The following is a 276,867-nucleotide window of genomic DNA, read 5'->3' as shown; positions in this document are numbered from 1 at the left end:
AACCTGGCGCTGTTTATGCCTTTGCATCCCCAGCCTCTTCTGCGATGCCCAGCGAGGGCGGCCCCAGCGCTGCCCCGAGCTGGGGGACTTGACCTGCTGCCTTTTGCTTGTCACCCTCCAAAACTGCTAGACGTACAGAAATCGCCACCCCAGCATCGCACAGCCTGCCACCGTGGGCAGGAACACGCAAACAGGGGGTATAAGGGACCTCAGGCCGGTGGGGTGACAGACCGGGACACAGGTGGGTACAAGGGCTGGGGGGTCAGGGACACCCTCCCTCCGCAGCAGAGGGCATGAAGCACCTCCACATAGCGCTTACTGTGTTTCAGGAGGTTGCTGCTGGCCACTACATGGCAATGAAAAATATTTTCAGGCCTAAACTAGCTGATATGAATCCAGAAGAGACATAGGAACATCAGGAAGATCTACAATGCCATGTTTTAATCAACAGCACTTCTTCCATTATCCCTCTCCAGTTAATACACTAATAAGAAATAAGTAAAAAAAAAAACAAAAAACAAAAAAAAAAAAAAAAAACAAAAAAAAAAAAAAAAACAAACGAGGAGGGACTGGATTGTCTTTGGATGGATTCTGCTTTGTCTTGCAACATGTATTCTAAAAAACTGTGCCCCAAGACATCACACGTACATTTGCAGCAACAATTACACAGCAAAACGTTTTGGAGACCCGTTGCATTTACTCAGTTGAAGTCAACTCAGCTTTTAGCAGTGAACAGAGCACGGTACTGCTTCTAGCAATTATTCTTCCAAGCTAATTTAACCTAGCAACGTTGTTGTTACTGGTTGGATTTTATTTAATCGCAGCAGCGCGTTGCAGAGGCAGCAGCTGGAGAGCCGGGGAAGCACTAGGTGGCACAAGAGCTCCGCAGACCTGCCGGGCGCTGGGACCCAGCCTGCGGGAGCTGCCCGGAGCTCCGGGAGAACCGTGGGTGGCATCCGGCAGGATGCTCAGTAGCTTGCGGGGGGGCGGGCAAGGTGGGTGACCAGCTTAACCAACCTTCCCAACCAAACCTCCCCTGTTTAGGCCTGCGGCTAGTCAAGTTCCAGGAGGATTACAGCCAGCCAGACACTGCACCTGAGCCAAATCCTCCTACTTTGGCCCCATCTCATAGAGGCAAGTCTGCTGACGCTGGCCTCGCTGTCCTGGGCAAAGAGCTGTGGGCCAAAACAGTTCTTGAGATTCTTTTTTCTTTTCAAAATAGTGTAGAACAGAAACACACCAGAAAGACACACTTCTGTCGATGCACTTGTGGTCTCTGGGCTGGCTTGAAGAGAACCCCCTTTCCTCCTCACGTTTGTTCCGACTAACGTGAGCAGCTCAGAGCAGGGATCCTCCTCATTTGTCCTCCGTGTTTCACAGAGGCAATACACAGGTTCAGGCTGCAGAGAAGAGGAGAGAACACACATAACTTGATCCAGCACCAAAATGAAACAAAATTGGACAAGTCAAGAGACACAGAAAGCTGAAATGAGTCCAGGGGAACATCAAAGGAAACACCAAATCCCAGCCCATCCAGCTGTCCTGAAGACTGGCTTAAGAAAAGGCTGAGGTGGATTTTAATGCACTTTGCAGTAATTTTCCTCAGTTTATCGCAGTGCAGTGCTTCCCTTTGCAGTCCTCAAACAGCTCTGCGTGTAACACCTCTGCAACGCCACAGACGCATAAAGAAATAGATCTGCTCCTGCAAGGCCCTCGTGTGACCACGAGGAGCCAGCTGGTTGGAGGGCGACTACAGACTTGGCAGAAGTCTTGGCCTGAAAGACCTTCTCCTGAAGGTCCAGGGAGCAGGGGACTGACCATATCTTTCTGTGGAAGTGAGAGATTGAAATCAAATAGCTTTTAAAAGCATTTAGTTAAACCGAAATGCAGGCCATCTCTGTGGAGTTTAAAAGGAGTGCCTTATTCTGCTTTAGCTCTAATCTGTTCCTAATCAACTTAAGATAAATTTATCTTAAGCCAGATTCACATCTGTTAAGAAGGATCCACATAGCCTTTTGCTCCAGAACGGCTGTACTGATTTTACAGAAGCATCTGCTACTTTAAATGGGTGGAACAGCTTCCAGAAACCAACTGAAGACCAAAGAACAAGCCCATTCATACCAGTACCCATTAACCCTCCTCCAAGGAGTGGGAAGCTTTGAGATACACCTCAACTCACAGCAGGGAGGGAAAGACGAAGGATTACAAACCCAAACCTTGCCCACAGGCTATGCCCCTCGACCTTGCCTTATGAACAGTGACACAAATAAAGGGACACCAGGAGATGCCAGCCACCTCGGACACCGTGAGTCACCGAGCGAGAGCTGCCTCAGGAGCCGAGCACAGCATCAGCATGTAAAACAGCATTCAGAGATTAACTGCTGTCCCCGTTTGACATAATTAAGCAAGATTAACAGATAGCCCCAGCAGCCACCAGTATTAGTAGCTCAGATTTGTTTCCAGTGAGACTATAGATCAAGTGGCTGAGAGAGGTTTGGGCAACAGCAACTGCCTTGAACAGCAGTCGTGAAGTACAAATTCTAATAATTTATGTGCTTCAAATCCATCTGTTGCACACACTGCAGCACTGCTGGCGCTTGGCATTTACGTTTGCAGTAAGAGCTGAGCCCTCAAAGGACGTGGTGCTTAAGGCTCTTCTACACAGGAGTCCTGAGCATCCATCCAGTTCTGTACTGGGCTTTGACACTGGTTTACTGAACTCAGACTGAGGTCAAAGGTGAAAGAGGAAGAAAGGGATGAGGGCAGGAGGGACAGACAACCAAGGACTACAAATCTGTTGGAATATGAATTATGGGCATCCCAAGCTAGAAGGAGGTGTGAATCTAAGCTTTTGTTGAGATGGCAGAAGTAACTACTGCAGTTCTTTGTACTCACAGCAACAGACGTTGTTTCCCAAGCGTTCCTACCCCTCTAACACTGCAGGACACTCACACTGGAAGGGGAGGAGAGGAGGGAGAAGGATTCTTTGCTCTGGACACAGGGTAGTTTGCATCCTCACCTCACCAGCATTCAGCATATATTCCGTTCAACACCTGTCATGCCAAAGAAATTTAAAATTATGTTTTGGCTACAAATAGCAAATATTAACGGATCCAACTGCACTGATTCAGAGTAATGATGGCCACACTGACTTCCACGACAGCAGAAGTTACCTTTCTTCCCACCTAAATTTATATTCACATCTCAATTTTTTAACATAAAGCTAAACAGTCAGTGCCTGGAAATTAAAACGAGTAGAGATAAAACTACTTCTAGGAACAACATTGAGCCAACAGGTTTGGCACAGAATCACCCCTCTTAAATAGGCAGATCTGTGAGAAGTAGGCAATAATTAACAAAGAACCTGCAACAATCTTCCCTAACCAAGCCTACAACCTCCTGGCTGCTCCCCCCAGTGCTCTGTGTTATTATACGTGGTGTGTTCTCATACATGGCCTCTTTGTCAAGGCCTTTGATGGTGTGGGTGGGAAACTCCACTCCCTCCAGTGCAGCAGTTACTCCTCACATCCACAGCAGAATTACTTCTACTTCTCCAAAGGTGTTGAACTCTGGCATAATATAGTGTCAAGCTGACACTGTAACAGTCGATCACTTCAACTTAAAGGCGGCTTCAGGGGATGCAGCGTGTTTCAGGTGGCTGGGAAAGTGTGAAATATTTTGCAGCCACTGACCAAGCTCTTGGACCAAGTGCCGATAATGCACGAATGAAGAACAGCAACAAGACTTAACAAACATGATTAGTATTATCCAACTGCTTTGTTATAAATATATTATATACATTCAAACATCACATTAAAATATTATTCCATTACACCAGAAGAGATTAAGGCTTTATATTATTTACAGAAACAAGCAAGCACCTTAAAAAAAAAAAAAAAAAGAAAAGAACAAAACACCAGTCATTGACATTTCCCTTCTAACGTTACAAGTTTGATACCTTGAGCTCTTGAATACAGCTATTTGCAATGTGCCCAATGCTAGAACTATTTTAAACATTTATTGTCAGGGTAGGAAACACTTAATAGAAGACTCATCAGTGAGCGCTCCACGTGAACAAACGTGAGCATGTGTTGTACCTGGTGCCCTCCCTCTCCTCAGAGGCTTGTTAAACTGAAGGCTTACGCAGAAACGGTTTGCTCAATTCCATGTACAGGGTAGAATAATTTTATTTTAAGGGAAACTGAAGACACTTGAGGATTCATGGCCCACTGCTGGAGTGGGATTCTCAAAGTCTGTTCCACATTACATCGATTAGATTTAACATGATAGCAAAGATAGATCTGTAAGTTTATCGATCACTAAGTGCATTGAACAGTGATGATTTTATAGGCTTCCATTACTCTGACACACTGTTTTCATGCAGTGCATTTGGACTCAAACATGAAGTGACAAACCGTTGTCACCATTCTCCCTATAGGTCTTAGGCAACAAGCTATTTCTGAAGTGTTAAATAATGTTGATACAACACATGTTTACTACGCCACCATGTACCAATGGAGTGACTGTCCTGCCTTCTGGCTTGCCCGATAGCCTTCTGAGATACAGTGATGAAGTATTTTCTAAGATGTAAGCAGACATGGCTAAACGAAAAGGTGCTCAGTAAGAGTAATCATCTTCATTTCAAGTATTGTTTTAAGAATTAGTTCTTTTCATTACAGTCTGTGTTAGCACTTTTTAGTTTGTGCTTTAGAGTCTGTTATTTCTTTGCAGGTCTTGAATTTGGCTGATGGCTTTTTCTTTTTTTTTTTTTTTTAAAAAAAACCAACATTGGCAACAAGTTAAGGATTGCAGAAGGCTGGCAAAAGTTATTTAATTTTCTGAGCCCATTTCATGTCATCTGCTCTTGGCTTCTCCCCAGTAAGTCCTTGGATAATGTTCTCCAAACACCTCCAGAATCTTATCTTCTCTAATGGATAGTTCAGCCAACCTAAGTGATTGCAAAGGAAAAAAAGGGTTAGTTTGTCACAGCATCCAAAGTTCAATGTCTTGCAATATTTATTTCATAACATTCTTTAATTTAAACACAAGGTAAATGTAAGGTGGACTACTCTATGGCCATTGCAAAGCTATCAGAAAAAGGACCATCAGGTTGAATGATTTGTGTTAGAAACAAGACATTTATATTAGTGCCACCTTAGATTTAGTATTGAAATTTAAGCAAACAAACAAAAACACCAACCCAATTTCAGCTATTTTCCCCACCAAAGCCAGCTCAGCTTTTCCCTGTAGTACAGCAAGGAAGTAACTACACACAACATGGCTCTGAAATCTCAAATACATCATCAGTGCCACAGTTTATAGAGAAAAAAAATAAAATAAAAAAATCAAGATTTCCGATGGGGACCTAAACACCACAGCTAAAGCTCAGCAAAATAAAACAAAGGGTTTTTTTAAATAAAGCCTCAAGTTTAGATAGTTCCAATATCAATTTTCATTTTTAAGGTACTTAAATAGTATTATGCTCTCCCTGGGTAAAATTGAAGTTTACCTAACTGATTGCTAATGAAGCCTGCGATGGGGAAATCTTATTGTGGTACCACGCTGCATTAACAGCAGCTGACGTAGGACGCTCCTTGGATTTAAAGGACTGCAGGGCCAGCAGCACAGTCCTAAACTGCACAACAGCTCCCAGAGCGCTTCTGCTTCCCAGTCACCAGAAAGGCTGTAACAGGTTGATGTGGGACAGACTTTTACCATTTTATGTAAAAACGGCAGTAAGTGCCATCATGTTCTGCACGCAACAGGAGTTTAATGCATCTTTCCTAGCCTACATCTGTAGGGTATTTTGAATGCTTTGTAGAAACATTGCACCCTACAGACTGTTTGGCTGGAACTGACACAAGCTTAAGAGGCTTCACCCCGTATTCAGAAGGGCTTTATGTCTCACTTTTAGGATATTAATTATTACGTTAACTTGATTTTCTGCTACTGTATTTTGATGCCAAGTTAACTATGTGTAACTGACAGGAGAGCTCAGAGGGGTTTATTACAATGTATTATACAGTAACTTTAGGCTTCTGTTTTGTTAAATATTGTAGAACTAGAAAAAACAAAGGAAATCAGTGCCAGGAAATGTTATTTCCCTGCAGAAGCTTTCCTACAAGCAGGAAAAGATGGATGTAGAGAGGGTTACACTAGCTATTCCACACTTGCAGTGCTGTTCTGTCAGCACACATCCTATACTTTATTCCATGGAGATTTCTGGAAAAGGGAACAAAGCGTAAGGAAACAAAACCAAAGGAGAGGTGGGAATGAAGAAGTCATTACCAAAATGGCAACATTGATCTAGCAGCAGCGGTTCATGTCAGAAGGAAGTGCCAAAATGCAGAATAGCACGAGCAATACTGGAACAGGGGAAAGCTGTTGCAGAGCCAGCCCTACCAGCTCCGAGTACTGTCCCTACAAAGATGGCTTAGACTATGTGTATAGCTATTATGAGGCAGAAATACTAAAAGGGCGAGAATATTCAGGATTTTCACTGCTGAAAAACATCGTATTTCTAGAGCTAGATTGTTCCTAATCAGACACAACTACAGCTTTAACAACCTAACAGAACACGCACTGTTTTCGGCCACCTTCTGTAGTTGGACGTGACCTTTCCCAGCTCTCCTGCAGTCCTGTAGCTCCACTCAGCTCACTCTATGCTGATGCCCTTTAGGAAGCCAGCCCATGAAATTCTCATTAGCACAGCCATCACCCCTCAGGGAATGGATGACTCCTTCCTGGTGTCTAAAACTGGCAGCCAGCGCGAAAGCTTTAACGTTGACAATGCCAGAAAGCACCGTTACCTGACACCTTCCCTGGCAATGACACAGTGGGGACCTTTATGTACATAGGTCAGATCTGACTACACTCCTTGGTGTAGCTATCTGCTCTCAAGCCAAGTCACTAACAAGTGTATTAAAATAAGTAATCCTATTTTACTCAGTAAAGGCCCGCTTTAAATAGCGCATTGATTGCATATTTCTGTCCTCCTCCTCACTTCTACCCTAGAAGAAAAAGAATCAGGGCTGCAGAAACAATTTGCTCCACTGGAAAATCCAAGTATACAATCTATGGTGCTGTGTTATGTCAGACTAGTATGGTGTGAAGACTTACAGAAAGCATGGAGTGAACAGAAGCACATGCTCTTTTCTTTTTTTATTGAGGAAAAAAAAGCAACTAGCCCAAGACTGCTAATAATGGCCAGACTTAAACTTTCAGGACATAATAGCAAACTGGGAGGGGCGGCTGACACCCCGGAGGGCCATGCCGCCATCCAGCGAGACCTGGACAGGCTGGAGAGCTGGGCAAGGAAGAACCTCATGAGGTTCAACAGGGAAAAGTGTAGGGTCCTGCACCTGGGGAAGAAGAATGTTAGGCACCAATACAGGTTAGGTGTGGACCTGCTGGAGTCAAGTTCTGAAGAGAAAGATCTGGGGGTCCTGGTAGACAGCAAAATGGCAATGAGCAAGCAGTGTGCTCTTGTGGCCAGGAGGGCCAACGGAATCCTGGGCTGCATAGGGAAGAGTGTGGCTAGTAGGTCGAGGGAAGTCATTCTCCCCCTCTAATCTGCACTGGTGAGGCCACAACTGGAATACTGCATCCAGTTCTGGGCTCCCCAATTCAAGAGGGATAGGGAACTACTGGAAAGAGTCCAGAGAAGGGCAACGAGGATGATTCAAGGATTGGAGCATCTCCCTTATGAAGAAAGGCTGAGAGAGCTGGGACTCTTTAGCCTGGAGAAGAGAAGGCTGAGGGGAGACCTTATCAATGCTTATAAGTACCTAAAGGGTGGGCTGAAGGAGGAGGGAGCCAGACTCTTTTCAGTGGTTGCCAGTGAGAGGACGAGGGGCAACGGGCACAAGTTGGAACATAGGAGGTTCCACTCAAATATGAGAAAAAAAATTCTTCACAGTGAGGGTGACAGAGCACTGGAACAGGCTGTCCAGGGAGATTGTGGAGTCCCCTTCTCTGGAGATTTTCAAGACCCGCCTGGATGCAGTCCTGAGTAACATGCTCTAACGTGCTCTGGGCAATCCTGCTTCAGCAGGGGAGTTGGACTAGATGATCTTTATGGTCCCTTCCAACTCTAAAAATTCAGTGAAATTCAGTGAAATGGGACTGAAAAAAGCTCTCAGGGTGGCAAGATTTTTGCTATCATCTGTCAAGTCAGGCTTCTTAATTGTACTGTGTTTTTACAGGACATTCTCATCATGAGAACTAGATTTGTTTCTTGGTAGAGACTTCAAAACCAACATAAACTGTCAAACCTATGATGGAATGAAGAACCACAGTGGTTTATTTCCAGCTGATTAACTTGATAACTTACTCAGGATTGTGCAACATGTGATTGCGTATACTCGCCTCTACAGTGGACATAAAACTGAAGATAGATGTAAGAGGAACCTAATGCCAGTTTTCTGCAAACCTGTCCACTCCTCTGCCCCAAATCAGAATGAACATACGCTGAAAATCCAGAAGCCTTGCTTTAGAAATGAGCATTCAAGGCAAGTTGCACTTGCAGACAATATGCTATTTTGAAGGAACAGCAACTTTAAGACTTTAATGAACAAAATCCATTACTAGCATGAGATTACCAAGATACCGTGCAATCAGATCTCAGTACCACTGACTACCCTGTCAGGCTGAAAGTTATCTTTTCGCCAACCACAAATCTTCCCCACACATTTTTTATGCAACAGTCAAGTACAGTTTCGCTAAGAGCACATTTCACCATGTCATTTTCTAGGTATTTAACAGGCTGTCGCTAAATTACATCTTGCCAGGTGAATTGCACTAGACTACTCCAGAGAGTGTGCAGTATGAACCAGATGGCAGTACCAGTTGTAATGCAGAAGTATGTCTCGTGTGGAGACACATGATGGATCCTGTGATGCTTCCGTGGCAGGATAACATGCCAATCCTGTAGAAATATGACCCAGCGTGGAAGACCAAAGTACGTATGAGACCACTTGTGAATCTGGTTCGTCATGGTTATGAAGATGATAAGGGCAAAGACATAACACTCCCAAGGACATGTTTCATATAATGCCTCTGCAAAACAAAATGTGTATCTTTAAATACCATTTATGGAAAGGTAAATTTCTACTAGGAAAATATCATTTTCCAGACAGAGCTGCCTGGTGCTGCAGGAACTAACAAAGGCCTCGACAAAACCGCTTTCGCAGAAGTGTCATGAAAGCCAGTGAGCAATGAGCAATTCCGAATGTCACAAGACAGGCTGGTAAGTGCCAACATCTGTCAACTTGCCATAAACAGGAAGTTAAACTCCAAGTTTACCATCTATAAAATTAATCCCTTAATTCTTGCACTTCCAGTTTGCAAATAAAGTATGTCTACACAGAGATCAAACATTTTTATACACTTTAGAATGAGTTTCCCCATATGCACACAGTTTGATCCTTCTTATAAAAAAAACATTTACTGTAACTTCTAATGCTTCGTTGCGAGACTCTTCAGCCACAGATTCTCTGTTGAGCTAGAAAATCTACCTGTCCCACCTTCTAGTTGCCCCACCTTCAAGGAAAAAAAAGCTTCCGTCCCTCCTCCCAGGAGCATCATGTTTCCAACACCTATTACTTGTCATCTCACATTCATTGATTTCTTCTAGCTTCACACAGATAAATGTTCTTTAAAATATCAACAAAAATGCTAAATCCGCCCAAGTCAGAAATAGCAGCTTACCTGGGGAAAACGAAACAAATTTGTATGCCATGTTTGCCAATGGGACTAGCGTCATAAAGCAGTTGTCTCCATTGGTCTCTATAAAATCATGTCTGGTAATTGCTGTGGGGTCAATATGATGTTCTCTAAAAGGTCTGATGAAAGCCTGAAAAAAGAAATTGATAAACATGATGTCTCAATAATGATCTTGGAAAGAAAAACATAAAACCCCCAAGAGTCTTCTCTAGGAGAAGAAATCATTCCTGAATACACAATTCCAGAGGAGACAGTGCAAATCTGATAGGTAGGACTGGGACAGTAAAACAAGAAAACTTATTTGCCTTTAACACATACATTACATACAGTCTATGCAAAGGTGTTCTGATCAGTCTGAACCCTTGTTTATTTGGTGCATAGTCTCCTGCAGTGCCCCTTTTTTTTTTTTTAAACTATGGTTCAAAAATACAGGGATTCAAGGACTACAAAGTCTATTGAAGGTAAGCAAAAGTAAGCCAAAACCCAACGGTCTTAATGCTGCTGTTCTAGCTCATGTATTTCTGGATAATTACAAGGAATATCCAATAAACTTTTTTTTTTTTTTTAAAATAGAGATCTTTCTAATATTTCACTCTGAGGAGTAAGTAACTGTAGCTATGAAGAAGTTCATTTTAAAAAACAGATTATTGCTTATTATAGAAATCAGAATACCTTCCACTAAGTATCTGGCATTTGCAGCAGCAGATGTATAATACATCTCAAATCTAAATCTTCATTCTTCAAATCTAATTCTTCTTCTAAATCATTCTAATACTACTACATTTATAATAGGGGCCAGTAGCACACACAACTGGAAAGATTTCTTACTGGAGCCTCTTCATGTTTTACAAGACAGCTTTTAGAGCATTTAGCTACCAGAACAATTCCCCCTACCTCTGTGTTTATTGGATTTTTGGAAGGTCTACACCAGTCTAGCCAGGTTTCTGTGCTTGTGCTGTCACAGGCCATTCCCAGACAGCCTATGAACACTGGTATTGCACAACTGTGTGCAAACCTTAAAAAAAGGTGATAAATATGGAACAGTGTCACCTTGCACATGTCACCTAGGCCAAGCGTAAACATGGCACTTCACCAGCAATATACTGTGCCATTTAGTGGAGGAGGGTTCTAGGGGTGGTTACATTGGCAAGACTTCAAGAAAGGTGCAGCTTATATACACTGTCCAACACAGCCGGGAATACTGGAAGTGCTTCAGAAAGTATTTCATAACTTTTTCAAGCTTAAGGATAAGAATCTCAAACCTTTCCAACTATGGGTAGCTCCACAGATCCCCAGGTATCTGCTCCCCAGTGAAATAATCCTGATAGAAAGTCAGCTGTAATAACTCCTGCAACTTGAATGAAGAGAGAAACAGTTAGATATGCACAAGCATTTTTACTGACATGTTCACATTTTATACTTGTTTTACGAGGTTACTTGTTTATTTGCCTCTAACTTAGATATTTACAACTACATGAGATTGAGTCAATCTCAATAAACATAAGGTCAGGTAACTTGGAGTAAGAGGTTAACAAGACGCCATTTGGATGGTTACAATCCTCATTAAATCTATAGATTTTGTGTTTAATCCACCTTCTACAGAAGAGCTTGACAAATCTTTACAACTGCTGATATCGAAAATACTAAGAAGTTAGACCTGAGTCACTTAGATCTGCCTACTCTCATCTTCAGTAGTGTTTGAGAGATCACTTGGCTATGAAATAGCTGTTAAAGCCACCCCAACAGATAACACTTCTGCAGACCCTTCCTCTTCTCCCTTGGTTCCTTATGTCTGTAAGCAAGAAGCACCAAACTCCCATGACCACAGATAAGCACTAATTAACAAGCCACTCCTGGGTACAGCAATACTATTTACAAAATAAGATGGAACACCAAACAACTTTAAAGCTATGGCATCTGAGCAGCTATAGGCAAGTCCCAGAAACCATGCTAAGGATTCTCCGTAAGGAACACTGTACGCTTGGGATATTTGCATACTGCATTAGATATACCATTTCACAGAGGCTGTTGCAACAAGTGTAGAGATTTTTCTGGCTGCCAATCACAGTAACTTTAAAACTGCAGTCAAATAAAGATGATTTTCAGTTCTTGTATGTGAAGTCCTATTTCTGCATTCATGTTCTGCATAATCTACCTATCCAAGTTTCTGGGTAATCCCAACATTTAAAAGTCAGGACGCAAGAGATGTAATTTGATCAAAACAGCTGCATATTTTCCAGTTGGTCACAGACCTATCAGCCAGTGTTTAACAGACACCTATCATTCTTCACCTGCAGAAGTCGTCCTACTCCCAGGTTCCCAATCCCTTTAGCAATGAAGTCTCCAACGCAGTTTGAGCTGCCCTCCTGCACGATCTCTGCTGGACTCTTTATGCTTTTGAGGAAGAAAATTTCGAGAAGATTGCAGAAGAAGTTCCCTTATTTTCAAAGGGGAAGTGACGGAATATGACATACAGCGTGGCAATATGGCTATAGCGACACAGCAAAGAGCAAGATACTGCCTTGGGACCTCTACCTTGAGGGTTTAGAATGGTCAGATCCTGCCCTTTAAAGAACAAAGGCATCAAGAGGTACCAGTCTGAGCCTGCACATCTTGCTCTGAGCAGGTTTCAGGAGAGATTAACCAGGTCTGGATGGAGTCTAAATTTGCTGAAGAATGAACCAGAATGAGAATTGGGCTCCTTTTTCACTGCAGTGCCACCCCTTCAGGTAAATATAAATATCAGAAAGATCTTCCTGTTCGGTGATTCCGAGATGGACCACCTGGTGAATGAACCCAGGCATGCGTGGTGATTCTCTGCAGAGCCAGCATTCCAGCTCTGAAAGGAAAGGGCAGCTCACGCTTCTTACCTGCAAGTCTGTTTAAAAGAATTTAGCAGGAGCACGGACCAGATTTCAAAATAGCTACTGCATACTGGGCAAATACCATATACCTGGGAACTGATAGTGTGTGGCCACAGTGCAAATCCCTCAATCATATTTTTTGCCCTGCCTGCCTCACCAACTCTTCTTCAGCTGTATGTTAAGGTAGGACAATTCCTGGCTTTCTCCTCCACTAGCCAGCATTTGTCTCCCTATGTGTCTGAAGACTTCATTCAAGCACAGCTTCTCATTTATAGTATTGAGGCTTTTTGCAATGGGCAGGTACCCTTCTACCTGCTAAGACGACAATTCCAACTCACTTGTAATCCAAGCCAAAAGTTAAAATTGTTGGTGCACTGGTTCATCTTACTTTGGCTTCAAGGCATCTTGTTACTCCTCCCTCTCTCACAGAAACTCAAAGCAATCCGAGATAAGCTAGGAAACAAAACACTGGATGTGCATCTTTCCGCGTAAATCACACAACTTTTATTTACCCTGGTCACAATCTGGACTTTGCCTGATTCTCCTACTCCAATCAGGACGCTTAGTTCAGCTGCCTTAAGAGTCCAGTGTAATGAAGCTCTTGTAACATTAGCAGAATTGCTAAAGAGTAGCTATTTTTTAGAACATGAAAGAGGACTGGGTTGTTCTGTAACTGTTGAGTAAATGCCCCTTCATCTTCAGGGCATAGCGGTTACCTGCTGTGCTGCATGCACTGCAGATTTCAGATATACCCCTCCTCGTGGTTACCTTTTGCTTAGCTGATCCCTCACCTCTGCAGTCCTTCCCCTTGCTTTTCATTTTCAAAAGGGAGAAGAAATAAAATCAGGATTAGCGTGGCCCCTAATACCTCCAAAAGGCTTTCTTTTCATATTATAAATCAATCCCCATTGCTGGATCCGTTATCCAGTTGGCCCAAACTCTTAAATACAGCAGGAGACAATTCATCCTTTATGTGTCACCTTATTGCACTGAATACAGCTTATTTTTTATAAGCAGTAAATTCTGTACACTTGTTTTTGTTTCAGACCACACACCTAAGCTACAGCGAGACGGGGTGGAGCACAATGGCTCTTAGCTCTGCACCTAGCAGCTGAAAGAGCAAAACAGCCTTGATTCAGGGGGAAGATATCCAAACAACACTTCGCTTTGCAACAACTAAAATACCATTCTTGCTGAGGTAATCACCCTATTAACCCACATCGCCTCCAGCACACCGCATTATCAGAGCTTGAAAGAACAGCAGGAAGAACAACAAAAATAGAGGCAAAATACTGACAGTTCAATAGATATTTCGCTTGTTACTTTGATGTAACTGGTGGAAAGCTAAGAGGAAAGAATGAAGGGTGCCTGAAGCAGTGCATTATACTAAAGCAGTCTGAAAAAACCTAACTACCAGAAACTGTATTTGAGCCGTATTACAGAAGCACTTACTCACTCTTCAGCAGTTGTGTATGATGGGTTGTAATAAGAGAACAAGAGCTGTACCAAGGGTTATGCATGACTAGCATCCTAACACTTCGTTTGCATCCTGTCTCCAGGCTCAGAAGGCACATCAGACCACAATGAATCGAACTCGATGTTCTCATACTTCTAGCATTGTCTTTAGTTAAAATGGAAAAACCAAGGCAGTATAAGATCTCGATGCTCTGCCATGAAGGTCGGGAGGGCAAGGTAAGATTGACAGCCCTGAACATGAACTAAGAGTTAATCATAAAGTCAGAAAAAGCAGGATACCCACAGTGTGTGTGTATATATATGTGTGTGTATATATATATATATTTGTACGAACTGTAAATAGTGGATTCACACACTCATTAGAAGCAAGATCAGTAAAGCATTAGAGAAATACTGCTCTGTGCACATTAGTTTTACTGCCAGCTGCTGAGCGGTGGGATGGAGGATGAGCCCATCAAGGGCTTATATCTGAGGAGGAGGTGAGCACTCAGAAAACACAGGAGGAGGGGAAGAAGTCACTACAGTTAAGCAGCGAGCTGCAGAACTTGCTCAAAACACCAGAATTTATTTGTTTTGGAAGTAGACTGCTGAATCAGGAGAAAAGAAAAAGGCCTAGCATCCAGAGGGACCAAAGGTGTACAAATGAACTTCAACCAGTAGCAGCTGTTTTACACTAAGTGAACATATGACTGACACACATTTGCTTGAGTGGCTGTTCTTTTCCAGCCACCCCGCACCTGCGATCCTTTGCAGAGGCACAGCAGCACCCTGGAACACCGCAAGTGCTTCTCCTCTGAGTCAGGGGGCACGCCAGAGCACGACTGGTGGCCCTCCAACAGCCACGTCATCTGCTGGGCTGTGGGTCACAGGGCTGGAAGCACAACTGGCCCAAACATATAATGAACACAGGATTTGGCTTTGCTCCCACTTGTGTTCCCTCCAGAAACCAGATAATACATAAGGGTTTGTGTCACAGAAAAGCCCCCACTCCTCCTCTTCCTTGCTCAAGTACCAAATCAAGAGATTATAATTTGCACCCTTAAGGAAGGGCTTCTCTTCTGAGCCCTTCACAACCCGCTTCCTGCAGCCTGGCGCAGGCGGAAGGAAGCCAAGCAAGAGAGGGACTTTTGAGGTTCAAGGTGTTCCAGAGATAAAACTGTTTTGCATGTTTGCAACACAAAGTTGTGCTTCACTGCAATTTTACAGACCCTGGCTTTGCACAGATGTAATTCTCAAATTGTAACCCAGAAGTCTTAGAATATATAGTTTCATATTTACTGTAAAAATTCAGTTAGAGAGTCTCTGGAGAGGAAAAAATGAGCATAAGATGTTATTAAATAACTTGATGCTATTGTGTAACATCATTGAGAAGTACAGTCATTTTTAATCAGTCACTGTAGGAACTAGTTGAATGTTACAGCACTAAAGGGTCAGGGGAGTGGCTAACTCCACAACAGAAAGTTTTTTGTTTTCTAAAAATGAATACGCTAAAGGAACAGTTGTTTGCTGCTTATAAAAATAAAATGCCTTAGTCACCTGCATTCCATGTTTAGTGGCTTTCAGTACAGAGAAGGTAGGGGTTTGATACTATGGCAAGTTATGAGGCTAAGAAAATAATCCCCGAGCATTTCAACAAGTACAAAGTGTAGCAGCTTAAAAGCAAAAGGGAAGAGTTGATCATTTTGGCTATTTAAAGCTGAGTAACATTAAGTCAGAACTGGACCTAACAGTGCAAGTAAACAGAGAACACAGCCTAACTAGGAAATCAAAGACGGGCCTGGGGACTATATGTGTTATTATTATAGACAGTAGTTACACTACATTATAACTGGGTTTTCAAATAAGCCGTGTCTATAACACACGCACTCCAGTGATGGGAAAAGTCTGACCTAAGTCACACAAGCTAATTTTGCAAGACTGGCACTCGTACAGTGGACATCTCTCCTCCTTGCCCCGTACGCTCCAGTCACTCCCCACAATGGGAAAGCCGTATAATCCACTGGCTCCCAGCGATGCCGGTGAAGGACAGGGCACACTTCTCACTGCCACACACCTGAGTGCCAGCCCCAGGGCAGAAATCACAGGGCTGCTTGTGACACTGCCAGAAGCCATCAGGAAAAGGAGATCCCCAGGAATTGGGGTACCCTCTGCCCTGGAGTTGAACAGCAGCAGATCTTAAAGCAAATTTTCATCTACCAAAAGCATGACTTGGCTAAGAATCACCACCTGATAAACTTAATGATAGGAACTACCAAATTTTATTTTCATGTCTTTAATCTTAGTCTATTAGCACACAGCAAGCTATTTATTCCTGCTATTTCACCAGCTGATGGAGTGCTTGCAAACCACCTGCTACATTTAAATGACAAAATCCTGACAGCTTTGCCTAGACCTCAGGTTCTTAAACAAGACGTACCATTGCGTGTACTTCTTTTCCCCAAATATGCATTTACTAGAAAAAGCAATTAAACCATCCCAGAAGAAAGTGATTAAGGGAACAGAGAACAATGGATACTAAACGAAAACCAAGGTTTTCCCCATTAAAAAAAAAAATCCATTAGTTTCATTTGTATGACTGTTCTAACATTCTCTGGTTCCATACATTTACCACACCCCCAGGAATCAAGTGGGATGAGCTCAGCTCTCAGGAGTGTCGGGCAGTGTTATGCATGCAGGCTGGCACCCAGAGGAGCCCCAATACCTGAACATTTGCCTGGCGTGGGACACGAGCAGCCATAACGCTGGTTCTGTTCATGGCCTGCACTCTCTCACCGAAGCAGATCACTGTCACCATTTGCTATAACTCCATAAGGGCAACAATCCAGCGTGTGCCAGTGTTCTGAAGCGCCAGAGGCACTATTTGCAGTGAATCAGGGCCATTGAAACCTACACTTCTGAAACCCTCAAGCCAAGGTCCCCTGCAACTTTAAGAGAGACCCCAACAACTCGGCAGGCACACAGAGCTTGCTTTGTCCTGGTGCCGCTGCTGACCTCCAGCGTAATAGCACGTCCACTGTGCACACAAGTAGGAATGCACAGACGGGGACGTGCCACCAGCTTTCCTCCACCAGCAAGGGAGAGTCACCTCTCCCCACCAGCCTCCATTCACCCTGCCCGAGATCAGCCGCTTGAGGAGCTCATCCCCCTACTCAAGTTACATGAAGAACAGAAAACCAACATCAACATCACCTGCCCTACTGCAAACCAACAGTTGCCCTCCATAATCCCACTGTCAAGACCAACAGCCTCCAGGATCATAGAATCATGGAATGGTTAGAGTTGGGAGGGACCTTAAAGAGCATCAAGTTCCAAACCCCCTGCCATGGGCAGGGACACCTCCCAGTAGACCAGGTTGCTCAATCCTGATCCTTTGGCCCTGAAAAGGCCTGGAGCTCCTAAATTAGCACACACCCCTACTACAAAACAGGTCAAGGGAAGATTTAATACATATTGTGTTAGTGCAACGCAGTTGTATTTGTGCGATACAAAGCACAACAAAGTGTAGACTCAAAGTTTTGCCTATTTAATCACAGCTTGTGGAGCCTCCATCTTTCAGAGATGATACAGTTTAGGATGGAAAACACAAAGTTGCCTACAGCTGTGAAGTAACTGATAGTTACCTCAAGTGGGGTGAGACAGCAGGTGACATAGATTCGGCTTATTTAGACCAACACTGAAGTCAAGGATAATTTTCTGCTGTAATTTCAAGGACCTTTTAAACCAAAATTTAAAGCGGAAAACTCATTTTAACATATAGAGTAAATCCAAAGTGAAGTGACACCGTTACAGTTCTGTCTCTCGCCGTAAGGCAGCAGGATTTTGAGGCGGCGGATCCCCCTGCACGAGAGTCCACTCCGTAACGCTGTGGTGGTCTCCAAGGGTGCTCTCGCTCCAGCATGTGCCAAAGCTCCAGCGTGTGCCAAAGCTTCCGCAGGCGTTACACGCTCACCCCCTGGCTCTGCAGTGCAGCCGGCCAGGCGCAGCCCTGCAGAGCTGCCCGGGCTTCAAACAAAAGGGTTTTGGGCTTTGATCAGAACAAGTTTCTATTTTGAAAGTGGACTAAGCGATTTCTTTCTGTGTGCTCCCTCTGGGTAACCCACAACATCTGCAATAAGGAAACACATACCTCAAACAGGTTTAAAAAAAAAAAATATTAGTTCCTCAACTTTCACGTCAGCAGTGATTAATTGTGTCTTGTGTTGTGTCACAAGATGTTTCTAAAGATATCTGCGCTGCATGGCGCAGTTCTGATGAATATAAACAGGTTACAACACATACTTATCTACATTTTTGAAGACTGCAATAAACAGTATCTATTAAGAACAAATGTGGCTGCAAATAAAAGTCATGTGTCAGAGACAAGTCAATCTGGAAAAAAAGGCTTTAAAACCCTACAAAAAGCCATGAGGAGGGAGGGAAAAATGAAAACCAGAATCCATGGTGCCAAACATTTAATATATGCTATATATATACACAACTCACATATACTGAATAATAGGCTGGACGCCACAAACTCAGGTGAAGGTGTAGAGCTTTCAAGCTTAATCTAACATGTTTCGGTGAGGCTTTTCTGCTTATTGCACAAGTCATACCTACACCAGCCTCCTCCCCAGCGCTACTGAGCCTCTATTACAGCAGCAGAGACAGCTCTGGTACCACAGCACTGCTGGATGGTGTCCCCCTGCAGTGGGACCATCAGCTGCAGCCAAAAAAATGAGTTATTAAACCTCCATCACACCCAGCCCTCCTAACCAAGGCTGCCTGAGAGTTAACCATGTGTATGCAAATAAAATACCAAATTCAAATCCTGCGTGTCAGCTTGCACAAAGAGGAAACAAAATTTTCATAACTCCTCAGCAGCTGAAGATATTCAGAATAGCACATTATTAGATGCAAGACAAACAACAACTAAATAAATCCATCCTCTGCCCACTCTCTTCCCCCCCCACTTTTTTTTTTTTTTTTTTGGACAGTGGGGAGGGGAAGGGAATTCTCTCCTCTCTGCTAAACCAGTCCGGAAGACAAGAGACCCACACGCCTCTTCCTTTCCGGCAAGATCACCTTGAATCAGCAGAACACGACCCAGTTCAAAAGCTATTCTGAAACAACGCCATAAAGTGGTTGGCTCACGGTTCCTCCCTCTCTCCACAGCACGTAGGGGTAGGTGATCCAGCAGAGCGAATGACAGCATGCCACGTGAGCTCGCTTCTCAACGGACTGCCCGCTCACATCACACAAGGAAGTAAGTGCTTTCGGACTGCCAGTAAGAGGAGGATCAGATCTTTTTTGTCCCATGAATTTCTAGATCAAGATATTTACAGCATTATCCACGTTACAATTATGTGTGCCTTTAAAGGCATGAAAAAAAGATGATATAACACAGCCTTTAATTATAGATATTGGATTTAGGCTAGGTGAAATGATGCAGGAGGTTCAAGCTACTCCCTATTTCTTAAAAGAAAATACATATTTACATAAGAGTACACAGAAGGTCCCAACAATGCATCTTAATGAACAGGTCTGTGCCCTGGATCCAGCCCACTGGATCACTGATCGCTTTCAGATTTCCAAAGATCTAATGTGAACCTGATCTACAGCTATGTCTTTATTAGCAGAATGTTTGTTTTGTGATCTCAACTCAAAGGTCAATATTCCAATCTCAGCTTCAGGAAAGCCCTCAATGGGAACACATCTGACGATGTCGGTGACTCAACATTCCCTATCCTACCCATTGTACTGCATGAGATATTTAAGAATCAGAACATTTATGGATACGAGTTCCACAAAACTTAATAAAACCTAATCCTGACTGTGAATTATAGACATCATTCACACTTTACCCAGCGAAATAACATATTGAAGGAAAACAGCAAAACAAGATAGCATGCAGCACTTATTATTTTATTGCACTCATTTCTATATACCCTATCAGTTATTTCCACACTACTTTATTTACACAGAATCCAGATTCTGCTACTTTAATCATTCACTACTACTTAAATATTATTATCAGTGAATTGGCCGCTTTATCAGTTAAACTGGTAACCAGGATATCAGAGGACTCAAGCTTTTATCAATATTAACTTTGAGATGAAAGCCGGTTGCAAACAGATTGCACTACAGGTTAACCATCATTACTGATTCTCTTGTCTACCTCCATCCTCATCGTTAGGGAGCAGTTCTCATGCCATGTTCTTCTCCATCCCTCCCAACACCTCCACCTCATCAGCTGAGAGCGGAGGCAAGACTAAATTAGGCCAAGTGAGCTGGTACGATTCACAGTGGGAAGACATTGCTCTCCCTTAGTCCTAACAAAAAGCCAATAACCTTTAAACAGACAGCAGGAATTACCACTTCTCAGTTTTGACAAAAATTCACAGCATCTATCATGTATCACTGTTTCAATCTGCTGTTGTGTTTTGTTTCGCTTTAACTTATTAGCGATATACAACAGTGATTATGAACAAGTACCATTCTCTTCTAAAACATACAACACCTCACACAGGTGTTTACAGAAAAGTTACTTTTACAATAAGCATGGAAACTGAACACCTGTAGGTAGCTTATATGGTGTCTTAATGAATGACACCATTTGTTCTCCTTTCAGTTAACAAGGCAATTCATATAAAAATTAGTAGACATTCATACACACCCAACACAAGAGGTTAATATTGCATTCAATACGCATCGCAAAACAGCAGAAAACTGGTGAAATGCTTAGTTACTATTCTCTTCCCTCCCTCACTCCATATTAGAAGTTTAACTGAAAGTTATGAAACGTATGCACTGCACAGCTGATTCTGCCGATTTCTACATTTAATTCTCTCTCCTTATCCCACGTCCCCTCCCATGGGTACAAGACCATACAGCTGCCAGTGACGGTTGCTGCCCAGGTAATGCCAACAGACTGAGTCAGTCACAGATGCCCACCTGCTCCAGCTCAGCCTGCTCCACCGCCCTCTCTTCTTCTTCTCAAGAAAGTTTCTGTGCAACAGCATTTCAATATTGTTCTAATAACACAAAGCTCATGTAAACACTGATACTTTTTGCTCTGAGCATTAAGCAACATGTTGCTGTATGATAAGTTATAGGCAGGTTTAGGCTTTGAATGATGAAATGGATGTTGTGGAGTCTTTTCACACCCAGCTTACTTCAAGACAAGTTTTTCCTTCCGCTAATTCCATGCAATTCCTGATTCTATCAAGTAAAGCTGTACAGCACCAAACTAGAATCCTTTACTAGTTCTTCCTCTCCTTCACTGAAAAGGTGAAATCACCAGCTCACACTGCACCTAGGCCAGCTCGCTCTGTACTGCCAAGAACCAGCCAGCTTAAGCACCTCTACACGTCTAAGGCAAAGATATGAGACTGAGCTTGCCTATGCTTTCAATCGCACAAAGTAATAAGAGAACAAGAGCCACATTTATTACCAGAAGAAAGCTGCAACTTTTCTTATATTGCTAAGAAAAAAAGTCACGACTCTATGATCTCAAAGGTCCCTTCCAACCATGAAGATTCTGTGATTCTGTGATAAAGGCCAAACTTCACATCCTGACATGGAAGCATAATACTCCAAAATACTCATTTTTAGTGATCAGTCCCCAGAAATTAAGCTAGTTTGATGCCTGCAACAATTTTCTAAGATTGCTCTTGGGCTTTTGCTTTCTGAAAAGTTCTTGTAAGTATTTTTGTCAATCAATGTATTTTGCTTCTAACCCTGACAGCCTTGACAGTTATTTGCCTTCTCAATAGTCCTTACACTTGCAATGACTACATAAGAACATCAAACTTAAACAGCTACATTAAAAACTTCACCTTTGAGGTACTGAGAAGCCACTGAAATGAAAGACAGAAAGCAGTAACAATTTTTGCAGACGGTCTCGGTTTCAGAGGCACCACAACTGCACACCCACAAATGTCCCTCTCCCTTTCCAACAGTAAGTCAAACTAAAAGATCACACATTTATTTCCAGCATTACAACAGACAGTCTTGCCTTGTTCACGCCAGCGAACAGTTCCTACTTACATATCCCAACAATAATAGAGGGCGTGTGTTCCAGTCGCAAGTAGAAGAGAAGATTGTAAAAATTGAAACAGATCAGAGAGAAGCATAAGATGACAGAGATCCATTCTTGTAGTCTCTTTCCTGTTGGAAAAAGAGGAAAAAAAGCATGTTTTACTTTTATCTGAGAGGACATTTTGAAGCCTGAAATAATACAGACAGACTATTCTACTGCCTGGATGACTCACTGCATTTGTCTGACAGGGAACTGAAACAGAAACTTATTTTTCCATGGGACCTGTGCGTATTTTGTTAAATGACATTCCTCTTCCCCAAGCTACTACTAACCCCTTCCCTCTGCCCTTGCCCAAATAACAGGGACAAATCAGACATCATCTCACATTGTCCTACTTTCCTTTTCCCTGCGGTTGCTGGCAAAACGTTCCTCCACATCACATCTTTTTTCGAATTTGCATTTCATTCAATATTCAGTGCTGCTGGTGTGGCTGAATCTGGGAACAAATTTCTGGCCTCAGACACCCTGTAGTTAAATCACCTTATGATCCGTAATATTTAAAACCTCAGAGCTTGTACATAAAGCTGTGGTACTAACAGGAAAAAGCATCATCCCGTATCTTGGTGAATTGCTTTCCTAACATTGCAAGCATACTTCTTAAGCTTGCTTACTGAGCTCCTGCAGTCTCATCTTTGTGACCTCTCTGCCATTATGAGATGACAAGAGACAGAACAAGGGAAGAGAAAGAACCGCACAAATTCTCTCTTGTACCTTGCTGTACTACTTCACACCTTTATAAAAAACTCATTTATTGCCTATAAAAAGAGGACAGATCAGAATATGGTAACACTTGATTAGCAGCAGAAAGTTTGCCTGGTAATCACTGCTAGATCCTCACAAGGCACTGACACTGAGAGCAAGGGAACGCTCAATGCAAGGCCCGTATGGATTAAAGCATCAGAAACAGACCTTTAATGCCTAAATCCAAGGAGGACATCTGAGCTGCCACCTTGGCCCAGAAGGGCCCTGGCAGTAGTTAGCTCTTTGCACGCTCAGGAGCAGCCAGGTCAGACTTCATCTATTTTAGGGGGCCAGTCAGCACAGCTGTCTCTTGCCCATGGCTTCCCAGCACAGGTAACCCTGCAGCCGGTTCCCCTCCCACAGACTTTGCACCACCGGAGTTTGAGGCAATGCACCGTGCAGGGGAACAGCCAGCAATGACTGCCCGCGAGGTGCACATCCTCTCTCAGCAGAGGCACACTCCCATGTCTGGCACGTGTTCAGGAAAGGAGCTTCTTTCCTACCGATCCTCTACGTTGACCTACTGTCTGGTCAAATTTCTCCTCCTAAATGCTGAATCAAGTCCTTCTTCTCAACTATACCATGCAATGAAAAGGAAACTAGAAACGTCAAAGGAGGATCAGTATTATCTCCAATGTGCCTCCAACGCAACATTTTAAAGAAACGTGAACAAAGACTTGCAGTTCAGAGTTTTGTTCTGGAAAGACCATGAGTATATAGATTAACATCCTCTGCAGCAGCAGAGAAGAAAAATCACAAAATTAAATTAAGACAAAAACAAGCATATTTCAAGACAGCATCAGGTCACAATGTGGGAGATTCTATAAAGAGATCCCTGGAGTAATGAAAATAAGAGTTAATTAACACTCACTTCCTGCATAAGAAAACCACACCCTGATTAGAGGAGCTAAGTGGGTAGATCCTCACGGAACAATTAGCTGACTGCGGGGAAACACTCGGCTCCTTACTAGCAAGTCCCTTGAGTTCAGTCTATGCAAACACCACCGAGCTCTGAACACGGGGATCCCAAGACAACTGTCCAGAGACATCAGAGTCCAGAAACACTGCCCCAGCTCTGGACAGACCGTGAAGGCAAATCAGTCAAAGGAGCAGAGTCAGCACCAATAACTTGTGTTTTAAAATTCAAAAGTATGTCCCGCATGAAGCAGTAAGGTGCCAAACCCACACAGCACATGCTTAAAGAAACCGTGGGAATACTCTAGTCACATACACTCTGCACATTTATATGTAATCCCCATTCTTAAGAATTCAGTAGTTCAACATCACATTTCCACTATAACACGTATTGTTTATGTAAGTTATTTATGTACTATCAGAAAAAATTGCACATGTAATATATTATGACAGCTGATAAATATCAATATACATATACTACTTCACAGACTTCCCAAGAACTTCCATCTACAGCTAAAGATAAGGGTAGCACGTTCTTTGGGGAGGAAAATCCTTTCCTTATGAGCAAGAGCACAGTGCAATAGTAAAGTTAGTGATTGCTGTTCTGTAAAGCACAGGAACCACTCCCTGCCTGGATCAGAACTGCATATCTATGTACACCAGCTGAAAGACATCACACGCCACCTTCTCTCAAGGCAAGGAAGAGGTGACCAATACAAGCCAAAACAGGCAGACTTGCCCTGACCATTCCAGAAAACTGACAAGCTAACTGATGAAGTTGATATTTTCCTATCATACTTGCCTCTGTGCAAGAAGAACACCTGCTTTTCCAGTAATTGCCTTGAACGTGCAAGCGAAGCTGTTCAGCTGACCTGCTGGAAACCGCAAGATGCTGAAAACATGTCTTCCCTTTCCTAATCCTTCACCTGCAAATGAATTCCCTGGCAAGAATACCCAGCATTGCTCACACTGTGAGCTAAAAACAAATATCATTTAATTATAAGGAGTTTGCAGTTATTTCCATAGCATAATCAAATAGCTGCAGTCACTTTTTTGAGCTCTGGCAAATAGCAAGCTTCAGGAAGACAAGAGCAAAACAAAAATCCAAACATCCCTCTGCCCCTTTCTGAGGTACCAGGACTGGGTATCTCAGATCAGTTCACTGAATAAATATTCTGAAGCGAAAGCATGTGTTGTTACCTTGCTTAGAACCAAATTTCTACATCTGTTTTTGGACGGAAAGGTTAACTTTTTGGTTGATTGCTATTGAAGAGAAAAGGATTGTGGGCAGGTTCTAGTTTGAAAACCTCCATCCCAGCAGCCAGACCATGGGTCCACAGTTGAGACGCCGACTCCAGCCCCATTACTGGCACCTTTTAAGCTGACCGTCTAACCTGACGGTGCTTTCCTAACCTCTCAAAAGTTTGCTCTGAGAGTGGTGTGCCGTGTATGTTCATCAAGTCTCAGTGTATAAGCGAGAAGCGTCAAACGCAAGGGAGGACTGAACCCACCACCGCTGGGGGCCGCACAGAAGAGCGTCTCCCCCATGGCGCACAGCGAGGGGCAGCCATCGGCCTGACAAACCCTCTCGGGGACACCTGGAGCCAGCAAAAGGGCCCTCGACGGTACCAGGAAGGCAGCGGGCCGCCCGGTCGTGGATTGGGCCCGTTTCATAGACCCGCTTTAACTCGCCACACTCGCCGAAGCTGCCCAGGCCGAGGTGAGGGCGGGCAGCAGGCAGACCTGGGACCACAGGCATGCGGCATCCCCCGTCACAGCCCCGGGGCCGCCTCGCCCGGCGCCCAGCATGGCCCAGCCCCGGCTGGGCCCGGCTCGGCCCCCTCCGCTCCCCCGGGGCTTCCTGAAGCCGCACCGGGAGGGGCCGCGCTACCTCAGGCCGGCCGTTGGGGCGGGGGGGAGCCGGGCCCTGAAGGGAATCACCCACCCTCCCGCCCGCCCGGCCCCGCGGGGCGCTGCCCGCCGCCGCCCTCACCTGGGGAGTAGAGCTCGGCCAGCTCTCGGGCCCCGGCGTGCTGCGCTCCCCACCGCCGGCTGCCGCCCTCCGGTTCTTCCGCGGCCTCCGCCTGCGGCCCCGCCGCCTCCGCCCGCCGCGGGACGCTCTCGGCGCCGCCGCTCGCCATGGCCCGGCCCCGCGGCGGCTCCTCCTCCTCTAGGCCGGCGGGCGGCGGCGAGCAGCGCCCAGGCCCCGGCGAGGCGCCCGGCGCCAGCGCTGCGGCCCGCGGCAGCATCGGGAAATAGGGCCGGGCCGCGGCGCTGCGGAGGCGGGGGGGGGGGGGGGGGGGGAAGGGAAGGGAGGGGGCGGGCGCGGCCGGACACGCCCCCGGCACCGCCTCCCGCCTATCGCCGGCGCCGCCGCGCTGCCGCCGGGCCAATGGGCAGCGCCGCCCGGCGCGGCGGAGCCAATGGGGTGGTGTCAGCGTCGGCGGCGCAGCCGGAGGCGCCGCGGCGGGAGCGGGCGGCGGCGGGGCCCGGGGGGGGCGGGGCGCCCGTCGGTGCGGGGCCGGTGTGGGGCCGGGGCCGGGGCCGGGGCCGGTCGGGTCCCGGCGGGTCCCGGCAGCGCCGGCCCCCTCCGGCCGTGCCTCGCACGCCCCCTGGCGGCGCGGAGCCGCGGGGCGTCGTGAGGCGAACGGCGCTAATGGGGCGTCGGGAAGCCCCCGTGACACGGTAAGACCGTAATGGTGCCAATAAAATGATTTTTCGGTGCCTTTGTTCGGTAATTCCGGCCCTGTTCCTCAACAGGCCGGGTTAAAGCCACTCGCCGGGACGCTCCGGGTCCTAAATCCATGCATTTCAGCATGGAAAAAAAGACAGAAAAAAAACCAAACCACAAACCCCCCACCCTAGCAATATTTAAGTACTACATCATGTCTATAAAAAAATAATTTCTGCGACAGATTTATTTGAATATCAAACAGAATAGCACTAAAATAAGAAGTGTTTCAAATAATTAAATAGATTCCACTTAACATTAAAATCTGGTTGATTTCCAGAGGGCGGAACACAGTGACCCAGATGTCTGTTGAATCCAGAGGTTTGAGTACGATCCACCCTGGGGAATAAAATGCTTCTCTGTGCCTCAACAGCAAGGCCAAAGAGACAGCAAAGCCCCACCAAGCTGGGCCCTGTGGCTGTGCCCACCCCATGGCTGCCATCACACCCACCCAGGGGGCAAATCCCCCCCCGAACACGGGGGCTGCCTTACCCTGGGGAGCCAGAAGGGAAATCCCAGTCGCACCAAACCTCCCGGGAGTTTCCCGAAACTTGGCCAAGCCCGCAGTCGAGGGCTGCTGGAGGGTTGTCACTTCGTGGTGCCCTGAAATCACCGCATTTCTGACGCAGGCCAAAAGGCGTCCTTGTGTGCCTCCCAGAGGCTGCCCGGCTGCTTGGAGGATCACAAGTTCACTAATAATTAGCTGGAATCATGTCTCAAATTAGCGGTTCTTAATGAAAAAATGGCTCAGGAATTCAATGAGTCCTGGACTCAAGAGTTACATATCTATATATCTCAAAAGTTCTGGAAACTATAAATTACAGTGATTTGCTGCTGACACAGAAGGTGGTATTTTTCTGAGGGGGTATTTTTCTGTTTTCTGTTAATTGGTAATAAGCCAATTAAAAGGCATTAGCTTGGAGTGCCTCCGTTTGTTGGACCAGGCTGTGTTTAGGCTGAGCGATGGGAAGGTTCTGGGGTGGAAGGATGCCGATGTTTTTGTTAGATATCTGTGAGGTCAGGCTGCTCTGGTGCTCAGGGCTTTGCTAAGATCCCCTCAGGATCGCAGTGACCTCGATAATGTCGGTACGGAAATGGTGTCAATGCGAATGAATTCATGTCAGTCCAGTAGGATACGGCACCTTTAAATGTCCTTTGAGATACGTGACCATACGTCCCCAAGATGCATGTGTAAGTTAGAGGAAAGATAAAAATGGTTATAACTGAGGTACGGTTCTTGGGAGTGTTTCCCAAGATACCTTCAACATCTGTTCATCATCGTGTTTTGTCAAAGCAAAGGGCTGTCAGCAGGAAAACAGCAGCAAATTGCTGACAAGGTTTGGCTTTGGATGGGTTATAAAATTCTCTTGGAAAACGGTTAGTAGTTTTGCCTTGGTATTGGCTGGAATAAAGCTGCCTCCTTCTGCAATAATGTCAGTGTCGCTGCCGAAAGACAAACCTCACAAAGGAAAAAGGTGCTCTGAAGCCCCTTCTCATCTCATCTCAACGGGACAAGGCAGGAGACAGTCAAGGAGAGGGTTTGGTCCTTTCCTAGAGACAAACCAATGCTCAGGGGACATCTGAAGAACGTTCTTTTTTCTCTCTATCATTATGTGGGGGAAGAGGGAGAAACTGTAAGTGAGTTCATAGACTGGTGGAACTCCCAGAGCCGGTACAGCCATGGTACCACCGCAGCCCGAGAGAGGTGGAGCCATCAGGATTTAGCACGGTGTGAGTGCGAGCTCTTTTAGAAACAGCACCTTAAAAATGAAGTGATGAATCAGGCAACCTACTGGTGATCTGGTTCAGGTAGAGGTGAGACAAGGCTGCTAAGACTCTAACAATGATAATAAACAGAATGATAAAGCTGTCGACTAACTTCCCAGAAGTTCTCCATAGTTGTCTGACATTTCATAGAATCATAGAATCATAGAATGATTAGAGTTGGAAGGGACCTTAAAGATCACCAAGTTCCAACCCCCCTGCCATGGGGGTATTTCCTAGGTAATAGGAAAGTCTCCTGCTTCGATGAATTTGTTACAGATCACATATTAGTGCTTTTTTCTACTGTGTCCAAGCTTTCAAAAGCTCCATCAAAGGAACAGGAGCCCTGTCCTTCCCAGATACCCTGCCAGGCGTCAGAAGTTCCCCGTGACGGAACCGGGATATTAAGAAGGTAATTCTGCAGGAAAACCTTGATGCTCTTTGGAGAAGACAAGGACCACACCGGGCTGTGACAGGCCCTGTTCCACCGGGAGGCCTCAGAAAGCGCTAAACCCTCGGCCAGTGCATCCGGGGGCAGCAGATCGCCAGCCCCTGCCCTGTCTGTGACAGGCCCCCGCCGCCCTTGGCTACCCCGGCCGTGAGCTCGTTCCCCCCGGCCGAGAGCTCCCGCCGCCGCCCGGCTCGGGGTGCCCCACACACACACCGAGGAAACGGACCTTAAGAGGGGGGGGCGACCCGAAGCGCCACCGGGGGTGCCCGGTACCGGGGACGGCCTGCCGCTAGGTGGCGCTCCAAGCCCGGTGACGGCGGCGCTACACGGGCGGGGCGGGACCGGGCGGGGCGGGGGCGGGTCCGGGCCGGGCGGGCTCCGCGGTCCCGCCGGGAGCTCCGTGCCAAAGCCCCGGGCGCTCCGGCGGTGCCGGCCTTCGCTTCAGGCGGGGCCGGGGGCCAGGGCAGCGGCGCCGACGGGAAAAGCTGCCCCGGTTCCAGCTGCGCAGCCCGCTCGCCACCGGGCTGTCACAGCCGCCACCTGAACAACGAGGCATTCCCCGTTCCTCATAAAACTCATCCTCTGGTCCTTTGCCCTCCCCCCCCCCCGCCCCGGCTCGCAGCCGCTGCAGCCCCGGCGGGGGGTGCAAGAGCGGCGGGGACAGGCGACAGGCCGGCCCTCCCTCCTGGCGTTTCACGGTGGCAGTGATTTCAGCGGGCACAGCCCCGGCTGCTCTTCCACCCTGCGAGTTCCCGGCAGGCAGACACCTCCAGCTGTCTGTCCGCTTCCCCTCGCCCCTCTGTACCTGAGAGCTGCCCACCCGTGCAGAGCAGCCCAGGCTCATTTCCCCCCGCCCCCCACCCTTACGCAACTCCGGTCTCTTCCTGAGCCACGGGGCACCGAGGGAGCAGAAACTGGCTGCAGCTCCCTTGCTGGACTCTCTGGCATGGGAAACTGTCAGTGGGTGGGAGAGCTGGAATAGCCACTCCTACGGCTCCCATCCAAAGCCAGAAATGCAAAGATAGGGAGATGACAGGGACCAAGAAGCGAGGAATGAGGAGGACGGTACACTGTGGCTATCCCCACCTGGTACCCAGTCCACCCAGGCCAGCTGCCAGAGGACACAGACCAGCCCAGGGGCTGTTCTTAGGTGCCAGCACTCACCACCAACAAGTCCTAACTGATTCCCTGGCAGCCCCGCTTTCCCCGTGGTGCTCGACACAAGATGAGGGCAGATGAAATAAAAGTGTTTGTACAGTATAGGGCACAGACCTTTCATGCTTTTAATGAAGAAAAATCTTTTAATTCTTCACCGAAGCCCATTCTCCTGTCACTCTGTCTAAGACTTCCCTTGGTGTCTGTTGCCCCTGGCAGTGCAAACCATGGAGTTCCTTCTACCTGGCCTGCAGCCTCTGGACCTCTGAACAGTTCTCCTCTTTTAGACATTTCCTAAATGAATCACCAAGTTCTGTTACTGGGAACCTCTGACACTTGGCAGGGAAGGATAGGATTCCTGTTCCCCTGTTGGATCTCTCTCTAAAGCTTGGACAAGCTTGAAAAAGGCATTAATATGTGATTTGTAACAAATTTATCAAAGTAGGAGACTACGATTACCTAGGAAATGTCGAACAACTATGGAGAACTTCTGGAAAGTTAGTGGACAGCAACTTCTCTGCCAGTTTTTCTTTTCTGGAATACAAGGAAATAGGCTACTTATAAAATACACAGTCATCTCTTACTGTCCCTGCTCAGAAAGGCAGCCCCCCCTCTTGCCAGGCAAGTGGCTTCAGCATGGACTTTCTCTGCAATGCAGGAATGGAGGCTGTGGCTTCTGCTTTGACACTGCTCCCCTCCATGGGCGTTTGTGTGCGCTCTTGGCTCTCCCTCCTTCTCTTTCTTTTGCTGAGCCACAGAGCGGGTGCTCTGACCTCCAATTTGCTCTGGAAAATTTTCCGTCTGGTAGGGGAAGGTATTTTGTTCATGTTGTCCCACCGGCTGGAGGTAGTGGTGCCAATCTCCAGGTGTCGTCTCTGCAGCACTCGGTAGGCCAAAGAGCAACGTGTAGATAAAGTGGGGATTGAGCAACCCGGCACTGCAAAGGCCAAGCATGCTAGGTCAGAGGTGAGCAGAAAAATCAGCAGAAGACCAACAAATACCCGAGCATCACCATGTCACATGGGAACAAGGGGTGAGGGAGCCCGTAGGGAGGGGGAGGACGCAGGTCTGTAACAAAAGAACCAAAAGAGGCCAGGAGACGTGGCCTGCAACCACCCGGGGAGCTCCCTGCCACTGGGGACTGCAAGGCAGGGTATGGCAGCTGCGGTTTCAGAAGAGAGGGAAGCGTGTGGCAATCAGTTTTTATGTTAAAACGAGGCGAAGTCTCGAGCCTGGTCTATGAGCTGGGGGAGATGGAAGGAGAGCCAACCTCTCTCCGAGTTGAGACATTGTCCCTGTCTGACATTTCATAAATGCTGTTTTTTTTTTTTTTTACGGCGAAGAAGGGCAAGTGGAAAACAGTAGATTGAAATCTGGCCTCCGCCAGGTACAACTTACGAGCTGTTGCTGGCATAAGGTGTGCGGCTGTATAAAGAGGGACCCGGGGCTAGAAAGAAGAAAAAACAGAGTGCACAACATGCTCAGAAATAAATTTCAATTTTACTTCTCCATTTTGCAGCCTTTATTGCAACATTGCTCCACTTAACTCAGTCTTTCAGGCAAGGTCCCCTCCTACCCCCCAGAGACCTTCCGACACCGCCCCTGTGCTCTCTCCCAGCCTGCCCGCTTGCATGGGCACTGCTCTGCTCTGGATCCCCCCACACTCTCCTCTTCAGCTCACCTCTGACATACTACCTGCAGCATCTTCTTCGTTGATGTAACCATCAGCTTCTGGCATTAACTTCTTCCCTCTTTGCCCCTCTATGTTGCTTTAGACTCCATGTCTATGAGCAGCTGTGTTCACACAGGGTTTAGCGTGATGCAGCTCTGATCTCGCTGATCTGCCAAGAGCTACTGCAAGGCAAGTAATACACGAGACAAGTCAGCAGCAAGAAGCATCAGAAATTACAGACAGCCTTTTTCTAGAGTATGATCCTCAGCCCACAGACCTTATAAACACTTTAGTGTTTGAGCGGTCACCGTTAAACTAACAGCATCTCCCCAAAGCTGGTGTCCTTCCAGGGACAGCTGCTGTAGACCTGGAGCGCATGAACTGGAGAGCTTGCAAGAAATCCTGGAAAAGAAGACAATTTCAAGGAAGAAAATGCCTCTGCAATGCTTTATTGTAGGTCTGAGCCTGGAGCTGGCAAGTTGTGTCTTCTACAGTACAAAAGGGAAAGTGGGGAGTAGAATTTAACTCGTGACAGAAATGAGCAGTGAGGATGAGATCCTTCCCTCCACCTTTTCACCACTCTGGTATCCTTCTGTTACCCTCCCAGTACCTACACTGTTTCACACATGAAACAGTAGAGGAACCTGGATTCTATTGCATCAGAAATTTTTTTTTCTGCTCAAAAATGTTGATGTTCTTACTAAGTAATTTGTGAGTTATGCTGTCTCCTTCGTCAGCTGACTAGTTCTAAAAAAAAAGAAATCATGAAATCACAAGAAATAAGGTGCTTTTCACAGAAGTGCTGCCTTTCTGCTGAAAATTGCTGTGTTGGGAGACACGCTGCAGGAGGGCTGCTGCCCTCGGGTTTTTCGTGGAGTGAGACGAGTGCCCGGATGCCGTCACCAGGAATGTCTGCATCTCTCTTCCTATCTAAAGGATCTCTCTGAGAAGGTTTTCCAGGACGATTATTGGCAGCCTTTGCACATCTGTCCAGGCCAAGCCATGGCACTTGCAGGGACAGATCTTGGTGTGCCCAGACCTCCACCCAGTCCTCTGTGGTGCGAGCCTCACTCTGCACCTGTTCCCATTTCAAAAACCCCATTTCTGGCTCTGCATTTGTTATGACAAGTGCGGAAACAATTTAAAAGAGACCAGAGTTAGCTCAAAACCTGCCTGCCGAATGCCAGGGTTTTGGATAAGTGGTTAGTCCCGCCAACAAGATTCCCATGAGAAGGTGAGAACGGACGTCGGCTCCTTGAGAGTGGATGTTGGGATTTGAGGTGAGCTGGAGGAAGTTTAAAGAGATGCAGGTACAGCAGGGGGGTGAGGTGGGGGAGAAGGGAAGGAGGGGACAAGCTGGGCATCCAACCTCAATTACCACCCTGGCTGACGTGTGATCTCGGTGACTACGGGATTACTCAGCACTGCCCTGGAAAGGAGGTGTGGGCCACACCATCCCTGATATAATCTCTTTCACATGACAGTTGCACAGGCATTTTATTTTGTTAGGGAAGATCAGCCCAGGCAGAGTACAACCTTCTGCTGCAAAGTAGCAGAGAATAGGGCAGAAATTTGAAGATGGCAAATTTAGATCTCAAAAAATATCTTGAAAAATTGCCCAGGAAATTTACCAACTGGTTTTAGCGTTCAGTTGGAGCCAACAGCCGTGGCAAGTTGGTGACCTGTCGGGGTAATGCCAAGAAAGACCAACCATGCATTTTGGGCAGGAAACCTTCTGCTTGTGGGTCCCTGAGATGTTTTGGAGGTAGGAAGCACATGAGACTGATTTTCAAGAGTTCAGTTGCAAGGGCCAGTTAGGGCAGCCGCTGGATGTAACTGCCAGATCAGAATGCAGGATAAAGACGCAGAATGAGGGAGTAAACAGTCAGAAGAACAAGCCCCAGCTCACTGCAACTTGCCAGTATTTGCACCCAATACAGATGTTTGTATTTATGAAGGTATGGGCTCCAACTACTACCTCCAGCCCCAGCTCTCTGGCCAGGCCCAGCTCCAATTTAATCTCTGGTGCATTCACCAAAGATTAACTTGGTAGATAAAGATGGAACTAGAAATATTTGAAGCCTGAAAACCTGTTAGGGTACTTTTGTTATGGAAAGAAAAAATCCTTTTAAAACGTGAAAAGAAAAAGCAAACGAAAAAAAAAAAAAAAACAAGAAAGAAAAAGTCCGATGATCCACTGACTGATTCTTGAATTCTTCCTCTTTTCAAAGTTCTGAGGTTTGAACATTATGAACAGTTGACTGTTTGAATCGTATAATGCAATACCTGTTCCTCTGGCTTAACGTTACAATATTTCCCACACCGCAGGATTGCTTCACATTATTCTAAGAGGCAGTGTCATTTTCCCTGCAGTGCTAGGTCTTCTTTACTGAGGTGAAGGACACTCCTACTTCCTTTAATTATATGTTTTGTTTTAAATTAATGTCCTTTATTCTGGGGATGAATCACCAGCTTGTAGACAGGTAAATGTGGGAGTAAGAGAGTGAAAATATAAGTTTGATTCCCAAGGTGGGTGTCTTTAATTAAAACGGACATCAAGATTCAGTCTTCCTTCCCCAACTTAGCCCACAATTCTAAAAACATTTGGATTCCATGTTTCTATGCACGTATCTCACTTTCCTTCTGAATCATGTTACCCCTTTGGTTTCAGCGCACAGATTCCCTATCGCTTGTGTACCCTGACAGTTGCACCATATCATGTAAAGTAAATACACCAAGACAAACTTTAAGGCCATCATCCCTGCACGAAGAGATGGGGAGGGGAGATCTGGGTTTGCTCGACTCTCTGGCTGTTTGCAGCCACAAGAAAGCCCAGAGCAGCGCCCTGCCCTGCTCCAGCTCTGCTTGGATCCCCACTCGCCGCTGTAAAGTGGCTCTGTGCACATCCATCTGGACAGTTCTGCCTGCCAGTGGGATTTACTTAGTCAAGCACTGGACGGAGAATAACGGGATCTGTCTTCTATTTGCAGCTTTTCCCCTGCTTTGGCAAAACGACTTGGAAAAAATCCCTGCTGCCTTGATTTCCCCAGGGGTAAAATGGGGCCCAGGCGGGATCTGTGCCCACCTCCCTAGGGCACTGTCAGCCCCGAGCACCAAGGCCCATTCTGGGGTGCGAAGGACGGAGCCCACGCTGGCACGGAGGCGGCTGCAGGGTCCCGGCACACGCCTGTCCCGCGTCCCGCATCCCCTCCGGAGCTGAGCGGTGCCCGCCGCCATCCCCGCCGGCCCTCACGCCGGCCAGCCCCGATCCTCCCGCACCTGCGGGGCCCCGCAGCTCGCTCTCCTCCCACCTCCCCTCCCTCCCTCTCTCCCTCCCTCCCCAGCGAAGCCCCGGTTTTATTGCGGCCGGGCACCGCACCGGCACACCCGCCCCGGGTGCCTCCTCCGGGGCCGGGGCCAGCAGTTACCGAGCGTGCAGCGTGGCAGGCGGCCAGGCGGTGACGCGCCTGTTGCTATGGGATCCACCGCCCCTATAAATAACTGAGGAAAGGAACTTTCCTAAGTCAGAGACTTTAGGACACGGGACCCAGAACCAGATGGTCCGGAGGAGGAGAGGCGCCAGCTCCCGCCGCAGCAGCCGGAGCGGTGAAGCCCCGCCGCGCCGCAGGACCTGATCCAGCCCAGGTGGGCAGCGCAGCCGGGGGCCGTGCCCAGCGCCAGAGACTGAGGCAGGGTCTGGACCCCCCCCACCCCGACGGCGGCAGCTTGATCCTCTGCCGGGGGGGCCCCCCCTGCGTCGTTTTCTCCTCCCCGCATCCCCCTTTGCTTTCATGCAACGCCTGGTGGCCTGGGACGCAGCATGCCTCCCCATCCAGCCGCCCGCCTTTAAATCCATGGAAGTGGCTAATTTCTATTACGAGGCGGACTGTCTGGCTGCTCTCAACAAGCTGCACCCGCGGGCGGCCGGGGGCCGCTCCATGACCGAGCTCACCGTAGGGGACCACGAGAGAGCCATCGACTTCAGCCCCTACCTGGACCCCTTAGCATCCCAGCAGCCGGCGCAGCCGCCTCCTCCCGCAGCAGCAGCAGGGGGCAACTTTGAGCCTCCCTGCAGCAGCGGCGGCGGCCAAGATTTCCTTTCCGATCTCTTCGCCGAGGACTATAAAGGAAGCGGCGGGAGCAAGAAGCCCGACTACACCTACATCAGCCTCGCCCGGCACAGCCACCCCTGCGCCAGCCAGAGCCACAAGCCGGGGGGGCTGCCGGGCTGCTTCCCGCCCCAGATCGTGGAAACCAAAGTGGAGCCGGTCTTCGAGACCCTGGACTCTTGCAAAGGGCCCCGTAAGGAAGAAGGGGGAGCCGGGCCGGGACCGGGGGGCATGTCCTCACCCTACGGCAGCACCGTGCGCTCCTACCTGGGTTACCAGTCGGTGCCGAGCGGCAGCAGCGGGAACCTGTCCACCTCGTCCTCCTCCAGCCCCCCCGGCACCCCCAACCCCTCCGAGTCTTCCAAGTCCGCCGCCGGCGGCGGGGGCTACTCCGCCCCCCCGGCGGGCAAGAACAAGCCCAAGAAGTGCGTGGACAAGCACAGCGACGAGTACAAGCTCCGCCGGGAGAGGAACAACATCGCGGTGCGCAAGAGCCGCGACAAAGCGAAAATGCGCAACCTGGAGACGCAGCACAAAGTCTTGGAACTGACGGCCGAGAACGAGCGGCTCCAGAAGAAGGTGGAGCAGCTCTCCCGGGAGCTGAGCACCCTCAGGAACTTGTTCAAACAGCTGCCCGAGCCCCTGCTCGCCTCCTCGCCTCGCTGCTGACCCCCGGGCCGGGCGGCGGGGCGAGCGGAGCCGCCGGCACCTTGCCCTGCTCTGCGCCCCCCTCGGGCTGGGGCGAGGGGAGAGACCGGGGGGGAGGAGGGAGGGTCGGTTGGTTGGGTTGGTTTTGTTTTGAATTTTTTTTTTTTTTTTTTTTTGTCTTTATTTACGTGTTGGCGGAAGGTCCCGCCGCGGCGCGGGGACCTCAGCGGGGGCCGGGGGCTGTCGGTGGCCGGCGCGGTGGGGCTCCGGCCCCGGGCGGGCTCTGCAGGCTGCTGGGCGCTGGGGTTATTTAAAAGAGCGAGAGGAGAGCAAGGGCAAAGTGATGCAATCCTTTAAGCATGGCTGGGAATGCTGTGTACATGATGCAATCTCGTGTAACTGTCAGTCATGAATTGAGTAATCTGTTAAAGATGTTCCTACAGTTTTTTTTATTATAAAGAATAATCTATTTCTATAAGAAAATACATATGTATATTTTGGGATCTATGCATTCTTGCTACATTTGAAGCATTAATGAACAATTTTAATAAACGTTATGTCTAGGTTAAAAAAAGTAGCTTGTTTTATTTTGAAGGCACGTTTGAAGTTAGATTAAATGCAGGGTCGAAATTCTAGCTGAATCTGGCTCAATGCTGTGATCAGGGATAAGGATTTTTGTTGGTCTCTTGGCTTTCTCTGTGACTCAGAGAAAGGGAAAAAAAACCATCCCAAACCGAAAAAACAAAAACCCCAAGAGAAACCCAGCAAAGAGCAGAGCTGGAAGCTTTAGCCAGTTCTTGTTGCCTCATTTTATTTCCTCTAATCACTCGCTTTAGCTGCCGCTTGGGTGTTGTTTGGGGAGGAGGTGTTTGTGTTGGGCTTTTTTTTGCACTTCTTGCTGTTCTGAACGTGTACAGCGAGATGTGCTATCCAAACCATGACCAATCTTTGGCAAAGTAACACCAAGTCTGAAGTGGGAGGGAGGAAAAAGAAGTAAGGGAGGAAGCTTGAAACGAGGTTTTGTTTTGTGTTTCTGTTGTGTTTTTGTTTTTTTTTTTTCCTTTACAGAGTTTCTATTCTCTAACTTATGATTCAGCATTTCTTATGTTTGTAGTTACAGGAATAAACATGAGAAAGTAGCATTTCTGTTGGATGTCAGTAATTTCGGTCATTGCTCAGGAAGCTCTCATGAAACCCGGCCAGGTGAGAGGCATATGAACAACTCGCTCCTCTTTTCTCTTGAGACATTTCTCTAAAAACTGTAGACGGAGTTTCTCTGATGAGGGGTGTTTGTTTCTGTGTGCATGCGTGTTTGCTGGGGGCAAGCCACAGATAAGTGTCAGGGGGTGGGGGCAGAGGAGGAAGTTTGTGGCAGGCCGTAACTTTGCTTTAGAGAGAACTAAGGCTCTGGCTGCTGATAGAACACACCAGCCTGGCCAGGGCCCCCAGGTTGTGCTATTGCCCCCGCTGTACGCTGCTGTGCCGAGGTCTGTAAGAAGTTAACAGTCTCAAGCTGGTTACGTGGAGGGAGTTGGGCAAATGATCGGGTCTTACTCAGCATTTTCCATTTTCCTGTTAGGCCAAATTTAAGTGTTAAGTTTTTAGATCCAGATTCCCAGTGCCCCAGAAAGGAAACTCCTTACTCGTCTATGCTCTGTTGGACAGTGGAGCACAGAAGGGGGTTTCTGTATAAAGACAGTGGGCTTGAATTTGCTGCTAAACATTCCAGGACAAACAGCAGTGAATCACAGAGGGAGAAATCTTCAATTTGTTGCTTATTTCTAGTGTTTCTTTAAGCAAAGCATGTTTTCTCCTGAAAGAACTGTTCTGGGTTTTTTGACACTTGCAATCATAGCCTCCTGTGGGTGAATCTCTCAGAGCTCTTATTGAAATCTGTGACACGTTCCCGGCTCCCCCAGTGCCTCCGTGGCTCCTGCTCGGAGCTGTGCAGTAGAAAGCAGTGGAGTGTTAGTCCTGATACAGATTTCTCTTGTTTGCTTTTTAATTTGTACAGTGCAGTTAAATTGTTTTTATGAGACCCTAAGAATAGATTTTCTTGGGTGAGCTAGCTCCTGCACCAGCATGACTCAAGTTCTTGCAGGCAAGATAGACGTTAGATCTTGTCTTGACTGTCCCTCGTGACGATGATTACTCCAGCCTCCCGTGGCTGTTTATTCTACTATTCTTCTAGTTACGAAACTTATCCACATCGTTAGATCCTATTTTCTTGTTGTGCTGTAGGCCATGTAATGTTACCCAAACTTACAAGCTGTGTTCCCAGTCAGAACCGAGTGCTGCTGAGGGTGGAATTGCTGGAGGACTGAAGATGTCCTCAGATACATTTCTTTCTTTCTTTATAAATGACAAAGCTTCCAACAAAAGTTCAGTTTGTGGGGGCTGGAGGCAGGGTAGATTAAAAGATAAGATGTACTAAAGGTATTTATATTTGTTTAAATAATAGTCCAGTTTTGGAGATAGAGCTCTATCAGGCATGAACAAGCTAATCCCCCATCCTTAAACTTTGCCTGCCACAGTTCAGAAGAGCCAGGGCAGTGTTGCTGCAATTTAAAGAACGACATTTGAATTACTGCTGTATTCCAATGTATCTCTTAATTAGGATTGCAGAGTTCTCATTCAGGAGGGAACTTGTGCAGCAACAAGTTTTTGTCAGAAAGATGCAGTTACAGACAGGAAAACTGATGACATAAATGCACCAATTTCACACTATTCTCGGAAGGAATCCGTGAAAGAGTCGGAAAGAGAATTCCCGAATCCTTCATTCTTAACCTTGTATTACCCACATAACTTACATTTTAGGAGCTTTGTAGCGCTATTAAATGCATGGAGGTCATGAAATACCCTGCCTTATAAACAAGCATATGGAAAAGCCCCTGCAATTAAAATATTTCCTAGAAAAAAAACAGTCTGGAAAAAAGAGTTTGGAAATGAATCTGAGAAAACTCCAAGTACTAAAGTAGACAAAAGATTCTAAATACCTTTTCTAATCACAGGGGGAGAATTGGAAAATCCCTGTCCAAACAGTGGCTCAGGTCCAAATATTGATACAGTTTCCCATTACAAATAAGATTCTGTTGACTGAAAGCAGAACTCGGTACATCTCGGTTGTCTTCTGACAGAGTCTCTTCAGCTTCTTTTCCTAAAGCGACTCAGTACCGCCTGCGGTCAGACTTCGCAGTCCATACACAGGGAAACCACGCAGGGAAGTTACGGCGCTTACTCCAGTAGTCTGGTTTGAATTTTATGGAAGTTTATAAACAGTGTTTTGTTTGGGCTTTTTTTCCCCCCTTTCAAATTATTTATTACTTTGACTGATTCATACAGGTCTTTCTCATTACTAATAAAATAACAGTTTCTTCCTATGAAGAAATAAATAAGATCAAATCCCTAGCACTGACATCCCCTTTCCAAAGGGTCTAGCACTGTTTTATTATTTCCTAGGTGTTTGAATTCAGTTGTACTCAGCTCTGCAAAAGGAATCATATGTATCATTTTAAAACAAAATATTTAAGTATAGAATTATAATTTTCTTAGCCATTCTTCTATCTATTAATAGAAATCGTTACTCTCTGCTTATCTGCATGTATAGCCCTGTGCAGCTCCAACATTGTGTGGTATTGCTTTCACACTTTTCCTGCTGCCTCCCCTTACTGACTCTTGGAAGACGCAGGAAAATTTACACTTGTTTCTCTACTAATTGCTTCTTCTCTATCAAATAAAATCACCCAAATTGCACACATGCACCAAAGGGTTATTGGGTGGGAGACTTGATCACATTTGATAACAGTATGGTCTTTTCCTCATTGAAATTCTGCAATAGCCTTCAGATATCAAAATTACAACCTGAAAAAAGCTTTGGGCACAATGTTTATCTTTACAATTTCATTGCTAGAACAGCTGTCGTTGATGTGGTTGTGTATAAAAATACAAAGTTACTCTCATACTAGCTAGTTTTCAAGCCGTGTTTCATTAGCTGTGACCAGAATAAAAGTCAATGCAACTCAATATCTGCTTTAATAAAAAAAAGAAAGTATATGAGGTCAAATCACACACCTTCTTTTGTTATTTATAGTGATATAGCTTAAGATAAAATAAGAATTGCCTTGCATTTTCCTGTTATTCATACTGACACAGAGTCTAAAGCACCACCAAACTGGAACGGCAGGGTTCTGCATTCAGTTTGGACTGGATAAAGATGATTACACGGTGGACCGGGGGTAATGATGAATTTGGTTCTAACTCTTTTTTCTACCAATTGCTAATGCAAAAAAAATTTTATCCCTACACTCCGGAGTCTTGGCCTTTTTTGAGTTTAAGTCCATGCAAAATGCTTAACAGTCAGAATTTTAGGGCAAACCTCATACACTTATGTGAAGTGTGAAGAAAAATTTAAACCTGTGGATGTGTGTTGGAAGGGTCCTAATACATTAATCAGGAAATCCAAACAAAACTAGGAATATAGTTAACTAGTCCCAAGGAAAGAATTCCGTTCAAATTCTGAATACTTTTTTTAATCGATCATAAGGCAAAAATAAAACCACATAGCCAAAACTGCACATGAAATACGTGAGGGAATTAGTTTTCTTTTGAGAGACACTCACTGAACAGACAAGTGAAATCATTAAAAGAATAAAGTTCTATTTAACTATTGGGTGATACCCAAAACATAGCCTGAGAGCTTAATCTTTGCAACATAAAGCTAAACCTTGGAAGAAACTCTACATTTGGATAATAATCTGAGGTTTTCTGAGGTTCCTGATTCTTTCACGTGAACTGAGGCTGTTTTGCGCCAGCCTGGGCAGATGAGCAGAGCAATCTATGGTGAGTATGTAAACACCTGAAAAGATTAGATACAGCCTCGAGTTGACATCAGGATCATGTGAAATTTATGGTGTGGTGTTAGCCTGATGCAAAACTACGTGAAATTTCAAGAGAGTTTCTCTCTGAGATGATCCTGGCAGTGGCAGCACAGCCGCCTGGGGCACCACCCCTGGGGTTTGATGCCAGCACAGGCGTCCTCAGAGCCGCTCTCGGGCAGAGCTCTCACCTTCGGCACAGCCGGAATTCTCATTTGCTCACTTCCGTCTATTGGAGACTCAATTGGAAACCAAAATGGCTTTCGTGATCATTTCCCCACCTGCTGAACTGTTCCAATGTTTTGTTTGAATAAAAGGCTTTCCTCCCCTCCTAGAAATGTTGGTGGTTAGATCTGCCCGGCTGTGAAAAACACTAGGGCTGGAATTCAAAAAGAGAATAAAGGGGCTAAAAGCTGCTGAAGCCAATTGATTTGCATTTGCAATAGGGACACATTTAATTCCAAACCTTCCGAGTGGTTGTCACAATTCCATAGAGCAGCACCAAATTGAGTCCTCATTTGTTTTAAAATTGTCACAACTGTCTATATTTACTATTAAAATTATTTGTATAATAAATAATAATAGATTCCATTAATATTTTCTAGTTAATTACAAGCTAAGGAAGACTTTGATCTATATACAGTTTTCTCCTTGCCCTGTCCTATCTGCTCTTGCCTCTGGGATTCCTGTATCACATATTACATAGCTGTCAAAGCACTTTCTCAACATTCAGGGTATTTAAATCAGAGGTTCTAGTTAGGTCTCATAATTTCATACAATTTGCAGAACAAATCCTCTAAGAAATCATACTACTTGCTGGCTTGGTCAGCACACCTGGTTTTGAAGGGGTAGAACGCAGACACCTCTGGATATCATGCCAGGCAGAGTAAAAAACTGAATTTTTGATAGAGGCTACAAGATGCTATAGTCCCTATCCCCAAACAAACAAAGCGCAAGGGCTTGTTTGTTTTCTATAAATACCTTGGGTTTGCTAGTATATTGCAACAGCAGTTCATTAAGCCTGTGGTAAGTAGCTCATTGATGTTGTCTAGAAATTACAGCAATAGGAATCACAGTCTCCTTCACACAATGCAAAAATCCCTCTAACGCCTCATCTGCCGTATTCCCCTCCTCTGTTACCTCACCTGGGATCTGGCTCCACAAAACTTCTGCGATATATTTTCTATAAGCGAGCGGAGGAGCTTTGGGTTTAGAAATGAATGTCATGGTGACACGATGGGAAAATATTTCTCTGCAACATGATGAAACAATTACTTGGCTGAAGTAATTCAGGAAGGGAATCACAAGAACAAGAGAAAGTGCCTGGAGCCGGTTGGAGAAGCAGAAGGAGAGCAGCAGTGGCTCTCCAGCAGAAACATTGTTTTGCTAATTTCCCCAGCCTCTGCCATCTAGACAATAACTCAGGGGTGGATGTTTCTGACAGTGATTTGCCACACTTCCCTGAGCCCAGGTGTCCTACTTGAAACAGTGAAATAGAGATTCTGTCTCTATTGGTTCTTGGAATACAAAAGACCAGAAAATGAACCTAGAATGTAATTTATTAAGATACTTCAGCGTGTCAAACATTTAAATGTACAAGGAGCAGAATAAAATCTGTGGGATAACTTGGCACAACGAGATGAGTAGAATTACAAAAAAAAAGGGAGTAATTATCAAGGAGTTTGGTTGCTTAAAGGAATGCAAGCTGGACCAAAGCCACTCACGCTTAACTTCAGCACACAAGCCAGCTTTTGTGCCAGCTCGGTGAAGAAAGATAACTTCCGAGCAGCACTGCCGTCTTGCTGCCGAGTTATTGATGACCACTCACGGTGGCAGAAAATATTTTTGTGCTTAAAGTCAAGAATAGTGCTGATTGTGGGGTTGAGTCCCCAAATCTGAAGGAGAAGAAGAGAAGGCAGAAGGCCTTTATGTCTGATTTTAGCTATTGGGTGCACAGTATCCTTAACCACTTTCAAAGCAAATTACGTTGCTGCAGAGTTAATGAGTGTAGGATGCTGACAGAAATTAAGATGCAAGGGATAAATACTGAGCTTTGAAACAAAAGACAGTTTCTGGTCCTCGCTCTTTCACCAGCTTATTATATATCCTTAGATTACCAGTTAGCCCCTAAATGTAATAGAAGCCGTATGCACATACGTGCATCTCTAGTTATGAGTGCAATTGCTGTAGCTGCAGGTATATTTGCCTATTATATTTAGATCCTGATCTTACATACGTGCTTCATTTTATACATGTAGCTGTAGTGATTTCAGTGGAACTATTATTACTCGCATGAGTAATGATAAATGCATAGATCTGTATTTACATGGATGTATTTACATGCATCTGTATATACATGGATCTGAGATCACAGTGTCTCTGGGAACATTTTTGTGCCCTGATCAGTTTTAGAGCACGCGGCCTAGTAAATTTTGAGCAGTTTCATTTCACGTGTTTTCAAATTCAGGAGATCGACCCAGGCACATGGGCTGATTTGTCTGTCTCTTCCTGTACAAAAGGAGATGACAGTGGCTTCAGCATTTTTGTATTTCCTAGAGGAAAAAAACCACAACAAACCATCTGACAGGCGGGATACTGCCTATGCTCTCACAGCTATCGTTGGGTCCAATGCAACCAAGTACCTGAGTGTATGTTCTACCTGGGCAGAAGCAAAACAATGCTGAACACAAGCTTTAAAGTTTTGGATGTGCCAAGTGCTCTAGTGAAACACATCCTTCCAGAGCCTCAGCTGCAGCTGCCTGGCCTCTGGATTACTGCTGTGATGCAGCTGTGGCACGGGCATAAATCCTGGGAAAGAAAACATGATAAAAATCTGGATGTCCAGAATGATGGTGAATGAGATGCACTCAAACAGGCCAAAAGGAATCCTGATTTCCTCTACTGTACTGAAGGAGCCCATCCAGTTTGTATGCTGGCCAGGTCTGGAAAGCCACTGTTTCGGAGCATGGTGTTAGTACCTGGCTGCTGATCAAAGGATTCTTGGGCAATAACCCACTCCACATCAGCAAGATCTGCTGCCAAGAACCATGGACTTCTACGGGCTGGAAGACAACTGATAAAGCAGATGCTGAGAAAAGCAATGATGCCTGCATTGGGCAATCCGAGTGCTACTAATGGCTACTGGAAAATGTTATTTTTATTTTAGTTCTTTTAGTTCTACAGTTGCATAAGCCTGATTCGCTAAAGGCTAAGGCTCACAGTGACATGGTGTTTGTACAGGACTTGCCTTTTTTTTTTTTTTCTTTTGCAAAACATTTTATTTAGATGTACAGATGCTCTCACTTTACAGGGGAAAACCGCTACTCCTTGGTAGTTATTCCTCTGTCAATAACAAATATGGGCCAATTGTACCTTTCTCCAGAATTAGCTCCTGTGGATTTTGGTTTGTACAGGGTGGGACACTCAGAATAGGTGGGAATGATGCGCTCACACCTCTGGTACCACAGTCCTGTGCCTGGCTGTGGGGGATACAGTTCTCGAGCGAGGTTGACAGATTGGAAAGGGCTTGGCAAAAAGGACAAGGTGGCAGATCTCCATGTGGTGAAGAGGACTGAAAAGAAGGAAGTGATACCAAACAGTACATGGTTCTGGGAAGGGTATTGCAAGCTGTGGCAGTGATGGGAACTGTTTCCAACAGACAGGCTAGGGGCAATGAACTATTTTCCCACTGACCTCATGATAACATGAAGTGAAAATTCCACTGTAGTGTTTTCTGCCAAGTCCTTAAAGGCAAAACCTTAGCAAATCCCTCCTGCTTTTGCATTAATTCACTAGCAGGTGCTCTTCTGCACGAGCCCTGTGAGAGCTTTATTACCAGAGGTACACTAACTATTAAACAGCCATAAGCTTAACCTGGTATTTACTGCAGGACTGTGCCTTTTTATTGTGCAGAGGGAGGGAACTCCCTTCTCAGCCCTCCAGGTGGTCCCTTCAGGGCAGGGTTGAGGCACATTGGCGAGAAGGGGTGGGGTTGGGTGGGAGAGGCTTTCATTGCTGCCCTACCTGTTCTGGGCATAAATTGAAATGATCAGTCTCTAAATCCTGCCAATTAGGCATGCTTTACTGGCATTAGAGTCAGTTTACTATGATGGGTAAAGCTAAAATGTTTCTCTTTTAAAAAACAAGAGGCAAAATGCTGTTTTAACACATTTAACTACCGGAGCAGGGGTAGTGGGGGGGCAGCAGAGCACTCTGTTGGGTACCTGTCCTAGCCCAGACAGGCAGGAGCAGGGCCGCTTTCTGCCACACAGAACAGCTCAGGGACAAACACCCAAACACGTTTGCGTAGCCTCTTCCCACAGCGACTGCCAGTCCGTGGAGCAGGGCTGGAGGATGCAGTCTGTGGTCCCCTGCAGCATCCTCTCCTCTGCAATTAACTCCTCTTTAACATTCAGGGCAGCATTAGATGGGGAGAAAAAAATAGTGGTAATTCTTTCCTAGGCTCCACTTGCCAACAAAGCTCCACCTACTTGGGAGAGCAAAATGAGAAGCTTTTTACAAGACTATGAAACTGCTAATCAAGGTAGTATCTGTGCTCTCAAGTTAGTACCTTCCTAATCTTCTGATCAACAGATTCCTATAATGACAAGGGCAAAATGGACCTCTCGGGCCTATTACTTCTGCAGTCTGAGGCAGACATTGTTCTATTTTTTGCACACTGCTCCCACTCTGAGGGCTATCTTGGTTACTATAAAGGCCAGAAATGACAGGGTTGGTTCTCTTCCTCAAAGAAAAGTTATCTTTGCAGCATGTGCTTCTGCCTGTGAAAATATGGGTATGCTGTGCTGCCATGAAGCATGAGGCTTCATCCTTACCTGCGTTCAAAGAAGAAGGTGAAGACCATCTCCCAGCAGCTTCGTATTCCTTTATGTAAACCATTCTCACCAGTTAAACACTTAGCCTCTGCTGGTCCAGAATAAGCATTTCTGATATCAGCATTTCAGACCTCTGCAAACCTCACTTGCTTCAAAGCAGGCTTTATTCTGAGAAGAGTTGGTCACTGGCTCTTGGGTATGTGATATGTTTTTTAGGAAGTGAAGAGGAAAAATTGGGAAATTAATTATCCATGTCAAAACCATTTCATACTGTGTAAAGCTCGCCTTTGAGGAATGCTGCCTTTTACTGTCCTATGTCCTGGGAACTCTGACCGACTCAGCCTCCTGCATCCACAGCTTGTCAAGATCCAGTCTTGTGTATAAATCTAGGGCAGAAAAGCCCATTTATTATAAGCTGCTTTACAAATGCAGTACTAGGTTCTTCCCTCAACTACCTACCACCTTGTCTTGAGGGGAGAAGGGAGGAGAATATGACCTCCAAATAAACACCTCTTTCAGCTAATTTGTGCTCTCTCCAGCCTCCCGCCATGGATTAAACATTAGCTAGGGCTCTCAGGAGGGCTTTGGCCACACCACAGAGCCAAGTAAGCTGGTGAGACATGGCATGGTGCAGGAGGGCCCTGCACTGGTTCTGTGCTAAACGTTAAGCCCAGATGGTCGCTTCTCAGCCTCTGCTGCAGAGACTCTGCCCTGCATTAGTTAGGCAGGAGCGATGACCTAGTGATGCTGGAGTAAGGAAAGCAAAGTCCTGTATCTGGCATAGCTGCAAACTTGTTTGGGGATCTCGGGCAAGTTAATTCACCTTTCTTTTGTTCAGTTCTTTTATCTGCAGAAGGATACTGCCTGGATTGGGGAGAACAGAGGAGGGTGTCTCAGGTATTATTTGTCTAAGGAACTGTGAAATATAAGATAAGAGACCTTGAGAGTTTATATTAAAAACTAAATATATGAATGAATTCAGCAGGGAAAGTTTTCTAGTGGAAATGACTGGAAGCATAACTGTCCCTCACTCCGAACACTTCCTAGGCAGTAACATGACCACACAGAGTTTGGCTCATTATATATGTAAAATAGGCAGATGCTATTAGAAAGCAATTTTTTTTACCCAGTGAGTAAAGAAGTCCATCCCTCATGATGAAATCCTCTGCAGGGGCCATATTTTTATCATGCCTCATACTTCTCAAGGTAATTTAAGTCACCCTCAAAGCTGGATACTACCTTCCCTTTTCTCCCATGGAATCTGAGCTCTGTGTTCCCATAAGTTCACTGAGTCCTCGGCATTTTCCTTTCAAATTCCCTTCCCTTTGGCAGTATGTAATTCCTGATGTTGGTGGGTATCGTTGCAGTTTTATTAAATATGTAATAACATGCTGCTCACGGACAACATGTCATGATAACAAACCGTCCACATAATTAGGCCTGACTCATCAATCAACATGGAAAAGGACTGAATGGAGTCCATAAAAGCACCTTTAAGAGGCTGATGGAAATGTTTAACGAAAAAATAAATTAGCAGTGTTTTGTATTGTGAAGTATTTTGCAGAGCAGAAAATTAATTAGCACTGAAGAGAACACACTCTTCTGGAATGCCCGTGTGTGGCCCATTATATCCCATTTTGCCCTCTGAGTCATCCCTTCACAGCCACTAATTCTGTGCGAACAGGAGCAGTCCCAGTGCGATCAGGTTTAGTGACTCCTGTGAGTAAGCAGCCATAGAGGGAAATTTCCCCTTGAGCAGTGGCCACGGCACCATTGGCAAAAGCTGCTGAAATAACTTTTCTATGAAAAAAAAATTTACATTTTGGCATATTATTATTACTTTTTTACTTTTCACTTTAGAAATGTTATTATTTTAGATGAAATGCTGAAAACGTGTCTCCAGTAAGCTATATAAATCAGAAGTCCATATGTATCCCAGACTGATGATCTGAGACATGTGGCATTTACACCTGGGGCCTTCCTGCACGGGAGAAATTGCCCCCATGAAGAGAACACACATTTCCAAGAGCTATGTGAAACAGAAATAACAAAATAGTTCCTGGTGCGCTTAAGCCCTGAAACTGCACAAGGAAGTTACCACGGCCAAATCTAGCTCTGTCCAAGTCTAGGTGAAAGGTCGTCCACGAATTAGGAAGCAAACTATTGAGTTACCAGCATTGCAGCAACAGAATAAACTCTCACCGCCTGATTGACTAAGACAGTGGGATATCACCCCTAGCTATTGGCGACTGGCCTCTCATCATTAACCCTCATTAAGGTGGTCATCTCCAAACCAAACAAATACATAGTTCAGTTACTAATACAAAAGACATCAATTAGATTTATATAAGAGTATTGCAAAATATTAAATAAGAAAAGCTGCTACCAACCAACAGCAGGAAGATTCATCCTCCTGCAATGTTTGTGTCTCAAACAGACAAAGCCTGGCTATTTTGGGGAAATCACACCTCGCCTGGTGACAACTCTTGCTCTGTGCATTTGATGTGGGGAGAGGGGTACTGCTGGCATACTCTGCCTGTCTAAATCTGACAGCAAGGCTGAGGCTGGCACTTAACTGCATGAATCACCAACTACCGAAATTTAAAAGCTTGCATATGCAAATCACTAATTAAGCATATTAGCATAGTCAGTTACCCAAACTGTAATCTTAATCGTATCTCCAAGTTAGGCAGGCAATCACACACCCATTCTGGAGATTTGCATTTGTGAGCATGGTTTCCCGAGAGCTAGGTCCAGAAACTAGTCTAATAACCAATTTTTCCTCATGCAGTTCCAGGAAGGAAAAAGAAGAGTGAGACTGTGCTGAGTGGCTTCCTCTTCTGAAAAGTAATGGGGGATTGTACGAAATCAGCAACTGATGTGGACAACTGAACGACAACTGAGAGTGCTCTCATTTAATCTAATGTCCATCTTTGTGACTCCTTCAACCCAAACAATGTGGATTTCCCCCTGTTAGCAAATATTCAGACACAGGAAAAGACTATGTGCCAGATTTTTACTTTATTTACATTGAATTACCTGAGATTAGAATCTGAAACTAGAAACTTTCTTTATACAGTTACAAATAGCTATATTATGCAGTTTTAAGGGGTTAAGAAAAGGAGGAAATCATAACCACAGAAGTCATAAAGGCAACTTATCCCAAGCCAAATAGTTTTGTTTCTAACGCAGGGCTTTAATTATAACATGTCATATAATGATGACATAGTGCTATAATAGGCAAATATAATGCATTAATCTGATATTATATTTTGACTTTAACAATAGGTGCAGCGAACCAGCCTTAGTGGATAACTCATTCAGAACCTATCTGCACACTCCACCTAGATACTTATCTGCCTCTTTAATTAAGTGGAGGGAAACTTCTTGAGGCCATACCCATAAACCCAGTCTCTGATGATAGCAGAGTTACTGGAAGCCTTTGGTAATCGCTTACACCCACGTATTGTGGTTAGCTTCCAACTTTGGCTCTTTCCTCTCGCTTTGGAACCACCTATTTTTTCCCTAGTGTAAATCCCCTAGTGTTTTTGTATCAAAAGGGGTACAAAAGACCTCCAGGGGTTTGTTTAAGCAAAATGTCAGCATATTGTCATTGGCCTTCTCAGGACAGAACCAGGTTCCTAGTTGCAGCAGTGAAAAAAAGAGCTTTGGCAAATTTTTCGCTTACCAGTATACTTCTTGAAACAGTAGCAACAGACTGTGTTGGTGAACACAGCACGGCCAGTGCCACCTTTGCACAATACAAGTTCTCCAGGTTGTCCTCAGCACATGCTCATGGCCATCAGAGACACTACAGACACTGACTTCAGTGGGAGCTGGATTGGGTCTCATGGGATGAAATCATCTTTCCTGATTCTGTGCACATTGAAACTTTGTGTGCATTGAAAAACACCCTTTTTTGCTTCTTCAAAAACAAAGAGTTCATAGGATTTACACGTTAAGCTAAAAATATAATTTTAACTAATGTATTAGCTTGGAGAAGGTGGTTCCCTGAGTTGCAGTGCTTGCTCTCGACTAGGAATTTTTGAGAGAAAGGTCCTGCTCTGAGGCAGTAATATACAGAAATCACAAAGACTGAGCATGTAAACAGCATCTGGAGAAAGCACAGAGACAGAAATCTCGAGGCCATGGGAGATAACTCTCTGAGGTGACAATAGTGTACAACAAGCTCTATAGTCCCCGTAGCAGAATAAAGGCAGCTGACACAAGGTCCCTATACTTCAGTATTCGCTAAGCAAACGACACAGGCTGAGCACAACCAAAATGGCTCCAACAGCTTACCACCATCTTCTCCTTTTCTCTTCTTCTGTGGCTCACTTCAGTACTCTCCTCCAATCTTTTCCAGTATGAAAGGCTCTGCTAATGACCTTTGAACAGATCCTGTTGAGAATGTCACTGCAGAGCTTCTTAATCTTATGGTGGCGCCTAGATAATATGGTGATGGGTACTGAAATGCTGAAAAACAGACAGACAGATAGCTAGATAAGATTAGATATATAAGTAATTTAGTCAGTCATCATACAGAGCAGCTGACATAAGTTCATTTGTAAAGCCAACTGCTAAAATTGCTTTAGAAGTCCTTACATTTTAATTCTGTTGAAAGACAGACCTTTGATCTGAATTGTTTTGGTGGCATGTACATTATTTGAATGGAACCTCACCTGACCAGGTAATACCAGACCGGTCATTCCTGGCATACTATTGCCATAGGAGAACAGTGTACATGCAAATCCATACCTACCGATAGCTCAAGGGCAGACAGATAACTGAGCATCATGGAACAGATGTAGACTGAAAGCATGAGCACCACTTTATGCTGATATGCAGAATGAATCATGGGTAATAAAAGGCTCAAACAACCCCATATATGACTAAATGTAACACCAAAACACTTTTGAATTAAGCATGATCAGAAAATAAAAGGAGAAAGATTAATAGCTAAGTAAGTGTTATTGCTTCCCTTTTTCATTAATATTTATTAATTTACACTGGGGAAGATGGAGGAGGAAGAGAAATAAAACCTACCTGTCAGATTTGCTATTGTTTATAGACAGTTTCAGATTCCAGATCTCAGGTACTAGCAAAACATTGGGATGTTTGTACTGCACTCATTGCAGGGAAAATTATTTACATCCACATGTTCTGTTTTTTTAATTCGGCATTAAAAAAAATTTCAAAGACACTTCCTAGGGAAGTTTATTTTTGAAGTGGGTTATTTGTTTTCACTCTAAATCTGAGGCCACAGTAGTATTCCCAACTATGGGAGGGGTAAGAGTGTTAATATAAAAGTGTAGAGTTTGTTAGTCCACGCGTTTCTCTGCATGACATTCACCCCAGTGCAGACACTTTGCACCACTAAGTCCCACTAAAGCAAAAACTGCTAAGCACAAGGAGGAACCACAGATAAATGGTTGCATGTCTTAATTAGTGATTGCTGAAGCTCTCAGAAGATTCTGTGGTTGAATTAGAATAAGCATTCAAAAAGTTCAAATGTTAATCCAAGCCTCTTTAGTTTATAATGATGGAAGTCACTCTCTAGAGCTGGCTTACTCATTCCATTTTTAATATATCCTGGCTGAAGTTGGGTTTGAACCGCTGCACAAACAGCAGCTGTCACAAAACATAGCTTCCACCTTCATACCCACTCAAAATCAGTAATTGTAGGTGTGCAGAAAAATCAACCAACTGAACAGCAGTCTACAGACAGCACTTGCCACAGTCTTGTGTCCTTCTGTGACACTTTATTTTTGCATATACTCAGCTCTAAGGCTTGAAGGCTTGGATTAATCTTACTGAACTGTTAGAATCCCCGCTTCCTTAACGTTTGGGAAGCTCAACCTCTTTTTGAAGATACCTGCCTCTTGTCAGTGTCTACAGTGAAGGAGCTAGACTCCTAATTTGAGCATCCCATTTATTTGCCTGTACTTTGGAAGGATCAAGGTCCAGCTGCCTTGTGAAATGCCTGGTGTTACGGTATCTCCCTGACCGGTAACCTGTCCCCCATAGCTAGTCTGTTATGGGATATTTCAAGTCATCTTTCCTGCACGTTGATGTATTATAATGGACTGTAACTCAGGAGACTTGACTCTCTAAACAGAAATGTTCATATACAGTACACCTACAGCCTGATTCCCTGATGACTTATGGCTGTGCAGTCAAACCCATGGACTTGTAACAAGTCCACAGGGTGTGTAAAATGCTGTCTAGCACATCTGGAAGTGCCAAGCTCTCAGCCTGCATAACTTAAAAGCAATGGAAGATGAGGCCAGTAGTTAGTACTGGCCAGTAATAACTAAGTATAAGTTACTTATGCTACTAAGTATAAGTACATATAATTGTACTTATACTCCTAAAGTCTGCATGTCCAAATATCAGGCTTGTTATGCACATATTTGATATCCACAATGAGTTGTCCAGCTTGTGCATAAATCGTGCAAATCCCATGAAGTTCAAGAAGGCTGAGTGCAAGGTCCTACATGTAGGTCAGGGCAATCCCAGGCACAAATACAGGCTGGGTGGAGAATGGATTGAGAGCAGCCCTGAGGAGAAGGACTTGGGGGTGTTGGTTGATGAGAAGCTCAACATGAGTCGACAATGTGCGCTCGCAGCCCAAAAAGCCAACGGCATCCTGGGCCACATCAAAAGCAGTGTGGTCAGCAGGGCAAGGGAGGTGATTCTGCCCCTCTACTCTGCTCTCATGAGACCCCACCTGGACTGCTGCTTCCAGGTCTGGGGCCTTCAGCATAAGAAGGACATGGACCTTTTGGAGCGAGTCCAGAGGAGACCACAAAAATGATCAGAGGGCTGGAGCACCACTCTGATGGAGACAGGCTGAGAGAGTTCCATGGCAGCGGGGTTGGAACTAGATGATCTTTAAGGTCCCTTCCAACCTAAACCATTCTATGATTCTATGATAAATGGAGTAGGTGCATATTTCGCTTGCGTGCCACATGCCAAATACATGCAGATCAAGCACAAAAGTATGCCATCAGCTGAGGCAACCATTTAAAAATAAGTATCTAAAGGTATTACATAGTAAAGTGCTAAGGATTATAGTTTTAATTTTCAAAATTGCCAAGCAGCAAGCAGCTCATGGGTTTTTTTGAGAATCAGACCACTCACATATTTCCGTTTAGGTTTTGGAACATGATTTTATATACCTATTCTTTGAGGACTATTGGCCAAATTGCTAGCTGTCAGCTGGAGTCTTTATCAGGAAATCTGTAATGGACTATTTCAGGTCAAGATGCATAGAAAACAAAACTGGGCAGAAACTTACACTGGAAGCAGTAAAAAGGATTAAAGAACATAGTTCCATTAAAAATCCCAGTTCAGGAAAAGGGACTGAAATGTACATTTGTGAACTTGAAATGTTTATGTTTGTTTTTGCAGTGATAACAGCAGTTCTTTTTACAGCATTATGCACTTTCAAAGCTTTGAATGAATAGCTGTAGCTAATGAATAATAATACCTTTAAATAAAATCTTAATTGCAAAACAAAGGAATAATAAAGAAAAGTTAATACTTTTTTATTTTATTCAAAGCTTAGAAAAGTTTAGGCTGGAGTTTTGGGTGAAGGTTTGGTTGCTGCCTTTTCCCCTTTTATCTGAACCAGCTCACTCAGGCCTAATCTTCATCATCTAAACCACATGATTAACACACAAAATAACTTTGGAGCAAGCCAGGTCCAAGCAGGAAGCTGCAAGTACTATCATGTCTTCATGATATTAGCCAGCAAAATAACTGTGGTTTCTGCTGTTTTGTGTTTTTTTTTTTAATTCTCTACATTTATATTTTCCTTGAAAGGGGCTTGTGTTTTTGTTTCTTCTTTGTATTGGAAACTTTCAGACTTACAATCTCACTCCCAAAGGAAATGCTTATTCTCCTAGACAATCCCCACAAGACTGGGGCAGGCCTGGACCCTTACGCAGAATGGCTGAGGACGTCTCTCACTCTGCTCAAGCTTGTCAGTCAAAACCAAAGCATCCAGCCAGATAGCACCTCTCCCACCTGGTCAAGTTTAAAGGAAAGTAGCTATGACTGTATCGTGTGAGGGGACTGGTCCTGCTGGTGTGTATTCGGCTTGTTCAGAATATTCCATCTGAATTGGCTGTCCTGAGAAAACAAGACGCTCCCTTACTCCTTTCAGGATCCCAGTAGGTTTAGGTGGGGTTTAGCTGCTCAGATCACAGCAGTTCTGGGCATGTCTAGACATAAAGTTGCTGGTACTGGAAGAAATGTTATCCTGAGCAGGGAGGAACCTACTGAGTTGTAGGTGCTTAAGTCCTCTTTTGCATCTGGCCCTAACTTGCAAGAGAGGAAGAGCCAAATGCTCAAAGGCACCTTCCATTTTATGGCTCTAAATTATGCAAAAAAATTATGGACTTGATAATTTTGCACCTGCATTTTTATTGGAGGGCAGGGAGAGGCTCCAATTTTCTGCCTTTTCCCTTCCCTCTGTGAATTCAGAAGGGAAGAGAGGTCTTATGCCAGCAGAAATCATAGTCCCCATGTGTGTCATACACTCCTATGCAAAGCTCCGTGGTTGGTACACTGGGTGCTTGTTGGGCAATGGCATGGAGAAGGCTGGTTTCCTTGGAACATTTTCTGTTCATTGTACTGTTCCTTCCCAGCATTTCACAAACCACCACAAAGAAGACAACAAAAAGGAGGAACAAAAGCTTCTTAAAAAGAATTGTATGTCTCGAAATTCTTTCACTATCCCAACAGCCTTGGCAACCTCATAGGAGCCAGGCAGAGCTGGTCTCTGCTGGATGTTACTCTGCAGAATTTTATGATAATCTGGGGGACTTTGCATGATCAAATGGTGAAAGCACAAGGAGGGAAGTCAGAAATCTCAGTCTTCATTCCTGGTTCTGCCACCAAGATCTTGTTTGTATTGGGATGACATATATAAACTCTTTTGGTTGTCCCACTGGCATGAACCTTGTTTTATGTATTTGCTACTTCTGCTCTGTCTAGGCCTATCTGAGGCTCAAATCAGAACAATAGCAAAATGTCCCAATCTATCTGCAAAGCAAATTATAAACCTAAGATCTCTCTGCTCTGATTCAAAGTCTACGCAAAGACATCTATTGACTCCAGTATACATTAGATTACAGTGCAGGCTCTTGATCAGACAGAAAAGAGAAGGAAGGCTGCTAGAACTCAGGGAAGGGATGGAAGAACTACAATATATATTAATGGGAAGTAAAAACACCCTCAAGGGATGCTGGAAGCAAGACTTCTGCCAAGGCTTGACTAGAATACACAAGTTTAGGAACCCAGCTTTTGCAGCTTCTTGGCTCATCCTAGGAAGAAAACAACTTCCTGTCTTAACTTCTTAATAAGAGTTCTATATTTGTAATTTGCAGTACTTTTCATACCTGAAAGAACGACTCAGTTCTGCTTTCATGGCAAAATTCCCAGTGATTTCATTGAGAGCACAGCACAGCTCACATCCTCTTATTCTCTGCTGTTGGGCCTTTTCACGTCTTTCTATGCTGTGAGGCTTGAGTGGTCTTCTCCCCACTCATGTGCATTCTTGGTCTCTTTGACACAGGTAGCAGTTGTTAATTCCATCTAAAGATCATATTTGTTTCTGTGCCAACTCTTTTTCTGTAGAAAAAGAGGAAAATGATTCAAACACTGTTTTTCTGCATCCATTCAAGACATCTCCTCCTTCTAGTGACAGCATGTTTTCTCCTTTCTTTTCATCATAAGCCTTACAGTCAAGTTCAGCTGTTCTCAGATAGGGCTTATGGAGGAGAACGGGGCAGCTGGACAGTCCCAGCTGCTATACTTGCAGAAGTAGTCTGTAGATGTAGCATGTGACCATCCCAAAGAACAGATAAAAAAAGGAAGAAAAGAATGAACCAAAAATGTATTACTGTTTTTGAAAATGAAATCTCATGATTTCACTACGCAGCACAGTTATTTCAGTATTGCGGTTTTCAAAACACTCCTAACTTTGTGGTCCTTCTTTAACTACCTACTTCCCTGGGGTTGGTATCTACAACTGCCCTCTCTGCCTTTCAAAATCTTTTTTTTTAAATTAACAAAGTGGTTCCAAACAAGTGGCAGGCTACACATAAAACCCAGAAAGTTTATCTAAGAACAGATTTTTCCTAAGTTATTTCAAAGCATTTATCAAAATAAAAACTGCAAAGATGCTTAACCATGATCCCCTAATAACCATGTCATCTCCAGTCCACCACCTATCCTGGTGCAAAATGAGGAAGCTTGAAGAATATGCACACTGATTATATAAGGAGATGCTTTCGGTTGTGATCAGAGATGGCTCTTCTAAAAATATACTAAATTTGATTCACTAGCAGCACTGACCAAAAAAATCTTTTGGTTCATAAGGAAAGGGTTTGATTCAAATATTTAATTTTGATTTAAGGGTTTCTTAAAATATAATTAAGCACTAAACTAAAATGGAAACTCTGAATCCCAAAGCTAAAATGTTTCACTAGAAAATGCTAAAATTGCATAATTTGTTTGGGATTTCAGGTGATATAACTAAAGCAGTCAGTTGAAACTAGTTCTACTTCATAAAGCATTTAAATTTTCCTAGATTTGAACATTTTGGATGAGATTATCCAATGATAAACAAAGGGAAGATGTTACTGTGAAGAAATAACGTGCTGCCAGAATCCGGATTTCAGTATTGCCGAACACAGGTCTGTAATGGCAGTTTACTGGCCTATTTTATCAATGATATTTACAGACCTCTCAGCTGACAGGTGGAGTGGGTACGGTGAGGAGTAAGTCATGGTGTGCCTTTAGTATATTATTAGCTATGGCAAAGTCACATCTCAGCAAATCTGTAAGCTCCCCTTGACAGGAAAATGCAATGCACGTTTGTGATGCCACAGAAATAAAGCATAATAACAATGGTTCCTTTCCCTCAAGATTTTCTTTACGCCTGTCCTCAAAATGAATCCTAGGCAGGTAATTTATGGTTTATACACATGACATTTAAGCAGCATATTTAATACAGTTGCAGTTCATACTTTAAATTCAAACTTAACATCAATCCAACAATTTTTGGCAAATAAAAGGCAGCAATAGAGTGTCAAGAATTCAAGGAGACTCCAATCTAATTTAAATGGTGTTGCTCTCAAGAGCTGGCAGCAAGGAGTGCATCTTTTTTAAATGTTTCTATTAGAAGCTGGTGTTTATGATCGCTCTCAGCTTGGCAAGAAAAACACTCTTCTAAACATTTACATTTCACATTCTTTAGGACAGTTGAAAAATGTTGGCTTGCAGTTCTCCACACTGCAGAGAGGTTGTGAGGAATGCTATAGTAGAATGTTAATAGCCATGTACTTTTCTCATTCCTTGATTTACTGTGTGGTAGTTTTTATACTAGTTGTGTGCTTCATGTTCTCTGTCCTAATTTGATTTTCACTCAAACAACATGAGCCTAGGTTTATTTTTCTAGCTAATAAAAACAAAGTCCATTTATTAATAATACTTTGTACTAGTGTTATAGTCACCACTTGGAGATTTCCTATTTGAATATATTCACTACATACTGTTGCAAAAGTCCCCAGCAGTGTCAGAAAATGAGCATTTTTTCAAGAAATACAGTCTGTGAAGGAGGGGCTGTCGCTGTTCTGTTTGTGTGTCCAAACAATGCGGCCGTGTTCTGGTTTGCCCACGGCTCTGATCACAATGTACAGACATCAGCAACAAAAATAATAATAATATAATGTAGAACCTCTGGTCAGTCCCTTTGGCTCCAAGGTAACTACTTCCATGAGTAACTGCCACATCTAAGACACTTGTGTTCTGGCTGCTGTGTGTCACACGTCACGGGCCCCAGTGCACGGCTCTGGTGAACTCTCACAAATACTGCCATTAAAGCCAGCTGGACTGACTACTGGTCCCTTGCACACAGATTTCCCCATCTGACCCAGCCTAATAGCATCAAGAGAAAAAAAAAAACCAAATAGCATTGGCTTTATTCTTCACCGACAGCACTGTTTTCAAAGCCATGTTTTGAAAGTACAATTAAATTGTAGATTAGAGGTGCATAAATGCATTCAATGTGTTCCCCATTCCACAAATCACTTAAGGATACGTATGAATCTTATTGACATAGTTAAACGAATCACTGAATTAGGACTGATGCATGGGATATGATGAAGTTTTAAACGTTGCCAGAAGGTCACTGAAAGTTGATTGTACCTAGGAACTACAGGATTGAATATATGTAAGAATGTATCCACAGGAATTACTTTCTGTATGCAAATCATCTCAGTGCAGTGTTGCAATTAGTGGGAGTCCCCAGACTGGACTGCTCCTGTGGGTAAGCTCACTCATGGTCTGAGGATCTGCAGAATCAGGCTTGGTGGTATGTGCTGGATGCCTGTGCACTATCATTTTAATTCAGTTTGCTAAGGTGTGTACAATCTCTGCTAAGGTACACGTAAGCCACAGTCATGGTGGCATCGAGTCAACTGTGTCAGGTCTGGGCCATTTTGCTGTCAGCTAAAGACATGAGGCTGATGGAAGTGGTTTGTTCTACGGCACTTGGATAAAGAATAAAATTTACTGTATGTCTTGCTGGTAGTAGTAGCAGAGAACTCAAGGGAAGGGAATTTTACAATTTGTGAATACAAATTGTAGGTATGAAGTCTTAATTGCTGTTCATAATTAGGCAACAATACAAACTGTAGACATATAATATCCTTCGTCAGTGGAATTCAGGTAACTTAGAAACTTTAATAAAGTCTCATCAAAGCATGATGTTGTGACAGTATTATACAGAGACCCCCTGAAGCAACCATAAACTACCGTGTCTGGGCCATGGCAAAGAGCCTGGGCCTTATGGCTAGTGGCCCTGTGAGGTCAGGAGCGCACTATGCTGGCAGCTCCCTGTGCCCGGAGTTAGCCAAGGGCTTATGTTGTTCAGGGAGGTGCTTTTATCCGCTAGGATAAAAGCTGGGTCTTGCTGGCTTACATCAAACTTGTTTGGGAATATTTGCAAACTCATGGAAACAAAAGACAATGTCTCTTGACAAAACTTTTTAGTGTAATTCTGTGCAAGAACGCTCTCATTCCAGAATAAAAATGACCACACAAAGACTGACTCAAAACTAACTCCCTGCCAGCCTTTAGAAACTGAAAGTCCCATTTTAAAGCTTAAGGCACTTACAAAACCCCCATGTTTTTATTTAGCTTGTTGTTTCCAGTATGTAAGTATGCTCCCCAAGAGCAAGCACCCAAAACCCAAATAAAGTCAGGGGAATCTTGAGGTACCCAGTGACAGCTGCCTCACTTCAAGATGAAAATCAAGTAAGACCCAAAATCAAGTAAGGTCAATTGAACCTCGAGATGCCCAATCACTCATTTCAAGGCAGACATTAAAAATGAAGTATCTTTGAAGGGTTTTGAAACTTTTAGCCTAAGCGACTGGGGCAGAGGATTAAGCTGAGGAACTCCTGTTCCCATAGACAAGTCCCATCAGAGCAACTTGTTACCAATAACTCACTTATATGCATATAGACTAGCATATACAGGTCTCTATAGGAAACAGGTAACACATCACAAATCATAACTTAATAGAATCTATGTATAACCAGTGTCTTGAATAACACTAATAACTCTGAAGAAATGAAGGGAGCAGCTCAGAGTGGGTGGGAAGCAGTAGCCAGCAGGCTGGCTAGGAGGAAGGGAGAAATAATAAGGTGCTTAGTTCCCAGGAAGGGCCAGCAGGTGTATTTATAGAGGTCACACACCTTCTGGTCAATTAGGTCTAAACCCAGAGGAACCACTGGTAAAATATCCATTGCTGCTGGCTTTGGTAAAAGCCAATTAGAGAAGCATTTATATTATAAAACCTAATTTCTAGGGAATAAAAGTGTGGAGAACTTCAAAGAGTTGCCCAAAGAAGGAGCGTGGTGTATGTTCAGGACTGGGACTAATGGATCCCAGTGCCCGAGCATGTAGATATTCCTTCAGATTCTAGGTAGGATAGCCTACAACACTGGCCTCTGGTTGTAAAATTTAAGCCATAATTGAAATAACTTTTACTTGTTTATTTTACATTTTACTTGCTTACTTCCTCCCAGTTTAGTATCAGTTTAGTATCAATAGTTCAATTTCAATTGTTTCTAAATCAACACTTGCTTTACTATGAGGTTTGTCTGATGCTGGGGGTAAGGTAAATGAGAACAAAGCTATGGTGCTACCATTCCATGGACATCATACATTGAGTCAAAGAAGCACGTGTGGGTACCCCTGAGAACCTCTACCTCAGCACAGCTTCATGAGGCTCTGCAAGCTGGAGTATTTTCTGCCAGGCTGCAAAGGACCAGTGCAGGAGCTGGGACTGCCAAGTGCCAAGTTTGCAAAGGCGGTCCCTTCAGCAGACACAAACAGAACCCTTTCTGAGGCACAGAGAGACTCCCCATTGCTTCTCTAAGCCACGGTGCTGTACAATGAGTAGACCAAAGTCATACCACGGGTTAGTGACAAAGCTGAAAAGAATCCAGATTGCCAGCTCCCTGTCCTAAATACCACATGTAGTCCTGCCTTCTCCTCTAGGATAAAAGCATAAGGAAAAATATTCTAAAAGCTTTCAAGAAGCAGTGTGGATTTTGCTATTAAAAGGAGGAAACATTATCAAAGGATCAGAAAATTCCACAAAGTAACACAACAGTTACTATTGCAAAACTCTGGGGTTCTCTTCTGTGGTATAGAGTTATTCAGCAGCTCAGATTCATAGCAGTATTTCTTCGTCCTCCAGAGTCATAAATTCTTTTTCCTGTTATGGATAAGTTCACAGTAAGCTCAACTCTTTTGGCTTCAGTGAGAGCCAGACCTTGCCTAAAAATTAACATTTTTATTGTCCTTTCCATAGAACGTTTATGCAGTGTTTATCAGGTTCATTTCTTTTTTCATTAGAAGTTAATCACAATGCCATTAGCACTGCTTTAATGTCATGAGAATCACACTCTGTAGGGTGCATCCTATGACTGCCTCAAAAATCTCTCCCTGTGGATATTTTGTCTCTGTGAAATAGTCTGGTTCCAACTATTCAGCTTTGCCAAGAAGAACAATGTTACCAATTATTCCTACAGTGGAAAATAAATCAGAACAATCATTTGTTTTCTTGCAGTTGGTTGTACATATCCTTCATCAGTAGAAATTTAGCTATGAATTAGAAAAATTTCCTTTCACCTTCCCAGCCTCTCCAGTTTGTGCAGGATTCATGGTATGCCTATGCATCAGATGAGTTATTTTACCTGGGAGGTAGGAATTGTTCCAAGTTCATACCTGCTCAAGATGTAATTCAGTTTTATGAAGGAGACTGGCATAATGCCTATCTACCAAAAATCTCCAGCATTATTACGTAGAGCACAGAAGAGCTAACAGTGACCCAGTAAAAGAAATGAAGAATTTGAAGGTGGTTTTGCAGCGAGAACAGATCTGTCATTAGTGAAAAGAATGAGGTGAAGTTACTGAAAGAGCAATGAAGGAAATGTAGAACAAAACTCCAGGGCACAGAGGGATCTGTGAGTACTACCTTGGGGAGAAGGTACTACAGATACTTCTTCAGATAAGGGCATATCAAAATTCAGTGCCTGAGCTCAGAAACCCAAACATTCATATTAAAAATAACAATCAGTTCATGTTTATGTATTGGGACACAAGTAGCTTTAGGACTTGGCTCTCATATTCTGCTTAAACATGCAATTCATAAGAATAATTCAGATGTGCCATTACCCCGAAGGTATCAGAGCCAAGAGCAGATGCACTCTCAGGCTATACGAACAGTTACTCTTCTGTGCCTGCAGTCGTGAAAATCTGGTCCTAGAGCTTTTTTGGGTTTCTTTTGGCTTCGCCCATGGGCTGCAGAGGTGTTGTCCGAGGTGCTGAGTCCTTCTCAGGTCATTGGGAAGCTGGAGGAAGCTGCAGGTGCTCCATGCCACTGAGAATCACGTCATTGGCTTAATCATCAACAAAGTCTTATTACCAAGACTTGCAGCCGGTATCCAATGAAACCTGAGATAGCTGTTGGAGGCCTATGCAACTAGTAATACCAGTTTTTCTAGAAAATTAATAAATGCAAATGTTAACTGTTCTAAATTCACTTAATAAACAAGTCACCTGGAAAGATTTGTGGTTTTCATTAATACGGAGAATATAAATAGAAAAGGAAATGGAAGGCCTAATACTTGGTGTCCAATAAACCCTATAACATGGCCAGGCTTTTGCAGGGCTCTCTGGGTATGCAATGAGATAATTAGCAAATGTCATTGTAGTCTTTCAATCACTATAAAGTACATTTAAATGCTTGCTAAGTGTGCAGTCCATCGGTGCCTAATGAAGCAACTGCAGCTGATAGGCTGGATCCTGCACTAAACAAGGCAGAGTAAAGAAGACAAAATGCTAAACTGCATGGCGGGCCTAAGAGGCTGAGAAGCTCCAAAGAAGCAATTCTGTTCTCAGCTGGTGAAAGAGACTGGCAAGGGATGAACATTGCCAACTGCCTCTTAACACAGAGGCAGTCTTGACACATGTCCAGTGTCCATTCACACCCAATGGTCTTGAGGCTAAGTGAGCAGAGGAACTTGAGATTCATCCCCATTCAGTGGAAGAAACTGTGTGTTGCACTGAGCCTTGTTTCCATTCTTGCCTATCCCTAGCACAATAGCTTGCTGTCCTCTAATAGAAGACCAAACCCCCAAAAAAAGCTTTGTGTGACTGCTCAGTGCTGAAAAAGCTATGCTCCTCCTGAAGTCCTGGCTGTAGGAGACAAAAGTGGATTTCCCTGGAAATCTGCCCAGATCTAAATGTGAGCGTGGAAATGGGTGTTATTGCCTGCAACTCTGTGTTTGTGTTCAAACGCTCCCTCGCCTGCACTTTCCAGATTTTTCCTACTGAAACTAGTGTGAGATTATAAATTTAAAGGATCTATTGAATAATTAGGTATCACCTTGATAATTAATTATGGATTTGAAACAAGTCTCATAGGCTGAGAAATTTTGAAAAATCGTGCACTTACCTCCAAAGGAAAAGGAAAAAGAAAAGGAGAATAAATAAATACCTGCGTACCACAGGTATAACGTTTAACTCAAAGGGTAGATTACGTTCTGAATCTGGACCATGAATAAGATCTTCCCAGCTTCTGCAGTGGGCTAAACATGTGTCACCTTCTACATTCCTCACCTGTCTCTCAGGAAGCAGCTGTACTGTGCAACCACAGTTCCCAGCCGTGAAGCCATCACGTGCCACCTGCCAAGCCTGGCAGAGTCCAGGCGATGACACCGCTTCGCACTACTGTGTGGACTGCAGTAAAAATTACCCAGCTGACCTCCATAAAAATTAATCGAGTGGCCCTGCTCGAAGCATCCTGCGTCTTCCTGGAGTTATGCATTGGAAAGGACTCTCTGAGTCATCCCCCTAATTTGCATATCCCTTTGCATCTTGGCATTAACAGTCAAGAGCCATCGGAGCCAGCTAGAAAAGCCTCATGTTTGTGCTCTCCCATGCAAATACCTCTTCTCCCTATATATTAGTTACTGTGTGTGGGTTTTCTCTCTCACTCTCTCTTGCCATATGTGTGGGAGTTGATGGCATCAACTTTATGAAATCTCAACACATGCCAAGAACAGCTGGAGAAGTTGAAACAAGTTCTGGGTGAGGTGAGTTTCATGGGCAGGGACTGAAATTAGCAAAGGTACTGTGGCTGCTTGCCATCCTGGGAGTCTCACAGGGAACATGTGGGCTTTGCTTGCTCCAAGAGCAGATTCCTGATGGAAAAAAGGATTTGATTTAGATAATGACGATGGCAGAGATAGCTGAATTAGAAGAATCTGTCCACCAGGAGAGACCATCTCTGCACCTCTTCCGTGACTGGTTCATTATGTAAATATAAAAATTTCATCATGAGTCTGAAGTAATTAATATCTTTAGCCACCATGTAGCACTCTTCATCTTCAAAACGCTTTACTAACATTAATGATTAATCACCACAACACTCTGGTAAGGTTATCATCTTAATCAATGGGTAAACTGAGGCACAAAGATTTAAAGTATCTCAACCTGCCAGTGGCAGTACTCTCGCGTTCCAGCCCAGTGCTCAGTGTGCTGCAGTGCGTGGCCAAGCTACCTGATATGCTTTATGATAAGAAGGAACAAACCAAGAGGGCATTCCAGGATGAATGAAATAAAACTCCCTCCAGACTGCACACAGAGCAGAACCTGTTAACCACTGGCTGCTCCCTACAGGTCTCTGTGTTCCCAAATCCAGGACGTCTGTCCTCCCCTTGAAACGTCTACACGTTTCTGTTGATCTTTCTGCATGTTCCCTTCAGCAGTCCAACAGTATTCCTGATGTGACAGACACACTCTGGCCTCAGCCTTAGCTATGACTCAGGTATTTACATATTCTTTTCTGTATAATTTTAGAATATAAAGAACCAATTATGTGTCTGATGATTTTTAGTGTTATAAATAAATAATTTAATAACTAGCATTTGCTTTTGAAGCACTTTATATATCTATTTCAGAAGAATTTCCAGCTTTTGCCTCAGCCTCTTATACAGGAACATTTGAGTCTGGTTCAAAGTTTGGTCTTAAGTTGTTAATTCTCTATAATCAGGTCTTGTTTAGGCTAATAAATGCATCTTCTGGCTTATCAGTTACTGCCATTAGTTCCACCTGGACATCTCCACTAGGTCATAGATTATTGCTGGGGGAGAACTGTCAAAGCAGAGACCTCCCTGCCCAACTCAGTAAATGAAACTTCAGCATACCCTACTAAATACAGAAACATGCACAGTACACCTGAAAGAAAAGTTTGCTTGTCTTCAGGCTTCACAAGAGGCATCTGTCAAATGTGGCAGGCTCTCATTAAAAACAATTAACCTAATCAAAAATCCCTTTTCTCTTATTTCTGCTTAGTCAGGTGAATATTAAATACTAGATTTTCCAAGGGCACAGAGAAGAGGAAATCAGCATCTATGTTTTCATTCAAACATGTGTATAAAGGAGCAAGTACAGATTCGCCTTCGTATACCTAAAGTATGCATGTAATTAGTATGACTGCACAGGGAGTCATGAGACTTGTATACATGACTAGCCACCTGCATGTCATTTGGGCGGTTGTCTTAATAGTGACAATGCTTGTGCATGCAGCCCTAGCATTTAAACATATGGAAACACACATTTTTCTGGTAAAGGGGACTTGTGAGAGCTGCTGCTCTCCTAACCCCACACTCCCCAAGACTTCTGGTACCTGTTAGGACAACACTTCTCATTGAACATGTAGATTTTTGTACCTGTTTGGTTTAGAGTAAACTCGCTGCTTCTGATGTCTTTATTCCTAGCATCACTACCACAAGTACAGTTCTCTCCCCAGCACTCCCAAACCTCTTTTGTGTTTTCCCAAAGTGGAGGAGGCAAAGAAAAACCCTGGTTCCTTTGAGGTGGGAGCTCACCCTAAGAGGGAGGAGAGGGAAGCTGACCTCCTGTGCATTTCTGATCATATTTATTTTTAAAGGCACTTAGCCATAAGTCTCGGCCTATGGCTCTGCTTCCTGCAGGCACACCCTGCTTGTGGCTGTGAAGGTACTCACTAAGCACCAGTAACACCCAGCATTTATATAGGGCTTTTCATCTTCAAAGCACTTCCCGAACATCGTTTAATTAATGAATCCTCACAGCCCTCTGTGAGGTATGCATGGTTATTACCCCCACATTTTACAAGTGAGGAAAACTGAGGCAGCGATTAGCTGAGGCAACACTGTGGGAATTGGGATTAGAGCTCAGGAGAACTCAGGAGTGCTTGGACCCCCGTCCCACGCAATGATTGCCAGGCTGCCTTGTTGGGAAATGCATGTGGTGCCTCAGTTCAGCACAGTATCTTGAACATGATCAGTACTGACCCTTTGGTGCAGCAGCAGCATTTTCTCCTTCCAGGCTCTCATGGATTTTCTGTGTGAAAATCTGGAAAAATTTTGGTTTTTGTCTTTCAGTATCAGATCCAGATCCTGCCGTCATCCAGACAGGAGAGCCAAAGAAAGACACTGGAACTGATGTTCCAGGGGATGACGGCTTCTATTACCTACAGCACTACCTAACACATTCAGTTTTAGTGCCTTCAGAGTGTTTTTAAAATGACACAGAAGGGGGACTTTCACCCAGAGATCTCAGAGTGCCCTATGGACAAAGAATAGTGTTGCAATCCCAAATCACAGTATGGCTCTGTGCAAACTGTCAGGCCCACTCAGGCTTGGCCTCGGCTGAAGATCTGATGATTCACGACCCTCAGCCCACATTCATGAAAGTTCATTGAGTTTCACTCATATCCTCCTCAATAACTGCGGGTTCCTCCCTCGAGAAGCCCCAGGGTATCCCGGTTCCCAGCTGACATGTGGAGGACAGGAGTAGACTTCCTGGTTGCAGTGGTAGCCAGTAAGGTGAGAGAGGGCACCAACGATGGGGGTTAAACCTGGATGGTTCAACCTTGTCAAACTTGAACATCCGAGAGAACCTGCAGGGCTTGGTTCCTTTCCAGCCCTCCAGGGCTCTCACAGCCCTAATTATTATTGTTGTTGTTGTTATTATAACAAAACATTCATATACTGCCATAAAATACAAACTAGATAATACACGTTCCTTGCCTGAAGAGCTCAGGCTTTAAACAGGCTGGACATTCTGAACTGGATCTCTCAGGAGAGACAGGGAAGGCGCAGCCCTTTTACAGCAATTTCTCCTCTCAATTCCTTTCAAGTGGGGCTGGACACTGTGAAGGGAGATGGGACGCGGCACTAAGCAGCTGATGGGGCAGCATCAGAGATAGAGCACGCTCCTCCAGCTGTGCCTTGGCTCATGTCCTGCTATGCACAGCAGCTGGGGGAGAAAGATTTGTGGCTGGCCGTCACACTCACCAGGCAGGGGACTGTGGGGAACGGCATTTCATCGTGGGCGCGCTTCTCAAACCAGCTGCAGCTCAAAGCTGGTACCTACCACTCGGAAAGCAACGTCCAGCCTACTGTTCCTGGTGGGGCAGCAGCTCCCAGCTCCTGCCGAGTTCTCACAGGCACTATCAGGGAACTGGTGTCAATCAGTTGATGAGCAATGCTGCCTCCGTCTGAGCCAGATGCTGCGGTACCACCTGCAGAAATGCCGCAGGAGCTGCTCAATCCTGCTTCTGTACAAGACAACCACCCCACAGGCGCTGTTTCAAATGCACCGTTCTATTAAACCGAGGTGGTGGAATTGTAATGCTCAAAAGAAAACTGGAGCATGGTAGTGCCTAGTGTGCATCAGCCTTTGCAGAGCTGACTGCTGGGAAGCACTGGGGACTCTGCGGTTCATAAATGCCCTTCTGACTGAGACTGATGCCTTCTCTTGCCTGTGAGGTCCCTTCTGTTCCCTCCTGACAGTGTTTCCCAGTTTAATCTGAAATGCCACGAGATACCAAGCCACGGGAGACGTGGAAAATGTTGCAATTCCTAAACTGCATTTGAAATGAAATAGTAATACTTGTAATTAATAATAATCTCTAATGAAAAAAAAATAATCCCTGCTTATTCCAATATAGACACTAGGTAGTACTAGGGCGTCAGGCAGGCTTATTCAGCCTCTGGACAGACTCACCCACAAGGCCTAGCACCAACACGCCCTGTGTACACCTCGCATCATTCTGACAACTGCACCAAAACAAAACAAAGACAAGGAGCACTTTAGGTCCGTTGTGTGTCTAAGCACAAGAGAGGGATCCCTGGCCAGTTTTTATGAACTGAAGGTTCTGAACCAGGAACTGTCCCTGCATCTATATTCATAACTCATAGAACAAACCAAAACAAGACTCCAACAAAATACATTTACAATGAAGGAAACATTTCTCAGAAGTGCTGCTGTTTTCATTCCCTCCAGTGCTCTATGTTCCAATGTTCTAATGTTCTCTGACCATTTGGTCACCAAGACATTGAGCAGACACTGCTGAAGTTTTTGAACACTTACTTAATCTGACCTATCTTAGACCTGGCACAAACCCAAGAAAATACTAAGAATAGGGGCACACCTAATATATTATTAAGGGATATAATGTTAATGTTCTGATTATTACTGAACTCCAAAGCAATTCTCATTGCAGAACCTACAAGGCAGTGGGGAAATCTCACTGGACACCCAGCGTGAATGTTTACATCACCCACTGCCCACCCCTAAACCACTGCAGCTACTTCTTCCCATTCCTTCTCTCCAGGCTCCCAGCCTAGCCCCCAGCCAGGCTCTACTCTGTTCCTTGGGGATTTTGTTCATACACACAGATATGTTGATGACTCAAGTCTTAATTTTCCCCCAATTGATCTGCCTCTTTATAGCCAGTCACTCCCAGCTGGCATATTCTTCCTGATGGCTCCCTGGCTACACCAGCTGAACTCCCCGCCTTTTCCCCTTGTCCTCCTGTCTCTGCCCCTGCCAACTCGCTCTGCCCATGGCTTGGCTGTCAACAAAGGAGCCCTTTTTCTTAACTGCCTCTTTCTAGCACAGCCCCAACAGCTACTTACTGTTAATCACGACAACACTTTCTGTGCAGTGGACATCTGTTTACAGCCCTGACACACTGTGTTGCTTTTCAACCGAACAGCGCAGGGTTTCTTTTTTTCCCATCCGCAGAAGGTGAGCCAGACAAAATGGCTAATTTCTAAGTTAGCTCCTCGTGGTTTGTGCTTCCTGCCGTAGCAATAGTTGTCAATCAAGCAGAGCTTAATCTTAACTCAGGCATTAACTTGAACGCAATTAATTCTTGGCAGCAGACATAGAATGCTACGAGCCCCATCTCTCCTGATGATAAGGCTGACTGTCAGGACAGGCTTTGCATTCACTCCTTGACTTCAGCAAGAGTTAGATCAAGCCCCCACAGACTAATAAAACAAATTACATTGTTGGCATTAGCAAGTGCAACTCTAAAAGAGTCAATTGATTTCTGTCTCACTATGCCAAGCGGGACCTTGCCTCAGCTTACAGATGTGGCTGGTATTTTCCTATTAGTTTTCAGGATAACAAATCGAATTACAACTGGGTGAGAACACAAAGCACAAATTTGAGGCATATGGCCTAACCCTAAGGGAAGGTGTTTGACAGGCTGCAGTGTCAACAATATCCTCGTGGCCAGACACATGCCAGTCACACATGTGACCTCCTGCCATCTGGGTCAGCATGATCTCGCCTGGCCTTCCTCTGCCTTGTTTCTGTTGCCTCACTGCACTCCGCGTGGCATTTTTAGTTGTGTTTTATCTCATTCCACTTATGGAGCTGACTTGTGTGGCTCAAATGAAACCTTGTTAACTTTGCTGGGATTCACAGTGATTCAGGTTATGAGATGAGACGGTCCAGGACAGACTGTCACCAGTCCAAGTCCAATCCAGGTTATCTTCATCTTGAGGTTGGGGAGCCATCTGGGCCATCTTGCACCACTTGCAAGTCTGACACTCGCTGTCCCACTCCCCGTCCCTCATTTTTCTGGCTATCTATTTTTCTGTTATTACTCTTATCAAGAGAAGAACTTAACCAACCTGGTATACCAGCCTGATGTATTTAGCAGATTGCGGTGTGACTCAGTACAGAACTCTTCCTACGTTTTCACGTATAAACACAGTCAGTGGACAAGAAGGCAGTGAAAAGGGTACGCCTTCATGGAGATTGCAAAACCTTGAGGAGTCAACACATCGGAAGGTCCCTCGCAAAACAGGTCCCCGTTCCCCACCAAAATACCCTATTCCTTTTTTGATTTGAGCAGTCTTAAGTTCGCAAAACGTGTAAGATTCATTAGGCTCTGCACAGGAATACCCATATGATTAAAACTGTGTCAAAGGCATATTCTATTAGCAGTATCTTGGCAGCCATCCTGAAGGGTCTTTAGGAGTTATCCATTCACAAAGCCATGTATTTAATGACCAGTGTAAATTACACCACTAATTAAGCTGGGGCAAATATTTTGAAAGTGATCCTTAGGCCAAAACACATTCATATTAACCATCCAATGAAGATTATTACACACAGATATATCTGACTCCGGGGATGAAATGGCAAAAACTACCCAGGTGCTAAAACTGTGATATTTAAAATTGATTGTTATATTTCACCAGAATTACAACTTCCAGTAGAATTCTTAGTCAAAAGGCCATCTCTTCCCATGGAAAACTAGGAAGAATTTTACTCTGTCTTATGTTAAAAAGAATCTTTACCTAAATGTTATTTGATTTTTCCTGCAAACATGCCTTGAGTCTGCACTGCTTTATAGTGCCTTTATGGATACCCTGGAAGCTAAGGTGGTTGGTGCATTATATATGGCATTGTGTAAGGTGTTGCCTACTTATAGTTTGCATGTTATTATAAATATTTTATTCAACTGACCCAAAAAAACCCCAAACCATGGATAGAGTCTTACTGATAAAAAAGCTTTAGAATGTACACAGAGGAAAATGTCTTGTTATGTTTTTACTGCAAATAATCTTCATGACATTTATTCTAAATAGCTCTGTCTTGCTAAGATTCAAATGGATAAAAACCTCACATTCAGTCTCTGAATTAATTTTTACAAGGTCCAAATGCAGCATGCGCTTGCAATGAAACTGTCAAGTGCTTGGCTTACAGTAAGTAAAATTCTGCAGGCAGCAGCATGGCTGCTTCAGATAGTTATTTCACTTCTGCTAATACAATTGAAGTAAAAATTAACTTAGGAGAAAGCTAAGATTAGTCAGGTTTTTCTTTAGTGAAGTTACACAGTATTGGCCTTAAAAGTTAACTTGTTTGCAAAATTCAAAATATATGCAAATAAGTCATTTATCTTATTCAACAAAATTATTTGGTTATGAATATTTACATGATCATAAAGATGTTTGGAAGACAGTGAATCCTCAAAAATAGTCTCTATATCTAACACATATAATTTCAATGTATGAACTAGATGCATGCATTACATCATATTTAATATCTCCTCTAAATAAAGAAATACCAAAGGATATCCTATACTCATTTTATTAAAAAATATACTCCATGTCTCTCATAAAAATCAATCTCTATGAGTTACTTCCACAGTTCCTCCATGCTGAAGTAGTATCACAAAATAGCCTTCTATACTCCAACATGGGTTAACGCTTGATTGAACACATTGAACCTGTCCTTTGTCTGCCGTGCTTCCCAAGGGAATACTAGCTCTGTTCCCTCTTCTGCCTGAGCCTATGACCCAAGGTCAGGCACGCAAAGGACTGCCCAGAGTTTAAAGATGAAGAATTTAGTTTGGGGTGGTTGCATCCCAGGTCTCAGCGGAATGGGTTGAGTCCTATCCCACACCACAAGATGATGGGGGCAAGCTCCACATTGTACTGTGTGACAGGCACAGGCCTCGGGCACAGCGCTGCAGACGGGGACAATCACACGCTTCTTGCCCTGCACAGTGCCACAGGCTTTCTCCAGCTCCCCGTATCTGGCATGTGGGACCACAGAATTGGAGAGACCCTGAAGTGCTGGGGTTTGTGGTCCAGTCCAAGAGTGTGGAAAAAACTCCCCGGGAACTAAGAATCCTCACAATTCTCACTATGTTCCATTCTCTTCCACTTTGATGTTGCTGTCTCCTACATGAATGTTGTTATGTATTGCATGCATATTAAAACCAAATAAACATGAAACAGGACACTCTGCTGCACACAGTTTTCCGTGTTAAAAGGGAAGGAGAACAAAACCCTACAACACATTACTTGAGCAATTAACTCTCCAATAGCTAGAGTACATCCATTAGTTCAACTGAAAACTAGGAGAGATAAGCGTGGTATATTTTCTGTTTTGCAAGCAGTATCTCCAACAAACCAACCACCAGGAATACAAATACAGTCTAACAGACCAAATTTTTCATAGGCCTACTGCCTTTCCACAGACAGAGTAATACTTAAATTCAGTATTGCAATATTATAGGATACACATGCAAGAATGTATTCTGAACTAGCATCTGTAATGGGTTCTGTCAAGGGCCTGACATGGCCAGTGGCAATTGTCCCCCTGAACTGAGCTCAAGGTGGAAGTGCTGGGACAGCTGTACTTGAACTTCCATCTGTTGAGGAACAAGCCCCATTGTGTTAACTAACACAGATCTTTCACTGCCTCCTTTAGAAGTGAATTGTGGAGTAGCACGAGGAACTAGAGTGTTGAGATCTCATGTAGTGTGTTTGCACCTGGGAATCACTAGGTGTATGTTCATAAATAGCTAACGTGGCAAAGCAGCCCAACGTGGTCTTGCTTTTACTACTGAATTGCTCTGAGATCTTGTTCATCTTTCAGTATCTCATTTGGTCCCTCTATAGCTTGGGGAATAACACTTATCTGCTGCACCGAGGCACTGAGGTCTGTAACAATAACTATGAACTGTTTGATAAGAGATGCTAGTTAAAGACAAAGGTATATTATTGCAAAATTTTGTGGGTTGGCAACTTAGCTAGTGGCACTGTATTGCACCCAGAGCCCATTTGGCTCTTCACAATGAAATGAGAGTGGGGGGAGAGGAAATCAGGTCAGAGTTTTTGGCAGACTTATTCAAGGTAAGCATAATCCAGCTGATTCATTATGTGCTGCAATCCTTGCTGGCAAAGACTCTGAAGTAAAGTAGCCTCCAGCCCTATTGCAACTCAGCCTCTGTGTGTGGGTGTTGATGCTGCACATTAGGGAAGGGTGTCACTGGTGGATAAACTTAAAGGGGTGAGGGCTGGATAAAGGACGCAAAGGACTTCACACTGCACAAAGTGCACAATATCAGCCCAGTTTTCCCTGCTGAGCAGCCCACTCTAAAAATGCTGTTCCTACCTCCTAGAAGACCAGGAGGAAACCTTTGAGAAGACCCTTCTGATGACTAACGCAATCTCTGTTTCATGAATCATTGGCATTGGGATGTCCTTGTGGCATAATCAGAGCTCTGGTTATTATACTCATTGATGATAAAACAAGTAAATCTTAATGAGTTGTGGGAAAGGAGACAATAGGGCCCTCTGCCAGGTCTCATTTACCTTGACAACACGCCTACAGCCCAAGCACAAAGATCGCTATTGTTTATCCTCCGTATTTGTGAAGGGGCCAGACAGCTCTTCTCATTTCACTCAATCTGATGGTACTCTCTTTATCTCTGCCATAGCATTTCTAAGGTACCTATCACGGTGGTATCTAAGCATCTCAGCTTTAGTCCAAGGTTAAATTTATGGTAACTAAACCACTTGGACAGCCTTTGAAGGTGAGAAACTGATATATAGTTAAATAGTGGTAAATTATCCAATTTACATAGTGCCTCTTTTTGACTAAAAGGACAAGCAAAGACTTTGTTGTTCATATTGTAAACAAATCCTCTGTGTATGAATCAGACATCAAGTAACTGGGTCTGTTACCTCACTAACACAGCTAAGCCCATCTACCACACCAGTAACATCCCCGGCATGAACTCAGCTTCTGTCCCAGCTGGACTGTATTTACACTAGGGATTCTTGTCAGCCTAGCCTTGGTCAGGGTTACAAATCACACTCCTGACCAGAAGAGTTACAGCAGTAGGATTAAATAGAAAAGAAAACAGATATGAGAAAAATGGACCTATTCGACCCGGGAATCTGTCCTCTGTGGATACTCACCATCAGAGCTGCTGATCTCATTGCAGCTCCTGCTTTTCTGCTGCTGGTGATTCTCACAAAGCCAAAAACCAGCTGTGAAGGGACCAGGAGAGCTTTCACCTGGTACATGCTTTATCTACAGTTTTGTCATGTACAGCTGCTTCAGAATTTTCAATGAAAAGTGATTTTGAACAGAAGAAAGAGATCTCTATCAAGCTATGTTTTTATATATATTTTTTTAGGGAAGTGTTTGTTAAGAAAGGCTCCCCAGATCCCAGCTGGATTAGGAAGAGCAGCCCCTGAGTAGTCAGCCTTCCAGCAGCCAGACACCTGCTAGGGGTACGGGAGAACGGAGGTGGACCCCTGGGACCTCCTTATCCTGAATGGCTGCCAGAATCACCAGGCTACTACTTGTACTGGCACTGGTGTCTTCTTTGGGTTTTGTGCAGAAAGCATGAAAAGATGTGAGTTTCAACTCAGTATGAACACGGGAACATTCTTGAATTTCTGAGAAGTTTGTCAGGATGGCAAAACACTTCCCATTCAGATCTGGAGATAAGGGCAGATTTCAAGCAAGAAACAAAAAACAGACTCTGACATTTAGATCTCAGAGTGAGTTCCTTGGGACAGCAACAACAGAAAAACATCTTTCTACTTGTGCTAAAACAAAATCAGATCGGTTGCTGATTTATAATACTGAGCTGGGAGAACATTAAAAATAGTGTCTTTTTTTTCTCTCCCTTTTGCCAGCCACAGAGAATTGCAGCTGAGTTAGGGATTGTCTACTGTTTGCCTCTTTTAAACAACTTTTTCTGTTCTCACATGTTCTTGCCCTGTTGGCTTCTTTTGCTACTGTCAGCTGCAGTGCTGCTCCATGACTCATTGTGCAGAAAGACAAATGACAAACCTTTCCCTTAGGACAGAGACAGTGTCACCTCCATAACACACCTGCATCTGCTGGATTCACACCCTGGGTCTCCAGTCCACACTGCCCCCCTACAGGGACTTAATGTGAGCTTTTAACGTGATGTTTCTGCTGTTCTGATGTAGAGAGGCAAGTGAGGAGCAGGGAAGAATGACAAAGTAAGGCATACACAGTCAGACCCCAGCAATAATCATACAGAAAAGGTCTCAGTTGGGCATATAGAATTGTGCTTGGGTAGGGAATTGCATAATCAACCAGATGCTCTTCCATCACATGGGAACGGTCTAGCATGGGAGGAGGGCTATAGCCCTGCAATTTCCTTCCTCTTTCCCTTAAGAGGTCCATCACTAGGCCAGACTGCTTAAGATCATTTCTTAAATGGGAGGACTTTCTTCCCATACCCTTCTGCAAAGAATCATCTCAAACATGTTCTTTTCACACATTGAAAATAATTATTTACTGATAGAAGATGCTCAAGAAATAAGAGCTTAACAAAAGGTCTGAGTAAAAGGAACAAGGCTAACATGGAGACAAATGCCTGATGCCCCTGCTTGCTCACTTCTCATAGAAGCCATACCCTGAATTCTCTTTTCACTTGCATTGAAGTAAATTGAGCAGCTCAGGCAAGATTACACAGCTACAAAGCTTTTATAAGTGACAGGAGAATCAGATCCATTGTGTAAGCCAGAAAAAATAATTTTAGTGCTCTCCCATGGAGCAAAATGACTTTCTGGCTCCTGTCTGGCTCCCCTCAGCCACAGGCAGCAAACGAACACACACAGCTTAACCCATAGCAAGCTTTCCACCCTCTAAAAGCTTCCTTACTCACTCGTTACTTACACAGGATTCCCTTTGAAATCAGTCACCAAAAGTCAGTGAGTTCTACCTCAGGAAGAGATGAGTAATTAATAATAACGATGCTTCCCCGCCTCATCTCCTTCAATACGCTGAAGGGATAGAAGCAATTTTTACAGGAATTCTCCCCTAGGTTACTCATTTGCTACAGATCTTCAGTTGGACCTGCAGGTGAAGAAAAGCTGCAGCTTCATAACCCAGTCCACTTTCTGCCAGCTTGTGCCAGATAGACTTAATAAATAGTTTTGTGAACATTCATGCTGTCACACAGTATTTTTTACCTTATGGAAGAAAAGTAGCATGCATTTAAATATTTTGAGAACCTCGTTCAGTTTTCCAAGAAGCTGCTGAGCCCTTGGAAAAAATCCAGCCATTAGCATCCCAGAAAGGGCTGCAAGACACTGGCCATTTTGACGCTCAGCTCCAAAAATCTCAGAATGAGAGGAGGGCTGCTTTGAAAATATGATCTCTAATTGCAAAAGTTGAACACTGGAAATCTGGATCTGGCCTGTTTTGGAATTTGGACTATCGGTACTTAACTACACCTGTCAGCTGGGCAAGAGCCACAGAGCATTAGCAACAACAGGGCTTTTCTGGTCAAAGTAAAAAAATGTCCTGACTAAGCCAGAGTAAAAGACCAGCAAAGAACATGAGGACCCTGAAAAACACCATGAGCCAGTGAAACCAAGCAAACAGCTTAAATAACACTCCCAGAGTATACAGCAAAGATCAGAACAGAACTAGGTCATTTCTGCTCGTGATGGACACAGTCTTCAGGAGGGAACTCAAATCATATCAGATGTAGAGTGCGATGCTGTTTGCTCCATAGGGACAGATTGAGCATACCATGAAGTTCAAAACTCAACCCTGCTTTCCAGGGAAAAGGTCAATGTCTGAGAAGGCAATGGGGATGGAACTCAATTCTCACTTCTGAGTGAAGCTAGGATGGAGGTATATCCTACAGAAAGGTTAGCTTGTTGTGCCCACAGATCGAGACTTCATTCCTGAAGTCTTCTCACGCCAAATAAATTCACCAGACTACATAAAAATCCTGAGTTGAGCACTTGCCAATTTGTGCATGCAGCTGTAGATACGTAGTGTGTAATTGCATTTGCCATCAGGGTAATTGTGTGTGCAAAATTGTGCAATAAGTATTTTGTACACATGTTCATGCTTTTAACTTTCCTTTCTTTTTTTTTAAAAAACAAATCAGGCACTCTGAACAAATACTCAGGTAAAATAGTTAAAATTATTAAATATTATTTTGACTTTAATTATAAAGTCACAAGTGAACCGTAATACTGTGCACTTAAATGACACAAAAGAGAGACACACCACATCACTGCTATGTCATTAGGATCTGTTTGTACAGTTTTTAAATTTGCCTGAAGAAAGACGGATTCCTTAGACTGAAGCTAATTTGTTACACGTCTGGAATCTAAAGCCAATTAAACACTGATCACAGTTACTATGCAGTCCTTGGCAATTAACTTGCTATTTCTGAGGATTCCTTTAATTTTATAGTTGAGGAAACCAAGGAAGAAACCTTTCTGACAAAGAAATCACAGCTATTTCACAATAAGTCCAAAACCGTGTAGATCTACACTCAGATACAAAGTGGCACAGTATACTAAAAGAAAATATAGCACAATACAGACAGATTTAACAGATCAAATGAAGTTCAATGATTAATTTCTAAAATAGAAGAATTCCCAGCTCCAATCAGAAATTGCAAGACTGGACCGGGATATCATTACGTGGCAAACCTGGACTCTCAACATATGCTCCATAATTCGATGCTATGAGCTAAACAGTAGAATTGTGTAAACTCTGTTACCTGCACTGGCCCTAGATGATACCACTGCTAAAAGCAAACATCGTCAGGAAACAAAATACCATGGCACTGCATCTGTGAACAGGAGCCAGCACTGAGTACCCACAACAAGGCAGCGTCATCATACAAGAGCAACCAACGCCACGAAATGCAACACTGCTGAGCACAGCACCTATTAGATGTGGCCAGGACATAATAACTGGATACTGCAGTACACAGCATAGTGCAGATAATAATCAGAATATTATTTCATAAATACACATACATCTATATACATATACATTTATATACACACACAGAGTATTGTCTGAAGGGAAGAACAATTTTGCTAGGCACAGAGAAGTGTTTTTCTTTGAAAATGAAATGTTGTAACATAAGACTCCTAGAGATGTTAAAACCACCAGATACTTTAATGGGGAAATGTCAACAACAACAAGAGGGAGAATCAAATTTAAGCATCCCAGTTAGACAATCAGTTCTGTCACTAAGATGGGCTGGGAAAATTACAGGCCTGTTTAAAATCATAACTTCAAATATCCCTATCAACCCCCTCAGACCCCCAACCACTGTAACTGCTGTGCCCAAGGAGTCTGAGATCTTTCCATATACACATCCTATTTGTCACAGATGACATTAAGAGTCACTCTGCCCAAATGTCTGCTATCCCGATGCTAGGGAGCTCCCAGTTGACTTCAGCTCCTGGGCTGCTACTGGACCTCTATGTTTAAGCCAATATAATTTAATAAACTGATCCTAAGTGATGCAGAAAAGATACAGCCTTATCTTAACATCTGAGGTATAACAGTATCCAAAGGCCATGTTGCATTTAGAACAGATTAAAGAATCCCACTGCGGGTGGAATAAAAACTGACACCTTTCACTTTTGCAAAGAGTTTGATCTAAATGCAGGTAAGGTTTCAGCAAAGCAAGTGAGGCAAAACCTCACTGTTGCATTACGGAACCGTAGTTATCCTGCTCCAATCAGCAGCTCAGATTTGCATAAGCTTTTCACTTGGCACTATTATTTTGCTACTGGCCTGTAGAAAATGAAACAGCATTCCCTGTTATGGAAAAGCCCCATCCACAGGTGGGCAAGCACCTATGTATATATGTATATATATATATGCAGGAAGCACATATACACAAAATCAGATTCCCGCAGACTCACATGCGTAACGCACAACTTCCACCAAACACTGACTTACAAAGTCACACATAAATGTACAGATACACCCATATTTATTTAGAGCGTATGCACACAAACATATGCATCACACATGTTTATGCACGCACCTGTATAAACACACTTGCGTGCAAGCTTAGGCACGCAGCGTTCTCAGAAATGCACATGGGTACTCACATGTATGTGCTTACATGGATACGGGTACACACCCATCACTTGCTCAAGGCAGCACCATCAGCCCATGGCAGAGCCAAACCAAACCAAAATAAAAGATTACAAGACCAGGAGTTGTCCCCTGCAGCTGAAATGACAAGGCCTGTCCTGCGGTCCTTCCCTTCAGAGAGGGTGGATACCTGTGTGTAGGCAGCCACGCTCAGTTAGACACACGTGTAAGCACAGGCTCCGGCACAAACACACTCTCACTTATCCCATTATGTACTTTTCAGTGGTAACATGTACATGCCCTTCCCCAAATCCTTTATTTGCACACAGCTCTTCGTATCAATCTGTTTCACTTTCCAAATAATGCATATTCACTTTTGTTTACAGCTGGGACACTGACTTCTTTGAGTCAGTCCCTAGAACCATCTTGGCAAAGCCAGTCCTGTCTTGTTTGTTTGTTTTTGCAGTGACTGAGTGTGTAAAGAATATGGAGGGTGTAGGCGGCTCTACATGTCCCTTCACCTCTTGTGGGTTTTGGTGCATTCCTTTCATAAATACTCTCTCACTAATGCAGGGGACAGAATGCTTTGTTTATATAACTATTGCTTTTTGCTGAGGCTCAGACCATCCCAACGCATCTCCCTCCAGGAGGAGGTCCATGTTTCTAAGTTACCTGTGACATGGGCACAGCTTGGAGAGTTTCTGGAAAAGGACCTAACTTCAATCAGAGCTAACCTCATAAAGACCTACTTTAAGCTGGAATGTGGTAGTTTAGCACCTAAGTTTAGCACCTAAATTTAGCACCTAATTTTCTCCAACTTTCTCTTCACCTCAGCTGGCCCTGAGTCTCAGTGGACGCTTCAGGAAAAGGAAGCTTCCAGAACCAGCTCTGACTCTGCTGATCCTCATGACCAACAGTTTCTGTGAAATCATGCTGCTCTGACTGATGGGAGTCTATCCAAGCTGTCAGGAGCAAGAAGTAAGAATAAGGAAGGATGTGTGACACACAGAATACTGCATTAGTTAAAAAGGTTTTATCTACACAAAGAAGTTGAAATGCTTCAGCTGACCCCTGCAATGATACCATTTTTCCCCTTCTCCTCTTTTCATCCTCCCAGACGTGGATATAATCCTACCCCTCAGTCTGAAAGAGCCAATTCTGACACCATTAGCTGTACGAGTTATTTTAGTATCACCATTTCTCTTTGCATTTTCACACCCATTCAACTATCTCTACATAAAGACTCATACCCAAACGCATAAACGTTGCTGAATTACAGCTGGTGCTTTGCAAAGACCAGGCCTAAATTAACTTGACATGGGAAGTTACACTGATAAAGGCACCTTTACACGAGTGTAATGAGAGTTATCCTTGCTTTAGCCATATAATAAATAATCCCCTTTTTAACTCCTTCCCTCTCTCTTCATGTCTTCTAGGTGTTCCTCTAGCTAAAGTAATGGGCTGAATGAGCAGAAACAATTGCAGTAGATAGGAAGAGCAAGGTGCCAGAGCAAGGTGTCACCCCGTTGTGTCACTCACAGCAGGCAGTTCTCTTATATGCTCTTGTTATAGACCTATGTGATATAAAAAGCATATATTGGTATTGTTATGCACACATGATCATAACACAGCATTTGCTAGCATTCAGTAATTTATCACAAATGTTTCATAACACTGAGTAGGACGAAAAAACATGAAATAGTTCTAGGGATTTTTCTAGTACCACATCGCTGGGAAGATCTATTTCCCATAGCTAAATTATAGACACAAAACAACCACTAACTTAACCACTTGAAGGGAAGTGAGTACGAAGCTGGCCAGGCCAAGGAGATGACACCAGTAACACAGGTTGAACGTTGCCTGTCAAACACAGAAACAGACAACAAGACAATTTTCCTAGGTTTCAGTGATTGCAAAACTTAAGTCTATCCAGCATAGACTCAGGGCATTTCTGCAAACAGCATGTGGAGGTTTTGATTTAAAAAAAAAAAAAAATAAAAAGAGAGAGAGAGAAATGGGAAAACAATTATGCAATTAAAGAAACAGTAAGACAAAACAAAAGGCCAAAATTCTAGAAAGACACCTATATTTAAAGCTAAAAGTTAACCTTTTTATTTCAATATACTTTGTTCTAACGTCTGTTCTGGGATTATATACATGACACACACCTAGAATGCCTATACTCTTGTTCCTGCAGAGCCTACAGAACTTCTCAAAGGTACATCATCTTCATTTGGTGTCAGAAACAAGAAGACCAAAAAAATTCAGTGTGATTTGTTCAAGTTCATTCAGACATCAGTGATCAAGAAGGCAGGAATATCTAAATCCCCCGAGTCATCTCCATTCACTACATATGGAGTATGATAAGATACTTAGCTACGAAGACACACACATTTCATTTTTATTCCCCCAACTCAGCAACAAGTCGGAACTCCATTCATGACCTAACACAGTGAAGTTTTCAGCCACAGTACCTTGGCTCATATCTGCTATAATGAAAATTTCTGGATGGTCTGCAATCCAAATAATATGAGGACCACTGAGTCCATCATCAGATGAGTTCAGCTCATAGACTTAATCTAAAAATAAAAAGCACCGGTTCTCTGCATACACAATTCCTCTTCACTGGGAACAGCAGCAAAACTCAGTAAGAAGTGTACTCATACTGTGACAGTGACACTGGCAGAGCTGAAAGCAGCAGCACCACAATGATGTGGAGTGCAGCATCTTCGAATCCCTGCACCAGACCAATCTTTAATGTTATAAGATCTCTCCTTCTAAAGCAGGTATCAACAGTATATTTTACTGAAATAACTACTTGCTTACAAATAGCATACTAAAAAGTCACTCAGACAGAAAAAAAAAATATCAGTCTTTCCAGGTAGAAGAGATACCGACGGGTTAAAGTCCTTCAGAGTGTGTGACTGCTGGTTTCGCAATAACAGATTTTGCTAGCGAGGCCTGCTAAACCCCTAGACCAGTTAAGGAAATTTTCCCAATTATTACTTTTCCTGAATAAAAACTTTCCAACTCTTTATATGCTTAAGGCCTATTCCCACTTCCTTTATTCACACTTTAAGTGCTGCAGGATTATGTACATGACCCAACTGAGTCCCATTTCGCTTTGGCCTCTCGTTATCAGGATGCTGCCTACCAGTTCCCAGAACCAGGAATTAGTTAATTCCATAATCTATGAAAGAAAACGCTAAGAAACTGTTTGACCTTAAATTCTCATTCTCAATCTTCCCACTTCGATTGCTGCTCATTCTCCTTGTAAATGGACTGTTGACATGCACCCATGTGCTCTTTCATCAACGTACTTAATCTGCAAGCCTCACATATATTCCAGCTAACCATACCTGTATAGTCTTTAAATCATATACTTAGTGCAATAACACAATCCGATTAAAAACAATAATTGGATTGCAGAGGTTTTAGGCAACCCTGGGGTCGGTGGGAAGGGATGAAAAGATTGTTGTGCCATCTGTTTCAGTTGGTCAAAGTTGCCTTGGAGTGTAATCTGTTATTCTTATTGCACCTCTTTCTGGAGGGCAGGAGAGGGAGATTATCTGCTCTTTTGAGTTTTCCTTCTTGCCAGCCCTGCATATGATATATGGACCTTGTTTCAACTGCTGTTGCTGGCATTCAGTGAGCACGACCTCAACTGAAAAGAAGCACCAGAGGTAGTCTGAATCTTTTCTGATCAAAGTAGTCCTATAGCATCTTCCAGATGCCAAGAGTAGTCTACTGTAATTACAAACATTAACAATTACCAATTTATAGCAACTGTAATCCTATATATCATTTTATCCCACACAACTGTAACAGCTGAACACTTCAGAAACTGACTTTTGCACTCCAAAGCAGTCTCTTTTACAGTAAGTGAAACCACTTTCTTCCATATCTGCAAAGTACAGGTACATGGATTAAGGCAAAAACCGTATGTCCATCTTTCTTTCTGTGTTCATAATACTCTTGTCATATCTCGGATATGGTGACAAACATTCCAATGAGTATGAAACAGAGGAGCTATGACCACAAGAAAAAGGCTGATTTGCACAATGAGATATTTTGATTATGAAGCAGATTTGAAAATCTATTTTAACTTGGGATTCTTCGAGTCCCGACTGGTTATTTGTACTATTGTCCCCTGCCTGTATTCTTTGACCTTCTGACATACAGTTACTGCAGTTTGTTGCATGTGTCTCCAAGCAGAAAGCAGATTGGATAGAGATTAGATAACATCCTGGGGTATGGGCTGGGTACTTCTCTTTTTCTTACCAGTTTCCTGTCGATAGAATCACACTGATAAGGAGTTTAGTTGGTAGTTGAAGTACGAAACTGCAAAAGGCTGTCTTTTAAAAGACATGTTCCAACTGGGATGTAGATGTGGCCAAAAGATAGTTTGGTGCGTAACTGTGCTCTGGTGCCCATCAATCTGAATATTACACAGGAGCAATGAAGAGCAAAGGGGGATCAATGTGGGTGCACGGCACAAGGTTACGGGTTTTCAAACCTGGTTATGAACATGGTTAGAGAACCACTGCAGAAACAGAGGAAGCTATTTGAAATATTACTTCACCCTGGCTACATCTTACCGCTTTGTTTCTGAAAGGTATTGCTCCACAGCGCTTTAAGGGCAGATAAGTTAGCAGAAGAGTGGGCATTTGTCTCATCTGCTTCAGTACAAAGTCATCCAGGTTGTCTCCAACTACCACAAGCAGCTTAAGATAAGGCAGCTGACTTTGCCCTAGTGATGTGCAGCAATCCACGATCAGTCCTGCCAGCTGAGTTCCAGATGCATGAGCTTTGGCAGCAATGTGGGAACCAACTGCTTGTGGGCAGTGATGTTTTACATTTCCACAGTTCTAACTGCTGTGATCATGCACAGATCCAAGGGTTCCAAGGGCTCCAAGGCCCACAATGCTAACATGAGACCATAGCGAGAGCTGGGTTGGAATAAACCTTGGCACAAACCAACCGATCCCCTGTGCTTCAGTTTGGAGGCTTTTTATTTTAAATATCTGGACCTACTGGGTTGAAGAGCTACTGGCTCTAGAGGATCTGACGGCCCATCTTTATCTTCCACTACCTGCAAGAAAAATGAAGAACTAGCCGATGCCTTTGCCGTTAGTGGTTTGTTGGCATCACAGCGTTTTTCAGTTGTAAGGACAGAGGCTGTGGTTTCACATTCAGTGGCACAGGCAGCCCCCGCCCTCCGCACTCCCCATGCTGCTGGCACAGCTGGTTGTGCAGCTGCGCAGTCGACCAGAACAGCTGAAAAATTCCTTTCAGCTGACAGTTCAGTTTACCCCATAACCATGGAAAAAGGTGTGCTGATTCAAAACAGGGGCAGTGCGAGAACTGGGACAACTAGCTGCAGGGAGAGAAGTGGTCACTGAAAAAACGGCCAAGAATTCACAGCCTGAGAACCAGAGGTCATCCTAGAAGATCTTGATAGGAAAGCTCAGCAAAGAAAGGGTCAGTCTACACATGCAGCTCGCTCTAAGGCAGAAGGGAGTCGCAGATATGAATTGGGGGCTGTGCAAGCAGCAGTACAATGTAAAGCAGATTTTCTTTGATTAGCCATGGCCTCTAATCTCTACCGTGCCCCCCTGCAGCGAATTCCAGAGTTCAACAGCCGCCACTGGACTTTCCTGTTAAGGCTCCAATCATTAAAAGTATTTGTTTAGTAAAGGCTAAAGCACTCAGGTCCCTGTGCCTGAGAGCTCTGTGAGGTTAAATGTTGTCAACCTTTTGAATGCAAGCCATATTCCACAAGGTCTCGGTGATTCACTGGTAGAGCTATATGGAAATTGTATCTCTAGGCTTCACCCTTCACCCCAGCTCCTGTCAGTGGCTACTGAAACTGCCTGGACAAAATGAGCTCGCACGGTCCCAAATACAATTCTAAGCATGTGGTGAAGCCTCTGCCAGAGCTTGCATGCTCAGCAGAGGTGTCACAAGCTGGCCTTCTCTGACACCCAAAAAGGGATCTTCAGCTGGCTGAAAGCTGATGAGCTTCATGGCAATGTAGTGTGCAATTCTGTTGACCAAAATAGGTGTAACAAAGACAGAAAAAAACACTGACCTACCAGGCCCTCTATCAGATAACTTTCTCAAATTTAAAATTTCACAGGTCCAAAATCAAGGATTTACACTGCCCGAGGACCAGGTTTCTTTATCCTAACATTTTTTACTGATGATGATGTATTCCACACGAACCAGTAAACATGGTTTGAATATTGCGAGTTTGACCCACTTCAGCTTTGACTCAACACTGTTGCTTAGGGCAGAAGGTGTTCAAAGATGGGAAGGATCATTTCCCAGAGTGATCCGGGATTCAGTTTGTCTTTAACTTCCAAAATGATGAATATTTCTCACAGAACACTCCTAGTTACACCCTAAAGAATATTCCTCAACTGACCTCATTTCAGTTTCCAAAGTTACTTCAGTGAAATCACCATGAATTAGTGGACATTTTCACATTCCTGAAAAAAAAAATTCATACTTAGAATTGAAGCTGAACATGATCTGGGGCAGCTGGAGAGTCTGCATACCTGCCCTCCAGGGGAAATAGCCTCCTGGCCCTCAGAGAAGAAAACGGGTGGGAACCAGCAACAAAGCCTCGAGAGCTCAGAGCCCTCAGGGAGCGCTGGTCCCATGCAGAGGGGTCAGTGTTAAAGACTGCTAAAGAGCCCAAGCCTGGCAGGCTGCCCAGCAGCCAGAGATCCTGAAGATCCCAGAAGGGTATGGGAGATCCTGTAGCCTGGAAGACCTAGCTTGAAAAAGTCCAGTGGTGGGCTGCATAGACCCACAGCAGTCACCCCTATTAGACCTCCAGAAGATTACAGGTGATAGCCTGAAAATTTGAAGAGTTTCAGAGATGGGTTTCTGGCTTTCAGCTCTCCGTCCGTCTGTCGGCAGGCTCCCTAGGAGCTGGGTGGGTGAGACGGAAGGAAATCAAGCAGGTTTTCAAACCTGCCCGGCAGGCAATGAAAATCCTACCTGGTTTCTGTCAGTTTTGCAGAAAATATCATACTCCCCCAAGCAAGCAAGCTGAGATCAGCAGGAAATGCTTTTCCTTTCCTGTGAATATTTCTGAGATTTCAAAATTTTTTCTAGTACCTATTTGCAAAAAATGTTGATGACTTTCATAAAGTGAAAATTGAGGGAAAAAAGGGGGGGATGGGTCAATTAAAAAACTTGTTTCAAAAACATTTTCTTAATTATTTTTTTCCAAGACAAAATATTCACTGAAACCAATTCTGCACCTCTGAATGCTTCCATTTTAAAAATCTGACATATTCAGATGAATAAGATGTCCTGTTAAATAACAATTGTACTCTTATTTTGAATGTCTGTCTGCGTCACTTAGCTACTACTGAGCATACAGAAAGTTGTAAAAACTGGGGGTTTAGTTCTTAAGCCTATTTGTACCAGTGTTTATGTACAATGTCTATGATATTTCCAAGTAAACAACCTTGAAAGTCTAGACCTCACAGAAGTATCAGACCCTGCAGAACATTTCGCTGGCACTTAGACTTAACTTGCCTATAACAAGCAATCCCTTACTAAGAATTTCACACTGGCTATTACCTTGAAAAACAGCTAAGAGTAATCCACTGAAGGTCTCTTTCACCCTAGTGAAGTAGGAAGGATTTGGTAGTCACAACCAGTTTCTTCCTTCTGTCACTTTGCCAGGTACCTAAAGAGAGGCTGCTCAATTCAAAATCCACACTGCAACACAGATTAACCTTCCAGTCTCCAGCCAAAATCCTCCCGCCTGGCTCCCTCGTATCCCAGACAAGGCGGGGATCTGGTATTGGGAAGTGCTTGCTATGAAACATGCCTCACTGAAGTTTACAGTGATTTGGCACTCCTGAAAAACCAGGTCAGAAACAGAAATTTTTATTAGATTTAAAGACAAATCCAGGTGGTTCCATTTAGACAGGAAGACTCCAGAGAATGTGGTATTAAAGGAAGGCAATGTGGCCTCATGGGGAGACATGATCAACCTCCCCTTCAAGCATATATTTGATGAGGGAAATTACCAAAGAAATATGCTTTTGAACAAGACCAACTTTTTCACTTTTCCAGCGTAGCCCTGTGAAAGAGTGGAGTACCAGTTAACTTTTACCTCCAAAAAATATCATTATGACTCTGACCTTTACAAACAAAACAAGAAAACAAACCGCAGTCACAGGCCACTCTTAAACAATGCTTGGGTTTGATCCAGTCATTGCTTTCTGTTTGAAAAGGGAGAGTAATCTCTGTGACTGCATGTGTGTCATGTGTGTAACTACGGAGGAGCAGGCAGAGCCCTGCCATCAAATCCACCACCTCGCCCAGGCATCAAAGAGCAGCTTGTGTCCATTACTTGCGATGGTAACCTGCACAAAGCAATCAAGCAGTTAATTGTTTTTCTAAAGGACAAAAACGAGGGTCATGATGTGGTACCCAAAGAGGTGTTATTTGTTCTTCCTGGTTTCATAATTCTTCTGGTTTCTATCTGGTAACGATTTGGTATGAGAACCATCTGAAAAAGAGCACCACAGAGCTGGTTGTTTCATTTGGGAACTGAAAAAGAATTACTTTGCTGATGTGTGGACAGCATTGGACTCTTCTATTATATACTTTAGGGTGGGTTTTTTTGCTTTAAGCACTTAGGGAAAGAGAGAAGGAATTATCTTCCAAAGGGAAATTAAAAAGAATGTATTTCTCTCCATATGGGGAACCTAACCTTTAGTTCCCAATCTGGGCACATAAATTTGGGCAGTTTCACATGACCACCTCTCCTCGAGTCATCCTCTACTGATTTTTGTCCAGTTTCTATTTATAGTTTTCTGGATGTGATGGACATCTTGCTTGACCTTCTGCATAACACAAGGCCATGGAACTTCACCCAGTTTTCACTGTAATAAGGTCATCTTGACAACAACATGGTGGCTGCTGCATAACATTAAACAGAAACATGTTTAGAAATGCAGAGCTAAGGTCCCACGTGCCTGAGAAGGAACGGGCTGTACAGAAGCAAGAAGTACCCACAGGTAGTGCTTAAGATGATGAAGGCAGACACAGCTTAAAGAGCCATTAGAGAGTCCTGTCCAACACCCACTGCAGCCCTTGGAAGTGGACACTGGAATGCGGTCACAGCAATTGTAACATGGGTTGTTATGGGGAAGCATGAAAAGATTCTCTCAGTCAACAGGACCCTGCATATAGCCCTGGGAGAGGTGCACGGAACCCACTATCCAGACCAGGATAACTGTCGGTACAAACAAAAAACAAGGAAGCCTTCCAGAACAAGTGGGGCCCCAGGCATAGGGAACACCTGGTGGTTTGGCATACCATTAGAGAGCTTAGATAAACAGTTCTAAAAGTATTCTGGGACCACGGAGAGGATTCCCAGAATCTCATGTAGCATTTAGAGTGGATCTTGTGCCATATGTTTGTGTCTAGGGAGATAAAAGTCCCACTTTCAGAGGGGGAGATGGGCACGCTTTTCATAGTGAGTACAGCAGGCGATAACCCAACAGCTGGTCTGTTTTACCTACCATTTTAAGTCAAAAAAACCCAAAACATCCAAAACCCAAAATGAATATGACCAAGCCAAAGTAATTTGTAGCCTATTTTATGGTGCTTTTATGATTACCATTACTGTTAAACATTTATAGCGTAGTAGTGATAACAAACAGATCTGAAAACTCATTGTGTAAACTAGCTACTGTGCAAATATGGACACAGTCAGGATGTCTTTGGAGTCGTATTTACTGGTACATACATGAATTGCAAAAAAAACCCAGCTCAAAATTCTCTCCTGAAACTTTCTTTCAAGATGCATATTAATGTCAGTGGACTTCCCAGGACTTGTGGTGCAATAGGTATTGGAGAGTGGTTGAATTTTGAAGTGGTCAGCTTTTCAAAGGGGACAAAGTGCTCATCCATCAGCAAACAAAATAAATAAGGCAAAAGCTAAGGCCGGCCTTAAACCATCCATGCCATCCTCCAGCCCACAGGGCTGAGCTGATTTCACCGCAGTGGAACTTTGCCAGGCTAAAACAAAGAAACCACAGAACTTATGGGCAGCCACTGCAAGGAGGCGGGGGCTGTTCAGGAGGTGTTGAGTATATACCCCCCTCCCCGGCCGCAGGCTACGTGCTCCCAGAGTGCCCATGTGTTTGAACGGCGTAGTGCAAATGAAAGCACAGGGAAATAAGTTACAAGAAATCAGCACGCTGTGACCAGAACAAGAAAGAAAAAGGCTAGAGCAGCTGATAAATGCCTTGAGTGCAAGGGGCTGATTCATACAAACAAGACCAAATCTAAGGATTTTCAAAGAGAAGGAAAAAGGAGGAAACAGAAGACAGAGTTCAGTTCCAGTTAACATCCTTGCTGTATTTAAACTAGACATTATATACTGAAGAGGGCTGAAGAAAAGACCTAAAAAGAACTTTCTTGTCCAACGTAACTTAGAAAACTTTTACATCTTCCCAAGATCTCAAAATTCAGTAATATTCCAGACAGGAGTGTGTTTCCTCTATAATAAATGTTATCTAATGATTTTCATGTGAGATTGAACTCCATTCTCTATTCCCAGCAGTAAGTGATACTGGACAAATAACTGACCCGAACTGTGCCTCAGTTTCTCTTTCCATGAAATAGGGGAATATCCCTTTTTACAAAACACAGCTGTTTCGATGAAGCGCAAGTCAAGTGCATAAGTTTAAAACACAGTTACTTATATTAAATAATTCATTAAGCCAGCCTGTATTGCTATTTTCTCCCTACTCTGAGCTCATGGAGGAACATTCTGAAAAAATGTCACCTTGAACAATCAATAACCAAGTTACATGTAAAGTCTGTATTTCATAAAAGATCATTCATCTTACTGTTAGTGGGGGATGGAAAGCAGAGTTTGTCAGGGAAGAATATGCTGGGGGACAAATTTTCCCTCCCTGTACTAAGTTCAGGTTTCCCTGAATTTTGTAGCTGAGAAAGAGGCCTGTCATGAACAGTGTCCCTTTAGGGGTGCAGGAAAGATGCTCATCCAAACCTAGATGGTGAGCACAGACAAATAAAACCTCTTTATACCTGTTTTACTAACAGAGGGACCTGTTGACCATCTTAGCACGTGGAAGGAATTTGGAAACCACAGAACATACTCATCAAAAAGAACGTGAGCAGCCAAGCCGCTGGTTTTTTGCATTGTCCCTTCTCCTCCCAGCAGGTATGTCGACAAATGCTTGTTTTATACAGTTGGTCTGCACTGGTGAAACACTGGGGAAAATACAGAGCATATTCTGGGTTCTGAAGGTCAACATACTAGAACCACGATGTAGCCAAGAAGAAAGAATAGGTAGGTGTTTCTTACAGTAGTTGGTATCAGACCTCTTCTTTTTACATCAGGGAAAAATCAGGACTCAAAGGCAAAGCACAGTCATTTACTCAGAGCGCCTCATAAATATGGATCCTCACAGCAATAACAAAATGAAATACCCTCCCCTTCTCAGGAGATGGCTTCACATCTCTGAGCAGAGCCGAGAAATTCTCTTTATTGAACACAAATATTGTCCTAATGGGATCATGTTATACTTCAATGTCGTGACAATGGGGGGATACATCACTGTTTTGCCAGATGTAGCTGCCATTTCCATGTGCAGAGCTGATTTGGAATTGGATGCAACTGATGCTGTTGCCTTCTCTTTCTGATTCTGTGTACTTGTAATAGCCAACCCCAGCACGTAGGAATGGAGAGCTACCCTTCACCGGTGCTGTTCAGAATATATCAAAATGCTCCTCTCTGAACAGTATTCACTTCTTGACCAAGACTCTTGAGTTCTTTACACGCTAAAAAATTATACTGAAACAGCGGGCTGGGAATTCTGTTCCCAATGTGTTCTGGGTTAACCAGCAGCACCCACAACTATGTGCCCAAGGTAGATTGTCATCAATGACATGTCCTTGTGATAAGGTTTTGGGGGTCTACTTCGCTAAGGAGAAATGAACTCTAATTTCGCTATTGTAGTCTGCCTCCCCTGGTCTACTGGATCTGAACCAGAAAGCACTTTCACGAAAAATGACCTTGAAAAAAGCATTCTTCCTTTATCCGGTCAAGAGAAAAGCTAGAAAACCAATAAAATTTTTGGAATGAACCATCACTAGGACACTTTCCAGAAGCCAATGTGCACAGATGTTACACATCTGCACAACCCAGTTAGCCAGCCCTTCCAGCAATATCTATTTGTTGATAAAGTATTACAATTACAAAACCAGCTTAAATGATGGAGTTTGTTCTCTTTGATCAGGTTTCACTGCTTTGTTCTAGCTGGTTGTTCAGAAGTCTTCCATATCCATGGACATTTCTTTGGGGTTATTTTCTACTGCACTGAAAGACTGTTTTCTAACTGACAGGACACCTTCTTTCCTTTCTACTGTGCACTATTCCCAAAGCAAGCGGTGATCTGAATGAACAAACAAGCAATATAATTTTTTCTGGGAGGAGACCAAAGAGCTAGTGGCCATATACTTAAAGGTTTCTACAAGCAGAACTGAAACTAGCATTATCACTAGACACAAGATCAGAACGGCAGTGATTCACGCCTCCATGCTCTAATCTAGGCCTCCCTGTCTCAGATGAACAAGTAATTGCCATTCTGCAGCAGAATGTTCATGAAGGGATGGGCTCCTCCACCTATCCATCTAGTGAGCGTTCAAACAGCGCCACAGAACTGCGGCCTGCAGGACATGAGGCTGAAGATGGAGGGTGGCAAGAACAAGCCTGGCAACTTGCTAGAATGAGGCTTAATTTCATTCTTTGCAGAAAGGCACATGCTAATGACAGGGCATAGTATTGTACTTTAAAAGTTGACACGATTCTCAGCATAGGCAGTTTTATCTTCTACATGAAGGACTTTTCCGACTTCCTAGAGATGGATTCTAATTGGAAAATGTAAGATTTTATATCCTTACCAAAATCCATTTGCTACCATTAACTCTGATAATCCTGACCCACCTCAGTATATATATCAGAGGAAGTATAACATTTTTGCGCCCAAACTTTGGAAGTGATGTTTTGTACATCTGTAGGAGTTCCTAGAGGAATTCACTGGGATAGAGTACCTTAGGCACTTCAGAAAATTCTGTTCTGTTTTAGCCTAGTCCAAAATAACTAGGCACATAAATTTGTTAAGTTCAGAAACTGGGGTTGAGACCTGATGAACCGTTTGAATGACAGTCTGAAAAATGTCACTGTTCAAAGGGTAGGAACTACCTGAAAAACAAGTTAAAAAAGGCAGTATCAAGGGTTTCATCCCATGGTAGAGCAGAGTTATGTGTTGGCAAGTGGCCCATACGGGTCTTAGGCTGGGTTTCCGATAAGGCAGTGGGGAGGAGAATGGGGGAGACTTGTACTGCTGTTCCAGAAGTAGAACAACTGGCTGGAAAGAAGCAGCTGATCGGACCAGCAACCCCTCACTCTGTAAAATGCCTGAAGCCAAGGCTGCCTGAAAGGGGGAAACCATGGCCCCGCTTCAGAACAAACACAGTGAAAAGGCCTCGGGCTGGGTCATGCCTCGTGAAAATGACAACAGTGTATTTTTAAGCTAAACAAAAAAAAAAAAAAGGAAAAGAAAAAGGAACAAGGAAAAGTCAGTCCACCCACTCAGACATGCTTTCACACTAAATACAGCATGGAGGCTGGGGCAAAACATTTCTTTTTAGTGCTGCTGCTTGCTTACTAATACAGGGTCATTAAGGTAAGAGACAGGTTACATTCTTTCAGCAAAGTCCCCATGCACCCAAAACTTGCTTCTCTTCTGGGTCCTGACATGAGCACAATTTCAGAGATTTACAAAAATTTACTGAAATTCTCTCCTTTCTCCAAGGGACCTAACCTCAGAGTCCAGAGGATCTGACAGAAATTCCCATCTAAACAGAAGTGAGCAGAACTGCAGTTCTGGATGTGCTGGGACCTTCAACACAGAGCGAAGGGAAGAATGGAGGGATTAAATCCAGACGGACAATGAAACCCTACTGACACGTAGGGATGCTGAATGAAAAATCTCCCCTCAAGTATCTCTAAGGGTTCAGGTTAGACAGCCTGGAGAGGGACTCACTGCAGACTGAGATGTTCTTCCGTTCCTAGAACATCTGGCATCCTTGGAGGCAGGAGGACGTTCCTCAGACAGGTGTAACAGAGAAGGTTTTGCCTGAATTCTGGAATGATAATAATGCCACGGGGGGATGCTGAAGGAAGCAAGCGGAACTGCAACAGGTCCTAGACCTGAGTATTAGGAGCAGATGACAATCAGACCAGTGTTGGCACATCTCTTTGCTCTTAGGTGCAGAAATGAATGGGAAAGACATAAAAGGAGGAATGCCACAGCTGTCCTAACAGTGCTGTGCCCAAAGGGGAGGATGTGAACACGAGGAAAAGATTATTCAACAGACCCTTACCAGCACTGGAGTGTGAACAGACAGGGTGCCCTCCTCACCCTCAACTTTCCCCACCCACTGTAACGCACATTTTCAGCCAAGAAACTCAGATGCGTGTGTGACAGCACTCACCAAGTCACAGGCTGTGCAGTTGCTCTTCCTTCTCCTTTTCATTCGCCGAGGCCCCTGCCTTCTCTGAGAAGACTTTTCCTTCCCTGATTTTTTGAGTTGCTGACCTAACGGTTTCCTTTTTTTTTTTTTTTTTTTCCCAGTGAAAATATAGCGAAGAGGAGTAGCCGAGGCCTGACCATGGGGAAGAGGGGTGGGTACATTACCAGAATCCTCTGTGGGACTCAGACAGTTCCCCCATGACCATGATTCTCCCATGTGATGGTTTCTAAGGGAAAAAAACCCCAGGCAATATGGTGCGGGGATCAGTGATGAAGATTGGGTTATCAGGGTCTGTGTGACTTCAGTGTCTGGTTTTGTTTGAATCTCAAACTAAAGGGAAGGGATAGGGAAAGATAGGGAAGACGTACTGCAGCCTGCTACCATCTGCCAAGGAAAAGGGTTCTGCCTGGAGCAGAAGCAGGAAGAATTCTCCTAAGAATGAAGAAAACAGCTTACCTGCAGGAGATTCTAAATACAATTAATGTGTGCTCACCTCACTGCTACCTCCTCTCAATGCTTCAGATACAGAAAAGGGACAGGGGAAAAGGCAAGGTGTGTCTGTGGAATTGAGCACAAAGAAGAGGACTGGAAAGTATTCCCGCGTCACTGAGCCAGGCTCCTGCTATTACCGGCAGGCACACCATGAGCTAGCTGAAAACCAGTCCTGTATGTTCAAGTACACTTTAGTCCTGTTTATATGTTCTTCCCATACACTCACAGGAGGTCAATTAGTGGTCAGGTACAATGACACCATGGCCTTCCCTTTGAGCCCCCCAACATGAGTAATCAGTAGCTAACCTGCAGGGCGACAAGGCAGGCTAAGGGGCAAACGCCAGCCATAAGACTTGGTCCAAAAAAGTTGGAAATCACATCCAGCTCAACTTCTAATTTTAGTCACTTTCTGAAGCCATCAAACACAACATAGTATTCTGCTCACCAAACCACAAATTTAGGAAGTGGCTAAATCCTGAGGAGAGTATGATACTGCTCTTGTCTGTGCATACAGCAATCACACGCACACCAGGGACATCAGTTGGGCAGTGACTTCTGTGAAGGAACAGCTCTAGCCATGGTGTCATCCCTGCTCCTTCCTACTGCTGAAGCTTCAGAGTGGGCCATGAGTAGTAGATAACTCCTTTTATTTGTTTACCTTCCTTTTGTCATCCTTCAGAACAGTGGGAGGGAGGCCACAAACTCTGTCACCCTTGCCAACAAATGGCTCTAGAGTGCTAATGACCTTGGGGCCCAGCTGATCTGGATCAGTCTAGAATGAGCCAACTGGAGCGACTGGGAAAGCTCATATGGCATCATCTGTCATCTTTGGCTTGGGTTTGTCCTGAGCCAAAGTTATGCAAACAGCTCATGATCTGAGGCCAGTGGCAGACCATTACTCACAGATTGGCCTCTCTCAGCACCAAGTTTGAACTCTTCATTCATTACCTGCTTTGACACCTCTTTTTGGTCAAATGGAGGAACACTTTGCCATAGGATACTACTGGAATCAGAATTTGACAGCACTCAACACATTAGATGTGTGTGTGAGCCTTAGAAACATCCTCAAGTTGTTAAGAAGAAATAAAAATGTTACTGTTCTGCTGTGGTGCTTGCTGAGATGTCTCAAGTTAGAGAGACACTTCCTCTTTCATACTGGGGCAGCTTCACGTTTACCACAGGGTAAAACTAAGCACACAAGGCAAACCACAGCATAGATGATATGCAGCAAGTTCACACCTTACCTTACCCCACAGTAACATATTCCTATCTCCATACCCTTAGAAATAATTATTTTTAATACCCCCTTAGGAATTTTTAAGAATACATTATGCTGCCTAGAAGAGATTTAAAATGCAGTGATCTATTATGTTCAGTGTGTTTTGACTTTTTGAAAGCAATGACTACAAGGTAAGTGGTACATTTCAAATACCTTCATCCCATCTTGCAGCAGTATTCTGTGATCCCCAAAGAACTGTGGGTTTCATGACTTTTTTTGTACAGGTAAAAGCTAATTATTTCCCTGTGTGGATGCTAATTTGGAATCCACTTTGGAAGAGAGTTAAATTAATTTGCATTACAACACTTATATCCTGGAACAGCATCCATGCCACTGAGGAATAGCAATCCATTTAAAATTCATACATAGACTTAATACAAATTAATGACTCTGTGTAGACAAATGATTTTTACTCAGCCACAGGGACGAAAAAAAAAAAACAAAAAAACAAACGAACTTGTTTCCCAAATCATTTCCATAGGTAACTTTCAGCCTGTCGAAGCAGCGAGGGCTGCCGCCTCTGCGTGGGGAAGCGAGGGCGGTGCGGTCAGGACAGGCTTGTTGACGGCTGTTCGTGCAACTCCATCACGCCCTGGAGCAGCTCCCGCTCCCCTGCCCGGCCCGCCTGGGCTCAGCACCAGCCCCGCTCCCTCCCGCGACTCCAGCCGTCCCCCCTCCCACTATCCACACCGCATCTCCCACCCGCAGCCCTGCATCCCCCCGGGCCGGTCCCAACCCGCATCCCTCCTTCCTCCGCCGGGCCGGGGCGGCAGCACCCCTCTCCTTTCCCCGCGGGGCCCCGCAGCCCGTGGGCGCCGGGCCCCGGGGCGCAGGCAGCCCCTCGCGGGCTACTGCTTGCCCCCCCCGCGCTGGCCGCAGCCCGCGGCGGTGCCGAGCCGCCCATCCGCAGCTCCGCCCGGCACGGCCCCGCTGGCCTTCGCAGGGGATTTCCCCCGGCCCCGCTCCGCTCGGCTTCTGGTAACCAGAAACACATGACTGTGAGTGGTGAGGCCGCTTACTGTTACTGCAATTAAGTCTGTTGGTAACTGAAACTGCATCACCTAATTAGAGCAGCGCGAAAAGCAACTCCCTGCAACGCGACGCCACGGGCTCGGCCGGCTGCGCTCAGTGTCCGCAAAGCGCGGCCCTGGCACGGCCGTGCCCTGCGCCCTCCCCTTCTCCCTTCTCCCTCCTCCGCGGGGGGCAGCGGGGGGGGGGCGGGATAAGGGAGGCCGGCGGAGCGGGATTCGGGCTTCCCGCCGCCGGGACGGGAGCGGAGCGCAGCCTGTGCGCACCGGCGGGCGGCGGCAGCGCGGCTCCCACCGCCCCGGGGTGAGGGGTGCGGGCCGGTTGCTGCGGTGCTCCCCCAGCAGGCACCGCACACAGGGCCTGGGGGGGCGCAGAGGTTTGTAGTGGCGGTGCTGCACCCGCATCTCAACCTGGCAAAGTCTGCGGAGTTCCAGGGTAGGTAGGCGTGGGCGCACATCAGCCCTGCCGCCAGCCCCCCCCCCCCGCTTGCGTTCTGCCCCCTCCCATCCACGCGGGACGGCAGCGTCCGTTACTCACCGGAAAACACGACTCACACATGAATTCTGGGGCTTTTTGCACAGGGAGGCTGACATGCCCTCCCCCTCCAGACGTGGGAATCTGATGGTACATGTGCTTTCACTTTTGCATTCAACTGACCTACATTGTAAGCAGTCACTTGGAATCGCCTTGCTTTCCCAGCTGATTTTGAGTCCAGACTTTCAAAAACAAAACAGTGTCTTAATACTTCTAATGTCCCTGCTGATGCTGCGTGCCTGCCATCATCCAGGCAATCCCTTTTAGAGAAACCTGCTGTTCTCGTTACACTGATCCTTGACATCAGTTCTGGCTTGAAGCCTGATTGTGATGAAAAAAAAAAAAAAAGTGTGCTTGCAAGCGTTCTCATTATCACAAAGAAAGTAGGACGAGGAACAGTTAAATCCAAAATATGCACAAACACGAAATACATGGATTAAGGCACCTTACAATACTGCACGCTCTACATCTACCAGATCGCCAGTCTCGGATGTTCTCAGAAGGATGTGGAATGAACTGTTCATATAACCAGTTCACCCCGAGCCTGCACAGTGCCTAAGTTATAATGAACAGTAAGTGAGTTAGTAATAAATTGAACAAGTAGCTCATTTGGTGACAGTCTGTAAGTGCCATAGCTTGGAGCACTGCGGCATTCCAGTGAAACTCCCAACACAATCTGGGAAGAAGAAAAACGAAATGCATCTATTCAGCTGTGTATTGTGTATTGCTCAGATTTGGCAATGCTTAACAGGAAAAGGAGAGAAGAGTCTTAATTTTCAAGTAGTGTTTCCCGAACCATTTGAAAATCTACCGAGTCTTGGAGCGCGGGCGGATTTACATAGCAATTCTGCAGCGGTAGAGCTTCAAAGGCGGCCTCTGATGTGAGTAAGCCTCAACATCTGCATGTGCAAACAGCACTAACACACACAGAACAAGGGCTCGAGCCATCAGAACTGCACACGTGCTTTTATGCAGCCAGTATGCACATAAAATTACTGTAATTGTACTTCCCTATTAAAGGTATGTACCAACCCTTTTAATTTGTATAGAGATCACTGTTTAATTACCTGCACTATGCTATAATCTAACTTCAAGAAAAATTGTGCTATAACAGTATATACAGGCGTCTAAACACATGCGTATTTATGTAAATATGCGTATTAGCTGATGTATTCAGTGTGTGCAGAGAAAGTACAGAAGTCCAGGGTCTGCCTAACACTGCATACAAAAATGAAAATAAATTAATACCCAAATGGAGCCTGCTTTTGCAAAATATTTATTGTATGGAGAGTTATGTGCACTGCTCTACTCAACATGTCTATCTTTGGGGGTTTTTTTGGATGGTGAAATTAGAGCTGATGTAAAGGACACCATTTTTCTTGGCTGGGAAAACTTCTCTAGAGTTCTGCATGGTAATTCTTACCTGCAATCATACACACACGTATTAAGAAGAGAAATACTGAGGTTTGTACAGAAAACAAAGGACATTTCTGGACTTTTCTGTGAGTCTGTAACAGCTCCATGATCATACAAAAACCCAGTAACTGCTGATATTGTGCTTGGTAAGGCTGAAATTAGAAGATCACTTCTTTCAAGATATGACAGAAATGACACCGATCCACCTAAACCACACTGAGGGAACATTCCCTTATTTTAAGCCCTGCAATTGACACTTGTGCATCCGAATACTAAACAATCACTTTCTTTATAATCTTTTGTCCTTCTCATCTGAAGTGCTCACGAACATTAAAGGTGTTTCATGTCACCTTGGCAAAGTCACCATGGACAATATTTTTAGCCCGTTCTCAGCACAGAGAGCTAGGGATAGACTCCTGCTCTTCAGTAGCTGTTCCCAGGCCGTAGCCGCTCTCTTAGTGCTCTTTGTTGGCTATTTAGGAATCAAAGGGCAAGGCTGCCTTTCCAGAACTAGTTATGCAGTTCCCACCTCTGAAACGTAAGAAAAAATATATTTTTCATACTGATGGGCAATAACCCACAGCATGTCTGATAATCCTGCCTCCTGCTGTAACCCCACACCCAACAGTTCAGACATCCCCTCACTCAAGCACCTCTACTATTGTGCAATGGCATAGACGGGGAAAAGAATTCTTTCTTAACTCTAGCAGTTGAACTCCTTGCACTCTGCAGCATGAGACTGGATCACACTGTTCATTATCTTATCTTCCTCAAGTACACGTTACTAATGGTCTAGAAATTAGCCAGGCCTTCTGTAAAAATCCACCCACTCAGCTGGTACCTTTGACTCAGTTGAATGGCAGTGTTGAGGTTGACACATTCAAAAACCCCCATCTATCTCCCTAGTGCAAAAACAAAGCACACACTTACAGAACCAGTTGGTCAGGGACTAACTTTTGCACTCTGTTTGTACTGCACCCAGCACAACTGAGTTCTGTTGAACAGCTGGGACTCTTAAACACCATTATAATACATACATATAATTTAAATGTATGCTTAGGTCTATTGGAGGGTATTCTCCAGTCTCAGCATACAATCATATATGACAATTTAACTTAGCAAGATGCTGACCACTCCCAAGATGAAGCTCAGCCCTATAGGCTTTACCGGGAAATAAAGATGGCTTGTGTTCTAGCAGCGTGCAAAACTGATCTCTTTTTTTTTCAAAACTTTAAGCTGCAAATGAGTTCATTTCAAACCACAGCCTTTCAACTTCAGCAGATTCCCTCGCACTGAGCAGGGAGCTCAAACATAACATTCCATCCTCTGTACAAAACAGGTTGCTCTTCAGACCCAGAAAATAAAACATCAGCTCTGTCACTGGCAATTAAACACAGCAAGAATTTCAAAGAATTCAGCACAATTAAACACAGAAAGCATCTAAGAAGTCAATGAGAATACAAGCTTTGACATCTTTTGTTTTGACAGTGGTTCTCCAGGTGTGTTCCCAGGTCCATTTTAAACTTTGTGGTGACATATACAACAGGAAAAGAAAAGATTGTTTACTTTGGCCCTGATATTCAGGGCAATTGGAAAGCTCAAACACTTGGGCAAAAATACAACAGTGCATAAAATTAATGTAATTTCAGGCAAAAAATGCAACATCTGATTAACCATTCAAAATTATGGTTGCAGCAGTTGCCACAAATAACTATATACAGCTTGAACCTCTAGAAGAGGACAAGTTTTTCATCTTGCTCAGCGGTCCACACGAAGAGGTGATTAATATGCTAGAAAATCCTCAGGGTCCAGATGCAATGTGCAAAGAAATCCGCCAAAGGGTTTTCTCGTGAATAAGAGAGATTCCTCTGGATCAGGGATAAGGGGCTCACTGAGAGTGGGCAGTTGGACACCAGACTTGCTCTGAACCCCGCAGCCTCCCTGACTGAGGAATACTTTTTTCTTTTACTAAACTTGGCCAAAGTATATGTGTAGAAGGGAGTCTGCCCCTTTCTATCTTTTTGTTTGAAGTGAAGTTACTATCTTATTAGACTCTCATTTAGCAAAAATAACAGTCTGAATGGGCTGAAAAACTGGTCTCTGGAATTGCCCCCAGGCCTGTGGGTAAGTCACGCAAAAGGAATGGGTCTTTGGATTGCTTCACTTGGGACAAAGATACCCGTCATTAGCTGATGCTGAACAACACCCAAAACTACCCTATGACTGATAAAGATGCACAATATGGTAGGTGAGGGGAAAGGGCAGGGCCTGTGCTGTCTGGACAGGGCGTTGGTTGGTCCATACTGATTTCCTGTAACCCAAAGGGCTCCACTTCTCCTTTCCTTCTCATGGCTTTTGTCTAACAGGAAAGCTGCTGCTGTGCCTTGTTTGGACATTGTGATTGCTGAGCACAGGCCAGTTGCATAAGCTTTAAGAGTACCTCTCGTACCTTAATTTGCCCCCTTCCTCATTAGATGTGTGCTCATTGCCTCTCTTCCTTCCTCTTCTTCATTTCCTTGCTGTTGCAGAAGACACTAAGTGAGTGGGGAAAGTGTCCAGAAAGGAACTTCAGACAGGGAAGCATCCAGTGGTCCCTCTGCTATGGGTAACATTTACGGAACCTGCTGTTAATCAGAGATGAAGTTTCTCGGTGCAGTGTCATACATCCCCTGTTGCTGCCTATTACTTAATCTTTGCTTCCTCAAATGGCACCCAGAATTGGGTAACAGCTTTCCTGAAGGTGACAGAAGCAAGGAAAAGATAGCACTTCAATGATAAAGATGAAAAGTTTATCAACAGGGACTTTGACCCACGTCCACTAATGAAAGAAGAAAGAAGTGGTTGAGTAGGTTGTAGTGAACATGAACTGGATTCAGCAGAACTAGCTTGAGTTTTGCATAGATTCAACCTTTTCCCAGGGTTGATCCTCCTCTTATCTGTCTGCCTTCCAGAGCTCACTAGACACAAACAAGCAAACTTCACAATTAAATGATGCCATTTTTTTCCATAAGTGACTAGCCATTTTTGGTCAGTTCCATTTTGGGGACAGTTAGCTCAAGATGAAGAGTATCAGACCATCATGACATAGGCAATTTTCTCCTGATAAAACTCCACTGAGAACAGGCTCAGTAGCCTGTTTCTTACCACTGATTATAGCATTATGTTATTAAGGACCGGCTGACATTCTTTGTGCTCCTGAATGCAGATTAAAACTTTCCAAAAGTGCTTTGACTTGCAGTATGTTATTAATCTATAAAAGTGCTCTGTGCAGATACAAATCTTCCTGATCCAGTGGTTGTAGACTAGGAAGCTTCAGGACTTTCCTAGGTGACAAGGACATTCAAAGCAGAAGTGAATGCTGCCCTTGGTCTATTTGACATTCAAAACGCCAAACATATTTTCCAGATGAAGCATTAATTTGTGGACGTATAGTCCAAATCCCAATCTTAATTCCACCAAAGTCATACTTCCGATTTGTCAAACGAATTTCATCAAAAGAGTGGGGAAGTATGAAGACAAACATCTAGAAAGCAGTAACATGCACTTTTCTTTGCAGGTTTGGAAGAAGAACAAGAAAATTACTGAAATCCCAACTGGAATCTCCTGGGACTCTCTGCTGCTGTCTGCCCTTTTTAGATTTTCTGTTTACCATCTGACCCTTTTTTTAACTTCCTTAGATTTTTTAATATAAAAAAACTGAGCCCTCAGAAATAGTTAGCATTGAGGAGCTAGAGAGCAGTATGTTAGAGAAAAGGATGGAAGGAGCTACACTCCATGCAGTTCTACTCTGGCTTTGTGTGCTATTTATTTACTGCACTTCTTCAGCTTTAATGGCTTGGAGGTTGCCACACAAGGAATGCCATGTTTTGCTTAGTGTAATTGATTCCCACGGAGAAGGTGCATAGTATGCTCTGTCGTGGTGACTTTACTGTGAATTTTGTGTCCTTTAGTTAAAGAAAGAAAGCCTGTTCTGGCAATATGAGTTTCCACATTTAGAAGAAAACTGTTTTTCACAAGGTTTTCCAGAAATGCACTGGAACATTGAGGAAGATTAAGTGCATCAGGTGCACACCCACTAGGAACACAAGCAAAAGTTAACTCTTAATCTGGAAACACATGAAGAAAGTGCCACACTGACTAGTGTAATGGTTTGAAGGACGAGTTAGCTCCTCTGTGACAGCAACAGCAAATGAGAAATTGAATGGCACGTTTCCATATGCACAAAAGAAAATGACTGCCATCAGGTCCAGCACCAAACGGCTAATCCAATCCTGCAAAGCCCTCGGCAACAGATAATCTGTGCCAATTTACGTGCACCCTGTATATGAATTCTCCATTTTAAGTTCTTTTTTTCTAGCTAGGTCTGGCAAGAAAACAGTACATTTAAAATAAAAAAAAAAGGGGTGAATTCTGAACAGATGTGACAGAAAACATTGGAACAGGGCTCTTTCTTCAGGCCAACATTCTCAGTGGGCTTTGAGGAAGTGGGGAAAGTACATCTTGACTCTCAAGAGGACTATGGAAAGGGAAACATTGAAGGCATCTCTTCTCAAGATTAAGAGTAGTAAACTCTGCTATGTAGAATAGCCCCTTGGTTGCCATCAGCTCTAGGCAGAAGAGGGAAGCATTTAAAAGCACATAGCTTTTGGTTCCTTGCACTTATTCATCAAGAAAGTCTTCCCAAGCTTTATAATTTAGAATCTTATAATGGTTTTTATTAGCAAACTTGGGAATAGTCGATTGTATAGAAGCCAAAGCCACAGTAGAATAAAATAAGTCTTACCAACAGGAGTAAATATGAAGTACCCCTACAAGCCAGACACATCTCAGAGCAGCTGCTTGTTATTTTTCTTTGGCATGTATTTTTTTGGATATGAGACACCTTTATCTTCCTAACCCCAAACAGACAGAAGAACAGAACACACTGTGCCTATTGTGGGCCAAATCCTCTGCTGACATAAATCAGATTCTCTCCATTGAAACCAATAGAGCTGTTGTGGCTGATACAGATTTGGACTTTGACCTCTTACACCAGCTTCTTGCACATCTAAGATATGGCTTCCGTTAACTATGCTTCCATTTCATTATGCTTCACAAAATAACACAAGTCTCAACAGAAAAAATTTACAGTCTACAAGGGGGCAGGATCAGTTGCTAATGAGGATACTACACAAGGGCCTGTGGGTTTTTAAATTAATTTTTAGATTTAGAACAGATTTTCCCAATATTCAAGACTCTGGGGAGACAGCAGTTGGCAATATAACTTGGAATCTGATAAAACTAATCCTTCAAGTATGTATTTATCACTTACAGATTCAGTTTGAATCAGGATTGCCTTTACTTTACAATAGAACAACAAAATAAGAGACCATAATGTATAAACTCATTATCTTCTTATATAAACAGGTAGCTTTTTTACCTCAACCTCACTATAAAGACTTCCTAGGTTTAAAGACATGGTGCGTAAATTCCTGTTGGTCAAAGAGGAAGCTGTCAGATTATTTGCATTTTTGTTATTGCTTTTGAAAACGCTGACATCTTGCTTAAACAGAAGTCGGGTCTGACTTTCAGCTACTGAGACGTGTGCCAAGAATATGAAAAGAAAGATCTATATTTGAGGACACATACAAGATCTAACATCTTTCGGCCTGGAAAAAAGTCTGGAAGAAATAGTAAGAGGTTATCTTGCTCATCCCAACAGCTATGGTTGCTTATGTGAATGTTTGTTCAGGAGTTGAGCGAGGTCTGCTGGTGTGCTGCAATCATTCTGGCAGGATCTTGGCGGCATTTCCAAAGCTATTAATTAGCAGATTACTCATCAGTGGAGCTAGGGCATCCTGTAAACTGATGCCCCGTTGACCCTGCTGAATTAAATTTTCATAAATAAAACGCAAACCTCCTAGATTTTATTGGTCTCCACAGGACAGAATTTTCCCCTTCATTTTCGCAGTTAAAGCAACTATTCAAAATGGTACAAAAACACCTGCTCAGCACTTAGCAGGAAAAATAGCCTGAAAGTGGGTCTTATATAGAGACTTCTGTACCACATATATGTCACTGAAACAAAGTATATTAAACGCTCAGGTAAACAAGTCAATGCATTTGCAGGCTCATGTAGTTTGCTTGCAGCCTTGAACATTAGAATCTAGTTTGTTTAGAGGGGAAATGTTGACAAGGACACTGGGATTTACTCCCTGTTTATTTAAAAAGTAAAAGAGGACTTTTAACTTCTACCTGATGGGCAGATGGGTTGATCTTGCATTAGCAGAGCATCTGCCAAACAGCACACACAGCTGGGCAGCACATCATTTTTACCATATTGTGAATGCAGCACAGGATACAAAGCTGAGCAAAATTTCACTTATACAACTGGTGGTTAATTCTGTGCCAACAGTAATTAGCTTCTGTAAAGAGTTTATAACAAGAAACCACAAAACAGTTTTATTCTGATGAAACTGATGGGAAAAACCCATGTGCGTCTGTCCATGGGGTGTGAGCTCCAAGGCTTGGCAGGAGAATTGAGACACAGGCTTTCAGGCCAAAGGCAAAAGAATGCTTCACTGAGCTACAGAGCAGCTTCCTTTTTAATACTTGTATTAGAGCAGCATCTCTAGTCCTAGTCAAGGATCTGGGTGGCTGGTATTATGAATGAAACAGCTAAATAAAGGTAGGACCTTGCTCCCGAGCATGCACAGTGTAGGGCCCTGATTTGGCCAACACTGACACTTAAGCTAAATCTTTACTATATTTATGCCAAGGAGACTGCTGTCAAAATTAGGTGAAATTTTACAGGATTGGGGTCTTTGCCAATTATTAGTAAAAACAAGGTACTCATTAATAATATTGATCTAAAAAGAGCAGAGAGGGTATGCTTAACTCTGCAAGTGGGACTAGTATTGATTTCAGTGAGATTACATCCTTTTATATAACTAGAGGAACTGTTCGTAGTTTGTAGCATAAAGGCTTGGATGAACATCTGCATTCATATCAAAAGCAAGCTAAAACAGGGATTCTTTCCATTCTCTTTCTGGTAGCGTATAGAAGCCCCTATCAAAGGGGCTCACTGCACTTAGCACTGGGCAAATACTGAGCTCCTTATCTTACAGTGGAAACAGATAAAGGGAAAGAAGGGAAAGGAGTCATGAAACTCTAGCTGGCTAGCTGTGGCCACATGTCAGGTGGACACTGTGAATCAAGGCCAGGTCACCTGCAGCATGGTTGTCATTAAAACACGTCAATAGTTGATTTTACAAAAAAAATGAGGACGTAAAAATACTTCATATTATCCAGGTTTCTTGGAGGAAGGTTCTTGCCAGACTTAGAGAGCTGAAAAGCACATTGGATAAGGGAGAGTCAACGTTAACAAGGCTGGAAATTCCCGGTAGAAGAAGCCACTTCAGGAAGCAAGTATGACTGAGCTGTGCTGGGGAAGAACCTCTCTACTCTTACGGCTGCACCATGGCGGGGATTGCACAAGCCTTGTGCTGCTGTTGTGACTGTGCTAGAGGCAGTGCTCACACACAGCCAGCTCTGGCAGGGTGCTGCCTCAGTACTCCTTACAGGATGTAACAGTAGAGTTTTATTGTCACTGCCTTCAAGAAACCACATTCTTAGAATTCGTTCCCTCTCAGCCTGACAGTTTGGAAATCTACACTGTCTTTTGTATAAGATACTATGTTAATTGATCTATTGCTTATTGGGTAAAACACCAGCCCACCCTTCTGCTTCCTCAACTCGCCTCTTCTCAAAGGATATGAGGTATGTATGAGCACTGCAAAGGCCAAAACGCAAGTGCCAGGCTGGTCAGGAGCAAGGCCCTGAATAACAAATGAATAACATCAAAGTTCATTATTTTCAGTTCTATCTCATGGAGTAACAATCTGCTGAGGTTATATGAATAGACCATCCCATAAAGATGGAAGCGCAAGAGTAGCTGATTTCTTGAAAGTATTGTGCCTTTGAATGCATCTATGCATCAAAAATGGGGAAAGGAGTAATTGCAGCTTGTGCTGATTTCCCTGTGCAAGGCTAATACAGCTTGGTAACAATAGCAGCAAAAATGTGGCAATGTGGGTTTAACAGCCTGAGTATGCACTCAGTGTCTTTCCGAGTTTGTAATCTGGTTACTAGCATGTTGAAGACCTCTCAGCTGCATCTCTGTGGTTGTTATTATTCATGCTAATTAGATTAAGTTGGCAGACACTTTTGCACATGCTCCAAGCGCACCTTCATTTTCCTGGGTGGAGTATCTGTATGCAGGTGTGAACAGATATCCTAAGTTTCTCCCAAAGCGCAGATAGGACAGGCTGCTTCATCCCAGTAGTGCAGAAGAAAGGTGCTTAGGAGGTCCGTGATGGAGTGGTGTACAGCGGCTCATCTTGTAATTTCATGGAATAAGCCCTGGCATTGTACAAAAGAAAAACATTAACTGAAATTTGTAACAACTTTGCAATAACTTCTGGATATATGCATCTTTCTTAATACAAAAAGGAAATGGGCACTGTGGTAAAGTAAATGTATGATTAATTTCTCAGGAGATGTGAGTTCAGGACTTGGTTTTTCCTGACCAAGCTCTATGACCAGCTCTGTCATCCTATTCAAATTATTTCCCCTCCTTCTGTTTCTTTTCTCACTGTTTTTGTTTCATTCATTCATGCTGTAGTTTCTCTTGACATGTTTTGAACAGTACATAGCAACAGGGTCCCAGACTCAGTTTGGGATACTCCAGCATGACTGGAGTAGAAATAAACAGTAATTCAAATATGAAATTGTTCTTTGGAGTACATGCACTCCCTGCTAATTTAAAAAAGCAAGAAAAGAGAGCTTTTGTTTTTCTACAGTCTTGTGTGTCTCAGGAGAGGAGCAGGTGATTAGATCCCTGGGTTCTGTACTGGTGCTCAGAGCAGAAAGGTTGCGATTCAGGACATCTACTGATAACTTGTACTGTTGTTCCCAGGGAAGCCAGCTCACCCCTGTGTTTCTCTGTGCCTTCATAAGCAGCATTGCACAATCATTCAAAATTTGTCCATGTTGCAGACATACTCCAGGTGTAAATATTTTCTGTCCAACATCCACAATGGCCCTACAAGCTAAGTTTGAAAATGACTTTTTGTGACAGCAGTGGAACAGAGACAGGCTAGTCCTGGACTATTAGTCATTGGCTTGTTGCTATCAGATTTTAGTAACAAAAGGTGGCACTGGTACCTTGTTGTTCTGAAACTACTGGAAAGTCATTAGCTGTGATTCCAAAACCAAAGCCTACTGCATTCCCTTTTAACATCAGCCAAGAGATTGTGATTAAAAAAGATGTATAATTAGAAAAGATTTAACAGGAAACTGAAAGGAACCTCTAATCAGTCTAACCCTGATTTTCCACAGAGAAAATAAAAAGGTTTTATCATCGCTATGTTCTAAACACTAAATCTGGCCCCAGTAAGTGTCACAAGTAAGCAGGTGGGGAAGAGAGGGTAAGAAGCAGCAAATGGCTGAGTCCCTGAAGGTACAAAACAGGTTCCCTCCATATCCTCAGCTTCCAGGAGAGAGGAGGGCCCTGTGCCTTTCTCCTGCTAGAGGCATTCTGCCTGTGGGGAGGGAGCATCTCCAGTGCGATCCCACGAAAGGAACTATGCTCAGCTCCTGGGAGGGATCATTTTGCCTGTCAGGGAAACATCAGGGTTAGCTCTGGGGAACAAGATCATCCTGCGTCATTCAAGGGAGGCTCCTCGTTCGCCCTCAGAGAGAGGGAGGGATCAGTCTTCTGCCCTCCAGTAACCTCCTCCAGCCCAGTGCAGACGCTCTGACTACGGCCAGTCCCAGTCCTCCAGAGGGAAGATTGGGCCAGCCTTCAAGGAGAAAGGAGCAGACACGGGCAGAACGAACAAACCTAAGGACATATTTTCATTACAAAATCATTAAATGCTCCCCTGACTTAAAAGCTTGAAATAAACTACATGGAGCCGCTAGGTTCAGATCCTGCAAGATAAGGGACCATGGACCGTGTATGGGCCTGTCTAGTCCAATACTTACGGCCTATCCCTATTTCTTGTTGCAGGTACTTGTTAAAACAACAACAACCAGTCCAGATTCCTCAAAAGAATTTTGGAAGAAGCAAAGAAGAGACTGATGCTGAGCAGTTCAGTGCCAGATCAACCCTTGCTGTGACTTCCCAAGTTCAGTAAGCCGTGTAGCCCCTCATGAAAGGCAGCTGTCATCACTGTGGCTCAGAGCTGACATGGACAATCCACGCTGGTTCAAGCAGAGTGGGTTCTTCACCGGAGTGAACGTTATATGGGAGGTTGCAGGGCACCTACACACTTCTGTGCTGCTTTGTTGCCTTGGTGGCGTTCCAGACTGCTGACTGACAGAACTTCAGACACTCAATTGGGGTTACCAGCCAGTCAGTCCCCGGTTAATCTTCATTGTGCAACATGTGTCTAGGATGTTACTGCTGGATTTTCACTATGCTCTTGCTAAAATATATCACTGTGCAGGAAGCAGCTTTGGGGATAGATGGGGAATGATGCTGAAAATAATTTGAAAGGACAAGAGGACTAAAATATACTGCCGCGATGTTTCTGAGTAAATAAAGATAAGAGCGATGGAAGCTCCTCTGGCAGAGACATTAGCAGAGCCTCAGCAAATTAGTTTAGCACTATAAAATTGACATGGAATGGAAACAAGGCAGTCAAAGCAAGGATGTGCTTTAACTAGGCACAAAGCCGAAGTTATTTGAGAAAAAGAAGTGGAGTTGGTTCCAGAGTAGCTAATTCATTTCTCCTTATCTTCCCTTGGCAGGGGCTAGCTGCTTAAAGACCACTTGATGTATGCCTGCTGCTTCCTCCCCTCTCCCCTCGCTTGTTTGCCTTGCAGAAAACAAAAATTAGTTCTGTTATAAATGACTCCAGTTCCCCACGGGCTGCAGAGAAACACATCGCAGCTTATTGGGCATCTGTGTGACTCCCCAGCACTCTGAAGCTTATAGCAGTATTTGCACTTGCTCTAAGATCAGCTCTACGCTAAAACATTTGCTGGAATACAAATGCCAGTTACAAATAATTTTTTTTCATTACTTTTCTGTGTTGGTAAAAGGCCTAGCAAACACAGATACACTGTCATAAAAACACTTTTCAAGTATAACTTCATTAGCAAAACTCAACTGACTACAAATTTTACTGCCTGAATAGTTTTTCTGTCATGTAAGCCTGTTACGAATTTCAGGGAGATAGTGAAAACAACAGGTTTAATATCTTCTTATTCTCTGGTAGTAAAACTAATTTTCTCAGGAGTTCATTTAGCAGACCTAGTATTATAGGGACAGAGACACTAGAACATCCTGCTGGATCACTTTGTCAAAATTAGTCCTGGTCTACAATGATATCTAAAACAAAGTTGTTCCTGTTTATTATACCTTGTAACTTAAGTTTCAAAACACGTCAGGGTTAAGGATAGGTTTAGGCCAAGCTAAGCATCAAGCTGGGTTAACTTTACAACTCAAATCTCAGCAACTATTCCAGATCTAAGCTGTGCAGCCATCAAAAACTGTTCTCTGAGCTTCACAGTGGCAACTAATAAATGTTCTGTGATGACTTTAAACTCAGTCCTAATTATCACTATAGACCAAAGCTGCTACTGTTATCCTCTTCAGTTAATCTGTCTGAAAAGATCCTCTGTCAATTCACCAAGGCTACAGTCCTCTTCTACCTTCCTAAATCTAAAAATTGAAGCGCTCCTTTATGCCTCTTTCTTCAGCCATTCTGTCACATCATGGTCAACCTCTGCACTTTTCGTGCTGCAGCTCTTGTCCAAGAGTTGGAGTGTATACTTCTCAAAGTTGTATGGCTTGGTTTTCTCAGAGTCATAGAAAATAGAGGTACGGATTCCTTCCAGAACACCTCGTCTTTGCTTCCTAGCACTTCAGCCTGGCAGTATCCCTGTGTGATACTTTTCTAGATGTTTTGCTAGTTCTTTTGGAAGAGGTGGAAAAGAGGCTCCAAGTTTATGCTGAACCGACTACATGTCAGTGCAGATGATGTGAAGTCATCCAATACTATGGCTCCCAGTTTTATAGTTTGGTGGTTCCCAGTGAATTTCCAATAACCCCTCAGAAAACTCTTCTGCGTTATTCATAGCTCTAAGCTTCTCACTTTTTTTCTCTATTATCACCTTTCATTTTGTAATCTCTTCAAACAGGGGACTGATTCTGCTATATTTGTCTAGTAAAAAACCAAGCATGCTTCCAGCATTAAATAAAACTAAGTTTTTATAATCCCCTAGGAGAAAATCTCCAGCATTTTAAGAAGAGCAAAGTGGCAGTTAACTTTGAGTTATGAGTTAGAGAACTGACAGATTCTGCTACAAATGCAGCATCCATGAATGAGTTCTCAGTGGAAAATCTGGGTTGTCAGCTTATTGTTAGCATCTGTTACAGCAATGGCAGTGACATTTAAAAATACTAAGTGCACTTGGTAAGTTACTATTTTAGAGCAGATGTATAAATTCAGCACACTTTCATCAAAACCAGAGCATGCATCTTAGCAAATTGGAATTTTATGCCAGCAGTAAACATTTGTACAATGAACACAAACATGCAACATGAGGGAGTTCTGTGTCATTCTTTTGGTAACCCAGGGCTGGAGAGCATAGGGGCAAGAAAGTGTTTCATACTAACTTTCTTGACTGAAGAAACAACTTCTTCCCTAGAAAAAGAGTCTGTCAGTTAGGCAGAGTCTTTCATTGTGACAGAGCAGAACTGCTCATGAGGAACGTGTCTGTTCAGCCCTACAGGCTTTGAAATGTATGGACTGATAAATGTAAGCGAGCATGAAATCTGTTCAGCTCTATGTTAACCTCATGGCTGCAGCTTTTAGTGCCAGGAACACTCAAGAAGAACATTCCTGCTCAGTTACAGCATATCGAAGGACGGAAGCAACTCAAGCACAGAACAGCAACAAACAGTACAGTCATAGAAGCCTTGGTGTGAAACAGTTAAAAATACTTGAGTCATGTCTTTTCAAGAATTGAAGGACTAGCTGTGAAAAGCTCTAGTGACTTCCAGGGAACCAGGCTGTAAACAACACAGCACAACGGAAGATGAGGACAGTATAATATATCTGACGGGTACAAATCTTCCACATGGCCAGCATCAGGCGAGGTGCTTGTCAAAAAGGCATCTGCAGCTGTTCCCTTCTCAGGCTGTTTACTCTACAGGAGGATTTACCATCTGTGCAGAAAAACAATGCACACACCAGAAATCAGTGTCTGTCAGATGAAGCCTAGTCTCGTGGCTGAAGCACAGGACAAGCAGTCAGGAGATTTAGATTCTATTTATTGCTCTCCTAGTGGCTCCCAGAGCAAATAAGGGGAAATCACTTAACCGCTTTGTGTCTTGTTTTTCTCCAAGATACTACTTTACCTTATTAGTGGTATGAACACCCATTGTTTGTGTTTATAAAGTGTTTTTATGTTCTTTGGATTGCAATGCTAAAGTAGAACTAAACAAGATGCATTTCCACAGAATTTCTAAAGCTTTGGGAACAGCAGGTTAACCTCTCTACTGCAGCAAAGTTAAAGCTCTGTAAACTATATCACAAACAACTCAAAACCAGTCCAAGAGTCACTGTGCTCCTCTCTCCATCAAACTTAGTATGCTAAAGAAGTGATCTTTTAGAAATCATGGCAATGAGAACACAAGAAATACTTGACAGGGGACAGAAAATGAGATTTGTTCAGAGGTAAGCCAATAAAAATGACCACAAACTTTGGGGATTTTGTTATTCTACCCTGAATTTTTCAGCTTGTTATTGGCATTGGCAATAAGTGACATTGAGAAATCATGGTATCCCTTTATATAATAATTTTCCTTCTTCAAAATAAAACTTTTAGAGTTTTTTTCTAAATCAAAGCACTACAGCTGTGCAGGGGTCAGCAGTCAATGTCAGATTTCTGTGAAAAGCAGTGAGTTCAGAATCTACAATTCCTACCACTACCGTGCTGTGGAAGCACAATAACTTCACAAATTGTCCCAATAGAGTCATATGAAATTGAGCTCTAGTTTGCTTAAATATTTCACGAGTTTCCTGGATTGTCCTTACTCTCAGATTAGCCCTGAGTCTATATCAAAATTATGAAGGAGATCATGGAGGGTCTTCACTGAAGGCTTCTCTAAAGCCTCACAATATTGCTTAATAAAACGCATGTATGGAGCAAGGCTGAGTGTGTAGGATAAATGCTGTTGTCGGCTCCAGTGGTATACCTTGTAGGATGTATGTGAAGTTATGTTCCTCTTAAGAAAAAAGCACTTAAGAAAGCACTTTGTCCCACTAAAATTAACATGGTTGCCAAAGTACTGTAGTACTATAATTCATACTTTCTGAATTTTCTGCCTTCCACTGAATAATTGTGTCATCAGTTCTACTCCTTTCCTATCTCAGTGTGGTTGATTGTATATATAAGGAAAACAATCTAGCCATTTTTGTGTTTCCTTTTAATTCTTCTGTTGTTATTGAGTCCTCAATGATCTTGTTTTTGTTTTTACTGCTCTGTAATGAGTCACCGGCTTATTTAATTTAATTTTATTGTAATTGTTATCTTTTCATTCTTGTTTTTTTCCAGTCAGTTACTCATAAGACCACAAGATATAAACAGGACACTGTTACTTGGACAACTTCTGAGAGCAATTTTTTTGACTGTCACCCAAATTCAAAGCAAGTTATTGAATGGTCCTCACTTCCTAAGAACTTTCACCTCAGTCCATGTATGTTTTCCCATACGTCATGGGATACGGATTTGATGGGTGGACGGTTCGGTGGATAAGGAATTGGCTGAATGGTCGCACCCAGAGGGTGGTACTCAATGGCTTTAAGTCCAGATGGAGAGCAGTGACTAGTGGTGTCCCTCAAGGGTCCGTCCTGGGACGAGTACTGTTTAACATTTTTATCAAAGACATAGACAGAGGGATTGAGAGCACCATCAGCAAGTTTGCAGATGACACCAAGCTGTGTGGTGTTGTCGATACACCGGAGGGATGGGATGTCATTCAGAGGGACCTGGACAGGCTGGAGAGGTGGGCCCAGATGAACCTCATGAGGTTCAACAAAAGCAAGTGCAGGATTCTGCACCTGGGAAGAAACAATCCTCAGTATAAATACAGACTGGGGGATGAGGTATTAGAAAGCAGCCCTGAAGAAAGGGACTTGGGGGTGCTGATTGACGAGAAGCTGGACATGAGCAGGCAATGTGCTCTCGCAGCCCAAAAGGCCAATCACATCCTGGGCTGCATCAAAAGAAGTGTTGCCAGCAGATCCAGAGAGGTGATTCTGCCACTTTACTCTGCTCTGGTGAGACCTCACCTGGAGTACTGTGTGCAGGTCTGGAGCCCTCAATATAGAAAGGACATGGACCTGATGGAGCGGGTCCAGAGGAGGGCCACCAAAATGATCAGGGGGCTGGAGCACCTCTCCTATGAGGACAGACTGAGGGAGCTGGGGTTGTTTAGCTTGGAGAAAAGGAGGCTCCAGGGAGACCTCATAGTGGCCTTCCAGTACCTGAGGGGGGCCTACAGGAAGGCTGGGGAGGGTCTGTTTACAAAGGCCTGCAGCGACAGGACGAGGGGCAATGGTTTTAAGCTGGAGAAGGGGAGATTTAGATTGGATATTAGGAAAAAATTCTTTACCATGAGGGTGGTGGAACACTGGAACAGGTTGCCCAGGGAGGTGGTTGAGGCCCCTTCCCTTGAGATATTCAAGGTGAAGCTCAACGAGGCCCTGGGCAACCTGGTCTAGTAGGGGGTGTCCCTGCTGACTGCGGGGAGGTCGGACTAGATGACCTTTGGAGGTCCCTTCCGGCCTGGACCAATCTATGAATCTATGAATCTATGTTTCTATTGATCTATTTTCCATTCCAAATTGATTTCTATTTTCCGACTGAAAGAGATTTGCCTGTCTGGTTTGGTTGTTGTTTGGAAGCTTTCTTGGGCTTTCTAATCATGCCTGATCTAAAACTTTCCATAGAAATTTTAGTGATAGAAAATCAAGTTTAATTTTATATCATTTCTTTTGGAGAAAATAAATTTTGCCAAAAACTGGGTTTGAATTGAAAATTTGGGAGAAATAGTTATCCAGTGATATGTTAAATTTTCCTTTGCTGTCTCCCCCATTTTCATGCTAACTTCATCCTTGGCGGAGTTTTCTGCCATGACTCTTTCTTGCTAACCTGGTTTCCTAAGGAAATGGGATTTATGTGGTTGTGCTACATTTGCATATGTTACATACATACATCTTTGTAATTTCAAAGTGACTGGCAGCTTGCTACTAAATATATAAAGACAGAGGTCTAAATTTATGTTAAGATTTTATGTTTCATTGTAGTAGTCAGATAGAGAAGAGATTTTAGTAATGCATGGGAAAAGTTTCAGTAGAAGTGATTGTGTATTCAATACCACAGAAAGCAGATGAGAAAGAATAGTAAATGCCCAGCTATGGGACAATCTCCCAATGGAGTTCACACCCATCAGAGCACACACCACAGGACATAATGGCACAGAAGCCCAAGATTCATTAGTTCCACTACTTTTTGAACTTTGTTTCCTAAGAGGCTAGAAATCATAGGAAACTATGAGGCTGACTGTTTATAAATGTGCAACATGTTTGATTAGAATTGGTTCATATTTTGATACAAAGAAATTATTTAGTGCTTTAGTTTAAGGTGACCTGCAGCTCTTAAGCTGCATCCCCTTTATTGGTACCCAGAGAACTAGTAGACTTAGAAAGACTCAGAAAGCTTAAATCTACAACACCATTTCTCCTGTAACCTGTGCCCCCTAAGATAGAAGTAGTTCAGAGGTCCCTGTACGTGCCACAATTACACGTTCCAGTCACAGCTTTAGACATAGGCTAAAATTGTCTGGCATGAGAATTGTCTGGCATGAAAAAATATCTTTTGCATATCTATTTGCAGCTTTTACATGAAGTAAAGTTTATGGAGTATTCTGTAGTACCACAGAACTTCATCAGCCTCTGCAAATAATCTGCATTAGACCAGAAATTGTTGAGATAGATGTGACAGAACTGCTACAGATATTAGCCATTGTCCTGCAGCGTTTAACAGACTGGGTATGCCATGCTTCAAAACATTTTCTAATGAGGAGCCTTGAAGTAGCCATGACGAGTAGCGGAGAACTTTAGGCAAAGGCTTTGATAAACTCCAAGTGTTGTGGAAGCAGCCTTAGAGATGAATAACAGTGATTTTCTCGAAGTCAGCAATGAGCCAGCTCACCTCCTCACAGTAGGAGGTACCAGGATGTTTGGAATGCCACCCATAGGACAAGAGGTCAAACTGAACTTCTGACCAGTGTGATCATTGAAAAATTTGTGGCTGCTTTTGCAAGAGTTAACGCCAGTTAACTGAGGTCAGATTCCAGCTTGGGTAATTCCATTCTACCTCTCTAAAATTCCCCATTTATTTCAAACAGATGCAATATTTTTTCACTTCCTCCATTAAAGACTGCCAAGTAGTTTTATATGTTTTGTTGAGCATGTGCTGTGTTTTACCCCAAAGGTAGCTACAATACCCAGGTAATGACCCCGCACAGAGCTTTGGTGCCTCCAATACTATTTGTGGGGAAAATTTTGTTCTGTTTATTCATGTGCAGAACTGCTAAACATTATCACACGGAGCTACAGTTTGTAGGAAACAGCCAACAGAAGCTAGCACTAAGAAGATTTTGTTGCATGGACAGATCAGCAGAGCATGAGGCAGACCTGACCTCTAGTTTTAGCTCTTCTATTTGTCTCAAGTAGGAACTTTGTCATGTTCCTTCACTTTCTAGTGAGGCCAAATAGCAACTTAATTTTACTTCAGAATACGTTGGCTTGGACGCTTAATTTCTATGCCTCAGTACTCATTAGTAACACTGGAATAGCAATGCTCATTAATGTATCCTTAATATTTACTATAATGGATACTTTATGGTCACTTTCAAAGGGAGATGTATTCCTACATCCCATTTCTTATGACACATATAAATTGATGAACGAACAAATTGATCAATTTATAACATACGCAGCGCTAGACAACTCATAGTGCTTAATGGCAGTAAAAGGAAATACAGAAGTAAAGCCAGAAATGCTAATTAAAAGCATGTTCACTGAGACAGAACTGTAGCTTGGTCTTAACGAGTGTGTGGTGGAGATAATGTAAAAGCAATTACTTTAGCAAAGGCAATTTACTGAAAAATTGTTTTTTACTGAGCACCAACTTATTCAGTTCACGGGCTTGCTGCCAGGAAACAGACCAAATTAGTGCCACTTACTATGGGGACACTGAGATGTGGCCATCTGCCTGCTGAGATTCACCCCATATCTTTTCACCACGCCACACAGTTCCCCTGTGTCAGTATGAATGCCCTTTCCAACCTGTTCTCAGCATCAAGCATTGATACGGCATCTGTCATCCTGAATGATAACCCCGCATGTTACTAATGTAATAAACTAATGTAGAATTTATCTCTCTCTTTTTGCCCGTGATGTGTGACATGCCTACACTAGGCTTTATAGTAGTGTGAGACATACTGGTGTAAATCTAGCATTGCTCCACTAATTTCTGAATTTTCACCAGTATAACTGAGGTAAAAATCTGACCCTTCGATTGTGAAACACATCTAGGACTGAAGTTTAGATAACCCTACAGTATACCAACAAACTGGAAAGGTGACTGAAAAATGTAAATGCAGAGTGTATTCAGGCTTCTTTACCAAGGACAACTTTGGGCTAGCAGTGACATAAAAATCAACTGGAAGAAAAGATAACCCCTGTGCTTTTTCTGCCATTCATAGGATTTCTAAATTCAAGTAACACTCACAAAGTTTTTATAAAAAAATTAAATGTGTAGCCTTTTGGTTGCAATTCAAGTTCTAATAAAACTGTTTATTGAACTCCTTGACCCCTTCCTGGAATCTGCTTGAGCTTCCCAGAACTTTGTGTCATGTGGTTCTCGGTCATTAATAACTAAGTATGACACAGCAGTTTAGACGCACAGCAGCCTTTTCTCCCTTCGAGCAGGCGCCAAGACAGAGCCCAGAGAACACAAACAGATCAGCCCAGGCTTCAGGATCCCGTCCCAGAGCAGTGCTGCCGTGATGCAGCAGCAAGCAAAAAGGGCAAAGGCAGGAAGTGATTCATCTGAGTACAGTACAACGTGCGGGACATGATCAAAAAGATCCCAACCTTTGGTTGGGACAATTACAGTACTGGGCAAATGGCTCTAAGCTCCATCCTGGACATTAGATCCATTTCCCTCTCTGTTTACACTGAAATCCTCCTCCACCAGCCAGCTGTGCATTAAAAGCAGCATCTGTGCTAAAGAGGGTCAGTGAATTGAAAGACCTCTGAATACATGGCTGATCTATTCTGTCCACCCACTCATTTACGTTTATACAGCCCTTCTGGCTTTTGCCTGGAAATCTTTGGCTTTCAAACTAGAGATGTCTCCAGCAGTTCTCCTCCAGCTTTTGGACTGCTTTACTGTTCCTTGAATCTATTTAGCCTTTTCCCTGCCAGTTCCCAACCCCTCAGCCCCCCTGTCCCGCCCCAGCCCCATGGCTAATTAATCATCTCTTCTTATGACAACTGGACTGTAGCTAAGAAATTCTGAGTGTCAGTTTCCAAAGGGCAGAGCTGTTGTGTCTGCTGCAGCAAGATACATTCCAGGTACATTCTGCCTCACCAATTATATGCTTAAAAGAAAAGAAAAAAGGCAGGGATATGTATGGAGAAGTTAATCACATTCTAGTGTGAGATGCTGCGCTTCAGCTACAGTGGAATGAATGAGACTTATTGTGAATTGATTCAAAAGTCATATCTTTGCCAAATTTGGATGTAGCTACACATATGCATTTCCTATAAACCAAAGAAAAAACCTCTATGGAACTATAGGGAAAATTAGTTTAATTTTGATCTAGTTCCTTGCACTGTCAATCACTGCATTTCTCTGTAGTGGCTCAAAACTTGCTGTAAGAGCTTGGGTGGTGAGGGAGAGGGAGGAGAGAAAATTTTAATCTCAAATTAGGTGGGAAGTAATACATTAAATCAAATTATGATGGGTTTTTTTCTTCCTATTTGTGTCCTAAGCTGCTTCTCCCTGTCTCTCTCCACTGCATTTATTATAGAACATTTACAATGCATATTTGCAAACACCATAGCTCCGCATGCTTAGTTCAGTTAAAGTTCATTTGTTAAGGAAACAGAGATGGCCCTGAGTCCCTGGAATAAATTCTCCAGCACCTAAGGTCCGTTATTACCTTCTACTCCAAGCATCAGGTGTGCTTTGACCCACCTTCTCAAACACAAACACAGTTCAGGTATGTAATTTTCAACAAAACAGAGTCTACAGAAAGAAAAACATTTGCTGGCAAACCCAGTTCTCCCTCTGGGGAGAGAACGAGCAAATGAACTGCATGTGGCAGGTCTGATTTGCGTTGCTTTATGCAGGGCTGGAAGGTGTTCAGAAAGTTTGGTGATGGGACTGGTACTGACACTACTCTAGAAAGGACCCAGCATTCATTTCAGAGAAATAAATGGCTCATCTAGACAATGAAATATTTAATATTTTAGTATATCCAACTAAGTGAATTTAAAATAAGTCAAAGGCTCGCTGTCTTATCTGGTCTACTGGTAACTGCTGTTAGCTAACACATTCCACATCCTGGTCTAGACAAAGCCTAGAAGCAAGGAAAGCAAACGAATGACACATGGAGTGAAGACTGTACCAGAGAGAAAAAATGAAGGGAGACACTGTGAGAAAAGAAGCACAGACAAAAAGGAAGACAATGAAATGGAAAAAAATAACACTATCTTTATAATGAACAGGACCAGCTGAGCTTTCGAGGGGTGCTTTTTTCCTAATCCATAACACATGCTTCTTCTTAGCTCCAGTTGTGTGTTTGTTTATTTGTTGTGTGTTTTTGTAAAATGAATCACCCTTAGAAAAAAACCATGGATTTAAATTACAGAGGGCAAAAATCTCATTGTACGTCAACTACTTTGGCAAACCCCATAGGTAGTTCAAGAGGAAAAGCTACTTGGGAATTTTCCGATGAAGAGTTTCTCTGTTGTTTTTTTAAAGGAAAATTACATTATGTTGAACCTGAAATTTTTCATGGTAATGTGGCATTGGAACTGTCACATTTTGTATAAATGTGAAATATGCATTGAGCTGGGTCTCCCACATCCCACAGAAGTACCATTGTGGCTCAAAATTATCTCCTTATTTAGGTCCAGTAATCTGCTGAATTTTTAATCAAAATAGAATAGCACAACAGGAGAGGCCTAAAGCAACCACTGGTCTGGTATCTGGTGATTGATACTCTCACATTAGACTTGGGGCATAAAATCTACTTCTGGGTTTGACTTATGAAATCTCTAACATCCCAGCTAATTGTCCTAGCTACTGGGCTATTAATTTTTTGGGGGTAATGCTTGCATGTTCTTCAAGGACAATTTGGGAAGGTGAAAATTTTAACCGAGTGTAGAGAAGAAAATTTTTCGAGAGCTTGAAATTTTAACTAGACTGAAAAAATGCTTCCCCAACTCCACACACAGAGGTTCAAATTCTGTTTGATGCACCCATCCTTCATAGGCAGTAACTTGTTTTGTGTGGGTTTGTGTTTGCCAGGTTGGATGTGTACATGCTGCATGTGTTTGTGGATCCGGTATGTGGAATATGTGGCCAAGTATTTGGGGATTGTGTTGTATGTAACGCATATTTCTTGCAGTGTGGGTTATATGCTTCATGTTCCTTTGTACACAGATGGTTTTAGTGACTATATCTCACCTGTGATAGCACCTTGACATAAACTAAAGTCATATTTAGCTAATCATGATTTGGATTAACTAGCTGCACTAGGCTTCTTCCTTATTTTTCGTGGGCTCTCATGACTTTGGCACACAGAACTTGGCAAAAAGAATTAAAAACATACAACTACTTGCCATGAGTTTAAGTGGTGAGCAGTGACAGCTTGTTAGATAAAAAGTCACTTTTGGCACTTCCTAATGGATAGAAATTAGTAAATATGAAGTACCCGTACATAAGGGCACCAAAACATCCCTCATATTTCTAGATATCTATCTTAAACAGAAAACTCATCTGGAGAAAATCTTCACATTTTATTTTCCCTCTTGAATGTCACATTTAAAAATAAGTACAAACACATCCTTCTGCCCAGTGTCCTTGCCCTGATTATGTGAAACAAGCAATAAAACAGCAAGTATGAGGTATAACCACTATTTCTCTGTTCTGAAACCCTACTGCATAGATGAGCCCATCTGCCACCTCTGCTTACCAAAGATGACTTCTGTCCAAATGCTCCAGGCCCTCTCCATCCAAAAGCAACAGGGTCCCAAAGTTTACTTGGAGTCACGCAAATCTATGTGGGAATAGAAAATAAAACTTGATCAAACAAATACTAACTGGTAGATAACAACAGTAATATTAAGACTGAAATTAAAATAAGTAAAGATACTTTTCTCCACATTCTTGGAGGAAAAAGATGTCAGGTATGTATTCCATTTGGAATATGAATGGTGATGAATTAGATCAGCAATGCCCAGTCTCTTGGTGATGGTGGTTCCTAGTGAAAGCTTTTGAGGACAGTAAGCTTTGGTCTTTCATGACCAGACAGCCAGATAAGTTTTCAAGTGACTGAAACAGAATCAGTTCCTTGTTACATTAGTGAGTGAATGTTCTGTCACAGTATGGGGACATAATCTGGTCACATAACCTAACCAGAGCATTACTGTTACACTACCAGATATGAGGGACATCTGCATTTTGGTCGTATGACAGAGACATCTCCCATCATTTGATAGAAACAAAGCAGCAGAAACAGGCTGAAGACCACTTGAGTTAGGCACTGGGCTCATGGTCTTCTCCTTGACCACGTGTGTCCTCAGGAGGAGAGGCAGCAGGAAGTAGGCAGCAGGGCACAGGAAGCATTCAGGAAATTTCACTTAACAGTTAAAACCTCTATGTGAATGAAGCCTTGAGCCTGTTTTCCTTCAAACAATGTTCCATTCAAAGTATGACTCAACTTTTGGGGCCTGATCCAAAGCCCCAAAAGACAATGAGAGTTTTTCCATTGACTCGAGCAGCCTTTGGATGAGGACCTTGATCCTGATCCTGAAAGCCTGATTCACATGAGAAAGGCTACACAAGAAAAGATCAAATCCAGAAATCCTTGTTGAGATTGTACCCAATCCTTTCCTAGGTAAGTATTCCAAATTAAACGAATTAAGCCAATTTAGTCTGATTGTCTGCTCGCTATCCTGAACTTCACAAAACATTTCATGATCACACTGATTTATAAGGATAAATCCTTGGTCCTACACTTCCACACAAGTGTTTATGTTTGCACAGCTGATAAACTGTTTTTCTTCCCTCTTTATTTTGTCTAGGAGTGTTATCAGAGTGTAATTCATGAACCATTTAGTATAGACTTCAGTACATGTCACAGCTCACATTAAAAGCCTAAGGTCCAGTTATACTTAAAAGTGTTGTCTTCACCACAGAAAGTTAAGGTTTTCAAACTGTAATGTAGGTAAAATAAGCAGTACTTGCTTTTAGTAGCTAGTGCTTTCACATGCTGGTTTTGCAGGGCAAGGTGGGTTTTTTCAGTAGAAAAGGAGCTTTTTTTGGCCACTTTGGAAGATATACTTTATTAAGTTTGAATACGATGTCTTTAAACCCCAGTATTCAACCATAAAAGAAGAGAAAAATGCAACAATACAATATTTGGGCTTTGCAACTTCCTCCACATAGGCTGTATTTTCAAAGTAAATGCCATCTGAAATTATTTTATAAATTCCTATACATTACTCTGCATACAAACATACTGTCCAAGTGTAATTCTTTGACTGGGCAGTTATCCCTTGGGACACCTTGCTTACAAACATACAGCTGGAGAGCACAGTGTGTATCAAAATCTGTTGGATGCTACTACTGATAGACTCAACTCAACATGTTTATTTTGTGCCTGACAAAGCTTTTAATCCAAATAGTGTTAGCTCTTTTCTTCAGTGCACGCTATATGGTATATAAATAATATTTGATTGTCCTGGTGTAGTTACAACACAAAAAAATGCTTTTACTCATATGGTTTGTATTAACTTTACAAGGGAAATACAGTATATGGGGGAAAATATTTTTTTTCCTTGTATAACCATGTCTACACCCTGGCTGCTGCCACAGGACTATTTTGGTCAACACAGAGAATGCTACGGTCTTGATACGAATGGGGTCCGACGTGACAAAGAGCACAAGCAATACAGTAAGGAGTACTAATGAGGGCAATGGAGATACTACAGCTCCTTTAGCTCCACATTCAGCTTTGCACAAGATCTACTTTGGTGATTTCTGTCAAAGCTTTACCTTGTAAAGCTGTGCTGCCTCATTTTTAAGCACAGCCAAAACCTCAGATTGCCTCACAGAACTGAGTGCTCCAGGATCCATAAACGTCATTTCCCAGGATAATCCTTGACTTTTGTTTGAGTCTGTTATTTCCCACTTAATACCCACAGCTTTTTAATTGGTTATTATTATTTCTTATTATATTTGAAAATTTTAAGAGTCTCATAAGAAGCAAAAAAGGGGACATAATTAAAGAAAAATGTAGAGAATAATCCAAATCCATCGCAACTTTACAGATGCGACAGACATTGATTCTTGCCCTTGGGGAGGGAGACAGGAAGCTGTGGTGGGCCAGAGCCCTCAGCCATCATTTGACTGTAAAACATTCCCTTAGGACTAACTTTGTAAAATACAGTCACACAATAACCATCAGCAGCTCCTGCACGCAAACTCTGTGACGCAGACAGTACTGTTTCTGTGTTTAAGTTAGGATGATCTTTTATATTATTTTGATGCCAGTGTAATACAATGGACATTTATTTACTTGATTTAAAAACCACCATTCACCTGTCACATGACTTCAAACAAGTTACTTCTCTGTGCTGTTTTATCTTTTGATAGCCTTTCAGAACTTTAGTTCCTCTTCTAATCATAAATAAAAGTATAAACAGTGATGACAAGAAATGGAAGAGATGCAGTATGAGTACTGTACGTAGAGACTGAAAAAGATTATACAAGACAATCAATTTTTAAACAGCATCTGCACCCAGACTTAATACAAAATCAGGCTAATTTTATATGTATGGTTTCTTTTGTACCCCGTTTTAAATGTTTAGTTCTTTTGATTGGTTTGCTAGGTCAGTTCATATACTGTCATTCCAAGAAGTAAGTATAAGACCAAACTTCAGCTTTAAGTTAGATTATCACTAAAAATAAACAGAGGTTAACACAACATTCCTATCATTGACTTTGGTAGGTACTGAAGTTCATATAAAGATGGCATTACTACATCCTAATTGGTAAAAAATTTCATATGCTGTACTAAAGACTTAAGTATAGCTTATCATCATTAGACTTAAGGACATGCACAGACAGTTCCTTGAATGCCAGATCTCCTACTCAGTGGGCTATGCACGACGACAGCCAGACATGCTGTATAGTATCTGTAAGATACCCTGATCATACTGTTGATTAAAATTCAAGCTAGCTTTCAAAATACAGCTTTGAGACTGAAATGTCACTTATCATTAAGAGAGGATCTGTAACAACAGAAACGCAAAGATAAAAGAGGACCAGACTGGAAAGCACAAAGGGTCTCCCAGTGACTCCCAGTGCTGGAATGACTCTAGCCTGAATAATCCAAGATGGGTGACAGTCACAAAAAGGGTGGTAAACAGGAAAAGATCATGGAGGGAAAAAATAAACATATAAGGACTCAAGTAAGACAGATACAGAAATCCCATGCGCTAGTTGCTGTTAGTAGTTAGTGTCTGTGTGACACATTCACACCATAACAGGGTGGGTGGGGCTGTTTTTTGATCATTGCCTGATTGACGTTAATGACATTCTTCCAATGGCTGTGGCTTTCCTCATACCGCACCCAGGAGGGGTCAGAGGCACATTCCTCCTCAGTATTAATGTGAAAAAACATATTTTTAGTCAAGTTGTTAAATGATGCCAGGTGTTTGCTCTGGTTGCCTTAACTAGTCTAGCACAAAGCCCAGCCTGTGCTTCCCAGCAATGTGTAACTCAGCTCTTGAGATCACACCAGCTATCTGTTTTTAATCTAAGTCCAGCTACTAAATTGATTATACTCATCCCTGTGATAATGCCTCCTATGCAGTGGGAGACAGCAACATCTGTGAGTGTGGATACAAGCCCAGCATAGTATTGTGAATTTTCGTGTTTATTTGTGTTGCTTAGAAGCCTCATTTACAGAGCAGGAGCGTGTGTGAAAGACATAAAACAAAAGCATTGCACTTTCCATGGAAGGGTTATTTACCTCTGTTGCTTTTGTTATGTCTGCCATGAAAAGCCTTACTTCTGCCAGTGAAAAAAAGCACCAGAAATGGAAATGGGCATAGGTCCACTGCCTTAAATACAGCAGCCTGGTCTGAAGCAGCCACGCAGTCCAGATTATCAAAGCATTCTGCAAAATTGAAACCTTGGAACAAGTTAAACTCTGAGCTTCTGAGCCCAATTCCCAACGCCACTGAAAAACTCCAATTAACACGAAAAAAAGAACTCATAAGAAAGAAGTCCATACGAATGCACTGCTTGCTGTGAAAGTGAAAGTTGATGTTTTCAGATGCTGTGTACCCAATAAGAGGTCAGACCACCATGCCGAACACTCAGCAGATCCCAGGAAAGCTAATGGCAACTGTTAAAGCTCAGAATTCCTGAAAATCAGAATCTTTCTGTGTTAGGCCCCAAATTTTAGGAATTTTAGTTTATAAATAATTGATTCATGCCACACCCAAGTTTAATAATGGCAATGAATCTAGCAAAGTCAATGTGCTGAAGACTTCCAGAGACAGTTTCATAGCAGCTCTGTAGGATGTCCATGAAACCTGTACGCCATGGATTCACGCTACCTGAGTTACTATAACCGTGGCAAGGCTGGTGTTTGCATGTTCCATCCTGTTCTCTTTTCCACCCTGACAATCTCTTATCAGGATCAGTAACAACCCCAAGGAAGCAGAACTCAGACTGGGTTGTTGCAGTGCCTCCAAACGTGTTGCGCGGCAGGGGGCTGCACGGGGGGAGGAGGACGAGGGATACCTTCCTCTTTTCTCCCTTGTGCACACAGGGGTGATGGCTTAGCCCACACCTGATCACAAGACAGCCTGTCAGCTGATTGTATGTTGGCCAAACTGATGTTCCTTACACCTTGCAAAGAAAAGGTACGGCCACTTTTGCTTTGAGACACGGTAAGTACCAAGTTCCATCCATACAGATCCCTTCACAAACCACTGTCACGCAGACCTCAAGTGTGAACTCGTCTCACTCTGACAGGTACATCATTACGTATATACACAACTAGGAATCTTTCAGGCATAGAAATTTCTTCAGAGTCTGAAAACCTGCCTAAAGGTGTGGGTACAGATCTATTTATAGCAAGACAAATATTTGTTTAAACATGTAGAGGAAAAGAAGGCATATCTTTAAATTAATTAGAACACAGTCTGAAAAGTGAGATTAAATAGTGAAAAACTTTCATATAGATATACCAGATTAATTTCCTAGATAATATTTTCTAAAGCAGAGATCTAAACCAGTGTTTTAACAGTCTGTATACTTCCAAATTTTGCAAGAGCAGTTTTTTAATTTTTTCCATTTCTCTGGTGACCCAGTCACACATATGCATTTTCTCAGGATTACCACAGTGATTCCTTTGCGATGATGGTTCTATTCTGCACTTTATATTAAAGCGAACACTGAGGCTCAGAATGTTAATCATAAAAGAAGAATAACAGAATAATCAGTGGTTGCTTACAGGGCAGTGAAGTTACAGATCAACTGCTGAGGACAAATACCAGACACGAACCACTTCAGAAGAAGAGAGTCCTGAAATACTTAAACACAATATATTTCCCTTAACATAGTCCTTTGAGGTCAAAATCTTTTCTAAAACAAAATGTCTTCCATACAGAACACACTCAACATCTACGTCAGGCCTCTCTAGAGGAAAATGGGGATGGGGCACAGGCTTCGTCTGGGCAGCAGGGTTCTCACTGTAACTAGCCAACTTCACCGTGTGACTGAAAACACAACTTCTGTGCAAATCATTCCAATAAGCAGCTGTGTGCATTTTCAGCTACATCATATTAGTAGATCAGGTTCAATCTATTAAACTAAACTCAAAAAGTAAGAGCGGAATTTTGTGTTCATGCAGATATTAAGAAGGAAAAAACAGGTTTTATTATTATTTCTGTGCTAGCAGGATCTGCAGAACAACAAAAGACTGGGGACCATAAAATCACTTTTCCTGCACACAGGCAGTTCTAAAGAATCTCAGGCAGCTTTGCTTAGGATGTAAAAGGACATGCCAGCAGAGAAGTAGAATAGCTGAGGGATTATTATCCACAGATTATAGCTAGGCAAGATGAAGCACAAAGAGTGAATTATGTAGGAGCAGGACAGTCTATCTTTAAATGGCTTATGACTTTTTTGTTTGTGCTCAAAGTGGTCTGGGTCTCAGAAGAACTTCTTACAGAGCAGAACCAGAGCATGGGCTTGTTGTGTCTTCCAATCAGTTTTTTGTGGGCAGGAAAGACACAGCACACTGAGTGGGTAGCTCAGGAAGCCTGTGACCAGAGTGGGTTTCCATTTCTTCTGACATACTCAAGAGTATCTATCTGGACCATAAGAGTATTTTCTTTTTGGGGTCCAGTCAGACAGACCACACTCTGTTACAGCAATGTGCTATAGAAGACTGGAAACAGAAATAATTCACATTCAATCTCTACTTCCTGAGCAAAGCTTCTCCTGCACACGAAAAATCTTTCATCTAACAGCCTTGGTGGAGTCACTTACAAGCTACATTGATGACAGGAGTTTGGGGAGTTTGTGAACTGCCTCTTCCCATTGCTTTGCAAATCTGAGTCAGTCACACAAATAAGAGAGAGACAGGAAAAAATAGAAAGAGAGAAGTGGTTAAGGCATTCCTCTGTGACGCAAAAAGGAGTGATGTCAGAATTTGAGACCACAGACACCTCTGCCAAAATGAATGGGATTCCAGCAGGCTCCAGCTGGTCTCATGGTTTGTGCATTCTGCGTTGTTTCCTGGATACCAGCAATTCCCAGCTGTAAACTGAACAACCATTAACCCCTTCCCCGTTGTAGGTTTCCAGGCAGTCACTCATAGGGGGAAGTTTTTCCCTTGCTGGTGAAAGATTCCAATATTTCATAATCAGGCGTCTTGTATGAATCAATAGCTAGTTTAAAAATAACCCTTTGACCCCAGCTGCCTGGGAGAGCCATTAGAACAATGAAAAAAAGCTTTTAAACAAAGCAACATTTCTTATCTAATCCCTCAACTGCTTCTCTGCGCCCTTGAGTTTCATTCCCCATTTACTTGGGGCTTACTACCTTTTTCACTTTTCCAGGATTTCATTTTTCCTTTCTACTTGTTTTTTTTCTTCTTTTTCCCCCTCCTGCTTCAAGCTCATTGTTTTTTTTCTTCCTATCTCTGGAATGAGAAGATGAGGCATGGCTTTAGCTCTGAACTTAGACTGGGAATAGATGTGAAATCCTGGACCTGACATACAACTCCCTGAAATTTTTGTGAGGGAAAGCATCCAAATTCTTAATCTAGTGGCTGATTCCCTCCTGGCACAAACTGAAAACCTAATTTTGGATCTCAAAATGCTGAACTTCCCGAAAGTAAAAATCTAGGCATGGATTTTTTTGGCTGAACTAGCCCTCCCACTGCTGGGAGTGAACAAGAGTCTGAACTCAGGCCAGACCAAAATAATCAAACATCTGATTTATTAATCACTATTAATCAAATTGCATTTAAGTTGCACGGGCAGGTCCCGCCGCTCTTCTCTCTGGGTACTGACTGAAAGAATAGACAACCAATGAAAAACATATCACAGACTAAGACATCAGAACAAATCTCATGAACTGAGTACTAATCTTCAGAGCAGAAAGTATGAGCTACTTTGAAAATTGCTCTGCATTCAAGTAATGAAAAGACAAATGCATAAATCATGAGAGCAAGTTAAAATACAATTATTACATTTTTCAGCAGGGAGAGGATATACTTGTCCAAAACCTAAAAATTTAAACTAACTCCATTAAGAGCTAAATTCCATTTCTAGCCTGATCAGCACAAACTGCCGCTGCTGCCACACCAACCCCATACACACTCTGGTTACCTTATCTGGCAAGAAATGTGGGTCAGTGATTCCCAATCAATGGGCACAACAGTCCTGCTTGAGACAGGCTGCACTACACCTTGTGCTGATGCAATGAAGGACAGGCTCTCCTGTCACCACTGCATGGCACTATCAGGGTGGCCAACCTTACTTGCATGTTTCAAATTGTCTCAATAATCTGAGAGTCTAAGCAGGGCAAAAGTTGGGTTCTTTTTATTTCCTTTTTGAGTTTTTATGGTTTATGCATTCAAAATTTTCTCTACTAACATGAAGACTGATAATTCTTATATGGCTGGAAGAGTTCAACTTTAAGAAAAATAATAAAATATGAAATATGGAAATGTTGATCCTGCAACCTCATCTTCCTTGGCTTGTGGATAGGCCACAGTATCAGTGGTCAGATCCCCATTCACAAAACAGGCTTCAGCCCCCAGCAGTGTATCACAGGACAACTTCTGTGGAAGGTGAGCACGAAGACAACAATTCTGGCAATGCTGGAGAGTGTGGTTCTGCCACTGCTCCCCATCTTTCATAAGCCAGCTGCAGTCCAGCTCACAGTAAGGCTGCAATATAGTTACACAGACTCATGTTTTCCTGTTCCAATGTGTAAAACACCATGCACTAACCTATTTCATAAGATGAGAGTCAGTAGGCTTTATTCTGTAGAGCATTTTATTTCTTCCTGCACTACTGCATAGATGTATTATTTGCCACAAGCTCAAGCAGTGGGAAAGTGTAATTCCAGTTCTTCAAGTCTTCTTTAGAAGTAATAAAGGTGAATTTTCCTTCAGCAAGAGATGGATACAAGAAAGAAGGTCACTAAACTTAGCAAAATAAAGAGTGAAAAAGAATGTGATTTCTGGCTGTAGATACATCAATAGGAAAGTAGGAAAGGAAGGAAAAGAACATTTTAAGCTAAACATTATTGCTGGTGTAAGAACAAATAGGCATGAACTGACTACTGATAAACTAAGGCTGAAAATTAGAAGGCTCCCAACCAATGCAACAGTCTGATTCTAGGGCTGTCAAACACGGGAACAGCAGAGACCAAAACTCTAGCTTAAGGATAAAACTGTTAAGGCAATGAAAACAATTGTAGACTGTGGTACTTCTGAGAAGGCACTTGAGTCGGCATCCCAAGTAGTCCTTTGTAGGCCTATATTTCAGAAAGTTTCCCTTTTCTTTTTAGTTGCTTTAGCATAGCAGAGAAGCATTTCACTTTCATTTCACTTGCAGTAATGCTTTCATTTCTGAGACCAAAGAGGAAGACGAGAGGTTGTGTTGCAGTCCAGGGGCTATGACATGAAATGCTCGGCCGGTTTGACTTCTATTCCCACCTCCTCAGTCTCTCAGTCACTAGCTTCTTGCATGATCTTTGATCATTCTGTTTCCACCACTTTGACTCAGTTTATACCAGGTAAGAGCTAAAAATAGATACATATCTTTATTATTTCTACTGTAGTAATGCAGCAGAGCCAAACACTACATTTCATAGGGAATACAATGCCCATCCTCCAAAGCATTTGTTACTAGGTATATATAATAAGCAAATATTGGGAATAAGCATAAGTCAAAAGGAGTTGATCCTGATCAATATGATGAATATGATTAATCTCCATTATTAGCTTTGAAAAAATCTTTGGGATCTTTGAATCTGAGAAAAGTGACATCATTGATACAGGTTAAATTATCTCTACAGGGCCTAAAGATGGACACACAAATAGTAAATAACTAATATTAAATATGAAACTATGATAATGGAAACAGTATAAAAATCTGAATGGTAGAATTATAGCACAATTTAGAAGAGACCTCAGGAGGTCATTTAGTCCAACCCCCTCGCTCACAGCAGGCCAGCTCGAATCAAACTGAATAGAAAAGATCTCCAATAAGGCATCATGCCAGAATAGGCCTTTTAAATTCTGTGATCACCAAAGAAAGTACAGTTCTGCATGGCCTCAGTGACTCCTGAGCCAAAATTTCTGTGATATTCACTGTGATGTTCACACAGACCTCTGGGGTTCCCAGCTTGGTAGAAATTAATTTCATTTGAGTCTTGCTTTTAAAATCATTGCTTGTGCTATGATAATTATCAGCATGGAACCCCATAGGAAGATGCTGCAAAAGGCCAGGCAGATTAGTAGTATCAAGCTGTGTTCAAGAGCAGCCAGCCCAGCACACCATTATTAGTCACAGCAGAGATTAAACAAACCTGCTTGGCCTCTTTCCCCTTTGCTTTGTACAGATGTTCACAGATAAACCTATGCGGGGAGAAGCTGGAAAGAACTGAATGTCCTGTGGGAGCTCTTATCAAGACCAGGGAGTGAACAGCGAATAACCACTCAGCAAGTCACCTTCTAAGTGTAAAAAGCAGCTTGTTGTTTTAAAGTGTGTTAGTCATCAACAAATTGGCTGGAATGTTCTTCATTCCCTTAGTTCCCCCTCTCCAGTCTCCCTCTGCTGGGATTAGCTAGTTGTTTTTCCTTATGCTTTTTTATAGACAAGAACAAAAATCTTTTACCTCTTTTTAGAATCTAACTTGTGTCCTCTGTTTGGAAGGCTAACGTATGTTTGCTCTAACATATCTTTGTTCTTCCTCCTTTGAAGTGTAAACTCTTGTGACAGGGACTTTTGCTCATCCAGTATTTGTCTAGCATCAGCACAACCATCTTCACCAGAGTGTCCCTCCATTCCTGGCACTCCAACAGTAACTCCAAGCTACACAGTATTTGCTTCTGTGATTTTTCACCACTGGGAACAGACTCAGCTCCTGGCAGCTACAACCTGGTCAGAAAAGACCACCATCAAGGTGAACCCAGGGTGTCTCAGGAGATGTGGGACAGAGTTCTCCTGACTGTGCCCTTTTCTCTACATTCTCACTTCTGCACAAAGATGCAAAGATACATTTCCCAATATAACACAGTTACATTTTTTTCCATGTTTCTGGTATCAACAAACAATAGTGCAAACAATCTACACAGGATTGATTGATTAGACCTCTCTTAAAATGTGGATTCAAAAATATAAACACCAATTTCTGGTGTCCAGCCAAGCTGACCACAAACAGCAAAACAGACCCTACCCCATTGGACTGTCATTAATCCCATAACAGTGATTCCAATCAGCTTTTCTATTCCCAATTCATTCTGGCTTCAACTCCACAGCAGTAACACTTTATACCCTTCCTTTTTCGTTACAATTCCCTTCCTTTCTGACCATCTTCTGGTTCAAGGAAGAAGAAATGAAAGACTCATTTTTTCTGTATTCTGTTGGGATGCTAGGATATCCTGTATTGTTAGCAATTACAATTATTAATCATCTGTAATTTTAGAAGTACAGATGTTTGTTTAGCAAGTACAAAACGAGGACTTGGTTGGGACAATAGGAGGTAGATACTTCGCAAACCTCTACTCATAGTTCTTATCATGGTTAATTCTTCAGAATAGCTTCTTATCAACACTGCAATCACTGATTTATTTTTTTTTTTAGTTTGCCAATTTGGTTATAGCGTTTGACTCCCAACTTGATCTTGGGATCAACTCCTCTTAGGGAAAATGCCACCACTGCCCTCTCCTGTCCTTTCCTTGTCTTCTGTTTTCATTCCTTCTTTTCCCAATTTTTCATTAACTCTGGACTTACAGTCTTACGGATGTGACACAGAAGAATGCCTAGGAAATATTTTCTGCCTTCTTTGCCATATTTAAAAGCCCTCAAGACACGAACTGTCTCTTTTCTGCTTTTGTAGAGCACACAGCACGAGAGGTCTGCCAGGGCCACTGACTACCAGCGTAACGTAACATCCACTCCTGTGGCTACAGCACAGTCTGCATCGCTTTCCAGCTCTTACTTCTCGCTACTGCTAAAATAAGTTCAATGATATCAAATTGGCAGCATTAGGGTGTTGCTTCTCTGGCATTTCATACCAAAATCTACTTCTGAAAATCTCTTTACTAGATTGTGGAAGAACTTTGGGCAAGCCTCTGTACTTTATGGAGCAAGAAGAGCATTCTAAGAGCAAAGACAAGTTTTGGGAGCATCCCTTCTCCCACTGATCCTTGAAGATTTGGGTCTGTGCTGAATACTGATTAGTTTTGCTGAGAAATTTAACAAGTTATGAAATCTCCAATAGACACTGATAGCACAAAAAACTGAAAAATCATAGGCTGAATATGCTACAAAATAAGAGGTCAATGAGCATGCAAGAATGTAGGCAGTGATCATAAAGACAACTACGCACACAAACAGCTAATTCTGATTCCTTGCATGGACAAGGTGCCTTAGCTATACAAAATCTGGGAATCACATATAAAACTAGGCACAGGGCTATATGCATGTACCACAGAGCATGTGCTATACCTGCCCAGGGGCTGCTCTGGTGAAGGATAACCCTTAAAGTATAAAAGTCTCAGACTCAAAACTTCGTTGAAGAGAAGTTGTTACGCAGATACAGACTATTTGAAATGATTAGGAAAATATTAAACAGACATAATATGGCCAGAATCTCATTTTGTCCTGCATAAAAAGGAGATACTTAGCATTTTAGTCTAGTCTTCTCCAAAATAGTTGAGAAATAGCAGATTCCACATTCCACTACTGTGACATTGACTGATAAAACAAAAGATAGGGATGTGAAGAATGTATGCAAAGATATGTTCCTTCTGCTTCTGAAAACCTGGACAAAATCATGTAAATGTTACTTCATGCTAGGACCAACTGGAGGTCAAGACATACTCTAAGCATTACACACTTTAAGAAATCATTTCACCTGAAATGTACAAATGTAATTAAACAATAAGATATTTATGTTTCTTCCCAATTTCATAACAGGAGTTACTAAAGAGGAAAAAATGTCAAGACTCCATTTCTGATCACATAAACACCAAAGCTCAATAAGCAGGCAGACAGGAGAATGTAGCTAAAGTCCTAATCATGTTTCTGGGAATGGAAAGGATTAAGAGCACTACAGACAACATCTGGACATAAAATCAAAACATCTGGGCACAGTATTCACCACTACCATACTGGTTCCATTCCTATCAGTGTTACTTATTGGCTAGAAATAGCTGGGAATAGCAGACAAAAGGTCAGTCCAGTGCATTTGAAGGATAGATACTACCTCTGCTTTGTCAGGTCCCTGCTTCCCAAGTCTTTCTTCATTTGGAGCAGCAGGCACTGGCAATATCATGTATCCGATTCCAGGTACGAGAGGACCATACATCACTTAGTCAAATAAAGACTCCAGGGGTAGCAGCAGTGAGGACAACCACAAAAACACAGGGAAATTCGAGATCTAAGTCCCTGAGGCTACAAAATATGTAAAAATACTTTCACATATGACAACAATAAGATGATACCCGTGACACATCTGGACACTACTTCTCTGAAGTAGATTTATAGGTCCAAAGACTGAAAGAGCCAGAAGGGAATACTAAGGTCCTCTAATTTGACCTGAATACAGAGGCTGTAATTCTTCTTAAGCCTAAACTAACACATGCACTCTTGAAAGATACCTAAACGTATTGTAAATGTTCAAAACCTGGTGCAGCCACTGCTGTCCCTGATAAACAACTACAATGTTTAATTACCTTCACTGCTAGCAAGTTGTGTATTATTTATTTCAAAGATACTTTTTCTTTTTTTTTTTTTTACTTTTGCTTCTGGCATGAAATCTTGTCATGTCTTTGTCTGCACAACTGAAATGCCCTAACTATTGCATGTCTTCCATTGTAAATATTGCAGGGTGGTCAAGTAATTTCTAAAATCCTTGCTTTGAGATGAATTTAACTTCCAAAATTTGTTTACCAGCTACTGGATTGTTTTTGTCTTTTCAATGCCCCTTCGGGATTTTTGCATCCTGCTTTGAGTAAGTGGACATCAGAACAACACATTGTGTTTAAATAACAGCATTATTAACATGGAATCATTTTCATTTTTCTGGAGGTCTCATGGCTTTGTAAGCCATGAACAACTGTGTAACTTAAGGTGACAGCCTGGCTCTTCAGCCACTCCGGTTTCCTGATTCTGTGTGTTGAAATTATGTTGTTCTGGGAAGTTTTGGGTTTTTTAGTTTTTGTTTTTTTTCTTCGCGGACATTTTTTTGTGTGCTATGAAAAGAAGCTCTTCATGAAAAGTTAGAGAACAGTCTCCCTTGGCTCCTTTCCAGTTCCTGGAGGTAAAAGCATGACAAGCAGTGTTATAAGCAAGGGCAAATAAAACTGACAAATAATCTTTGCCAGATTTTTCCCAATTAGAGTCTATCAGTCTTTACAATGAAGCCCATTATTCATCCATAAACAAAGTCCAATTATATCTCACTAGGAAAAAGGAGGGGCAGGTGCTTCTACATTCATAATATAAGCACTAGTAAGATGGAAGGGCTTTGGTTTTAACTGTCTTAACTCTTTGTAAGCCGCAGCTGTGTTGCAATAATTATAACTCTGAATAACTGACCAGAGAATCACTGATGAGCTTTGATGATACCCATCACTCAGAAGCACAGTATACCAAATCATTTCTAGTGCAGCTTCTGGCACCATATACAGTCAATATCCGCGCAAAGAACAACTGAAAATATAAATGGGGCAGTTAGAAAGTTCTGTGGCTACGGTCACTGTCAAGCTCTTCATCACACAGTTGACTCATCACTGCCTTCAGGGTAGATGTACCCTCAGAGATGTACTCTCTGCTCTCCCTAATATAACAATTCTGGATGCCATGGGAAAATCAGGGATTTCAGAAAATGGCCAGGCTCATGGCTTCCCATAAAAGCATCTCCATGTTTTATTTTCAAAGACAGACCATTGGCCTGGCCCAGGAGGGTATTTCCTGTGCTCAAACATTATTATTCTGGGGTTACTTATTAAACACAATGTATTCAGAGAGCTCTGGATCATAGCCGTCATATTTTATGTGTAATATTTATTTCAGTGAAGGCAGTTCCATTTTGAAATTATTTTTCATTAAGATACATTAGTACAAAACTTCTTGTGACTATCTTCTGTCATTGAACGTGATTCACCACTCTACTAGTACAGGCCATGATTCAATTGGTCTATCTTTTTTTATTACAAGTCTTATTTTAGAAACTTGGCAGTCCTTAATCCGTTGGGATTAGATTTGATTACAAAACTAATACACTGGATAACTATAACCTGTCACATAAAACAACCACTTGCCCTCATATGGTGGTGGTGTATTTTATTTCAGCGTATTGAAAAATTGCAGTGCATTTTTTTCTCACTTTGTGTTTTTTATGTGTCACATTGTAAAAGCAAACATTACATTGCATGTGCTATTAAAATAAAATTCTTCTATTTCTGCTTTGTATTCATAAAGAAAGTTACCTCACTGCAAGTGGAAATTGTTCAGTGTTTCTAAGGTGCAATGCCACAGGTTGATATTACATACATCAAAATTTCCTGAGTTCCTGTGGGACTAGAGCAGATTTGCGTGCTAGCCCTCTACATCTGGAGCCACACATCTGGGAGACAAAATTAAAACCAGAAGTTAAGCAATTTGTAGCTTCCCAACTATGTAGCTAGAATTTCCAAAGTGACAGGATGTTGTGGTATCTCCGTGAAAGCTGTCCTCACCTTGCTGATGAGTTACAGTTCCTGTAATTTTTGGCCACATGGCACCATGTGATCTCATGATGTCCAATAGTTTCACCAAGAGAATCACAGTAGGATAACCCAACTTGGCTTCTGGTGGCTACAAAAAAGCTTGCTAATCACTGTTTTAGAATGTGCATGTCAAAACATCTACTACATATGGCATTTGTGTGGCTAGGTTTCTCCTTTTTAAGAAACTAAATATAGATTTAAATGCACTGGGTACTTTACTGAGGCATTGCAAAAGTGTCCTGGATCAAAAATGGCAATGTAATTACAAACATATAGCTGTTCCCACCGATATGATTGGATTTCTTTTCCTACGGGGCTAGTAAAAGAAATAGTAAAAAGGAAGTGGTGAGATGCAGGCACCTCATATGTTGCTGATAGCCTCATGGCAAGAGTTTACACACATTATCAGAGACTACAGGACACAGCATTATGTTTCTTCTTTTTCTTTTTTCCTAATGACAAAAACAAGAAGAGGAAAGGGAAGTGACAAATTGCATATTTAACTGTTTACTTATCTTAGCAAGGGTCTAATAGCCTGTCTTACCTACTATAGAATCTGACTGCTCAAGACAGTTTGTTGTAAAAAATGGAGCTACTTAAGAACTGCTACTCTAACCGACACACTGTGATAACTATCTAAGATAGGTGTTACACTTTGTTACACGTCACCCAGGCTCTGGGCTCTGTAAAAGAATTGGAGCAGCCTAGATTGCCTTTGTTCAGGAAATCAGAGGGAGGGTCTGTACTGAAAAGGGAATGGAACATCTCAATAGTTTCATAATTTTGTCAGTCTACTGAGGAGCTTGAGCACTTCTACAAAAGGACTTTGAAATCTGGGCTACAGAGAAAGATCCCAGGTCAGAGTTAACTACGGTATCCCCGCTCTTAAAATTTTAAGCTTCTTAGATTTCATATTTTTTCTATTAAAAATACTGGTTTAGGAAGAAGCAATGTCGTCTAGCAGTTCGCATACCAGTGTGGAAATTGGGAGAGATGAAAGTTTATGCTTGCTTCTGCTACTGAGCACAACTGAACAAGTCTCTTGCCTCTCTAGCCCTGCTTCCTCTCCTAATATTTTCGTAATAAAGCAGATGATTGTCTCTTACTCAGTTTTGAACAATGATGAACCTCCTGAAGACAAGTCCTGCTTGAATCAGCTGGGGACTCACTGACGTTAGAGGACAAATTAATAAGTTAAATACTATAGAGGTTTTGTTTCTCTTTTTTGCTGGTAGCCCAGCAGAAGCAGCAGCTCTCCCCACAGCAATAGGCAGTGTACAAGTCGAGTTTATCCAAAATAAACAACATTTTGTAATACAACATGCATAAGCTTCACTTTCTCTTGCCTAATAAAGCAAGCTCAAACTTCATGAGGTTTCCCACCCTCACCAAAACAAGGTGTTTATACTACGAATGTTTTCATTTTGTACAGAATAATGGCAAGACCAATAGGAAAGTATTGGACTAAAGCGTGGTATTCCCCTTCGCGATGTGATGTGTACACTGTAGAGTGTCACAGAAGAGCCTGTGAATAATTCCTACAGACTTCCATATGAAAACAGAATTTACAAAGAATTTTCTTATCCCCCCAGCACTCCAGGCAAGAGTAAGGCATTATTCAGAGAGGAAGAATACCCATAAACCAGTCAAAGGATATTGGGTTTAATCCTGCTTATGCCATAAACACTCAGTGTGACTTCGGAGAAATCATTTAAATCTAATTTTTATTCAGTTTGTTATGGACTTCTGTGACAGCCAGTATCTGTTTGATTTGTCCTTAGTTTCTTTGTTATTTTCCTTTAAAAAATAAGTGACTGGGTCTGAAGAAATCCCGTGGAGGGAGTGAGAAATTGCTTCTTCCCTTGAGGAGCAATTGAGACTGGTCTGGGACAGAAGCTTCCAGACCAGAAGAAACAAGATGACAGACAAATGGGAGCGAGACAGTCACAGCAAGGAGCTCCGAGCCTGCAGCTCAATAGTGAGACTACTGAGAGAGATGATTGAGCAAGCACCCAGGGCTCAGAGGTGATGGGAAGGGACCAGAGGAGCCACTGCCCACATAGTGGGCAGGGGAACTTGTTAATAAGTTCTTTTTATTTCTATTCTGTCTTAACTAATTATTTGGAGTTTTCTTCCTTTAAAAGGTTCAGTATTTTAATTTATACTCTAACACAATTTGGCTTTTTTTGATTTCTTTTGATCTAGCTAGTCTGGGCCCCTTGGTAACTTTGTCAAAAAAGTTGCCACAATTTACAGAGTAACTCTAAGGATTCGTTAGTGTTTCAGTGATGTTTGAATTCTGCAGATGGAAGAGCCTGACTCCTTTGGCCTCTGCCTCCCTCCGGCAGAGTACAGCCTCTGGATACTGTTTCTTATAAGAAATACTAGTTTGCATCATGATCAGAGTCTTCAGTTTTGATTTCTTTTCTTTTCTCTGCAACTGTTGATTATTGGTGCTGGTTTCAGTTACTAAGATGACATGAAAAAGTTGCAACAAATTTCTGACAGAACTGAGTCGAAGTTAGGATGAGGTCTGTGCAGGCTTTTTAAAGCCTTCTGTCATTGCTCTTTTTTCCTTGCTCTTGAAGCTGACCGATAGACTTTCACTAAGCACTAAAATGGCTTGGAGCACCCAGGTATGGCTGTCTTTTTTTCCTCAGTGATAGAAGGCACCATGTTGAAAGGCGTACCATAATTTTACACTCTAGCCACACAAAAAAATAAGGCATTTGAAGATCAGTTCTCCAGATGAACTTAGCAAGTATTTCTCCATGAATTTCAAGTAAATATGTATATTTAAGCTACCTTTGATTCTACAAGTGGAATTCCAATTTAAGTGCCCATAGCAAATAAAATCTAAATTTAGTCATTTTAGGTGAAAGAATATAGGCTAGAAGGAAATTTTTTCCCAATGCATAAAATCAGACATGCTCACTAAAGTAATTTGCAGCATATAATGGTGAATCACAAAATGTTCACACCAGTTTACATATGAAGATGTAACCTGAAGCATAAGATAGTTTGCAATAACAAAGAGAGTTGATATTGTGCCTATGTCAATATTCTTAGAGGTATTGGACCAGTAAAGAAGTGACACAAATTGAAAGGAGATGCTGACAGCAGAAAGCATCAAAGTAGAATTATTCAGAGGTAAAGGACAATTTGACAGGTTTTCATGACTGATACCAATGCTAAAAGAGGCATCACATATGAAATATTCAAAACAAAGAAAGGCCGTATCTTGGTTATCCAAGGATAGTACATTATATCGAAAAAGCTCTGTTAGGAATAATGGTCAACCTCTGTTATTAGATACTTCATTTCACTGAATTGCTTCTTTTTCTTTCCCCAGCTAGAATATCACTCTGGCTACCAAAAACTTTCTTATCCCAAAACTTAAACGTGAAACAAACATGTTTTCACTACAAAATAAAAATCCCATTGTGAGAAAAGAAATTTTTTACATTCGTTTGCTCTAAATATTCAAAGAAACATTTTGTTTTCCCAAGAGTTCATGAAAAGAAAATCCAACTGGATTTCAACATGGACAAAGATAATTTCTAATTAGAATTAACTTGAAGGTTTAGGACAGCATGTTAAGTGTTTACCGTGTGCTTAAATCTCACTGAAGTGAATTATATATAGCTGCATTCTTAAAATTAAGCACACGATGTAGAGCTGTCTTGAGCAGCTAAATACACACTTTGGTACTTTCCTGAATCAGAGACACAGTCTGTGGGATTTTCTTTCATTAACTGATTCACAAAAAGGCATGTACACATAAATGAACCTTCCCTGTTGACATACCTGTCAGCAGTTATGAAAGCCAGTGTGTAACACTTTAGAACACCTGGACAAATAATCTTTCATAGTAAAATCCTTCAACTGTTTTTGCTTTATACACCAAATATGATTGTTTATTTTCTTTGGCAACTGCCCTGATTAAAGTGGAACCTTGCTATAAACTAGGAGAATCACAGTTTACTATGTTAATCTTTTTACTGAGAACTTTTGATGGTCCAGAACTGAAGTAGCTTCATTGTCAGGTTCTTTTGGAACACAGAATGCTTTGGTTTGTGTCCTTTTAAATCACCATGGGAAGCTATATGCCATGGGTACCACACAATGCACAAATTAGAAAAACCTAAAGTTAAGGTACAAATCCGGACACATACAACACTATTGTCACTATTAGTCACTGCAGCATTAATGCTTTGTCAAGATCCCCGTACAAATCAAGTGACAGATAGACTTAAAGAATTAATTTGGCTTCCTAATATCTCCTAATAAAAGACAGAAGTAGGAGTGAAGCTAGAAGCACAATGTGTTAAGAAGTTTTATTAATTATGGAAAGATAGGAAAAAGCTTTGGGGAAGGTAAGCAGCCTGCAAACTTCCTGAGCTGCATCTCTCACCATTTCTGTAATAGCTTAGCTCCAGTTGTCTACGAGCGTATTGCGTGTGTCGTGTGAGAGAGTATTTGTGTGTATCAGGCATGGAGAACAAGGCTAACTTGGGTGCCCCTAGGGCTAGTGCCTTGCCAAACCCACCAGAAGGGGACCTTAACCGTGGAGGCAACCAGGTGAGATGGCAGCAGTGGCCTAACACTGTCTGACCTGAAAATTATATGGAGTGAAATGGGGAGAAGCAAAGATGAGAGCAGCAGCGTACCCCAAACAGCACTGAAGGGGACAGGATGAACAAGTAACTGCTCTTACACAAAGAACTGCCTGTACAAAAGACACCTGGGGTCTTTGGAACTGGTAAAGAGACAGACGCTTTTCCTGTTGGGTAGGCCAGCAAGAAGTTGTGCTGTGCTTCCATCATCTCTCTTTCCACTTTTGTTCCCACTTTCCCAACTGCGGCTCAAGCACAGCAGACACAAGCACGCATACACAGTGGGGCAGGCTGCAGGCAGCCTCCAGGCACTGAGGAGAAGCACTGTCTGTGCAGGGGGATGGAACTAAATACTATGAGATAATTCAGCTCTCATTTGGCAACTGCTGTGTTTGTGCTCCCCGATGTCTCTATGGTTTATTCCTTGTATAATTTCTGGAACACTCCTTCTTATCTAGTTCTACATTATTAGATATTTACAGATCTACCACAACTTTCTTATAGTAGTTAATCCTTAGTTTCCATTCTGTCCCTATTAAGATCTTTATCTTTGTTCATACTCATCTGATAGTAATTCCATGATAAAGATACTTAACCTTATGTTAAATGCCATACAAATTCAAACTAGTGCTTTATCTCTACTCCTTTTACTGCTTTTGCTTTAATTCTATTTAATTCAATTTAAGGGAACTTACTGTTTCTTTACTTGGTTTGCAAGTACCTGAATAGTTTCCTTGCACATCCTTCATCTGGAAATATCAAACTCTTAACTATCTCCATTTCCTCCTTCATGTTTAATCTTTTCACATGTGACTGCCTCCCATTTCTGAAGTTACTAGCCCAATTTTAACAAGAACAGGATCTGTATTTTAACTAACCACACAAGTCATCCTTTATATAGTGCCAGAGACATCATAAAGATCACATTGGGACTGTAATTTTTACTGCCATATTTTTCTTTTATATAGAAATATCTATATCTATTTCCTTTTCAATTTTAAATTCCACTGTACCTTGATCAGTCTTCACTGACTGAGGCTAATGAAGCCCTGTACCTTGATAATATTCTTGATCTTGAATCACTCCTTATTAAGTGCAGATTCTAAAGTTACCACTTCCTACACACTCACAATAAGACCAGGCCGTTTTTGCTTCCGTAACTGGTATAGATTTTGTGCTATTGTAAATATAATAGTCTTTTTCCTGCTTGTCTGAGAAAGTATGTGAGGGATCTAAAGAGCTGAATGGAAATAACTACTACACGAGCTGTTATGTATCCCTTGGAGAATGTTAGCCAAAAAATCACGGTAGCTGAATAGACACTGGACATCTCCCAGTCTGGGCCATGTGCCATGTCAGTTATTAAATCATGTACGTTGAACCATCATTCAGTTGTTTTCAGGAAAAATGATGTAAGGCACAAAAATGCCACATGGCAATAAAGATTACGTTAATCCCTTAGTGTTTGGCGGGGGTGAGGGCTGCAAGTCATGTATTAATATACTATGTTGGAAAATCCTGGTTTTCAGCAAAAAAAAGATTGCAAAATCCTAAATTTGGTACTGACTCAGATTTTGAGCCAAGAGGAAGACAGCATCCTTTAACAGATTAATGGATGCTGTGCTTTGTGGCAGACTGGATTGCTGTGTTTTCTGTTGGTGCTCACCCAGTAATTCAGGCTCTCTTTTCCACACAGCTCTCAGTCGCAACCTGAGGATGATCTGTTTACTACTGTCAATCTGTGTGAACAATACAAGCACTAGACAATATGGTCTAAAACCTAAAGCTAAAACCTAAATTTCTTCAATTTTACAAAGGAATTTTCTCACAAAGAGCTTGAATGCTCGGTTATCTGACTCTTTCTACGTGTGATAATGACACACTGAACTAACAGTGGAATAAATTCTTAACTGAGGCAGATGGACTGTTGAGCTACTTCATGTGTCTAAATAAATGAGACCATAGAAATTGTGAAGGACTTCTGGAGGTTGTCACTCAATCTCCTGCTCAAAGCAGGACTATCATCAGTGCTAGATCAGGTTGGCTGTGGTTTTGTCTGAGTCTTGAAAACCTCCAAGAATGGGAATATCACCAGTGATCTGTTCCTGAGTACCTTCTTGGTGAAGATGTTTTTCCTATGTCCAGTTTGAACATCCCAAGCTACAATTTGTGATCATTTCCCCTTTCTATACTGTCTACCGCTATAGAAGAGTTTGGCTCTGTCACCTTCACAATTCCCTTGCAAATAGTTTTAAGCTGCTATGAGATCCCCCTCCCTGCCTTCCTCTTAGTCAGGTTCAGGTTTACAGATAGTGAATAGCTTTGCAGGCAAGCACAGGGAAGCCATCTTGGTGTCTTTTTTGTCCTTTGTAAAAACAATCAGTATCATTCAAAAACTGAATACAATGATGAAATAAAACATGTGTTTTGTGGGATTAGCATGTGAGCAGCGTGACGTATTGCCCCTAGGTACACATGTGGCCTGCATTGTAAAGCAAGATCAGCAGTTATAATCTAATCAGGCCTAACTTGGTCTTGGAGTAACGGAAGGACACTTCATTTGTTAAAATTATCTGTGGGAAGTTTCAACTTTGACAACACAGCATTTTCCAATCATATCTAGCCTCTGACCCAGGGAGACAATGTACCCTTGTCACATTATACATTCAGCCCATAGTCTTGCAGCCAGACACAGCCAAAAAAGGTAGGTTGAGTCTGAGGTGGCTCATGTGATAGAGGCATCTCAATTTCAACACGTTCTACCTCTAACAGCTTGAAATACAATGTCCTGAGCAAGTTAGGAAACCTTGAGCAGAAGCTAGAGCCACTATAATTTCAAAGTCAAGCAAAAGTACTCCCCACCACACACAGAAGACCCCCAGTCAGGTATGATGATCCACATCACTTTTAAGTGGTATGGATAAGGACGAGCTCTTATTGTGCAAATTAAAGCTAGTGAATGAAACCACACTAGGGGCTGTTATTTCTTTCTGTCTGTCAATCTGAAGTATTTGGTAAACCGGATAGAGCTGAGAGATTAGGAAGGCCATGAAAGCATTTCCTTTTTGCAGCTGAACTTACTGAAAAGCATTTCTGCATTCTAAGAAGTGTGTGCACAGTTCTTACAGGCAGGTTACTAAAAATGCCCCAACACACCACACTTGCTTGATTTCCTGCTCACTCCTTTTATTCACCAAAGTTTCACACTGAATGCTGACAAAGAACTACCAAAGACCACAGAAAAGGAAAAGATAAATCTTAACATCTGTAGCCCAGTCACACAGCATAAAAAGAACATCCCTTTTAACTGCACAAGGAGGCCATGCTAGATGGTATCATCAGACACAGTCGTTCTATTTTATGCACACAGTTTAATAATGAAACTAACTCAGTTAACTCAATAAAGTTTATGTTATGCTTACAAGAAAAAGCTATTGTATTATTAGCTCACATGATGTACTTAAGTCCTGTTATAATTTTTTTCAGGTACTTTTTAAAAGACTGAACACTGTGAATACACTATGTAATCAGGCACTATAAAATACTATCAGGTTAAAAATTGCATAGAGAACTTCACCAGCTGCCAAAGTTGCTTGAAAATTGTTCAGTTTTCAAAAAAAAGTATAATTTTTCCTGCAGAACATAGTGCAGTAATCTCCTCCTCTAGCTTTCTATGCAATCCATATAAACCATTTAATTTCATGCAGTACTTTTTCCAGGATAGCAAGCATTAGAGTGGGACTACTAGAACAGCCAGGGCTGGATTCTGGCCATAGATCCTACCTTTGTCTTGCACACTGGTATGAAGATACCATCAAAAATTCTCGGCCCTCAAATCTGAAAATAATTTTGTCATGTGAGAAGCGAAATGTGAACAGAACTTCCAAAGAAATGACCTCAGGAGAATTCAGCTGCATCCTTCCATGTCTTCACAAGAATCTTATCATGGAATTCATAACATTTGAGGTTTTTACACCACAAGTGACCTGCGCTGATATTTAGAATATTTGAATCTTTATTCAGCTTCAGCACTATTAAATGTAGCAGCATCAAAATATTACGGCAGTCTCTGCATAGAAATAAGAAGTCTACCGTAATTCCAAATGTATTGACAAAGTGGCTGTTAATGGTAGCTATCAATTTCTCTACAGGAGTATACTTCATGGCCTGCTTTCTTGCTAGGCACTTCTTGGATCCCTTATTTGTTTATTCAAGATGGAAGCAAAAATCAAAACCTTCGTGATTAACTGTGAAGTAAGCATTGGATGAAATTAAAACAACTACTGTTTTTTCTTTTCTCAACACATTTAAAAGTGTGCTTGATCCTCTTCCACAAAAGGGAATCTTGAGACTGTCTGAAAGGTGCTTTACCCTGTTACTCCTTATTGCTGTCTGCTTTGTCTGTGAGAGGCACCTACACACATCCTCCCTGCCAGCAGGTGCAGTAAAAAGGTGTGTCTCCAAGTCCCAGCCACTGCTGTAATTCAATATGAGCTTTATAGATGGAAATACCACCAGAGCAATGAAACAGCCAGTGCTGTCAGCACACCAATTAAGCTGTCAGGATTATGATCTCTACCCCTTTCTACATAATCATTAACTCTTTAGTTTCTTCCTTGCATAAAATCTAAATTTTACTGTGACCGGTAAAAACACTTTAGGAAACTTTAGTAGCCCAGATGAAATAATTTTAATTCAAATTGACATTGCCTTCCCCTGACTACAGTCTATTGTTACCTGGTTCACATTTCACTTCTAATACGGTATTCCATTTCCCCTGCAGTTTAACAGACAAGGATTCTTTAGGCTCCTCCATACTAAACTGCTTTCTGGTTTAGATTAGGGGAATAACAAACCAGGAGAAAACAGACAGACCTATATAAGGGGAGAGCATAAATTTAATATACATTTAACATGCTACTGTCATAAATGAAGCTTACAGTCTTGGATCACTATCCATTTTATTAGGTGCTCTACAAACAGAAAAAGGATTTCTGTCTCAAAAGAGTTTATGATATAAAACAGTGTCCAGCATATGGCCTCTGTATGGCCCACACGGATAATTCATCTTTGGGAGAAGCTGTGGGTGGGAATTTCTCTGGCAGTGGCAACCTCTTCCTAGCCACATCATTTTCCAGGTGCTTTCAGTCCTCAGCTGGAGATTGGTGCACTCACTAAAAGCACATGTGTAGTGCAGCTGCTCTGTAAACACATGCACAGTAAATTTGGCACTTCAGACATACCACCTACTTAGTAAGTCTCCTGACCACAAGGAATGTCATATGAGAGAAAAGCCGTGGGACAGAGCCTGGCTCTGCCGCCAGGTTAAGTACAGAGATTCTTAACCAGAAATCCCTGAGCTTTACCTCCCCAGGGAGCTAAAGTAAGAGCGATGGCTAGAAGTATAGTGGCATTTAAGGGAACACTCAGAACACAGCGAGGACAATGAAAGCAAAGGTGCAACCATCTGTTCTGTAGTTGCTAAGAAGTATGAAAAAGAAACATTAATTTTTGCTTTACGTAAGAAAACCCTTAAATCTCAGAGCTGGTTTTTTTTTTTCCCCCCTAAATATTTGGACCAAAATGTCCATTTAGAGATGAAATCTCGGTTCTGCAATTTTAAGTGATGCATACACAGTCTAAATGTGGGAGAAGAAGGCTGTGTAAGGGGAATAAAAGAACGGGAAGAGTGAACAAAAGCATCCTATGCAACTGCATAATTATCATGACATGAGGAAATGGAAAGGGCTAGCAGTTTGTCTTCCTGGAGAAGAGAAACAGTGCAAGTTCAATTCAAAGTAAAGTCTGGTAAAACACTCTGCTTGGTATTAAGTAAAGTAGTAGGTACTTGCACTTGTATTTTATACATCCCAGCTGAGAACTGGAATGAACAGATTGTACAGTACAGAGGAAGATAAACACACAAAAGCAAACACTCCCCTCAACTCTCTCACTCTCTGTCAAATAAAAGGTTCCATGAAATGCTTCAGTCAGCATGTCTTAAAGGTAAATACACATTTTAAGCTAGAGTCTAATCCAACAAGATTTATACTAGAAAGTATTCATTATTTCACTTCTGTAACAGACCAGGAGAATGCCTTTCATTCTGGAAATATTTTACATCAAAAGGCGAAAGCACGGAAGTAGATCCTCAGCTAGAGTAAGAAAACATTGCTTCAGTAAAGTAACCAGAGCTCTACCACTTGACTGGTGGAAAACCTACAGCAAAGCTACAATTGAATAATAAGACAATTATTTTTCTATATGAGTTGTGAGAGTACTGAGATCATTATCTTTTTCTAACAGATATAAACAATACTTAAAGATCTATTTGCAAAATGAAACACACAAACTGATGAGATAGATACTCTGTGGAGGTGGAAAAGACTTTATGATCTCTGACCTTCACTTTAACTGCCTTCACTTCATGAAGTGCTGCTACCTATAACATTTTATATGTGTAAGTCAGCCAAATGCTAAGGAAAACTATACAGGCTTAGCTTCAGAGCATGAAAGCAATTTATCATCAAAAGAACTAGATGAAGAATGCAGAATTCCCTGTTATTGTAATTCTGTACTGTAAATTTTGCTGAAATATTTCAAGAATATAACTTTTTTTCTTCTATACTGTTGGAAATTAAAGATGTGCATTTTTTTCATATTCATGTGAAGGGGGCTATGCAGAAAACAGAACTCTGATAATCCTGGGGTTCTACCGAGACTCATCAATCCTAGAAAGTGACCTTTCTCTAATTGTTTCACAGGAAAACTGCTGCAAAGTATTTTCAAGAAAAGAGGCTCTATTTTTGTCTTTATCCAGGTCCAAATAGTATGTTACACCAGTGTAGGCTCTTAGCTTTCAGTGAGAAATATTCCACATATTTCATAAATTTAAGTGACAAAGCACTGTACCTATTACCAGATCAGGCTCTGAGTGCTAGAGAAATTATGCTGCTACTACCCAGCCTTGCCCTTTGTGCAATTCATTTAAAGATTGTTTTCCAAATATTTTGGGCCATTACTATAATGAGGGAGAAATTCATTAGAGAGTAAATTCTTATATGCAGTTGCTGAATTTGGGGTTTAGCTGTAACTAATTGTAATCAGCTGAACAACACAAAACCAGTATATAATGCAAAACAGAGCCTGGCAATGAGGTAAAAGGCAATTGAGTCAAGCAAGTATAAAAATAGTGTGAAACTGAAAACCTCCTGCCAGACAAAATGAGTTAGAAAAGGGTTAAACAGCAAAGGAAATGTTGATAAGACTCGCACCAAACCTGGGGGTGGGGAAAAACTGCTCAGATTTTTTCTGGAGATTTTACTTCAAAGTGTTACCTACAAATCTCCTGTCAAGGGCTGTTAAAAGCATTCTTAGAAAGCGCCAAACACAACAGCTAAAAAGTAAAGGACTAACAATATAGTCGGGATCTAAGATTTGCTTTCACCTGAATTACTTGCCCTCAAGTGAAATTCTGAAGAAAGCCACTATTTTTTGTGCCGTATGCTATGTAAAACATGATTCCCTGCTTGCAAACCTAAGCAGTTCTTTACATGGAGAGAAATATCTCCAGAGGTTCTGCCACCATCCTGTGCCAGGTCTATCGATGTGCCAACTGGCTGAGTTCCTCATGCCTCCTTCAAACTCTTCCCTACAACACGTGGTCTGCCCTCAAAGTTCATGGGAGTTGCTATATCTTTCCTTTTAGGAAATGTGGTTGTTCAGATTTTTGTTGAAGTGCTGGCTTGTCAAAAAAGCACAGAATAGAACTACTCAGTCTGTCATAAAATCATTCCCATGGTAATGTAGGGTTCCATCTTAGAAGTATGATGCTCTTCAAACCAGCCTCTTCTTCCCTGTTTCTGTTACTGGTATTGATTCAGGATGTGTTTTTACTCTTACCACTTCCTCCATCCTATTACGTATGGTCCAACTGGATCTTTACAAAAAGGTTTGCTGATGGTGGAAGACCTTTCAGCATTCTCTGGTCACACCTGTGTGGCCTTTTTCTCTGCTACTATTTTGCAGAGTGCCCCACTTGAGAAACATTTGGTTCTCTGACAATCAGCTTTTTTGTCCTAGTGCCTCTCGCCACTCCCAGTGCTCCTGTATTGTGGGAAAGGGATTCCTTCATGTCTGCTCTACTTTCATCATTAATCTCTTGGCTGTTGACTCAGCCTTATATTTATCTTATTGAACGTGGAGATCTGTTTCTAAATTCAGACTTTCCCTCTAGCTGTTTTCCTCTCTTAAAAACTCCTGTCCTCTTCTCAAACTCTGGCAAGAACTCCTAGTAACCATCCTCTCTGATTTCATGCTGAGAATTTTCTAATGTTGCATTGCAAGCAGACTTACTGTTTGCGCAGTCAAAGGCAATAGATGTGTATGTCAACAACCATAAACTTCAGGTGATAACATCTTTTTATTTTCACAGGTTTCTTATCAACACATGGTATTTATCTACTAACCTCAGAACTGCTTTATTGTAAACCCCAGCAGTGAGTCCCATTTCTTCAGTCTGGTCTATGTTTATTGTGCAGCTGAGCTTGCATTGCAGCTGGCCCTATAATTTAACTCGAATCACACTGGTCATTGATTAAAGAGCATAGCTGCAAACGTAGGAGTCATACCACTGGCACCTTCTTTTGTATTGTGTATTCACTGCCAAGACCTTGGATTTGGTAAAACTATTTTGCAGATAGTTGCTTCTTCATGGGCATTTCCTGGATTCTAGGTCATTATGCCTGCTGCTGCTTTATTTTAGGTGAGACTGTTGTGGCACTGGGACATAATATGATGATTTTCCATGTGTTTTTCATTGTTGCTGATGAAACAGACATTAATATTTCCACCTTCTACACTATTTTCTATGGCACACACACTAGACCAAAATGGATGCAATAGGATGAAGCCTTGACAAGGTCCTGTAGGTCACAAAGAGCAGAACATACAGGACACCAAAACATAAGTAGGAAGCCAAATCCCAATGGCAGTAAGATTCACTGAGACCAAATCTTACACATGAAGTTGAAATATCTGTACCTAATTATCTAAGGATTTGGCTGCAATTATATAGTAAGATAAACATCAGAACAAGAGTCTGAACATTTTGATCTTTGGGAAACAGTGAAGCTGAAACTTGGGTATATAACTAAATTTAATGTCCCTATAGGGGAACAGCTGCAGAAGGCTGGAAATTGGCATGTGGCTGAAAACTTAATTACAGTGTAAGCTGCCTTTCATCAGCTGAATCACAGTAGCGTAAGTGTGAACATTCTTCCTCTGCCCAAAGTAAAACACATTTGTTGAAGCCATCATGACATCAGCTGGGGACCACAGGTGTTCTTTCTCTAGTTCAGTTAAGTATGGTTTACTTGTTGCCTGAGTTTGAAGATAAGACCTCCCACTTCCATACCAGTGCATTTAACCAGTCCTTAATGGGTGCCATGTCCTTCGCCCAGCATTAGGGAAGCCTCCATTTTGGCCTTCTCCAATGAGAAAGCGAACAGCCCTAATCACTAAAATTAAACAAACTATGATTGCAATTAAATTTAAATAAGATTTCTTGTAGCACAATCATAAGCATCAATTTATCCTTGTTTGAATCAATACTAGGTAAGCAATTAGAGCATTTGGGGGGGAGGTGCAAGGAGGAGGAAAATACCGAAAAACAAAACTGAAAGGCTTTTTGCAACAGTAATTTATAGGTACAAATTCTAATTAATGAGAGCCATAGAAAGCCTCAAGGAAAGGCTAAGGCAAATCCAACAGGTCACAACAGAATGAGAAAAAAATTCACAGAATGCAGTGTGTCTGGTCTGTCTTTTGATTACATTTGCTGTTCTTGTTGTTTGCATCAGCTTATTTTTAATTGCTGGTTGCTGTGTTACTGCGGCTTCAATATGATTTCCCACAAACCAGGACTTCACCTAAAACGGTTTTTAGCCAGGCGAAGCTAAAGGTATTCTATTACAGAAGACAGGAAAGGAACTATACAATTTCAAGGAAATGTTCTTTCAGTAATTAAAGACAAATTAAGTATAATTTGGGTGTATGTATATGGTGTGTTAAATTATATAAATCTAAACTGTATGAACCCACATGTATAATAAGAAAACCATAGCAGAGATCAGGGCTTTAGAGTGTTGGGAACTGTGCGTGTACAGATATCTGTAGATATGCATATATACAGATATGCATATATATATATACCATACATAGTTAAACACATATCTGATGACACTTCAGAAACCTGTGCTACTTTTTATCCTTCTATATTATCTTAAATGCTGCTTCAAATTGCAACAGTGCAGAGCAGATCATATTGAAACGTAAGTAACTGAAAACAGAATATTGCTCTGAATCTGTTGCTTGTGATGGCTCTTAATAAAGACAGTAAAGCAAAAAATTGCACATTGCATCAGTATGTCTACTTATATTATCCCCATTGTTACAGGTGAATTTTCAGAAGTGACAGGAATTATTGAAGCAATTGTCAAAAAGGTAAAAAACGATACTCAGATTGCAGGCAATTACAGGAATGATACAAAAGTCAGGAAATCAGTTTTGTTCAGCTTGTAGTTTTGATCTATCTACCTTTCGATTTCTAAAATCCACCCCCCTACTCTTCCAAGTTTTGCACCACATTTCATATTGTCAGCCCCCCAAGAAATAGAGGAAGACAAAATTATTCCACAGGTGCTTATTCACACCTCTGTCTACTTCTCAATCTCCAAATCAACCCTATATTCACATTTTTCCAGCATATCAGTTCTCCTGTATCCCATCACATGCTCCCCTTTGTCCTCCTTGGTTCTATTAGTCCTCTCCACAGCAGGTGTTGCAATGAAGATGAACACAAAAAGTGATCCCAGAAAATCTCAGACGTAGGGAAGGGGAAAAGTGGCATTGCCTTAGATTCTGTTTTCCTTTTCTCTTTCTGTAAGAAATTTCTCCAATGGATCGAAAAGATCTCAGTCTGCCCAGCCTTCCCAGTAAGGTGAGAGTTTACCCCCAGGTATGTCTGCTATAATCCACAGGGCACAAGCTTCTAACATGACAAGTTCTGACTAGGTCCGGTCAAATCCTGCCACTCACAAAACAAGAATGTAAATCATGATCATTCACGGCAGTGCTGTCATTCCATGTACTAGAACTCTGTGGATCATAAATTGCATTGCTGGAATCTCAAACTACCATTTATATTCCAGATATTGAACATACAGAGCAACTTCAGAAATGTCAATATCCCAGTTTCTATCAGTGTAAATAAATAATGCTTACAAGAATAAAAATTAAATAAACAATGTTAAAAATAATTTGCAACACATTCTGTGCTGACTGACGAAAAACTGAAAAGATTCACTAAGGAATGCAACCAGATGAAGAATGAAGATACAGCACACATATGACTTGAAGCTGATGGAAACAAGTTAGCCAAATGAATACTCGCCAGTAGCAGTCACCTAACTCTTGGCAAGATAACTCATGATTTTGTCCTTAGTTTGGCAATATTTCAGTGTTTTTCTAAACATGGTGCCCCAGAAATGTCCAGCCAGTTCTTGGACATAAGCTACTTTTACAGTTCAGATTCAAACATGGAAATAATCCTGCACAAGATGTGTTCAATATGTTATATACACAGCAGGAGCACTTCGCTTCTGCCAAGATGATGCATATTTTGCCTATCTTCAGCCATTCTCACAAACCATATTCAACTCCTTTGTAAGCCATATGGCTAGTGAGCAACAGATTGGCCTCTTCTATTATATAAATATAGAAACTAACAGAAGCCCTCAGTTTTCCTTTAAAAAATGTAGTCCTCATGAACAAAGGATAATACTTTAAGTCAATTTTAAAACCCCAGTTACAGAAGGTAAAGAACAAAAACCCATTATTGCTATCATTAAAATATTTTAAGGTTTTGAATCCAATCAAAATATGATGAGCTGTGCCCCTCCAATTGGAGAAGGGGGTAGCTCACTATATTTAATCCCTACACTTGGCTATACTGCTCATGGTGCAAGAACAAGTCTTGACACACGTTTCTCAGCTCCCCCGGCTGTTTTGCTCTCCATGCTCCCAGCAGGCCCAGGCATGGGTTGTTTTTTGTGTACAAAGGGTGGTATTGATGGAAACAAACAGTTGAGGCTTGTGGGACAAGTTCTTCAGGTGGCTTATGGGAAGGTGCTTGGGATTTTCCCTGTTCCTCTTCCTCCTCGTTATTAGAGTTGACTCTCTCTATCCCCAGCAGAATTTACGTTAGATTCAATCCGCACCAGAAATGCTAATACTATGCCTATGGGAATTTGGAGGTGGCTTGTGAGACTTACTATTAGATCTTTATCGAAACATGGCTGATTTAGCAATTTAAAGTCAGATGCTCACTAAATAGGGTTTTCTCTTTCGCTTTGTTAGGATTTCTCTCATTGTATTTCTTTTAGCCGTAATTTCCTCAGATATAATTCCTCCTCACCTTAATGAAACTTTTTGCATTATTTGCACCTTTTAATTGGCAATAAATTCCAACTTGAAGTTGGAATGTATTAGTTTACATACACATGACTCAAAGACAGAAAGGACTATCCCTATTCCAATCTGATCCCTTATATATCATGAGTCATTCTATATTACCACAGTAACCATTTTAATAAGACCAGTAATGTTTGGCTACACCGAGTCTTTCAGAAGGGTACCAGGTATTCCTCAGATCACAAGTCATGGAGAATCTTCCTCTGTGTTTGACAGTTTGTTCCAATGGTTTCAATAGTAACTGCTAAAAATATGTCTTTCTTATACCTGAATGTCTGAATGTCTGTTTTCATCTTTTACTCAGTTCTTGTTAAGCTTTACTTTGCATCTTAATTTAATTATTCTACTAATTACTCTTTTTTCCTCCCAAATTATATATGGTAAACCATTCACTCCTTGGCCTTTTTTTTTTTTTTTTTTGTCCAGGAATAATTTCTGTAGCAGTTTTCTAAAATCTTTTTACAACATCAGCAACTTTTCAAAATGTGGATACTAGAACTAATGGTATATTCCATTCCCATAGATAGTTCTTTTGTACCATGTTTGGAATCTAGGGGAATAATATACTACAAAGCAACAGAGTTAGGTGCACAACCCCCAGCCAGCTTTTGAGTATCAGCCTTTGTGTTGAATATCACAAGCAGCATGGAGCAGTAGGATAATCCACATGTCATCACATCTGTTCCACCCAATTACACACCACGTGCAGCTTGCCTGAACGCCCACCACGGCTGTGGTTACAGCTCTTGTATAAAATGTTGCCCATACTTAAACACAGACAAGTTCAGAAAGCGGCGGGAATAGAAATTTTACTGGTGTGGCCAAGGAAAAATCTGTAAATGCTTAAGGTGTGTGGAGGAATATCTGAAGGACACACAGAGATGAGCTATCTGATGCCATAAATTGCATGACATTTGATATGTCAGTAGAAGCATTTTTTAAAAATATAGCCCTTAGAGAATATGTAGACTTAAACATGTCATACTTATTTTGTAACTAGTACCTAATCCTTTAAGGTCATCCATATCACCTGAATTGCACTAATTTTCAGTTATGAAATGATTCTTAATCATACAAATGCAGTTCTTTAGTGATGTTTTTTCACTGTGAGTTACTTTGCAGTTTTAGTATGACATCATATATTCCAGTCATAAGAGACAATAGACCATGCCTTTTTTCTTTCCTTTTTTAATGTGGATAGGAGATGTCTAAGGTCAGGTCCTCTAAGGAGAGTTTGGCCTTTAATGTTTTTTGTTTCAGACTCTGATTCCAATTATAGTTGCAGTTCCACCCAACTTGAGTATTTTTTTGTAAAACAAAGTTATGGGCTAAATTAATTTCTGGTTTGAATCAGTGGACATGTATCGGGATAAATTTGGCTCAGTGAAATAATGATGGCAAAGAAGCCGAGCTACATGATTTACTATACTAAATACAAAAGCTGGATCTAACCGTTTCTCTCAATACTTTTTCTAGAAATGTGAAACTAATCGGGTTTTTTTTCAGAAATGTGAAAGTAAGGAAACAAACAAGAGGACCTGTCTGGCAGAAGAAATAAAGCTCTATCAGAGACATCACATGCTGAATGCTGGGTGATTTTCATATTCTTCATATCTGTTTTTTCTCTTTGAAATACATGTAGAGTATTGTTGTCTCTACCTCGATCCACAGCAGTTTATGTTAAATTATCCATATTTCTAATTAGCAATATAAATAATTAAGCAACAGTACATGACAAGAAAATTACATTTTGAGCTACTGATGACATGCCTTTGGTAGTGTTGGCAGAAGTATATTATTGTGAAATGGAATTTAAAGTTGAAAAAACCCAGTGAGAAGAACTGGAGAGAGTACAGTGTGTTCAATGCCAGGTAATGCTGCCGCGGGTGTTTCCTGACAGCCAGTCACAAAGTCTCTGCTCCCATCAAGCAGGCGCTTGCTGCTGTCTAACACTGTAGAACCTGCTGAGCCCGCAGCTGCACCGCAGGCAAACTGCATTCATACAACAGGAGGGAGCAGTCAGGGACAAATCCTGTGCACATTCACCCCCTTCTATAGGAAGCAAGACACAATCATTTATGTGACTATCACAGTTCTACTGGAAGCAAGGTGGGTATTAAAATCCCAAGGTGACAGAGAACAGTTCATGATGATTTTGTAGTTGTAAAGTTTCAGAGAAGGAAGGTGTTTGAGAATTTAGGAACTATTCTAGCTCTCCAACAGTGAGTACAGGCAGGTAAGAGCCATAGAATGCCAATAAAATCTTAAGAAGGAAGCAATGCTTGCATGTTGACTGATGACCATTAGGATCAGAAGGGCTGTCCATGACACTTAGTCCAATTCCTGGACTCTGGAGGCAACCATGCAATGTAACCCTGTTCATATACTTACCAAACTCCATCTTAAAATCACTGAAGCCCTCTGCTTTCCTTGTTTTTATACGGAGTAGTTTCTATTTTCATCTTCAGCAAGGTGACACTAGAGAGGTTGTAAGCACATATATATATATATACACACACGTATATATATTACTCCTTTGTTGCCTGCTCAGATCCATAGAATAAATTCCTGTTTAGGATGTGATTACAGACTAAGCTGAATGAAGGCTAATGGATATGGGGCAGATGAGAGAGAGACTTTTTAAGTAAATACTGCATCAGTTTCTCATCACATTGTTACAGTTATACTATATCCATGGATAACTAGGTATACTGGCTGCACTGTGGGTCACTATGAAGCCTATCGTTGGGCGTTACCACACAGACATACTGCTTGCTCCAGAGACCTCAAAATCTAGAAGAGTGCATAAAATCTGAAAGAGATGCAGAGCAAGTGTTGGTTTCAAAAAGTTCCGTTTTGTTTTAAGCCACAAGGCCACATTGTAAATAAACAGTGAGGACAAGGCCATCATTACATGAGTAAAAGTGTATAGAATTGGGTATTGTCATGACCTTACATAGCACCACCACACTCCTCCCCACCCCACCGAAATAAAAAAAAGCCTTTTAACAAACAAGAGAGTAAGCACTGCAGCTACTTGTCAGCAGAGACGTGGACAATTACCCACTCTATGGTAGTCCTGCTTTTAATCAACAGAAGTCTTATGAATGCTGGCTACAATGTTATTCCACTCCCAAAACTGTCACGTATGTTGATCCTGTAACTGTGGTCAGCAAATGGTACAACACTTTTCCTGCCTCCTTGGAGCATGAGGGATGATTCAGCAACAGAGGGTGTCTGCAAGATGTTGCATTGCATTTTGCGCTTTCCTCTACTATAAAAATGTTTCTCTGAGGCTTTCAAAAGAGCAGGTAAAGCTTAATTAATATTAATCTTTTAATTAATCTCTGCACTGGTCTGCAAAGCAGGCCAGAGAGGTTAGTCAAGGGCCTACCACAGATCTGCAGAATACTCTGTGTGAGGGTCCCACTGCGGAGAAGTAGGCTCCTGGTGATCCGTACACAAGCTGTGCCCCAAGCCCATGGTAAACAGCAGCTACGTTACTATTGAAAGACAGTGACATGATTTATGTCATTTAGTATTGTCATATGGCACATTTACGTGGCACATACAGTACCACATCATGCTATCAAACTGTTTCAGTAGTTTTTGGTGACAAAGAAAAGAATATTATTTCCGTATGTTAAGTGAAAGAACAGCTCAGGAACTGCAGTCCTGTCTAAAGCTAAGTATTTCATAAGCAAGCACCTCTGACACAAACACCTTCAGGTACCCAGTACTTTCCAACTTTGTACTTTTGTCTATTCCAAATCATCTCTTTTACTGAATGTGGAAAAACATCTTCATCCCACAGGGATACAAGTAAAGCAGCAAACACTTCAGGAGAACGGATTTGTTCCTTTTTCTTAATTATCAGTTTCAAGGCAGAAAATATAGACTAGGAATGATATTAGTGTGGAGGTAATGAGTTCGTATAACCCATTTTAAACCCCGGGTTGCACTGGAGAATTCTGGCTGCTCTCAGATGAGGAGGGACTCAGAAAACATAGTGTTTGTCATTTTGGAAAGACAGTGCCACTCACTGCTGTCAGATAACCTCAGCCATTCATGGCAAGTTCTAGTTCCAGGATCCCTGGAAGCTAGTCTTAGAAGGAAGTTCAAAGAATCAAGCAAAGTCTTAAGATGGGACTGCTTTCCCATTTACTATCATATTGAGAAGTTGCAAAGAGACAAGCTCATTCCAGCTGTTGAGGTGCTTGACATTGAGCCTGATTATTTACCATTATTACACCACAGTATTCTCTGGCAGATGTTCCTCTTGCTTTGCCTCCGCCCTTCCCACCCCCAACAAATTTCCTCTTTTTCACAGAGAACACAGTATCACAGGTTCCCAAGAGTTAATGATTTACAGTAAATAAACAAGAGCATGTCACTGAAAATCTTATCAAAAGACCTAAAAAATGCCACGCACATGTCAGATTGTGCATGATTTGGAGAATGAGAGATCAGCTTGAATGTTTCAGGCTTTTGCCATCAACTGTGACCTTAGATAGATGTCACATCTAGTTGTCAGATTACAGCACTGTTGTATGATACACAGTCTTCTGGGACAAGCTACAATTCTTGATATTTTCTGTGGCATACTGCTAACCTTAGTAGCCCTTGCTATGTTTAAGGGGTGGCCTACGGAATGCACTTCATAGTATTACGGCCAACTGATTACTAAAGCTCCTTTCCCAAACCAAATAAAAATGAATTTTCAAATCATTATCAGAAGTGTCATGGTTTTTAAACAAGTTTCACTTAACTTTTACTCTGATCATCCTGGTCAAACTAATGTTAAGGAACTTTGCAATTGGCCTGAAGCTAAGTAAAAGGGGAATCTGAATCTAAGCATAAGGGGAATCTGAATCTAAGCCTCAGATCACAAGCTCCAGTGATGTTTCACTAGTACTCAGACATATGTGAGGTTTAAATCTTTTCTTCATTAATGCTATCAACATGTAAATTGAAACTAATATTAACAAAACTGACTCAGCTGTAATTCTGCACATGTACAATGACTAGAAAATTTTTTCTCCATTTGGGGTTTCCATGATATGATGATAATACAAAAAATACTGAATAGATATATACATGAAGAAAACTGTAAGTTTCCATAGTTTCTACACTCATTCCACTCTTCAAAGGTAAAACATTTGTCAAATAGCTTCATATAGTCTATTTAAGTTGGTTTTTAATCTGAATCTGCTGTAAGGTTCAAGTAAAACAGGTATAATGAATCTTCCTTTGGTACTATCGACTGCTTGTCAGCACACAAAACTCACAAGCCAACAAATGTCATTTATTTACCTAAGAGGTGGCCTCCAGAGGGTGACATCAACACGTTGTGCACACTCACGCAGTTAGATTATGGTGAAACTCTGTCTTGTTGTTATCTTTGGTGGAAGCTGACTCCTAGTATCACAAACCTTCATTGCCCCTCTCTAGTACCAGGTTTCTGTGTTGATACTGATGATTTCAGATTTTATCCCATGGAAACATTTGGCTCCTGAACAGATGTAGCCTCAAGATTCACAATTTCACATGAAAACAATGCAAACTTCAAAGGTTTCTCTTTTGGTTTTACATGGCTTCACCATTTTGTTTTATTCTCTTCAGATTTTCATAATCAGTCCTGAACACCAGTATATGAAAATGCAGCCAGATAAACAGCTGGAAGTCAGTATTAGCTGTCACAAATTAAGTAAACAGAAATATTTGTAAACACATGTAAGCAGTCTTGAAAAGCCAGCTCAGATCATCTGTATATCTCGTATATCAGTCTATCTCAGATAATGAAATAAACACTTACAAAAACTCAGTTAGCCAATCTACCAACAATAACAAACCAGCCAAACAAAAACCCCCACACAGAGGACAAAAGACAGCTAAAGGGTTTTAATTTGACAGGAATGGCAATCCATTTAAGTTGCTTGCCTTTCCATGTGGAGCCAGTTTACCTTGTTTCACCTTGCTCTGACATTTTTTGTTCCATCCCCAAATTGTTTCTAGACTGTTTTCCTTGAACACTGGTTTTATAAGTCAAATATATTAATGTTAAATGACACTATGAGCTTCTAGCGGGTTGTGAAGTACTTGCAAATAAGCTTTTGCTATTGCGTCTCCAAAACCAAAGACACTCATCCCTGAACCTTATTGAATTGCCTGGAGAAGAGAAGGCTGAGGGAAGACCTTATTTATGTTTACAAGTACCTACAGGGTGGGTTGAAGGATGATGGAGCCGGACTCTTTTCAGTGGTTCCCAGTGATAGGACGAGGGGCAACGGGCACAAGCTGGAACATAGGAAGTTCCATTCAAATATTGAGGATGAACTTCTTTATGGTGAGGGTGACAGAGCCCTGGAACAGGCTGCCCAGGGAGGTCGTGGAGTCCCCTTCTCTGGAGACTTTCAAGACACACCTTGATGCAGTCCTGAGTAATGTGCTCTAGGAAATCCTGCTTTGGCAGGGGAGTTGGACTAGATAATCTCTAGAGGTCCCTTCCAACTCTGACAATTCCGTGATTCCATGACTTAGTTTAAATCTTATTCATTTGTAACATCGGAAGAATTTATATTTTCCCAAATCAGCATTCCCAGTATCTGTCCAATTTCTAAAGAAGAGAAAGTCCACATTCACCAAGACATTTCTGATGGCTATCATTTTTATTACGAATAGAATGAAGAGTAACCATGAAAACAGACTAATTATTGGGAAGATTCATTTCCTGTGATAACTTACAACAGAGCCTGAATGTGGTATACACTGTAGATATTGTATTGTTGTCCTCTAAGACTGGACAGCTGCGTATCACTCAAATCTGAAAGGTCACACATATTGCAGGATGAAAGGCTCCTTCAGAATGTAGAAATAAGCCATCAATTCAGTGTAGCTGCCAATTGAATCAGGTGACTGAAGCTTGATTCATTGTGCATTTGATATGGATTAACACACACAAACAGAAAACAAGAGTTTGTCTTCCTTGCCAGCTGTAACTGCCTACATTTTTCAATCTTGCTGTAGTGCTTGAAAAAGGTGCTAGGCAGATCAGAGCCTTTACTCATTCTTCGCACAGGACAAGACGTAATACATCACATAGATCTGCACAGCTAGACTGCAGTTAGAGGAACCTCTTCTAGATGTTTCTAAGCATATTAGCAGGTCAAAAGGGCATCCTGCAGTTACTTAGCCTGATCTTCTGCACAAGATAAGTTATTGGATTTCTTTGAGTTAATTCCTCCATCAGTAACTGCAAGTGAGGTTGAATAAACCTGTTTTAGAAAAACTATCTCTAGAACTGTGTAGGTAAAAAAGTCTAATAAAATGGCTGATAATTTTTTTGAACTGTGAAAAAAGTTTCATATTGCTCACTGAATGTCTGACTTCAGTACCCATTATTGATTCATATTGTGTTATCATATCTTACAGTGAGGGACCCTAAATCTGGTTTTGGATATGTGAAATAAATAAAGCTCTTTGAATTTCTCCTTTAGGACATGTAAGTCTGATTTTTTTAAATATAGACCTAGAATAAGAATGCTGATTTTATAATATGGACGCCCCTAGGAAGAGAAATGCTACCAACTGTCTAATTCCTGTAGGCTATAAAATAGCTGTTCAATAAGACTACCATTTAGGTGATAACTGCCAGTTGGATTAGAACTGGTAAGCTACATACAAAAAAGTTGTCTAGTCCATTATCAAGACTACTGAGCCAGTTGTTCTCCAGCAGACATTTTACATTCAGTCTGTGAAAATCTTTTTCTGCCTAAACCTCACTTTGGAAAATTCTTATTTATGAACTGAACAACTGAAATTGGAATAGACAAGTTTGCAAGCTGACCATAAAACTGTCTTTAATTAAGAAAATGGCTGAACTCCAAATCCAGGGCATACTCTTTGTATCTTAGACAGACAAGAGAAACAATTTTAAAGCCACATGCCTCTTATGACAGTTAAGCATTTCACTAGAAAGAGCAATCTAGTGTTTCCTTCCTCTGTTCTAATTTCAAACCAAACAACACTAAAAAAAACCCACCTGATACGTAGGTCCTCCACTGAGGTCATTATGAGAGCCTGTACCTAGTCTCTGACTTGAAAGGATGTCACACATGTACTAGTGAACAGGAAACTGCGTGAATGCTTCTTGTGGTTGGCAATATAGCAAAGACATGTTGCCTTTATATTATTTGTTTTTTTCCAGTCAATGTCCTATTTTCTGCACTGCAGTCAGAGACACAATTACAACATGAGTTAGCAATAGCAATGGGAAAGTAGAGGCATGAAATTCAATACAACTTGTCATTTGCATACATCCACCAAGTTCCCAATGTGCTTAGACAATCTTTTGTAAAGTTTATGCTGCCACTCCATCATTGCTATTGTTTAAAAGTAGCTTAACCATGCCTGTACATGTTGCATTCATGCCTCTGATTTAGTGTAGACATACCCTCAGGGCTTGTTTGAATTAGGATCTCAGTCATGATTATAGCTGAGTAAAGTCCAAGCATCTAGTGTAGACGTGACCTAAAATCGTGCTGCGCTGGCTTAAATTGCTGCAGTTACCCTGATACAATTCTACCGGCTTGTAAAATCTGGATCTAGTAACAGAGCATAATGGACTTAGGGACTGCTAAAGCCAACTGCAATGTGGCCGGACCAGAGACTAAGGTCAAGCCAGCTAAATAGGAGTGGTTACAGTGGGAGTTTATTTTGAATAAGAGCCACTGTCTCGATGCTGACAAACTGACTGCATGGATGTTTTTGTGAGAAAAAACTACAGGCAATATATTTGGCACCAGATTACTACTCTGCATTTTCTGATTTTGAGAAGTATATCACCATCACATCCTTCCCTCTTTGCTCATAATCCAGTGAAAGAACACTCACTAGTCCTGCCATGTACAGCTCATTAAGTTTGTCATTTATGATGCCTTCGTGAGTCATGGCACATGTTCAGATTTCCTGCAACACGTAAAGCAATTCTCCCTCCAGAGTGGCAGCCTCCAATAGAGAAGAAAATGCAGAGTATGAGGGTTTGGCAATGCTCCACATTAAGACTGCACACAAATCAATGAAGAATGGACACTATTCAGAACTTGATCTGTAGACAGCAAACTTGGAGCACATACCCAGCTTGAATAGGGTGGGAATTTTTGGCAAATAAATAAGAATAATCCTTTATTGCTATCTTCCTAAATTCCTACTTCTCCAATTCCATACTCCTTATGTCTGAAGACAATTCCATTCCTACAAAGCAAGCAGGAATTCTTAGGCTGTGAATCACACAGTGTATCTGAGGCCCGCCACTTTCTTCAGAAGCTAGTTAATGCACTTCAGCTAACATGCAGTTAAGCTTTTTGCTATGTCCATAAATTTCATTTCCCTACATATTGCTGCAGTTAGCTTTGACTTCTGGACAGGACCTTTACATAAGTCATGCATGCACACTGAACGCACCTCTACTATTCAAGTTCTCATAGTTCTGGTCACAGAATTGTCTGCACGCTTAGGACAGTAAGTCTGTATCTACTCAGTGGGATATGCTGAATAACCCTTCACAGTTACATTAACAAATTAAGCTCCTTTCATTTGGTGACTTTGTGTGAGTTTGGTGAGTTTGCTGTCTGCCCTCCTCACTTCCCTAAGGATCTTGAATGTGACCGTTTCATGGTCACTGCAGTCAAGGCTGGCCTTGAGCTTCACATTCCCCACCAGCCCCTCCTTGTTGGTCAGAACAAGGTCCAGCATAGCACCTATCTTTGTTGGCTCCTGTATTTGTTGGAGAAGAAAGTTACCATCAATGCATTCCAGGAACTTCCTGGATTGCTTATGCCTTGCTGTGTTGCCCCTCAATGCTTGTGAATGTGAGGCTGCTCCTATCTGTCTATAGAGGGCCTCATCTGCTTGGTCTTCCTGTTTGGGTGGCCTGTAGCAGATCTCCACTGGAATGTCACCTGTCCCTACCCTCCCTTTGATCCTGACCCATAAGCTCTCGGCTGGCTCCTCATCTATCCCCAGGCAGAGCTCCATGCACTCCAGCTCGTCGTTGACATAGAGGGTGACACCCCCTCCTCATCTCCTCTGCCTGTCCTTCCTAAAGAACCTGTATCCTTCCATTCCAACACATCAGTCATAAGAGCAATCCCACCACATGTCTGTGATGCCAATTAGGTCATAGATCTGCAGGTGGGCACACACCTCTTAACTCCTCTTGTTTATTCCCCATGCTACGTGCGTTCGCATAGAGGCATATTTAAGTTGGGCCCCTGATAAAGCTGACTTCCTGGCTGGAGTGGCTGGAATTGCTTTGTGCTGCACTCCAGGTGCTCTCTTGCTGACCTGTGATCCTTCTCCAGTCTCTGGGCATCTATTGCTGGTGCTTGCATCGAAATGGTAGGAGTGGGATGGACTGAGGTTCCCCTCCCTGGCAACTTTAGTTTAAAGCCCTCTTCACCACCATGGCAAGCCTCTGAACGAAGATGTTCTTCCCCTTCTCTGACAGATGAACCCCATTAGCCCCCAGAAGAAGACCTGGTTTCTCAAAGTGAGTCCCATGGTCTAAGTAGCCAAACCTCTGGCTGTGGCTCCAGTCCTGTAACCGCTTGTTGATTCACCAGATTTGACTGGTCCTTTCAAACCCCTTCCCTTTGATGGGAGGGTTAATGAAAAAACTACCTGTGCTTTGCAAGCATGCGCTTTGTGCTACCTGGGCTGTGCAAGCATCTTTTCAACTCTGCAGTAATAGGAGTGATAAACTGATCTAATTTTAAAAAATGTTTTTTGCAGTATTTTATTTAAGCTGGATCACTTTCCTCTGATTCAAAATTCAGCATCGTGTGCATCTGTGATTGCACAAGTGATAAAGTGATCTACACTGTGCAGGGACAAGGGGAAGACTAGGGCTGAAGAAAAATATACAAGACTGCTAACAAAGACTCATGAAAATGATCTCATGAAACCCTATCTTCACTGTATTCATGGTCAGCAAAGGTAGGATAAGTCCATGGTTTGTGCCAAGTTCCCTAGCTCAGTCCATAGTTAGAACTTGGGCAGTAATACTCCTTAAGAATTCACCATCCCTTCCTGTCTTGCTCTCAGCTGCTTATTTCTATCTTTGTGCTGCCCCCTGTCCTGTGCTGGCACAGTTGCTTCTGCTCTGGATGGTCCAGAGAACAAATGGGCAACGAAGCAGGTACTGATCAGGGGCACCATTCCCTGAAGTGACTCTTGCAGCAGTTGGGGACATCAGAAGGGAGGGACCAAGTGACCAGGGCAGGGAAAAGGAACAGAAGATAGTACTTTCTAAAGCTAACAGTGCTGCCAAAACATTGTTCATGATCACTGTATCTCCAGAGTAATAAGAGAGCAAAAAGCAGCTGAGGACAAGTTTTCAGGAGCAGCTGAGGATCATCGTCACTACAGAAAGAACTCTGTACAACAGACAGTATAGCTGATTTTCCATCACAGACTTGATCCTCCTTAGAGGTAGCAGAACAATAGAAGTACCGCCAGAGGTAGAACGAAGCATAAACCAGCTTCCTGGAACAAAGCACTGATTAATGTACAATCCTTATGCAAAGGTCTCCAGCTAACTACTCCGAGTTACATCCAGGACTGTTCTGGATTCTGAGTTTCAGGGAATTGAAATGGAGGTTAATTCTGCCCTACCTGCCAGTTGCAAGCTCAGCATAACTGAGGATATAGCCCCTTGACCTCTCTCTGATTCAGTCCCAGAACACTGCCATTGCCAGCCAATGACCCTGAGCTATGTATTTAGAAGAAGAGCTGGAGCACTCTGTAGAACATTCCTATGAATCACATAACCCAAAAAGAATGCGGTTTTACAATCTTTTTTACCAGTGGGGGAAGAATTTACTGGCACCAAAACTTGAATCCAGATGTTTTCATCAGGCACGATTTTGTTTTTCTTTGCATTCAGTCATGACATTGAATACTGCCTACAGTTGCATTAAATTAATAAAGTTACAAACAGGCAACATTCCTTACACATTTTCATTTACTTTGCAATATGCATTTACTTTGTTCCAGCAACACAACAATTCACTCTGGCACCATTTCAGCTTCACAGTTTAAAAAGACTGAAATTTAGCTAATAGTGTATTTACAGCAAAGTAATTTTTCCTGCATTTTCCCTTTATGTAAGCCCTGCTGGTGACCACATACAGAGGCATATAGATGTGCCTACACATACAAAGATTTATAAACTGAATAGCCATTTAAAACTCAATAAAAAAAATGAATGCTTGTTCCAAAATCCAGCAGCTGGCCAGACTTAAGCAGATCTGACATACCATAAAAAGTGACAGACAGTGGGATTACTCCTACAAAGTTAAACACATACACTGTGGCCTGCAAGTTCAGTCCTGAGAGAATAAACCTCAAATTCAATTTCCAAATGGATCTGGATTAGTACTATTCAGTAGAAAATCTTCTCAGGAACCCTTACTGAATAGGCATAAAATGACCAACTGAAAAGACATTTAATGACCAAAACATATTAATTCACAAATGCTGGGGAAAATATATGGAAGTATTTCATTGTTTTGGTTCAGCTAATAAAAGTCAGGAAAAACTCGTTGGGATCTAAATAAGATTTTTCATTTGTTTTTCTCATAAGGCAGCAAAAAATTGTGTTTCATTTCAAGTGCTTTTACAAAAAGTAAACACAATGAAGACAGCCAACTGCACAAAGCTGCCTAACCTCCTGGAGAAAGCAGTTTACCCTCTCAAAACTGTATCTTAACCATAAGGTCATATCATATGTTGGAGCATGAAGATAAATGGGAGTTGGATACATCATTCATTTATCCATCTCTTGCTATGTCTATGTCGGCAAGCCACGCGGCATAGCAGAAGCAAGTCAGTTGAGTGGGACCATTTAACAGATACGACTGGTATGGAGGACCCAGCAGTCACATTGCATGTGTATCAGGCATTGATTTGGGACTAACTCTAGTGTCTTCTCATAGACAGAATTCCCATTTACAGTTGGAATTGCCCACTGGGCTCCTGAAGTACACCTTCAGTTCCATTTCATCTGAAAGAAACCCAGAGTCTGCACTGTAAGACCACCCCATAACACCAGCCGGACTGCAAGTGGCAACAGTTGGGAGCTTCACTTTAGAAGCAGACTTCTCACCTTCTCCACAAAATCAGTGTACGTGCACCCCTCCAATTTTCCAGCACAGATAATAATTATTCAACATGAAGTACATAAGCTATCCAAGATCTGAAAGTAAGGCAACTGACCATATATTACATATGGGGACAAAGAAACTTTGGAAGAAAGTCACACACATCTGCACAACAGAATTAATTCAAATAAAACCAGAATTAATTCAAATAAAAATTTATAGGAATTGTGGCTATTGTTTTTCATGTATTCTTGCCAATATTTATTTTCCATGAAAAGGTGGTGTGTTTTTTTATCAGTGGGTACTTATCCACAGATCAACTGCACCTTCTTGGACATTTTATATAAACTGTCAGGCAGCAAGATAATAGCTGGAAGATAAGCAGCATAACTGGAACAGATGGTAATGTGAGCCAATAAAGTGATGAGATAAAGAATAAATTAAAAACAATCTTAATTTTAGAAAGCTGATAACTTGTCAATCTTTCTTTTGAATTACTCAGCTAGACTTTGAGTATGGCATGATCCCAATTTTACATAAATGCTGAAGAAGGAAGTTATGGAGCGGGTAACTGCTGCACCAATATTTTGTGGCATTCTGTAGAAGATGTAACAGGTATAAATGCAGTATTGCTTGTACAGTGATGTAAATCTACCTTCTTTTCTCAAAGATCCTGAGAATGTATAAATCGTTCTGATGGCTTCCTCAAACAAGTTGCAACTAGTCTTTCATGAAACAGAAAAAATAGGCCTTAATAAATCTAGTGTTTATGCAGAAAATAACTTCCCTATTATTCAAGCTGTACCGTAGCTGATTTCAGAACTGGTCTGTGCTTGCGCTAAATGCACTGGGTGCTAATAAAAACCATCTTGGATTAGAAATAGGACTCTTTATTCAGCATTCCAAATGGAAACATTCAGATGACTGAACAGTTCATTTAGCGCTTTGATTTTATTCAGAAACATTGTTTCCATTGCATGCATTTATGAACTTGCAAAAAACTCCATCCCGGGATTGTACAATAATGTTTTCATTGCTGTTACATCCATGCCAGCAAAAATTATCTCGTAAATGCAAATATCCATAATATATGGTACAAATGGAAGCTTTGTCATTTGGTATGTGCTCAGTTGCATCATGGCCTACTTTCCATCACATTAGGATGCCTGATGTATTTCCTGTATTGGGCAGGGAGAGCTAAGACCATTTTCTTGAATTTAGTGTAAAACTAAATTTGAATTTTGCATAAATGCAGCTTTTCAGCACTATTTTTTTATTCTTTTTTGAAGTTTATTGAAGGATCACTTCTTCTTCCAGATATTGAACACCTCTGTAAACAATCTTAACATTTCATGGTAATTTTCCAAGAAATCGTTAAAGCCCATTTATCCTCTCATTTATGTTGGTGTAAATTAGGATGGCTTCAAAGTAGCAATTGAAGCTTTACATGTAGAAATTCAGTATAAGTGAATAGACAGTAAGTCCTCACATTTTTTAACTGCTCGTTAACTAAGGAATTTTTTATATATATAGCTTAGAGTGGAAATCCTTGTCTCAAGTGACAGAAGCACTGATATACTTCCAGCATGACAGAAAGCAATATAGAAACAGTGCTTTTTCCCCGTGGAATTTTATTAGTCAAATGACTTCACTATTCACGCAATTTAAAACTGTACTCTGGTGAGTTTGGAATCTGAAGCCCCCCCAGTTCATGGCTTGATGGCACAGGGAAAGACAGCAAAGTGTACACCAAAAGAGATACTGTTGTGTACTCCAGGCATCCAATGGTCAGAAGTTAGTCTGCTTATATAGTAAAGCAAAAGAGGTTTTGCAGAGGATAGTACAGGCCATCTTCTTTTTCAAATGACTGTAAAGTTGACTAGGCTTCTAATTGTGTGTGTCCAGGATAAAGGCCCCCTACAGTATGGATTACACATCCAGTAAGGATTTCGAATGTGAAGCAAAATATGACTGAAGAAAATGGCGAGAGCGGTTGCCTAAAGATTAGGTTTTGCTTCATCTTGAATGTAGACAATCAATGCAGGCAGGGCACAAATAGCCTGGGGGAAATCAGGGCTAGTTGAGTCCATGCATATAAGGGAGTACGGGCGCAGTTTCCCTCACCATCTTTCCAGAGAAGACAGGGACAAGGGAAATTCATGGTTTAACAATCCCTGTCCGCAGCCTACAGAACCAGTTGTACATGAGGAGTCATGTCCTGAGGACAGAAAACTGCATTCCCAGCAGGACATGAGAAAAGGCGACAGAATTTTGCATTTTTCCAGAAGGTGTCTCACTACTTACCTCCATTGTACAGCCAAACTTGCCCTCTTTGCTGAAAAATCCTGCTCGTAGTCTGGCAACAATCAGCTATACTGGAACTGATCCTCCTTAATCTGAGCTACTTTTTGCTAATAATTCCTGGTCTTCGGTTACATCACTTCCTAGATGCAACAATGCAATCACACAACATAGATGCAATGCTACGGCCATGAATACAGGCCCAGAATAATAATTATCAATTTCACTGTATTAATCTCACCTACTATTTCCTCTTCTTTAGATTCTCTAGACCAGTTCAGTACACAATACTATGACTGATACTGTCTCCCAGGTCACAACTGTAATAAATACTTCCATCAGTTCTATATTGTGACTAACAGGCACCACAAACCGAAACAAAAATACTTATCACTTACCTAAGTTCCCTTGTGTTCTGAGAATGCAGCACAGATAAATCATTATTCCCTACTTCTTCGTGTACTTATTTTTAATATACGGAGTATAGCAGTATCATCTCAAAACCACTCCACAACCTTGCAAAAATAATCTGTTAAGAAAAATGCTGTTATCCAAACTGTTACACAAATCAACATTAAAATGCAAAATAGTGGGGATTGTTCACTTCAACACAGTGCTGTTCTCAGAACAAAGTATTGAATCATATCTTTACAAAGCAACTGCATTTGCTTCTGGAGTCAGAAAAAAAATGTTCACCATACAATATTATAACATACTAGTTCTTCCTATGTTTTCTTTGATGGAGAAATTTATCTTTAACATATTCTGTGGTGAAAGTACATTAGTATGATCTATATTCCTGAAATGATATTGTGGCTTTGCAACTGTCCATTCATACAAGATCAAGTAGACAGCCAAAGTACTCTGATATATTCTGGGTAAAGTAGGTTTAGCTAAAATGCCTTAGGGGATGAGCTACACGCTGCTCCTTCTACAGGCTGTTGAAAGAAGCAAACTACATTCCCCATAATCTCTGTCACTAGATGCTGGCGGGCTGCCCACCCAGTCCAGGTGGCCCCACTGTTTTGGGATTGTGCAGTGAAACCCACGTGCATGTTTGCCACAACAGCAAACTGTAAAAATACTTACTCTTCCAGAGTTCAGGCATGTTCCCACCCTTTTCATAGGTGTGAGACAAGCCCTAGAGTTGCAGCAAGATTTCAAAATGCCACAAGTGGTCTAGTTCAGACTCCTTATTGAAATCTTTGCACTCCAAAGCTACTAAAAGTATCTCACAGCTTAGGCAAGAATATTCTGAATAGTTAAAATTATGATGGCTCACTTTGTCATGCATATCTGTAACTCCTACTGTCTCACCAATCACTGCCAAATAGCTCAGCATTTTCAGCAGTTTATTGACTTCCTAAAGCTTTGAGTTACACAGAGCAGTGAACCAACTTGCCCTGTTTCAACTAAGAGTTTGAACAAGTTTATCAATAAAGGTCCCTTCCAACCGGTATCTCTATTAGTCTCTTAAATAAACACAAGATTGACATCTTGAAGTCAAGACAAAACCAAATGTTCCTGTGTCAATAAAAACAAATATTCATGTGTCAATATATCAAAACAAAATTGAGTGCAAATAGGCATGCAGCCTTATTTCAGTAAAACCTGAACACAGTCTAAAAACACGTGGTCTAAAATAGTGCCAGCTCCCATCTGTTCTGAGACGAAGCTGCACTTTTAACTATTTCAAGGCTAGCTAGATTGCAAGTCCTATAAATATTACACAGATTACCACCATTATGTATGTTGGTATTTGAACACTGTCAGTGGATAAACTTACACTTTGCACCAAACCTTAAAGTACCCAGCTGCTCCCCACTGCACTGAAAACCTTTACCGTGCTTTTTCAAATCACCCTGTACTTGGGGCTCAATCAAATCTTCCCAACATAGCACTAAACTCATTATCACCCTACTTCTTAAGCATTCCCTCCCTCTCAACCCCCACCCTTTTTTTATCTTCCCACAAGGTACACACCTGTATAACTCTTAAGATAGAAAAGCAAAGTAAACAACCTCATAGCATCGTGACTGAACTCTCAGGGTACAGTATGTACAGCACTTGCCAGATCTGACAGTTGACTACTTATTTTGGACACACTTGCTGATAAGGATGAATGAGTTTGTACATTTCCTCAAAAACTCCATGTTCCATTAATAAACACCTGAGAGGAATGACTGGTCTAGCAATAATCCTGACACCCCATTCCACTCCTCAGCTTCTCAAAGTACAGAGAACCGTCTAGTTATCCCATCAAGGTCACATGAAAGCTTTGCTTGGATATCTTTGGTGCATTTTCTGCCTTAACACAGAGTGAAGCTTTTCATCTTACAGCAGCATCTGTCATCAGAAGGGGTTGAGAGGTTGTAACACATTTCAGGCATATGGTTTAAGCCTACAAAGGTCTCATGTATATATAAAATTATTTCACATTTTTAACCACTTCAGGGACAGATATTTTGTTTCCATGACATAATTGATATTAAAAGGTAGTAGTTTGAATTTCAATCCCTTCTTTTGCATCCTCTATTTCTTCTTGGGTCTGCACAGTGCTACATCAAAGGAACTTTGATCTTGGAGGAATCAGAAATTCCCAAAAGTGAGATGTAAGCAGAGTTTGAAAATGGTATTCAACAATACCAGTATCAAAAATTTCCAGGGAAACCCCCCCTTTTTTCCATGTGACAGTTTTCCATTACAATTCCTATCTGTGGACAATGTTACTACATGGATGTGAAATTTGTATCACTGGAGATAAAGTTGTATTAAAAACATAAAATAATAATGGAACAACTCCTAAGAAATGGAGAGAAGGCAGGGGGTAATAATAAAGTACACCAATGGGTGGCAGAGTCAAATACACATGAGGTCTAGAAAATGTCATTTTTCTCTTTGATCTTCCTATGTATCCAGTACATACTCTGAGGAAATTAACATAAATGTTGAAAAGATTAAGGCCAAAGACTCTTAAGAGAAACATAAGGCAGAAATAGTTTACCCAAAATCACTCATGAATTCAGTGGTAGTCAGAAATAATCTTGAAATTTTTCACATCAAAAGTTGGTGACAAAATACAACATCCACTCAAATTAAAAATCTAAATATTAATCTGAACTCTGAAATTCCTGGCTGAGATTTTCAAATTCATGATGATACTGTTATTATTTGCATCCTGTATGTAATAGCTAAGGAATGAATAGTATATAGTAATATAAACCTAAGCTGTCATCAAAGGGCCAGATTACCATGTAAATTTGTGTGTTCCATTAACATCCTCTGTTATTCAAAGCATGATACTAAGATGGGAGGGATCTGCTGTACCAAGATAAAGACTTCAAGAATTCAAAGGACATTTCTGCATCCAGGAGTTAGTAAGTTTTTACCATCTTTTCCATTAAACATAATGGATCAAATTCTGTTCCATTTTTACAACAGGATTTTTATATGAGTAAGGATTCTATAATGACTGAACAAGAAAGCCACATTCTGATCCATTAAAAGTACACTGTTAATCAAGTAACATCCCGCCTGTAGGTACAATTCTGCACCAGAACTGTGCAGAGTCCTCAAAATGCTGAGAAGATCTCTGTCACTAGAAGACATTAGTTCTTGTACAAATGGATTGGGTAAGACTCATGCTTTCTCGCACTCTGGCAACCAACTGGGCTTGTCAGAATGTGCTTGGCATATCTTACTGCTGTCCTCAAAACAACACCCTATGTGCCATGTACCAGGCCCAGCTACTGAAGATGGCAGAGCCGCATAATACGGCTGCAATTGAACTGACTAGGTAGCAATATATTCAAGGGGAAATGGTTTGCCTGAGCTTCCAAGTCTGGTCCTTTTGCAGGTAATACCTATGCAAAACTTATTCAACAAGGTAAGCAAATCATTAAGACCACCTTTGTTGCTTTATTAATACACAGAAAAATATTACTGCTGCCAATGCCTCTGTTTCCCAAGACAGGGTAGCAAAAAAGACTTTGGAATATATTATTACACACCGTTTTGTAGGATCATCGGTGAGATATTACACATACAGAGAGAAGTGGTAAAGCAAGTAGAAAAAAAACTGGAAAGAAACCAAGCAAAACACTATCATCCCAACATTATTTTATACCACATGGACAAGGGCAAACCCAAAAGATGCCGGTGCCAAAGTGCTTTCAAAAAAAAGCATAATATACATCACCTTTTGCTCTGCTTATAAAAAGGTCAGTTCCATACTTAGAATACCAAGATATGACATAAAATAATACAACATCAGAGACAGTAGGGCAAGGAGAGAAGAGAAAAAAATAATTTTCTCTGGCTCTACAGTACACTCTTTTTCCTAGGGCCATGGGAATTCTTGTGTGAGTTCCCTTCTTAGCTGAAGCTCAGGGCTTCCTCTACTGAAAACACAAATCTGAAAAGTCAGAAGACTGTTTTTTCCATCCTTATTTAAAAGAATCAGGGCAGTCCTTGATGCAGCCAATTCATCTAACAAACAAGCATTTCTTTTTCAATGTTCAGTTTTCTCAGGACAAATCTCAATATACAGTTTAGCTTTGACTTCTGCAGCAGCAGCAGGAGGTATAAGACATACAGGCTTCAAAGACAGGAATTGTTCCTTATCTTATTTATCATCTCATTACCCATGAAATTTACATTTTTTGGTAGAGGTTGTTAAAGCAGGACAGAGATAATTAAATGCTTCAGCTTTCCATAGGGCCTGCCCAGTTAATTTTTGTACAGTTTGTTTGAGTACATAAGTATGTGAGGTTCATCTGGTGATAAGAAATGAATGTTACGCTGAATGATCAAGGAAGGAAAGAATTCTAGTTTGGGCGAGAGAAGGTGAAACAAGGACACAGGGACAGAATCCAGGGCAGAGAAACTAAATTGCTTCTGATGTTGCACTCCTTGGACTCTTAACTGGGTCCTTGCAGAACATGGAGTCACTGGGATCTAGCTCAGTTGACTGTACTGTTGTAGAATTCCAGTGTCCCAGAGAGACTCTATGAAATAATATCTAATCCTGATGTGAAGGTGTCTAAAGATAAGATTCTGACAAAGGCACATATAGAATAATATATCAAACAGAACAAAACGAGTTCTGTCTTCTTTATGTTAAGGCCCCCTTACATAATTTCATTTCTGTAGAACCTTGCCTCAGAATAGTGGAAACGAATTGCTTCTCTTTATGCTGTGTTGACACATAAAAGGAAATCTTCCTGGACGATGTTGTAGGTAATTCAGCGCTCTTTGAAATTAGTAGTAAGTGAAGCTTTATATCTTTCCCTCCAGGAGTTTTCTCTAATGCTGATTAGCTTACCTGGTGCTCTACTTAGGATTCAGCTTGCTTATAAGTTACAACACAGAATATTCACAAAGCAGCCATCAGTGAAGACGAACGTAAGACACTCAATCATTTGAAAATGGTAGCCTTAACTTCCATGGGGATTTTGGTACTTTTATAAGAGATACATTTGAAAAGCAGAAATAATGATACATATTTGCTCTTGAAAAGACTTCAGCAAACTGAATGTGAGCAGCACAAGGATAAATAATATCATTATTATCTTTCACAAATATAAATTATGAGACAATGTAGAGTTAACAAAGAAATCTCAACCAGCTATCTCTCTTAACACGTTGCAAACACTTGCATTTGTTCTTTTCCCAGCTCTGCATTCTCTGAAGGACATTACAATTTATTGTCTCAAGCCATATTTGGTATTTAGTGCCTGCAGAAGCTTGTGAAAAAAAGATTTGTTTGTTACATGAAAATGAAAACATGTTGCGGTTTCACCTCAATTTCTTTCCTTCTCCCCCACTTCTAAAGGGAAGAGACAATTTTAAGAAGCAGGAAAAGTAAACAAATAAGATATACAAAAATATGCAAACAAATACAAACAAAAACAAATCATAAGTTAGGAAAAAACTGGAACTTCTGCCTGGGGTAAAATATGTAAAAAGTGGTGATTTGTTCAAGGGCAGAATTTTGGCATTTTTCTTTAGCTTCAAGTAAATAAATAAGACAAAGAAAAGTCTTTTCATTTGATTGTTTTACAGTGCCTGGGGCTATGTACATTGGAAACTGTTTGCAACTGTTTTCATTTAGGGATGAGTGAAGTGGTTCAATTAAAACATGAGCTGTTCTGAACCTTTGCTGTGAATAAAACAGAATATTTCTGAGGAGGTTCAAGGAAGTCCAGTTAATTGTCATTATTTACTTCTTTGTACTTATGTGTTGTGACACTGTCTGGATTCAAAAGTGCCACCATATAAGCCGGTCCTATTATATTGTGCTTAATTCTGCTGATCAAAACAGTTTGAATTGGTTGGGCGAGCAGCATGGAAATTTTGGGGAACTAACCCAAATAAAACGTGAAGTTTTGAGGTCCACCCATTACAAAGTTCCCACACCCACTACTGTGCCCTTTACTTCTGTGGGAAAAAGGAGCTGTTGCAATTTCTAAGGAAAAGAGCACTGCAGCATTAAAGCCTCAGGCTAGGTCTACACTACAGACCTCTGGAGGCACATATCATGTAGGGGAAAGGGGTGAAAAGATGTTCTAGGAGAAACCCAGAATGTAGAAACAAATCAGTAAAACAGCACTTCACTGGTATGACTTCTTTTTCTCTGAAAGGATAGTTACATTTTATTACGTTTCACTGCAGTGCTTCAGTACAAATAACAGCTGTCACAATTACTCTAGAAGCACCTTTGGCTCTACGGCTGATTAGTATTTCTTCCCTGATAAAGGCCTCTTATTGGAGGCATAAGTAAGTGTCATCTTACTGCTTTGAAGCCAGGTATCTCAGTGAGCTACAATCAGTGGAACATTCTCCTCTGTTCTGTAGTCCATCTGTGATAGCTGTTTTCCACATCATGATACAAGTTTATTGCATCCCTGTCCACTCAGTCAGCTGCAAAAAAAAAAAAAAAAAAAAAAAAAAGGGTCAAAGCTACAATGTCAAAACTCTTATAAAACCAAAGAGATCTCACAGACCGAACTGACTGCAAGCCCTCCTAGGGATCCCAGCTTCACCAACTCAACAAGTTCTTCAGGTTCCACTGAGTTTGACCTGAGAGATTGGCTGCTGACTGGCTGACACCTGTTAAGGGCACAATGTGTCCATAGACATCCCAGCCAGATTTGTCACAGATCATATAAAGTGGCATTTTTTCACTGACAATATCCTCAGAGAGGACATACTGAACAATTTTGCTTTGTTTGCTGCCGGCATCCTCAGAAAAGGGTGGAAGCCACTGCTACTGCTCATGTTTTACATATTTCATATGCTGCGGTATGTGCTGTCCTGGCCTGTTTGCTACTCCAGTCTGTTCTCTGTACCCAATTCTGCACTAAACTTTGCTGATTTGAAAGACTAAAAGACTACTCCTCTTCAAACTGTATTGAAGAAAATGTCTCATTATATAATACTGCACGTGGAAAGATCATTCAGTCATGAAAGAGCTCTCAGTCTCAGATATTTATGGTACAGTAATTACAGTACAGTAATTATAGTACATACAATTATATCCCATAAAGCTGGAGGTTAATTGGTGATGGCAAAGTTATATGCAAGACCCACCATCAAATAATCATACTGAGTAAAGACAAAAAAACTATTCATGCCAGTCCTATTTATTAATTTTCAAAACAAGATGCAGAAGAAAATGGTATCACCCTCTGCTTGAGGGACTAGGTGTCACTCTTGTTCTCTTCATTATTACGTTTTTATTTCCAAATTAGAAAAAAAGAGGATCACAAAATATCTTCTTTCTCCATCGTCCAAACCAGACTAATCTGATGGATACTGTAGAGCCTGATCATGGTTTTTATAAACGCAGACTTTTTCAGGTCAATGCTGCAAATGCTTATATAGGTACTTAACTCTAATACTGTGAATAGTCCCACTGATTTCAAAAGAATAGTCAAAGTAATAAAGGGTAAATGTATGTAAATACTTGGAGCATTAGGCCTAAATTACTGAATTTAGTCACTTATGTGGAACAATGATTTTTATGTATCTTTGGATTCATTTGGCATGAAAAATGTATTTGTTACTAGATAGTAACTATTTGAGGCACAGGGTTATTTCTCTTACTATATTTAGAATTTAGCAGCCACTATGCATTGAGTCATATCTTTTTTTCTTCATGATTCTAGTGATTATCACCAGTTCTGAACTTGAAGTTTATCACAATATTTTTCCTGAGTTGTTGTACATAATGTGAACCCTCACTAAGGTTCCTTCTTGTTCTATCAAGAAACACTGATAAATTTACATTAGCCAGTTGACTGAATATTACATGAAGCTTCCTGGCTCTGAAAGAGGCAACTACAATATGAATTGAAAAATCCATTCATTCATTCACTCCTTCCCAGCAGCATTCCTTGGCCCGGAGCCAGATACCATTTGACGTCATGGCTCTAACCAGGAACATAATGTGCTGGCACCGGGACAAAAGTTTTACTATGGAAAAAAACAGCAACAAGTAGAAACTTATCACAGTAGCTGGGGATAGTGAGTTAAGAGAAGGAGACTGGGAGGCAAATCAGCAGAAAATTAAGTAAACTATAACAGGCCTAATATTTTGTTTTTTTTTTCCTTCACAGCACCTTCTTAAGTTAATTCTCAAAAGTACTAATCTTACTAACACAAATAGCACACACAGTGAGAAGATGTCTTTAAATACTTATTACTTCCCATTCTACTTTTTGTAGCACTTGCTGAAGTATTACAAAAGGTCCATTCTTTATGTTTTTTACTTTATATGATCTGAAACAAAGTAATCCAGAGATTTTTTTTTTGCCTGCAATAGCCAGTTTTGTATAAAAAAAAAAAATCACAGTTCTGTTTATCTGAGTTAAATATTAAACAGGTCTTTAAGTAGAGACTGAAAAAGTCTGCAGTGTTAATAAGCAAAATCCAGAAAGAAGTTTAAGGACAGAAAAACAATCTTTCCAGTCTCTTCATAGCCTTGGTGCTGGGGAAAAAAAAAAAAAAAGACGGCCAACAAGTTTCCAAAATACTGCTAAGCACGTTAAAAAAAAAAAAAAAAAAATATAGAAAAGACTAGGAAATATTTGTATAGCAACAACTGAAATTGGTGCTGCTGATATAAATTTAGAATGCCAGACTATCCACTGCCAAAGCACACCTGGTGGGGAACAGTAAAGGTTTCCCAGTGTGGCGCTCCTGGATCATGAGGGACTACTGAGAGTTTAGACTCAAGTTGATGCTGGAGACTGAAAGAAAGTGCTCCACTTTGATATTCCTTTTTAAGAGCTGCGATCCCTGTGGGTGATGCACTGCAGTGAGATGCCTGTCATTTACGCCCCGTTTCTGAATGATCACTGACAAGCAGCCTGACTTTTGGGAAACACCTTCACCTCTCTATAATTCAGATTTTAACAAAAAACAGGATTAATGTTACTGACTTCCCTTACAAAGCGCTTCAAGAGCTACTGCTAAAAATTCTATACAAGAATTAAAGTTACTGTTAGTGCTTCTTCCAGTGCTAGATTGTTTTCATAATTTGAAGATAAAAAGAAACTAGACTGATGCTTAACAAGCCTCTCGCAACTTGCACATCACACTGAGTAATGGTCATGTTAAAAATTTCTGTCACTACTAGATTTAAACCTGTGACCTACAGACAAGACTCTGATTCAGATCCTGTCATGTGTCACTGTCTTTTTTGAAAAGTTCAACAGAGACACCAGCAATCTATGGTAAGACTGATCTGAGCAGCTGAGGATGCCCCTCATGGAAAGTACCTCCCATCAGATTCTCCTTACTGATTCTAGGCAGAGTAATTTCAGGGGCAAGACTGGTTAAAGAGTAGGGAGCATAATCAGAGATCTGATGTACTATAAAAAATATTTTGTGGATATTAAAAACCTTCATGAGAATTTTAATAGCACCTAAGTCTTAATTCCATGATTCTTTTGAGAGTTCCAGTCACTGATACCCAAATTTGTATTATTCCAGCCATTGACTTCTAGAAGTTTATAGGAGTAATTTCCTGAACTATCTATAAATCTTATGGTAGTCTAACATGGAACTAATTTTGGAAAACAGAAATTATATTTGGCAGTTATTTAAAATTTAATCCTCAAGAAAATCTTCTGAAGATGTCCATCACCTTCCTGTTTGTTGGAGTTCTTGGGCTTTTCACAGAAAACGCTGAGTTGCAGTTACTGGAATTTGAGGCTACTCAGCAAACACCGTCAGACAGCTCTCTATATTTCAGAGCTTCTTCAAGGACTATATTCCTGTTCAATTCAAAACAGGAAGGGCATCTTGGGAAAAGAGCTACGTACGTCCTTCAGCGGTTTGAAGCTCAACTAGGATCATGCACATACATTCCAGAAGCCAATTTCACCAATTTCTTTTGGGCTAGGTCATGACCATCAGACTCACAGCATTAGTAAGTGGAGTGTTCAAATCCCCGTTCAGCTGAATATACCCAGTCATTAGAGACATATGAAGTGGAAAAAGTTCACAAACATCATGTTTTGTTGAAATCTGGAACTACTTAGGCTGAAATTAGACAAATACGGACAATAGCATACCCACTCTGCATGGAAAAAACGCCCTGCCCAAAGTCCAGATATCTGTTCCATGGAGAGTTCCAACTGGGGTGCCAGTGTCTAATAAATTGCTCATACATCTTAGTTTTCTCATTATCTCTGTAACTTGCTAAAAAGCAGTAGCACCATAAGCATATTTAACTACGCCAACTGATAAAATTGAGTAATGCTAAAATACCATCCTATCTGGTCACAGGACAGTTTCTATCATGTGAGCTATAAGCTACACATAGCCACATCTATAAATGTATTAATGAAAGTAAATTTTTGTCAAATCACATTATCGCTGAGAAGTTTATTCTGGCTTCAGAAATGTTAGTCTGAGTTAAAAACCTACAAACTCACCTGGGCACTCTTTATGTACACAGTATGTGTTGGACTACCCTAGAGGCACTCTGGGGTTCTATATTTGCACCTTCTCTGACCAGGCAAACAGACATCCACACTGGGGATCACCCAGCACAGTAACTCTTCCAGTAGCTCAACTGTTAAGCACCACAGTACTTTGGTGTTCTCCCTCTAGTTACCAAAGAGCTGATCACATTGCCTGACATGGAAAAAATTGATTTCCTATCAATTTTACATTACTTCATAAAGACAAAATTAAAGGTACTTGTGAAACACAAGTTTCTAATCTCGTAACATGAGCTGCTTCACAGGAGTGAAAAAATAAAATTAATAATTCACAAAACTTATTTAATTCAACATTTTCCACAATCCTCTGGACTTTTCAGCTTTCATGCAAAATTCTGGCCTCACCTCAGCTGGATTTTGCCTGAGAAGCATCTGGATTTTCTCTAACCCCTAAAAAACTGCTCTACTGCAAAAACAATTGGTTGGATGTCACTTACGAAATCATTAATTTGACAAGTTCTATGATATTTTGAATAACGTATTTAATGGATTTTCTCCTCTTCATTATTTACTTGGGATCAATGGCTTATGTTCAGAATGTACAAACCTAAACACAAACAAGCCCAAATCATCTTATTGTCCAAGCACACATTTTTTGGTTTTGGGTGTACACAGCCCCACCTATTGTAACCAATGAAATAGTGCCAGAATTTCAAACCATTAGGTGGGTCACACATCCCATGGCATTGTGCATCTGGGTAACACATGTAAGACAAATATGATATGTATGTATCCCAAAGAAGGAATAGTGAAAGAAAGATGCATGGTAAGATTATACAAAGGTTAAAAGCCATTGTATTTAAATTACTATTTAAACTACTTATGGCTGGACAGGAAAAAAATATCAGAGAAAAATCCTGCAGTATCAACTGCAGGATTTAGCCGCATTCCAGACTGGAACAAACTGAAGACCTTCCACATTTTGTTCCAAGCAGAGAACATGAGCACATAACCCATGTAGAGGCAGCCAAATTTCAAACAACCATTTCTTTAAGGCGCTTCTCTGAGATGTAGGAGACAAAAGTTGAAGTGCCTGTTGGGAGTGACAGTGCTAACCACTGGATGTCTTGATTTTCCAAAATGGAAGAGTCACTCACATTCTCTCACTTTGACTAGAAATTCCATTCTGGATCTCAGAAATTTTTTGTAAAAAGTATAACATGTCCACAAGTGTTTCTCTTCTAACAAAACAGCATTTTTAGACAAAGAACGTTTTGCTAAAAATTTCTCAACCAGTACTCAATCATTCCTCTTACAAGCTTAGCCATATATTTCTAGTTCAGATACGGAAAATAAAACCTTGAACCACAGATTTTTGTGATTCACTGAAATATTGCATGGTGGAATGTATTTCATAGAATTGGATGCTTCTTCACTCAGAAATAGTTCCATTTTTTGTGAAGACACTGCCTTTTCCAGCACTTAAAACTACACTCTGGCAGCAGAGACTTTCCACCTCATAAAACAAGATGTTCTAATATTTGAAAATGTTTTGCTGTAGCAAAAATGAAGTCTCTTGTTTCATCTTAAAAGTTCCTTGTGAAAAAACAAAAACAAAAACAAAAAACCAAACAACCAAAAAACCCCAACTGTAAAACAGTTACCCTAAAATTTTATTTAAAAATGAGTATTTGATCTGGTTTTGCTGACTCTAAAAGCCATGCACAGTCATACAAAGACATTTCAAAAGGAATTTTGTTTGTTTGCTTTTCTTCTGGAGTTCTTGGCAGTTTTATTAGAACAAATGAATTACTGCTGTAAGGAAATAATTGTCAAAGTTTCCTAACCTGTAATAAGAGCTCAGTTTCATTTTTATCAAAATCAGCAGCAAACTGCCACAAATGGGAGTATATTATGGGGTAAAGAATCAGTAATTTTGAATTTATTATCAAGAAGAGAGGTGGAAATTCACATTACTGACTTGTGCACAACTAGATAGCTAACAAAGTGGCAGTATCCTTGGAACGCAATTCAGTGCACCTAGCTCTAAATCAGCATCTTTTTCAGTTTACTGTACAGGTAGTTAAAAGCCGAGTACGTATTTGGAATGTAAGATGTGTCTGCAATTACAGAATATGAATGCTATTTGATTCCATCATGTAAAAGCACAGACTGATTAAAAAAGGAAAAGAAAAGGGGGAACTAGGGGAACTACTTGTGTTTATCAGTTAATTAACTAAGTACTAAAAAACCCTCTGCAATCCAAAAAGCGAGAATATTTATGAACAATAATGTGAACAAAGGCCTTCGTATCAAGTTTATACTGAATACTGTATCTTAGAACAAATCTCATTGTATTGAGAAATTATTACAGCTTCTATTTCATGAGTTGCTCTTGATATTCATCAATTTTCTTTTAAGCTGGAAGAAATAAATATATTTGCAAGATTTTATATATATACATATATAACAAAACTGACAGCCAAATCTTCACCAAATTTAAACCTGTATCAATGAAATTCTATACATTGATCAAAACATAATTTATACATAATAACATCATCTGACTTTCAACTTGTCAATAAACTAATTATTTGCACATAAAGAACTGGACATAGGTGTTATGTCAATCAAATGCTCATGATCTATAAGTGACAAAGGATGATTTTATTTTTGGGTCTGAAGAATAAGAGGCTAGCTAACACCCAACAGTGGCATTTGGTTCTTCCTGTGGGTAGCTTGCTTAATGCAATCCAAATGAGCTCAAAGTTCTGTAGCAAAGTACATATTCAGTGGACCTAATTAAGCATTGTTTCATTCTTTACCCTTTCATTCCCTTCCTTTGGGAAAATTGAATTTTTCTTTTCTTGCTGTTATTCTTTAATAGCCCATATTTACCATATTACATATTTAAATCAGGAGTAACACTACTGGAGTTGATGCAGTTATATAAGTGTAAAAACCCAGTGAGAAAGACACAATTAACCCCTATTTTTTCCTATCCTGTCAGATGTGAACATTATTGTTGTAAATCACAACATTACAGCTGTTAGTATGGAATATTCAACAAGAAAAAACAGCAAATAGTGCATACCAGCTTTTAAATAAGATCTAACATGAATAACGAACAACATATGATTTATTGATTATAACTCAGCACAGGACAGGCCTCAGTGACAACTGCTTTCTATATTAAGCATTAGAAGGCAGCCCATGAGATATCTGCTACAGAGGTGAGAGTTTGCATCTCTGTCCCTGTTAGCGAGAGGATCAACATCAGTTTTCCCAGCAATCTCCCTATGCGTAAAGCTTTGGAGAAAGAATTGGAATTGATCCAGCAAACATCTTGCAAAACATATTATACTATATACAAACCCCACAAAATGTAAACCAGACATTCGTAGCTCTGTAATGATACCAGAGATTTCCAGATGGCAGGTAGCAAAAGTGATGTCTGTATACACATACCAGAAAGTTTAAGGCTTTAAAAATATCATAGTTTTGGTTAATCCTGTATTATTTAACATGCATTTCAAATTTCAAAGGGATAATAACCCGTGCTCCTGTGGAGTTCCTGTCTCAGTTATTAGAGTCCTGCAAATAATACAATTAAAATAAACCTTTTAGCTGCACGCAAATGACTACTCCCTCCCTTCCTTTAAGTAACTGTAAGTAATTCAGAAGTGTATGTGGACCGCCACTATGCGCTGTCTTTTTCAGCCTCCTTACAGGGTCCTGCCATTTAATTTCCTATTTAAGTTCTACTCCCATCTACAAGAATGCAATCAAGATAACTAAAAAAGACTAGACCCTAGGCCTCCAAAATTTAATACTAAGCCCTACCTTTAACCTTCACAGTGACTTAATCTAACACGTTTTACTACAGAATTGGCACAGGCTAAAAATGACTTCATGGTCAGTGACTACAGGTCAGCAGACAATTCATGAGACATGGTAATTCTTGACTGCTCTGGCTGATGTGGCGATATCTTAACTGTGATGTACTTTGTGCCTTTACAGCACCTAAACTAAAAAGAGATGCTACAGAGAGCTGTGAGAAATATTCATTATCAAACATTCAGGAATTTGAGGTTTGTTGGATAAGAAATACTTACAAGAACTGTTTACAACCATTCAGACTTATATTTGTGCCAGATTTTTGTTCTGTGTACTTCTGGGTTTTACTGAGCTAGCGTTCATCATCCGTAAAAGATCAGACTCAGAGGAATCTGATTATAATTTTAACTGTTTGATCCTTTGGGTGGAGGAAGAACAGATAAATCTTTCCATCTTGTTTCTTATTTATTGAGTACTATATTTAGCTGTGATGTTTAACAGTACTGTACAGTATCTTAATATGTAATAGAAGAACATGGTAGATGAGGAAAAAATTAGGGTATGTAGTCCATATTTTAAATAGACAAATTAATTTTCAGAATTTTGACTACTTTTGCAAACCTGCTAGACACAGTATTAAGTCTGAGTATATACCATACAGTCAAATATTTTGCTGAACCTGGCACATGAAATTGAAATTAGTAGCAGATGAAAAGCTTTTGGAAGGAAACAACTTAAAACCAGAAAACCCAAGTCTTTGCAATACACTTCATATTTGACTTCTCCTATTTAAGTTTTCAATTAACATGACAAAGAGTAGGAGTTAAATTTAGATCCCAAATATTTATATTTCTTCTGATTTTCCTATTTAATTTCAGATTTAAAAATTAAATCTCTCTTCAGCACATCAACCTTTTTTTGACTCCTGATTAAACTACAAGGGTGCTAAACACAAATCACAGGGTACGTGGAATCTGATTAATATTACTGGACTATGCATCTAGATAACAAGGATTCTTTCCAAGACATCAAGACTAGACATTATTTTAAGGTCTTTTTACTTGTTTTACCTTTTAGTTTCCAGCTGGATTCAGATGTGCAGCACACTACACAAGATCTGCAAAGTCATTCTACATAGTTATTCAGTGATTTTCAAAAGTGTTAATATTTAGGAGCCTGAATCTTTAATTTCCAAATAACTTTGTGGTGTGTTTATGTCGCACAAAAGGTACATACACTTCTAAGACTACACAGTTGTGACAGAGCACTAGCACCACAACCAGAAAGGGTATTGCTGAATCATGGCAGAGACGTGATGCAATCAGCAATGGGGCAGGAAGGCAGGGCTTACTGGAGTTTTGCTACACCTAAGTTACATTATTTAGAGCTGCCAAATAATACATCTGCAGAAGTAATAACACAGCCGCAGAAGTGTGTTACACCATGTTCCTGGGTCAGCCTGGCATCTCTACCATTCATATCAACCCCTGGTCCAGACGTGTTTTAAACTTCTTAGTTAATAGCTTTTGAAAGCACCATCCCAAGCTAGAGATGTGCACATCTTACTGCATACAGTGGTGATAATTACACAGCCTATTTGAGAACTTTTCCTACACTTGTGATTGTTAAAAATGTTTAAAAGTATTATAGTAAAATAGTCATTTGACAAAGAAGGAAAGCGAAACAACAAGCAATGCAGAATATATACTTCTAGGTTAAATATATTGATGAAAATTTTACTTCTGTTATGATGCAAAGTTAAAAGAAGCCATCTTATTACAAGATCATTCAGACCTATCTGATATAGATTATCCTGTGGAGAAGAGATACTCCATGGAAAAAGGTAGTTTGTGGGTTTTTTAAGAACCTTGGATACATATTAGATTTGGTTGTCATGCAGACCTGTTCTCTGAGAGGTTACTGTGACCTGTTCATATTGATCTACATACAGATAGGAGTGAAATGTTGACATTTTGTAAGTGCTTTCATGTTTTCACAGACAATATTTTTCATAGGAACCAGAATAAATTGGTTTGGTTAAATTTCCAACTATTTTATCATTTACAAAAGAGAGATTCATCCTTGCTGAGAGGGCTTTCTTTATAAATAGGAAGAGCTTGTGATTTAATCCTTTAGCAAGAGCACTTAAAAATTATTCATATGTGGTATGCTCACTGCCTGATGCCACAGACAGTGAAAGTAACTGATATTTAAACAAGCTAAACACACAAATGTAAGTTCAAAATGCATATAAAACTGTTCCTTCATTATTCTGACTACATACGCAGCTGGCACAACTGTGCTGACATTCCACATCTACAGCAGGTACTTACTAATGTCCATATGTGCACGACAGGTAATACAGTAACATTCAGCTCCCTAATGTGTTTGCAAACCAGTCTCAAGGACACCTTACATATGCATTTGAATGCCCAAAGTATCCACTCCAAATGGTTAAAATTCAAAAACAGCATATGAAAATAATTTTGGAATATCACTTATTACTGGCATATAAAAATATATAATCCTTCAAGATACACAGGCTAATCCTTCCACTCATTTTAGCATTGGAAAAAACCTCATTTGAAGATCTCTTCTTCAAGAATAGAGCTACAAGCAGAACTAGAAATAAAGATGTAGGTTTGTCACTGGGAGATAATATCTAATAATGAAGATACAGAAGCACTGGAAGAGAATGTCTGAGAACGTTAGAAAATCTTCATCCATTTAGGTCTATTCAGGTTCAGCTGAATGCTTTCACTCCCTGCTCCAACACATATTGTTTTTTCCCTTCTTTCTTTTTTTTTTTTTTTGTCTAGTAATTTAAAATATTAACAGACAAAGACCTGAAAATTCAGTTTCTGTTTTATACATTTCAGAAGGCATTTTTCAGGCTTTGTAGAATCAGATAACTAGCATACAGTAGTGACAAAGCTGTTCTCTCATTTATACTAACTATTGTTTCATCTACCTGTTGAGGTCAGATAGAATCCTGGCCCCCGGATACACGCCTACAGCTCTCCACCACCACAATTATGTATTGTGCAATTTCATTGTCATTTGAGAAAACAGTGTATACTTCCAAGAGGATTTCAGAAGAGTCAATGTAAGTTAAAACATTCCCTCCCCAATCCCACCACCCTGTCCATTCTCCACCCCAACACCTCCTCCTGCACACGCACAACTTCTCCCTTCTGTTTATTTTTGGTTTTAAATACTCTAAGCAAAAATTGACTTTGGCTGCTCTTCCTGAACTCTGAAGTGTTTGAGCAGATAAGATTCAGATAATACATTAGAAGAAAGTTTCATAGGTCCCTTTTCTCCTGGCAGGTAATCACCAAGGCCAAACGTGCACTGAGGTTTCTTTCCCTGCAGCAGTATTTTTCTGGCTTGTCTGCTTATCAAACTAGGCCAGATTTTAAATTTTTGCTATATCTGACTTGGAAAAAATGCTTCAACTGAAAGATACTTGTTTATATACAGTGCTAGGGAAATACAATGTGTAAATCTACTTATGGCATCCCAAATGTGGTGGTAGTTTCTCAAGCAGTTTTATTGAGCCTTTTTGGAACAAGCGAAAAGGAGTTGATCTCAGCTCCTCTTCCTTATAAAACTCACACACTACAAAAGAAATAAGATACGCCTCCAGAAATAACTGGTCTTTAGAGGACAGCATGAAAATAGTCATGCTTGTTTCAATGAAATATTGCTTAAAATGGACATAGTCTTGTTTTCCTATCACTATTTTTTCCACTTACAGACTTAACTGAAACTAGAAGGCTCTTATTCTACTCCTAGACAAAAAGAATTTCAGGGCACTACTTCCACATAAGACAATTTCTGTCACTACAGTGATCTTACTTATGCTGGGGTTTTTTTGGTCATAAATATTAAGCTCAACATTGAGCCATGCTCAGAACTGTTTATCTGTGCTTGTCAGGACCCATACTGAGCCTGTGCTCCACCAGGAGATGTCATATGGAAGTAGCTCCAAACAGAATAATTTAAAATATGACCTTATCTTAATTTAAAACACAGTTTACTGTGAATCACTGAAATCATAAATTTAGTTGTGTGTGTCTCAAGATGAAGTCTTCAGTGGCAATACTGGCTATGGTATGGATATTTGCCTTCTGTAATCTTCCTGCCCCATCACCAATGTATTCTGTTGTTCTAGAAAAATTGTTTATGTAGCCATGTGGTTCACTATGCTGGAGACCTGATCTTGCTTAAAAGTAACCCAGAAGAAAACCCAGTATTTTTTTTTTTCTAAGTAGATTGTTCTCAGCTCCATTTCCAAGTGCAGCTGCATAAATAGTTGGGCTGGCACAATTGAAGGGGTGGTATACCACAGAAACCAACAGCAGGTGGCAAAGGAGGTGAGGCTAGGTCAGTATTGCTGCCAAACACTTTGCCTTTGGATACACAGCCTCAAGTCTAGTCAGCAGTTCATGTATATAATTCACTTAGCTTCAAACTAAGTGTACTGGCAGCAAGGAACTCAGAACAGACTGCAAAACCCTATGTGAAACTTAGGTAAATTTGCAACTGGCTTGCTTGCAGTGAATGCCATGCTATGGTCACAGTGACACCAAGGACATAACTGTCTCAATATTAACCTAATGGTTTGCTGAATTTAAGCTAATGCTTCCTTGCATATGTAAAAATAGCAGCCACAACTTTGAATGAACTGCAGATATTCCCTTGAATACTCATGTCTTCAACTTGCGGTGAAAAATATTTATGCTTGCAAGACTACAGGTCTGCAAACTTAAGCACTCACCCATTCCGTAGCCCTAGGATGCATAGGTGAAGGCAGTTCCAAACTCAGATATGCCACATCTGCTGTAAGGAAAAAGGGTTATTTAAAGAAAGGGTTGTGGAAAACATTCTCTCATTAATATAAAACATCACTTATAGCATAAAACAGTGAGTGAAAGCCTTGGGGTAAAATACCCTGTAATCACAAAACATACCCCTAATACTTTTCATGACAGTAGAGAGTCCACAGCACCTGAGTCCCATACGACAGAATCAACTGCATTTTGAAATCTTTATTTAGAAAACTAAGCAACCTGGCAAGATTTCAACATAGACTTTCTAAAATCTAGTGCTGCAAAGCTAAAGCCAGCTCTGCAAGTGTAATTTTATTTTATTAACATCATGTTAGCCATAAAAAAATCTTTCCAGTAACTATTTCCCTATTAGCCGCTGCTTGATCTAAAATTCTTATGAGGAGTAAAATTATCCAGCCTGTGGTTACTATGAGCGGTAAGGACTACAGTGCCATCCAATGGATATGATGGTCCCTAGCAGCTATGACTTCCGTACAAATTTCTACCTCTAGCTGCTTCTGTCACAGCATGACATTAACCTCAAACACATTCTGCAAAACCCATGAAGCCTGAAAAATATCAGAAGCAGCAAAAGGTGCACATGCACGCACATACATTGTACACTTCCCCCACAGGCATGTTCTGTCACACCATCACTCATGGCTGAAACTTCAGTGTACAGATAACAGGTAGATGCCCCTTCTTTCCCTTTCACACAGAATTCTAACAGATTATTTCTTAAGGCTAGTTTAGTGTAAACTGATGTACTTTACCAAAAAAAAGTTACTCTTACTCTCTTTTAACAGAGGCAATAAGCAGAGTTTTTGATATCCCAGTCCTGCTAACAACGCTCTGGTTATCCAGTCCCAGAGGAGGACTTGCGTTTCCTGATAGCTAACAGTAAGCCTGACAGCTAACATAGCAACTATGCCGTGAAAAGTCACACATCTTGCCACTCCATCTAACAGATTGTGTGTATTTGCAACTTTCTTCATCAAGTTGCTTTGAACTATGGAGAATGAAGCAAGGATATGAAATGTATGTTTGACTTCGGACAAGTACCTTCCTTTTAAATAAAATGAAATAAGTAACAAGATCCATCCCTTTCTTTTGGATTCTCATTTTCCTTTCAAGCGCCAGGTTCTAATGGACAATTTAGCAACTAAAAACTCTGAATTGGAGTATATTGAGATGGAAAAGCAACATGCCTCAAGTTACATGGGTTGGAATTATTCCAACCTCTCTGAAGTGCAAGGAGGATTGTGTCCTGAGATCACAGAACGTTTTCAGTTAGGTAATCCTCCATTATTATAAGGATTTAAGTCACTACTAATGCTTTTAATCTCTTCTGTTTTTTTCCTGCAATGCTTTGCAGATTTTGCAACTTTTAGTATTTTGTAAGGTAGATCGTAAATTTCATATAGGCTGTTAGGAAATATTTTGCTGCTCTGGATCTGTGTGGAGAGTGCAATTTGAGCACCAAATATCTATTATATTGTTGCACACATTTGTAGGGCACAGGTCTCTATGATCCTCATGGCCCTTTTCAGCCCATATTCTTGACTGGAATATATTTAAGACCTCCAATTCTACTGGGCATCCAAAAGCACAGTCTGTCAAGTCCAATTGAGCATTAGGGTAAACAGGTATTGCCCCCTTTGGCTTCAACTGAAATTATAAATCCAGAGATTAATTTACCCTCTTTACATTGCAAATCAGGACCAGAAATGTCATGAAAATAGATGTTCTCATAAAAATTCCAGTCCAGACATTTCTATTACCTATTCTGTTCTATCCCAATCATCACTAGATTGTATTATAAAATTATTTTAATTTGTACTGCTTCCTATCAAGAAGGAAATAGCTCAGAAATCACTGAAAGAAAATCTTTCAAAACAAGCCAAGGTATGCAAGAATCAATTTTCCCTGCAGAAGCAATTTAGACTGAAATATTTTGCCAGTGTAAAAGTGCATCTTCACAATGAGGATTGGAAAGGAACAGTGTAAAAAGTTAAACGATCCAATTCTTAGTAACCCCCCATTGATACTTACAGCAAAGTTTTCAAAAATACAGTAGCAGATTTAAGAGTCTATACTGAAGGAAAATAAAACAGAACTTTAATTATTACTTGATTAAATGGGTCAAGGATGGTCTTTTCATCCTGCTTTCATGCAGAGCCCAATTTAGAAAGGCACAGTCTATGCATGAGACCCTATAGCATTACTGCAACAATAATTTTGTGCTAAATTTTATACTTTTCATAAAATGAAAAGTGATGGTCACACTTTCCAAACAGAAGATCGCAAGTCCAGTACTTGTTTTGGAGTAGATAAATGAGTAGTTAAGACATGCAGCAGTGCTGCAGCCTTACGCAAGTACATCTGCCTACAATTCAGATGCCACATCTACTCAGATAATAAATTTCAGCCTTGTCCTTGGAGAATCAGAGGCACTGCAATGAGTAATACAAAATATTGATATCATTACAGAAAACAGTTAATTTCAAAGAGGAAGACATTTTTTTTCATTACATGAGCAGCTCTGCTCCCACCCAATTGTCTACAGTAATGCTTCCAAAAGGAGACACTGAGTAAACAATTTCAATATTTCCTTAACTTCATAAAGTATTAACTACGGAAAAGAGCGACACCAAGCGGTGGCTTTTAATGGTGCATACATTTCTCGTTTCTACAGGTAATCTTCTCAATAGCCTCTTAGAGATCATTTTGGGGCCCAGCTGGTTACTGAGGTTTGAGAAGAGGTCAGTCTCATGTAATGAGTCAGGTTGAGGTAAGCAGCTACTGAGCTCCATGTCAATGTGTGAATCATGTTCTGGCACGTTGAAGTCACCCCTCTGAAACTCAAGATGGGGCTGACCCACAGTTACAATGTACCGACACCTTTGATGACCAGTTTAGCACAAATATGTGGCATACATGGTATAAACACAGTGACCTTCCCCAGCTCTGAAAACCCAGGTGCGAGCCGTGGCAGGGAAAGCACTTCCCGGGAGATGGCGCCATCCAAAACATTAACTCAAGCATGACGTCATTTCCCTGGCCCGCACTGGGAGAACGTGACTCTCGCTTCTCGGGAAATCGGCGTTGCTTTTAAACCCAGTTTTGATCTTTAATGTGCGATCACAAATATACTTTTTTCTATTTGCATCTCCTTTTCATCACTATTACTCATCCTCATTTTCCACTCTGCAGCTTCTTTTGTTCCTGACCCAGCGGAATTCCTATGTCGGGTTGGTCCCAACCATCCTGTAAAACTGCCCAGTTCCTGTAAAGCTCCCCATGAGGCCACCTCTACACACCAACTAAAGTGAAACCAAGCCCTGATGGCTGCAACTGTTCTCTAGCTGATTAGGCAACAAAGGGTCTAGCAAACCAGGGCACTTCCATGCTGGCCCCCTTTCCCAGCCACCCATGAAGATGCTGAGTCTCTGTGTAGGATTGGGCATCTGATGCGTGTGAACCCACACACCATTATTCTCCATAGCTGTGCTCTTCTTCCATGAAGTCTTTGTTTTGCTCCAGTCCCTTCATCATCTTCATAGTCCTCTGCTGGACTTTCTCCAGTAGTTCCTTGTCTTTCTTGAACTGGGGAGCCCAGAATTGGACGCAGTACCCCAGATGTGGCCTCACCAGGGCAGAGCAGAGGGGGAGGGAGTTTGTTCTTTTATCTTGGCATAGTGAGACAGGCATCAGGAAAGCCAGATACAAGGAAATGATCCCTTTGATTTGAGAAGGATAGAGAATATTCAGGGTTACAAGCCAGACTGAAGCTCAACACTCTGATTCTACCACTGTCCACGTCACAATAGCCAAGTCATTTCATTTCATCTTCTCTAATAAATTGCGAATGGTTTCTGACACCAGCATCCTATTACAGTGTCCCTGTGCAGTGCCCAGTACAATATCAATCCTTTCCTAAATTACAAGGTCCCTTAGGTCACCAAAACTTTGAGTCTAAAATTCTCTACCTGAACTCTCAGCATGCACAAAATCCCCTAAGTTTTGACACAATTGCATAAATCAGCATTTCTCTTTAGTCTAAGGCCCCAGCTCACAAATAGGTTCTCTACATCTACATTCCTTGAGAAACCTGGTCCTGAAGACATACTCAAAGCACCAGACAACCACATTCTGAAAATAAAGAAAGAAGCTGTGGATGGGAATCACCTTCCAACTAATACCTTAGCGGTTAGATCTCTTACTGCACTGGGATGTGGCAGATCTGTGTTCAACTCTTGCCTCTGCCTGAGGGAAACACATCCTTTACATCTCAGCAGTGCCCTAACCATGAGGTCACTGAGTCTGGTGTGGAGATCTTCCAGCCTCCCTTACATATATGAAACTGTTTTGTACAGACATGCACCATCAACAGGACCAGAATCTGACTGTCCTTTCTGATGAGTTGCCTAAGACTTGGGCTATAGTAATTTTGTCCTTAACTCACAGCTCATTACATTTTTTCTCTTTCTATAAAAAAAGCAATCTGGTTTGTGCATCTGGCTTTTGAAGGCGGCTCAGATCTGTGAATTTGGAGATACATACTTTCCTGAACCCTTGACTTAGACGCCGAAGCCTCTCAGAAATATATGAACTAAAATATTTAATAGCTTGCTATTTCTGCTATTTTCTATTGTAGTCTCTCATCCTGAGTCTCCACTAAGCATGCTATCTTTTTTAAGTTCTGTTCTGAACTGCTTACCTTTTCAGGGAGCTTTAGTTAGATAAGCCTGAGTATTAATTTATGTACATAACCTTAGTATTAAAAAATTACAAGCTAATGTACATTTTTACCACAGAATTCATACCAAGTTAGAATATACCGGGCTTGATCGTGATCTTGTATACAGTAATATAAATCAAGAATAATTTTATCACAATGAAACTGATGCTAACATCAGAACAAAATCAGAAACATAACAGTCTATTTACACCATATGACAATGTCCAATCACACTGGATTTTGCTCATGAACTTACATGTACTTCAAAGCACCCAAGTATAACATCTGAACTGTTAGAGCCTCGTGTGATGATGTAATATTAGTGAGAGGAAAATCAAGACAGAACTGAACTTTCCACAGTAACTATACCTAACTACAACAAAAGAGAAAACCAGAACAAGGAATGGCTAAAACATAACACCAAAAGGACATACTAGAGGATCCAAGTCTAGACTCTGTATCACACAAAATTATATTTCTGCTAAATAGAGATACAAATATGTACAGTGCAATAGCATTAAGTGTGTTGAATGTAAATTACAAGCTTCCCAACTGTACACTGGAGATGCAGCCTGCTAGAACTGGCTTAATGTAACTATCAAGTTGCATTAAAAAATCAAACATTGAAGGAACAACATGAATCATATTTGCAGACACTTTAATAGAGATTTATGACATTGGCTCTTTTAAACTAGGTCATCTCAAAATGCTGAATATTGTCAGCAGAAAAGCAAATTAAATACTTTAACATGATTAGACCGAATAAGTCATTTTATGGGTTTCAAATGAATTAAAAATAATAGAGTTAGTTTCATTGTTCTGCTAATGTTCATTTTTAAACACAAGGCCAGGTTGTTTCACATTGTTTTGTGGGTAGCTAGAGTCTAGTGTATATTAGGGGACAAATAAAAATTCCTACACACCCCTACAACTGCTTCAAAGAAAAAGGTGGGGGGCTCTCCCCTGCTCTGCGAGAGGAATTCCAGAATTCTTACCTTCAGAATGCACTTGATGGCCTATGTGCCCTTTACATTGCTGTAGCACCACAAGATGCCAAAGAGATGAAGCTTATTATTTGACATAAAGTAGTATCTAACTGCACATTATAAGGATCTCAGTTTTTTAGCTATGTATGTCATTGCATGTACTATTGCTGAAATTGTATGGAAAAACAAAGCCAAAAGAATTCAATAGCTTATACAGCAATCAGCTGTGCTTTTCTGAAATAGGAGTAACAATATGTACTGTTGCTGTAAATTGTTTACTTCTTTTATATATGCATATACAGATAAAAGCAAATATTTATAATGTACTCTATCCACTCCAAAATTTCCAGTTATTTAATAAAATCATTCATTGAACCAGACTGACACATTTTAAATGTTACTGGCCTCACATATTTCAACTGTCATATACAGAGACTTATGAAGAAATGTAAGATATACTGGCAATTTTTATAATCTCTTCTTTTCTTGGTTACTCTGAAACCTTCAGCTGAATAGCAATTTGTTCAGGGCAATATATGAGTTTTTTGTCATTCAAGGCAATTATTTCTGTGACAACAGTACATACTTAGCAGAATATATTGCTGATGAATCATTGACTGAAGAACTTGTACTGATTTTATTTATTGTGCCCATTCAGTTGACATAAGCATAAAAGAGTGCATGCTATCTTCCTTTATAAAATGCTCGTGCATTGCAGTAATTCAGTTGCGTTTAGCTGTAGCATCACAAGCTTTGACCTCTTCTAGGTAGGATCAGGTTTATGCCTGCATGAAAAATGACCATCCATAGGGACTGCTCTTTGGTGACATTATAAAGACTCATCTCTCTGTATGTGTTGTCGTTTCAGCTGGAACAGAATTAGCTTCTTTACTGGCAGCTGGTATGGTGCTATGTTTTGATTTTTGGGATGAGCAATACTTTGGATAGTGCCTGGTGTTTTTAGGTAGTCAAGGCCTTTTCTCCTCCTCTAACACACTGTTACGTGTGATGGAGCCCTGCTTTCCTGATGGCTGAACACCTGTCTGCCAATGGGAAGTTGTGAATGAATTCCTTGTCTTGCTTTGCTTTGCTTTGCTTTGCTTTGCTTGCATGTGTGGCTTTTTCCTCCCTTTTACTTTTCTGATTCTCTCCCCCACCCGAAATGAGAGGAGTATGTGAGCGGCTGTGTGGATCTAGCTGCCGGCTGGGGTTAAACCACGACAGTATGGAATCACTGACACACAGCAAGATTCCCCATATATGTTCATAATTCATGGCCCTGAAATAACAGGGAATGGGGAAAGCAGCAGAGCTGTTAAACTTGTATTTATGTCCCCATGTCCAGTAGGTTAAAAATTCACCACTGGACTCAAAATAAGGATACCAGCTCAGAGCAGCCAGATTGGGAGAGAAGATGCAGTTCCCCATCCATTGCTTTTAGAAATATGGAAGCAGCTCTCAATAGGTGGAAACCCTTTCATTCATGGGACTAATACTGCATCCGCTTAGTTCCAAAAATCAGGTCAAGAGAAAGCCCCTGCAGTAAGAAAGGCAAAAAATCTTAATACCATGTGCTAATGCCTCTATGTGATACACAGCAGCTAACCAGAGAATAATGTTTCATTGTTTACCTAGGTTGTTTATCGTATTAAGATGCTTTCCACAGCTTGTGTTTACTGTAAGTGTTACTACTAACCCTCCCCCAAAATTCTGGGTCCCTCAGCTCACATCTCCGACTAGTCCTCTCTTCTCAGAGAGCATCCATTTGCACTTAAGTAGCCTAATAAGTGAGTCTCAAACAGGGTGGCATTCCAGAGCTGAACACTGAAACGGAGCCTCTTCCAAAAACTGCACAGTACAATGATTAGGAAAAGCAATGGAAAAGCTTCGTCTCGCAGGAACAGCTAAGTGGTGCAAGGGCTGCCACTAAGCTATAAAAAACTTCGGTCTTCCATGACATTGATATATCTTGCCTGTTGAGAACTCTACCACTCCTGCTGCCTTCAACCCATGCTAGGCTTGGGGTATTTATAATCAAGTTCACTCATGAAAAATGTTGATCCTACAAACCCACTCTCACAACCTTATTTTGGGTCAGCGTTCATGCTGCAGAGACACCAGGTGCACCAAGCCTGCACCAGCCTTCAGAAGCAGTGTATGCTCTAAAAGCCTGAGGAACCGTAATCTAACAAACAGAAGTTGGCTGATATGAGGAGTAAAATTCCTTACTTTGGAAACAAAGCATGCTCTAGTTTATACATGGGATAACTACGTCCATATGTTTGGAACGTCTGCTCTTGAAGCTCAGGAAGAAAGACGTTGGCTCTCTAATATAATATGTACGCTAGAACTTCATTTGGCATTGCCTTATGGGAAGGGCGGGAGAGATGACAAATGTTTACCTCCTGGGATAGGACTATAACACCTTGATAGCAACGGCCATTTCAGAGTATTAATCCAAGAGCCGAGGACAGATGATCCAACTCCATTTAGAGCTTGTCACACCACACTTTCCTTTAAATCTAAGGGTATGGGACAACCGACAGAAATACATTTCATTCCACAGACTGTGTATGAGAGAAAAATAAACTCTCCATCTTCTGACTACAGCCAGAGAGAACACAGTTGTCCTGCCCATCTCTGAAGTGAGCACATGCTCATACATCCAAGCACCCTGCACTGCCAGATTGGGTCACTGCTGCCAGACCACCATGACAGACACATGAGAATTTTTAAAAGTTTTTGACCCTCTCACTATAGACGAAGTACTTGAAAACATGCTTCAGGCACTCCCTCACGGCTCAGAGACCAGAAGACGCCGGCCTGGAGCCCGAAAGGCTATACCCAATGGCTCCGTCTGCTCTTTCCCCAGCCAGACCCCGTTGCCGAGCACAAGCCGGGACCCCCCGCTGCCACCTCCAACCTGCGGCCCCTCAGCCCTGACGAGGCCGCCCTACCTGTCAGTGCGGCCCCGGGGCGGGACGGCCGGGCTGGCGGCGCGGGCTCTGAGGGGGAGGAGGCACCCCAGCCCGCCCCAGCCCCAACTCTCTGCCGGGCTGTGGCCTCAGGGGGCCGAGGGGACGGCAGCACTCCGGGTAGGGGAGGAAGGCGCTGCCTCCCCTGCCGGAGGCGGGCGGGCCCCTCACAGCCCCACCACAGGGCGCTCGCGCCCGCAGCGACCGTTAACCGACCGTTGGCGCCGCGCGGCACCCGAGCGCCCCCTCCTCCCGCCGCCCCGCAGGCCCCCGCGGGCCGCCCCGGACGTCGCGTCGCCGGGGCGGGCTGCGTAGTTCCGGCGGGGAGAAGGGAGGGGTGACAGGCAGAGCGGGCGGCCTCGGGAGCGGCTGGAGCCGGAGCTGCCGGAGCGGCGGGCGGTGAGAGGCGCTGGGGGGGCGGCCAGGCCTGGCGCGGCGTCCCCACCATGGAGATCGAGAAGGAGTTCCACCGGTTCGACCAGGCCGCCAGCTGGGCCGACATCTACCAGGTGAGGGGCGGCCGGCCGGCCCGGCTCTGCCCCCAGTCCCGGCGCTGAGGGGGGGAGCGCCCCTTCCCTCAGCCTCTCTGCTGCCGCCTGCTTCTGCCCCCACCCCTGCGGCGTGCTGAGGGCCCTGCGGGGGCAGCGCTGCCCTCCGCCTCCCCGCACCCTGCCTCGGAGCTTTCCCTTCCCCGCTTCCCTCCCGCAGCAAGCCGCGGGCTGGCCCGCCGCCTTGCTCTGCCCTCCTTCCCCTTTCGCTGAGGGGGCAAAGAGAGGCCCCGCTCTTCTCCCCTCCACGAGGGAGCGCCTTTTCCCCTCGGGGCAAAGCCCCTCACCTTCTCCTCAGGACTCGCGTGGGCTGTGCCACGGCGGGGCGGGGGCCTCCTGCTGCCTCCCGGGCCTCGGCGGGTCTGCCCGGGGCGGGAGCGGGGCAGCAGCCCCGCAGCGAGCCTTGAGGGGGGGGCGGCTCCTCCGCCGGATCCCTCGGCCACCCTCAGCTTCTCGCCCTGGGTTCCGCCTGGAGCTAAGCATAGACATAAATTCTCAGTAACCTTTTAAAACTGCCCCCTTCCTAACCTTGAGGGAGTAAATCTAAGTATCGTATTCGTCTTTTTTTTTTTTTTTTAAACAGAAAAACAGTGATGGGCAGCATTGCATGCACCTAGCTTTTCAGCCACTTTAATAATAGAACAGAGCCTGAAAACAGCTTGTTAGTAATACTTGTGCAGTTATCTGGTACTATTTTTCATTATTTCGTTTATTACACTTATATTCTTAATGACATTTAAAAAAAGCTGGTGTGGCAAATGAGAAAGCTTGTAAGAATATGTGCCGACTGGATCCAGCTTCATGCATACAAGCAACAGAAATTAGGGCTTTTCTCTTTAAAAAGTTCTTTACGCATTTATCCAAAATGAAGTTAAAGAGAAGATGAAGTACGTGAATGGTTGGGCAGGTGTGTTCAGTCAGATCAGGCAGCATTACTGTAAAATCCATTTGAATGTTTAAGCTGGTATGTTGCACCTACTAATGTTTTAAATTTATATTTGCAGTATAGAAGTTAAGATTTGTTTCCCTTTCACTATGAATTTCTCTGGCAGTACACATTTAAAAGAAGGAGTGGAGTTTTATAAAAGTGAAATAAATGAACTCCAGTTTCAGAATCACAGCAGGCAAATTGTAAAAGTAGTACCTTGCAGGAGGAACATCTCCAATAGTTTGGCAATTAGAGAATAAGCATGAAATTTTCAGTGTGCTTTTCAGAAGGTCCATTTTTTGTTAAGAGTATTTCATTTCCTGCAGAGTTTCAGTGCTTGGTAACTGTATCAGTTGAAAGTCATGTGCATATATGTATGACGTTATGTTTTTGCTAAACTGTTCAGGGCAATTTGGTGTGTTGGAGGTCTAGAGCTCAGGAAATTATTTTGAGTAATATAGCTCTGTAATGGAGGTAGTATATTTCTATGGGTACAATTTAATTACAGAAGTGAAATGTATAAGGAGAATGAGGGACTGGCATATTTTCAATGTGGGGTCAGCATTCAGTGATATTTTTGTCCTACTTTCTTTGAATGCTGTGACTCAGTAGGCTGCTCAGACTATAGCACAGCACGAGGTTTGATTGAGGACTAAAATTCCACTCAAAAAAAAAAAAGAAAAAGACTAAAGTGATTCTTTGATTTGCATCCAACTATTGACAAACGTGAGAGGTGGGGTTTTTACTTGTTGGGTTTTTTTTCCTAAGATTGATTAGTAAGTATGTGCATCGATGTCGTGTAACTCAGTTTCTCAACTGCATCCTGCTTTTAAATGTCAGCTGTTGAAAATGACATCTTGGCAGATCATGTACATCTGGAAGAACAATGTACTTCACTATAATCTATACTTTTGATGTCTGGCCTGTGACATTAACAGTGCAGTTTTCCTACAAATACCAATCTTTGCCTGAAGAATGGAGTAAGTAGAATAGCGTATGTTATTGGTGCAGAAGAAAGTCTTCCCCCAAGTTAATTTTACCGTAGGCATCTATTAGCAGTTACAATCATAACACCTAGATAAAATCCAAAAGTGTTCACCAGTATTCCAAGTGAAGCATAATGCAATTTACTAACAGGCACTTCCTCTTGTTTCTTGGGTAAATCTATTATCTAGAGATACAGAACTGCACGGCATCTAGGGGAGGAATTATGAATACAACAGGAAGTTGAAGCTAATTCGAAGAATGGCTACAAGGAGACTTGTCTGGGTGCCATGTGACTTTGAAGGATTAAAATTGTCCAAGCTTCTTTTTTTTGGACGAAGGGAAGCAGTGTTCAGCTATGATAATAGTAGAGTTGTGAAAGAATAAAATTTAGATTATTTTTTTAAAGTGTAAATAATCACAGGATGGAGACCAAAACATTTCAAAATGAAGACCTTATGTAGGTGATTTTGTGAGAATCATGTCTTGGGCACTGCATGTGTAGTGGAAATGTTCTGTACAGTAGCTTGTCAAAACAGGGTGAACCCTGATGAAGTTCTCTGTGTTTTGTTGTTTCTGTTGGTTTTGGTTTCGTTTGTTTTTTTTTTTCCAAATACGCAGTACAGTCCCTTTCATCTAGGTTTACTTGCTACAACTATGAGCCATGAGATCCTGTAAAGGTTGTTCAGAGACCCAGTAGATAAAATGGACTCGTCTGGTTCTGGCAATTGCTTGCATTGTAGAGAAACATACTTAGAAGATAACTAATAAAATGAGACCTGATCTAAGCATAAGAAATGCCCATTCAAATTAAAGTCCTTTTCAATAAAACAGTAAGTTAAAGGAAAATGGACAGCAGATTAAATGTGAACTTTGCAATGTGATACTGTGGTTAAGGTATACAGCAGAAAAGAAATGCTTCGGGGTAAGTGAATGATATGCACCCTGCATAAATATTGTTAGAAGAATCGATAGGAATGAAAAGCATTCGCTCTGGAGATGTCACAACAAAAAAGCAATAGCCCAAAGCTAGGAAAAGCACAGTTTAGGCTTGCTGTTAGAGCAGGGGAGAAAAAGATACAGATATTTGTCCGGAATATAAAAGGAACATTAAATTTTCACGTGCTCACAGTCAGTGCAATATCAGATTTTCATAGTAATTTTCTATGCAGAAGTCTTTCAGAATTTTGGGAGGCATTTTAGTTTCTAACTTCTTAGACATGGTGATGGACTGAGATACTATCTTAAAAACACAACCCTCAAATACAGGTAGAGTTGCTTCTTGTGTTTATATAAACGAGATGTTGACTTAAGTATGTTGGCTAATGATATTAACTTTGATGTGCTTATCAGTAACAGTGAAGATACCTCTGAGTTATTTACTGATCTACCATTCAGCTGGGGATCCCATACGATATGGGTGGAGGCAGAGCTGACACTTGGTTTTACAGAAGCATCTATGGGGACAGCTCATACAGAGTTTTCTGTGTGAAGGTAGCAAAATTGGACTAAAATGTTTTCTAATTTTTGTAGTCAGTAGAATATAAAATAAGAAAAAAATGGATATGGTCTAGATTTTTAAATATGTTTGGAAGTGAGTATACTGAAAACAGCACTACCAATACTGCCGTGTGTGCTCTGGAAAGTGTAGTTACTGTTTGCTTTGAGGCCTGTAAGAGACACATAACTGTTCTCGGTTTCTTTATTAATTTTTGAGGGTACTTTAAAAGTATTAAATGTTACTTTTTTTTTTTTTTCCCAAGCCTCTGTAAGCTAAACTAAAATACTACAAATTATGAAAGTTAATAAGCTTTACCTAGATTATGGGAGGAGGATAGAAACTATTGTGGACATTTTGGATATCTCTCTGTCAAGAGAGAAAAGGCATGGAAAGTTTCTTATCTGTTCACTGTCTGGAAGAACATTTGTGGAACATGTAGATAGATTTTAATGTTGAAAGTAAACTGTGAAATGGTTGACCCTGTAGACATAATAGTGTGGTTGTGTTGTGTATTTAAAGTAAATGAACAGGAAGTTCTACTAGTGTTTTTGGTTTATAAGCTGCAGTGAGAGTTCAGACTTTGTGCTGCTGCAGTCTCTAAGGATTTGGCTTACTCTTTAACTCTGGTGCTAAAAAACCTTTTAACTTTGTTACAGCAGATAAATTGTGGCATGAGCATGACTTATTATGAATGCATCTTTGTGTTTTATTCTGCCAGTTCTTGCTACTTGAAAATACAGGTCTCTGCATGCATGCCTCGCCACTTCTTAATTCATGCTGTGTTGATTCATTTGAGGCTTAGCTTAATTGGCTCTGGTTATGGAAAGCTAGTTTAGCACTGATACTTGCAGGGAGTCACTTTTTTCCTTCAACAACAGCTAAAGATATTTCATGTTTTTCAGTGCTATACAGCCACAGAATCCTGATACCAGTGCGGGAGAGGCTAATGATAAGTAGCGAAGTCTCTGTGGCTTGTGAAGTCAATATCCTCTCTGTGAAAACCAGTTTACTTTCAATTGCAAGTGATAGTATGTTTTGTGCTATTGAGACTGTTTCAGAGCACTCTGCTGCATTGGTTAGTTATGCTACTAACTTTCAGATCGAGACCAATTGTGTCTACTGACGGCAAATATGAGATTGTGCAAGTCTCATTGTATAGAGCTACTGAGTGACTTAGTTTTGCTTGTTTTTCAGAGTTTAAAATCTAAGTACTTGAATACGAATCTTCTATGATACCATTGCTGTAAGTAGAACGTTGAAAAAGGGAGTCTGTTATGGCTTACTGCTAAGGGGATACCATTTGGTAAAAATCTAGAAATTATACAACTTGTGGACAGTACTACACCTGCTTCTGAGCACCTTCGGAAGGTTTTTGTGGGTTTAGTGTGTTCTTCCACGTTACTTGTTCCTCTTTCTTTCTCTGTCTGCTGTAGGGGTACCCATATAGAAGGAAAATGACAGTTAAGGAGAATGCAGTGTTGGCCATATGCCAAATGATGTTAAATTCAAATAGAAATAGCCCTTGCAAGCAGAGAATAAAATGTGGTAGAGGTAGACCAAGTATTTTTGAAACTAAAATAACTTTCTAAATATTCTTGGTAGGTCTGAATTAACGATTCATCCTATAGTTAACTAAACATTAAAATGAAATCTTTTCTTGCAATACTTGTTTTGTAAATGGACTTTCTCCAAGGGATCTCTTCAGCTGAGACTTTCTAAGCTGTGGTTTACACTGAAATATCACTGCTACTTTCTTGTAAACATACGAATTCTAAGGGTTTACATCAGTGTCACTGGCGTGACTTAATCTATTTGGATTGTGAGTTTAGCCACATTAAATATCTGAGGATACTAACTGACTCCTTAAAATTAAGAATTCATGTATCATTCAAAGTGGACATCTTTTAATTAAAAGAAAATGGAGGAGGAAAGAGTTTACAAAAAAAAAAAGAAAAGAAAAGAAAAAATTTATAAAAAGGGGTAAAGGCTTGAAGTCATGCTATCTCTTGTACTCCAGTGCATGTGAGAATTAGGTGGGTTGTTTCAGTCACCAGATAATGCCACTGAATTTGTTTTCCCGTAGCCGAATAAACTAGTTTTTTCTTTCTCCTCATATGCAAAATGAGATTTATATTCAGTAGAGCGTAGGATTTCATAGTAAATTTTATTTAATTCTGCTTGTTTCTGTAATACTAATTTGGAAAAAGGTTAGCATAAACTGAGATATGAGACAAACGTTAGAAGATTGCCTAAGTTTTTGTATCATCTTCAGCGCTGATGTGAAGTGCTGTCAGTGTTCAGACATTTTACAGAATCAGATAAATTTAAATCTTTGTTATTTTAAAGATAGTAGACTAGACTAGAACTATTAGACTAGAATGCTTGCATCTGCACCTCTCCAAAAGTGTGTGCAGCATCACTGTCAGAGCAAAGCAGCCCTAGTGGATGTGTGCATTTCTTCCTAAAAGAAATGAGTTTATGAAAATGTAGAAACAGATTCTCTGCAATGTTCAGAATTAATAATATAAACTTGATCTGATCTGTAAGCTTTGATGTTTACAGCACTTACCATTGAGATTTATTTTTTTTTTAGTCATTGGTCAACTTGTTTCGTGTTGATTTGCACAAGAAACATTTTTTTGTTTATCTTTCTGGTGCCAGTAGACATGCCCTTGCTGGTTTGGCTGGGAGAGGCACTATGATACAGCATCAGAATGCCTTTGTGTGTTCACTTTGTAGATCATGTAGTACAAATGCCAATTCATTTTCTACCAAACCCTGTGAATTTAGATGTGCTTTTTCTCTCGCCCACGCAAAACACAGCTAAGATTCAACATCTTGCCTGTCATATTATACTAAGAAAAAGTGATAAAAGTGATTCTTGGAAATTCATGTGATTCTGCTAATAGTGATAGCTGATCTACTTTCAAACTGGGGTAGTGCTTTCTACGTTTAAGAAAAAAAGGTTCATAGAACACCAATGAAAAATCTGATGTCCTTGTTGGGAAGGAAAATGAGCTAGCTTAGTATGAAACTTCTGGAAAGGTTTTTAATTTTATTTATTTATTTATTTATTTCTAATTCTGTAGGTTCTGTTTCCATATGCTTTCACCTTGCACAATACTTTATCTTAGAATATGGACTGATAAACACATTTCCAGAAGTTATTGGTTTTGCATTTGTAACTAGTAGACTAGCGAGTTGGTAAAGGGCAACTACTTGTGGAAGCAGCATAAATACAGCCAGCTTACTTGAGAGATCTGTGTTTTTAACCATGGTAGCTACACTCCCAGTATTTTTTCAACTCAAAATATTTATCATCAACACTAAGTCAGATGTGATTCCTTCCAAATTGTGTGTGTGTTTTGGTTTTTGGTTTTGTTTTTTTTTTTAGTGGCTTTTGTTTTTAACATATACTTTCTTGCTGTCCCCTACCTGTCCTTGTTGGTATGATAAAATATACTATGCTTTTAAGCAGAATTTTTTTGGTATTGCTGATACTGAACATGTACCTTATTTAGTTGCTGATTTGTTAACCTCTGGAATGAAAAAATATTTGGACAATCCTGCTTCTTAGTTGAGCATATCTTTCATGAAAGAAAGCAGAGACATGAAAGTAAGGTAAAAAAACCTTTCTGCTGAATCCAGCATTAATCTCATGTTAGATTTGCTTAAGTAGGATACTGATACATCAGGGCCTGTTTCAGAGGCCCGTTTGCATTGCTAGGGACTGAAACTAGAGTTCTGCTTTGTATATAGGACATTTAGTTTCCTTCTGTATTAGGGTCCATACCTTTAAGTAGTTTCATAGCTGTCTCAGCTCTTGGTTGTTGTGGGTGCTCTGGGAACATGTGGTCCAAGGGGTAAAAAGTCAGCTTCGGTGCCGAGGAAGATTTACTTGTCCCACCAACTGTTAAGAGATTGTTGAATCAGGATCGAATTGTGTGGTACAGTCTTTTTCCTATACTTAGAGGAAGGTTAAAACAGTTTCTACATAAGTAGAAATAGGAAATAAAGCAACAGCAAAGCAAGTTTTGCATTCTGTCTGTATATGCAATTATAGAAAACCTTCCATACTGTACCAGTGGTGAGTGTGGAGCTATGCGGATCTTGCTGCAGGCAGAAAGGAAACTCTCCGCTCTAGGAAGAAAGCTCGCTATGCTTTTTGGACTAAAATAATAACTTGTTAAAAATGCTACTAAATAGCAGTATTTTGAACATAAAGTAACTGTTCTGTTTGTGATCTTTCAGGTGCTTTTTCTTGTATCTCAAGTTCCCAGAATTTTATGCTGCTTCTGTGAAGTGCTTGATTCATCAAGTACTTGGTTCTGTGAGCTGTTCTACAAAAGACACTCTGTTTCTCGGATTCTTTATATTTATTTGGAACAAGAACAAGTGGTCTACACATAAAGAGGAATGTTCTCATAACCTTCTTCCCTTCTGCACATTTGAATGAGAATTGCTTGTTTATATCATTTCTAATCCCACAGTAACAGGTTACAGTAGCATAAATAGTGTGACCTTTTAATGTGATCACAGGAAGTAAAATGTTAAATCTATTTTAAAAATGCATTTTTGACTAAGGAAGGGTATGCTTCCTTTTTCTGACAGGAAAAATAACCCATACTGGTTCAGAAGATCTCGATTCCATTATACTGTGTAGGGCCTGTTTTTTCCACTCTTCTGTACTTGAAGGAGGACTAAAACTCTGCCATCCTTGTGTAGAATTGTACGCCCTTGCTCTGTGTTGCACAGGCATAAATGACTAAAGATGGGGGCTGCTGGAAAAACAGAACTCAGACAAGAGCAAGAGGTTTTAGTAAGAGGAACTTCTTTGGGAAAGGAGAGGGTGGGTCATTGGAGCAAGAACTGGAAAAATACTGCATAGCTTATTAAACAGCCAAAATACATATACACACATTTTAGAAATTTTCTGAATATTTCCAGAAATGGAAGAAAAATGGGGAGAGTTTTAAGCAGTAAATGATGGGGGTGGGGCCAGCTACCCAACTGTGGGGGAAAAAAAAAAAAGTTTTTGTGTATTCCCTTTACAGTTTAATTAAATTGGAAAGCAACGTTGTCACTTGTCTCTCAGACTTCTGGCAATGGAGAATTTTCGCATTAAATCGCAGTTGCTACCTAGAACTGCGCAGTGCCCAGCAGTGTCTGTAGGGTGACATGAACAAGAATCTTGTTTAAACTTGTACAATGTTTTCATTCCCGGTATTGATACCTTCTCAGAATTGGCCTGAAGTGTTTCATGACCAGAGCAGATCTGCCCTTGTACTGTTTCAAAACCAGTATAGTAAATATGTGGAGGACAACCTGTGTTGCGAACCAACAAACCCATCCTTTTTATCCTTGCCTGTTGCAACATTAGCTGTGGTTGAACTGGTAGTGTACTGAAAAGTGCAATATTGAGTTGGGAGGGTTGGTTGGTTGACTTGCCTGTGAGCAGTGTTACATAGATGGCTCATTAGTAATTTCCCTTTAGGTAGCAATTGCTTTCAGTTCTTCTACAATACTCACTCTGAAAACTGACAGCTATTAACAGACAGCTAAACTATGAAAGCGCGCGTGGCAGTCTGGCTGTGGCTGGGAGCGGCAGCAGGGGCATAGGTAGGTGGTGAGCGTGGGTGGTTTGGGCTTGGGGAAAGGCAGGGTCTAAGCAGCCTGACGTTCCAAACCCTGGGGTGGTCAGCTGGCCTTTCTGGAGGCGGGCTCAGAAATAGGGCCTTTTTGGGGGGATACCCCTGGGTTCTGGAGCTTGTTTGTTCTGTGTCCATCAGACTCGTCTTGTTTTCAGTAGAGGTGAAAGACTGGAACAGGAGGTTGAAAATATGTAAAATCTTTACAGCTGCTAAGTTACTGGATTTACTAGCAGACATGGGAGCATTAGTGGAGAGGTCTAATCTTACAAGTCTTTTTAAAGCTTGTCAAGAAGCAGGCAGAGCAGAAAGACTTCATGGAAATTACTGACTTATGCCTTATTTGCCATTGATTCCTTGTTTATAACTTGTGTAGAGCTTACCATTCAGAACCTTCGTTAGAAGCCAGTCTGTTATGCTGGGCTTTACTTGACTGCTTTATATAGTCCAGTCTGCGGGCTACTTTTCTGTCACTGACTGACAGCAGGAAATTCCTTGTTTACTGTGGTATCTGTTAAGTTCTCTAGTACATGAAGTGGGGGTTTTGGGTGGTTAAACTCTTATGTGCTTATTATCTTTTTAAGAGTAGCTAAATAAGTTAATATTTCTACCTAGTTAGGAGCAAGCTCTCAAGCATTTGTTGTTTTCATGTAGTAATGTGTATATCTTTAGGGTTCTTTTGTACTGAAGTCTTTGCTAGCAGTATGTTCTCCATATAAAACTATCTCTCTACACGCAAAATTCTATCTTGGAATACTACTTGGGAAAAATAATCCAGTCTTCTAGTAAAAATGCTTTGCCATCAGCACTGTTTCTGTAAGAAGAGGCACTTGCGTGTGATTCCAATAGTCAATAACGTTTATTTGTGAATCAGTGCTCAGAAACCTTCAGTGTAATGGTCTTTTGGAGAGCAGAGGAATGGAAAAAGATGCGATAGGGGTGAAGGTTTTTTTTTAAAGACATTGAGAAGTTACTGCATTTTATACATGGTGATTTTTGTTTTATTTCTGTAAGTGTTCCAGATACGTGCTAAGACTGCAAATGGGGTTTTGAGATAGCCACCAAATTGTAAAGCCTGTTTAGTCAAGACTGATAACTGGCTGGGGCTGGGAGGAAGCGGAACACGATGAGCAAGAGTGTGGAGGAGCTGTGGGGTGTGGTGCCGTAGGTGCAGCGCTGGGTCTGGGCTGGGAAGAGGAGTATGGGACGTGAGAGGAGTCGTGCATTTCCAGAGAGGATGCTGCCATTGTAGAGATAGAAGTTGTGATAGCTGCTTGGCTTTGCTGAATCAATTGGTGTTCTCAGTCAATTATTTTAAACTAGCAGTATTAGTAGGTGCGTGAAGTGGCAAAACATTTTTTTATCTGATCTGATCCATGCAACTTACTTTCACTCACAAATCTGTTTCATTAGCATGGAGAGCATCAAATAGTCCTTTGAAGGCCTAGCTTGTCAAGTTTTGCAGTCTTTTTCATGTACTGGAGTGCAGAGTGATAATCTGTCCTACGTTAGGATGTCTGTGAAAGCTTATCTTGGTTATGTGATGTGCCTGTTTTAACACTGACATTTGTTTTTTAAACTCTGAGCTGCTTTCAGGTGGGGAGAAGATGACCTGCAGGGATGGAGGTGAAAGCTCTGTGACTGCAATGACAGCTAAAGCAATCTCTAGTAACGCAGGACTGGGTGTGTCAGTGTCTTAAAGTATTGCTTTGCAACTTGGAGAAATAATTAAATATAGAATAAATGTTAGCAATTAAGGTATGGCTGCTTTTGGGTTAAGGAAGGGAGGGGTTGTTTCTTTCCACAGGAAGTTCTCAGGCTTGTTGGTCACAGGTAGATTTTCTTACACATTGTCTTTTCTGAAGACATATTCACCTTTCCTGTGTGAGAACTAAATGCTAACACACACTAGAAACTATGCTTATGATAAATAAAATACAGTATTGATCTCCACTGTGACTAACAACTTAATATGCATTATTATTTGTGTATGAAGGGCAGCTAGTAAAGCAAAGTTCTCAGAAACCTACCTCAGATCTAAGTAGTTTGACTTCTCTGAATGTCAGTCTCTGTTGTCAGCATTTAAGGGTTAAGTTTCTCTTTCCAAAAAGGTATTGATTTGTTTCCCGTTTTTTTTTTTTTTTTTTTTTTTCTTCTTAGAACAGTTTACTACTATGGAAGTAGTTGCGTAAACATTCAGCTTTAAGTGCAACATCTTCTGTTAAACCTTGGTGTAGAACAGAGGTGCCCAGCCATTCTGTCCTGGAGCCATGTGAAGGCTGGACAGTCTGTTCCATCCCCGTCATCAACCTACATGCTTGTGACTTTGTCATGTGGCCTGTTCAGCCCTTACATGACCTGACAGTCAGACAGTCAGGTAAATAAGTGTTTGTGTGGGTAGGCGAGGTGGCATCGGTGTTTGACTTGCCCCCAAAACTGTATTTGGTCCGTAGATTGTGAGCTGATCATCTCAAGTCTAGAAAGCTGTAAGCTTTAATATTAAACCAGCTTAGTTGAGGTTGGTTTCCTAAACGCATATTAGACAATCGTGAGAAAACAGGAGTATCCTAATTCTTCTTTATCTAACATCTGTTTTCAGCAGTACTGTTTGTTCTCAGCAGGTTTTTGTGTGCATTGCAGTAGCTTGGCAACATGTAGGTTGCACCATTCAATGAATTCAGTATGCTTTTAATCATCACTAAAATTTTCCTTTCCAAATTTGAATATGATAAGTACAGTGTAGTAGGCATCTGTGATTATAGCAGCAACAGCCACGTTAAAGAGATCCCAACTGAAACAAGTTGTTCATGTGAATTTGTAATCCTGTGTGTTTCTTCAAATTTCAGTCCAAAAGTCTTCCTTGAAATTAGTTTAAGAAAGAATACTTGGAGCTTCTTTCTGGGAATAGTATTTAAGCAGTTGCAGCTATTTAAAGCTCCCAAATACAGATTTGGGCAGTATACTGAAAAACATAACTACTGAAGAAGCATGACTATTTGCTGCTTCTGCTGGAGGAGCAAAGCTCAAGTTTGGCCTTTCCTTGCACGTAAAGGCACGAACATGGTTTGTGCAATCCTGTTAATTGTACATTCTCTTTAAACTTGAATCTCAGTATGTTAAAAATGGTAAAAAGATTTGTTAATAGTATAATGAGTATGCTTTGGCAGAATGAATCTTTAGTTCCGTTGCCTGTGTTCTTACTAATGGCCAACAGAGTGAAGCAATTAGAACTTGCTGGAATTTGGTATTACACTCCAATTTGTAGGGAAGAAACAGAATGCAGGAGGGAAACCCGCTCACATTATGGAGCTGGTACCTGTTATAACATATGGTTCATCCTTTTGAATGAACAGGGTTTCTTGGTACTAAATAAACCTAGTAATCCCTCTCACATTTTTAACTTAAAAATTGCATCTCGAGAAAGCCAGTAAAACAACGTATGGTACAAACATCTTCAAGGAAATGAAGTTTACCACTAAATAAGATGTAGATATCTTTTTTCTTTCAAATAGGTAATGCAGAGTTCACAACTTCCTATTTAACAATTCCTGCCACTTCCTTTCTTGTGTGTTTTAGTACTTCCTCTGCATATGAGCTTATAACTTTGAGAATTTTGATAGAATTAGTAGAAAGTTGGAAATACGGCTGTTGCCTGTCCTATAGTATTCTAAATACAAAAATAATGCTGACATGGTCTGACTATATGCCACATCATAGTCATGATGTGACTTTACTCCCTTAATATTTGCAAATATATTTGAAAGTTTTATTTAGCTTTTAGACTATTGGAGTACCCAAGGTGAATGAAATAACTTATACAGGGTGACACCCTTTAGCCTTGAGAGAAAAAAACCTTGCTTTAAACCGTGACTGCAGTTGCTCAGTGTTTCAATGTAATGAATAGAGTTTAGCTGTATTAGAACTGAGTCCTTTCTTTTTCATGTTAAGTATTTACTGGTATTTTTTTGCTTGTTCTTTTAAAGGTTTAACACAGATTTTTAAGTTTTTAAGTTTCAGTAGTTTTTCATAGTTGTCTCTAGAAAACGTAGATTTAAAAATATGCTTTCACTATATACTTAAGAAATTATTCTCTTACCTTTCCTGTTTATAAAATAACTGACGTAATACATATAAACCAAAAAATCTGATGGCTTAAATATTACTTATTTTGTGAATGCCAACTTTAAACGCACTGTGATAATGCATGTTGCTCCTCATCTTTCATTCTTCATCACAGATGGACCTGTTTCTGCAGAGTAAGAATCTGGTACGTGTAGAGCCACCTATGTTTTAATTTTAAAATCTGACCATTAATTCGTATTCAAGCATGTTCAACATTGGCCTGCCACTACTTCTGCCAGGTAAAGTCAATGTTAGTGGGACAGTCAGCGTTTTGAAAGTCTCACCTATGTAATGTAATGTATTCAGAAGATGATTATGTAGCAGAAACTTGGGTTGCGTGGCCAAGATATAGTATTAAATGTACAGTTTGGCTAAAAAAGATACATTGATTTCTAATGCCTTTCTTCCATCATCTGAACAAACATGGCTCCAAAATACCAACCTCCAGGTCGCTATTTCTAAAACACAGAGGGCTCACAAAAAACCTTCATGGCAGTTCTGGTGTTTTGTGTTTGAGAAGTGTGTTCAAGTCAATCTGTTTCATGCTTTTGCTGCTGAATAGATACAGGAGCTACATGAACACTTTTGTGCATTGATTACTGAAACTAAAGTTCAGAGCTCTTTGAACAAGGAGTACATGTTCATAAGCAAGCAGCTATGAACTGGACCTTTTCTTTTCCTTTTGAGACAGGCTCTTCTGAATGCTGCAGATAGAGAGGAGATTGCCTTTACCTTATCAAATAAGAATATATGCCTTTATAAATGAAACATTACAGAAAAAATAGTGGTAAGTCTCTAAAGTCTGAATAATCTGTTGCTGTTCATTTGATATGGTAACAGTATTGTGCTGTGAAGGCTAATTTAGTAGGTTTCTGAGAGGGAAATAACCTTTGGAACTCTTATAATATGCAAACTAATTAGAGGTTACTGTGAACACAGCTGTTTCTGCCAAGCTGACTAAGCTAGGAATTCAAATTACTATTTTTAGCCAGCTTATAAAATCTCTAGTTCTCAATGGTACCCATGTTATTACTTTTATATTAATGTGTATTTATCACACTGACAAACTAGGTACAAAACTCCACATTTTTGGTGCAACCAGTCTGTTACTTTTTAAATCAAACAATGTGAATATGCAACAACAGAACACTTCAGGTGGCATCTGGGCTGTGTTACACTAAAATCATGTCTATGACTTGTATGAATTCAAACTGAAAGCTTCCTCAGAGGAAGAGGCATGAGCCCTGGAATGAAATAATTATTGTTTTCTGCCACGTTGTTTACATATAGTCTGTCTAGCAAACATATTCCTTCTTTTCTTGCCCTCCGAGAAAGCTGCCTTTCTCCATTATATAAGAATTTCTTGCATGTTGTTGTTTGCATTCAAAATACTTTTCTGTTGATCCTCGAGACAGGATCATTGTACAGATCCTGTAAAAATGACTATAAATTCTATCCTGAAATCTAAAAATCATTGCAGTTAACTGTATCTTTGCAGACTATGAAATAACTGCACTAATAAAAATTTGGGAAACAATGCTGGTGGAGGTTACTTTGCGTAGTGTTTACAGTTCTATGAGATATTGTCAAGATTACCTTCAAAATTACATTCTGAAACAGATTCTTTTTCCGAATAAGATTTATTTGGTGCTTTCTGCAAAGATTACTGGATGAACAAAAGCATTCCTCAAAATCTGTGTACTGAATAGACATACTTCATGCATAAATTTGTTGCTTTTTAAGAAAAAAAATCAGTCTAATTTTAACATAACATATGGCAAGCTGGTGTCTAAAACTGCTTTAACTGACTGTACTTTCTAAAGGCATATGTAACTAGTTTAACTTGAGATAAGAATTAAGTCTTAGAAAAACTATTTTAATTCCCATTTACTTCGGTTAACACCAATAGCTTGCTTACTCTATCCTCTCAATTACAGTAGATAAGATCTGAGTTTAGTGTTAGTCAGTGTTGGGTGTAGAAAATGATGTTTGCAAATTAGTCCTGTTTTCATAAAATCCTATTTTCGCTTTTGTTTTTCATGATGGCAAGAAACTTTCAGACCAACTCAAATCAAGAAAATAAAAACAAGGCAAACTCCAGAAATACTGATTCCTAAGTAATAATCCTTTTGTTTCTGGCTTTGTGTCATCATGGAAAATAGGTCACTGAAAATGAATCTAGAAATGATTTTGTATTTAGAAGGACTTTCTCACCAAAAACGTAAAGGAAATGTATGACTTCCAGGCCTGGCTCCCGTGGCTCCGAACGATGTCTGCTTCCAGTGACAATCCTTTTTTCTATAGCAGTAATGATCGGGTAGGGGAGCTAATCTAAAACTTTCTTCCCTTGCCTCTGGGGACCAGAGAAGACAAAAGCATTCCTACCAGAGCCTAAAAAAATTGCTCTGAGAAATAGCCTCCCTTCCGAAAGGAGAAATATATAGTTGTTCCAACACAGCTGTCAACTCAAGAGCATTACAGCGAAGTGGTTGGATTCCTAAAATGGTAGTGAGAAACATTGACTCCTAAGTTAGAAACCTAATGAGTTTGAGCATTGCGGATGAAAACTAATCTGCTTGGAGAACACAAGCAGCATCCATAATAGCAACCAAGAGGTGTCTTCTGACTGTCTTCAGTGGGTGACTTCCTTAACTGGTGCCTTTACACTCCTCTTGAGGGAGGGCACAACTGGCTATTTGGAAGAGATAGGGTAGATCAAAATCGCTAGTCTAGCGTAAAGGCCCCTCCCTTTCTCATTGAAACCCTTTGATGATTTAGTAGTCCAAGTTGACATAAATGTTTATTTTGGAATGTAAGGCCAGCAACAACAACAAACCTGATATTAGGGCATTCAAAGGACAATAGCAGTGAGTGTTGTGAAACAAATGTATGATATTTTCCTTTGTAAGACGTAGAAGGGTATTTTCGTAGCTTTAAGTCTGTGATGAACTTGCAAAGGATTATGTGTGTGCGTATTCTTACATACAGCCTGTCTTTTCCCTTTGCATGCAAATTCTAATGCCGTGTAAACACCATAACAAAATGAATTGGTGATAAATCTCGGATTGTATGAAGGCTCCTGCTTTCCCTATTACTCATTGCATTGACTGTGGTTTCTAGGAGGTGTTTTAAGGTGCCAAGTCGAGTTGTTGAATTTGTAGAACTTGATAAGTAAATATGAGAACAACTCTGGAGCTCTTTAAAAACTCAGATTTTCTGTTTTCAGGCACACCTAGTGCTGTAGGACTTCTCTGACGTTGGTGAATTTTTTGCTTTTGATTAAATTGTCTCTATGTAGGCATCTCTCGTTCCACCTAGTTTTTAATATTCATTTTGAGCACCCGCCAAAACTCAACTCCTGAGGTCATCTGTTTCCTCTTTTCAAGTAGTATTTGTAAACAGTCTTTTGTCTTCATTACTGTTAACTGGATGACCACCACTTTAATGTGGATATTGCACAGTGAGAGAGAGATATATGGCTTTTTCTATCATCCATCTACAACAGGACATAGTGCTGTAGGACAAACTGACAACAAAATGTTCCTGTTTGTTGAATCCAAGCTTAAAAATCCTTGTGATCTTATTCAGGGAATCAGGTGCCTTCCAGGGAATTGTTCTGCTGCTAAATGTATGGGTGTATAATCACTCTGAAAATTGGAAGCTCTGTATTTCTTCTCTTTACCACCAGGAGACTGTTTAAGAAAACAACTTTTCTTTCTCTGACTTGGTTAGGATTGCCTTGAGGATTAGAACTAGAAAATACCCCAAAGCTTGGACAATAAATTTTTTTATCCCTACTGGATAGGCAAAAGGATGGATTTAGGAGAGATGATGACTTTGTAGTAGATGGCAATGTTACCCACATCACAAGGGTTGCTAAAGTCCTGTGTGCTTTGTAGATACTTTACCTGTCCCTTAGGGCCACTTCATGGCCTTACTGCTAAGTAAAATCCCTCATACTTCATGGATGCTACCTAATTATTTTCAATTAGGGAGAAAAGGGAAAGCTAATTAGTCGGTTAGGTTGTGTTCCCAGCTTATTTGTGGTTGGTGTCTTGGGACTGCTGTATAAACACCTTGGCATTTTCCTTAAGATCCTTTCCCAGCACAGGCCTCTCTGGTCTAGGAGTGGGCTCCTACTCTGTGCTGTCAAGTTCTGCACTCTGGCTTCACGGCAACATTTCCTTTCCCTGGGGGGAGGGAATGTGATCCATGTATCATTCCAATTGAAGTGTCGGGGGAATCACCCTTTGGAAGCTGTGATTTGTGTTATGCTTTCATGGATAATTTCATAAATACATCAGAAAGTGACGGTGTGAGCTGCTTGTTTGGGCCATGTTGTGGAAACGTGCTGTGTGGTGGAACTGCATCTTTTAAATTCTGAGCAGTGGCTTGCTAAAATGTTGTTCTGATGCTGACTTTGCTTTTCTCTGGTAATTTCAAGTTGTGTTGTGTGCTAGATAATTCGATCTCTATCTCACATATGACATCTTAACTTGAAAATGACCTTGACAAAATTAAGATCACTTGGGAATTGTAGCCTGCCCTTTTCTCTTTGTCAGTTCTGTTATTTTAAGAAGTTCTGCATGATATTGATGAGCATATATCACTGCAGAGAGGGAATGCTGGACTTGACCAATACTCTCACGATAACAGTTTGCAGTCTAGATGTGTTTATCTCCTGTCATCTACGAAAGAATTGGAAATAATGTTATGGTAGTTCTGCAATGGTGTATGTTTAAACTGCTGATAATGCACAAATGTTGGCATTTCTTTAAAAAAAAAATAAAATCTAACATTTGTAATCTTATTTTGTTTCTTTAAAATGTTTGCCTGAGCGAAATGACTGTCTGGTTGTCTATTAAGCAGCTGAAGTGCTGTGCTGTTTGTTTGGCTTTTAGTCAACATACTTTCCAGGAAAAGGTGAAAGGACACAAATACCACAGTCGAGTTTCGTTTGTAGTTCAGTGAATGTGATGTATATGTTTTAATCTAAAATGAAGTCTCTTTTTAAAAAACTTAATCGAGGCTTAGTAGAAAGACTCAAACTTCAGCTCCTCAAATAAGCAAGGCTGCTTGCTTTCAGACTTGGAAACTGTGATATTACTTATCAAGACCACAGAACTTTTTCTGTGTTTGGATGTGCTGAGTCCTTTGATAATTGTAGTAATCCTGTCACAGTTCATTAGATGAGCATGTTAATAGTCTGCATAACTGATTTAGAGGGCCTTAAATAGTGATAATAGATCCAATACTAAACAACTGCCTGGAGTCTTTTTTTAGGCAGAAGATTATATATTGTCCTTCTATATTGGTACAATACCTAGTACTTTAGGAGCCTCTCAAATTCCTTTTAAACAGTAGTAATAAAAATGACAGATATTCTGAAAATTTACATTCTTTTTAGCAGGCAGCATGCCCATGGGGTCAAAAAGGGGAAATAAGAATCAGTAAAGATGTGTTCAGCTTTTAACTGATAAGACCTTGAATCTATTGCCTGATGAGGTGGTAGTGATGGAAGTGGGTCTGATTGCAGGATGTTGGATCTAAACATTTGGATCTAAAATACTTCGTTGGCGTCATTCAGATTCCAGGCAAAATTTAAATTCTGAAACAATAATCCAGTTAAAGGATCTTTATTTAAAAAAGAAAAAAACACTTGTGAGTCTTAAATACATGACAAGAAGCTAGCAACTAGTTCTGTTAGGAATGACATGATGTAAAAACACTCAACCCACCCCAACAAACAAATAAACCTACAACCTGTAAACCACAGGTGACTTTTTGTTGTATTTATCAAAATTAAGGAGACAGTTTTTCAGAGTGGATCCCTGGAAAAGAGGGGAAAAGACAGCTTCAGACAGGGCCTGGTAATGATTTTCATTGCTCTACTACTGTTTTCATACAGCTGACAGAAATTAGGAGTGTAATTATGTCCCTTCCAACTCTAAAAATTCAGTGAAATTATGAGCAAGTTTTTGTTTCTGCACCAGAGCACACGCTTGGATGCCATGTACCTGTGTAGAAGAAATCACACATGCCTTCTGTGTGAAGGGCGAGGATGGTAAGTTATGAAATGGAACAATGTGCCTGTGTTCGTTTACAGGAACATTCTTCTGCTTCAAGATTTTAAATGGGCTTGTTTCAGTGCACTGAAATCAATTTACAGGAAGTTGGGCTCCACTGATTCACTTTCTGCATATTGATTTCTGCCCAAAGTGAAACTTCTGATATTAACAAAGCATGAGTGATATTTATTTTTTTTATAGACATCACTTGAAATGACTGAAAATAATAAAGCCTTTTTTCTTACTCTTGAAGGTTGTGGGTTTTTTTAAAGGTGAGATTTAAAACTGAATAAGAATGATTCTGGGCAATTCCTGTAATGGTGATGAAGTTCACTACTGGTTTGTGCTTATACAGAACAAGAATTCTCACTATTTTCCTGCCTTAATTTCAGTACCTTTTCTTCTGAAAATAAGTTAGCCAGTGCCTGGTAGAATAACCTGTTTTCAGAGCTCCAAGAACAGGCTATCCATATGTCAATCATGACAGATAAAGAACCATCACCTGATGAAAGGTCCTAAAACAGAGTGAAAAACTTTAAGGATAATACTTCACTTTATTACTTCTGTCTCTTCAGTTCTCTTCTGTTAAGATTTAGGAATGAACAAGACCTTTTTTTTTTTTTCTCCTGTGTCTGTTCCTTCTGTTTTTAATGGGAAATTAATTTTCAGATTTTTAGTTTTAATTCTGCAGCATATAAAACTTTATGAAATTTATGAATTAGAGTGGAATTGTGGTTTTAGAATGAAAAGGGGATATGATTATTTAAATATGTTGGTAGTGTCTATGGATTACTTTAAGATTTTCTTTTAGAGAACATCTGCTAAGGCACTACATAGATTAATAATGCAGGGCCATGTTAGAGCTCTAGTGCATTGAAGTGCAAAAACTTTATAGAGAGAATGAAGTATTCCTTCACTGTAAATCATGTACTCATTGAGAAAATACTAAGACAATCAGAATTGCTTGACGACTCCAGATTTAACCAAATCCAAACATTTTCTAAGTGCCTTGATGATCATTTTGTAGGTCCTTCTAGTTGCCCAGTCATCTTAACTTGATGAGAAGTAGATGTGTAGAGCATGCATGTGCTCTGTAGGGATTTTCATCCATCAAATTACCTGGTTAAATTCAGAGCAAAATCTAGATTTTATTTTACTGATTGTAACTAAAGGTGAAGTGGGTTTTCATAGCTTAATCAAATGCCTGCTACATAAAAAAATACTTGATTCTTCTGCCAAAGGGTTTTTGGATAAAACTGTTACAGATTAAACCATGTCAACATGGCATTGCCTTCTACTATCTTTTAGCAAATAGGACTCTGGTTACTGAGAGATACGGTGTCAATTGGCTGCTGTTAGACAGCTATTAGGAAGTTTTAATGTCAGTTTTATTGTTAAATTTTACAAAAGAAATTACTTCTATAAGACAGATACTAATTTTTTTTACGAGTTGGAAATTCATACGTGAGTGCCAGCAGTTACTAGTGGTATTAAGTGTGCAAACCAGGCTAATTAGCTTTCATCTGAAGGCTTCTGCCCTTGTTCTAGCACAATCCTTGAAATTGTTTAAACAAAACATTATCTCAAACCTTTGAAAAAGGCTGGATTTTTTTTCTGTGCAGAACACTGAGCCTTATAAATGAGTCAGGTTTTCTGGGTTTATACACAGAACTTCTAATACTGAACTTAAATATATGTTAATTGGTGTTAATACACCAATGTTCAAATTGGTATATTAACCTGAGCTGCTGAGACCTATGTACATGAATTTAAATACTTGAAAGTCTAGCGAGTGTTTGGAAATATTTGCCTAATTTTGAGGGAATTGAGGGGAGAAATGTGGGGAGCTGCTTGATGACTTAAAAAAACAAAAACTGAAACCAAACCAAACATCTTAAAAAAAGCAGTAAAACTTTAACATATTAGTGACTAATGACCATGAAAGTGAACAGTGTACCTCTAGAAATGATGAAACAGTGAGCAAGGAGTGATGGCGATGCAGATAGCTTGAAACTCGCTGTATCCCATTGTAAATCTTGCTGAAAAGGGGGCACTCAAAAGCAAGCATCTACAATTCTATTATCATATATATTTATTGAATTGGATGAGCTCAATTATTTTAAGATTAAATGGTGATAATGGATTATGCAGGAATTTGGGGCAATAGTACAGTCTTGCTTTCTTAACATTAACTGAGGTTGACACTGCTTGTAGTGTCTCTGAAAGATAGTAGAGGATTCCGAGTATAAATAAAAAGGCGTTCCGTGGTTCCAGTTGCATGATGTCGGAGATCCCCTTGAGAAACTGTAAACTGCCTGCAGTGGTTCCAAGGACATCTCTTGTCTTGTTTGCTTCCAGTTTGCAACTTGTCATTGGCAGATTGTCTAAACTCTAGAAAATATCTTCGTTATGCAGCACAGTGATCTGGTTTTGCTGTGAAAAGGTGTGAGAAGCAGCTTTTCTCATCCCTCCCTCACCTTCTAGTACTTAAAGTTTTTGTCTTTTTTTCCTCCCCAATCTCCCTTCCCCTGCAAAGTCTGCACACATGCTCTTTACCTCATTGTTGGTTGGGGGTTTTTTATGTGGTGGTAGCTCTGTAAAAGCTATAATGCAGTTAGGTGGCTTGTGAGATGTCAGAATGAAAATACTAGGTAACTAGGAAAGGAGGACTCTGTGTATAACCACAGTTGTCAGTTTATGAAGCCTGGAATACCCAACAGACCAGGAATTACACATTTTTAAACTCGTACAAAACCCATACTGCAAACAAATTAAGGTCTGGATTTGCTACACAGACTAAATTCCTTTAGGACTTATGTAGATATCTGGGCTGTCGGATGCACCGGTCTATTTGAGATGAGGTTTCTCTCAAAAACTCTCCATCTGGAGACCTCTAATGTTTGGGCAAATCAAGATCTGGATCTCATCTCAGTGATTATTTTTCTTATAGGAGAAGAGTAACTGAGTTAGAACCTCTTGACACTTTAATGAGACTGTGGTTTATTTCCTGGCACTGACTTTGTTTGATGAAACAGATAGCAAAGCTTTTCTTTTGCACAACAGCTGTCAAGAAAAAGCCATTTCATCTTCTCAAAAGTCTCTATCCTTCCAGTAATGTCTAAGATGTGCTTCTAGAGCAGATTGAATATCTGGGAGGAAAAATAGAGATGAACACGAAGCAGAAGGGAACTCGAGTTGTTTTCTTGTGCTGACCCTCCATTCAGTTGTTTCCTGTTTTGGCAGCGAGTACATGGCTACAAAACAGCAGAAGTAGAGTGTTCCTGCCAGCTACTCTGAACTTCTTCTGTTATGGGTCATAAATTTCAAGGACAAACTGTATTTTGAACTTACTGAAATCTGAGAAGTCTCATGTAATTCTTTCACCTAATATTAGAGTTTAGAATCTTTGATCGCCCTGGCTCTGCTGCAACCCTCAAAAAAATCAGAATTGAAAACTCAGTTTTCACTTATGGCAGATAATGAAGGAATAGGAGGATCTGAACAGCTGAGTTCTGCAGAATTGCAATGATTTATTCTACAGCAATGTCTTCTTTTTAACACATGCAAAATAAATACAACACTCTTAAGATTTGGAAATGACACAAGTCTATGACTTTCTCCCTTCTGGAAGTACATACCCGAGTTCTAGGACCATTCGGGTGCAAGTATTTAACTGAGCATTTACAGCGTTCGGTTATCTACCATGACGGAGTGGGTACAATAAAGTACTACAGGATTTACTTTAATAATTGTTAAATTTCTACAGTTAGGCATGTTGAAACTAGTCAGTGGTGAGAAACAATCCATAATATTTGCTAGCTGCAGTAAATGTGGACCCAGAAAAAAATGAGTAGGTTTTCGTAAGTGGTGATATGATTTAATAACACACTCGTGCCCAGTTTACATTCTCCTGGGGGGTTATTTCCGTGCCTGCGACCAGCTGACTGGTGTCAGAAACTCTGCTTACGCTGCCTTGCTACAACCTGTTCCAGATTGCCCACATAGCGCTGAATTAGCAAGGGGCTTTCTAGGAAAACCATGTTGCAAGTGTGTGATTTTTTAAATTTTTTTTTTATTTATTTTTTTAAACTCGCGTAACAGTGTTGTTGAACTTTAAACAAGCCTGTCCCTCTCTGTCCCCCTGCTACTTGGCTTCAGGAAGAAGCTCAGCATGGCTTGTTTTGAGGGACATTAATAAGCAAATCACTACGACCATATTTTACTTGAAAGCAAAACTGAGAGACTAGATAAAATATTTTATTAAGGGTATTAAAGTCTACATTTATTTCATTTATCTGGCTAAAATTTTGCAGCTTGTAGTTAAGATTAGTGTTATTTGATGCGATTGTCTATTCATTGATCTTTAGCTGACTTTCTTGTTACCTACCAGTTACATCCTCGTTTCTTGTCCCTGTCCAAATGTCCTGATGTAGAGTTTAATACAGGATAAGAAATGCAGTCTTCCTTGTCCAAGTGGGTTGAATGAGCAGTTGATCCATGTATGCTTTAGATCTTGGTGAGGTTCTTTTGTTGAGGAGTCAGTTCAGTGCTTCTCAATGACTCAATTTGCTCTGGTATACACTGAATCTGAAGACCTTTTCCCATTTCTGTAAAGTAGCTGGTTATTATGGATCCCTTTTTTTTCTTGAATCCCTTTTTTTCTTGTGGTCTTCTGTACGAGTCTTTGCCATGTCATATATTTGTAGGGGTGTTTCCATTCTGAAATGAGCCTGTAATGACATTTCAGAAAAGAGCAGCTTTCACTTGACTTTACAGTAACTTTTTGTTTTTTACTCTGCCACTTTTTACAGCAGTGGCATCATTTTTTCTCAGTGCCAGCTTTAAGAGGAAACATTCTTTTTTTTTTTTTTTAAGCTCTTAAGCTGAAATTGCTTTTTTATTTAAGTCTTTATATACTTGTTGTGAATTGCTTTCCTTAGTGTGAGTGCCTCAGCAGATAGATTACTGTGCACTTCTGCAGCCCATGATAAGATCTTGGCAATTGCCGCTTCCCGTAGGAACAGAACTGTTAAATGACAGTATATCATTATCTCTTAGTCTGAGCTACTCTGGAGTTTATAGTGTAATAAAATAGTGTGATCAGATTGAGGCCTGCTGCAAGGTTCCCCAGGAGCCTCTGAATCTGAAGGCCTTTAGGCTGGACATACAGTTTCTCTTCTGGAAATACTGACGTGCAAATCTATGCAACATTGCATTGTGCTCGAACGACTGATGTCATGATTGCCTATTCATGTCATCTTACCTAATTCTTATTTGAAGATTTTTGGGTGTATCTTCTCTCTCTTAGTCTCCTGTTGGTGTCTGAACAAGATGGGGAAAGTATAGCTGAATGTGCTACTGTGCTGATTTACGTATGGCAACCATAGTGTAGTGCAGAGTACCAGAGGCTGGGGCAAGTAGGGAAGCTTGCAGAAAATACTTATTGAGCAAAGGGGGAAATTTGAGAAATCTGGGACTCCAGGGTAGTTATGGGTTAGGAGGCTGAAATGAGGGTAATTTTCTGAAGGCTGAGAAGAATGGAAAGAGAGGTCTCTGGGCTGCAGAGTGACTCACTACTCTGAGGCCTCTGGCAGGGGAAAGGGAGAAAGGGTCAGGCATCCTGGTACAGCAGGCTTTGGGACAAGGGGCTGAGAGCCACCACAAGCACCTCCTGCTGATGGAGCAACTGTAAGACTGGAAAGTTGGGCTGTATTCATGGGACTGATCCCTTTTTTCTGAACAAGACAGCCATCCGCCCTTGCATTCTGTGTCCTTTGTGGCAGGAAACGTGATGCTGTCACGCCAAGTGGAACCTATTCATGCAACTGAGAGCAACCTTCTCCCGTAAAGCACTAAAGAACTTCTTATTCCAGTCACTACTGCAAATTAACAGCAACAAGAACTTTCCATTTGAAGAAGAGTGCTTCAGCAGACTTCCTCTTTCCACCCCTGAAGTTTTTGGGGGTATTTGCACAGGGCACAGAACTTAACACCAGGAGATGAGTGGTATGGAATGACTCATGCTCAAAACCAGAAGCATTTGACTTTGGAAAACTGACTACAGTTCTAGCCCTTCCTCTTTAAAGTTTTATATTGCACGACCTTTTAAATGAAATGTCGAGCTTCCTTTTTAAACGGCAGGATCTCTGCAGTGTGACTATGACTGTGATTCAAGAAGGTGTTTCGTAACTTTGTCAATCCCTGTATCCATCCACTAACTTCAGTTCTGGTGACATCACTGGCTTCAAGTTCCTCATAGCATGATAATTGCGTGCTTTAAATGAGTCTGCTTTCTCCAATGTGGAGATCCTGTAATACTGACATATTCTGAAACCGCCCTAACAGCGGTGAGCACCAGTAGTCGTGTGACTCCTGCAATAGCCAATAACCGAAGTTTTTGAGGAATGGAAAAAAAAGCCCGTAACATGGCCATTTTATATAACTTGTCACTAGATTGTTTCCCTCCAATAATTATCTCTGCTGAAGGCCACCAGATTTGCACTAAAGTCTGCTTCATATCCCAGAAGTGATCTTAGATTATTTTTGTTGTTGTTACTTCAGATTTTCTAGCAACTTCTATAGCCACCCCCACCCCACCCCCCCCCCCCCCCAAAAAAAAACCCAAACCAAAACCCCAATCAAACCACTTTTATCCCATATTGCTGAGAAGAGTATGCCCCATCTTTTCAGACATGGGTTTGACCGCTGAGGTCCAGGCAGGCATGCTGTCCAGGATTTTCTATTTTATTGGTGTTCATTACATTCAGAAATGAAGTGCTATATGCTGGTTGGATTTTCATAATGGCAGCAGCTTGCCTGTTGCCATATTTAGGTCCCTCGTTTTATTACCACCCCACTCCAGTTTTTTTCCCCTTTGCCTGAAATATGCTTCAGGAATACATTATGCTTTTTAAATTGTCTGTGTTTCTGGAAGGTACATGGGTAACTTCTTTCTTTTCATTTTCTCTGTGCCTATGGGAGATACGCACCTCCTAGAACTCCCTTATTCTTTCAGTACCTTTAGGCATCGTAGCATCTTTAAAAAGATCTAATATTTGGTAGCGAGGTAGTAGGCAGCTCTCTATTCCCTGAACAATAAATTACCGGTTTCAGATCCTGAAATATGTGACATTGGTATTTGAATCTGTGGAACTCTCCGAGGGTTAGGGGTAGTGTGTATGTGCACATACTCATATATGCTTAAGTATAATATTTTTATATTAGAGGGCTTTTGTATCGTTCCATATCTGTCATGAAGCATTTCATCTGTTTCCTTTTAAAAAAGAGAGGACAGTTCTTTTCAAACTTGTTAATGCTGCGAAAGGAAACAGTGTAGATTAACACTGCTGCTAATTTAACCCAGTATTTACAGCAAAAATAACTTAAGGGTCTTTTAGTTTGGTTTGCATTTTGCTGGATTTTAGGGGGTTTTTTGGTTGTTTTTTTTTTTTTTTAATATTAAGTGGTGGGGTGGTTGTGTTGTCTTTTGTTGTGTTGTTTTTTTGACACTTAAAAAAAATAACATGTAGGCTCTGTGGGAAATGTGGTTACAGATCTAGAAAACCATTTTTCCTAGTTCCCTGTTTTTGTCTCTTGTTAATCCTGTACAGTCAGTACAGAAGAAAAATAAACCCCTGCAAAATACAAAGTCACCAACCTAGTGTCAGGGACAAATTTATGAAAACATCCATTTTAGCTGCCTCATGTTTGAGATATTAAGACCGTGGCAGTCAAGATCATATTCTCCAGACGGCATTCTTCATAAGCAGAAATACTGGCAGCCATGTGTTAAGTTATAAAAAGATAGCAGCTGATGTCAGGGCTTATTTCAGTCAGGAGCCATTTCAGAATACTGTACTAATTTTGAGCAGGTATATGTAAAATAGAACTCTTCCTTGAAGCGCAGTATTTAGTGTAAATTGATACGTGTCTGAATAATGGGGTAGAAAAAGATGAACAATTAATAAGCTGCAGTAGATAGCCCACTTTAAACAAAAATAATAAATCTTCAGTGTTGTATGTGATTCATTTCAGGGATTAAATTTTTGAGCTGGTATAAAATCCTCCTGCTCTGTTGTGGGGAAACTACACAATTTGAACCAGAGCCTGAGCTAATTTGAAACTATTAATAGAGGAGCGTCCAGGCTTTCTGTGCGAGTGATCAATATGTCACAAGCAGCCCCCCAAATGCACAGAAACCTGTTCTCTGCTCACGCTGGATGTGGATGAACACCAGGCTCAAGTATATCTGTATCTGGAGAGATAATCAGTATTAAACTCTGCTTCATTTGGTTGACTGTATTTAACAAAATTAATTTCATCCAGTGAAAGGTGATGAATCTAGCTCAATAATTTGTTTTTAATGATTTTTTTTTTTTTTTTAGTGGTCTCTGGGCCACATTTCATGTATGTGCTCAATGGTGTTCTTAAGATTTCTTAAACTTAATTATGCTATTGAAATAGCAGTTTTACAGTAAATCCATTCTTTCAGTTTTCATTCATTTCAGTTAAATCTAACAGCTTCACCCAGAAGTTCCTAGTACTATAATTTTTAAGAATTGCATATTTGTGCAGTATTTATTTACAGTGTGAAGTTCTGTTTCTACAAATTGGGACTAAAATCCAAGGACAGCAGATTTCTCAGGTAGCTGAGCTACTACATGCATCTGAAAAAACCTGAAAGAAACCCTAATTATATGCTTGTGATGATATATATGTTTTATTTGAGCATATGAATTGGATACAAATAACTTTGGCCATTTGCAGCTTTGGACAAGTCACCACTCCATGTGTGTGTTTGATGCCAAGGAGGGTAGACAAGGTTTTTTTCTATCACAATGAAGGTTTTTTAATTGCTGCCGAGTTAGAAGTACAATTGATGGTTTCATTGATAGTGGAAAGAATTGCTCAAAGCAGCTTACATGAAAGTGCTTTGGGGCAGAGACCCTGCTCCATCAGGAGTGTAAAGGCATAACATCTGGTAAATGTTCTGCTACTTTATTATGTAAGCTAATAATATTTTAACACACAAGTAATGTTAGTATTCAATTCTGATAAATTTAAACTCAATTCTTAAGTTGAAGCCCAAAGTGCTTTCTGTCCAGAACTCCCACGTGTGAAGATGTGAAGCCAAATGGGTATTTGTCTTAAAATAGCAATGGTATGATGATATTAGATGGATTCATATCTAAGACTTTATTATTTTTTTTGTTTGTTTCAGAACATCAGGCATGAAGCCAGTGATTTTCCATGCAAAGTGGCCAAACATCCCAGAAACAAAAATAGAAATAGGTACAGAGATGTCAGCCCCTGTAAGTACACTTGCTTTTCCATTGTTTGTAATAGACTGTTGACCTCTAATGACTTCTTCTCACAGCTAAATGTTCTTTGTAAGAACAAGGTTTCTGTTAGGCGGATAAGCTTCTAAGACAATTCTTTTTGTTAATAAATAAATTTATGAGGTAGAAGTCACAGGATGCCATTATATCCATAGGATTATACTAGAGCAGCATACGGTATATTCTGTATTTGTTGGCAGAAGTCTGAAGAAAGGAATTTGCTTTTCCTTTGACTTCTTTTGCTAGAGAAGAACGGTGGCTGAAGTAGCATTGATAAAATTGCAAGTATCCTTTCCACTGCAGTCTGCTTACTAGAGCATCCTTCTAGTCAGTGTAGCATAACTGCCCCTACTGGGAGATGGGGAAGGGTCTTGCATAAAACATGAGTATTAGAAATAAATCTAAGCTAATTAGAACAGAGGAACGAGGATGCTTGCAAAGGCAATGTTTCTGAAATGATTATCATTGTGAATTCTGGTGGGAAGTGCATCTTTGCATGTGTCCATTTGGAGGCACAGCTCCATTTGGTGCTGCAGCCTGTCTTTCCTTCCACCCTCCCATGTACAGAGACAGTAACGTTCAGACTCCGGTGCCAGGCGTGCTGCACTTCTGGCTGTGCAGAGAACTATGGGACTAGTGAAATGGTGGCAAATAATACCTGATGTATCAGACACTAAACAAAGTGCACAGCTGGTTCACTAAACTGCCTCCTCTGTGCTGAATGACAGTGCCTGTGCTGGGACTTCTTTCCCTCTTGAAGGGTTTGGTGCTGCCACCTGTTTTAAATGTAATGTTTCTATAGGTCACTGGGAAAAAGTCTATCTTCTGTTCAAAGACAACAATACTATTGTCTATTGGAAAATTATACTTAGTGGTTAAAAGTTACTGAAGTTGTTGGGGCAACTGACAATAATGGAACAATAATGTTGCACATAGATTGCTTTACTGAGCAGTTCTAATATTTGGGGTTGTGAGTAACAAATGGTTCCTTTTTGCCTTTAGATAATACTGCTTCCAGTCCGTTTTGCTTTTTTTGAAAAATTTGTTTCTTTGGTGGTGGTTTGTTTTCTTGATCCTAAGTGGAGCAAGCTGAGACTAACAAAAGAGCAGTGAAATTACATTTGCTGTAATTCTTGAATTTTGATTGTTTTTTCTGTACATTAAGGTGTGGTTGGGTTGGAAACAGTAACTAAATGTCTATCAGGAGAATAAGAAGTCTCTGTTCTGTTTGTCCAATATATGTTCAGGCAAACCTTTAACAACCTTGAACGAGTTGAGTTTGAATGTTTAAGCCGCAAAAGATAAACAGTTGTGTAATTAGATTTATTTAAAAACAGTAACTCAATAACTGTACAAGTAGGTCAGTGTGATCTGGTTTGCAAATTACTGTTGTGATTACTTCAGATACAAATACTTCCATTCTTGCAATGTGTTCTTCGAAGAGGGAGGGCAGCTTATGGTCGCTGTAGTGCTGTTCTTGTAGTACCTCTGTTGTATTTCCAGAGTTACAAGCGCCCCCGAACACCTCTGCGCTCCCTGCCATTAAGCTCTTACCATTCTTCAGGAGGACTCAGCTTTTGTGATCCTAACATCTGATGAGATTGTGCATGGGTTGTGCTGTGTTGCATATACATTAACCAGTGTTTTCTAATTATGCTGCAGTTGATCACAGTCGAATTAAGCTAAACCAAGGTGACAATGACTATATCAATGCTAGTTTGATAAAAATGGAAGAGGCCCAAAGGAGCTACATCCTCACCCAGGTAATTGCTGGCAGTGGATAATAAAAAACATATGGCGATTGGAGTTGTTTTTCTTTAACCTATTATGTTTGCTTTCTTTATTGTAAAGCTAGTTAAGTATGTATAAACATCTGTGTGTTTTATAAACATATACATAGAACAATTTTATAGAAATGCTACATATTTCTTCCTGCTTCCTGTCAGCACTGACTGACTTTTTTGTAGAGTATTTTGGTCACTTTGTATAACAGATACTTATGTGTTATGGTGAGAGGGGCAGATGTTAACTAAAACATATTTAGGAATATCTTACACCTGACCTTCTCTTTCGAGTAAGTTTTACGCTCCACCAGGTATTTTTTGTTAAACATCCTTCTGTAAGTGATGTCATTGTAGCATTTACAAATAATGTACCTCCTAATAACATGGCTTGCAAAAGGTCTAAGTTGGGCAACGCTAATGCTTCTACCTTTAATGTGAGGAAAGCTGTGAATACAGACTTTAGTGATGGGAATATGGAGGGCAGAAGGGAAGTGCCTATTTTTCACTGAATCTGTGAATTCCACACCTATCTGTATAACAAATTTAAAAATACCCGGATTCCCTGTTGTCTTATTCTGAGAACTAGCAACTGTGCCAGAATTCTTGTTTGTCTTAAATGTTTGGTTCCCTGGAGACTGTCCTGGTCTCTAATCTTGACTTTCTTTTTTTACCCCTTCCTCCCACACTTTAGATAAAGGTAGACTGGGATTAATATTTTCACGCGGCAGCTCTTCCTTCCTGTTTCTAGAGAATAAAGATAAATCTAAAGAAGAAGTGGACAGTACAGTGTTCAATATGACTGATTCTGTGCACACAGCTCTTATTCCAGTTATTCATGACAGGGGAGGTTGGTCATAGGGTTGAACTGATATGTGGAATAGTCAAATGTGCAGCTAACTAGTAGTAGTCATCTGTTCTGATCCAGAATTTAATGGTTTTGAATGGCTTATATAAATCCAGTCATACTTTCTGAGGACCCTGGGCTGCTGTTTTGTTTGGGCAAAGTGATACATAGCAAATACGAGAGGCACAATGATGCTGGTTTGTGTTGCCCAAAAATTGGAGCAATGGTTTTGGAGTAGAAAATAGCAAAGGAACATAGCACAGACAACAAGTTATAAAGAAATCTACTTTGTGAATAGATAATAGTCTTTAAAAGGAGTTATTATTTTGTTCAGTCCCAAAGCAGATCCTTGAAGATTCTGGAAAACAATATAACTTATTACTGATCTGACATTTTTTCAGTCTTTTGAATGTTTGTCCATTCAGTCTAGTAGTTTTCAAGTATCATGAATAACAGCAATTTATTACAGAATAGTTAGTTCAACATAGATGTTAATTCTGTTCTTAGTCAATGAGGTTTTATTTCCCCATATGTATACCTTTCCTAAGAAAGTTCTCAGCATTTTTCACTCCCAGTTCTCTTCTCGCAAATGAGACTAGTTCTGTCTTCCTGTTATGTTTCGTGGGGGAAGGTTAACCATGCTTTCATGGGTAAATTCATAGTGTTAAAATGGAACTTAAAGCTGTATCACAGCGCTTTTTTACAGTGTGAAATGAGAAGTTGCTTGTTACTTGTCTAAATTTATTGCCTAGTGCAGTAACTTTTACTGGGAAACGTTGAACTGACATTAACAGAAAATAATGCTTATTTCTGGGGATTCTGTCTCTGCAGGGACCTTTGCCAAATACTTGTGGTCACTTTTGGGAGATGGTTTGGGAACAGAAAAGCCGTGGTGTTGTCATGTTGAACAGAGTGATGGAAAAGGGATCCGTAAGTACTTACCCAGTTCTAGCTATGTGTTCCTTTGCATGTTTATGGTTTTCCTTTTAAAAAAAACAACACACCAGAAAACAAACCAACCAACCCAAAAAATGGGGAGGGAGTGATGACAGCCATCAGTAATTTTATCTATGAAGTTATATCTAGAATTAAATACCCAGTGAACCAGTCTCAGCACATTCAGAAAATTATTCCCTTTGTAATTGTAGGTCTTAATTTCTTCTGAATTTGCTGAAATAAGGCATGAACGCAATATGACTCTCAACACCAGTAAATATCTGGTCTCTACTGCTAACCTAGCTCTCTGAATGGAGTTCTTCTCAATGTCACAGGTTGCACCTCTCAAAGGTCATTTACACCAAGTGTTGATTCACAAGCATCATGAAATGGTTTTGAAGTCGTTATGGAGGCGCTTTGACTCCAAGTTTCTATCATGCAATAAGAGCTCTGATTATTAAATGTATCACCTTAGGCACCAGACTCCACCAGTGTCATTGTTTTACAAAATATGTTAGAGGTATGAGGAAAAAGGGGGCACAACTGAAAGTACTTCTGGTGTCTGTCCCAAGCAATAACCTTCTGGGTGTTGTGGAACCAGCTGCTGAGCCGGTGCTTTACCTGCTGGGACAAGCGCAGTGGGCTACGGTCTGTCCAGGCCTTTTAGGAAGTTTGCATTAGACAGTATGGGCAGAAGATGAAGAGAAACAATAGTTGATCAAACAACAGGGAATATTTAAAGTAATTTACCTTCAGACAGATAAAAAGTTGTGGTTCCTCTGGCACACGGAGTAGCTGCTGTCTTGGTAAGGAAATGCCTCAGCCTCTCTGATGGTGGAGATGACGGGAACCATCGGGCGTGGTTTTCATCCACAGGTCAGAGTTCTGCCCCTGTGCTAACTCCACAGCTGCCATCCTTAGAGCGGACTTGGCAGCTGTGCAAATTTGAGACAAAAGCAATTTTAAAGACTGATAGAAACGCACAGTTTAAAGCTGAATGATACAGTGCTGTCAGTACAAAGACACTTTGGAGGAGGGACAGCGGGTATGTTGGGTATCCACCAGTGATAACTGGGTGGTACATGCTTTTGCATAATCAGGAAAGAATTCCCAATAATGAGGAAGATTCTTGTGCAATGAGTTCTGTTTTAATAAACTGCAGTCTTGATTTTTTGAGTGTTTTGCTTTTTTTCTTAGTGCAAGTGAAATTTAATCTTCAAAAGAGTTGCAGTAACCATATTTTTCAATACTTTCTTCCTTTCCAGCCGTTCCCGCTCATTCTCTGCACTGCCAATAGTTTTGAACAAAAAGAATTGTTGTGATCCCTTAGGGCTGGCTCCTTACGCTTCTCTGCAAACAGAATTGGGGGACCTACAGTGCAGCACAACAAAACATTGTTTGCAGACACATTTGGTGGAGAAATTAGACACAAAGCCAATTGCTGTCTCTTGAAAATTAATGCAAAAAAAACCAAACCCAAAGTGCAGAGAACTATAACTGCATTCTACACCCAGATAAACTAGAGGATGTATTTTGAATAAAAACTAGAATTAATCTAAGCAATACTACTGTTAGTCTGCCTATAAATAAAATGCTGAAGGGTTTTCTTATTTATTAAAATGCTGTCAGAAATCATCTTAGTCTTGAGAACGCTGTTTCTTTTTCATCGTTCTTCCACTTCAACTTTAAAGCCATATTATTTGCCCTTTAATAAAAGAGGCATTAGCCATGTCCAACCACCCGTTCTTATTGCATGTTTAGGTGTGGGCAAATGGTGGTCACAACCCCATTCCAGCGGAGCAGTGTTCGGTGGCAGAAGTAGCCACCAGTTCTCCCAGTCACAATATCCTTACATTTAACTGTCAGAAACGTGGTTACACTCTTTCCTATTCCCGTTGCTGATGGGTTGCTTTAGTTTCAGTTTTTCCCTGCATGCTGCAAAATGTGCTACTTCTCTATTTGGTTGACTCGTTTAAGGTCCTGGCACTTTGCACAACTAAACTCTCTGGGAAACCTCACTGAGAAATTTGAAATTCAGTCAGAAGTAGGTAATGGGAATGTTTGCTGAAGGCAGGGTTTTTTTGTTTGGCACTTTACTTTTAAACTATGCTGTGTAAAATCAAAATGATCTCCCTGCTATTTTTATTTTTGTGGTGAGTGAATAGAGTAACCCAAAATCTCATCTGATGTTACACTTGCAAATTAACAATTTGTTATAATTCTCTCTATGTTGCTTATTTGTGGAATTCATAATACTTTTTCACAGTATGTTCTGCTCTTGTTAACATCTATTTCTTCTTTTGAAATTTAAATATTTGACACGAGGGTAATAAATAAAATGCAGAATAGACTAAAATTGAGATTTTGGCAGAGTGTTGTGACAACTTTTATAATTAGACAGTTACTTAATTTTGTTGGTTGGTTGGTTGTTCCAACACAAGCTGAAATAAATAATGGCTTTGGTGGTTTTGGTTAGATTCCATGGCTTCACACACTTTCAGTTTACGTGCAGGAGAAGGAGAGCTCTACCTAAACAAACGTTAGGTATTTTCATGAGTTCAATCAGGGTCGAAATGATTTGACTCGTACAAAAGATTCAGGGAAGATGTGGTTCTGCAACATAAAGGAAGGCTGATATTCTTCACACTAGAATTGGCCTTCCTTATAATAAAAGCAGATGAAGAAATTGTCTCATAAGAAAATGCATTTAGGGATGTTTTTTCCTTGCCTTTTACATAAATATAAATGACACATAAATGTCTCCTATTTGGTTTTAGATAAAGTGTGCACAGTACTGGCCACGGAAAGAGGAGAAGGAGATGTTTTTTGAAGATACAAACTTGAAACTAACATTGATATCTGAAGATATAAAATCATATTACACAGTACGACAACTAGAATTGGAAAACCTTACAGTAAGTACCAAAACGAGTACCGATCAGATTCTTCAGTCTCTCTGAGGTGAGATTCACCTCCTTATCAACAAGGTCTTGAAAAAGATGGTCAGAATTATAGCAGATTTTGTTGTGGAATTGGTGATTCTGTCTGAGATCGTTCTTCAGCCTCTAGTTTGTGTGTTATGGAAATGAAACTCTTAAAATATTTATGAAATGTATCTGGGGAAACTTACAGGCGTTTTCATGTCTCAGCTGTGCACTGAGTGAGAGGGTTAGTTTGTCACTACCTTTCATAGAGCCCTTCATAAAAACACTTAACACAAAAGCACTAGGACATCTGCTATAGCTGAAATAATTGCTCTTCCTGTCACTTAAGCTACCTGTTTGTCTTGTTCTAAGGTTTATTTTTAGGTTTTGGCTTAAATCTTTGCGTTTTGCATTGATGGCTTTCACCAGAAAGTGGGAACTTTTTTAGCTGGTCCAGCAGTGAGCTGTATGGAGCTGGTACAAGGATCAGGCCACAAGCTTTAAGAGAAGTAGGGGGTTTTATTATTTTTTCCCCTCCTTTTGCTTAATACCAAAATAAAAGTATACATGCTTTTTCCCACCCTTCCTCTCCTCTTTAGCACTGCCCTGTATTAGAGCAGTGGGAGCTAATCTAAAGCTCACTGGGGAGACCGGCTGAGGGAGACCACCATTAACTTTCACTGGATGCAGGTCACTGACGATAATGTCTGAGGTCCTCGATGGAGCTGAGCCAGGTGTGAATGTTGTGAGGTGCCAGCCTGAGTTCCCTTCTGTCCTGGTGGAGGACACAGTTACTCCTTTGCTCAGCTTTAGCATCTTGCATGCTTCATCCTGCCAGGAAGCGTGAGACAGCAGACAGGAATTTCACTAAATTGTGCCCAAGTAAGAAGTAGTAGTTTGTGGTGGGTCTGAACTGTGATGTCTGATTTGTGAGGTCTGCCACAGGCGTGTTTGGTGGCTGTAGGTCAGTATTCTCGGAGGATGCGAACACCGGTGGCTTAGGAGTCTTGGAAGAAAGTTTTCAGATTGGGAACAAACCTGTGAAGAACAGCTGTGATAGTGTAAGGGCTTTGTCTGCAGGAAGTGTAAAGGCTTCTGTAATTCGACATATCTCATTTTGAGAAATCTTCAAATGATATTCTGCCATTAGGAACTGGCAGGCAGCAGAGCCAGCTGTCTTGTGGCGATATAAGCATTTGAACTGTACTGAAAAACCAAACCATGGTATAAATAAGTATATTTACTTATCCAATTTCCTTTGCTCAAAATGGAGACCTTCACAACAAGAGATAATGACTTGTAATTAGTTTCTTAGCTGTGCAGCTATAAAAGCTCCCTCAGACTGGGGGAACTTTGTCATTTGAATTTGTCAGTTGTTCTAAAGATGCCATGGAAGCAGTGTAGCCTGAGCTACATGCCTCCATTCCATGTAACTCAAGAGTTATTTTCAAAGGAAGTAGCTAAAATTCTTCCAAAGGTGCAAGCTTGAAAGTGACCTAAAGGTAAAAATGTCTGATGTCCGAAGCTGTATGTCTAAATTCATGAGTGACTATTTGCCAGGAAAATGAACAGGGAACTGTATTTGCTGATCAGAACGTTGTTGTAGGCAGCTGCACTTTGAATACTTCTGCCCTGTGTATCCAAGCTAAAAGACTTCCTAAATACTCTTTTTACAGACACAGGAAACTAGAGAGATTCTGCACTTTCATTATACTACGTGGCCTGACTTCGGCGTCCCAGAGTCACCCGCTTCATTCCTCAATTTCCTGTTCAAAGTGCGAGAGTCTGGCTCGCTCAGCCCCGAGCACGGGCCCGTGGTGGTGCACTGCAGCGCAGGCATCGGGAGATCGGGCACGTTTTGTTTGGTTGATACGTGTCTCCTACTGGTAAGAACGACTTCTTCCAGATGATACGCTATTTCTGTAGAGTTATTTTTGAGGAATGGTTTGTTGTAGGCTTGCGAAGAGCTGTGGTATGTTCTGTGGAGTATTGTTACATGCTATTTCCCATTACCTTACTCATATTCTGGTTTGGGAGTGTATTCCAAGGCAGATCTCATTCTTAACTGGCCATTTTGAGGCTGGAGAAGAAAAGTCTGTAGTTTTTAGAGTGATTTGCAAAGATAGGCTTTGCCCTCATGGTTAAGAAAAAAACCCCTAGATGTCTGCTAAGTAATAGTGTGAATTATCCTTTTACAGAGTCAACTTTGTCCTGACTTTAAGATAAAACTGGAGTTCCCTTGGCTTTATTCTGTCACTCTGAGAGAGCAGCTAATACACAGAAGTCAGGCCTAGGTTAAAATGTCCTTTCCCCCCCTCCCCCAATTATATTTTCAAAACAAGAATGACAAAAACGTATAACGTGTTGGAGGCCCAGTGTGTTTTCCCTCTCTGTCTCTTTAGAGACCCAATAAATAGCTGCTGATACCAGTTTTTTATTAGGTTATTAAATCTGTAATACAAAGGGTGGTCTGAAGGCCACACTACAAACTGACTCTTATTGAATCTCATCAGAGCATAAAGCATCTTTCAAATTTTTATCTTCAGATGGACAAACGGAAAGATCCTTCTTCTGTGGACGTTAAACAGGTTCTCCTAGAGATGAGGAAGTACCGAATGGGACTTATACAGACGGCGGATCAGCTCCGTTTCTCCTACTTAGCTGTTATTGAAGGGGCAAAATTCATTATGGGAGATGCCTCGGTGCAAGTGAGTACTGGCAACTGCAAGCCTGAGGCAGGGAGCTCGGCTCGGCTCAACTGCAGCAAGTGTGGGCGATGAGCAGAATAGAAAGAGACTTTAAATCTCGTGCTTGCTTCAGCTTCAATACATTTTTACATTATGGGGTTCTTAAATACAGTGCTTAATGATCTGTCGTGACCTAAAGTGTTGTATGTAAGAGCCTTCAAAAAAGTACCTGCAGTATAAGAGGTGGCCTTGTGTGCTTTTCAGCCCTGTCACTGGGGTGTAGACTGGCTGCGTCGGCCTCGTCTTTCATTTCAGATAATAAACATTTTCTAATATGCCAGAAGTTTTAAGTATTGGGATTATGTCCTATAAGTTGCAGAACTCGAGCAACACAGATTCTGTTTTGTGCTATTTACATTTTCCAGACATAGATTAAAATTTCCTGCATTTATCACGGAGGTCTTCTGCGTGCTAGATGTAGCTCAGGTTTGGGATTCTTGTGTCTTCTTATTTTTTCCTTTTTTTCAATACAAATAAACAGCCATTCTAAGAATAAATGAAAAGGTGGAGTATAAAGACCCTGCCATGTTAAAAGTTATAGCTGCTTACATAAAAGAAACAGAGAAAAGCTTAACAGGGCTTTTCCTTCCTGAAGGAGCAGTGGAAAGAGCTCTCCAATGAAGACCTGGACCCTCCACCTGAACATACCCCACCACCTCCCAGACCACCAAAGCGAACCTCAGAAATGCACAACGGAAGGATGCATGACCACACAGAATTCTTTCCTAAGCATCAAGAAGTAGAGGAAGAGGTGAGATGTTCAGTCAGCGCTGTGGAAGAGACGGTTCCAGACGGCAAAGCTCGTTCATCCGGACCACTGATCACAGACAGGTAATTTGTTTAGTTTCCTGCTTTTTTCACTGTCCCAAGACCATCCAGTTGGCTCTTGGCTTTGAGAGGTTACAGAACGTTTCCTCATCAATGGCATTTCATAGAGAAGGCCTGAACAGACCTTGATTGATTAGTGTAATAATAGTTCCAACCCAAAATCTTTTCAGTAAAGCTCTTATGCTCGTGTTCTTTTACCTTCAGGCATGAGCCAGGGCTTCTTATTGGATCCTGCTGGAGTAAGAGAAAAAGTGACAGCGTAATGAGGTGGTTTCATCTTGATTTACATGCAGTGTATGTTAAGTTACAGAGGAGCTCTTTCACTTAGAGGCGGTATTAGTCACAGAGCTGAAAACTAGGCTGAGTAGCCTTAGCCACGCTTCGAAATGTGAAATTAGTTGCAAGCAAAGCTGCTTTTGATGAATGGAGTAGAGGGGGCTCATGAAAAGAGAACTTTTCTACCTGTCATTTAACCTACATAGTAAGGACTAATAAATGTGCAGAGATGTGTGTACACGAGCGGTACAAGAGCGGAGAAGCCAAGGTTCCTGCCTGCTTAACCACTAGATGTCACTCCTGACGTATCACAGTGGCATGGAACTGGTTGAAATCCGCACGCCTTGGTGTTGCTGGCGTCCTGCAGGTTCACTAGTTTTATTCAGAACAACTGAATGCCACATAGAACAAAAAAAATCAAAATTAAAAAAATAAAAAATCCTATACCCACCAGGGATTATCAAGGGAAAGTTTAATGTTCCCCCACTAGATGGTCTCCTAATGATATCTTCAGCTTCCCATAGGAATACTGGAATAAAGTACCAGGTTTTAGTATTGTCCGCAGAACTCCTAGAGCCTTTCCAAGAGATGCAGCTGGCAGGCTGGATGTGTTTTATTTGGCTGAACCCAGAGGGGGGAGTGTTTGACTCTGGGAACTGGAGATCAGTGAGATGTGTTTCCAATAATCTGTCTTCAAAATAAACCTCCTCTAATTTCACACGGCAGAGCGGAGGCTGAGGCCGGGAGCTGAACCTGTTGTCTCCCTCCAGATTCTGCTGGAGGCAAGGAGATAAATGGAAGTGTTTCCCTTCTCAACAGGAAACAACGCTTTGATCAGGATTTTTCTTAATTCATCAGGGCAGATTCTCAAGTGAAATACTCAAATTCCAGACGTCTTTACTAAAAAGAAAAATCTTGGAAATAGGAATGGACACAAATGGAAGCTTAGCTACAAAAGGGACTGTTGCAATGGTAGCACCTCCCTCTTTCTTATCTCCGTGACAATATGGTTCCGTTACCAGAATATTTGCCTGGGTTGCGAGATGCCAGCTCATGCTCGCCATGCCTAATGAAGAGGATGGATTTAAAGCTGGTGTCTCGTGTCTTCTCATTAGCTGTATAAATCTGAATTTCTTGGTGAATAAATGATTTCCTGGAAGTACTTTGCACAGTGTAGCTTAGATGAACATGAGACATGTTCATGAGACATGAGTCCATCTCTAAAGAGCTCAGAGACTCAATTAATTTAATCTATTATAGTCACTTGTCTGAGGCTGGAGTTGAGTCATGCTCTGGAACTGCCCACCTTCATTGATTGCAGAGGCCGGCGAGGACTCGACGTCTGCGTTTTACCCTGCTAAAGTTACATCCTGCTTTACGCGATGTTTCGACTGTACTAGGAAACACCAGGATGGGAATCCTGAGCTCCCTCACCCTGTACCAGTACTGGCGCTGCAGCATCAGGCCTTCTTCGTCCCTTCATCCCTCTTGTCCTTGGGTCTGGGGCAGAGGGAAAGTGAAACTGCTGGGCAGGAGTGGGAGGGACTGGAGAGCAGAGGAGAGGTCTGATGGGAGAGGATGTGGGATAGTGCGAGGCTGGAGGAACTGGAGGGGTGGGAAATAAACACTGCTGGCAGAGAGGAGGCAAGAAGAAGCAGAAATCTTAAGCACATTTATTTTCTTGCCCAAATAATTCCAGTTCTCAGATGGAAGATTCCCGAGTTCTGTATTTAAGCTGGCAGCAGATCTCCCGGAGGTCCCCGTGCAAAGCGTCTCCCCGCTGGTTCCAACCCCACTGGTTCTCACGGCACAGGGACGCTCTGCTTTCTGAATTCAGCTGGAAGAAGCTGTACGGTAGATACAAAAGTTCCTGCTCAGTGAAGAAGCTCTTTGGGTGTCAGAACGCTGTACGCTGCCAGCAGGGGGTATCTAGAAACCAAACCAGGTTAAGAGTACGAAAGGTGAAGAGATGGTCAGTCCCATCATTGAAAGCTACCGCAGTGCCTTTTGCCGCTCTCTCTAAGTTAGGGCTGCACGAGCGACCACAGTTCCTTCGGGCTCTGACTTTTTGGGCGGGTGCTCGATTTCAGAACCTGGATGTTCTCCTGACCTGGATGTAGGTTTGAGTTGTGCTACTTCACTGCCGGTCGCGGTGCAGGTGGCAGATCTGTGATAAGCAGGGGGGGTAGGTGCTGTTTAAAACTGTCAGCTTACTCTTTAAAGGGCACAAAATATTGCCAAGCACGGCTTTTGATGACAAGCACTGTTCTAAACCTGTAATTTAATAATCAGAATGGTCGTAATTAGTGATAGGCTTTGGTTTGCCGTCATCTGCAGCTCCCGATAGCAAGAGATTTCCAGGTTTGTCTGTGGTGTGTGGTGGGGGAGGCCGTGCTCCTGCAGAGCCCTCGTGGCTTCTCTCCTGAGAGGAGAATCCAATACTGAACATCTGTTTCTTTGTCCTCAAGCACTAGTCAAGACACTGAAATTCGGAGGAGAACTGTTGGTGAAAACCTGCGTCTCTCGCCCCACAAAGAAGAGTCGATGAAGTCAGAAAGCTCGGAAGAGGAGGACGAGAACATGATGACAACTTGGAAGCCATTTCTAGTGAATATCTGCATGTTCACTTTCCTCACGGCGGGAGCTTATCTCTGTTACAGGGTGTGTTTTCACTGATGGACGTGCCAGCAAGATCGACCCTGCGGGAAACACCGATGACGGGATGGGTTTGTAATAAGCCTCTCTGAAAGCGAGCTCATTGCGGCGCGTGAGCCTTGTCTCAGCGGGGGCGGATCTTTAGGTTGAAAGGCCAGAACTTTGGTTAGGGCTTAAAGAGAGAATTGATGCACTAGGGTTTGATCTAGCCCTGTGGTCCCAAGAACATAATATTCTAATCTCAGGGCCTTAAAATATTCAGGAGTAAGCAGAGAAAATGCCAAATAGTCTGTTTTCCTTTTTTTTCTTTTTTTTTTTTTTTAAACTAAATAATAGAATTACAACACATTGTTGTTTTTAGCCTTTTTTAAAAAAGCCAGTTCTTTTTCTTTTGTGTTTCAGAAAAACTAGGCACAGGTGAAACTTGCTTGTACTCTCCAAGTGTTGTAACCAAATACGTGACTTCTATTCTATTGATGAGTTCCCAAACAAAGAAAAAGAAACCCACATACCTGAAGAATGTAAACTTTTTTGGAAGGGAGGGTGTTGGGGGAGGGGTGTTTGTGGTTGGGGTTTTGGTTTTAGTTTTGTTTGTTTGTTTTTTTTTTTTTAAACTTGCTTCATCGTGACAGACTGAGTTGTGGGCAGCGCCTGTGGTATTGGTCTATTTAATATTGGCATAACTGTTCTTACAGAGCTTATTGTTTTACATGGTAATAGAAACAGGCTTCTGCGTTTGCTCAGGGTATCCCAACATGTCAAGCTCTTCTCTTTTTTTTTTTTTTTCTTTCTTTTTTTTTTATTTTAAGAAGTGTATCTCCTCATTGACTTTTGTTGCACTCTACTTGCACATACGCCTATTGCCATTGCACCATCCTTTGTAAAACTGTTTTTACTTTTCTATTCTGGGTTAGGAGAGGTCAAGGGGAGGGAGAGAAACGGGAAGGGAAATTCAACCAAATCACTTCCACCAGCATCTGGGGCTGTGCAGCTGGCGCTCACAAGGACCAGTTCTGAAACCTCATCATTTGGAATGTAAAACGCAGTTTCACTCTCCGTTGGCTCCGTAAGGAGCAGCGGGTTCCTGCGCAGCCAGAGAAGGGAGGTGCTGGGAGGCGTTGCAGGCCACGGACAGGAAAGCATTTCAATGAATCCAGAGCAATTAATGCTGTGGCAGCTCCCTCAGACGTGAGAAGTTCCACGGGAGACATGTTGGTCGGTGACGGTCTCAGTTGGCTTATGATGCAAGCGTTCGCACGTTCTGCTTGCTTAAAGCAAAGATTTAAAATACTGGCTTTAGTTTGGCTTGAAGATACGCTCTTCAGTAATTCCTGGGCAGGGGGGTGCGAGAGGGCGACTCTCCGGCCCCTGCTGCCGGGGCTGTCCCTGTCCTGACACTGGGGACACGCGATGGTGGGTCTGTCCCCTGCCACCCTGTGTCTTCCCCGTGCCGCTCGGCCGTTCCGGGGCTCCAGTCCTGTCAAGTGCTTGTAAATAAGGGTTTGGGTGCATGGGTAGAACTGTGACTGGAGGGTGGCGCTGCGCCAAGTCCCAGTCAGGGCTGTTCCTCGTTAGTACCAAATTATTAATAGCTTAAACAATAGCAGCAAAGGTGTCTTTGCTGGTGTCACAGGGCGGGGGGGGGGTAGGAGTAAACTCACTCCGGGAAGCTGTACTGAGGGGAACTGAACCATGACGGCTGATCCGCAAGTGTTACTGCGCAGTTCTTCTCATTTTTTAAAGGCTTTCTAGGGCGATAGCACTTACCCACCCCTCTCAGCGCAGACACCGCTATGGAGTGTCTCATGGAAGTCTCTCTCCACTCCGTATTTATTTTTGCAAAGCTGTCTGTAGGGGTAGCTCTTTTCCTTCAGTGAGTAAGTCGGTGGACGGGGAGGGGCGGGTGGGGGGAGTTATTTCTATTTTATGTTTTGTTAAGCTTGCATCAAGGGCTTTTCAAAAGTACAATAATAAATCCTCAGGTAGTACTGGGAATCAATACTTTACCTGTGAGACTGTTGGTCACACCAGTACTTGAAAGGAGGAATGTTGTAATCAGTCAATATTTAGTTATATTATTGGAAACATGAAAAATAAGTATAGAAAAATGGTAATATATAATGGCTCAGCTGTGTATTTAAGATACAGTATGTGATTGCTTTGTCCCCACTCTTCTCTCCATCACCTGGTAGAATATTGTTCTAAGGCAACATTTGTACCCCGTTCGTATTGAAATGCATGTGAAGTCCTCTAGTGTCCTGATTAAATACCACCTGCTTGAAAGGTGAAAGAACTTCTATTTCTGCTTCCTGATGTGCCCAAATTATATTTGCATGACCTGATCATTAAGTGGCTGTGGTTCCAAGGGTGTTGCTGAAAGTACCCTCATTCAGCGATAGACTGATTTGGTGTTTATCAGATACATGTACTCGCCTAGTACTTGGCATGACTCCCTAGTGAATTCCTGCGTCCTCAGTGTAGCCGGTTGTTGCGCATGGTTCCCTTCAGCCCGGTGTAGTACAGACATTCCAGAGAGTTCCGCAGGCCCTATTCACACCTCACCCCTGCTCGCTCCAGGCCAGCAGCGGCTCAGCGGTTTCAGGGTACGACGTCCCGTGCTGCCTTCAGAGCTGCGCTGCAGGAGGGAGAGGAAAAGCCTCTTCTGCAAGAGCTTTGAGCTGTAGAAGTCGGGCTTCAGAAGCGGTGGCCCATTTGAAAACCAAACCCACCTCTATTGTTCCCAAGCGGGAGTATTATAAATTTTAGGCTTGACGGGAAAGCAAAGCATCCTTCCTTTGAATCCAGAATAACTCACTTGCAAATTATTCTAACGAGAAAGTTTCTGCAGATGGTGAAGTTTTGAACACATCCCCCCGCACCTTCTGCCCCTGTGTTTTGCCATTTCTTTCATCCGTTCCAAACGCAGAACTTGGAACCTCCCCCAGGCCCGGTGAGGTGTGGATAAGGCTTATAGTACTGAACTGTAAACATTTTTGTTTCGATGTCCTGTATATGTATGTAGTAGTTGGGGTGTGTATATACCGTAGCGTTTCACAGTGGGTGTATTGGTTAACCTATTCTTGGAAAATGGACAAATATCCATGTTAAACTTGTTAGAAAGTTAGTGAGCTGCTCTGCTATATGCCTTAAGCAAATATTTACTCATCAGGTCTTTCTTTTTTACAGATTGCCATAGAATAAACTTTTTTAAAAAAAATTTAAAAAACAAAAAAACAAAAAAACGAAAAAAGCTAAATGTTTTGGTATAATACATTTTCAGGTATCTTGTCTTTTGTGTAAGCCGCTGCAAAGACCTCACAGGTCACAGTAAAATTGTACAGTTTTTCAATTTCCCATACAAGTTTTCAGTTCTCATTTTAGTTGTAACAATAAAATTCTTTTTTTAAAGAATGTACCTGAGAGTCTTATTGCTTCCTGTCCTCTCAGCGCTGCAGCCCCCGGCTCCTTTCCTGACTCACGGGTAGATCTGGGCTGGCATCCCATTGGGGGGGGGGGGTGTAGAGGAAAAGAGGTTTCAATGTTACTGTAAGAACTGACTTGGAGGTCAGAGCTCCAGTAAAAGAGTAAGTGACGCGAGTTTCCCATGTCTCTCCCCAACACGTACATCTTCCTCCTCTAGTCTTTCACTTTAAACAGTTAAATTTTACTTATCAGTGTAATGTAAAAAGTGTAATAACTCTCAAGCATAAATGTTTTGTGGAAGCTTCAGTTGTGCCTTAGCACGAAGCTGCCTTTGGTAGGGATCCAGTAACGTACCTGGGTGTGTTCCAGCAGCCGCAGCCATCGACTTTCCGCCTTGGTTGGATTAAAGTATTTACCTTTTTGTTTCTATTTTTAAGGAAAGCTACGGCCCTGTCTTACGAGTCCGGGGCTGTTTCCCTTTCCTCCCTCTAGTGAGGGGCAGCGTGGCCTGGGGAAGCAGAGAACTTACCAAAAGTAGAACAACTTCTCTCCCCTGCTTTTAAGTAAATCTGTAAGTTAAAAGCGGAGTTAGAGCAGAGATAAGCAGCCCGTTAAGTTTTACCTTGCTGTGGAACAGCGTGACCCAAACCCCACGGTCCCGCTGCTCACAGTAGACTGAACTGTATCAGCAAAGCTGCACCCTTCCCAATGCGACACCGGGGACAGAGCTGCTTTGCTGCTTCCAGCAGCACAAGCCCCAGCTCCTCGCAGAGAGGGTACAGAAGCGGGTGTGCAACCTGCTGTGTATCAACCTGCTGTGTATCAACCCAAGATGGGCGGCCGTTAAGTACCTCAACTCCCTCTGGGGGTGTATTGCCTTACACCCACCCAAGCACATCACTAAAAAGTACTCGCAAGAACTTGTCTCAAAGGTTTTATTAGAATTTTAGAAAACAGTATGAAATCCAACAAATAAATACTGAATAGAAAAGTTATATATATATATATATATATATATAAAAGAATATATACACGCAAGCCAAACCCTTTCAAGTATTTACCTGAAGCCAGGCTTCTCTTCATGGCCACCCTCCGCTAAGGTAACTGAGTGTTAAGTGAGGAGCCTGACACTGGGTCTATGATTATGAGAAGTCTTGATCTATGACTAAATTAATAATTTCTTTTAAAAAACACCTCATCAAAACGCCTTAGACAGAGCTGTGCACATGTCAGTCAGACCTGCACGTGGCACATACGAGACGTACCTTCCTGTTGAGAACTGCTGAGGATGGACGCTCGGTACAGCTGCGTGTCCCTGCTGGAAACTGTCCTAAGTTGCAATAATTATAAAGAAATTGGCTGTTGAAGTAACAAGTTTTCCTTCTGCAACTAAATAGTACAAAAAAGGAAAGCACCAAGCGACGGGGCTAGATTTTTCCGGTGTATACGGCAGTTGATGTAAATAATCTGCTGTCTGCTGGTTTCTAGATGGACTGCTGGAGAGTGATCACGTCTCTCCTCTTTGAGAAATGCCAGATTAATAACATACTTTATGGGAAAATAGATCATATTTGACTTCCAGTTTGAGCAGGGACAGATAATTCCAGTGAGATGGGGATTTTAAAATACTCAAGTGACACCCTGGTTCCATGTTCTAGGAGATCCTAGTTTTTAAATCGTCCAGCGCTTGATCGTTCCCCCTGTGCCGAGAGACAGAGCGTCCTGTAGTCGACTTGGTGGGGGCTGGAAACTGTCCCCCTGGGGAACGGGCCAGTGCCTTGTCATTGGGCAGCAGGAACACAGCAGGGCGAGTCACCCGGACGCTGATAAACAACAAAAAAACCCCTGGGGTACCCATTTGTGGCTGTGAGGACGATGTGATTCAGCGCCTCATATTCCACTACTAAAATACTGTGATTTCAATTTCGGCCTCCTGTTGTACAGTTTCTCTCAATTCACAGCAAATCCGGTCCATTTTCTCGAAGGCTTGCCGGCCCTTCTCACCTGCGGAGAAACACAAAACACATCCCGTGCTGAGGAAAAGGCAGTTAGAAACACCCCGAGCAAAGCCACACTCCAGAAATACTTCTCTCGTGACCTTGTTCAGAACTAACAAGAACTCTCAGTAGTGACAAACCCGGCTCCAAGGGACTAGTTTTCCAAAAACTGCCAGAAGCCCCCATGGAAAAATCAGGCCGCCTGTAAACATTTCCACACAAGTAACCATTTGGAACATCACCGTTGGAAAACGTGTTTTGTGACACACGTGAATCCGAGTGTTTCTGTGAAGCAAGTTTGGAGATCCCCAGAACTAAGCATGAATTGAAGTGGTTTTAGGAAGAACAGAGCAGGGAAATCCCTGCCTCCCAGATGAACTGGAGTCCTCAACAAGCAGCTGGGCATGGAAGGCGTTTAGCCCAGACAATTTCCAGTAAAACTACGAGTGTCTGGACAGTGGCAAACTGGGAACGCTGACATTTCATTAGCAGCTCAACTCCACCATAGATCTGCTGAATTCAGGTGAAGCGACAGGTAATGAACCAGCATAAAACCAGTTAGTTTGTACTCTTTACCCTTCCAGTATTCAGTGTGGAACCATTTGAACAAGAATAGGAACATCAAGATTAGAAGTAACCAGTCAGTTTGTAGGTGGCTAGAAGAGATTACGGGGCCCAAAGAGTCTGTTGTTCTGCTGTAGAAAAGGTCTCCATCTCAGAGCCAGAAGAGGCTTTATTGTCACCTGCCTGGTTCAAGTGCCCTCTTTACAAAATCTAGGAGAAAGTTGCTGATGCCGGTACCACTATTAAGACGTGTCCAGCAGCACTGTCAGCACTTATCTGCCACCTTTTAAAAAAACTTTAGCGGTTCTGAAAGCACTTTATGCTACAGTGATCTCCTTGGTCTGGTTCTACAAATTTACTGGGAGCCTTTGGTTACTGTACGCGGTACAAAGCTGCGGTACTGTATGTGGTATCTTCATGGTGTGAAAGAGCTGTTCGTGAAACGCTCCCATTGTCCTAGCCGTGTTCAGGCTGAACTTCAGGCCTGTTCCGGTTCCGCACTATTCCCCATTCCTTTTCCAGAATCTCTATTTTAAAGCCGTACGAAAAGCCTTACCAAAGGATAGCGTCGTTTCCCTGGCTGCGTTTCTGACCTCCTCTGTCTCGGACTGGCACAGGTGGGCAACCTGCTCAATGCTCTCCACTCCCTGTTTGAGAAAAGAAAAGAAAAAATACATTTGCATCGGTAGCTTTTCAGCACCCATTTGTGATGAACATTTTTACAAGGTGAACACATACACACTAACTCCCGTCTCGCATCTGAGTTCTGCCGTCACCTTTCTTTCCTCCCCCACCATACCAGCTTGCAGTTAATTTTTCTGAGCAGGATCTCTATTTTCTCTCCTTTTTCGGGGCATAGAAAAGTGCAAAGGTTCAAGGCTACATTTCTGGGCTGCAGTACCATTAAATAAGCATCGAACAATCAGGACCTTCACTGAAAGGGTTAATGCAAGTTGGGCAAGGCCAGCAGTTGCTTTGCAAATCTGAGTTTGGGAACCAGACTCTGATCTGTCGGCCCGTCTCGCAACTACGTGTTTGCAGAAACTGCTCTCGCAGTAATCCCTTGTGTGCAAACTCACTTCTCACAGACTCGTAGCTCTTGGAAAGCTTTAAATCTCTCCTGACAGTTTCTTGTAACGGCAATGCAAACATTGCTTTTATTTTCTGAGTAGAATCAGCTGCTGTTAAAAAAATAAAGAACCGATTTAATTTCAAATTTTTACAGCTAAAGCTGACTCCATGTATAGCTGACTGTGGGTCATTTTTTCTACATGCTGGATGTCCCCAGTCAGGGAGCGTCCATTGTCCTTCACCACTGACAATATCGCAGAAGTTAAGAAACATCCTTTCTGCCGCTGCACTGTCCCTGTCAGCTCAAACCCAGCCGCCGCAAGGGGCTGCAGCTCCCTCTGCCTGCTGCCTCTCCTGTAATAGCAGTAACAGTTTGGAATTTTGGCAGCCAAAGAAGTCATTAATTCCAAATAGAAGGAAGCTGAAAAAGTAACCCTACCAGCTTAAAAAACCCCACCTTCGACACACTTTTGTATCCAGCAATTTTGGCCAGACAGGCACAGTGAGCAGAGAGCTGTAAATACTTACTCTGAGGTTTTTAAGGGCCAAACACGCAGCTTGCTGAAGTCTTGCATCACAGTCAGTTAAAACATCCGTGTAAAAAAGGAGAGCCTAAATGAAAAAAGAGAACAGAAAAATAGAAGAAAGGCTTTATAAACTTAAGCATAATCAAGCGCTCAAATTCAGACGACCATAAGCACTGTTTCACATGTCTGAGACTGAATAAAGGATATCAACAAATCACTTGAACCCTCACGGTGCTTTAGGTTCTAGTTAATAGATTATTGAAGTGCAGAGAGGACAATAGTGCTATTCTAGGATAAAACAAGTCCTGTGTATTTCAGCATCTATTTAGAAAAGGTGGTAAGAACAGTGGCTTTACCTTTTCCCTGAAGTTCTTGTTTGCCACCGCGCGGGAGAGGCAGGAGGTGGCAGCTTTGCTGACGCGGTGGTTGTCGTCCAGCTGTAGAATCCCAAGTAGCCGCAGAGTCTGCGGCAGAGGTTGGAGTTTGTTCAGTCTCTTTCCTTTCAGTTTTTTAAGAGTCTTCAGCCGCCCAGGGCATTGCAGCTCCTCGATCAGCATCACTGCAAGTGAAAGGACTCAACTTCACCGACTGACAAAGGAAGACCTCATCAAGAGAAGACAAACTCCTCTGAGTTCCATCTTTTGCAGCCACAAGTAGTTATTCCCCTGGCTAACGAGCCAGCCGAGCACGGCAGGAAGCAAATTGGGACGACTGCCCCTTTGATCACCCTGTCTTCTTCCCCTGTCATTGTTTCATTTCCTCCTATGCCAAGACAGTCCAACAAGCGGAGCAGAGAAGATTATTTCACAATGTTAGCCCACAGGGTGCAGCGAGGCCCTGCTCCTTTCAGGACCTGGGTGCCTGGGGTACGACATACAGTGCAAAAGAACTGCACCTTTGGACAGTAGGACAAGCAGAGTAGTCCTCAAATAAGGAAAACATGATCAAACAAAATACTCTGAAACATCTCTGAAGGATCTAACGGGACTGGTCAAAAAGAAACCCCTCTATATTAAACAAAAGCAAAAAGAAAAAAAAAAAGAAACCAGGCATTGGATTGACAGTTTCAGTTGGAAGAATATTCACAGAATCACAGAATCTTCACGGTTGGAAGGGACCTTTGAGATCATCGAGTCCAACCATACACACACAAAAAGAAGAACCCAACCCAACAATTTCAGGCACTAGAGCATGCCCTGAAGTGCCACGTCTACACGTTTCTTAAATACCTCCAGGGATGGCGACTCCATCACCTCCCTGGGCAGGCTGTTCCAGTGCCTGACCGTGACCACCCTCTCAGTAAAGTAATTCTTCCTAATATCTAATCTAATCCTCCCCTGCCGCAACTTCAGACCATTTCCTCTGGTCCTACAAAGAACTGCTTTGTAGACCTAAGGAAATTTAAGTTTTTAAAAAACTTATTCCAGGTCTTTTCCACTGACTAGCAATGCACAAGTTCTTAGTCCCCCACCAGATGAGGTTTTTGCATCAAAATAAGACTAAAGATGCAGCCAATATCAGGACAGCTTTAAAAATAATTCCTGAGACAGACAAAGTTTTAAAGTACTTTCACATGTTGGACTAGGCTTCAGCGAGACACTGGCTACCTCGTGCTAGAAGATGCACGTTAGTAACCTCTGAAATTTTATTGCTATTATCTGTGTCTGATTACAGCTGCAATAGTCACACGAAGCTACAGACACTCAGTCCTTGAATCCAGCTGCAGATCGCTGCCAACTTCAACAGACTTCACAGACCCCGCTTTTCAGGGCACTTACGATAAACCCATCCTTCACACCTCTGCTTTGTTTCTACCCGGTTAGATATGGGAGTCAAGCACGTCTTTCCTGTTCCAATTAAACTTGCATAGTGGTAAGGGGAATTAAAATGGCAACAAACTGGCAATGCAAGGCTTGGGCTGTTTCCTGCTCTGAAAGTATGTCTTCAGCAGTAACCCCGAGAGCAGCCGCCAGCTACTGGACTCGTGCTCAAGCGAAGCAGCCAAGTGCTGCCTTTACCTTCTTTCGCGAGTTTTCCCAAGTGTTTCTCCAGGCTGGTGATGTGGTGTTTCTCCAGGTAGCTATAAAATTGGAATAAAGTAACCGGTTCTGTCTGGAGGTAGGGAGAGGGGAGCAACCCGTCACAGGTCACAATCTGCTCTTGCAGCCTCTGCAATACTGAAAGTAACACAGAAAAGAACAAAGGAGAAAAGTAAAGGGTGGTCAGATGTAAGCTCCTTAGAACAAGAAAATAGGAGCTTTAGTTTATTTTTAAAATGCACAAGGACAACTGCAATAAAATGAAACCGGTGTGACCTTGTGTTCAAGGAACAGATTGGTACCTGCTTCTAATTGACCAGGGTATTTCTCCTTCACTTTGAGCGTCAGTGTGTATTTCAGTGCATGACAGAATCTTTCTGCTGAGGCAAACAAGATGCTGCCAGGCTCTGCGAGATCACTCCAGATTTTCAGATAGTGCTTCTTCTTTTTAGTCTTCTGAATAACTAAAAAAAAAGTTAAATAAAAAGACATTTTAGAAAGTTAGTGAGCTCTAAGGGATTTTGGATTTTACATGAGAAATTAGGCAGCAGATGGCATATCTAGAGATGTGTCAGCATAACGGGTATTTGCGTTATAGAGATGGCTTTGTTCAAAGCTGCAGATTTGCTGCCAGTATTTTAACATCTGCAAGCGTTGATTTCACCAAGCTTGGGTTGAGCTCCTAAACTGTCATTATGAGACCTGAATGAGACGCCTAGCAGCTCTCCTGCCACTCAGTATTCATTTCATCCCAGCATCCAAGTCAAGTTTCGGAAGGACTTTGGTGAGTTTAACTGTTTCCATTTCTACCAGCAGGAGATGTGCTATTTCCAAGCATTTTAGAGAACCTGTCTTACGTACCTCCACGAGTGGAGAACTCTGAACCTCAGGGCACTGGCTGAGGCTTTCTTTCAGCAAGCACTTCAGAAGAGCACTTGAAGCAATACCCTGCAGTTTCTCGCCATCATTTAAACCCTGTCATTTCTCAACCTTGCCTATAGAGATGTTGAACTGTCTTCTGCATTTAAGACTCCTACACATTCCTCATCACGTTGTGCCAAAGGCCCCTCAGCGCCCGGCTCCAGGGAACAGTTTATTCTCACATCCTTCAGGATAAAATCTGTCAGCAAATGCTTCCAACTAAAATTTGCATTCTTGCCACTGTATTTACCGAGATGGGAACAAAAGCCTTCAAAGTCTCCCATTGAGCCTTTATCGCTTTGTCACATCCAACAGTCAATGGAAGAGTTTAGCAGGGGGAAGGCCTGAGATAGGAAAAAAATCGCACACCAAACTTTTCTTGCAAAGATGTAGAGAAGCTGGGCTGTTTTCTCAGCAAGTAAAAGCATAGATATAAAAGAGGATTTTATTGAGGCTATTCTGCTGTTCTGTAACTGCAAACTCCATCATCTATATCATCTCTGTTTCCAAGACACACCGGCTCAGCTACTATTTCTTTGAGCCAAACTTCTTCAAATCTTTTCCTTCCTTCCAGGGGAAAGAAACCCAACCAAACAACAAGCCTTGTTTTTGGTTTTTTTCTAAGAATCTAGCTATAAAAGCTGTTTTAATTATGTGAATATTTGTTAAGGAATTTGGAATGAAACCCCGATATGTCTGGGGAAGCTCAGAGTTACCTGTACCTCTCACATCTCTGGCATGCCTTGGAATAATGCAGTTACTCACTTTCTTCAACAGACATATCCAAGACGTCCCCCAGGACTCGTGTCTGCTCTGATACTTCTTCCAAAATGCTCTCTTGGACAACCTGGGCTACATTTGGCGACCTCAGTTTCTGAAATGCAACATGCTTAACTTAGTAGCTGGCAGTATCAAGCTCAAGATGAATGAGGATTTGTTTTTTAGAATCAAACTTCTAAAATTTGTGAGAAAACAACAGCTGCTCTCAAAAGGCCTCTTTTCCAGTCACGACATGGACAGGTCACTTGCGAGTGCAGAGCTGCTCAGCAGAACAGGAAGAGTAAACCACATTATGGTGGAGCAGGCTGTCAGGCATTTGACATTCTTCTCTGCCTCTGCCCATTGACAGCTCTGCAGCAGATCAACACTAGCAGTGACGCTGTCCTCGGCTGCCCGTCCTCGTCAGAGGCAACACTCGAGGACGATAATGTACCTGAGCACTATAACCGAAATTAATTGAGGAATGAGGTCTCAAGGGGAGATGAGAGTTTTTTTTCTTGACCTACACACGAGCAGTCTCTGCAGTTTCTCTCCAGTAGTAGCAGCTTTTCATTCATTAAAAAAAAAACTGATCACCTGTTACCAATACACAATTCAACCCAAATCTGTCCTACTGCAGTAGCAGCCAGCTTCGGGCACAAAGGTATTACCAGCAAAACCCAGAGGCTGAAAAAAAGCAGCAGAGTTTTGTATGACAAGTTCTCTGCATACACATGTACACGCTGCGTTTTTTTGGACTCACTTTCTATTCTGAGTCTTTCTGCTTGTATGAAAGACCCAGCTACCCATTCCCTTTTGTCTGTAATAAGACTCAAGGAGTGGCCCTGAAACCCATAGGCTATTCCTGACCTGCAGAAGACCTTTGCAGAGCTTCAGATGAGTTATCAAAAGTGTGTCTAAGTTGTCATCACCAGTAGTTACATCTCTTGTCTCTGTTCTCGTGTCACAGCTGAGGGACTGAAGCGTGTTGTCATTGTACGTGCTATTGAGAATAGGGGAAAAAAAAAAAAGGCAAAAGAAAGATAAAACTCATCACTAAGTAAACACGAAGATGTGCAGTCTCAACAGCAGCCTTCACGCAAGTTGCAGAAGTACAAACCAGGTTATTTAACAGATAACAGCATTTTTAATTGCATTTATAACACTTCTTAAAAACATGAGGACTTTATTTCTAAAACTCATTCCAGGACAGTAATACCAGATCAGCTGATGCCACAAAATCCTGCTTTGGAGAATCAGAACTAGTAAAAGATGCTTCCAGATAATGTGAATTGAGCTGCTGGCTCATTTGCAGTGGGTGAACTGCAAAAGCAGCAGCACATACAACAAATCCCTTGGTGTTCTCCCAACTTGAGGAGTCTGGGAGTGTAGTAAGTCTCCCAGGATCAGGCTCGCAGCTCTGGAACAAAAATTTCAGTGCTACACAACTTGCAAATTATAAAACTGTATTCAAAAGAAAGAACAAGTAGAAGAACTCTGCAAGTTACTCGCAGCTCTCCCTCACTAGTGCAGAACGCTTCAGCACTGTCCTGGTAAGGATAAGCCTGTTTCTTACAGTCCCACGCGTTAGGCCTTCCACCGTGTCCTGCAGGTCTCGTCCTGCAGTGAGTTCCATAAGTTCACTTCAAGTTTCCTGCCATTTCAATCAGGTAGGAATTATGAATCGCAGAGTATTCAAAACCAGTGGTTTCTACCCAGGACGTTCGTACTGATGGCAGTTCCGGACAATCGTTACTTTGCCAGTGTTGGTGGGATCAGCCCTCCTCACCCCTGTCCCTTGTCCCCTGCAATGAAGTGCTGCAGATCCGTACCTGATGCTGGCTGTTCTTATGCTTCCAAACAACGAAAGCTCATCAGCGCTACAGTCAGCGTTTAAAAAGTCAAAACTTTCCAGCACTGTCTCCACCATTAAACTTTCCATAGATGAATGTTTGTGATGAGGTGCCTTTAGCTGTTGGGGGAATGGAAGGAAAAATATTGTTATTTGCAGTTATCAAGCAGTTTTGTATTAGTTCTTTGTTGTTTTTCATATCACTCTTAATAACAAATCAATTTACTTCTCTGATTTCATTCTTAACACATCAGGAAAGTTAGTTCTTGGGACAACACTGATCCCACAATAATGTTGCTAACTAAATTCAAAACATTCTTCAATATTTTAATCTGTCTGTATTCCTTTTTGGATTTCCATGCCTGTTAAGGTTAGTATGAGAGCTGATTTTCTCTGCATCTTCTGCCATTACTGCAATTTTCACTTATTCCCTGTTTCAGATACAGAAGTAGCAATTTATATTTCTAAAGTGATTGCACCAGAATAGGAAGACAGTTCAGTTTTGTTAACATCATTTATTATTCCAGCCCTTAGATCAAGTCTTACAGTATCTTATCACCCAAGATACTGCACTCTGGCCCCATCTACTACAACGCTACCAAATTTGCAATATAACCCACTGCTCGCAGAAGGCTTTTCTCCAGGATGCCTCTTATAAAAAAAGATTTTTTTTCAGCATCATATGACTTGTCAGACAGACTGAGCTGCCTACAAAAACTAGGTGATCCTGGAGAAACATTAGGTTTGGTGAACTGACACAGTCATCACAAGGTATACTAAATCTGAAAAACATCAGAAAAATTAGAAACAAACCAAAATGCAGAGGCTCTGACATTCAGTTCGGATTCTGCTTAGCCCAGACTAGTTTCCGTCCTGACTGCATGCAGTTTCTTAGTTTCTTTTTCCAGATTCTTGATCTGCACACAGCATTTGAAGGCTGTCTCTGGGAGGTGCTGTGCAACACAGTACTCCTGTGTCGCTAGTTCTCAAGGCTGCCTTTTCTGAGTAGTGCCTGACCTCTGGTGGCCAAACTTACTTTTTGGGAACATGCCATCAATACATCATGAAGTCAAATCCACCACAAGATCATGGAACATCTACAGTTTCAGGAGTAACAGTGGAAGCTACACCATCTACCAAGAGTAAAACACTACCATACCTTTAATTTATCCCTCAGAGATGAAACCTGGTATTCCAATTTCTCCAGTTGGGCTTGCCCCACATCATGTGATTTCAGCAAATTTAACACTTCTTGGACAGTCTTATCAATTGACTTTGTATGTCCATCTAGTTTCAGGTCATTTGCAGCATTCAAGCTTTTCTGGCTAATGTCTTCTTGCTCTGTCAGACAGCGATTTCTGGTCTGGCTGAAAAGATCTCTACTACCTTTGTGACGATTCAGAAAACTAGGTGGATTATTTGGCAAACCATCTGCACATGGAGTCTTCTTCAGGATATCTAGAGTTGTGCGATTTGGAAGAGGATGCTGTTGCTCTTCTGCACAAGTCTCTTGAATAATCACCAATGGCAACGTCCTGTGGTCTAGACCTGGAGTTGTATTTCTGGATTCCGTCCCTTTCTGATCCTCAGAGCTGAAGGAGTCCACCTCGCTTGTCTCTGCAGGAGTGTGGGGCTTGCTCCTCCCATGTACATCGAAATCACAGGCAGCCAAGTAGCTCAATATGCTGGGAGGCTGAGCTTCGTCCGTGACATCCCCTTGGTTCTGCCTTTGCTGCAAAACAGACTGCAGCAAACAGATTCGTAAGCGAGCACACAGACAACTGAAAAGCATGAGATACTGCCTGAGATAGAGAACTATGGTTTCCTGTTCTTGGAAACCTACGCACCCAAACTGATCAAAACCACGGGGCTCTTCTGCACAAGGGAGCCAGGCCAGCATGGACCGGACAAAAGAACTATTGAAACAAAGTACGAAGAGCCTACTGGATGAGCTGAGTGGAGCAGCAGCAACTCTGCTTTACATCTTTCAGAGAAAAGTTACCAAGACAGCTAAAAAATTGTTTCTGGACAAAAGAACCTTGCGAAGCAGCTTTTGTGTCACATCAGCTCAGGACAGGATGTGAACGTAGCGGTTAGAGGAAATGTTCATTTTTAAGAGTCCGATATACCCTGTACAAGCAATAAACCTTTCTGAAGAAGGCTGCACATTCTGCTGCTTTGGTGAGACAATGCCAAACCTGACTTAGACTTGATGTTAGGGGAACAAATATGCGATGTTATCAGTATTTGAGCTGTATGGCAGAATTAACGGGATTATACAAACAATCACTAAACCAAAACCTTCTTCAATGAATGAGAAGGACAACAGGCTTTTCTATTCCCCTGGGCTACACTTGGCAAGAAGTGGGGTTGAGGAAGAGGAAGGTTTGTTTCACAGAGCACCTCTAAGATGCCATTCTGCTCCACTGCTACTGAGACAGACTGGTTCCTCATTTGATTCCCACCATAGACTATTAGAGCAGATGCCCACATCCCTATCATTCCGCCTGCCAAGTGGAGCATTTGGCAGGGTTTAGGTTTTTTCTTCCCCTTTTCTTTTACAAAATCTAAACTGGAACTCAAAAGAATAGGGGTTAAAAGAAAAAAAAAAATAACAAAGCCTCATAATAAACTGCAACAGCCTTAGAGTGCTGTGTTTTCCCATTTCTGAGTGTGCTCTTCAATAGCCTAATCTAACCCAAAAATCAAGTCCTAGGTCTGCACTTTGCGTTTTGCTCTCCTCAGCATACTCACCAGGTAGTATTTCTCTCTGAAGCTGGGAGTATTTGGTGGGGTCCAGTTGTATAGAGAGCTCTTCCTGCTGCCCACAGAAAACTTGGCAGTGGTTCCAGGGGACAAAAACAGGTTCTCTGTGTCGAAGGGGCTGCGGCAGAAGACACAAAGGCCTAAGTGTCAGTAAGACCAGAAAGCACAGAAGTGTTTGGCAGCAGGAACAGCTGTTCAGATCTGAACTGTGACATTTAATAACCAACATAGGGAATAAAAGGACAGAGAGACTGCCTCTCTGACCAATGCCTTTGACTGCACCAGCAGAGAAAGAAGTAGGCGTAAAGGTTGTGTATTTTACACTGAATTCTCAACAGTCTTTAGACAGAAACCTGTGTCACAATCTTTCCGTAGCCTATACCATACTTGCCAGCACCAGTGCCTGTGCAGACATACACCATACCAGATCGGAAGGAAATAACACACATGTTATAAAGGAAAACTGTCATTAATTGCCCTCCTGCAGAGCACACAGCACCTGGAAAAGCCACTGAAAAAGCTTCATTATCCTTCAAATATTAACAAACAACTCCTTTGGCTGGCAGAGGAAGCTTGTGCAGTGGTATATGGCAAGTTATGTGGTTCATATAGTCATGGATGAGCCCAGTTACAGCCCCAGAGGATACTGGCTGTGGTCCAAAAGAGTTTGACAAGCATCGCTCTAAAAACTTCACGATTACCTACTACACAGAATCATAGAATACATCACAGCCACTAATTTCCCAACTCCTTTGCAAAGCAGTCTAAGGAAACTTGGACAAACTGTTTCTCAAAATGCAACCCGGCTAACCAGAAGAGGGAAAATATATTTAAAGTTAAGGAAAGCAAGTTTGGTTTTTCTGCATGTAACTTTTGTTCCCTGCTGATATGCCTTGTGGCACCAAAGGAAAGTTTCTTTTTCCACTTAAGCTCTGCCATTTTGAAAAAAAGTGAAATGTTTATAACAAATCTAATCTCATAGATACACATATAATGATCAAACAGTAGGATAAAGTCAGCTGCATTTAGCTGTGCAATAGAGAACCACTAGAAGTCTGAAAAGATCCAAACAATAATGAGGACTAATCCATTACAGGGAATTGAACTTCTGCTCCCTAGCAAAAGTTGAAAAGCAGAGCTCCAGTTCTCCCTGGCTTCTCCTGTTGCACCGGGACCATTCTCACCAGCATCCTGCAGCACAGCACACCACTGTCTTCCTCAGCACAGAGGTAACACTCTGTGAGCTTGCTTAATACAGGTTAATTGGCTAAATTAACCGGTGTCACCCAGCTGGGGTTCATCAAACAGGCCAGTTACATGCAGTCACATTAACAACCATCTGCATTGTCTCACTCTGCAAAAAATAAATCAGGTTTCTGACAGTAAGAGCCTTTTAGCCAAAGCCTGCTATGTTTACTGCTGGAAGCAAATTACTCCCATCCATGACATTTCTTTAAGAAGAGTCACACAGATCTATTCCTTAGATTTTTCATCTTTAGCTTTTAACACAGTAATGCAAAATGACACTTTGGAGGAAAGGGACAGGAATAACAAGCTAAATCTGTTTTGCCTCTTTGACAGTTACTGAAACATTCCAGCAAAACAGTTATTCAGCTGCCCTCCAGAAAAGCACAAGTTGCCTATGACTGCAATATAACGAGTTAAGAAAGCAAGGCAAGGATGAAGGAAAGAACGAAGTCTGCTCTAAAGCATCTATTATCTCTTGACTGTAACTCTTTGGGCATAACCCATTATTTTGTTCCACATTTGTACAGCAAACGAAACATCATACTGGGACAGATCTATGAATCCATTTCTCCCAGCACCTTGACACTGACAGAAGCCAGTAGGGGATATTCAAGGGAAAAGCACAGGAAATAAGTCAAATATAGTAGGTTTTCCCCAGACACATACTCAAATTTGAGGCAATCCATACCTTAGATCTGTCACACACCAGACTTCGCAAGCAGACTATGGCTTTTAATTGTCACACACTTTTCCTTAGTTTGTCTAGTCACTTCCTGAAATCATTGACACAAACATCTCTGTGTAGGTCAAAAGTACACAGAAATTTCATTATTTAACTTCAACAAAGTGGAACAAATACTTTGACTTGGAGAGGTCTCTGTGGCTTTACGGGGAGAAATGATGGCTAATCATTTCCTTTCCACATTCTCCGCAGCCAACATCTATATGCTGCACAGTGTTATCCATCAACACCGTTTCAAGGCTGAAAAATTCTTTTAGTAAAATGGAAGTGGCCCCACTTCTCTGATCACCTTTGTTGTTCCCACTCTATATTGCCAAAGACGTTAGTCTTGGGTTGTAACTAATTGCGACATCGGTGTTAAATGCATGACACTACAATGCCATCATTAGTAAGGCCAACATAAATGCAGCACACAACTCTCCTTTAGGTTGCCTTAGCACCATTGCAGGACTTCAGCGCCCAGGTCCAAAACACACATGCCCAGCCTGACATTGGAGGGTTTACAGTTTATCAGAGCTCATGTGTCCTAGATTGAGTCCCCTACAATATCAGAAGCTTTACATCCACGTACATCCAGAGGTGCCTCAGCCTTGCCAGCATTCAGCATGGATTCCCAGTGCGGTATGATTTTGTCATAATGACCAAACCCATGGAGGGATGAAATACTTAGGATTTCCACCATTTTCCTCACCCTGCTGTGTTTTTCTGTTGGGTGTGTAAGGAAGACACTTCCCAGTTTATGTTCTCAGAGGAACGTAAGTAATCAGGCAGAACATATAAGAGCTGAACTCAGCCTTCAGCCTCAGAGGATCCGCATTCTTTTCTCCCACTGCCAAGACTGTGCCCTTCTGCCCAGTTGCTCCAGGTATTAATTACCATCAGACCAGAAGGGCTCTTGGTGGATAGACCTGTTTGAATCCTACTTCCATTAAAACACAAAACAAACAAAAAAACACCCACAACACAATTCTGATCAACTGGATCGGACTCACTGTTAATCATGAGATTTCTTTTTTTTCTCCCTACTGAATACAGGTGAAAATGCCCACGCAATTTTAAGTGTGATTGTTCTTAGGTTTCTCCTACCCATTAAAGCATAAAAAGCACCAGTTTCAAGGTTAGTACAGCTTATCACAAGACGAAGCTGTGAACTATCACTTCCATCACATAGAGATGCATCGATGGAATGCTGCCTACAGATACCTGCCTGAGTAACTACTTATTCACGTAAGTTTTCATCCATAAGAGCAAGACTGTCAGTATATACATATCAAAAAAGACAGACTTTCCTTTTTTATTCTCCCTTAAGCTTTTCTTTTTCTCCTACCCCACGAAACCTTGTGAGCCAGGCCAACACACGCTCAAAGAGGGCAGAATTACAAGAGTGGTTCTGGCTGGCTGGCACCCTTAGATCCCAGTACGGGGTGCTAACTGAAGTTCTGAGGGGAGAATACAGGCTTTCTCTTTGTCCTTCATGCAAGACAGAATTCAGACTGCTGTTTAGGTTGGCAAAAAAACCCAAAGTCTTCTGCCAAACTGGCCAACAAAGCTGTTCTGCAACAGGCCCAAGCTTATTCACACTCCTCATGGCATAATCTGTAAAGGAGTTGAAGGAACTTTTGTTAGAGCCCAGAAGACTAGCGGCCTATTTAAGGAAAATATACATTTAGAAGTGGAAGAGAGATCTGCATTTGGATTTCTTACAAAGCAGATCTAGACTGAAAGCTCGCCTCTCAGGGAAGTTTGGGTAAATCAGCTGCATTTGTTTAGTTATTCTTAAATCAAAGAAAAAAGCAGCTGTTATTTTGAGTGCTCTATCTTTGAAAATAGAAACACCCTGAGTTGTCACCACACAACTTCTCTTTTCTGTAAACAACTTCAGCAAACAGGCTGTCAGAGAGGAGGAACCTGCCAGTTCTGTGCAGAAGTGCTCCGGAGAATCCACTTGGTAGGATACCAATGCATTTCACAAAACTTAAACACAGCAGAGACATGCAGACAGAGTTTTCTCATATGCTGAAAAATTCCAAGTGGGGATTAACTCCCAAAGAAAATGCATCATCGCTAACCCCGCTCCCAGCTCAGCTGTTGCCAACTCTAAAAGCTGGGTGATGGTTGCCCCAAATGCCACAGAAGTGCTCATCTTGCCAATCAAAAGCTGCGCTCTGAGCTGCAAGCTACTGCAACAACTAAGAGTCAACATAATTTAAACTGCATTTTTTTTTTTAGAACTTTTAGTCTCAAATGTCCTTTGCTTTGGAGATTTAGATGTTATCTGAGAAACTATACAATATCCCAGGAAAGGAAGGGGTTTTTCCTTGTACAGTCCTCTTGGAAGAGCAACTTAGGCTTATAATTATTTATGCAAGTTATGACAGCGAGGAAAGGCAAGCAAGCAGATCCAGCAAAAGTAAATAAAGAGCATCTATCTGTTAGGTGCCGTTTGTGTGGGTCAACAAGAAGAGGGTTGAAGTGATCTTTTCCAGACTCCACTATGAATGTGCCATCTGCTAAGACAGATTTTATTACCTGTTCAATAAAGAAAGTATGCCTCCTTTGCTGCACAAGCTTAGCTTCCTCAGACATCAGGCTTGAAGTCATAGGGAAAAAGGACTTCCCTTAGAAAAAAGCACCTCTGCAAGCAGAGGGTTGGGCCTGCAGTCCTTTCTGCTCATAACTCTGTGTAGAGCTTTTGATCATTTTACATCCAGATTGAAGCCAAAGCAAGCTTTTGTGGTGTGTGTTTGTTGAAGGGTGAGAGACAACAAATAAAAGCATCAGACTTCACTAGGGATATATAAGAGCCTATACATCCCCCTATGCCCCTCTTCTCTCCTTCCTTCCCCAATGCTAAGACATGCCAAAGTCAAACAGAAGAATATTTTAATTGGCCTTCATGTAAAAGGGCTGTCATTTTAAGACCTACTTTTAAAAAAAAATATATATATATATAGTGCAATTTGCACTATCTCCATTCCATACAGTTTTCAATAATTCTACCATAAATGTCTCTGCTTTCAGATTCAAATGGGAATACATATGTAACTTGGCCTGAGCAAGAGGAAGGTTCATAGAGCATATAGTGCAAGATCACAGCAAGCTTCTGGAATGAGGCTTTGTTACCCAATTAATTAGTGGCTCAGCTTCTCAAATAAGAAACAGAGGCCTCAAAAGTCTCAGAGCAGCTGCAGCACCTCACCAAAACAAAACATGTACTGATACCCATTGTTAGATCTCAGGAGGAAAAAGTGTCATAAACAAAAGGTGTGGACAAAACTCTGCTGTGTGTTTATTTCTCATAGACTTCAAGTAATGTGTGTGTTTGAAAATAGTTTTCAGAAGCTGTTGCCAAGACTCATGTTTCAGCCCAATTTCAAGTACAAATCAACAGTAAACTTCAAGAACCATAGCATACACAAAAGACATTCAGAAGACAGTATGTTGATCAATAAAGCTTTTCTTTCCCCAACCCCAGAAATGCAACCTGAAAACTGTTTATCAACACTTGAACAGGAATCCCAACAGAAAACCTGTGGCATTTCTCCTGGTGGTGACTGTGACAATTTCTAAGTCAAACAATGCTTCCAAAGGTAATTAGAAGTAGAAACAGGGTATTAAGACCTGAAAAATCAAGTCTGATTGTAAAATACATTTGTCTATTTTACTCTAAGGGCAGGGATACTTTTCTCTTACTAAAAGATCTGTTTGGCTTGTGGGCATATTTGGTAGACTACATAGTCAACACAAGGTTGTGTTTTTTTATTTTTTGTGTAATTTTTAAGAAAACAAGAGACCAGCACAGCCAGAGAAGAAGAGTCATATAAGGCTGAATCATAGGCGAGTCTGGCCTGCCAAGGCACAGCTCCCTACCCTTCCTAATCTAAACATTGTTCAGTCTCTGCTTTTCCTGGAGAGGGCTTAGATCCACAAGTCAAAGTGGCCTTTCAAGAAGGTCCTTATCGTGGAGGTGTGTTCAAATGCCTCTTTGCCATGTTGGGTTGGGAAGAACTGAGGACTGCAGTAAGCCATCTACAAAAGTAGAAGTGAAGAGCACTCGTCGTTTAATTGGGCACTTCACTAAGATGGCTAGATGTAACCCCTGGACAGTAGGAAATAAAAACAGGTTTCAAAGTTTTGATTTGTTGCAGACAAGACTTTCAGTATGGAGTGACAGTCTCATAAACAGGAATAACTACTACCTCAAAAATCTATGGTGGTGTGTCAAAAGTGAGGAAGAAGTTCCAGTGCAGCATCCACAAAAGTGAGAATTTGCTTTTAATAACATCAGTAATCCACTACAAAAATTGATTTACAAATTTAAATTATAAAACAATTCAACAAATCACAGGCACCATGAAAATACTCATCTCTTTTAAAAAAGTGCATCTGTAACCAGGATTCCCTGTAGCACACAGACCTTATATCAATAATTGTAAACAGTGCAAATATGAAGGTGCTAAGTCTTTAGGAAAGCTCCATTTTTAACAAATTGTGGCCTGGTAATAGTGATTGTCCTTAGATTTCAACTATATATTTTCATTCTACCTAGAAGCTGCTATTTTCAGTTTCATTTCATCACCTTTAAGATTATTGTTCATGTTTTATAGATGTACATACATTGCTTGGAGCTAGACTTGAACGCTCATTGTGAAGAGTGGTGAGCTAAGTTAAAGCCTACTAGGAGTTCGTGTGGCCAGCCATGGCCCTGGTAACATCAACACCAAGAACTACAGGTCATAGAAATAGCTTCTGTGCCTTCCCCCCCTCCCTTCCTGAAGACTGGTCCCACAGTCAGAGATCAGGCACAGTAGCCGGGGTTGCTGCGAGGAAGCCTGTGGCTGCTATCTATCCTGCACCTGCTCTGCAATGGAAAGAGGACTGTGATGTTGAACACTACTAAGTGACATACTTCGGAGCCTTTAATTTATTTCAAATGTTTAGCTCCAGCTTTTTTCATTTGAAGCTCTACTTACTTCCAGAGGACCTCCAGCTGTAGCTTGATGGTGCCCAGTTCAGTTATATCCACAATGATTGCCTGAGGCTTGGTTGTAAAGAAGTTTATGCTGTCGCATGTCACGACACCAACTAGAATAGTGGCCAGTCCTCGCAGCTCTGTCACCTGCAGGGACAGACAAACACACCCATTTTCATCTTACCAGATGAGCCTAAGTTGTGTGCATGCAAAGGATAACACGCAAGGCTCACATCTGCTCCGAGGCCCACAACAAACTTTAAACCTTGATACTCAGTTCTGAGCTGCTAAACTGTTGTAAGCCAATATGCCACAAGGAATATGTCACAGATGGCAAAGAGGAAAAGAGTTCTATGATTTGGGAAGAGACAGAGCTGTACAGCACTTCCAACAGCAGGATTTGGTAGACTATGATTTCAAGAAAAATTCTAGCTCTGGTATACATACAAGTAGTTGTCATTTATAGTAGAAGGTTTAGCTTTCTCTATGTATTAGAGCAACACTGTTATAAAAAAATATATAGTACAGAGAAGTATATAAGCCTACCTAGACTATTTCAGCTCACAATTGCCTAAAAGATCTGGAAGCACAACTGTCTGCACCCACTGTGACCTTTCTAACTGTCCTGAGCTCAGCTGTGGACCAAAATCGGAACTTGTGTCAGTTCTTTCCTCTAGCTCTGCAGGTGGCTCCGAGTTCGTTATCAATGCAGTTACAGACTTGAGGTTTTCCCAGGCTGGCACTTTGCTTCTTCAGCTACTTAAAAAAAATAATCTAATCAAACACTTGCTATAAAAACATACTTCCAATTGAAGATCAAATTGTTCTGGAAGTGCACAAAGCATCAGACAGCACAGAATTTTAGCACTAGTGCTTAAAGTCCACTTCAGGAATTAGTTACGTGCCTACATCTCCTTTAAGAGCTAGCAGAAGTTATGTTGCCAGGCTCCTCTTGGAACACTCTTCGGCATTTTGCATATCTTTTTTTTTTCCTTTTTAAACCTGCTATGTATTTGTACTGGGTAAAGATTATTAACTACAAAGTGGAAAGAGCAGGAGAGTGTGGAGAACATTAGTCAGTAGACTTTCATAAGCTGACAAAAAGTGTAGAACTCTCATTGTCATACAAAGTAATACAAGTTTTTACAACTATTATGGGAAAACAGGGATCTGAATTAGCCTCTCACCTGATCTTCATTGTGCAGTGGCAGCAAGAAAATGTGTTATAAGCACATTTCCAAAGGCCGTGCTGACAAGATGCCAAAGAGTCTCTCCTATGTAACCCAGTTCTTGCTGCCAGATAGCAGAGGAACATTGCAATGGCTGCTTTAACACAGCTGTCAAAACTTGAAACCCTGCACTGGCACAGTTTCCTAGTAGAATAGGATCCAGCTCGGCCCTCAGTCTCAGCTCCTTTTAGGTTGACAGGTGTCACACTGCAGAGTCAAGCCCACGAAAGATGCCAGACTACAGTGGAAGTGCTGTTTAAGGATTAGCTCCACCTGCCAGGTAAGTGCCAGAACCAATGCCAGCTGCAGCTGCACAGGGGTCTATGGAAACTACAAGCTTCCCCCAAGGGGTACCCACAATTTGTCATCTATGTATCACAGGCCACTAACACAGGTCCCTTACTGTTAAAGATGTGACCTCTTCTGAGGCACTTTAAAAAAGTGTCAGAACTCTAAATAAAGACATAAAGTACAGACAGGTTTTACCAGTATATAAATGCTATTGGTTCTTGGCAGATACAAAATCATTGGATTGCTTAGGTTGGAAAAGAGATCATCAAGTCTAACTGTTAACTTGACACTGCCAAGTCCACACTAAACCACATCCCTCAGCACCACATCTACCTGTTTTTTAAATAACCTCCAGGGATGGTGACTCAACCGCTTCCCTGGGCAGCCTCTTCCAATGCTTGACAACCCTTTCAGTGAAGAAATATTTCCTAATACCTAGTCTAAACCTCTCCTGGTGCAACCTGAGGCCATTTCATGTCATCCTATCACTTGTTAGTTAGGAGAAGAGACCAATTCCCCCCTTGCTACGATCTCCTTCCAGGTAGTTGTAGAGAGCGATAAGGTCTCCCCCTCAGCCTCCTTTTGTCCAGGCTGAACAACCCCAGTTCCCTCAGCTGCTCCTGGGACTTGTGCTCCAGACCCTGCATCAGTTTCATGGCTCCTCTCTGGACTCACTCCAGCACCTCGATGTCCCTCCTGTAGTGAGGGGCCCAAAACTGAACATAGTACTCGAGGTGCAGCCTCACCAGTGGCAAGAGCAGGTGGACAATCACTCCCCCAGCTCCTGCTGGCCACACTATTTCTGATACAAGCCAGGATGCTATTGGCCTTCTTGGCCACCTGGGGCCTATGGGCCACCACTACCAGCCCATATTCAACTTGCTGTTAAGCAACAATCTCTGGAGTAAAACATGACCAAGAAGTCCACAGTACATCCAGGGTAAAGGGACATGTAAACTACACATTCAGAATATACATGTGTGCAATGATAGGCTTTCCATACACGTATTTATCTTTCAGTGGAGAACAGAACTCCACATACTTAATATTCCACATGGGAGATGTATACATACACATCTTTTTGTCTCCACATCTAAACTTCACCAGCAGATGCACTAACACAGTTACAAGTGCAAGGAGTGAAGGAGAAACAGGAGTAGATGTCTGTTCAGTAGGCAGACCACTGGTTAACTGCCATTTTTGCAAGAAAACTTCTTAATTTTGACAAATGCTTGGCAGCCTCACAGGTAAGTAGTATGGCAGAAGACCTGTTAACCCACTGATTCCAATCCAACCATTATACACCACACCTTGATTTCAAACTTCTCATGGAGATTGGGTATAAAAATCTTTTCTTCCTCATCCCATGTTTGGCTGTCATCTGTCTCAATTTTGCCTTTCAACCTCCATTTTTGGCGTCCCAGTCGCACAAACACCTAGAAACCACAAAGGAAAAAGGATGTTGGGTCCACATATTCCAGAACTTTCCCTTCAGTCCATAGGCCTCACACTGTTCCAGTACTGCAGAGGCAAAGCCACTTCTTTGGCCGCTATACATTTAGGAACTTGGATAAAGCTAGAAGATTGGAGGCAAGAATTCAGGTTGCAGGTTTTAACACCGTAACTCAGTGCCATATGACACATCCAACCCATTCTAGAAGAACTGCAGAACTAGGTTGGCGTAGCAAATGTTGCATCACTGAAACACAAGGCACACTGGAATTCATTTGCCAGTGTTAGAAGCAGGAGAGCAACCCAGTAACGGACTAAGACGCATTCAAATCACACCAAGAACAATCTTCCAAGAAACAGGCAGCAACTGTTACTTGATTCTAGGGAAACTTTGAAGACAAAGGTCTGACAGGTTGGTTTTGATACACAACCACTGCCATCTTTTAAACCCTCTCATAACACTGGAATCACATCTTTCCCTCTTCAGTCTCAGAGGGCAGAGTAACTAGCAAACATGCCAAAGCGCTGTTCTCATCAGAGCAGCGCGTGGTTTTATCATAGTCAGTTTCCTGCTCGCCTTCTACATGTTGTGCCCTTGCTCTCCAGTTCTTTTACTGCAAACTCACAGCAGTAAAATAAAGGACAAAATTAATTGCTGTATACTGTACCTCATACTGGTCCCCCGGGCAGAGACGTGCAAAGCCCACCAACCCTGAAAAGAGAAAGAAATATCCTAATACTTGTAGAGATTGAAATGCTCCCCCAAAGCCTCAGTCACCTTATTTATTGGAAGCTATCTCAGTAACACCCCCTGTGCTCAACCCTGTGCAGAAGCCATGCCACCAGCCCAAAACACTCTTAGAAGGACAAACTTCAATTGAGGTCAAAGAAAGATTTTCAGCTTTTGTACTCAAATATCAAATACTGTTGCAGATACACACTGAAGCAAACAGCAAACAGAAGTCTGCTAAAATTCTGCTCAGGGTCAGATCCAGAGAGCCAGCGGAAGCAACTGACATTGAACAGTGGATCAGATCACTACACAGGAAACCCAAAATCAACTGATGAGTCTTGAAGGAAACAAGAAAGGAACGTACCTTTCATCTTCAAGTGAAACTCCCCCAAATGGACCTCCAATGCCCCTTCTATAAAGCACATGTCCTAAAAGAAAGACTGAACAGTCACTATGACTGAAGAGTAGCACAGGGTAGCTACCTTCCCATACATCCCATTTTCTTATCTCATTTTTAAAGGACTTCAGCTTTTTTTTTTTTTTGCCGCTCCACGGAAGAGTGGAACACAGCAGAGCTTATTCTTTATTCAACTCTCCACCCAATTACTTCTGGTGGAAGTCATAATGGACCCCAGTATTAAAGCAGAAATTCAAAGAATTTTTCACTTGCCTTCATGAACGCATGAAGCCAAATTGAGTAGGGGCAAAAGAGGGGCATAGAAATATAGAGCCTGTAAGGTATTTATCTGACAAGCTTCAGTTCACATTATATACCTGTATTGCATTCACACGTTAAGTTTTTAACCCACACCATTAAAAAAGCAGCCAGCAGCAAGTGCTCATACATTTTTTGCTGAGGAACAGTCAGGTCTTTGTTACATGGGTGTAGTATTTCCTACCTCTGTGCACTCTTGGAAGTTCTTGTAAAGCTCCACTAGGCTCTCTCTGGAGGCTTTGGTGGAAGGAGACAAGGAAAAGGCATGTTTCATATTAGTGGCCCCATCTCGTAGTCTGCACTGGATACAGTAAGCTTCATAGAGTTCTTCTACCTTGAAGATTTGGGAAGTTGGGGGAAAAATGAACAAGAATTACCACAGCATAGTTTTAAATAAGTTTTGCAAAAGAACATCAGCAGTCTTTTCTGGCAAAAAATCCCAAACAAATCCCATTGTCATAGTATTGCAGAATACTGTAACTCCTGCATTTTACAGACTGATTAGAGTATAACAGTTTGTAGATATTCTTACAAAAAAGCATGGGATATTAAGAAACAATTTGGTCTGCTATTATCAGACTAGAAGACAAGGAGTAGAGCAACACTTTGTTCAGGGAAATATTACTTGGGGAGCAGGAAATTGATTCCCTCAATACAGATTAACACACCTACACCTTTAGCTATGTCAGAGGAGAGACTCGATTCCTTAGGAAGCAGATGGCAAACAGCAGACACTCTACAGAACTGCCCATTTGGCCCCTCGTGGGAAGCAGGGGAGAACATGCAAGTCTTCCCACAGCACCATTTTCTGAATAAACTGGCAGAGTATGCAAACTGGTTTCACAGGCAAACTCAGGTTGGGTTGCACCCAATTTTCAGCCTGAATAGAGCCATTCAAGAAAATAAATAAAAATCCCCTTCTTCTGTAAAAAGAGTGGTTACAGCTTGCAGAAAGTACCCAGCATTATTCCCCTTCAGATGAATTATAATCAAAGTATTTTCTGTTTAGATAGTTTGCTTATATAGCAGAGTAAGCCTTACCAGATATAAACCCTCTTACCTTGCTAATGTGAAACTCCAGTTTTCTGATGTATCTCTCCACAGAGCGGATTTGCTTTTGAAGAGGGGGGAGAGAGAAGGGAGGACTTGAGAAATTATTTCCTAAACATGCCTTTAAGTAACACAGTAGACATCATCCATTTATCTCTACTTGCAACATTTCATCTCATCCTCAATAGTCTTACCTTATCCAGGTCATAGTAGAAAGCCTGAAAGAGAAATAGGAGAGGCTGAGTAGAAGAGCACGTATATTCGTACATATTAACAATACTTTCATATTTACTGCAAGACTCACTACACATATCTTAAGTGACACTAAATTAAGACGCATTGTTTACTACTACAAGACAGTCCAGCATTTTTAGAAGTAGTTTCATTTTCTGTGCATGGTTGGTTGGTTTGTTTTCACAGATGCTTGAAATGAGACAGTAAGAGTCTCTCCACCAGCTATAACAAGGACTTGGACAGTGGTCATGGTACACTGGAGTTTCCAATATTTATCTTTTTTTAAAAAAATCTACCCATTATTTCCCAAATGAAAGGCAAAGTCGGGTCTGTGAGTTGTCTTTTCATTAGCATTGCTGCTGAAGGTACTTCTAGGGAGCTGTGAACATGACAGAATCTAGGTTACAAGGACATGTTCACAAACTACAGAAAACAAAGCCCGATCTTTATAACCATTTCTGTCCATACAGAGTCAGGTATGAAGACTGATCACTAAAGAGACTTGAGGAGATACCATCCCAGTAAAGAAACACTATCTGAAGAACACTACTGAACATTGAACATGAGAAATCCCAAGTTTAAGTCTCACATCAAGAGCTAACTTGCTTGATAAGTTTCTGTTTGTGATGCCTTGCTGGATCTCACCTCAGTGCTTTAACTGGAAAACCCCTGGGAGTCCGAGATGTGAGAAAGCATCTACTTCTGTGACTTGATTTTTAAAGTCATTTAAGTATTTAAGATTACAAGCATCTTACCAATCTGGAGTTCCTTTTGGTATCTTTGTGTCGACCAGAGAGATAATCCAGTTCAGCCTGATGTGCTTCCAAGTATTCACTAGAGAGGAAGAAACCCCAGATTTACATTCTTCTGATACATTAATTATAACACCTCTCCAAAGAATTTTTCAGCAGAATGTTACAAAGCAACTTCCTTCTAGAGAAGATTCCTCTTGTTTTACTCTTTAGAGATGTGAATGGCTATACAGAGGGACATGGGGTCCACATGGGATGAGAAAGCGTGGTTTCCTTAGACAAGTATTTGTCCTAAATGCAAAGTCATTCCAAGAGGAGCATCTGTATGCAAAGAGCGCCAGCAGATGCTGGTTACTGTTACCCAACAGTTAAAGATGCTGTACATTAGTTAGGAATCCTCCTGAATCCTTTTTACGCCTCCAAGATGTGGAATGCTACAGTGTGATTCAAGAAGGCCACCACTGGTGTATAAGGCATATACATACACACACTGCAGTCAGACATTCGCTATTTCTTGTTTCCCCTTCATCTAAAATAGATCATTCAAGTGAAAGATAGGCTTTATTCTGGGAACACAAGGCAAAACAAAACAAGACAGCAGAGCCATAAGTACTACTAAAGGCAAGAGGGAAGGAGCAATGTAGGAGGAGAAGAGCAAGTTCTAACACACACATATAACTCTGCTCACAGATCTCCTTTTCAGCTTTCTCTAACTATTCCTGTTTGGCCTGCTGGAACCTTTTCTGTAAGGTAGAAAATTCAGTTCATTTGTTGAGTAAGTCTCTTCTTACTGAGACTAAAGTTACTGAGGACTAAGAATTCATCAACCAACTCCATCTTACAAAGTCAAAGAACTGCAACATGAAACACTTGGACTACAAAACCAAGCTCATGGAAGTACTTCACATGTAAGGTAGGGCACATGACATTCAGTGTTTTAGCAGAGATGAATACCACCTTTTAGCATGCTAGGCAATTTCTTAATGTAACCATTACTTTTTCCAGAATAGGAACTATTTTGCAAGGTGTGAAGCACTTGATGCCAATTGGCTTCCACAGAGTCGCTTGCATGCAAGGGTTGTCCCTTCGGAGTTCCCCGCAGAGCCTTAAACTATTTTTGCTGAGACCATCCTCTTCCAACTTTGCTTTTAATACAGAGCAGACTTTGGTAACTTTTTCCTCTTATGCTTAAAAGGGAACAAGAGTCACCTGGTAAATGCTACGTTATAAGACACAGTCTCTGAGCAGTCAAAAAAAGCTTCATTTTAGACAGCTGCACTTCTTCACATTTGCTTTGATGCATTTCATTTTCTTACTGTTACAAAACCAGCTCCCTCAAGACACCCAGTGGCTCCAGCATTCAGTCTGCTCTTTACACTTGCCTATTAACAACTCAGTGCAGAAGCAGCCAAGGCTGGTGGCAGAAAAGGGTTCACTTTCCTTTTAGAAGAGCTTCATCACTTTTAGATTTAAGTATGTTAGAATTGCCAGCTTGATGGAATGGTACCCAGATGGTTTACAGAATAAAGAGTTATTTGCTATAGCTATAAAGAAAGAAAGAGGCACGTAAAACATGTTCTGTACTAAAAATTCAAGTCACTCCAGCACCAAGTGGACTTAGTCTGCATCTACTTAAAATTTGGACTTTGCATTGCTATTTGATACGGTTGTTTTCTGTAGGTTACTTTAGTCAATTAGTGAGCTCCTCAGTTTTGGCAGGAGTCTGGTCATGTGGCATTCCCTGCAGAACTGGGAACAAATTCTGATCCCCTCTATGGTTTCTCCTCCCTATGCTCTGATAAATTCTAAACTCTGCAAAAACATTTGGTTTTGTTATTTGTGTTAAATCCAAATCCACTAGTGCGACATTGACTGATATTTTTCGGGCTAAGACTTTATAGTCTTTTATTGGAATAAAAAACGTGACATATCTGAGTTTACAACATATTATTACAGTGTATTTTATGTTCTTTGCTTAAGAAAACAAACTATGATTAGAATTAATACAGTAGCACAATTCTGAGGACAGCTGCAACATAGATGAAGGAACTTTGAGTAGGCTGCCAGCAGAAAGAGCAACAGGGTTTACAAATCCAAGGAAAGGTATGTTATCTGCTGATAGTAGTTTCAGGGTGTAAATTAAGTTCCTATGATATTAGGCTAAAATCATAACAGTTGATGCTGATGGGTCAAAATGTGCATTTTTATAGAATAACATTTGAGGACTCAGTTAAAGGTTGATAAGTTTCAATCACTGATGGAGGCAAAAAGCACTTCCTTTCTGGTCTATAATACCAAGGGAGCAAGCTCATCCATGTTTTATTTGCCATTTGAGCACTGAATAATATCAGCAGTTCTATGAGGTAACTGACAGCTTCCTCAAAGCCAGAATACCCTAAATTCAGATTGGCAGCTCATCCTTTGATCTCTATTATGTCTGCTGTGTGTACCCCACATCTGCCAGACAGAGGCAATGGACAAAATTGGTCTTTAACCTTTTCACTCAAGTCTGTACTGATGCACCATTGACTGTGCAGTCAACCATAATAAAGACTCTGAAGTTGTGCTACAGTTAAAGCAAGATAATGCTATTTACATTAAGATGAAGTAAGAAGATGGAGTTACACTACAGCTCTGTTTCATCACCTCAAGTCAGCTGAAGTTTTCAGGTGGATCTGCTTAGACTTTCCCTTACAACAAGCCACCTAGAGATGAAACAGGACTTTTGAACTCCAGAGTTTAATTATATTTAAAAAAAAAAACCAAACCAACACAACACACAAACACCAAAACCCAAACCCACCAGAATATCTAACTTTTTACTTTAAGTGTTCTCTAATTAGCATAGAGACAATAGAAATCGTTTATGAACCAGCCCCCCACTGTGTCCTTGCAGGGCACACCCTCGCTTTCAGACTTGGTTTTGAGTCAGCTTTTTGAGTCAAAACACACTCCACACAGCTTCCTCTCCAGAAACTTTCTGCCAATCACTCCCCAGGTCTGGCTGCCCCATCCCTATCCCAGTCTCTCCTTGATCTGCAGATTTCCTGCCTGCCACCCTGTGCGCTCTGAAAGCCTCCCTTCCTCAACAGAGCTTAGTTACTCCCCAAGAGATGGAGAATCTCCCCACAGTTCTGCCTGCCCCTTTTTAGAGAAGCATAACAAACTAGGAACAAACAAAAACAGCAGAGGACTTTGTTTGCAAGTAGATTGTCTGAGAGCAAGTGAAACTTGTTTCACAAGGTCCCAAGCCAGTGTCTGGAAAAGTCACTACATACTTTTAGAGATGCCAGATGGAGACAGAGAGCAGCAATACACAGACTTAAGCAGCATGACTAGGTAAGGCAAATTACAATATTTAAAAGGTCCTTACTTAAGTCCTTTCTTCAAAGCTTCAAAAATTTTCTTCACCTGCAGTGGTTTTGGATCCCAGATGATTGCCCCCTTCTGCAGGGAATTATAAGCCTTGGGGGACTTCAGTGACATTCTTGATCTCACTGAACTTCTGCCAAGAGACTTTCTGTAGAAAAAGAAAAAAAAAAAATGGGAAAGGTGCAAAACTTATCACCAGGGAGAAGAGAGAAGCCCAACAAGTTATGTATCCAATCCCATATAGCTTTACTCAAAAGAACAAAGCTCTTGGGGACACAGAGAATACTTTCACAGATAACATTCGAAAGTTAAGACCCAGCCCTAAATACCTAGTGCAGAAGAGCTGCAAGTTTTTTGTGACTTCAACAATAACAGTAAGAAACATCTTCTCCAAGGATGATACAGACTCAGAGAATCCTGGTGGTTCTCTTTTATTCTTTTTAAATAAAGAAAAATCACAGAGGTCCCCAATTCTTTTGGAAGATAGAGGGGGTACCGAGCAAGAAAGAGAAAAGCTCATCTTTATACCAGATTAACAACAAGTTAATGTTCATGCTGTTAGCAATTGTCTTAACAGACACACATGGCAGGCAGCTAAGGCCCTGTTTCTGTGTGCCCATTCACACCAGTTGTCGGGTCAACTACAGAACTAGCTAAGTAAGCCACACTGCAGGACAAGGACATTCCCATTCTGACTCTCACCTGCAATTCAGGAAAACAAGGCAACAAACTTTTGATCTGCTCAAAGTCTAACTGATAAAGCTAACATGAAAAGCCTTTAAAAATAGCTGTTTCTTTGCCTGCATTCACCATCCATTTAAATGATGGCTTAGAGCCCTACTACATTTCAGAAAAGCAAGCTAGCAAGCCCAGATTGCACACAAGATATGATTATGAAGGTGTTTTTTCAGTGTCTAACACATCACTTATTTTTAAAAGCAAGTGCAAAACCAAAATTAAATATCATTTCTAACAGGAGTCCCCCACACAGGATTTTTTTGTGCTAACCTAAAGAGTTAGCACACCCAAGCCATTAGTTATATATACATTTACAACATTTAAAGCAGAAAATAATGCAAATATATATCTCCCATTGGCAGATCCTGGCTTACCTCTATCTACACACTCCTCCAAGCCTTATTTATTTTTATATGGTTTTGTTAATACTCCCTGTAAGACAAGATTCTAAGATAACATTATCTAAAGAACTTTCTCATTCCACCAAGCCAACAGAATGCTCTCAGAGAAGCTTTCCATGTTCTCTACAATCTCTATCTTTAATTCAGCTCACCTGGAGAAATGATGGCCTAATACTTAGCCAATGGCTGGTTTAAGTTCCAGGCATGTGGCTGAATGCCTAAAGAGATTATCGACCCTGGTGATTAAATCCCAGGCCCAGCACACCTGAGAGCTGTCCCCAGTCATATTATTGAAACCTTTGAGTAACTACTTTAATTATCCTGGTGCTAATTTTCCACTTAACTCCATGTTTTAACGTATAATCTGCAAAAAATCTGTTGAAATTAGGTGTTGCCAAACATTACTGGATATTTAATTTCTTCACCCCAATCATTATCTTATTTTTTTATGATGGCTTAATGTTAAGTATTAATTAACCAAATCATTTGGAGCTCAGGTTATCTTCAACAAGGAGCATAACTGTTAAATTAGAAACTTGCATTCGTATTGTTTTCTTTTTAAGATAATGGATCTTTGAGTATTCCATGCAAAGAGAAAGGGTTTCGACAGCAATAACACTGGAAGGAACAGTCCAGCCAATAACAGCACTTGAAAGAGTCTCCTAGAAGGATCATCACTTAAAATTCTTTCACGCAAAGAAGGAAACAGCATTCAGCTCCATGCTTTAGAAGAGTACTCTAATTAGCAAGATACCATATCGAAAATATAAGATAATTCTGTCTTTTGAAATTAAAAAGCTCAAATTACTCCTGGCTTTTGTTTATTTTTGGAAAGGAAAGGACTTTGATATTTACCTTCAGATTTTTGGACTGCAAATCCTAAATTCAGGAAAACATTTCCCTTCAGTTACAGTACAGCATTTAAGCACTGCATACAGATAGGCTGGGATTTAAATCTCACCATTTTCCTCAGTATCTCCAACTGACTGATGTAGCCTGTACATACTCGGTACACTGATGTTAACAATCCCATTTTCATACATTCCATAGAAAAGTTAAGTGGCTGACAGGGGCCTTTAGGGACAGTAGCTAAAAGCTAGATGCTATATTGCTGCTTTCCCTTGTGAACTTAATCATTTAAGTATCAGATTTCCCACTTTATAGATAACAGTAATAACATTTACTTCCTGTGGAGACCATTGTGAGGAAAAATGAAATAGTGTGTATTATTGAGGGCCTCAAAAGGAAGTTGCTGAAGAAATGCGAAAGTATATTTAGCATCTGCTTAAGAATCTCCATGTGGACCCGATTTGTGTGTCATCCTTTGGATAGACCTTGCACAGGGCCCCTGCAATCTCCTGCTGTGTTTTGCAACAGCGCCTGAGGGAGAGATAAGTTAGGAAAGGGCAATTTAAAAATTTCTTCACTATGCTGGAGAAGGCTCTCGGGTGTTCACTGGGCTATGACTGAGTATCCAGTACACAAATTTTCCTTATTGCGCTTATTCCTCAATGAAACTGTCTGTCTACACAGTTGAATAATGAAAAGCAACATCACAAAAAATGCATAAAGAGAGGCATTGGTTAGAAAATCTTTGCAGCTAAAAGTAACAGAATAATCTTAAGGGATATATGAACTCTTCTGTTTGGAGCGTTCTTACCCTGCTGGACTGTGCCTTTTTTGAAGAAACAGCTGTTCAACAGTTTTCCTGTTAGATCCTTTCCCTGCTAGAACTCCCATTATGTACTTGAGCTCAAGTCTGTTTATATCATTTATTGACAGTGGTTTTCTCAAGATCTTAGCAAATGGTGTGATTTCAGATGTCTGATCTTTGCTAGGTGTAATATTATTTTTCACCTTCCACAACAAATTAACTTACTCAAATGTGAAGACTTCTTGATAACATCACAATCATGATGGAATTTCATTTTTGCTCATGCTTTACCATGTTGTGTTTAACTAAAAGTCATTTGATTCTTTGAAAATATATTTTAGGATGAGTCAGGTATTTTACTGATAAACAATAGTTTTTTTTGAGTACAATACCTTTAGAGCCACACTTTCCAATACTTCTATATGATACTGCTAAATGATTCACTCTGTTATTACTCTAGCATGCACTGGCAGTCAGAGATTATATTAATTTTCCATTCATATATCATATCTTCTAAAAGCACTCGACAGGCTATACAGGGATCTGTAAACTCAGAAAAAGAACAAGAGCACTTCTAGTGGAAAAGCTGCACAGTTATCTACCTAGAGCAATGCTAAACAATTTATGACAAGGAAAAAGAGAAAAACAGTGCAGGATGGTTTAGCAATTACAGGGCCTGACTGAAGAGTGGACTGCAACCTTGGCTACCCTATAGACCTGTTACCGACAGCACCAATTTTGCAGTGGCCTTTTTGGCCTGTTCATATTCCTCCCTTCCTCTCATTTCTGGCATTGCCAGAAAGCAGCCCATCCTCTCATGTAATGCTGCTCTGCTTAAATAACACCAGGAGAATCTAGCTGGGTTCGGTTACATATTTTGCCGGGATTCACCATTAACACCCCCATCTTTTAGAGGTCTACGAGATTTTTAATTACCATAACTATTCAGAAGGTTTTAATCAGGAAACACCAGTTACTACTAGGCTGCAAGCAGGAGGGGTTGTAGCCCTTCATTTCTATAGAAGAAATGGACACTATTAACAGTCTGACACTCAACCTCTGAAATCCAGCCATCTCTGAAGCACAGTGTGCATAGTAGTAAGGCAGCATGGTGTGAAACAGCTATTTATCAGTGAACCATGACAACACTCAATAGCTTTAAGATAAAAACTAAGGAACAACTTCTACACATAGATGCCTTAAGTTAAAAAATACATTCACAGTACCTAATGTCTGTTGCCCAAACAATCAGGTGCTTTTCTTTTTGTGTTACTTACGCTAATTTTCTGCTTTGCACAGTGCTGAATCCAGTGAAGGAGCAGCTCCTGCTGATACCACCCCCATCACTGGGAGAGACAAATGTGAGTTTGACCGACATGATGGCCAGCCAGGAAGTTTATCGGCTTCTGAAATAAACAGAAAAACAGATGAGTCAAAACATTCTTAGCAGTTCAGGCTTAGACCTGTGCTGCTGCAAGTGCTGAGCTGCATGAAAGTGGAAAGTCAGAACAAGAGACAGTAGATTAAATAGGAAAAAAAAGACTTGTCTGCTATACACGTTTCCTCTGTTGCCATCCACAACACAATTAATAAGGGGCTGAATAGTCTAAAATGAAATCTCTCATGCCCTCTTCAAGTTCTGATTGATTTTACAAACTCACTATGTAAAAGCCAGAATAGCCTCAATTCACAGGCTCTCTGCATTTCTGATTTTTTAAAAACCCTGTAATTGTCCCACTGCTTAAGGAGCTCAGGCCAACCGGTGTATTTCCAAATCAGTATGGATGCCAGAACAATACTTAAGCTTCAGATTTAGTCAGATCCAAAAAGCAGTTCCTTGCATCTGTGCAGAGCCACACTGCAGTCAATGGTAGAATTGGCTGTGTGGTACTTAAGTCCAAGGCAGAAGTCCGGTTTCAACAGAAAATTTCAGGTTCATGCTCCTCCTCTGGCAGGATTTCTCTTGGATTGCTCTCTTCTGCTTTCCATCAGTCAAACTCTTTTGCTTTCTGGAGAATTGTGCTCTCTGCCATATGTCTATAGAATCCAAGTTACAATATAAGTAACAGACATATCCTTCAAAGCAGCTGTAGAAAATCACCCAGACAGTTAATATACAGAAAAATTCCCTTCCTTCCCCCCTCAAGCTGGTGTAATGTAAACACCACCACTGAGTAAAACTGAGTAAAACAAAAAGCTGGAGTATCTATTTGCAGATAGAAGTACAAACTCCAATAAAGAGCTCTACATGGAGATGCTCCAAGCAAAAGTTAGTCCTACATTGCAGAATGTGTTCTGAAGAACAGTGAGCTCCCCATCTATCAGAGTAGGTACTGGAAAGAAACATCCACAATCAACCCCTAGGCCTGACACTATCCCACCAGCGTGGCTACAATTAATCAGAGTAGAAGCC

At 41.5% G+C, this 276,867-nt stretch overlaps 5 protein-coding genes across 6 annotated transcripts; 2 read left to right on the top strand and 3 right to left on the bottom strand.

The window, feature by feature from the left end:
- Positions 1 to 3,768: 3,768 nt before the first annotated feature.
- On the bottom strand, positions 3,769 to 26,045 carry PEDS1 (plasmanylethanolamine desaturase 1). Of its 2 annotated transcripts, XM_074157770.1 has the most exons (6): positions 25,790 to 26,045; positions 22,089 to 22,208; positions 10,986 to 11,077; positions 9,709 to 9,853; positions 8,845 to 9,057; positions 3,769 to 4,948 (listed from the first exon to the last, which is right to left on the bottom strand). In XM_074157770.1, the coding sequence occupies exons 1-6, from the start codon at positions 26,043 to 26,045 to the stop codon at positions 4,827 to 4,829; spliced, it is 948 nt and encodes a 315-aa protein (XP_074013871.1). In that variant the 3' UTR covers positions 3,769 to 4,826. The 2 variants fall into 2 exon arrangements, with proteins under 2 accessions (XP_074013871.1, XP_074013872.1); XM_074157771.1 differs by lacking the exon at positions 22,089 to 22,208.
- A 9,315-nt stretch (positions 26,046 to 35,360) lies between these two features.
- On the top strand, positions 35,361 to 36,347 carry CEBPB (CCAAT enhancer binding protein beta). Its single transcript, XM_074157429.1, has one exon. It carries the CDS (start codon positions 35,361 to 35,363, stop codon positions 36,345 to 36,347), a length of 987 nt encoding a protein of 328 aa, XP_074013530.1.
- A 12,695-nt stretch (positions 36,348 to 49,042) lies between these two features.
- LOC141471169 (uncharacterized) lies at positions 49,043 to 197,269 on the bottom strand. Its single transcript, XM_074157588.1, has 6 exons — positions 196,804 to 197,269; positions 188,068 to 188,129; positions 120,321 to 120,404; positions 106,214 to 106,387; positions 55,443 to 55,674; positions 49,043 to 50,511 (listed from the first exon to the last, which is right to left on the bottom strand). Exons 1-4 carry the CDS (start codon positions 197,267 to 197,269, stop codon positions 106,361 to 106,363), a joined length of 639 nt encoding a protein of 212 aa, XP_074013689.1. The 3' UTR covers positions 49,043 to 50,511; positions 55,443 to 55,674; positions 106,214 to 106,360.
- Positions 197,133 to 239,438, top strand: PTPN1 (protein tyrosine phosphatase non-receptor type 1). Its single transcript, XM_074157155.1, has 9 exons — positions 197,133 to 197,330; positions 225,841 to 225,931; positions 227,621 to 227,721; positions 229,418 to 229,516; positions 232,300 to 232,437; positions 234,123 to 234,332; positions 234,993 to 235,154; positions 235,789 to 236,024; positions 238,766 to 239,438. The coding sequence occupies exons 1-9, from the start codon at positions 197,268 to 197,270 to the stop codon at positions 238,971 to 238,973; spliced, it is 1,308 nt and encodes a 435-aa protein (XP_074013256.1). The 5' UTR covers positions 197,133 to 197,267; the 3' UTR covers positions 238,974 to 239,438.
- Positions 239,439 to 244,278: 4,840 nt separating this feature from the next.
- RIPOR3 (RIPOR family member 3) lies at positions 244,279 to 275,832 on the bottom strand. The gene is made up of 22 exons (XM_074157381.1): positions 275,732 to 275,832; positions 271,663 to 271,809; positions 268,293 to 268,371; positions 267,498 to 267,521; positions 267,314 to 267,367; positions 266,438 to 266,587; positions 265,903 to 265,966; positions 265,474 to 265,517; positions 264,664 to 264,789; positions 264,233 to 264,235; positions 261,835 to 261,980; positions 254,860 to 254,989; positions 253,265 to 253,849; positions 252,086 to 252,225; positions 251,124 to 251,256; positions 250,260 to 250,368; positions 248,876 to 249,037; positions 248,553 to 248,711; positions 246,891 to 247,093; positions 246,536 to 246,619; positions 245,493 to 245,583; positions 244,279 to 244,379 (listed from the first exon to the last, which is right to left on the bottom strand). The coding sequence occupies exons 1-22, from the start codon at positions 275,830 to 275,832 to the stop codon at positions 244,279 to 244,281; spliced, it is 2,835 nt and encodes a 944-aa protein (XP_074013482.1).
- Positions 275,833 to 276,867: the final 1,035 nt, after the last annotated feature.

The sequence above is a fragment of the Numenius arquata genome, chromosome 12, assembly GCF_964106895.1.
Source record: "Numenius arquata chromosome 12, bNumArq3.hap1.1, whole genome shotgun sequence".
In the NCBI taxonomy this organism is placed as follows: Eukaryota; Metazoa; Chordata; class Aves; order Charadriiformes; family Scolopacidae; genus Numenius; species Numenius arquata.
The sequence above is the reverse complement of the archived record's forward strand: the minus strand, read 5'-3'. Positions and strand labels throughout refer to the sequence as shown.

Bases quoted from the DNA above. Each gene is read 5' to 3' on its own strand.
- PEDS1 (XM_074157770.1), bottom strand. From the start codon at position 26,045: ATGCTGCCGCGGGCCGCAGCGCTGGCGCCGGGCGCCTCGCCGGGGCCT. The intron at 9,058-9,708 runs GTAAGCTGCTAT...TTTGTTTTGCAG, and splicing joins ATTTGTTTCGTTTTCCCCAG to AGGCATTATATGAAACATGT. The intron at 4,949-8,844 runs GTACTGCCATCT...GCAATCACTTAG, and splicing joins ATACTTCTGCATTACAACTG to GTTGGCTGAACTATCCATTA.
- CEBPB (XM_074157429.1), top strand. From the start codon at position 35,361: ATGCAACGCCTGGTGGCCTGGGACGCAGCATGCCTCCCCATCCAGCCG.
- PTPN1 (XM_074157155.1), top strand. From the start codon at position 197,268: ATGGAGATCGAGAAGGAGTTCCACCGGTTCGACCAGGCCGCCAGCTGG. The intron at 234,333-234,992 runs GTAAGAACGACT...TTTTATCTTCAG, and splicing joins TTGATACGTGTCTCCTACTG to ATGGACAAACGGAAAGATCC. The intron at 235,155-235,788 runs GTGAGTACTGGC...TCCTTCCTGAAG, and splicing joins TGGGAGATGCCTCGGTGCAA to GAGCAGTGGAAAGAGCTCTC.
- LOC141471169 (XM_074157588.1), bottom strand. From the start codon at position 197,269: ATGGTGGGGACGCCGCGCCAGGCCTGGCCGCCCCCCCAGCGCCTCTCA. The intron at 188,130-196,803 runs GTAGGGCGGCCT...TTTTCCTTACAG, and splicing joins CCCCGGGGCCGCACTGACAG to CAGATGTGGCATATCTGAGT. The intron at 120,405-188,067 runs GTGAGTGCTTAA...ATTCCCACATAG, and splicing joins ATCCTAGGGCTACGGAATGG to ATTTGCGTGACTCCAAGTAA.
- RIPOR3 (XM_074157381.1), bottom strand. From the start codon at position 275,832: ATGTCGGTCAAACTCACATTTGTCTCTCCCAGTGATGGGGGTGGTATC. The intron at 271,810-275,731 runs GTAAGTAACACA...CTTTTTCTACAG, and splicing joins GTGCAAAGCAGAAAATTAGC to AAAGTCTCTTGGCAGAAGTT. The intron at 267,522-268,292 runs GTAAGATGCTTG...TTTCTCTTTCAG, and splicing joins CCAAAAGGAACTCCAGATTG to GCTTTCTACTATGACCTGGA.